Consider the following 288,358-nt stretch of genomic DNA (forward strand, 5'->3'; position numbering starts at 1 on the left):
TTATCTGCCCATATCTAAAGAATTAATTTAGGTTTTTTTCATAACGTTTGTTTACATGGTGTTCCATGGATATTGATTATTGATATAGGATCCTGGTTTGTTTAAAATTTCTGTTCTGCCTTGTGTAACAAATTGGATTGGAGGTTCATCTGTTCACTAGTTACCATCCACAGACAGATGAACATACTGAAAGGTTTAATCAGCATGCTCAACAGTATGATTTCAAACCTTGGTGCAAGAGGGTGAGTGGAACAAGATGTTGTGGCTGGCAGAGGTAACATACAATAACTCATCTAATAGGATATAACCTTAGATTGAATGTGTTGTCATTATCCTTGTATATTTATTTTGAATCCGTCCATGACAACCACAGTTCCCTCTGTGCAAGACCATTTAACAGAGTTAGTTGATATCCAGAGGTCTGCACAAGAGACCTAAAACAGAACACTGCACCACATAAGTTGTAGAGTAAAAGATCCTAGCACCTTATATGTTGTAGATAAGAAAGTGTAGTTGACAAACAATCTGCATTTGAAAACATCTTCTATTTTGCAGCCTACATTTGTACAGCCATTTGTATTCAAACATATTGTAAATCCAGTTGATGTAATATTGAAACGGTCTAGTAAAATCCAACCAATATTTCATGTATCCTTATTAAGACTTGTCCTGCAAAAAATATGTCTTATGCCACATCCTATGCCTACTGAGGTGAATTTGTAAAATTAGTATGAAGTACATAGGCTTTTGAATGGAATATTTGTATGAGGACAATTGCAATATTTGGTGGATTGGAAGGGTTTTTGTCCTGAAGATCGATCTTGATAGTTTCCAATCCTCATGAACAAGAGGAGGGAAATGTAGCAGGGTCTCATTTCTACCCCTAGCTGTCAGAAGTGGGATATACAAGAGCAAATCCCTAATACACCAATCCGTGCAGAACCAGTCAGGCCATAGGCTGGGTTGTGCTAAATTCTCCACAATGCCCTGAGAAGATTTAAGCTGTAGGCCACATGCCGTCTAGTTAACTCAGGTACATCTCTTCTGTATGAGCCATACCCCAGGTCACTTTCGTCAGGTACTTAAGAGTAAACAAGTCCCCCAAGCTCCCCTGAGAAGATGTCCAGATGAGGGACCGTCATGTCATATAAATGTGACCAATCACTGCTGTTTTGTGCTTTATGCTGCTAGCCAATAGAATCAAAGTGCCCACATGGGCCCCATACCTAGGCATAAGGAGAACACTTGAGAACATTTGCAGTTAGAGTGTATTTTTTTAACTTTGTTTCTTCATCAAACACCTCACCTTGTGGTCACACTGCCATGCGCACAATTGTATTAAAGGGCCTGTCACCGAGCCTTGGAAGAACATCACTGATGAGCAGTCAACTTGAAGCCGCTTGATGTTCCCTCAGCTGAGTTAGATAGCTGCCTTGTCGTTGATTAGATTAGACTTATCTGATTTGTCATATTCAGCTGTTTTATTCTGTTCCTATCCCTCCTTGGTATTGCATAATTTGATGATTTCTGTGTCTATGACACTCACTTATATAAGTTTGCATTGAATCATTCCACTCTGCTGTTATCTCTTCTTACTATCACTAACTCTGATAGACTAAATTCTCATCATACTTGAGTTGATGATTTATGTGTCCTTTGAAACTTGATTGCTTAAGCTAGATTGATTGTATAGGTTAATGAAGCTGGCACTCCAGAATTGTGAAACTCGTCTAGACTCTCTTTTTCTGTTCCAGAGCATACACACTCAAAAGTGTATCTGGTTCCTCATTCTTAACGTGTCTCCAACAGCTCCAAGATTGTTTTGAAGTTTGTTATGTTATGCAAGACATCCTTACAAACCAGGAACTCCATTGGTGAGACATTTGTCTTTGTGGGGGGCACTGCCATTTACTGGTTAGCTTGGCCCGAGTACAGGGAAGCAATGCCTTTAATTCATCCACACAAAGTGCCTTTCAGTAAAGAAAAGGCTGGTGGCCTTTATATAGTGCTAGCACCGACTTGACTCAGACTGCACACATGCAGAGACTGTGCAGAAAAGCACTAGCAGTGAACTATAATTTCTAAGATTCCATGAACTCTTGCATGTCTAGTGAGTCAACTGCCATCTTGGATCTTTATCTGTGCATGACGTACTTGCTGGGCAAATGTCTTATAAGGCTGATGCAGTCAGGACATTGCTTCATGGAAGTCCGATTTCAAGTGTCAAGACCATTTGCTTTCTAAAGGATTTAACTACGGATATTCTAAATTATGGAGAAGTATCCTGAAGTCGTGTGTGATGGAAATCGAACTTTGAACTATTCCTAGCACATTTATTTAAAACTCTACAGAATGGGTTTCAATTATTGTCACTCTTCAAACTGGGGTTATATGTTCTGACAAGAATTTCTGTGAAGGGCCAAGATGGATTCCTATAAGTATATTGACCTGGTATATATCAGTGGCACTGATGTTCTTTGAGGTTGTGGGGAGTAATACCTGACCTGAATTACTGCAAGAAAAGAAAAATTGGTGAAATCATTTTCCGGTATGGTTTTCTTCTGAAAAGCAGAAAGGCACTAGGCTCTGCAAGAGCACATGAAGTCCAAGCTGGTATTTCATCCAAAAGCATGGATTATTCTGCCAGAGTGCAGTGTTAATCTGGGGCATCCGAATGTATGACGATACAACGCAAACATTTACAACACATGCCTTTACAATGCAGTTTTTACATCGCAACATCCATTACAACGCATGATTTTACACCGCATGCTATCACAACGCATTTTTAGACACTACATTTACAACGCATTCCATTACAACACATACCATTACAATGCATTTTACTTTTAGGGTAAGTGTTGAATAGTGTAGGGGTAAAAATTACTATTCCCACTCCAGGGAGTGCAACAGTAGGTCATGTGTTGGATAGTGTAGGGGTAAAAATTACTATTCCCACTCCAGTGAGTGAACAGTACGGTAAGTGTTGGCCAAATTTTGAGCTTGTTGTGTCACTGTGTCAGATTATGCATTGTATATGCTTAGTTGTGTGCCAGAAAAGTCCGGTATGTGCACAGTCTCTGTGCCATTTAATTGTTTTGCTTGTTAACTGAATGAAATGATTTTGCACATCTCCTATATTTGTCACTATTCTCCAGAAATTGCCTAGATCCTGTCATCACATCCTTCATCTACTAGATTTCTCAGGCCAGGAGTACTCACAGCCAGAATACCTGACATCCATGCACTCTAATACTTACCCCTCCAACACAGTACTCCAACTGCATTCTATCTTGACAACTAATGATTTTTTGTTTGTTGTGCCTTTAGGGCTATTTCAACAGCTTCTTTAATCATATTTTCCAATTTAGTCCTTTAAAGAGTTGGGAACTCTTCTTTTTCTGTTGCAATGGCTATACAGTGACTCTTGTTCAAGTACTTTCTGGCCCTCCTTTATGAACAGTAGACTGAACATGCTAGGGTGCAGCAGTTCTATGTAGGTTGCCCAGTAATAACTCACATCTTCCGTGTGGAGATTTTGTACTCAACAACCCTGAGCTAGCCTTTTTTCTTGGGTAGATATGGACATGTGCCAGCAATGGTGGTTTTCTCACAGCCCATTCAAAACACTAAATGGCTCCCAGTCCCAACCCAGTACATGAGTGGTAAAGTGTCCTAAAATGCAGCACGCTTCTGTTGCATCCACCCAAGCTCGGGGGGCATGCAAATGACCACGCCACACACAGAGGTTTGTGTTAAACATTTTTATTCTTCAGAATGTAACCATTCAGCGACGCAGCGAGTGCAAGGTAAGTGGTTTTATTTATTTTTTATTAATTTTAACTATCCCGTCACCCGTTGACTTCCTCCCCCACCCAGCTCTGCCCCACAGATTACGTAACTTTGTAAGGAGTCTGGCAAGGACCACAAGGGTCCAGCTCCACATGATCAGACAACACTACATCCCCCCTTTGTTAAAGAAAAAGTAAACAACATATATACATTGGAGTTCCTCAATGAGTCATCAAGATGTTTGCACCACTCTTTCAGATTTGGGCATAAGTGGTGAAGGAGTTGCACAGTCATTTGTTTGACTAGGACCCGGTCTCCTTCTGAGAAAACCTTGTCCCTAGAGCATCTGCACTTACCTGCATAGGGTTTCATCTTTCCTTGGTGAGAAGTGTCTGTGACATGAATTTCATCGGTGTCTAGTACACGGCTCATGGTTCATTCGTTCAACAACACCATTTGCCTGTGACCAGAGAGGTGTGCTTTTCTGATGCTTGACATTCAAGCGACTAAAAAAGCCTTTAAACTCTCTGCTATTGAAGAGTGAATCGTTGTCAGATTTGAGAATGGATGAAACATCCCACGCTGTGAAAATATCATCCAGCCTCTCAATTACTTTGCCATGGGTGGTCGATGATTGATCGACCACCCATGTGCCACCCACTCAAGTAGCCCTTTAAAAATGTCTCAGGTCTGTATGTGTAGTTTAAACTGCCATGTCGACATGGCAAAATAAACTTTTTGCTAGGCAATAACTTTCCTTTTTAAAACATATAAGTCACCCCTAAAGTAGACCCTGGACAGACTGTACTTTTAAGTTTTACATATGCTGGTAGTGTAAAACTCTTAAGTTCATTTTTCACTACTGCAAGACTTATCTCTCTCATACGATAACTTTGGGATTACCTTATAACATTTTATAAGTGCAATTTCCAAAGGGGAAAATATAACTGACTCAAGTTTGGTGTGTCTGAAATACTAATTTAAAATCCTATCCTTATGGTGACGTCGGATTTGAAATTAAATGCTAATTATATTAACTGAGTTGTGTGATCCCAAACTTAAATGACAGTGTTGGTTAAATAGATTCAGTACTGGTGCTTGTTTGGTAATGTTTTATAGTGGCCTAGCCTTGCTGACTTTAAATTGGCCCAACCCCTTGTTGCTATTCAGTTTTAGAAAGTTGGTATTTTCTTACCTTAGCCATGTGGTGTCTGCAGCCTGTCTCTGGTCACGTGACTGGGAATAGTTGGCAGTTGGACTTTGTGTAGTCATCCTAGACTACCACACACAATGGGAGCTTAGGTGTAACTTAATGGGCCATCACTGACAAGATGGGAGGGAAGAGCTGGGCTCAGCCTCATTTACACCTGAATAGGCTGTGTCCTCACATAGGGCTGCATATCTCCTTTAGGTGGTCTAGATCCAGGACAGCGGAGACATGTCATCTGTTTACTTCAAAGGCATGCCTCTAGAAGCTTCTCCCCACTTCAAAGGCACAACTCTTGATAAAAGAAGGAGGTAGAGAATACCCTACGCATGTGGGCCTACAGCAGCAGGCCAAGGCTCAGGCAGCTGAAAACACTTCTTGTGATCACCTGATTTACATGGAAAATGGTCTCCAGTATAATGAGCCTAAGGGTACTGAGCCTGGTGCAACCCATGTGTTGCTGGCCACCCAGTGCTACAGGACCTTTCTACTGGAGCTGGCTTATTGTGTACCGCTGGCAGGTCATTGTGGGCAGAACAAGACCTTTGACAGGCTTGTCACCCACTTTTACTGTCCTCAGATTAGGAGAGCCTCGGAAGCATTCTGCAGGTCCAGCACTACCTGCCAGGCCAGTGGCAAGTATGGAGGCACGCACAAGGCTTCCCTGTACCTTTTTCCTATCTCTGGACCCCAAGACAGCCATGGACCAAAAGGTACATCCTGGTCTTGCTGGACCATGCCACTCAGTACCGGCAGGCTATCCATCTGAGAACAGTGACCGCCTTGGCCAGGGCACTATTGAGGATCTTCACCCATGTGGGTTTCCTCAAGGAGGTAGTATCAGATTGTGGTACAAACTGTATTTCAGGGTACATGAAATCCATATGGAAGGAATGTGGGGTACCTTACAAGTCCTCGGCTCCTTACCACCCTCAAACCAATGGGCTTGTTGAAAGGTTCTACAAAACCCTAAAAGGCATGATAATGAGCCTATCGGATCCCATTAGGTGGAAGTACGACATCCTCCTGTTATTCCTTTTATTCACCTACAGCAAGGTACTGCAGAAGGGGGTTGGCTTCAGCCCCATTGAACATATTTATGGGCACCCTGTGAGAGGACCTCTAAGTCTGGTGAAGGAGGGCTGTTAGACTTGGCATCCTTGGCATGGGTTCCCCAGACTTTTTGCCTCTACCTCCTGCATTTTTGATAGTATGCTGAGTTACGTTTTTGCTGGCTTAGATGCTTTGGGCACTTTGCCACTGCTGATTAGTGTCAAAGTGCAAGTACTCCCTGTGTAAATTGTTATTATGCTTGGTTATCCATGATTGGCTTATTTAATTTACTGGTACTTAGTCCAGTGCACTGTGTGTGCCCAGGTCCTGTAAATCAGATTCTACTCATTGGCTTGCAGCACTGATTGTGCCACCCACATGAGTAGCCCTGCAAAAGCATCTCAAGCCTGCCACTGCAGTGGCTGCACGTGCAGTTTTAAACTGCCATGTTGACCTTGAAAGTGCACCCACTTGCAGGCCCCGCCTTCCCTTTTCTTACATGTAAGGCACCCCTCAGGTAGGCCCAAGGTACCCCCATGGGCAGGATGCAGTGTATGTACAAGGCAGGACTTGTGTTGGTGTGTTTTACATGTCCTGATAGTGAAATAGTGCAAATTATTTTTTCACTATTGAAAGGCTATCTGTCCAATGGGCTAACATGTGAGTTTCTTTGTAACATCTTACAAGTATAACTTTCTACTGGGACAAGATAGAGACATGGAGTTTAGGCTCTCTGTACTCAGAATTTGATAACACATCTTTTAACCCCTTGCATGCCCGCCCCTTTCCCCGCCCAGTGCCGCGCCTTGCATTAGCGGGCGGAGTTCATGACGAGCTGGACTCGTCATGGGCACAGCGCCACCGCAGCCCATGACGAGTCCAGCTCGTCATGGGCACTGAAGGGGTTAAGGAAGATAGTTTTAAAATTGTGTGTTTGAAAATGCCACTTTTAGAAATTAGGCACTGTCTTGTTTAACCATTCTGTGTGCCTCTGCTGTTTTGTGTATTGACTGTCTTGTATTGGAGTAACAAGAGCAGGGGATGTGCATTAACTATAAACAGCCACAAGGGGGTGGGGGGTTAAGGTGTGTCCTGCCTTTCCTGGGTGACTCATAGCTGGGCTGAATAGGCGTTGGCTCCATTTAGAGTGGTGGGAGGAGCTTTACTAGCACCTGAATAGGCAGAGTCTCCCCTGCACAATGCTGTCTCCACTTCCTGCAGTGATGCTGCACCAGAGAGGACAGAACTGGTTTGGACCGTGCTCAGAGACCCCTGCCACAAAGAAAACAAAGAGAAAATAGGGTATAAGTATTGAACCTTATAGACAGGCAACGTCGCACACCACCTAATCTAGTAATCCATATTATTCATTTATTTGAATATTGTCCATAGGGTGTGAAGTTCGTGTAGAGAAGTAAATCAATATCCAATCTTGATACAAATGTTGTATTGTATATTTTATTTGCCAAATATGTATCCAAATTCAAACCGCAACCGACGCGCGTTTCGCCCACAGGGCTTTTTCAAGGCTGCATACATATGAAGAAGAAAACAAAACATAAGGTATGCTTGATTTCATAAGCAAATATGCTACAGAGCATCACAGTTAACCCCAAACCATATGTACAAGGGGAAGGGAAAAAGAAATTGTACTGGCGCACCCGTGTTAAGAACAAGACTGAAAAGCGTATATCTAACTAATACCACCACCAAGAATAGTCCCGTGCCCGGTGGGAATAAGAGTCAAACTGATAAATATATGGTGAACAAGTTTATCACCAGATTGATACATGAGTTAAAGTCCGAAGTCATTTTATAATCACATTTTTTGGATGGTGTTAAGAAAAGACGTAGCCAATAAATAGAGCCACATGGTGTAAGGAATGATTAAACTAATAGGAAGGGTCGCTGTACTCACCTTGAAATATTTAAAATGCCCACTGTTCTATGGGTATTCCCTGATCATATTAAGTATCATATTGTAGATTCTGCAAGTAAAGAATATGTATATATATGTATATATATATATATATGAAAAATTTATTCACATTTAGACTAGCAAAGTGTACGTATATTGAGAGCACCCAATACTATAATAGTTAAAGGGTGAATAGGATTTGTCATTATCGTCCTTTAATATTAGCTGTTTCAAATTTGTTAGAAAAGTTAAACTTTTCAAATTCTTTCAAGACAAACATAAATTGTCCAATACAGCTAATGTTGATATCAATAGAGAAGACATGCCCTCTATTAGGGATATTAAAAATGTACAATTACTGTTGTCAATAGGTGAATGTGATGAAATTCGAACACTACAAGATGCAGCATTAGATCTTGACTTGAATACATTTGCTAGCACTGACAGCGGTTTAAAACATAAGTCTAGATTCACTCCACAAATGTCAGGCTATAACTTGATTGACAAATTTCAACTAAATGTTTTTGATGATCTATACAAATTGGAAGACAAAACACTTACCAAAAGAATACATCGGGTACAAAATCTCTCGATGGAAGAAAAACAGGCAATACTTAATCTTAAAAATGATCACTCCCTTGTCATCCGAGAGGCTGACAAGGGAGGTAACGTGGTACTTATGAATAAAATAGACTACATGGCAGAAATAGATAGACAACTTAGCGATGCTACCACCTACATTCATATAGATCACAACCCACTTCCCAACACTAAAGAAACAATATATAATAAACTATTGTACTGGAAAGATAGATGTCTCATTTCAGATACAGAATTTAGATATCTATATAATGATACGCCAACTATGCATATATTGTTTACCGAAGATCAACAAAGAAGGGCTTTTCCCCCCTGGTAGGCCCATTATTTTGGGGATTGGATCCCCGACAGAGAGAATTTCGGAATACATCGATACCTATTTACAGCCACTAGTGGTTAATTTACCATCATTTATGCCTGTCTATTGGATTTAAGTCTTTGGATTTTTATAATCGCAAAGATACGTTCAATACTCTTAGTGGATGAGTATTTGGCTTCGCTCAGCACCCTATACTACCGCTTGAATCTTTGATAACATTATTCATGTACATATAATGATGTGCAGATCACTTTAGCATATCCATTGAGGTCTCTATCATAAGTATTGAACCTTAAACCCCAGAGAATTAGATCACTTCTAAGTATTGGACCTTAAACCCCAGAGAATTAGATCACTTCTGGAACGTCTCCTCTGCCAAGGAGAAGAGCTGCAGAGCTATAAGGAGCAGTACTGCCCGTTTGCTGTGTGTGCTTTGCTTGATTGACCTGCAGTTACTGCTTCTGACCAGGAGAGGACAAATACTGGAACTTTGCTGTCAACCTGCTTGAAGAAGAATCTCTAAGGGCGTGTGTGTGCTGGCCTCCTGTTCCGAAGACTCAGGGATACAAAGACTCCATCTGCAACTCACTGACCAGCACCTGGACTCCTCTGTGGACTCCTGCATCCAGGCCACCAATTCAGGTTCCTGGGCCCTGAGGATAATGTAATTAGTGTTGCAAAGCAAGAAAAACAACTCTGACACCAACAGCGTAGACGCCAGTGATGCCGCAACCTGCGCAGTGACCAGGGGCACCGCTAGTGAAGTGCACGATGCACCACCCTGCCTGCACCGCAGCTCTGACGCCCTTCAATGCATGCCGACGCATGCAGTTATTGACCTTCCTGATGCCAGCGTGCACACCGACGCTGTCACTGCCAGCGCCAGCATCCCATTCTCGCAGAGCCGATAACTGATAAGGGTGACTTCACAAACTCTTCGACTTGGCATCACCTGATGGAATTGATGCCTCACCACCGACTCCACCTAACTTCCCTCTGCTGGACTCGATGCCTCACCTCCTCACAGACTTAACGCCTCACCTCCCCATGGCAACCAGGGAACCGGCTTTGCCTCGGCACTGATGGCTCACTTCCACAGTGCCGTGCATTGTCCACAGACTTTGTTTCCAAGGTACTGTTGTTTGGGGGTCCGTGTGACTCCGTGCCGATGATACACACCTTGCAGTCGGTGCCGTACTTTGGATTTATGCCTGTCATGACAACGTAATAGCCCCAGATGGAACTATTTGTTTCTACAGTTGCTATTTTTGAAATAACTGTTCTAAAAGTGATATTTTGATACATGTATGTTGGATTTTCAGTGTTTTGGTCTTGTTCGGTTTAGCTACAGATACTTTATTTTTCTAAACTGTTGTAGTGTCCATTAGTGGTGTTTTCACTGTTTTACTGTGTGTTTGGGTACAAATTCTTTACATTTCTTTTGGAATAAGCCTGTCCGCTCGAGCCAAGCTACCAAAGGGGTGAACAGGGGTTATCTATAGTGTGTTACTCCCTTACATTGACCAGAAGCAAGGGCCCCTACTTCGACAAAGGTGCATACCTCTGCCAATTAGTGACCCACATTTCTAACAAGGGCTGGGAACAAGGTCCCGAGAAGGCCCCTGAGGATGTGGCCAACTACATGTTGGCACTCCATAACTAGAGGGAAACAAACACAGGAAAATGTTGTAGCTAGCCAGGATGACATGAAACAGCATTATGACCAGAATGCTACTCTGGTTGAGTTTCAGGCTAGACAAAAAGTGTGGGTTATAGAGGCTGTGGAGCCCAGGGCCCTACAAGACAACTGGTCTGTTCCTTATGAGGTGAAGGACCACAAGAGTGTTGTTACCTACCTGGTGGATCTCAAGGCTCCCAGGAACCCTTTAAGGGTCCTACATGTCAATCGCCTCAAGTCCCACTTTGAGAGGTTTGAGTTAACCCTGCTCTTGGTCACGGATGATGGGATGGAAGAAGAGAGTGATACTCTTCCCAACCTTCTTTCTTCCAAGGAGCAGGATGGGTATGTGGATGGTGTCAGCCTCCCTCCTACACTGCCCCTTGAACAACAAAGAGACTGCCACCAGTTGTTGGGGCAGTTCGCCTCTCTTTTCTCCCTTACCCCAGGCCTCACTAAATGATATGCCCATGATATTGACACCCGGGACAGCATGCCGGTGAAGAGTAAAATTTACAGGTTATCTGAATGGTAAGAGCCCCCATTAAGGAGGAGGCCTTCAAGATTCTGGCCTTAGGGGTTATTGGGACCTCAAACAGCCCTTGGTCCAGCTCAGTGGAAGTGGTCCCAAAGGCTGCCCCTCTTAGTATTACTACAGAACTTAGATTCTGTGTGGACTTCCGTGGGCTCAACGCAGTCACCAAGAATGAAGCACATCTCAGCCCCAGAGCTAATGATCTCATGTATCAGCTATGAGCTACCAAGTTCCTCAGAACATTTGATTTAACGTCTGGGTACCTTTAGATTGTTTTGACCGTGGAGGCCACAGAGAGGTCTGTGTTCTGTTTCCCAGACAGGCACTTATAGTTCAAGGTAATAACTTGTGGGTTGAAGAACATCCCTGAAAAGTTCCAGAGGTTGGTTGACCAGGTCCTGGCTGGGTTGGAGAACTTCAGTGCAGCTTCTCTGGATGACATTGCAGTGTTCAGTTCTAGCTGGAAGGAGCACAGGTGCCACCTCAAAGAAGTGCTTCAGACTCTGCAGAGGACAGGCCCAACTATCAAGGCCAGTAAGTGCCAGATAGGGCAGGGGTCAGTGGTCTACTTAGTTAACTAAGTAGGAGGAGGCAAAGTGTAGTCCCTTCAGCTCAAGATTGACCTCCCCCCCAAGACTCAGACAGAGATGAAAGTCTTCTTAGGCCTCACCGGCTACTACAGTCGATTTTTCATGGGGAATGGCACTGGTGTTCCACCCTTGACAGAGATGACATCAAAGAAGCAGCCACGTCAGGTGATCTGGACCAAGGCGTGCCAGAACACATGTGGGACCCTGAAGGAGGCTCCTGACTTCTCCCAAGATATAATTGTTTAGACATACGCCTCAGAGCATGGCATAGGGGCCGTGTTCCCACAGCTAAATGAGGAGGACCTGGATCAACCTGTAGCCTTCATAAGTAGGAGGTTACTTCCTGGGGAACTGAAGTGGAGTGTAATAGAGAGGGCAGCCTTTGCTATGGCCTGGGCACTGAAGAAGCTGAGACCATACCTGTTTGGTGTTCACTTCCATGTTCAGACAGACCACAGACCCCTCAGATCGGTAATGCAGATGAGAGGTGAGAATCCCTAACTGTTGAGGTGGTCCACCTCCCTACAGGGAACTTTACTTTATAGCGGAACATCATCCTGGGACAGACCACGCCAATGCTGATGATCTCTCCAGGCCCTTAGTGAAGGGAACTCCCAAGAGGTTGGGTAGTTTTCTCCACTTTCAGCTGGGGGGGGGGGCATGTTAGACCTCGCATCCTTGGCATGGTTACCGCCTGACTTTTTGCGTTTAGACCTGGTGCTTTTGCTGGCTTTGTTTTTGCAGGCCTTAGGGCTCTTCAAACTTTACCACTGCTAACCATTGCTAAAGTGCTTGTGCTCTTTCCCTAAAAAATGGTAGCTTTGTCTCATACCTAATTGGCATAGTTAATTTACTTATTAATCCCTAATAAAGTGCACTACATGTGTCCAGGGCCTGTAAATTAAATACCACTAGTAGGCCTGCAGCACTGATTGTGCCACCCACTTAAGTAGCCCTTTAAACATGTCTCAAACCTACCATTGTATGCAGTTTAATCTGCCATGTAGCCCTGGCTAAACCTTTTGCCAGGTCCACACCTTCCTTTTAATACATATAAGTCACCCCTAGGTAGGCTCTACACAGCCACAAGGGCAGGGTGTAGTGCACTTAAAACTTTGGGCACGTATTTTTAAGTTTTACATTTCCTGGCAGTGGAAAACTCTTGAATTCATTTTTCCCTACTGCAAGGCCTATCTCTCCCATATGACAACATGGGGATTAGCTTATTAAATTTTATAAGTGTAATTTTCAAATAGGAAGATATAACTGGTTTAAGTTTGGTGTTTCTGGAATCCTCATTTAAAATCCTAACTTATGGTGAAGTCTGATTTTAAATTACAATTCGGAAAATGCTACTTTTAGAAAGTTGCCATTTTCATGCCTGTCTCTGGTCACATTACTGGGTGTAGTTGCAAAGGGGCTTGGTGTATTCTTCTTAGACTGCCACACACAATGGGAGCTTAGGCTGACTAAATGGGCCATCACTGACAGGATAGAAGGCAGGAGCTGGACCCAGCCTCACTTACAACTGAATAGGCTGTGTTCTGTCTCAACACAAAGGGCAGCATACCCCCGTAGTTAGTCTGGAGCTAGGCCAGGGAAGGCAGGGCATCTGTGCCCTTCAAAGGAATGTCTCTAGAAACTTTTCTCCACTTCAAAGGCACAACTGTGTATAAAAGAAGGACCTCAGAGATCACCACTTCAGAACACTTCTGGACCTGTAGAATCTATACCAGGAAAAATGACTGCTGTGTTGTTGAAGGACTGCCATTCTTCTGGACTACACTCTGCTGGACTCCTGCTTTGCTATACTGCCCTGATGTCTTTTGTCATTTTGTGTGGGTGAGAGGGATTGGACCTGCATCTCTTGACCCCAAAACCGTGAGTGACTCCAAGGGCTAATTGTCTAGCTTATTGAGCATTCAGGGTCATAACAGGCTTCCAACAACCTTACACCTGCACTTGGACTCTGCCATCTGTGAACCTACCCTGCCAAGTGATGCCACCCTAGTCCTGGACCCTTGGAAGTGAGCCTAAGGTGCTTGCCTGCAGAACCGAAGCGTCTTCTCTGCTGAGCGGTGCATTACCGAGCAGAACCAACGCAGTCCTGGTGAAGGCATTGAGCCCATTGTAGTCCACACAAAACCGCAGTTCTGGAGTGGCACTGGGAGCAGGGGCCTTTGGGACCAAGACCACTGGGCTGGCCCAAGGACTGTTGGAGGGCTCTATCACCCCTAACACCAACATCTTAGAGACCTCCTCTTTGATGCTGGCCCTGACTCGGTCAGTCAACCTGTAAATCTTGTGTTTTACAAGAGGGCTGTCACCAGTGTCCACGTCATAGGTACACCAGTGAGTAACAGCTGGGGTCAGAGAGAACAGTGGAGCAAACTGTCCCAACAACTGGTGACAGTCACTCTGCTGTTCTGGGGTCAGTGTAGGGGAGAGGATCACACCTTCCACTGACCCATTGTGCTCCTTGGTGGACAGGAGGTCAGGGAGAGGTTCACTCTCCTCTTTCACCCCATCGTCTGACGCCTAGAGCATGCCCACTTCGGACCTCTCTAAGTGTGGCTTGAGGTGGTTCACGTGGAGGACACTCAAAGGGTTCCGGGAGTCTGCAGATTCACCAGGTAGGTGACGTCACTTTTGCGCTCCACCACCTCAAAATGCCCAGTCCACTTGTCCTGCAAGGCACAAGGTTCTATTGGGGCCATGACCCACAATTTTTGCCTAGGTTGAAATTCAACCAGAGTGGCATTCTGGTCATACCACTTTTTCATTTCTTCCTGGCTTGCTTCCAGGTTTGCCTGAGTGAGTTTCCTGAAGGGGCAGTTTGGTTACTGAAGGCCAGCATGTAGCTAAACACATCCTGGAGAAATTTCCGGGGAGCTGCCTCCCAGACTTCCTTCACCAAACTCAGAGGTCCTCCCACAGGGTGACCATACAAGAGCTCAAGAGGGCTGAACCCAAGAGACTTCTGAGGCACCTCTCCATATGCAAAGAGATGGCATGGCAAGAGGACCTCCCACTTACACCTCATGGGTTCTGTTAGAACCTTAATCATTCCCTTCAAGGTTTGGTTGAATCTCTCCACCAAAACGTTACCTTGTGGGAGGTCAGGAGCGGTGAACTTGTAGCTTACACCACACTCCCTCCACAGGGATGTCATATACTTCAATATGGAATTGGCTCCACAGTCAGAAAGCACCTCCTGGGGAAGCCCATGTGGGAAAAAATCCTCATTAACGCCTGGCCTACCACTGGCGCCATAGTTGTCCTGAGAGGAATTGTCTCCAGGTACCGGGTGGCATGGTCCAAAAAGACCAGGCTGTACCTGTTGCCCATGGCTGTCTTGGGATCCAGTGGCCCCAAAATGTTCATCCCTACCCTTCCAAAAGGGGTTCCAACAACTGGAAAAGGTTGGAGAGGAGTTTTAACCTTCCTCCCACTCTAATCAATCAATCAATCAATGCATTTGTAAAGCGCGCTACTCACCCGGAAGGGTCTCAAGGCGCTGGGGGGATGGGGTCCGCTACTGCTCGAATAGCCAGGTCTTGAGTTGCTTTCTGAAGGCGAGATGGTCCTGGGTCGTTCGAAGGTGGATGGGGAGGGAGTTCCACGTCTTGGCGGCCAGGTAGGAGAATGATCTTCCTCCGGCGGCGGCTCTGTGAATGCGTGGTACGGCGGCGAGGGCGAGGCTGGACGAACGAAGCTGGCGGGTGGGTGTGTAGAAAGTCAGGCAGTTGTTGAGGTACTTGGGGCCCAAGTCGTGGAGGGACTTGTGTGCGTGGGTGAGGAGTCTGAACGTGATCCTCTTGCTGACGGAGAGCCAGTGTAGGTCTCGCAGGTGGCAGGAGATGTGGTTGTGTCGGGGGATGTCCAGGATGAGTCGTGCGGAGGCGTTCTGTATTCGCTGGAGTCTTTTCTGTAGTTTGGCTGTGGTTCCGGCGTAGAGGGTGTTTCCGTAGTCCAGGCGGCTGGTGACGAGTGCCTGGGGGACCGTTTTCCTGGTGTCGGTGGGGATCCAGCGGAAGATCTTACGGAGCATGCGCAGGGTGTTGAAGCATGATGAGGAGACGGCGTTGACTTGTCTGGTCATCGAGAGGGAGGAGTCCAGGATGAAGCCCAGGTTGTGTGCGTGGTCCGTTGGCTTGGGAGTGGTGCCCAGGGCAGGGGGCCACCAGGAATCGTCCCAGGCGGAGGGGGCTGGTCCTAGGATGAGGACTTCTGTCTTGTCTGAGTTCAGTTTCAGGTGGCTGTTCTTCATCCACTCAGCGACGTCTTTCATCCCTTCGTGTAGGCTGGCTCTGGCGGGGACGGGGTCGTTGGTGAGGGAGAGGATCAGCTGGGTGTCGTCGGCGTAGGAGATGATGTTGAGGTTGTGTTGGCGTGCGATGGCAGTGAGAGGGCTCATGTAGATGTTGAAGAGGGTCGGGCTGAGCGATGATCCTTGTGGTACGCCGCAGATGACTTTAGTGGCCTTGGATCTGAACGGGGGGAGGCGGACTCTCTGGGTTCTGCCGGCGAGGAACGAGATGATCCACTCCAGTGCCTGCTCTCGGATGCCGGCGTCACTGAGGCGCTGTACTAGGGTGCGGTGGCAGACAGTGTCAAATGCCGCGGAGAGGTCAAGGAAGATGAGGGCCGCTGTATCCCCGTTGTCGAGCAGGGATCTGATGTCATCGGTGGCTACGATTAGGGCTGTCTCGGTGCTGTGGTTGGCTCGGAAACCGGACTGCGAGGGGTCAAGGGAGCCGTTCGTCTCGAGGAAGGCAGCGAGCTGTCTGTTGACTGTCTTCTCAATGACTTTGGGAGGGAAAGGGAGGAGCCAGATGGGGCGGAAGTTCTTGAGGTCGGTGGGGTCCGCTGTTGGTTTCTTCAGTAGGGCGCTGAGCTCTGCGTGCTTCCAGCTCTCCGGGAAGGTGGCGGAGGTGAAAGAGGCGTTGATGATGTCCCGGAGTTGGGGTGCGATGATGGAGTCGGCCTTGTTGAAGACGTGGTGGGGGCAGGGGTCGGTTGGTGATCCTGAGTGGATGGTGTTCATCGTGCGGGGGGTCCAGTTGCAGATGGTGGTGGTGGGGGGTGTAGGTTCGGTGGTTGGTTGCATGGTTGGTGCGCCGAAGCTGTTGTGTATGTCGGCGATCTTGCGGTGGAAGAATGTGGCGAGTAAGTCGCAGAGGTCTTGCGAGGGGGTGACGTCGTTGTTTCCGGAGCTGGGGTTGGAGAGCTCTTTGGCGATGCTGAAGAGCTCCTTGCTGTTGTGGGTGTTGGTTTCCAGTCGTTCTTTGAATGTTGATCTTTTGGTGGCGCGGATCAGCTGGTGGTGTATGCGGGTGGCGTTCTTGAAGGCCGTCATGTTTTCTGTGGTTTGGTCGTGGCACCAGGCTTTCTCGAGGGTGCGGCAGATTTTCTTGGAGTTTTTGAGTTCGTCTGTAAACCAAGAGGTTTTCTTGCTGCCGGGTCTGCAGGGGGGGTCTTCAGTGGTGCGAGGTCATCAGCGCAGTCGGTAAGCCACTGTGTGAAGCTGCGGGCTGCTGCGTCGGGGTCCGTTGCGCTGGCGGGAGGGTTCCGTCTGAGGGGGGTGGTGAGCTGGTCAGCGGTGATCTTGCTCCAACTTCAGCGGGGGACCTGTTGAGGGTGGTTGTGGGTCGTGGTTTTCTCGAAGTTGAAGTGGACGCAGCCGTGGTCTGTCCAGTGTAGTCCGGTGGAGTGGCTGAAGGAGATGTGTTTGCTGGAGGAGAAGATGGGGTCAAGCGTGTGGCCGGCGTTGTGGGTGAGGGTGTTCACCAGTTGCTTGAGTCCGAGGTTGGCGAGGTTGTCCAGCAGGGAGGCGGTGTTGCTGTCATTGTTGTTCTCCAGGTGGAAGTTGAGGTCCCCTAGGAGGATTTAGTCTGAGGAGGAAAGGGCGTGCAGGCTGACGAAGTCTGCGATGGTTTCGCTGAATTGTGTGGGTGGTCCCGGGGATCTGTACACGAGGGTGCCTCTGAGGGTGGTCTTGGGGTCCGTGTGTATCTGGAAGTGAAGGTGTTCGGCGGCGGTAAGGGTGTCGTTGGAGTTGGTCGTGATTCGGATGGTGTTTCTGTGGACGATGGCGATGCCTCCTCCTACTCGGTTGGTGCGGTCCTTCCGGGTGATCTTGTAGCCCTCCGGGATGGCTATGGCGATGTTGGGAGCTGAGGAGGCGTTTGTCCAGGTTTCTGTGAGGAAGGCGACGTCTGGTGATGTTGTGTCAAGAAGGTTCCAGAGTTTAACGGCGTACCTGTGGATGGAGCGGGTGTTGAGCAGGATGCACTTGAGGTGATCGTTGCTGAAGCCTGGCTTGGTGGATGCGGTGTCAGATCGGGTGCAGGTGAAGCTGCAGGCGTGGCAGGTGAATGCTCCGTGGGTGCGTTTCGGATTGGCTTTGTAGCAGGCTGGCCATCGGCCGGTGTTGAGTGCGCGGAGGGTGGCGGCATCGTATCTCTGTCGGGTTGGCTGGCTCCGGTGAGGTCCAGGGGTTCTGGCGCTGGGCGTGGTCTGGCTGCGGACGGGCACAGACGGGCTTGCCTTAGCCGCGACTTCGGCGCGCCAGCGGCGCGCCCGCTGCGCGCGGCCTCCATATGAGGGGAAAGGGAGGGAGGAGCAGCTGGGAGGTGGGAGCGGGGCGGCCAATGGGGAGCAAGGGGGCGGAGATACCGGGACGCGGCGGCGGGAAATGGGTGGCGAGGAGGGAACGCGGCGAAACGAGGGAACAAAAAGTAAAGGGGAGCACAAATCAGGGCAACAATACCAGGACACAGGCACTCGGGGCACAGAATGAAATAAGGACACAGGCACCTGGGGCACAAAATGAAATACGGACGCAGGCACTCGGGGCACAAAATGAGAAAAATGGACACTGGTACTCGGCTCACAGAAGGCAGAAGGCACAGGCACAAGCAGTCAGGGCACGGCAGCGAGAGAGTAGATCACACTGGGGGCTGCGTGGCGGTGAGGGGAGCGACCTGCCTGGGAACCACTAGCCTGGCAAGTTTGGCAAGACCTGCAATGTCCATCTGACTGCCTTCGCATTTGGGGGTAGAAGAAGTGGTTGACAAGCCTGTCAAAGGTCTTGTCCCACCCCAAATGTCCTGGCAAAGGCACGTCATGAGCCAGACCCAGTAGGAAGGTCCTGAAGCACTGGGGTATCACCAGCACACGGGCTGACCAAGGCTCAGAGACCTTAGGCTCCCTATACAGGAGACCATTATCCCAATAGATCCAATGTGATCCAGACTGATCACCAGCTGCCTGGCGTGCAGCCTGCTACTGCAAACCCAATAAAGAAGGGCATTCTTTCTGCTCCCTGCAGAATTCTTCCCTGGTGAGACCACCTTCTTGCTGCCAATGGGTCAGCTCAGAGATGTCCCCCATTTCAGCTACCTGCTCCCCTGTAGGTACCAGGGCGTCCCACTCAAGGTCAGCCTCCTCCCGGTCTGTGGGAACCTCAGGGGCCAGTTTCCCGTGCCCCCTGCCTTTTCTCTTGGCAGCACCTGGGCCAGTATTTCAGGCTTCAGGCCCTTCTGTTCACCCTTTTTGGCCGCCATTGACTGAGTGGACACACATGCCCACTCTGGCAACCCAAGCATCTCCAAATGAGACCTGAGCTCAACATTCTTCCACAAGGACTGCTTCAGGTCGTTACCTAGCAGACAATCTACAGGCATGGTAGGGCTCACAACCACCCTCAAGGGACCTGAGACCCCTCCCATTCTAAAGGAACCTGCGCCACCATACACTGGCGCTCCGAGTTGTCTACAGCAACTGCTTGGTGGAATGCCCCAGGGACTACCTGCTCCTCAGAGACCAGGTGACACCGGACTGAGGTCACACTGGCTCCAGTATCTCTGAGAGCCTCTACCCTTTTCCCATTGATGGTCACCCATCCTGGGACCATCTCACTGTTCCCTAGTGAGAAGAGGATCATTTCTGCGGGATCCCCACCCTCCTGTGGGGACCCCTTCTCCCCAAACGCTACACAAGCCAACACCTTGGTCTGCCCACCAGTGGGTGGCTGCTCCCTCTTGAGGCACTTGGAGTCCCCCCTTATTTGGCCCAACTGCTTACAGGCAAAGCACATCCGGGGGGCGGTCTCAGCAGGCTTTCCTGAAGAGACCCCTTGTTTCTTATCTCCTGTGGCATGGGAACCTTTACCCTGGGTATCAGTTTGGGGCCTTTAGAGAACTCCTGTACTTTACCCTTGTCCCCCCACTTTTCTGCTGGGGACCCTGCCCACCTTTGGCTGAGTGTCCCCCCAAACGCTTTCATGTGGACCCTGGTACTCACCCTGTGGTCCGCCTCCATAGCAAGCTTCCTGGGGTCAATCAGCTTGCTATCAACCAAGTGCTGGCGTAGTTCTGTTGAACATTACATTACTGCCCTTCACCCTGCCATCCAGTGACCTGCAAAATGAATCGACACATTCCAACCGAGTGTTGGCATCAGTCTTCTTACTGGACCTAAACTAATCCCTATACTTCTCAGGAGTGAGACCATACCTGGTGAGCAGAGTGTCCTTCATATCAGCATAGGTGTGGTTCTGCCCCTTACCCAAAGCTATCCAAGTATCCCTTGATTCCTCTGGAAAGAGAGGCCACAATACTTCCCCCAAATGCATCTTTTCCCAGAGCTTATGAGTGAACAACTATGTAATCATTTCTCACATATAATAAACTCCTGCCAATACCCTGATCTCTGGAAAATCACCTCGGTACTGCCTCTCTTGAAAAAACCTAATTTGGACCCACAAATCCCAGCTAACTACAGACCTATTTCAAGAATTCCTTTTTCAGCTAAAATTCTTGAAAAAATATTAAATAAACAACTGTCTAAATTCCTTTCAGACACCCATGCTCTAGACCACTCGCAATTCGGCTTCCGAGAGGGTCACGGAACTGAAACAGCATTGATTACGGCAGTTGAAGAACTTAGATACATTCTAGACGCCGGAGGGAAGGCCGCCTTGATCCTACTTGATCTCTCGGCGGCCTTCGACACGGTCGATCACGACACTCTTCTCACCCGTCTAACTGAAGCAGGAGTACACTCATCAGCTCGATCATTACTTGCCTCCTATCTGTCTAACAGAACTTTCACTGTAGAGTTGGGGGAAGTAAAATCACAATCTTTTAGCTCCCCATGTGGTGTGCCTCAGGGGTCTTCCCTGAGCCCCACTCTTTTTAATCTTTACGTCAAGCCCCTTGCTGCCATTATTAGAAACTGTGGATTTCTGCCAGTTTCTTACGCCGATGACACCCAAATAGTGGTGTCAATCAAATACGACATCAGGGAAACAGCAGATAAATTCCAAGATTGCATGACACAAGTTAATCACTGGATGCAGAAGAACTGTCTAAAGCTGAACGGAGATAAAAGTGAAGTCATGATGCTAGGCACGGACATGGAAATCTGGTCCCCAGAATGGTGGCCGAACAACCTAGGCCAGTGCCCACGTCCAGTAAACAAAGTGAAAAATCTTGGCTTTATACTGGACAATAAGCTGACTTTTGATGCACACACCAATAAACTTGCATCTACTATATGGTATATTCTGAAAGTAATCAGGAAACTCCTGCCTTTTATACCCCTAGCTTCCCGCAAAATGGTGGTAACCTCACTGGCCTTATCGAGGCTCGATTACGGGAATGCTCTGTTTGCTGGGATCCAGGCCCAATACCTAGCTAAACTTCAACGCCTGCAGAATGCTGCGGCCAGATTGATCCTTGACATACCCAGATCCGAGCCAATTTCACATAAATTGAGATCCCTACATTGGCCACCAATAGACAAAAGAATAAAGTTTAAATCTGTCTGCCTGACATACAAGGCCTTGCAAGGGATCGGTTCTAAATTTCTGAAAGATCACCTGCAACTGTACGAGCCCCCTAGGACCCTTCGCTCAAGTCAATTGAAACTCATTCAGACTGCAAGATACAAGCAGGTCAGATGGGGGGGGGAGAAGCTTTCTGTTACATGCAGCAAGGGCTTGGAATCTCCTTCCTATCGCAATCAAAAACAGTCCCTCCATCCTGTCTTTCAGGAAAGAGGTAAAAACGTGGCTGTTTTCTTCCTTGTAGATCAGGCCGTTGACATTTTCACGAGGTAGTTATTGTCTCTGTTCAGCGCCAAGACGCCCATGGGCATACGTGCGCTTTATAAATTTTTAATCAATCAATCAATCAATCAATCAAATTCCTTTCAGGGACCCCATTCATGTGAATAGATGCCTCATACCCCTGTAACCACCTTTGTATGTCATCCCCCTTCTTAAATTCCTTGCCTACATTCTTGGGGATGTGCAAAATTCAGTCTGCCTGCCCTGATGAATTGCTGCCACCATCTGAGCCGGTGCTAGGCCTCTGATCAAGTTACTTTATCCAGATCTCATGGTCTAGCATCATCCTTTTCTCCTCCATGTCTAACTTAAGCTTCTCCAGTTCCATAGCAACTCTCCTTGCTTTCCGCCTGTCTTCCAACTCCTCTGGGGACAAGCCACTACTGCCTGATTTAGAGGGTGCCTCTCTCCCAGAAGCACATCCATTCTTGACATTGACACCTCTGCCTCCATAACAAGATCCCCAGACAGCTCACTAGCATGTCTGGCTGCTACCCAGGCCCTCAGAACCTTTTGTAGCTCCTCTTTTCTGGTGAGGCCCCTGATTTGCACTTTGAGGTTTTTGCAGATCGCCTTCAATTCCTTCACATTATAGGTTTATAACCTCTCCTCCTCAAAGGCCACTTACGAGGATGCAGCAGATGATGCAATTGATTCAGGCATGTTGTACTGGAAAGTTCAAGTTCAAGACCGATGGAAAGGCAAAAATAGACCAAAAGAAAAGTATGGGGTATGTAATGGTCAGCGATATGGTAGTAGTGCGCACCAATCACTGTGAGTCAAGTGCAAATGCAAGTTCTATCCTCACCGCTGACAACCAATGTTAGAAATGGGGGTCTCTAGTTGGTAGAAGTAGGTACCTTTGTCCAAGTAGGGACCATTCCTTCTGGTCAGTAAATGGGAGATACACTCGTAAAATAACCCCTTCTCACCCCCTTGGTAGCTTGGCACGAGCAGTCAGGTTTATCTTAGAGGCAGTGTGTAAAGCAGTACCACAGTGAAAGCACTATAAAATTACACCACACCAGTTTAGAAAAATATCCACTATTTTTATATATTCAAAACAAGACCAAAACGGTACAAAAACCATAATACAGTACTTAGAAATCTTCAGTTATCAAAATTGACTTGAAATATAGTTCCTCGAAGTTGATAGCTCCGTCTGAGGCTATCACTGCATAGTGAGCAACAAATCCAAACAGTTCTGGCTGACCGTGGCATCACAGGCCAGCTACGGTGTCAGGAAGTCCCGCAAAACAGTGCTGGCAGGTCATCGCTGTTGCTGAAGCACTGTCGTCGGCTGACTGGAGTCGATGGTGCCGGCATCAGTATGCCATGGCTGCGGGATGAGGGCGGTGCATCATGTAACTTAGCAGCGGTGCCCTCGAACCACAGTGGCAGCATCAGGTGGCGTCGCCAGTTTGACCAGGTGTGCGGTGCGATGTTGCGGAAGTACCCTCTGCAGTGCCTTTAGGACACGGAGTCGGAAGCGGTATTGTAGACGGAGTCAGGTTGCTTTTCTTCTGTTGCAGTACAAAACACACAGTCCCCAGTGCTGATGGCAGAAGAATTTGAAGTATTTGCTGTTCCTGAGACTTCTTAAACAGGGGGCAAGCTCTACCTCAGGCCCTTGGAGAAACTCACAAAAAGGAAGTTGCAGAAAGTTCAGTTCATACCTTTCACTGCCCAAGACAGAAGCAGCCACTGCAGGCCAACACAGCAAAGCATACAGCAAAGTGTTAGTCCCTCCTCACAGCTTCTCCAGGTCTTCTTCTTGGCAGTCTTCTTGGTTCCAAAAGAGTTCTAAAGTTTAGGGGTTTGGGCCCTACTTTTTATAGCTAAAAATCCTTTGTTCTCTGGGGGCAGAGAGTGTCTGTGCCCAGCCAGAACCAATTCTGTCCTCTCCGGTGCAGCTTTCTGGCAGGAGGTGGATACAGCATTGTCAGAGGCAGACCAGGCCCATTCAGGTGAAAGGAAATCTCCTCCCCCTACTCTAATGCAGCCCAGGTCTATTCAACCCATCCCTGATCCATCCAGACTCTCTGGAGCCACTGCTCCTTCCCAACCCCTGTCATCCCAAAGACAGACAGTCTATCCACAAACCCAGCAGAGGCACACTGGATGGCTAGGCAAGAAAATACCTGAACAAACAAGCCTGACAGTGGAACCCTCTAATCAACAGCACCTGAGCTGCTATTCCTCTACTATTCTAACCCCTCTATACTTGTTGGGGTTGTGTGCACATTGGACTACACCCACCGTCACAATGCAAGTCCCCATAGGAACCTAACAATTTAAAACATAAGCACAGGTGTACCACACATCAATTTCAATGCAGAAAGAACAATTATGTAGTCTGTATCCAACAGGAATGGTCTTCAAAGTTTTCCTTTTTATTCCAATTTCAATAGCTTTTAAAACTAGGTCATAAACATCACTTTTCACAACGATACAGCCGACGCGTTTCGTCCTTATAAAGGACTTCTTCAGGGCACTAGAAATGTTTTAAATAAGTCAGTCTCATCAAGAAGGAAGCCAGTAAATAGCCGGATCCGTAGCCTATGAGTTGTTCTGCATCTAAATCATGGTTATTCGATATCAAGTATGCACACCGACTTACTCATAATAATGAAGAATCAAGACGATATGAAAATCAAGGATGTCGGATAGGTCCAATAATAAGACACAGGTGACTGGGATAATGCAAATAAAGGATCACGTCTGAATTAGTCGATATTGCAATTAAATATCAGTCAAAATGCAGGTTCCTTATCATGAAGCCAGTAGTAGAAAGAGGAGCCCAAGGATTGGGCAAGCATCAGTGCATGGCTCTTATAAGCCTAATTATTGTCACCCTGTGGAGTTACATAAAGCACCATATCATAGGCCATAACAAGGTGAGAAGCCGACCCAATCTGTGTCACTTCAAATATATTTTGTTTTATGTGCTCAAATTCAATACCAAATAGAACTGTTGATGGACAGAATGCAGAACAATGTCATACATTCACCCCAGTACAGAGATCTGGGCCTAAATCCATCGTTTTTTTGCTCACCATGCCATTCCAATTTGGACCCAGCCATATGCAAATCAGTCTTGACCCTGTGCCCTATGAGAACAGTCCAGCCCGAACTGCCAGGCCAGGTCCTTACTGGACTGGAAACAAGAATCCTAGGACCGGTTTCGGGGTTTCACCCCTCTTCAGCCAGGATAGCTTGATTCCAGTGGCATGGAGAGCACGGGACTCACATCTGAGCATACCCGTCCCACTCGGGGTGACAAATGCAAAAAAAACTGTTGATGGACAGAATGCAGAACAATGTCATACATTCACCCCAGTACAGAGATCTGGGCCTAAATCCATTGTTTTTTTGTTCACCATGCCATTCTAGTTTGGACCCAGCCATATGCAAATCAGTCTTGACCCTGTGCCTTATGGGAACAGTCCAGCCCGAACTGCCAGGCCAGGCCCTCCCTGGACTGGAAACAAATATCCTAGGACCGGTTTCGGAGTTTCACCCCTCTTCAGCCAGGATAGCTTGTTTCCAGTGGCATGGAGATCACGGGACTCACGTCTGAGCATACCCGTCCCACTCGGGGTGACAAATGCAAAAAGAACTGTTGATGGACAGAATGCAGAACAATGTCATACATTCAACCCAGTACAGAGATCTGGGCCTAAATCCATCGTTTTTTTGCTCACTATGCCATTCCAGTTTGGATCCAGCCATATGCAAATCAGTCTTGACCCTGTGCCCTATGAGAACAGTCCAGCCCGAACTGCCAGGCCAGGTCCTCCCTTGACTGGAAACAAGCATCCTAGGACCGGTTTCGGGGTTCCTCCCCTCTTCAGCCAGGATAGCTTGATTCCAGTGGCATGAGGCACAGGGTCAAGACTGATTTGCATATGGCTGGGTTCAAACTGGAAGGGCATGGTGAGCAAAAAAACGATGGATTTAGGCCCAGATCTCTGTACTGGGGTGAATGTATGACATTGTTCTACATTCTGTCCATCAACTGTTGTTTTTGCATTTGTCACCCCGAGTGGGAAGGGTATGCCCAGACGTGGGTCCCGTGCTCTCCATGCCATGGGTTAAAAAATGGAAATGCAAGCTTGACGCTCAGATGGATGATCGTCCATTGAGAGTAGTGACAATTGAAATATGATGACCTCTCAACATTCCAGAAAGTCCATTACAAGAGACTTGTTCAATTTCTGCCTCGATGTTCATCTGCTCCAGAGCTCACAAGTGAAACAAGGCCACGAGTGCCCAAGTCAAGCATCTGAGTCTACATCTATGATGCCAGATGAGTAAAGTCTATAAAGCAGTGCGTTCAGTTAATAGTTGCATGCCGAAGAATAAAGATGTGTATTACAGAGCTCCGTGCGTCACATAGTTATTTACCTGCTCAAGAGCTGGTGTGGAAGCTACAAATGTCTTTATTATTTTTAACTTGTTGGTGAAACTCTATGACACAGAATGGTTCTCAAGGAAAGTGATTAGCGCTACTGTGAGGGACTCAAATAAGATCTTTTGTTTCATCATCCTGTTCCAGCACCCCGTTTCCCTTTATTCTTTGTTTTCAGGCCCTTGATTCTGTTCTCAGTTTCGAGTGCAGTTCAGCAGATGTGAGATCCGAAAATATGTGCAGGGGCGATGCCTCAGTGAGGGCATTGCCACACTCACTATTTTCGCCCCTTTCCCCCCAAATATGTTAATAATAAACATACAAATATTACATTTTAAGGTGTTTACACTCTGCAAGCATGTAATTGATTGAGCGCTCCTTGCTGAGGCATGTCTTGGAGAAGCCAAGCGAGTGTGCTTCTAAGGGGCTGGGGCTTGAAACTGCAACAATATTGCCAATCAGACACCTGTAGCTGTAACCAGCCCACCTAAGCACACATGTCGTGTTGGACTGCTGCCTTTCTCCGACCAGCCCGACATGTGCAATAGATCTTTCTCTCAGTCTTGGCAATGGTGCACATTAGTAAGCCGGGGGTTGACTCAAAGCCGCAGCCCCCTGTCTCAGTAATTAGCGGTGAGGTTCCCAGCTCCAGCCAATCCTGACACAGTGGCAACAGCAGGAGCAGTGTCAGGATTCGCTTAGATTGAGATGTGACTGTGTTACATGGGGCTTCTGGACTCTGCAATATGTGTGTACGTTATATAAGGCAGCGCAGGGGTGGATAGAGGCTGTCTCTCTCTCTTTCTCTCTCTCTCTCTCTCCTGGCCTTTTCGTGTGGCACGTAGAGAGATAGGCCACAGGCGCAGGTTACGTTTAAATAATTTGTTGGAATAATATATGCGTGTACTCAGTACACATTATTAATATTACTTGGCATGATTTGCATATGAATTTAAGCATATTAAGGTAATCTCCGGGCCTGTTGGGGTTCCCAGACTAGGGGTTTGAGTAAACAGTATTTAGCGCCAGCTGGAGTTACATGTACTTGCTACTTACTTACTTACTGACTGAGTGCAATAGCTAGTTCTGCAGTAGCCTTCTCAGTACAAGCATTACTCACCCAGATAATGGACCATGGTTTGCTTCTTTTACAGGGTAGTGTTGCTGCACGTTGGTAGTATAACTCGTGCCATTTTGAAGTCAGCGCTGCAAAGTGATCAATAGTAAACTAGTTGGCCAGACCAGTCACTATACAAAATACCAAATTAAATGCAAGCATGCACCAAATGATGTCACAATAGCAGACAGGACTCTGACTCACTGCTTTTGCTGGCCCATGTGGAATTTCAGGTTTAGCTGCATTATAGTTGAAAAGCCCAATTAAAATATATTGTTCTTTAAATAGATCATTGACAACAGCAGAACATCCTTACTGTGTTCCGTTCATTTACATTAATTCATGTATGTACCCCTAGTAGTGGAATAACTTACTTATTTAAAACGTACTATAAGTTGGTCAATTTTATTTATCTACCTTCTGAGTGCTTTTTGTACCACCAACGTGTTTCCGAATCAATACACCTTCGAGGTATTGTGAGAAAAGTAAGCATAATGAACTATGGTGCACATAGTATTAGGGTACATGACCGTTCACACTTCCCTCTGCATTGAATGAGTGTCTTCAGGGCAGTATAGAAAGCTTCCATATACAAACTTGCTGTGTGGGCAGAAATCAGTAATATAGTACTGTACCATGGCGCCACACGCCAGGCCCTTATTGCTGTTGTTGGCGCGGCTGGCGTTTCCTGGGACTGGCCTATGTCAATGGGGAATGCGATCACATTTAGGTGCTATTCAATACACTACTGAATGCAGTCTCTAAGAGGAGGCCGAGGCTGGGGACAAGTTGACATATGCACAAAAAGTATGTGTAACCCCACCAGTGCCAAATACTGTTGTTGTCTTTCTATTCATTAGAAAGACAACAAGCCTTGGAAATGCAATCGGTCTCGCATTTGTTTGTGTTGAAGCTATTGGCATTGTAAATGGCAACGTATTTTACTTATGTGTTATGGAGTGTATGTAGGTGGTGTGTAGTGGAACTATGTGGGTTGGATTGTATTAGTTAGTTGTGTAATTGTGTGGAGTGTAGTTGTGTGGTGTGAAGTGGATTTATGTAGTGGCATTATGTGGCATGGTATACTTATATATAGTTATCTATTTTGTGGCATTCAGTGTAGTTGCATTATGTGTAGTGGGATTGTGTGGAGTGGTAACTTGTACAGTTTAATTATATGGTGTGCAGTTGAATTTTGTGGCACGATGTGGAATTGTGTAGTGTGGATTGGATGGATGTGGTGTTGTGTCATTGTGTTGTTGAGTTGTATTAAGTGGTTTGGTGTTAAATTGTGTGGTGTGGGTTGGAAATGTGTGGAGCTGAATTGTGTGGCATGGAACTTTGTGTATAACTTTGCATTTTTGGTGACAGAAAAGAACAGAGCTAAGCATCAGATCTATGAGTTTAAAAAAAGGAAAGAGTTGGAGCTGTTGACATTGTAAATGTAAATGTCTCTTATCTATGTGTTATGGATTAGAGTGGATGTTTGTGGTGTGTACCAATTATGTGGGTTGGATTGGACTTGTTAGTTGCGGGATTTGGTGGTGTGAACCTGTGTGGTGTGGATTTGTGTACTGGAATTATGTGATATTGTGTGCAGTTGTATTATGTGGCTCGTAATTATGTATTTTTTAGTGCATTGGAATTATGTGGTGTGAGACTGTGTAAAATGGAGTGTAAGTATGTGGAGTGGTATTTTGTGTTGTGGAGTGTTATGTGGTGGAGTTTAAAGAAGACATTGTGTACAAATAAATGACTCTTTTAAAAAAGAGTTATCAAAAATTGTCTTCTAGTTTTTTTTGTCCTTGAATGCTGGCAATCTCCTCCTGCCTGTTGTAATGCTTGTTTGTTATGGTTTTTTTGTTATGCAGGGACATAAACAATAGGAGGGTGGAAATTGAGAAATACTACCTGAATTACAACATGAGCAGCGGACAGACACTAGGAGGGAATCAACAGATGCCAGGTTCTGAGGGCACACTGAGGTGGTGCTGAGTAATGCTGAAGTGGTGCTGAGGTGGTGGTGTGCTGGTACAGATGTGATGCTCAGGTGATGCTGAATGAAACTCAGGTATTGCTAAGTGATGCTGAGGTAGTTGTGTGATGGGGTGGAGGTAATACTGAATGTTACTGAGGTGGTGCTGAGTGATGCTGAGGTGGTGGTAAATGATGCTGTGGCACTGAGTCATGCTGAGGTGGTGGTGCAGCGCTGATGCTGAGGTGGTGATGTGTTGAGGTGATGCTCTGCTGATGCTGAGGTGGTGCTGAGTTGCTGCTGAGGTTGTGATGGTACACTGATGCAGAAATGTTACTGTGCTGATGTTTATGTTGTGCTGTGCTGGTACTGAGGTGGTGCTGCATTGGTGGTGCACTGATGAGGAGGTGGTGCTGTGTTGATGCTGAGACGGTGCTCAGGTGATGTTGAGGTAAGGCTGAGTGATGCAGATTCCCTCACCACCACTCTTCAACAGTGTCCCTTAAGGCTCCATAACCACTAATGTTCAGATGCATTAAATTAGTTATAAAGCGCCACACATACCAGTGTAGGGTGTCAGAGCACTTTGCATCACACACAAATTGCACAGAGACATTCGTAAGTGTATAAATTAGTGTAAAGGAAATGTTACATAACACAGAGGAGTAAAGGGTGAAGGAGTCACAAGTCATGCATATTGATAGGCAGCATTGCTAAAGAGTGCTTGGGCCCCAGAAGCACAAACTCATAATTAAAAAGAGAACACCGTAGTTCGAGGTTCTCTTAAATAAAAATATTCAATTTCCATTCAGATGAACCCTTTTTGCAACTTTAATATCCCCTCTAATCTTCACTTTGCAGTGCATGCAGTTCTTTGATGACAGTTGTAAATTCACTGTTCAGTTAGGATTTTAACTTATAAGCTGCAAGTAACAGAAGAGCAGTAACCCATTGACCTATTTACATTTTATGCACTTTGTAATCTGCAGGGTACACTTTCTTTGCAGCTGGCATATTAACCCTCTGGCTACCTTGCAATGAGTTAAAACTTCTTCCACTAGACAACTCTGATCTCACCAGCAAGAACATCAGTCACAGGACTTAACTTGGCATTTTTATTGTCTGGAAATTGCAGGAGGCCAGGAATGTGTGGAGTCTTTAAAAAGCAAAATTAACTTGGAAACATTGCCCCTCCAAAGACAGTATCCAGTGCAATTGCACAGCCCTTGTGCTGGCCTTGTGCTCTTGTTCTGCTTTTATTTAATGGAATACATTCAAATGCACATTTTAAAAGGGACATTTTTCCAGAAGGAAGCATTTTGGCCTCAGCGCAAAACTCATGAGGAGAAACTTCCAACTCTTCAGCCAGCAGACAAGAATGCTGCAATAAAATGTAAGCAGTTATGTCTGAGCACCTATTGTAGCAAGAGGTTGAAAACATAATAAAATAGTTTCCCCCAGGAGCAGATCAACAGTACAAAGTCTAATGATATTGTACTAAAGTCCCTGCTCCTTGGAAGAAAAAGGAGGGACAAAGAGGCAGGACTGACCACTAGTAAGCAAGGATTTTTAAAGGACATTGAAACAAACAAATGAGAAGCAAGGAATGGCATTTGGCCCACAGAGATATATGTATGATAAAGTATACAAGAGGTCGTACGCTTACGCTCGACCTAAACACAGTATTTAGCGCCGGCAGAGGTTACACATACTTTTCATCAAGGTGCCACGCGCCAGGCCCTTGCTGCGGTGGTTGCTGCGGCACGCTTCCTGGGACTGCCTGCGGACTTTTCTTTGTCAATGGGGAATTCGAATAAAATTCCCCATTGACAAAGACTTCACACTTAAGTGCAATGCAATGCACCACTGAATAGAGTCTCTTCCAAGAGGCCGAGGCTGAGAACAATTTGGCATATGCACATCATAACAGGACCCACTTAATATGAAGTGCTATTGTCTTTGAATAAACTCCTCTTCCTTTCCAAAACCATTCATGGTGTGGAGGTGAATATTTTCTTTTAAGGATGTTTGGTCATTCATTGTCTTGCACTGTCAACTGAATTTTATGAACTTAGCATGGTAAAGCATCTGGATAGTGAATGAGTTAATAACTTCTGTGATGGTTAAGGTTTCCCCCCAAAGAAGGGCACAGGAGATCAGGGGCATTGACAGAGTTAAGGATCTAGGAAGCAGAATAGTTCAATCAAACATGTGTGTACTGGAGTATAAGAAAGGCTGGTCAGAGAATCTGCTAGAAGCAAGGGAAGCGTGACGCTTCAGTGGAGAAAACAAAAATAATGTTGAGTATACCTCAACCTTTTTACAAAGAACCTGAATACACTGTAAAAATAAATCGTTTATTTTCTGATCCAAATAGTCAAGGTTTAAGAATTCTTGTTTTGTGAGTTAAAAACTTAGGGGCATATTATCAAGCACGGCGTTAAAATTATTGCCACTTTAGCGGTAGAAAACTGCCGTTAAAGCGGCGATAATGGGCTTGATAATATGCCGTAGAGAATTCCAATAGAAGGCCATGTTGACACCAGAACATGGGCTTCTATGGGAATTCCCACTAAACACATTATGAACAGAATAAAGAACATAGTGGAAGAAGGACTCAGTAACGATTGGGTTACGAGACAAGAAGCTGATTTCTTGACCAATACGGAACCTAGGATGCCAAGATTCTACATCCTCCCAAAAATCCACAAGGATCGGATGCCCCCCCCGGGGAGACCCATCGTATCAGGGATCGGATCCGTGCTGGAACCCCTATCACAATTTTGTGATTGGTTCCTGCGGCCAATTGTGAAGGAGGTCGCATCCTATCTAAGGGATACTAAAGATGTCCTCTGCCTCCTAAGAGATCTGGAGATAGATCCCGTCAGTGACTGGCTTATAACTATGGACATCGAAGCCCTGTACACGAGCATACCTCAACAAAGAACACTGGAAGTCGTAGAAAACATCATTCTACGCAGGCAATGGGATTTCATCACCCCCCAACACTTTGTCATGGAATGTGCCGAACTGGCCCTTACAGAAAACTTTTTCCAATACGAACAAACCATCTACCATCAAATAACAGGAACTTCGATGGGGAGCACCTTTGCCCCTAGTATGGCCTGTCTGTACGTCCAACAATTTGAGGATGACTTTGTTAACAATCCGGCGAACCCGTTTCTAAATCATCTCAAGGTTTGGAAACGGTATATAGACGACGTTCTGATTGTGTGGAGTGGAACAGAAGAAAATGCAACTGCTTTTGTACAGTGGGTAAACTCCCAAGACCGACATCTAAAGTTTACTCATTCCAACCACAAGGACCACGCTATCTTCCTGGACCTAGACATCACAATCACTGGCAGAGGGTTTTCAACAAAAGTCCATAATAAACCCACAGACAAAAACAGTTTACTTTTATACGAAAGGTACCACCCAAGAGCCCTCAGACAGAACCTTCCGGTTGGCCAGTTTCTACGGATAAGAAGAAACTGTTCTGAAAAAGAAACCTATACAGAACAAGCGAAACACCTTGAGAGAAAACTCATTGCACGGAACTATCCCAGAAAAATGGTTAAGAGGGCCAACAAAAGAGCAAGCAATAACCCCAGAGAAGCCCTATTGGAAGACACCGAGCAAGTGAAAATGGACAGACAAGTGTGTGTCACTACATTTATACCAGCATCAAACTCTATACAGAAAATCATCAGAAAAAGGTGGCATATACTGAACAGCGCTGGGAAACAATGGGAAACACCCCTATTTGCGTACAAACGCAACAGAAATCTAAGAGATGAACTGGTACACGCCCAGATGACTACATTGGAGGAGACTGAGCAACCTAGACTCTGGGACCAACCACGTGTAGTGGGTCATTTTGCCTGTGGCATGTGCATCTCTTGTAACCTCACAAAAAACACCAAAGAGGTTGACATAGGTACGGGAAAACCCTGGAAACTCAATACATTCAGCAATTGTAATACGGAGAATGTTGTCTATCTCCTAACTTGTCCCTGCATGCTCCAGTATGTAGGTATGACTACTAGGAAGATAAAAACCCGTATCAACGAACACCGAAGCACTATCAGGTGCAAAAAGACCAATACTAAACTGACTCGCCATTTCTCCGAAGCCAACCATAAAGAAACAGACCTTAGCTGGACTGTACTTGAAGTCATGAGAAAAGGGAAATCTGACCTTACAACCAACCTTCTTTTTAGAGAACAACGATGGGTTTTCCGCCTCCGTACCCATGAGAGGGGTCTCAACGACGATATTCCATGGCTACAACTGACACGATAGAAGGATGAATGTACTCAGTATACATTATCATTCTCCAAAGATGCATACGTGTCTCCATAAACTCATGCCACACCATGGTCTTGACCCTTACACAACACTCTAGTACCTCCTCCCATACGCAATACCCAGAATGAGCGCTAGTGTGTATGGGACGTGCAAATTCCGGCTTAAACTAATGATGACCGAGACACTATTGTTAAGACTTTATTCATCACAGCACCACCTGATTGCTGTATGTATGGGAGCGATCTTTAAAAACCATAGAAGTTCATTTTACGTGAGGTCGCTTCTGTGTATGACCATATAAATTTCTATGGACCCAGGAGTCGCGCTCGCCACCTTTGACCCTGCATGAAATATAGTCATCACTCAATTACATGGGATACAATCTGCCTCGCACGTGCCCAGCATGAGACCCTCACAATGATCATCACATACCCAGCACAGAGCTACCTCCACTCCGAGTCTACCTTTGGGAGGATCGCGCCACCACCACATGAGAAATTATCACTTGTACGTTCCCATGCCAACGAATTCTATGGCTACATCGCATTTTTCTATTCGGTCACGCCCCCCGCCTCAGCTCCTCCAATCAGAGCGGGCCTTAGAATTCCCCTTGCAGTGCAACCTATGAGAGCATCTCTCCATCGGCGCACCATCGCCTGCACAATCCTCTCGACGCCAACTATTGGCCGGTAAGACCCAGCCTCCTCTCACCGTTATATACCCCGCCCGCTCCCTGACATTCTCACATTCTCGCATAGGTTGAAAGACGCGCTGATCGCGAGTTACAGTAAGAGTATGTCTGAAGTGTTTGATGGTAGAGTGAGCAAGACAGCATGGGTATGTGTAAAGGTGGAACTATACTTACTCGCCTCTTGAGTCTGGCTATACATGACGACAAATCCCCTTTTACCATAACGCTTTTTTTGAAGAATTGTTCTGTCATGTTTTCTCTTACAGAGGAAACACAGTTGTGGTTTTCTTCTCCGCCTCTTCTCCCATGAGGCTACTTGTCCAAATTATTAGGGTAAGCCTGGTGGCAGCATTGTCTACCACCACATTTTCGCACTAGTGTCCACAAATAGAGTGCCACTGAGTCACGCACACACTTGTGTCACGCACGACACCCAATGCATGCATTGTTTTGTCTTTTTTCCTTCTTTCTTTACAGGTACAAATGACCCAGCGAGTTACATTGTTTCTTATTAAAACTCTATTTCAGGCTTCACTATTGGAAGCAGCACTTAGACGGTGAAGTGTGACCTATACCACACTCCCGCAGTGGTGACACATTACCAAATTGTGGTAAGAACGGAGCCCATTATTCTTCTATCTAGGTCCTGATGAATGCCGCGGACCCTTCGGGGCCACCCAGGCAGAAACATGTCGACCATCCACAAGATCATTCACTAGACGGTTGGGAACAATAAACATCCCAAACACCGTCGCATTTATATTTTAATATCATATAGTTTTCACTTCACATTAAAGAATTGCTACTGACTACTATAATGATTTTTAATTTCACTCACATAGTCACGGGCCCCCACTCCATCACTTAGAAGTGCATCCTTGTCGTCAAGTGTATGTCCGTCCTCCATCAAACGAAGGTTTTGGAGGGCGAGGACTGGTCAATGATGAAGCATGACACCAGGTGGTGTGTGAGACCAGTCCGTATCTTTTTGTGAGATGCCCACACTCACGACGTTCTTGTAACTCGTTTGGGTTATCACACTAGGAGCAGCTCTTTTGTGATGAACTTCTATGGGAATTCTCACCGGCATATTATCAAGGTCATTATCGCCGCTTTAGCAGCAGTTTTCTGCCGCTAAAGCGGAGATAATTGTAACGCCGTTTCTTGATAATATGCCCCTAAGCGCTGGATCAAAGCTAGACTCGAAAGCTATGAAACAACAGACATTATCCTGTAGTACCTGACAATTCTAGGTGCCCGACTCACAACTTAATGAAACAGTTTTGTTTATGACCAAACTGCATGAGCTGAGGTGAGAGTGGCATAAGGATCTAGGGCTGAGAAATCTGCTGACCTGCTACACCACAGATGTGAGACTGATACAGCACCACTGCTACGTTTTGAAAGGCTTCAGTAATTATATGATCATAAATGAAAGCCCAGGCACTGCTGTTGTGCCTGACTTCAATCCGTCTAACATTTACAGTCTGTTGGCTCTGAAACTCAATATTGAGCATTTGAGACATTGCAGAGTCCTTCATTTTCTGAATTTCTTTTAGCAACACCTCTCTCATTAAGTTGGGGGGGTTCATACAACCTTCTTTGCAATTCCTATCTGATCCAAAACACCCATTTATTTTTTGATAACTTTGTTCTGCCTATCAAGATATGAGGGCTGCTGCAGCAGGTCATGATGGGTTGCTGGACCATTACTTCATAAACAACAGCTGCAGCATTTGTAATGTTTGTAAAAGATGCAGCTGTTTTTGATGATGTAGTGAACCGGCCAAGGGGCGCTAATGGAGTTCCATCATTAGAATGGGGGTGATGTGATCATATTTCTTCATCCCCTAAATGAGACTTACAGTGTCTTGTAGGCTGCCCCACTGCCTTTTAATGTTTATTCCTTGCCGTCTCATTGTGCCCAGTCCGAAAAATCACAATAACTTCTACTTTCTCAAATTTCATTTGTAAAGGTGCATCAATAAATTAAAAAAAGATGTGAGATACGCAGCATTATTATCTCAAAGCCTGTTATGAAGCTTGTGGTTAAACTGAATAAGAAGCTACCTACCTACATGTCTATATGAAATTCGTTAATTGATGTCATAACTACACTTTCACAAATGTTTTATTAACCTTCTTGCTTTCGAAAATATGCTTGAAAATGCACCATTTACCCACTCCTTTTTCAAAATGTTCTCATGGGAGGGACCCCCAACCCCCCCCCTGCACCATCCAACCCATCCTTATGCTACTCAGGCTGGCTGCACACGCTTGCCACTGGGCACTCATCACAAACTTTTATGCCACACCACTTTCAAATCTTACAGGCCATCACAGAACATGCAAACTCAATGCAGTGAGTTTAATAGTGTGTTGGTTAAGAAAAACATTCTCCCACAAATCCACATTTCCATTCTCAAGAGCAGTAGGTTATATAAGCGCTCTCAGTTCTGGAACAGAATGCAACATGATCCCCTCCACATAATTCAAAGACCTGCTTTACAGTTGGGTGGTAAAGAAATATCTACCCCTTTTAAGAGGAAGTGCTAATTCTACAGGAGAATGAATCCATCTTTGGAATTTGGCACAATATACTACTCCTATGGCATTGTTTGCTAAGAAGTTTGCAAGTGATAGGGCATAGGGTTAAACCATGAATTTACCTGAGCAAGACAGAATGACTGTACCACAATGGGTTTTGCCCCAGAGAAATGTTTTTTGAAAGGGGAGTAAAGTATTGCTTTTCCCCCAATTTTTTATAATATAAATTACAGCATGCGATGTGTGTTGGATCCTCAATGCTAGGCTATGGCCAAATGCACACGATCTCCTCAATAGAGTGAGGCTTCAGGCAAGGGAGAGTAATCATGGTTTCCATGGGGGAATATGTAACAAGAATTGGAAAAGCCAATAGGTATCACCTTTGGGACCTGTTCGCTTTGCCAATGTCATTAACCAATTCTGCATAGGATCTCTGATACTGTGCAACATGGCTAAAGAATTAGAAACAAAAGCTTTCACAAAAGGCTGCATCATTAGGTCTCGCCTTGGCAGCGCATGCCCTGCATGCGCTGTCTCAGTGAGCCATAAAGTAATCTTTATGTTGGCTGAAACTCCGTGTAATTTGTTTTTCCGCTTCCGATTGGATTACCTGTGGCATTGCTGTTCTTAGCTTGCTTACTGTTGGCTGTTGATCCTATGGTAACTTCCGTGTAGTACCGAAGCAGCGGCATCTAACTACAGTGCTCGTCCGCTTCGCTCGCACTTAATTGCGTGCAGTGTGCCATCTGTTTCTCACTCTGCGTTTGTTTATTTTTTTACCTCTCGCTGACGGACGTGTCAGACCCTGCCGACAAATGTAAGCGCTTGTCGTGGTTGGGGGTGTGGCCTCCCTCCGCTCCCTCTTCGCCTTGTTGTTGTTCACAATTGTTGCAGCCCAGCATGGTGAGCTGTACCTTCTATTATGGGGCGCGAATTTCTTTTGTTCTGCGCTGCATTATAAATAGCAACTGGTGCCGTGCCCTCTCCCAGGTGCTCCCTTTCCCCAGCAATGTTTTCGGCGCGATATCTGCTCCACATACTTTAAGCAGCACTGCCGGCGCCGTTGCTTTCCCCCGTAATCCAGACTTGTTCCAGGCACTTCGCCTGTAACCTCACCCGGAGCAGGAGAGGGCGTGGAAAGAAACGGGAGTGCTGCGAGAGAAAGAGTGGACATTAGCACTATCTTGGAAATTGTCTTTGGAAATCTTCAGCTTTCTTTAACTTTAAGACTCAGTGCGGCACCCACTTCTGGGACACCGCGCCTTCACTCCACCACTTCCCTATCTAGGTGCCCTCTCGCTGCCCTGGGACCGACCAAGCCTTCTTTGTCCAACCCGGCTCTTATCTAGATTGATTCATTGATATCTGCCGGGTACTTTGAAATGCATGTCCCGGCTTCAAAACGTAACATCTTTGGGCGGCCAATGGGTGGTCTCTTTGTTCACATCAAACATTCCCGAAGGTTGGAAGTAATCACACATGCACCCCCTTCGCCTGGAATCCAAGTATTACTCATAAATGGAATAAAAAATCACTATAAACCGCTTCGATTGCTATTATTTAACTGCTATGTCAACCCAGTCTTGCATCAGAGAAACAAAGCACTCGATGATCAGGCAGCCATCATTGGAGATCTTCTCATCAAATATCCTTATCATAATCCACTTATAGCTGGGGACTTTAATAATAGATCGCTCGACAAAACAGGAAAGGAAAATAAACATAATAAAGAGGTCGCTGCACTACAAGCCTTATTTGACTCCTGTTCTATATCATCTACCTATAATCTCAACTAAGCAAAGGATCAGACATGGGCCCCGCTTCCAACAAACAGGAATATCTCCACAATTGATTATTTATTCATCGGTGGTACATTAGCCTTACATCTGAATGATTTTAATATTGACAATCGAGTAAAGAGTGACCATAGGCCCCTTAGAGCGTCTTTTTGTCTTTCCACTGCTGCATCTTGCAAGTTCATACCTGCAGGCGAATCTACGGGTGAAGAATGTGATAAAGTCCCCCGCAGGATAAAATGGGCCATCAATCTCGGCACAAAATTGTCTGCATGGACAACTAAAAATGAACAACTAAAAACCTCTTTTGGCTCACAAGCCCTCTTAGATTATTGGCCCATCCTCCTGATGGGCCTGCATCGGGCGCTGGGGGGAACATTGGACGCGCGACAAAAACAGGGGTCAAGCAATCTAAACCAGTACATAAATAAGGGAACGTCGGAAAGCAAATGGAAGCATCAAAATCCCCCAAATGCAAGACAAAGAGGGGAAAAAGCATTGCAGGGTGCTGCAATTGGATTGCTTCGAGTTGTCCACAAGAAAAGCGCATGGGAGCAACGTACCAAACGAATAGGAGATACCTGGTTTAAAATTTTCTCTCTTCTTAAGGAAAAAAACCCAGCTCCATTCTAGAAATATATTAATCAAGTCAGTAATAATGGCCTGTCCAAGGAGAATGGGGTACCAGAGAATGTCTGGGTGAATCACATTAATCAGCTTTACAGCAGTGGGACAAGGGAGCCGTCAGCCCGCCATTCGCCCCAAGCACCAAACCATGAAAACATTCAGGGTCCAGGCATCTCTGAAGCCGAAGTGATCAAAATCATTAGTCATATGAGGAACGATGGTGCACCAGGGCCAAATGGAATATCCGCTACAGTTTTTAAATCAAATCGATCCTTTTGGGCAGAACTTTTTACACCGCTCTTTGAACAAGCCTTTCTTACAGCTACAATTCCATCTACCTGGCAGGGCTCAATATTACATCCACTTTACAAAAAGGGCAATCGTTCAAATCCGGCTAACTATAGGCTAATAGCGTTATTGGACATTGAAGCTAAGGCCTACGCCGTGTCCTACTGGCAGAATTTGAAAACTGGGTTACAGAAAACAGCATCCTCCCCCGTACTCAGTCAGGCTTTAGATCAGGCTGCTCCACAACAGATAACATAATAGCACTGTCCTACCTGTCCTGGAGAGCCACTTTGGCCAATCATCTACCTCTATTCAGCTGTTTTGTGGACTTTAGTGCAGCATTCGATGGAGTTGATCGAGGGATGTTATGGAATAAGTTAAACTCCTGGGGGATACACTTCTCTCTGCACTGATGTCACTGCATCAGAAAACTTGGGTGAGGATTAAAACCAGCACCACAAAAGTATCAGCACAAATTGCAACAAAAAATGGTCTCATACAAGGCTGCGTATTAGCCCCATTACTTTTTAATCTTTATACTGGCGATTTGCCTGAAGCATTGGCAGGTGCAACCTTGGTTGCCCCAAAACTGGGCGGCGCACGACTACAGATCATGCAATACGCTGACGACATTATCATTATGGATCATACAAAAACAGGTCTACAAAGAGCGCTCCGCGCCCTTAATACATACAATATAAAAAAGAATCTTCTGATGAATGAGTCAAAAACCAAAGTCATGATTTTTGGGAAATATAAAAAAAAGATAATCCTGTCTTGGCGAGCAAGCGGTCTACATTTAGCGACTTGCACTAGCTATAACTATCTAGGAGTTTGGTTTAATGAAAGAGCAAATCAAGTAGCTCATCTTAAACATCTTCGGCCGAAGGGAGCAGGGGTTATAGATAGTCTGAGGCGCTTGAATCGGCAACTGCACAGCCCCACAGCCGAGCCAATTCTAATGGTCTGACGCGCTAAACTGCTCCCGGCAGTGTCTTATGGCCACCTGGCTTTTCCTGGCAAAATGGATTCATTTTTAGTGAACTATCAAATAATGGCCTACAAGAAAATATTTTCGGTTCCCCAGCATGCAAGGAGGGCCAGGCTGAGACTCGAGCTGGGCTTGGCAAGTACAGATCTTTACTGTCTAAGGGCCTCATGTAGGTAGCGAAATACCGGTCGGTAACGGCCCAATTTCGGTAAATATTCCGTTACCGACCGGTATTCAGACAAGTGAGATGTAGGAGACCAAAAACCACTTTTCGGTAAATATGAGGCGGTAAATACCGATTCATATTCACCGAATACATAATTAACGAATCGGTAAATATGAAGTGGTAAATATGAAGTGGTAAAAAGTTAAAATGACATGTAGGAGCACTCGGTAATTAAGAAATCCAAGAAAATCGGTAAATAAGAGTCGGTAATTAACACGGATTGAAAGCAGGTGGTAACCAACAACAGTGCAGCTAAGCAATCCCAAAATGCAACAGCGTGGACACCCTGGCAGCTATGTACGTCATTGCAATGCGCCTACGTCTACAGGCAGCAGGACTGAGGGTTTGGCGACGGAAGGAACGCATCCACAGACAGCGCATCACACTATTCCAGCTGACTGATGCAGAGATACATGAGAGGTACAGGCTACACCCCGAAACCATCATGGACTCAATCAGGGACCCGCACCCACTCCTGGACCAGCCAATGAGAAGGGCGCACGCCATACCCCCACATGTGCAGGTGCTCTGCAGCCCACATCTGCTGGCATCCGGCATTTCTCAGGTGGTGACAGCTGCGGTGGGTGGTGTATCCCAGAGTTGCCTGTCCCGTTCCTTCAGGAATTACTTCCCCCATTATATTGGCTGCATTGATGGGACACACATCCCACTCTGTCCACCAGCTGACACAGAGCACATCTACAGGATCAGGAAGTCCACCCACTCCATCAATGTGCATACCGAATGGAATGATATTGTGAATGGTCCCGTGGGTGGCAGAACCAAAAGGTGCGCGTATGCTATTTACAACGAGGTCTGCAAGTTGTCGCACAGTGAGGCGGCTTCCAGACTGAGAGCTATTGACCAAGCAAACATGGAGAAGGCCTAAGCCGATATAGATATTAGCTCTAGCACTCTCACTTCTAGGATTCATACATGAGACAATAGGCACATGCAAGTACACGGCGCATGCAATGTACAAGCCCCGATTTTGGCGTGCGTCCTACGAGGTATCCCAGTGCCTGTGATTACACCTTCTTTCACTGTGCTTGCAAACGGTATTCATTTAATAATGATTGATGAAGTTTGCTGCGGGATGTGAGTGGTAATCCCGTACATAACTGTCTCGCATGAAGTTGTCTGCTGCAATACTGTTCTTTTTCCACCCCCGCATGGGCGGCGGGATGTTTCCATCTGGCCTTCGATTCCAACCTTGAAAGCAGAGTCCAACAAGTTGAGCAGAATAGAGCGCCATTGTCCCACAAAGAGGTGCCTTTGACTTCCTCTCGTTAAAATATTTGTCCTTCACGTTGCTACTACGCGCACTGAGGAACAGGCGCCTCTGAATACTGACCTCCCCCTGCATTTCGGCTCTTTGATCCAAAGTATTATCAATGCCTCGTCCACGACCGGCCTGGCTCAATTTTTTCTAACATGTGGGGCTCGGGTCTCGTGACCTCTTTCCAAACAATTTGTGGTGTAATTCCGGCATTTGTTCATTCACTGTTCTCGAGCATCTTTGGAGGTGTTCCGCTGCTTCTGGCGCTGGTGGCAGGTGTGCTGCTTTTACTTTTCATACTACGGAATGGCTGCTCCTTCTGTGCCACACGAGCACCTGTCCCGTCTGCATCTTCTTCGTGATAGGATGCTTGACTTCTATGGTACTTTGCCATTGGCGACTTTGAGCCTGGCTTATGGATTATCCTTCAGGTATTCCTACTTCACCTGCGTCCAACCTGTATTACACTGCCTGGATTGTCCCTTTGAATGGCCTCTGGATTTGTGCTTGACCAACATGGTGTCTCCGGTGCCGGATTTCGATCGACTGATGAGGCCCTTAGTGTCTCACGAGTTGTCCTGTTCTGGTGTCCGGATCATGGCGTGTGGAGCGGCGCATGGTATCCTGGGTAATTGGGACATCTCAGCGGCAGCCTACGACTTCTTGTCCATGAGCTATTTGGAGGAACATTCCGGGTGCCCTCTGATTGTGCTAGAGGCTCCTTTGGTTGGAGAACACGTATGTTCCTTTTCTTTACTCAATTGGATGGCTGAGACTTTTAGTGGCCCTGAAAACGATTGCTTGTTGGAAGCCGTGGCCACATATGCTGCCTATACATTCATGGATTAACTGGATTGTCGTCCATTGCGCCTGTGCTACTGGACAGCACCCTGGCGCAACATTTATTTCTTTTAGTTCTCGTTTTTCTCTTCCTGATGGTCTGCTTGAGTTTTTTACTATACTTGCATTGTGTTTTTGGAATTGTATGCTGCAATTAATTGGACTGTAGGACTTTGGCGCTGCATTGGTTACGCCCTGTTCTGCTCTGACGAAACTGAACTCTGCGTTCTCTCTTTTCTTGCCTATTACATATTGCTTCGCTCAAGGGGGCGTGTAGTGAGTTCTCCCTGAATACGTACATGCATTGTTCAGTTGGCATTACCACGTTGAATGTTATGTAGCCATGTTTGTGTCTTTGCACACGACACTGCGTTTACATGTTCTTTCTTGAATAAACTGCTGACTCGAGACTTCCTTCAGACGAGTGCATTCTGTTGTTCCCATCCCAAGCTCTGCGCAGCGACCTTGGTCTGTACATGCTGTGACACACAGTCTGGAATTTTACACAATGCATGTTTTCCACTCTAGGTTGTTCGACCCACGATTTAGCCATGGCACACGCGCAGCTGCACATACCTGACAGTTGGTGCTTTTCATATCTCAGACGTCATGTTTATTATTCAGACCGAAGACGAGCCTTCCTGCGAGGAGACTCCTGATGCTCCTGTGATGTGATTTCACTAAGCTGATCTTTGAGGTATGGGGTCCCCTATTCAAGCCTGAGAGACCTTCTATGATGACATGATTGTGATATTGGCTACTTAGTTAAGGGAAGGTGGTAGTGTCCTCGGTATTTTCCGATTCGCTAAATACCACCTCGGTATTTTCCGATTCGCTAAATACCACCTCGGTATTTACCGATTCGGTGGATACCACCTCGGTATTTACCGATTCGGTGACTTCCGATTCGTATTTACCGAATGTTACCGAATCGGTAACTGTTACCGAATTTTTACCTACATATAACTTACCGGTTCTAATTTACCGATTCGGTACGGCTCGGTATTTATGAACCGGTAAAATTTATTTACCTACATGAGGCCCTAGGTGACTTAATAAATTTCTACATCTGCACTCTGCGTGCACCAACTCAATCTATGAAAGAACAACTACAATCAGTGTTTACCGATTAACTCTCTCCTTGGTACAAACAGCTGGACTTGGCCATTACTACACTGAAGATTGAAATCATAAACCTTTCTAACCCAATTATTCCCCTGTCAACGTGGAAGAAAACAGTAAAAAGCCAAATTACTCCAGAGTCATTCATGAGAGACACCGCTCGGCTTTCCAAAAAGCCGCTCTTTACAGCTCTGGATGCCTCATATATCAAGGGGAAATCTCAACCATACTTTAATTACTCTCTATAATCACAGACTCGCAATAAAATTATTTATATGAGGCTGCTAGCCCTTCCAATTCATGATTTTAACCCGCTGTGGGCTTGGAGGAATGGTCAGCTAACATGTAGGCTCAGCAATTATTCACATGAGTCTTGGTTACACCTGCTATGCTGTTGCCCTCATCTTGTTAATGATCGTCGATGTTTACTGGTCCCAGTCTATCGGGAAAAGTCACTGAGACATTGCAGGGAAGCATCGGATCTGTGCTGCAGTAATGATTCAGCCCACGTTCTAGCAAGGGCTGGGAAGTTTGTTAATATTATTTTAACTGCACTGCACAATGCCCAGCATTAAGAAACTGACAAGTTCTATTTCTATTGTACAAATGAACTTTGATGAAAGTTAATTATCAGTAACAAGTATTAGGACAGTTTTGTTATTGCCTTCCATACTATACACTTTCTTATGGACTAAATGACTAATTGCGATATATTGCCATCAACCGGATAAGCTTTTTTTGGAATTTGACATTTATTTTGTACTGCTAGATTTTATAATGAGTATGCAATTTTAATCCCTAAATTTGTATTAAGTATTAATATGATGTTTGTATGTTACGGTTATAATTAACTGTATAATAAAAGGCCTTGATTGTTATCTGCCCTCTGCGCGTTTTCTGCCCATGCTCTGCCACTTTCTTGAAAGAGTTCACTAACAAGATTTGGATGGGGGAGGGGCGGACAGTCCAAGGTCCTCGGTTAAAAACAAGCATTTGCAATGCAACAGGTCTCGCATTTGCACGAGTTTGAGCTATTGACATTGCAAATAATGCCAATAGCTTTAACTCGTGTAACTGCGAGACATATTGCATTGCGAATGCTTGTTATAGAAGACACATATACGTGTGTTCTGATTACCTTCTTGCACAGATAAGCACTTTCCCTGATCCCTGACCCAAATATAGAACATAGGAGAAAAGAAAGTTGAGGGCATAGAAAAATTAAAGAAAAGTATAGAGCTTAGCAGAACGGAAAACAGAGAGCACGGAAAAATGAAAGCAAATGGAGCATACGGAAAAGGAAAGGAGAGAGTGTGGGTAAAAGGAAATCAGGTACTAGCGGAAAACAAGTGAAAAGTGCTGGATCCGTTATTTTTCCACACCTGTCTTGATACTGATGGAGGTTGATTCCAAGCTGAGATTTCGGCTCAGAGAGCTCTACACAACTCAATCCAGACTCAAGGAGAGCTACCTCCGTGCTTGTCCTGGTGTAAGACCTGTCTTAATAATTAAGAGCAGCAAATGCATGTTTCTGTTGGTAACAGTAAAGGATACGTTTTTTAAAGCGTAAACAGACTATACATGTTTCAAAGGATACCTAAAGTTAGCAGACAAGGGAACAGTTATAAAATGCAATTTAACCATTTGCGGTTAAATGGGAGAGGGGGTGGATCCTGAAATTAGTATTAATCGGTTTTGATGAATCTGTGCTGAAGAACAATTCCCCTCCCTCTAGCCTCAAAATCAGTAGGTGCCTGCCTTCAAACTTGTGCATATTAGCTTTAAAAAAGTGGGAAACCTTGTCTCCTGAAATCCTAAGAAAATCATTTACACTGTGGGGGCAGGAGGCGGCTGGAATTTGGCAAGAATCCAAGCCTGGCATCTTTGGAGTCACAATTAAGCCTCAGACAGCTTTCGGCTGTCTGACTATAAAAATGTATTTGATAGCATCTGACTGGCAGCTGCTTGTTAAGCAGGGTTCTAATACCCAGCAATGTCCCCGGAATAGAAAGCATCAGGAAACCTCTCAGAAAATGTCAGACATATGCCCCCCCCCACCCCCACACACAATATCAGTATCTGGCGAGCCATGGGGGGAAGTTAGCACCTTTTTTTGGTCGGAACTCACACGCTCGGAGTGTAATGAAAGCGCTGGGCCTGGGCCATTTAAAAAACACATAAAGACCATTGTGCTTACGATTACGTTAATAACCCCCTGTTTACCAAATAGTTTCAAAAAGACCTGAGAGATCACGAGGGTAAACTTTTATTCAAATGCCACATTCAGAAGTATCAACGGCTTGAGATTCTGAACCTCAATTAGGGAGGCACTAAGTGCCAAGTGGGTCAATTTTCTGGGGCTGCAAGCGCTTTAAAAGTTGCCTCCAGGACTGACCTTTACAGTGCTGAGTTTACTTCTAACGACTTCAGGGCACTCTGTGTAAAATAGGGGATACCTTTTTGCGTGACTCACACTTTTCGGCATCGGCTGTAGAAATAATGAAATTAATGTCAAATTCTGTAATGTAACTGGTGCTCATGTAAACTGCTTCAATGGTACTGGCTTCAAAAACATTTTCTAAGATGTTGTATTCTGCTTGATTTCGATCCAAAGAGATGGGGACAGTTGGAGAGAGTACGCCAAATACATACAGCAAAACAGACATAGCACAACTAAAACATGGCTACGACAATAGTTTGGGCATGGGTTAAATATACATACTCAGATGTAGGGCTTCAAAAAACATTTTAAGCAGTTTTATTTTGCGCAATCTCAAGCCGAAGGTATGAGAACACTCAAAATCAGCCCGAACTAAAGTTGCATTTCTACGGCTCGAATGTATCCTTGTGTAACATGCTTGGTTCTCATGGTCGAGTTTGCGTTGTATAAAACGAGGAAAAAACACAAGCAACAGCTTTAGTCGGTATGGCAGTTTCATTACTTTCCATTAAAAACAACAATACGAAGCAGGATAAAAGCAAACTATTTAAATTTAGTGCTCAGTCCGTTATCTGCAGCAGACACAAAAATGCCTAAAAGCACTATATTCAGCACTATATTCAGCCCTCATGTACAAAGACCATGGAATAACGCTTTCGAGCAAAAGTGAAAGTGATCGAAATCGCGATCACATCAAAGCGGCCGTGCGGCCCGCGAAAGTGAAAGCAAACGAGTGCTTTCAGGCCTCCAAATGGTGCGCGCGCCCGGCCAACGCACATGCACTGTATTTGGAGGCCTGAAAAGCCACTGTTTGCACTTCCAAAACTCGCTTACTATAAGTCTCGCCAGAGCAGCGCTAAAGCGCTGTCTCAGGCGAGACCTAACAAGCGCCTGGGTTGCTCTGTGTGTGAAACCGCCGCCAATTCGCTCTTAATGAAAGTGCCCGGAATGACCTTAGACTAAGAGCTGCTTCTGGTAAAATGGCGTTTGCCGAGCTCTAAATGAAAACGTGGGGAGGCTTTGTATATGGAGCTTGGTTAGAGCGAAACAAGATCTAATGAGCGGCAGTTATGGGTTCCAGAAAGGCAGCAATTATAGCAGTGCGGCATTCACTCTGCGAGAGGGGATTCCGGTGATGTCTTCAAGTGGTTAACCCTGTCCTGTGAACCGACCAGATAACTGTGAGAACATGGTCGAGCCTTCGCGAAACCAAGCAATAATTTTTCTATAATTACTCATTTAATAGTTGTTTTTATAGAGCACACATTCCATGCAGTTGTGTTTCAAGGCGCTATAGCTGCCATCTTACTTGTATAGATCGTGATGGAAAAAACACAGCGTTTTCTGAGTACCTGTGACAAGAGAAATGCCGAAATAAACCCCATGTTACACTCGAGCGCACTGTGTGCCCTGCTGCAAAGCATAACATCCATTGCACACTGACAGAGCACACAGCTGGGCACAGAAACAAAATGCAAGTGGTTATGTATTTTAAATATATTCATCGTAGAGCAAAAGGAAAAAGTGATGGCTTTGTGATTTTTAATATATAATATTGTACACGGTAAATAAGCTGCCATGCCTGTATACTCCATTTAAGTTCACCTGCGCCATGTACTCGTAGCGCCAAAATATTTCTGGCTGGTGGAGGATGCTTCAAAAAAGTAGAAGCAGACAATTATGACGATTTGAATGTGGCAGAAGGTAGCGTTTCGACTTTGCCAAGAAATACTCGTTTAAAACCTGCTCTTGGGGGTTAATGCAGCCTGGAACCCCCAACCATACTACTGTGTGGGCCCAATTCGCGAATGGCAGGCTTGAAATCGTGGGGTGTGCGTGGGGGGGGGGCAGTACGTGTGTTTAAATTCCAGGTCACAGTATCGGGGGAGTGGGGGGATTTGCGTTTCTTCTCGGTGAAAACCGAGGTGGTCACTGCTGCAGCGGGCTCTTCCATCGTTTGTGGAGGGTCCCTCCTCTGATGAGAGCCCTGCGCCCTTGAGCCATGGAGCGCTTAGAAATCTGTCGCGTTTGTTACTACCAAGCAAGAGCTTCTCTATTGAGCTGAGTTCTGAGGTCACTTGATCGTAGTTACAATGTTTTAAAGGTAGGTTAGGGTGAAGCGCACCATTAGATGATTTCGATAAACTCTCGACAGGGACTATTCGAGCGGCACTGGCATTGTCTGAGAGTTATATGTATATACCTTTTATATGCCAGAAACCGCAAATGGACATTAAACCATTGCCTCGACTTAAAAGCTCCCTTTGTGAAAAAATAATGAATAATTATGAAGTGTAGCTGTATCTTCCGTCCGTCCATCCACCCACCCCGGCACCAATCTTAAGCACCTATTTGTCCACCCGCCTATCCTTATCACTCTCATCCATCCATCCATACATACATCTGTCCCTGCACCTATCCTAAGCATCTATTAGCCCACCCGCCTATTCTAAGCACTGCACCATCAACCCATCCATCCATCCACCCATTCATTCAGCCATTCAAACATCCATACATACATGTGTCCCTGCACTTATCCTAAGCATCTATCAGCCCACCCGCCTATCCTAATTACTGGTCCATGCATCCATTCATCCTTCCATCCATCCATCCATCCATCCAGCCAGCCAGCCAGCCAGCCAGCCATCCAGCCATCCATTCACCCATCCATCCATCCACGCATTCATTCATTCATCCATCCAGCCAGCCATCCATCCATCCAGCACCACACAATTCCACGCCACACAATTACACAACTAGTCCAATCCAACCTACATAATTCCACAACCCACCACTGTGAGAAAGTGGGTTTTTGTTGCAGTAAACCCCCTCCTTTTTAATTTTTTGTTGTCAGACTACTGATGCTCTTTGACTTGGTGTGCCCTGGGCTCCTGGCAATCAGGTGCCCAGGGCCTGTGTTCCTTCCCTAAAATCTACCTAACAGCCAAAACCCAATTGGCATGTCCGCCCCTGGTAAATGGTACACTAGGTACCCAGGGCCTTGTGATCAGAGAAGGCCCCTAAGGGCTGCAGCACTTATTGTGCCACCCTTAGAGGCCCTGTACCCTGACACACACACACACTGCCCTTGCAGGCTGAGTGTCTGGGTGCAGAACGAATCAGAGAGTCAACATGGCACACATCCCTGTGTGCCATGCCCACAACACACACTGCCCTCTAGCTGGGTGCCCTATGCCAGTGGTGTGGGTACAGGTGTATGAGCCCTGTGCCCCACAGTACCCAGGTCCATTCCTGGGCACTGTAAGTGCAGTGCTGCCATTTAAGAGTATATGGTGCTGGGAGATCGTCAACACGAACTCCACAGCACCATGATGGCTACACTGAAGACTGAGAAGTCTGGTATCAAACTTCTCAGCACATTAAACCCGCACTGATGCCAGTGTGGGATTAAATGTACAATGCACGACAGAGGGCATCTTACAGATGCCCCCTGAACCTAACCTACAATCCACCTATTGTCTGAAGGGCTGCCTAGGCTGCCACACAGCAGACATGTTGCTGGACCCCTGGGTAGAGAGCCATCCGCTCTCCTGGGCCTGCAACAATGCACATCCTGGGCGAGGTGCTAGGTCTCCTCCCCCAGGATGGGCAGGGGAAGCTTCAAAGGCATGCCACCTTTGTGGGCTTCTCCAGGCCACTTGCTGTACTCAGCAACTGGCCCCTACTGGATCTGACCCCCACTCTGGCGGGAAGACTGTCCGGAAACCCCAAGGAAGGAAAGGGGGTGTGCCAGCCTCTGCCAACCCCACCCCTCAGGTGGGGGAGGCGAGGTGAAGCACATCTCCGGGCTCTCGCCATCTTGAAGAGGGGAAGCCCTGCCCAATCAGGACTAGGCTACTGCCCCCCTCCCACAGGAGAGAGGCAGGATAGGGGGTGTAACCACCCCAGGGAAGGGACCCATTGGTTCCCGCCCTTTACCTACCTGTAACGCCCCTAAATTTAGTATTTAGGGGCACTCTGAGCCCTCCTTCCTCAGATCCAGATTCCGAAACAAGCAGGAAGATCAAGAAACAAGAAGACCTGCTGTGCAGCTGCTAACAAGAGGAAGACACCAACTGATTTGGTCCCAGCCCTACAGGCCTGTTGACCCGCAAACCTGCTCCTGCTAAACCCCGGCGTCTCCAGTGGTCAGCAACCTCAGAAACCCCGGAGGACCTGACAGCCTTGTGACTCTAACCAACTGGAACTCCCACGAGTAGTGGTACTGCTCAAAGTAAGTAACTGACCCCTGGCATCAGCCAGGAACCGCGACTCCTGCACACTCTGCACCTGCCAAGCCTGGCCTGTGCCGGAGTGGACAAAGACCACAAGGACATCCCCCCGGCGACTGTGACCCCAAATCCAGCACCCAAGGACCCACCTCGACGCTCCTGACGACGCCTGCAGCCTCAGAACCAGGGACCCCTCCAACCGCGACCAGCTGAGGGTAAGATTTCCCGACGCAAAAAGACACCCCTGCACCCAGCGGCCCCTGTGCCCAGCTCCTGGGTGCCTATCTATCCTACAACTTCTCAACTTACCTCTCGAAGTGGTGGTCGCACCAGAAGAATCTTCGTCCCCGAGCTTGCAGCCTTTGTTCGTCACTGAGCTTCTCCATTGAAATCCATTGAGCGCCCGACGGCTCAAAAGCACCCTGCACCCAGCCGCCCGAGTGCCCCTGGCAGTGCAACCTCTACTCTAATCTACTTCCCCACTTGCCCTGAGTAAGTGACCAGGAGCCCAGCTCCTACAGCCGCGTGGCCTACTAGCTAGCAGCCACCAACCAAAGGTCCCCTGCCTCCCATAGGATAACATTGGGCCTAACTCTCTCTGCACCCGGCTGCCCCGTGCCGCTGAGGGTGTAACAACTGTACCTACCTGACCCTGGGAGACCCCTGAGTCTATGCCCAGAACCTTAACTTTGCTAGTCGAGTACTTACCCAAAAGCCGATAACTCACTTTTCTTCCATAGGGTAACATTGATTGGTTTCACTTGGAAATTCTTCTGTCGAGTTTTGAAACTTTAAAATATTCACCTAAAATCAGCCGAATTACGAAAACGAATGTACTCACCTGTTATCAGGAGAGATCCCAGTGCTGGATCTTGGTGCCCAGCACTGACCTTGAAAAGTAATTACAACCGTACTTACCTATAACTTGATTTTCCTTCCATAGGAAAACATTGGCTGATTTTTGCTGAAAAAGTTTGTGTCGATTTTGCAAACTTACAAATATTCGTTAAAAATCGCCTGTATAACAAAAACACATTCTTTCAATGGTTTACAGGAGATGTCCCAGTGCTGGATCCAGGATCCAACACTGAGTTAGAAAAAGTAACTATAACCCCACTTACCTGCTATGTGAATTTCCTCCCATGGGATAACATTGGTGATTCTATGTGAAAAAGTTTTTGTGTCAACTTTTAAAATACAATAATATTCCTTAAAAGTCACTACTGTAACCAAAACGTTTTTACTCAACTGTTTACAGGAGATGTCCCAGGACTGAATCTAGGATCCAGTCCTGTGGTAAGAAAAGTAATCCAAAAAGTAATCAATTGCATTTAACTAGAAATTCCCATTGAGCTCAATGTATAATTGTGTTTGAAATTGTGTTGCCTATTGCAACAACTATATCTATTGCATTCAAAGTCTATTGCCTATTGAAAAGTATTTATCTAAAGCATCTCATTCTTCTAAAATAGCAAAATATTGCCTAAAAATCACAACAGTAACTAAAACGAATTTACTCACTTGTTTCCAAGACCTGTCCCAGGACTGAATCTAGGATCCAGTCCTGGAGTTAGAAAAGTAATCCTGAAAGTAATTGTTAGACCTGGCATCATTGGCATGAGTCTCTCCTCCATTTTTTTCTGTTTGCCTCATCTGTTTACGATGTTTTTGCTGGAATATTGCTTTGGGCACTGTGCCACTGCTGATCAGTGCCACAGTGCAAGTGCTCCCTATGTTAAATTGTTACATTGATTGGTGTTACCATGATTGGCTTGGTTGACGTACTGTTCAGACCCTAGTCTAGTGCACTGCGTGTGCCCAGGGCATGTAAGTCAACTGCTGCTGGTGGGCTTGCAGCACTGGTTGTGCCACCCACAGAAGCAGCTTGTAAAATGTGTCCCACAGGCCTGCCACCGCAGAGCCTGCGTGCAGTCCCTGACTGCCATGTCGACTTGGCAAGGAAACCTACTTGCCAGTCTCCAAACCTTCACTTTGCCACATTTCAGACACCTCTATGGTAAGCCCTAGGGCTGGGTGCATTGTGGGTAAAAGGTAGGTCATGCCCTGATGTGTGTGGCATGACCTCATAGTGAATTACAGCCATTTTCGTTTTTCACTATTGAAGGGCTACCTGCCTCCCATAGGCCAGGATGGGCAGACGGATTATTAACTCCATTATAATCTATCTGACTCAGGGAGCATGGTAGCAGGTCGAGTTTAGTATCCCTGAACTCAGAATTTAATAACACATCCTTTAGGATGGATGGTTTTTAAATTCTATGTTTGAAAATAGCCCATTTAGAAAGTGGCTATTTTCTTGTCCAACTATCCACCGGTCTCTGCTGGTTTGGTGTGTGTGTCAGGGGCTGGGTGGCTCCAGAGGTCTGAATGAGTCAGTGTGGGGTGAATGGGGCGTTTACACGTAGAGTGAGGGAAGAGTAGCCTGCCCTGCCTGACACAATGCTGGCTACACCTCCTGCTGGGCGACTGATAGCCCTGCTCCTGCCAGTGACAATACTGGCTCCGCCTCCTGCTGGGCGGCAGAGGACCCTGCCCTGCTCAGTGAATAGGCCAGGTGCCTCTGCCTGGCAACACCCACAACAAAACCTGAGATGGGGGGAATTTCCCTGCTTGGACAAAGGGAACAAAGGAGAAATGGGGTATAAGAGAAGGACCCCTGAACCAAGAACTCAGATCACTTCTGACAAGGAAACCTCTACCAAGGACAAGAAGCCTGCTGATCTAAGGACTTGCCTCCCCCTTCTGCCAGTGTGCTGTTTGCTGGGGGGAACCTGAAGCTGCTTCTTTATTTTTGCCAAGGAACAAGGAGAGAGGAACTTGGTGTGTACTCTCAAAAGCTTGCTAGAAAATCTCCAAGGGCTGGAAGAGTGCCAGCCTCCTGTTGAAGTCACAGGGCCAAAGGACTTCACCCTCTACTAAATTGCTGGTTGCTGGAAAAGTGTTATTTCCAGTGCATTGGGGAAAATCTGCAGTCTCGACGCCGCCGATGCCGCCGCCGCCGCCGAATCCAGCTCGACATCGTGAGTAACGGCTCCAGTGTTCCGAGCCTTCGACGCCGGCCGCCGGGCCCTATCGACGCCAGTAGCGACGCCAGGAGTAGTGAGTATCGGCTCCAGCTCCAAGTGACCCCGTCTTGACGCCGGTATCGACGCCGCTGAGTAGTGAGTAGCGGCTCCAGCTCTAAGCGACACCGTCTCGACGCCGCTGCTGATCGCATCGACTCGACGCCCTTCTCGACGCCGTGAGCGCTGCTCCGGCCCGACACCTCTCGACGCCGCTACGGATCGACCCGAATCTGAGGCACGATCGACGCCGACCTCGACGCCGACATCTCGACGCCGTGGATCATCGTTTTCTTCATTTCCAAAGATACTGTGTTTGTGGGGTCTGTTGCAACTCCAGGCTCGACATAGCGCTCCTCGCGGTCGACGCCGAACCTTGGGAATCTCGTAAACTCGACGTCGTGTGACTCCTGTGGGGGTCACATTGTTGCCAAGAACTGTGTTTTAAGAAGCATACTTACTTTTGTTGCTAAAGAACTATTTCCTAAAAAGAAACTTTACCTGAACTACTATTTTTCCTTCCAAAGAGTATTTATTAAGATTGTGGTATATTTTTGTCGTTATTTGGTCTTGTGCTAAGCCTTATATAAAAAATACTATTTTTATAATAACTCTTGTGTTGTGTCCATTTGTAGTGTATTCACTTTATTACTGTATGTGGTCATAAATGCTTAACACACTGCCTCTGAGATAAGCCTGTCTGATCTGCCAAGCTACCCAGGGGGTAGCAGGGGTTATCTGAGTGTGTAATCCCCTTCCCCTGACTAGAGTTGGTAGGTCCCTATTTGTCAGAAGTGTATACCTCTGCCAACTAGACACCGCCGGTTCTAACAGTAATCTATTGCAAATAACTCAAAACTCACATTGAGCTCAATGTATTATTCTGTTTGAAATTGTGTTGCCTATTGCAACAACCTGTAACTATTACCTACAAAGTCAATTGCATATTGCAAAAGTATTTAACTAAAGCATCTCATTCTGACAAAGTATATTTTGATACCTATTGTTGGTTCTAAAATAAAACAACCATATATTTTTTATATAAACCATTGGCCTAGAGTTCAGTTCTTGAGTGTGTGAGACCATTTGCTGACTGAGTGTGTACAACAAATGCTTTACACTGTCCTCTGATACTGCCTTACTGCTCGACCAAGCTACCACTTTAGAGAGTAAGGTTATATATAACTTTAGCCTCTGCCAAACCTCTGGGGACTGTGGACTCTGTGCACACTGTACCTATTTGGGAACAGTATATACAGAGCCACTTTCTTACAACCACATACACTCCATAACACATAAAAGCATTGCCATTTACAATGCCAATAACTGCAACGAATACAAGACCTATTGCAATAGTAATAAACATTGCCATTTACATTGCCAATAGGTCTCGCATTTACGAGAGTTTAAGCTATTGGCATTTAAATGACAATGCCTTTTATTTCTGTTTTAAAAAAATAAATAAAAGGCTTTGTTATTTGCAATGTCAATAGCTCAAACTCGCGTAAATGCGAGACCTATTGCATTGCAAATGCTTGTTTTTAGACATGCACACCATCCGTGTGCATGACTACAAAATGATTCTGCAGTTTTTACTTTTTAGTTGCTAATCTAAGTTGGATCGAAAAATAAAGCGCAAAAACATTTTTTGTAAGCGGCTGGGGAGAAGTGGATGCCCAGAAGTGACACAGATGACTCTGGCGGAGGAACCAACACGGGCGGGCACAGACAGAAGTTAGAAGCAGGTCACAGGAGCAGGTAAAGGATGTGGAAAGAGCAAAGTGGAGCACTAGGGATGGACAGCAAATAGGCAAAAAAGAACAGTGTGGAGCTGGTGAACTGAAGCACACTGCTGAGAAAACAACACAGGGGGAGTAGGGGAGAAGCACAGTGGCGAGAGCGAAGATCACCATTGCATGAGGGTGTGGGACAGGAGAGAAATATATGAGGGAGACAGCCGAAAAAGACATGCACTCTTGTGGAGGGGAAATATCATTTGTCACGCAGTCAATACCACGATGTGCCTTTACACTGCAGTCAGTACCCCGACTGCAATGTTACCAAGCGTTCCTTGACCATGCACGTCATTACAACAACTAGCTGCAGGGGTCACGTTGTTAGACTGGTGTTGGGTTTTAAGTCCAACACCTTCCCTATTGCTAAATGGACTGGAGTTGGAATAGTAATTTATACTATTCCAAAGTCCAGCGCCCCCTTAAGCCAAGTAGTTGTAACAACTTGAGTGGTAAAGGGACGCATGGTAATGTCGCAGTCGGGGTACTGACTGCGGTGTAAAGGCATGCGTGGCAAATGCATGCGGGGTTCCATCATTCAACCCATGTGGAGTGCCTAAATAAATAGAAAAATTAGTGCGCAGTGGAAGGACACAATTATTGGGTCCATGCTTCATTGGAGGGATAAACACAAGAAGAGGAAGGAAAGCCTGCACACGCTAAACAATGAGAATCAATCAAATGTGAGTGGCTATAAAGCCAACCAGTGGTAAGCAATGGCCAGGCTCTAAGGCAACTGTAAGCTAACAATATGTCTTGCAACAGACAGTGCATGCGCTGTCTAGTAGGCAAAGCCTAAAAAACCCAAATTGCCCGTCCGCACCTGGCCTATTGCTCAACATCCCCAGTGCCTCAGCCACACACACTGGCAGCACTCTTCAAATTTCCCAGCATAATCCTCACCTCCCAGTGCCACCTCCACACACACCATCACTTCCATACACAAAGTGTCAGGCCCATGCCTCTTTTTAAAAAGTTGCAAGTTTGAAATTTCCTGATGCCAATCCTGAAGAAAACCATTTTTCTAAATAATAAGATCCAAGAAAGTATTTTTCAACAGCCAGCGCAGCAGGATTTCACAGCCCTTTGTAGCTGAACTCCACATTGCTCTACTATGGCTTTGATTGAGATCACAAACATTAGAGAAATTATATCCAGCCAAACGCCCCATATCATTATCATCAAAAACTTTATGACTTATATATTTTTAAAAGTACAAAAATAACATGATAAAATTACTTAAAAATCAATATTTTATAATGGTTTGTCACACATAGAATTACAACATAGCACAATGCATTAAAAAAAAAAACGCCTACCACCGAGTAGACCTCATCATTGCAGAAATCTTAAATTTGGAATACATCTTCTTCAATTAGTCTTTTTTTAAGAGGAATTAAAAGCCTTTTGGTAGAATTAATAAAATCTATAAAATGTCAAATGAAGCAGCGTCTGTTTCGAAACATCTTCACAAGGACAGGTACCAATTATATCATTTGCATATTAGCCAAGGGTAAAGACCAAGACATTATAGACTGTGCCTGATAAAAACTTACATAGCCAAGGGGTGCAAGCCAGCAAAACAACATCATCCACGTATAGGAGTGCTGGGATAGCAAGGGAGTTAATAATTGGTACACCCTGATGCCGCCCAACTAGAACTGTTCACAAGTTGTTTATATCTAATATGAATAAAAAAGAAGCCGGAATGCAGCCTTGGCGTACCCCTCGTTCCAGACTAAAGGAATCGGTACATTCTCCCATTGGCCGAAAATTGACCCTAGCAGAGCACAGAGAAAATTGATCAGCGATGTGTCCAGCCCCATACTCAGAAGCATCAGCCATCATTTTGATCTCTTGAGCTGATCAAACATGCTTGCGAGATCCATGAAGGCCAGGTACACTAGAGAGTGCTTATAAAGTGTATATTTGCTAATAATTAGATGGAGATTCAGGCACTGCTTCATTGTACCTAGGCCCTCTCTGAACCCATGTTAGCAATTACTCAAGATGCCCTGTCCATTGGCCATGATCTGATCCTTATAAAAATGACTCTGCCCAAAGCTTTGACTGCCAAGTTGAATAGACAAATGGGCCGACAACATATTAGTTCAGTCCATCTTTTAAAGATGGCAACAATAGTAGAGTTGGACCAGGAGCAAGGCAAGTTAGTATCGCTTACATTATTGAAGATGTTATTAAGCAGGGGAGTCCATACGTTGTTACGTTTAGAAAGTTTGATTGGGATGCCATCAGGTCCGGGTGTCTTATTGGATGGGTAATCAAATAGTGTGGAAACAACTGCATGGAATTCTATCTCAAGCTTAGAAAAATGATGGACACCACTTATAGAGTTCCTGCCGTGGCTACTATTAGACGGTAGTGAGCAAATGTTAGAACTATGCATTACCCACTGCTCCGCTGCTATGTGGGAGCTAATGCTGGTCTTATAATTCTGACTATTTCTAATCCAACTAACAGTTTCTCAGAAAACTTTGGAATATTTAGAATTAGTGGCAAAAATTAACTGCTGACAATTATTTTCTTTGGTCTCTTTGTGTCTGAGACTTAAGGATGATCTATGTTCGCAACGGCGAGTCGCAACTAAGTTTTTGTCCCTTGGTTTCTAAGACAAAGCACTCCTCAAGCACCTATTGGCTATTGAACAGGGTGCTTTACATTTAAGGGAGGAGTGCTTCCTAGGGTTTAAAGGTTTCATTGAATGGCTTTTAGCAGAAGCATATAATTTCATGAAAGCGGCGAGATAGCACAGCTTCCAGCTTGGTCTGGGAGACCGATCATGAATCTGCTAAGAATACGCTTCATCAAAGAGTTCAGAAAAATGCCTAGGTCTGCCAAAGTCCAACCAGGCTCAATTTGTCATTTTTGGGGTTCAGATAATCATATACCTTAAACGTGCTCGTCGCTCGACATCTTTAGCAAAGGAGACTGCAAAACGGGAGACAGGGAATTACGATCCCTAAAATTCACATTGAGGGTGTGACAAGATATAAATGGGCTCGTTAGACTCCTGGAAAGAAATATGCAGCCGGCATGAGGCTCGCTCTGCCACAGCCCTGCTGGCCTTCCAAAGGGAATTCGAACCACATCTTTGAATTGAAATCCGCCAGTGACCCCGAATCCCATAATCCGCACCCCTAAAGTCACAGGACTAGGAGGGACAGGGGAAGATGCGCTGGGCTTGCATCAGTAAGGTCTGGTGCTATAGGCGTTATCTGTCTTCCAATAGCTGCCCACAGGAGGCTGCACCTGACAGGCCCCGTTGCCCGCGGTGTTAGTGCCCAGGCCATTATTGTCAGTAGCATGTTGGCTGTTGCTGAAGTGAGGTCTCGTCGCGGAGTTTCGTCGGACGCTGCCTGTCATAACTTCATATACTGTGTTGGTGGCACACTTCTTTTGAGACCGGCTGCCTTGTTTAATCTGAAAAATAAACAAAAAGCTATAGACACTGGAGGTGCAATCAATAGTTGTTAAATATGTTAAAAGATCGATAACCACTCAGGGACTGAATGAAGTGCTTTGAGCAGTTGCTTTGGAAAATAACTTTCGCATCACTAGAAACACAGAAACTCACAAAGTACTCACAGCAGGAGGAGAAACGAACCGAGCACATAAAGTGAACCACAACAGAAATACAGGGAAACGTGTAACTCCGTAGTCACATTATAGCATGGAGCTGAAAAAAACACGAGCCAATCAGAGTTCCAAGAAAAGGCACTGGGTATGAGAGGTCAGAGCTCTTGGCTGCAGAATACAGTGAGAGAAGACTGCGCGTAAATTGATTTATGGTGGGTCTTGCAGCAAACAGAGTTAATTTGCACTCGAAGAAAAGTAGATAAACTAAAGGCCCGGCCCGGCTGAAATTACATATGGATTATAAAAATTAGGATCACAGGTACCTAATTAAGCAAGATTAAAATCCCTTGTGAAAAACACTACTGTGCAAGGGAGCAAGGAGTAACAGAAAATGACTTCAAAGATCACTGTTAAAGCAGCACAACAGGAAGACAACCGAGCGGGGACAGAGCAAACAAATACACTCACACTGATTGCTGAAAGCAAAAGAAACAAGCCTTTGCAATGCAATAAGTATCGCATTTTCGAGAGTAGAGCTATTTCTCCCTGTACATATACACTTTTTTTTACTAATGTGAATATCTTGAAATCTGCATTATACCCGCGTGCCTAAACTAACAGGGAATGAGCATTTTTATTGTACCACAGACTGGAATCATATTTTTGTAATGGAGGTACAGTCGATACTATTTTTGATCCACTCAGAGCCAGTATATTTCTGAGGGCAGTGAATTAATAAACACCCGTTAGATGCAGTTCTGGCTGCAAACTCACTGCTCCTTCTCCTAGTGGATAACATTCCAGAGTGTGCTGTGCAATGACGCAGTGAGCTCTGGCCGCGCCATATTGCTTTTTTTGTTTTGTTTATCACGGAGAGAGGGCCGGTCGTAAGGTAACAAGGAGGAACGAATGTGGAGGGCAATATGGACAACGGAAGGTGGAGGGTGGATTGATTAATGGATGGAGAGGAGGTGGACATTGAATGGGTGAGAGAAGTGCAGAGGTGATGGATGGGAGAAGAGGTGGACGATGGACATATGAGAGAAGGACTCAGATGATGTATGGATGGATTGATCGGTTGGAAAGATTTAATTAGCATAAAGAAGAGGATGGATGGATGGATCGGATGGGTGGATGGTTCTGAGCAGATAGAAGAGGATGGATTGAAGTGGATGGATGAGGAGAGAGAGGGGATGGATGGATGATGGAGAGTTTGTCATTGGATGGGTGAGAGGAGAGACGAGGTAATGCATGGATGCATCAAAAGGAGGAGGATGCTTGAATGGATGAGAGAAGGACAGAACAGAGGATGGATGGACGAGGAATTTGGCATTGGATGGATGACAGGAGAGACGAGGTGATGCCTGGATGGATGGAGAGGAGGAGGAAGTTGAATGGATGAGAGAAGGACAGAAGGGATGGATGGAGAGGAGGAGGAAGTTGAATGGATGAGAGAAGGAGAGAAGGGATGGATGGAGAGGAGGAGGATGTTGAATGAATGACAGAATGACAGAGGGGATGAATGGATAGATGAATGGATAGGTGATTGTTGGATGGATTGGCGAGGGGGAGAGAGGTGATGCATAGATGGGGACTTTGTAAGGAGAATGAGAGACAAGGTGATGCATGAATAGATTGAGAGAGAGGAGAAGGACGCTGGATAGATGGATGGATGGATGAATCATAGCTCACAGAATGGGTGCTCCCCATAATACAATGCACCAGAGGCTGTGGAGACTTGTTTTTTTAGAAACATCTTGGTAATTGCAGCCCCTTTGCGGACTGTTTACATTTGTATGCACTCAGTATTTCCAAATAAGGATCTTTTTTCTAGAAACTGCTCGGTAATCCTTGCCTTTTTGGGGGCTGGTAAAATGTAAGGCCGGTGTATTGCCTTAAAATGGGGGCGAGTTGTAGAATCTACTGTGTAGACAGAGCACCTGGCACATGAGGTGGCATCGCAAGGTCGGTGTCTTAGGAGCTGCTTGTTAATCCCAGCACCTGCATCGTAGGGTGACTAAAGTATACACAAGAGGTCGGAAACTCGACTTAAAAACAGTTTTTCGAATAATGGCTAAGCCATGTGGCCATGGGTTTTAAAAAGTATTTGTGCCTTGTCTCCAGCTTGGTGGGTGAACCACAGTGTTCCTAATACCAAATGATTATATTTTACAACTAAAAATAAGCAGCATCATTTCATAAATCTGTGATGGACAGTTATCTGGCAGAGTTGCCAGGGTGCACTTTTTGCCAAGTGATGACCCACTGCGGAGGGTCGGAGGCTGGCAGGTGGCTAACTGGTGGAGTAATACAATTAGTACTGCTTGCATGTATTTTCCCTGTAATTCTTGTGTGATCCACAGTGGGTTAATTTGGGTGTGAATCCTAAATACAGGAAGATTGTGAAATATTGAATGATTGTCGATTCTCTTAAGACAGTCTTGGAAGATTCTTATAAGAGTGACTATAGAAAGTAGTATGACCCAGCTGGACAGGCAAAAAAAAGCACAATGTGAGAAGTAGTACATGCACTTTAGTTGTATGTCAGCACAGAGTTAACCCTTTAGCTCTGGATTTACAGTTTAACATCATTCATTAGCAGTAGAAGTGCCATTAAAGTACATTAAAATGTAATTGAAACAACAACTAGTGGAGTAATACAATTAGTGCTGCTTGCATGTATTTTACCAGGGTACCTGTTTGCTACTGATAAGTAGTAGGACTCTGCCATTAATAGCATTGAAGCCCTCATGGGAAGTGCAGGTACCCAATACTTGTCTATAAGTGGTTTTCCTACATTCAGACATAGGACGGTGACTTCATGTCACCACAACAGGTTGCATCAGTCTTTGCTTCCAAATCACTGTTTTCAGATGTGCAAGCTAAGCTGAAGTGAACCAGCTTACATATCTCTGAGTGCACTTGGTTATCCAATGACAAAAACTGGTGCACTGCCACCCTGGAGACTCTCTGTCCTTTGGAAAACGTATGCTAACCACAGAGCGGCTCGTTCAATGGTGAGTCTACAGATCTCAGAGTGGACAAACCACTAACTAACCTCTAAGGGTAAGGCAACTTGAGGCTGCCGGATTTCAGCACTGCAGGTTATAAGTGACTGAGAAAGTAGATGCGAGTGTGAGGCAGCCGGCCAAGCTGTACCCGAACTTAAGTGCCCCCATTTCATGTTTAATCAAGAAGGCAAGCAGCAGGAATACAGTACTCTGTGATACTGGACTTTGTACCCGACCATCTTTGAAACACGTGTGTTCCCTGAAACGGCACTGGGTTGTGCAGCAGCTGCATCAGAGAAGGCCTTTAATGTGTGTGTTTGATTTGTGGCCATTCGGGCTAGTAAAACAGAGCACCATTCATGGAACATCTTCCTAGCTGGATGGAAAGGGCGGGAAGGGGATCATATCCACAACCAACCCCCTCTGCTGCTGCCTCAGTCAGAATGTCCCTCACGAAGAACATACAATTTCTTAGGAACAAGACATCACTTGAGAGGACTGGTGTCAAACCAAAGGATGTTTCCTCTCTGGCACTTCAAGCATTTGTTTCTGAGATGGGAGACACAGAGATGAGGAAGGCGCTGAACTGGAAAACACTAGATCAACAGCTTAAACATGAGGAGCATAGGCTCCTTGCAGGGACGGAAAGCAATAATTACAAAAGAGTTCATCCAAACCAACGGATAAAGAATGCCAGCATAAGACATCTGTACTTGGCTGGTGCTTCTCAGCCTTAAATAGAAGTGAGGTATCGGCTGCATAAACGAGTTAGGAAGTAGAAAAGAAGAGTGATGCAGGAGTGAACCTATAGTAAGCAGCAGGTAGGAATAAAATTGTTTTTGTTGATTACAGCAGGTTTTGTAGACAGCGCATGTGCACTGCCTAAGCTCGACCTAAAAAGTAGTCCATGAATGTAAACATTGGAAGGATAGAGGTAAAACAATCTAAAGGATGGCAAAGAAGCTATTCTCCAGGGCAGGAACAATCACATGGAGAGGAAGGAAATACATCAAGTAAGCAAGCAAGCACATGACAATAATTTGAAAGCCAACCAGCTTTAAGCAATAGGCTGACACAAAGCTCACTGTAATGAATGGTATTGTACACAAAAGGACTTTTGGCAAAGGATGGCTAAAGATGTCTGCAGGCAAGATCTAAAATTGAAATATACAATCAATCAGCTTATGTGCACCCGAGGGTTCTAAATCAATGGGTGAGAGCAGACGCAATCTCAATAATGGTTCCCCAATGGTGTAAAAAACCCTGGATGCTGTTACTTTGTAGATAAAACCAGAAGACATATTTAAAACAGGGTCAATTCTGTACATCATATCCTTTCGTAATATCAAGTAACATACTGAGTGCTGTGGCTATTCAGGTACCACATGAAAACATTTGGGGCACATACTACTCCTGACTTTTGGCAAGGAGAGTGTAGTATTTATCAAATAATCCCCCCAAGCGTGGTCAAAGCAATGGGAAAGAGGAATTTGATACTACTCTCCCCATGCAACTTATATTCAACCACCATACTATTTTGTTAAATAGCACCCAATCTTGGTGAACATCAGGAAAGTGTTTTTCAAAGCAAGCATGGGAATAGTGGAGTGGTTCTCTACCACAATCCAAATCTGTGAATGTACTTATTTTTTTAATCTCTCCTAATATTATTGAACAGTTGAAGAGATTTATTTAAAACATTGTGTTTGGTACTTAATAAAACCCTACCACTGCCATGGGGAGGGAGGGCAATACAGGCATCTTCTCCTCACCTTACCCAGGGTTTGCAGGTTATTTAATAATTACTACCCACACCTTTCAAAAAAACAGAGATAGTATGTGGCCCGAATAATCCACTGCCTTGCCTAAGGGTAGGAGTTTTCAAACCTATTTACTTACACTGTGCTTCAATGCCCCCTCCCCCACAGCTTGCTGAAGAACAAGGAGGCACTTAAATAACACACAGCACCACCCGCTCCTGTGCCCTGTTCTCATTTGGGAACTAGTGGTATCTTGAGTGGGAGATGACCTGCTCCTCCCTGGGCCACACAATGGTGTGCGCCACAGTGGAACAGGCCCGCTGAGACCCAGCCTTGCACTTTCTCCAATTGGAAATATGATTTAGGAGTGGGTGGCAGCACACCTCCATAGCAGCTGCATTGTATGGGGCACAGGGGAGCAGATCTGCTGGCACTTCCTCTTGCACCCTATACCCAAATCGGAATCAGGGAGTCCGTACTGGTGGCAGCTTACACACTTGAATGTTTTTTAAGGCCCAATTGATCCTAGCCAAAGTAAGTGCTGTGGGTCTAATTTTCCCTCCTTCATCCTTCGATAAGGGGTGGGGCGCTGTTAGCGGCTCTGCACAATGTGCTGATATATGTATATATACATACAGACACACATAGACAGGTGTCATAGATAGTCAACCACTATCATCTGTGCCTCCTTGCACACCCACTTAAACATCACTGTAGAGATATCACATGTTTTTCTTACCTCCACCTTGCTCATAACAATGACTGTACATAAGGCCAGCGTCACCAGCACCAAAACAATGAGCAAAGATTTCTCCCACTTCCAGGCTTGAGAGAGTTGGCAGAGCTGCTGCGACATTTCACCTGAAATATAGAGGAATGTTCTTCAAATCCCTGGAGTTTGATCCAAAAGGCGATGGGTCATTAAAGAATTTGAGGTGAACTTCCCCAACACAACATTTTTTCATAAACAACAGGAAAAGTCCTATTTATATATTCAATAACGTATTGCTTTCGTAAGCTTCATGAAAAATATGTGGTGCAGAACATTTTCAGACTAAGGATGAGACACGTAATCGGAGAAATAAATGTTGGGGAAGTCACAGTGCAGAAGAGGACAGACGTTGAGGAGTGAGTTGAAAGCATCTCCATTTCCACACGGAGGGTGATATTTACAAGCCCCTATTGCCACCACAGCGTCACGTTTTTGGACGTTCTGGTGTTGTGCTGCCATTTTCCATGTAAAGTGGCTTAACGCCACCTTGTAAATATGCCCCTTTCAGATGCATTCTGTTGCGGGGATTCTGCTCATGCGCAGAACTATGATCAGGAAACAAGGACACCAGTGTCTCATTCGTTCTCCGTATCATGTCGAAGGTACCAATGATTAGACAACCCAGAACAAGCAGCTTAAAATACTCTCAGGAATGGTGGGAATCAAGAACACCTTTTTGTTGTTATTCTCATATCAGTCCACAACGTGAGTGATCAGATACACGGAAAAGTTTAAAATGTTTATTTTTAACTACGTGCTCTAATATGCAGTACTTAGGCTAACATAAGCAAACAAATTATTGGAAATAATACCATCAGCATTGTTACAATTCCATACAAAACAAAGGGAGAGATCATATTATAATGATAGTGGAAACAGGTCCTATAATACCTTGTGAACCACCCTCCCCCGGCTAGTAAGCTGGTTTTATAATAATAATAGAAGGTCTCTAGGTTTGAATGGGGAACCCCATACCTCCAAGATCAGCTTAGGTGAATCACATCACAGGATCAGCATTGCTCTCTGTGTCTGGAAAGGTTTTCTCCAAGAGTGCCAACATCATGCATGCAATGCAATATTAAAGGCACCCGAGTTTCAGATATTTGCAGCTGTGTGCTTGCTGCGTCTAGAGCGTGGGCCGATCAACCTGAATTCAACAGCATATATTGTTATTTGACCTTGACGGTTTCTGCACACAGTGTTCAGACTAAGGTCGCGGTGCACGTCTAGGGATGTGAAAAACAGACCGCTCTCATGGGAAGAAAAAGCAAGCAATCAGTTTTACTTATAATAACAGCTACCTGTAGTGTCGTGTGCAAAAGCAGCAAAGTGGCAAGATGGCGTTAACATCTAAAACGCTTATGCTAGCATAGCAATGTGTGCAGGCAAAACCCTGTCTTCACTACAATTCCTCAGAATCTGCAGATTACCAGGCGTTAGACTGGCGATACGAGGAGAAATAATTACATTCTCTTCAGTTTTTGCTCTCTCCTGCAGCACACTTAGAAAGAGCAAATCACCATTATTGATTGTTTATGCGCAGGAAGGTGTCTCTTCCTGCACATAAACAATCGCCCCTGCAGCGCAAGCACCCTTGCAACATGGCAGCAGAGAGCCTGCGCTGTCTCTAGGCAGCTTTATTTGCACCAGCGCTAGGGGAAACACAGGGGTGCACTGCATTCGTGTGAATACAGCGCATCCCAGCGCTTTTGGCTTTAAAAAATATCAGAGCATGGCACTGCCAAATTTGGCACAGCTCCACGCTACAACATTTTTTTGAAAATATGCCCTGAGCGTTTACTCTCCTGTATCTACACATATCTGCACAGAAATTCGGTGGTTGCACAAATGCACTACACATATATTCTGTGTGCATCTTTGTCCATCTTAGCAAAGTAACACCGGACATTTTGGTTTTGACATTGCTTGTTTTTATTGGTCATCTATTAGGTTAACATCGAAACAATCAAAAGAGAGGGAAAAATGAGACCAGGCTTTGGATGTTGAGAAGTACTGCACGTTCACCCATATGAACAACAACCGGGGCAAAATGCCCAGTCTTGTCCTTTCTGAGTCTCTAGCTGTCCAGTATCAGCCGGTCAGTTTTGTCCACATCAAAGGGTTACTTTACGCTGAACACAAGCCTCGCTAAACCCATGTGCATCAAACATCTATGATATATCTGGAAATCTTGGAGAAGGGAAGGGAGGGGAGGGGAGGTGAGTGGAGAGAAGGGGAGAGGAGTAGAGAGGAGGAGAGGAGAGGCGAGAGGAGGGGAGGGGAGGGGAGGGGAGGAAAGGAGAGGAGAGGAGAGGAGAGGAGAGGAGAGGAGAGGAGAGGAGAGGAGAGGAGAGGAGAGGAGAGGGGAGGGGAGGGGAGGGGAAGGGAAGGGAGGGGAGGGGAGGGGAGTTGAGTGGAGTGGAGTGGCGGGAGCAGGGGAGGTGAGGCGAGGCACAGCAACTTTTCCCAATTCTGAAGCAGTGATAAACGTTCACATGTTTGGCTTTGGTATCAGGATAGCCGTGGGTTGAATGTGCTATTCTTGGTTGACCGTTAACTTTGCGAGTCCCATATTTTATTGGTGTGGAGGTTTATTCTCATGTTTGATGAGTTGCTTCCTTCCCTGCTGGGAGCAGTGCCTTCCAGCATTCGATCTGACCCTCGGTGGAGTCTGAGGGAGACTGCAGAGTTCTTGTGTCTGGTTTTTTACTCCAGCATTTGATGATGGCATCTCGATGGCGGCATTCAATTCATAGTGGGCATGGCCACACCAGGTGGTAGAAACCAGCATCCGCGATTGTTTGGTATATTTTTCCCAGTAATTAGTGTGTAAGAAAAGTCCTTTGAAGTTAATTGTACTGCAACAATTAATAGACATAGTGACGTGGTAGATGTCATCTAAACAGAAGCAATCATGCCCCTTGACGTCAGTGAGAGTTTCTTCCAGACAGTAGTATTGGTCCTCAGGGCTTCTATTGCCACCGTAAGGGACGAGGTGTGGCGCCGTGGCCAGGGCGACTGAGTCTGGAATCTGGGGATCACGGTTTGAACCCCGGTGCCGGCGGCAGATTAGCCCAGCACCATGTGACTTGGGCAATAGCTTGCTTAATCTTCCCGACGGCCCCCAGCGCCTAGAGACCCTTACGGGTGATTGTTCGCACTTTACAAATGTGGATTATTATTATTATATTTCCTGCAATAACATCCAACTGACCTCGATGCATCTGAACCGCCAGGTACCTGAATGCTTCAAACTCCCAAGTCAAAGCTGTTCCTGGAAAAACTTCTTTAATGGAGCTTCAAGTCTATTGAATGGGAAAATTAAAGATTTCTCCCAGTTGGCCTCTCACCCAGCTATTCCCCCAAAGGATTGTAATATATCTGCTGTTAGCAGCATGTCCTCAGCATATCATGACATAATGCGGATTTGCACCCTTTATTTTCATGCCCATATTGTGAACCTCCCCCACACACAATCATGCTGCTCAAAGGTTCTGCCACCTTCTTGAATGATAACGGAGGCATGGGGTATTCCCGGAGGGTCCCTCTGTTCACTCTACAAGTCTGAGATATTACGTTTCCAGCATGCGCCATAGTCGTATGGTCAGCATATGGTAGAGAGATCCAAGACATCATTTCTTGCCCAGTACCTAGTTTCCGAATGTTGTGAATGGGTTTTGCCACCCAAGGGTATCAACACTTTCACCAGATCCATGGACAGCGAATCAGGCAGCAATCTAGTATCTATGGTTCCATCCACAGCCCAGAAGAGCCTTTGCATGAGGTATCTTGTCTCATTGTAAACCCACTCTGGTTAGGGTGGCCAATATCAAGGACGCATCTGCAACACAGTCGAATTATACTTCACTCAGTACTTTGTACTCAATATTTAACATAAAATTAGATTTTTTGGTCAAAGGGTCGCCTATAGATATTTTAAATGAACCTTTCTTTTCCTTCCTGATTGTAGTTATCTGCCCTGTCATTTAGCAGTGTTGTGTACCACAGCCAATGTGGGTGCCAAAATGTCAAAAAAACACTGGCAATGCCAATAGGTCACGGAAATTCGAGAGCTAATAACGTTGTTCATTTTAATATCTTTTAGTCATGCTTAATGGAGTGGAGTGGAGTGGAGTTGATGTATATGGTGTGGAGTGGCATTGTGTGGTTTGAAGTGAAATCGTGTGGAGTGGAATTGTGTTGTGCTGAGTGGAATTATATGTAGTGGAATTATGTGGCATAGTGGGCAGTGGAACTATGTGGATAGTTATCGTGTGGTATTGAGTGTAGTGGAATTATTTGTAGTGGGATTGTGGGTCATGGCGTGCAATTATGTGAAGTGGTATTGTATGTTGTTAAGTGGCATGTACTGGAGTGAAATTATGTGGCGTGGTGTTGAATTTGCAGCATGATTTGGAATTCTGTTGTGTTGATTGGATCTATGTGGTGTGTAGCAGATTTATGTGGTGTGTAGTGGAATTATGTGTTGTGGAGCAAAAAAAAAAATTATTGTGGAATTATGTGTTGTGGAATGGAATTGAGTGGACATTAATTGTGTGGCATGGACCTGTGTGGCACAGAGTAAAATTATGTTGAGTGGAATTATGTGGGATGGCATGGAGTGTTATTATGTGGATTGTTGCTATATGGCACAGAATGGATTTATGCAGAGTGAATTTATGTGGTATGAAGAAGAGTGTACTTTTGTGGAGTTGAATTTGTGGTGTTGAGTGATATTATGTAGAGTGGAATTATGTTGCATGGTGTGGAATTGAATTCTGTGGTGTGGAATTGTGTGGCATTGTGTGGAATTATGTTGCATGAAGTGAAGTGGAAATATGTGACATGTTGCCGAGTTTAATTTTGAGGAATGTGATTATGTGTTTTTAAATCGAGGGGATAAATGTGGAGTGTAAATTTGTGGAGTGAACTGTAATTATGTAGGTAGGAGTGGAATTATGTGTAATGGTATTATCCGTAGTTTAATTGTGTTGCCTGGAGTGGTATTTTGTGAAGCGGGATTTTGTGGCATAGAGCAAAGTGACAATATGTGGAGTTGAATTTGTTGGATTGTAGTTGTGTGGCACGCAGTGGAATGAGGTGGAGTAGATTTATGAGCAGTTGAATTCTGTGGCATGTAATTTTGAGATGTTTAAATGTGTTGTGTGTAGTGGAATTATGCGGTGTGGATTTGTGTATTGTGAAATTTTGAGACACTTAATTGTGTGGTGTTGTGTTGAATTATGCGAAGTTGATTGGTTGTTGTCTTCACCGGTCAGCTTCTGCAGTGATCTCTGCAGGGCTTATATTGCTGCAGGCAGCATATCTACTGCAATGATGAGGGAGCAGCCTTCATGGGAAGTGAAACAATGTCGTTTATTTTAAATGTGCATTGACATGAGGGGCAAAAATAAAGTTACTTAATTCCTCCTGTTGAACCATGGCAGCAGCAGCTTCAGGTGAACAAAACCCCAGTGATTAAATGAGAGATTTTTTCTTTTACTTGTCACCCTAGAGATATTTTCCCCAAATTTTAAAGTGGGCTTCTCTCGAATAATACGAGTATATCCACGGTGGCTCTTACGGACACAACATATAATTCCTAACTCAACTGAAAATAAGGTATGTCGATAAAGTATAAGCTATGTTTTCATACCTCCAATGGAGAGTAAATGTAGGGTACATGTTAAGTGATGACTCCTACTTCCATTATAGGCTTATTCAACAGTAGATGCCTCTACCGTGAAGGGCTATTCCATTTGGACAATTTTTTAAAACGTCTATCCCTTCCGTTACAAGACAATTGAGGTATGAGTGGGTCCTTTCTATAAATTTATAAAACACTTTAAGGACATCTGTTGATAAATAATAATAAAATAAATTCGAATAATATACGTGTCTATAGAAATACCGTCATACTGTCAAGTGTTTGCCTTACCAATTAGTAACAATACGCAGGCAATTAGCTATTTTCAAGTCAAGATACTGTAGCCATGAAATGTAGTATTGTATATTGCACTGTTTTAGTCAACATTTATTTTAAGACAATACTTTCCCTTCTTTTTAGATTTGATCATACTGTTTTTTAGTCCTGAAGAAGGTGAAATCACCGAAACGCCGCGTCGACTTTGATGATGATTTTTGTGACATGTATTCACGTAAATTGTTTTTTATTATGATTAATTGAATTTGATTAAAAGATTGTAACCCATTCTGGGAGGGAAGGATATTTTTATGTTGATATTTTTATGTTGCTTATTTACAAAATAAATAATTGTAATTTTACTGATTAGTATTTTAGATTTCTTTAGTGCATATACAAGCTACTGTATGTAGACTCTATGTTTGTGAGACAACCAACAGAATCGGTAAACATCAGACACTTGATTGATAGGATAAATCCGTAGGCCTTTCCTAATAGGGACATTTTTGTTTCTGTTGTAAGCAGCAGCTTGTCTGCAGTGAAGCCCTTTAAAATACGAACATCTGCAGCTATTAAAAGAAGAAATTCACCTTTGGTTTCCTGTCCAGAAAGGCTCATGAGGGTATTAAGAAATACAAGTGAGGGTGGTTGGTGAGGAGAGGGATAAAGATAGAGACACATAACAAAGATATAAAGGATAGCGCAATTGCTTTGCTTTAAGGCCCCCAAACATAATACGCTGAGCAGACCCCCAACCAAAGCTTATTATTCAAAACTAATGAAGATGCAAACCAGATCTAAGCCCCAAAAATATGATTAGAAGTGGAAATAGTAATCTTAAAATGATGTAGGGCGATAGCAAAATACAATATCTGCACTATGACCCCTGTTTGCTCCTGGGTAGGTCCAGCTACCATGTAGTATAAGCAGGCCCATGTGTGGTATTATGTGGCAATGGAGTACAAAATTAGGGAGTTCGGTTTAATTATGTGACAAGAAACTGTTTGGGAAAAGGGTTCTCCCCATTGGTGCCAGTTTAACACCCGAATATATCAATCAGCAACTGTAACCGAGGCCAATTAACCTTTGTCCAAAGTCGGTCACAGCACGCCATCTCATTTTGCGTTTCCTTAGGTATGTTTTAAACCATATGAGCTAGATTTTTTTCTGAAATCTGCAAATTATGCACCGCACGAGGATTATGTGGCAAATCTGTAATTATGCACAAAACACCGCAGACCCACATAACTCCAATGGCCCTAAATATCAGTAATAAAGTGCTTCGAGGAGCTCGATTTTCGCTTTGTCTCTTTGTGTGGGTATTACACTCTGCAAGGTCAAACGACCGGGGAATGCCACACGTTACAATAATGTTTACAATAATGTAAGTGTGTATAATTTATGTGTGTAAGATGAAAAAACAGATTGTTCAGGCTACTCTGTCATATTGTCCTAATTATATCTTCCCACCCTCTTCCCCCTGACCTCATCACACCTGGTGTGTGTGATCTGCGCTCTAACACACTGTTATAATAAGTACAGTTCGTCGTGTTTGAACTACTCCTGTTGCTATAAAAAAATTCTCCTCCGCACAACCTTTGCTGCTTACATAGAGCTACAAACACGCTACATCCGATTGGTGAACACCATACCGCTGGGTTTAATGTGATGTCAGACGCGCTGCAGCTGCAGCAGCATCGCAAGAGAGCTGATCACATCGACAGAGGACCCTAAAAGAGGGTGAGTGAGGAGGCGAGGGGGAGTGAACATTGGCTGGCCAAAAATAGACTGAAAGAGGAGGAAGAGGGCGGGGGAAGAGAAGAAGCCGGTGCGGTTTATACAGAGTGGGGCAGGAGAGTACCATGAGACGAGGGAGGGGCGGTTAATCACGAGAGACAAAGAGGAAGATAAGAAAACTAGGAATGGGACTGAGTGTTTATTCTAAATGAGGGGACACACAATTGAAACACAAAAAATGCCCCTTTTTCTATTTTGTGAATTGTTTAGCTTCAGGTGAAAACAGCTGCAAAAGTGGAAGCATGGCAGTTGCGATCTGGGCATCTGGGACGGGGGGCACTGCCCATAAATGAATACTACTGCTGAGAGATGACATCAGGGAAGAGAGGTGAGTGAAAACATGGGAAGAAGAAGAGGGACACAGCAGAGAAAGACATAGCCCGAGGGGCACCTAGCATCTGCTATAAAATAGCTACGTGGCATCAGGGCAGCCTCATCTAAAGGGAAATTCCCCGAGAGATAACGACACAGATCGGAGCACCCGCTTCAGTGAAGCCTGCAATATCCCAGCAGCCACACTCTGGGAGAGAACGAGTCCCAAGAGCCGCTCTGGGGCGGAGGATGTGGCGCCCGAGCAGCAGCTCTGGAAGAAAGAATGAAGCACCGAAACGGCCACTCTGACTTAAAGAGTGTGGCATCGAATCGGTACTAGGAAAGAATAATTGCTGAGCACAAGCAGTTGCTTCTGAGAAAGAATGTGACGCCCGAGTAGCCGCACTCATCCAGGGGACACTTAATTCCAGAGGGCGCCATGAAGACCCTTAATTCCAGAGGGCGCCATGAAGAAAGAGGTGGCTCGCAAAGTAAACAGTACCACGAGGAAGAAAGCAGTTGCATGTCCCAATAGGCAATTAATAGTAATAAAGTAAAAGAAAATAACAATGCAGCTACCTAGAAATCCAAGAATGTGCCTGAGCAACTCCACAGAGCACTACAGTGAACAGGGAACACATAATAAATAAAGTACCTCGTGAGCACACGGGAAGAATCAGATGATTGTCGAGCACGCCCTGCAATGTTGTATTACGTTTGTCCAGCGCTCCTAACGTAGTTGTAATTGCATTTATATAGAGCATACTACCCCTGACGAGGGGTTGAAGTGCTTTTTCGGCGAGTAGCACGCTACTCCGGAACCCATATAAAGGATTAGTGGTGAATTAGTATAGTGAAATATGAAAGTCATTTGAGTGGTGGATATGTTAGTCGGTTATTTGGATTGAGAACGGTAGCAGAATGATAAAAGAGGGAAGAAGGTCTGCATTTATATAGCGCTTGCTACTCTTGATGAGGTGTCAAAGCACTTTTTTAGCGAGTAGCATGCTACTCCGGAACCCATAAAGGATTAGTGGTGAATTAGTACAGTGAAATATGGTTGACATGTTAGTCTGTTATTTGGATTTATAAAGTGTTAGACTTGGCACTTTTTACAGGGTCATCCCTGAACATTTTGCCTTTCTCCTAGTATTTTTTTTCTGACCTGGTGTTGGTGGTTTTAGGACTCTGGGCACTTTATCACCACTGTTCAGTGTTAAAGTGCATGTTTTCTCTATGGTAAACTTGGTAAGATTGGTCTACACCTGTTTGGCATATTTAAATTACCTATCAGTCCCTTCTAAAGTGGTATCTCATATACCCTGGGCCAGTAAATTAAATGCTACTGGTGGGCTTGCAGTGCTGCTTGCGCCACCCACCAAAATAGCCTTTCAAACCTGTCTCAGGACTCTGCCATCGCAGGGCCTGCGTGCACAGTTTACTGCCACTGTGACGTGGCACATAAAGTGGTTGCCACGTCTGTAACCCCCCTTTTACTACATATCAGTCACCCCTAAGGTAGGCCCTGGTTAGCCCTAGGGGCAGGGTGCAATGTAGGTAAAAGGTAGGACATGTGCCTTAACTGTGTGGCATGTCCTGGTAGTGACAAGCAGCCATTTTGTTTCTCACTACAATGAGGCTGCCCTCTCGTAGGAATGCATTGGGGATTCCCTAATATGTGTTTCAGTGGTAATTCCTGACCAGAGAGGAGTAGCGTGATCAAGTTTGGTATGTTTGGAATAGTGGTAATAAACGCTGTGTAATGGTGTTCGCAGATTTATTACCACTATTTTAGAAATGCCACATTTAGAAGTGGGTATTTGTGTGTGCTATGTGCCTTTGTGCCTGCCTGTTTTGTATTGCATGTCTGGCTCTGGATGACAGGGGCTAGGGAGGTGCAGTGGCTCCAGAGGGACTGGGTGAGTCCACGCTAGGTTAAATAAGCCGATCTGCATTTGGAGTAGTGGGAGGAGTAGCACCTGGGCCTGAATAGGACTGTGCCTGCCATCCACAATGCTGGCTCCACCCCCCCTATGGTGTGTCTGGGGCCAGAGCCTAAACTAACAAAGGATGTTGTTGTGCACTGTAAAGGTGTTTTCAAGTCCCCTCCAGAACTGGTTTAGACCAGGCGCAGAGCCCTGTGCCAGGGGGAGAACAAAGACATGTGAGGTATAAATATTGGGGCTGTGACACCTTGAAATACAGAACTTTTTGGGTTACCTGCAGAAACTAAAGGACTGCTGGGCGAGGAGGAACCACCGTGTGACCCGGCTGCTGGCTCCTGGGGGTCCCTATGTGCTGGCCTGCCTTAGCCCAGCTATACCATCAGGAACTGGGGACTTAGCGCCTCGTGAGTGCTTCATGTTTATTGCCGTAATGCCAGAGGACGAGAGGAGCGCTTTGTGCCCTGCAGCATGGGCAGCGCCCCCCTCCCCGAGGTGGCCAGAGCCCCGGGTGGGGGCCCACACTGCCCTGAGGTCTGAGTAGTGCCTCAGGGTTTTTTGCGCTTGAAGGCGCTGTGCAGTGAAGCCCGCTGCATTTCAGGATCCCCTCGGAAGGAATCCCGGCATGGGGATTCCCCCATCCTGCCTGGTGGTGGGACGGCCCGCCAGAAGTCAGCCAGAGTCTGCGCCAATCAGCAAAGTTGAGCGGGAGCCTACCCCGTGTTCATGGGCATCCAGGGCCCCAGAGAGGAAGTCAAGCAGTTGCGGCCTGGCCGGAGGAAGTGCTGCTGGAGCGGAAGTCAGGCACTCCTGTGCCTGGTCCAAGGCAGAGCTCCCGTAGTGCTGAGTACAGCCCCGCATGCAGCCAAGAGCAAGACGTAGCCTCGCAGGCTCACTGGACCCCGTGGGAGAGGACCTGAGCCTTGCGGACTTCCTGCGGCTGCACCCTTCCTGTTTGGCCTACGAAAGGAGAGAAGCCCCAGTGAGTGGGGCTTGAAAGGCACTGTAGGTGCCTGTCTTCATGTCCAGCTATGCCGCCAGATTGCGGGTGGCTGCAATGAAAGGAGGGAAGCCCCGATGAGTGGGGCTTGCTAGTCACACTTTTGGTGCTGGTTTTCACAGCTGCGCCGCCAGATCGCGGGCAGCTGCAACATGGGAGCACTCCAGCTTTGAATCAAGGGTGAGTTGTACCCCGCCCCGATTGCTTTGTGGATCTTTTTAGGGGCATTGGCTCGGCTGTGTCCGCAGCTAGGGGGCTAGTGAAGCCTCGTGTCCATGGAAAGGGACACACAGTTTAGGAAGCCCCTTACTTGTAACAATGGCTTTGCGGGGAAGTCCAGTATGGGCCTCCCAGGATGAGACTGGCCAAGGTGCGTCCTAGGGTCAGTGGGACCTAATGCCATTAGGTGATGTGTGCACCTACCGAGTGTGCAGGGTGTTACTGTGGTGCACTAGCACTATGATGTTATGCCTCATGCCTCATGATTTATGCATAACGTGTTAATGCTAAGTGCCTCTTGCCAATAGTTACTGGTTGTTTCTTTATTTTCACTACTTGTGTGTTCTAATGGTTATGCCAGTCGCCTGATTGGCCCTGTAATGTATATTATCGCCTGTGAAGTGATACCTTGTGCCAGGTGGCACAGTGTATATATGTGATTACGTTCTAATGTTTTTTATGAGTAATACAAGGGCAATTTTTATATAACCTTTTGCGTGTGCCTAGTGTGCTGCTGCTGTGTGTGTGTTGCGCAAACACTTTACATATTGCCTCTGGGATAAGCCTCACTGCTCGTGCCAAGCTACCAAGGGGGTGAGCATGGGTTATCTACATCGTGTAACTCACTTGTCCTGACTAGAGTGGTGGTTTCTGCCTGGCTTAGGCCCTTGCCCTAGCCAACCAGAAATCCCATTTCTAACATAAAGGATAGTGGTGGGATTGAAGAGGGAAGGATTTAGAAATTTTTGTTGTTGTTTTGGAGCTCATAGCAGTGGAAGGAGGCTTGGGTTGAGAAAAAGGGAGGTGGAGGGGGAAGAGTCAGAGGGAAGGGTTTAGAAAGGCTTGTTTTGGGGGATCAGAATAGTAAAAAGAGGTATGAGATGATGCAAGGAGGGGTAGAGAAAGTAAGAGTATAGAAGGTTATTTTGGTGATCATAGTAGTGGTATGGAGTTTGGGATGAATGAAAGAGTGTCGTAGAGGATATATTATTAGAGGTATAGGGTGAAAAATAGGGTAGAGCATTGGAAAGAGTAGTAAAAAAGAGGTTTGAGATGAGTCAGAGTTGAGGTAGAGGATATATTGAGAGCGGCACAGAGTGAGAAATAGAGTGGTGCAATAAATATGCTGAATTAGAAGAAAATGCATAAATATATAAGTCCATAAGTGCATGGAAGGTATATAGATGCATAAAGCAAGGCAGTATATGTAGATTAAATATGTATTAAATAAACTGCAGCTTTCAAGTGTTGTTGTACTTTAAATTAAATAAGTCAGAGACATTAGAAAATACCCACAGCTCTGCCCTAAACGCAGCAACACTTTGACATTGCTCATTCCATACCCCCAAGAACCAATGGACCATATGGCCGCCATTATTGCGTACGAAGTGGAATATGCACCCAGTTTACTGGGTCATCAGATTTCTTAAGTGATTCAGGTGCTGCCTCCACCTTACATCATTCGAAAAGTTTGTGCTCAAGTAGGTGAAGTAAGAAGCTTGTTCCAGAGAAGAGATTAATGTAAAGTTTTTCTTTATTCTCTTTTGTGGGTGAAACTTCATTAACTTGGTTTTTGCCATGTTGATTATCATACACTTTGAGGAATAACATTCTCCAAATCTTTTTAAACCATTCTGAAGGCCAAAAGGGGGCTCTGAGACCCGAAGAGTGTCATCAGCAAACAGGAGTGTTGCGACCTTAGACCCACCATAGACTGGAGTGTCAATGGTACAGGATTGAACATACTCTACAACTATGGCAATATATAATGAAAATATCATGGGTGCAAGCCTGCTGAGCCCCCACGAATCTTAGCAAACTTCCCATCATGCAATCTGATCAATATGGAAAAAAATTCCAGGTGGAGTATAAAGATCTGACACAGTGGACCACAATAGGTGGCCAGGACTTTCACAAAGGCGCAGAAATGCCACAAATAACAGCTGGTTTTTCAGTAATGCAAAATTGATCAGTAGAAGGTAGAGCCTGAAAGCTTTATCGATTGTGCTCATGTTCTTCCTGAAGCTGGCCTGACAATTAGATAGAATCTTGATCTCCTCGACCCAGCTCTTGATCCTTTATAGCAATACACTGGAAAAAAACATTTCTGAATATTGCTGAGCAGGCTAAGAGGGATGGTAATTATTAATCTTTTACCTGTAACCTTTCTTGAAGACCAGCACAATCTCGGCTCCAAGACATGAATCATGTATAATTGCACTACTAATAAATGCAATGTATTCAGTAGTGAGTCAGTTCACTCCTTCTCAAGTAGATTTGAAAAGCAAGAAAATCAAATGAGTTGGTGAGTCCAAATGATTGTTTTATTTGTTCAAATAAAGGACTTCTGTTTCAGCTGATCCAATCATTCAAGCTTATATTTTTCAAAATAAGGCGAACAAGCACATTTGAAGCGGAAGTGAACAGCCGACACATGTTTCACCCTTATGGCTCAATATCGGGCCAGGGCTTTCTCAAGGCTGAAAAAAGATATTTGTGAAAAAAATATTAGATGAATTAGAGTCTTAAGGAAATCTAATATCACCCGGTGATGTGTAAGAAAAGTAACCGTGATATAGAAAAACCAGAATAATGGGAAAGTGCTCAGGGCAGCGTGAGGGGGAAGGAAAACAAGGACAAATTATTCCCATTATTCGCCTGAGAGAAGGGATACTGTTTTCTCAGGTATAGCAATCATGGAGGCACTCAGTGAGAGTATTATATTCACAGTCTGTGACCTTGTCAAATACAAGAAAAACGGCAACCATAATGACAATAGAGAATTGATAGGTGTGTTTTTAAAGTCAGGTGCTGTTAGTACAGGTTTGCAGGCTTTAAGAGGGAATTAGTCGTGTCATTTTCACAAATGAGGTGATTTAGTCATACCACAGAAAGGCAGGTATAACAAGATATAGCGATTAAGTTAGATCAGATATATGCCTTAATGTTCAAGGATGCAGCACGGTACATTAGCTTCATATATCACTATTCAAGGTCACTGCGCAATACATTCGGTCAGACCTCTGCACCGGAAAATTAAACAAAAAGAAGAGAAAGAAGAGAGAGAGAAAGAAGAAGAAAAGAAGAGAGAGAAAGAGGTGGAGAAAAAAGGAGAAAGAGGAGAAAGCAAGCGAGAAAAGAGGAAAGAAGAGAGGTGAGTAAGAATGCCTGTAAATTTATTCAGACTCAGTACTAATATTACATATATAATTTACATGGCATTGTGTGCTTAAACCGGCTATCATTTGGCCCTTAGCATACTATTAAATTCATTCTCTAGGGAAGTAGTTATGCACTTCATAATCTCATTGCGCAAGGCATTAGTAGGGTTCTACACAGCATAAAATGCATTTTTACAATTTATGAGAGGAAATTAATGATTGTGCTCTTAATTCTCATTTTCGAACCATTATTTTTATAGGACTCTATATCACAGAGACGAGTCCAACTCATCTCGAGTCAACAACCGTAAAGATAAACAAGGCGGGAGGATTCCAAAATGTTTCAGTCATAGTTGATACGAGAAACGGTATCATAAGGACAGCTTCGTCCCGTTTCAAAGCAAAAAAGCAAAGAGACAAAAAGGTCGTTAACAAAGTTCAAGGGGCCGCCTGCTGTCCAGTCACTTACTTCAGGTTCAAAGGATGAAAGTCTCAGGATAATTCCAGGCGCTTATTCTTCCCACCATGGTATAGTCGCGTTGTGGTCCGCGGCCATCTTTAAGAAGGCTAACGAAGCCAGTCACGTGTCTACGGCATTCGTGAAGGTACGGCTCGTCATCTGGAGCGCCATCTTTAAATGTGTTGATGTTGCATTGTAATGCCCCATCATATATATGCAGAGGGCATCGAGAGTTCGAAATATACATCGGAGTTATTAATACGGTGACTATTTATGGTTGTTAAAATCAATACATATCAAAATCTGGTGCAAAAGAGATTTAAACCGTATTACTTGTGTCTATGGCTCTTCCAAGGACGCGTATCATCTTAAGTCCGATATGCGTTGCTAGAGACAGTCCGTAGACGTGGTTTACTGAACTAAGCAGGTATCTTATAAATTCAAAAATATCAGTTGTATTAAGTTTTCATAAAATAAAATAAAGTTCATTTTAGAAGAGCTGCCTCTCTTTTAGAAAGATAAATGTGTTGAATTATCGAACCTGCCATATCCTCCTGAATTATAGCCGGCAAAATGCATCAATACTGCATCAAGCATTGATGAGATTATTATCTGGGACTCGGATAGTACACAGCTAATAGGTCCCGAGATCAAGTCATGCGCGCTCTGCAATGGGAGGGAGTTAATGGTATTTAATAATAGTGGGTACTAAACCTCTCATGACGTAAGTTAAAATATTTTAAAGGCAAAATATTACAGTTGTCAGACTATCTACAGAAAGACAACAGTTAGACAGAACTAACCATATCCAAATGGTACGTTTCAGTGTATATACAGGATAAAGAGCTGAAATGAAAATGCAAGTATGAAATACATATGATGAACAGAATAGGGAAACGAGGAAAAGGGGAGCCTTAATGAATCAAGGCTCTGTAGAGACATAAATGATTCAGAATAAGTATATCACAAAGGTTGGCATTTCTACAATTCTCCTATACAGCAGTACTGGTTAATAACCCCAAGAACAAGTGCTTCTTAGGGTGTGATTGCTTTCTGTTCCTTCTGGTGACCACTCATACCCAGCAGTATATTCGTTGGTGAAGTGAGGGATCTTATAGCCAATGGTGCCATTCGTGATCTTTGTTTAGGCCTGTTTCTACTGTCCCATAGCGTATTATGTAGGCACTTTCTTTCTGCCGTAGTCGCTGTTCCAAATTCCCTCCTCTTTCATGTTGTTTTACTTTTTTCCAGGCCACAGAAAACGAAATTGCGATTATGTTCATGATGCGTGTTGAAGTGTTCAACTAAGGGTTGTCTGTCATCCGTTTTATGGATATTCCGATAGTGTTCCTGTATTCGTATTTTAAGTGGTCGAATCATACTCCCTATGTAATGTTGTCCACATGGACAAGTGATTAAATAGATTACATTTTTGCTTTCACAGTTAATAAAGTCTTTAATCTGGAAACTCTGACCATTTATCATCGTGCTCTGTATTTTAGATTTACCCAATTTGCATACTGAACAGTTGGCACAGGTGTAAAAGCCAATTGGTTTATGTAGGAAGGTCACAGTCTTTTGTTGAGGTTGAAAAAAAGAAGGACACAGAGAGTCACAAAGATTTTTACTTCTCGTGAAGCTGAGTTGAGGTTGATCTTTTACTACATTTCTTACTGTCGGGTTGAGTGTCAGCAGACTCCAATGTTTTTTCAAGACTTTGCGTATATAGTGATGGCCATTACTAAAGTGGGTAAGAAACCGTATGGTAGATTCCTTCCCATTCTTTTTCCTGTTAAGCAAGAGGTTATTTCGGTCCAGATGGGAAACATGTTGTTGTATGTCTCTAAAGGAACACTTATTATGTCCTCGTTGTGTGAGTCTTGATATGATCTCTTTTGATTTGATATCATAGCCTTTGTCTGAGCTGCAGTTAATTCGAGCCCTGCGAAATTCTCCTGATGGAATGTTCTTAATAGTATGCTGGGGATGGCTGATTTGGGATCCCTGGACCTTGGTATCTCTACAATAGTATTGAATAAGGATTTCATCTTTTCTGGCGTGCTAGATACCAACAGGAATAGTATCAAAAACTTTAATAAAATACAACTGATAATTTGCATAAATAAATATAATTGTTACTCTTTCAAAAGCAATGACAATCTGAAGACGTACAAATGGCAACCTATGACAATAGGAGAGAAAGAAGGAATATAAGACTTGAAGAAGTATTTGACCCGTTAGGAACCAATGTGTCAAGACAATCGAATATTATCAACCCACAATCTGCAAAGAGCATTTTCCAAGCTTTGGAAAAAGCAGTCAAGAAAGAGACATCAAAATGGTGGGAAGGAGCATCACTAAAAAAGTATTTGGAACATAATCTGATCCCAAGAGGTTTGAGAATCCTAATTTTCCCTCCAATAGAAACAACAGCACCCGAAAAACTACAACTATGGGAAGATAACCTAAGAACGGCTTCTAACAATATGCTGAGACAACTAATTGATATTGCCCAAAAAGAACATGGAAAATACAAACTGGAAGTTGATACATTGTCCAAAACAATCGAAGAAGCAAGTTGGGGTGACATAACAACCAAAAACTATGATATGTTGAATAAAGTCCTTGATGACTTCGAGGAAGACATCATCCAAAGGAAAAACCGCAAATTCAGACGGGATATGACCGATTACCAACTAGGGAGAGTTTATACTTTTGCAAAAAAATATGACAACATAACCCCTACTACGGCTGCAACTCAAGCAAGTAGCTCTTCCGAACTTATACCATCATCCGATGCAGAGTCTATAGAAAATCCAGAGGATGGGACAAGTGCGAGACCACAAGTAAATTTTCGCGAGGAAGTACGCAGACATCGTCTGGGCAACGCACAAGACAATCGAACCCGACCACCAAATATAAAAACTACAAAACCCAATATAGTGGGAGTACAAACACGAGCACGAAGCAAGGAACTGACCAAATCAGTACCAACAGAACAGAAATAACTCTGTGTAATTTGGTGGTCAACCTCTCAAATAAGACCCTGACTGAAACTCATCATCAAATTCTAAACAAGGGCTTATCATTCTGTCCTACAGCAAGTTGGGACCTGGTACAGACCAAAATTGATCTATTCAAATTCACCAGGAGGTTAAAATTACATTCCTTTTTTTCCGATGAAATTCAAAAAACAAGACAAAGTCACCCTGCCATCACAAGTCATCTTTCAGTAGAAGACCTGGAGGACATCAATTTGCTGACACACCTGTCCACGGATGTTCCCACGGATGGTCTGGAATCCCTAACAACAACAGCAGAGGAACTGGATATAGATATCTTTTATTGTAAAAATACATCGCTCAAGAGAAAATCAAAATTCACACCAATACTACCAACATGCAACACAATAGACACCTTTTTTTCTGCCGTGAATCAAGACCTAGAGATTGAACATCATAAATACTTGTCTAAACAAAAATACTTTCCACAAAACATCACACGGAATGAAAAACAAGTATTGCTGGAGCTTAAAAATTATCCATCGCTAATTATAAAGGAGGCAGATAAAGGTGGAAACGTTGTCCTCCTGGACACAGTTGACTATCTTCAAGAAGCTGAACGCCAACTGGGGGACTCTGCCTGCTACACCAAACTTACCACAAATCCAACTAAGGAAATACAAGAGAACTTGGCTATTTTATTCAATAAATGGTATGAAAATGGCCTGTTAACACTAGAAGAAAAACAACTCTTATTTTTAGACACTCCAGTTGCTCCGACTCTATATCTCTTGCCAAAAGTTCACAAACCAGGTATACCTCCAAAAGGAAGACCTATTATTGCTGGAATTGATTCCATATGCTCCCGGATAGGGGCATACATTGATGAGGAATTACAGCAGTTCATGAGAGATCTTCCCTCATTCATTCGAGACACCAAGGATGTTCTACAGAAACTTAATAACATCACATGGCAATCAGACTATCTCCTTTCCTCCATCGATGTTGTTAGTCTATACACGTCTATCCGACATCCTGATGGTATAGCAGCAGTAAGAAAATGTCTACAAGGTAGATCTGTCCATTTCACTGCAAGGAACAATATGATCTTGGATTTCTTGGAGTTTTGCCTATACAACAACTACTTTCTCTTCAATGGAATTTACTACCTACAAAAACAAGGTACAGCGATGGGGGCCAAATTTGCTCCCCCATGTGCCTGTATTTTCATGGGAGAAGTAGAACGCCATTGGATCTGGAATGACAACAAGATCAACTTCTCCAAAAATATAGTTATGTGGGGCAGATACATTGACGATATGCTTTTAATATGGCAAGGATCTGAGACATGCTTACTCAACTTCATAAAGACTCTGACACCCAATCAATGGGGCATCAATATAACATATACTATATCCAAAAAAGAAATTGATTTTTTGGATTTAAGTATTTACGTTGAAGATAACCGTTTACAGACACAGATTCATAGAAAGAACACTGCTGCCAACTCGATCCTACATGCGTCCAGCAGCCATCCCCAGCATACTATTAAGAACATTCCATCAGGAGAATTTCGCAGGGCTCGAATTAACTGCAGCTCAGACAAAGGCTATGACATCAAATCAAAAGAGATCATATCAAGACTCACACAACGAGGATATAATAAGTGTTCCCTTAGAGACATACAACAACATGTTTCCCATCTGGACCGAAATAACCTCTTGCTTAACAGGAAAAAGAATGGGAAGGAATCTACCATACGGTTTCGTACCCACTTTAGTAATGGCCATCACTATATACGCAAAGTCTTGAAAAAACATTGGAATCTGCTGACACTCAACCCGACAGTAAGAAATGTAGTAAAAGATCAACCTCAACTCAGCTTCAAGAGAAGTAAAAATCTTCGTGACTCTCTGTGTCCTTCTTTTTTTCAACCTCAACAAAAGACTGTGACCTTCCTACATAAACCAATTGGCTTTTACACCTGTGCCAACTGTTCAGTATGCAAATTGGGTAAATCTAAAATACAGAGCACGATGATAAATGGTCAGAGTTTCCAGATTAAAGACTTTATTAACTGTGAAAGCAAAAATGTAATCTATTTAATCACTTGTCCATGTGGACAACATTACATAGGGAGTACGATTCGTCCACTTAAAATACGAATACAGGAACACTATCGGAATATCCATAAAACGGATGACAGACAACCCTTAGTTGAACACTTCAACACGCATCATGAACATAATCGCAATTTCGTTTTCTGTGGCCTGGGAAAAATAAAACAACATGAAAGAGGAGGGAATTTGGAACAGCGACTACGGCAGAAAGAAAGTGCCTACATAATACGCTATGGGACCGTAGAAACAGGCCTAAACAAAGATCACGAATATACTGCTGGGTATGAGTGGTCACCAGAAGGAACAGAAAGCAATCACACCCTAAGAAGCACTTGTTCTTGGGGTTATTAACCAGTACTGCTGTATAGGAGAATTGTAGAAATGCCAACCTTTGTGATATACTTATTCTGAATCATTTATGTCTCTACAGAGCCTTGATTCATTAAGGCTCCCCTTTTCCTCGTTTCCCTATTCTGTTCATCATATGTATTTCATACTTGCATTTTCATTTCAGCTCTTTATCCTGTATACACACTGAAACATACCATTTGGATATGGTTAGTTCTGTCTCAAACTGTTGTCTTTCTGTAGATAGTCTGACAACTGTAATATTTTGCCTTTAAAATATTTTTAACTTACAATGACATGAGAGGTTTAGTACCCACTATTATTAAATACCATTAACTCCCTCCCATTGCAGAGCGTGCATGACTTGATCTCGGGACCTATTAGCTGTGTACTATCCGAGTCCCAGATAATAATCTCATCAATGCTTGATGCAGTATTGATACCTTTTGCCGGCTATACTTCAGGAGGATATGGCAGGTTCGATAATCCAACACATTTATCTTTCTAAAAGAGAGGCAGCTCTTCTAAAATAAACTTTATTTTATTTTATGAAAACTTAATACAACTGATATTTTTGAATTTATAAGATACCTGCTTAGTTCAGTAAACCACGTCTACGGACTGTCTCTAGCAACGCATATCGGACTTAAGATGACACGCGTCCTTGGAAGAGCCATAGACACAAGTAATACGGTTTAAATCTCTTTTGCACCAGATTTTGATATGTATTGATTTTAACAACCATAAATAGTCACCGTATTAATAACTCCGATGTATATTTCGAAATCTCGATGCCCTCTGCATATATATGATGGGGCACTACAATGCAACATCAACACATTTAAAGATGGCGCTCCAGATGACGAGCCGTACCTTCACGAATGCCGTAGACACGTGACTGGCTTCGTTAGCCTTCTTAAAGATGGCCGCGGACCACAACGCGACTATACCATGGTGGGAAGAATAAGCGCCTGGAATTATCCTGAGACTTTCATCCTTTGAACCTGAAGTAAGTGACCGGACAGCAGGCGGCCCCTTGAACTTTGTTAACGACCTTTTTGTCTCTTTGCTTTTTTGCTTTGAAACGGGACGAAGCTGTCCTTATGATACCGTTTCTCGTATCAACTATGACTGAAACATTTTGGAATCCTCCCGCCTTGTTTATCTTTACGGTTGTTGACTCGAGATGAGTTGGACTTGTTTCTTTGATATAGAGTCCTATAAAAATAATGGTTCGAAAATGAGAATTAAGAGCACAATCTCTTAATCATTAATTTCCTCTCATAAATTGTAAAAATGCATTTTATGCTGTGTAGAACCCTACCAATGCCTTGCGCAAAGAGATTATGAAGTGCATAACTACTTCCCTAGAGAATGAATTTAATAGTATGCTACGGGCCAAATGATAGCCGGTTTAAGCACACAATGCCATGTAAATTATATATGTAATATTAGTACTGAGTCTGAATAAATTCACAGGCATTCTTTCTCCTTTTTTCTCCACCTCTTTCTCTCTCTTCTTTTCTTCTTCTTTCTCTCTCTCTTCTTTCTCTTCTTTTGTTTAATTTTCCGGTGCAGAGGTCTGACCGAATGTATTGCGCAGTGACCTTGAATAGTGATATATGAAGCTAATGTACTGTGCTGCATCCTTGAACATTAAGGTATATATCTGATCTAACTTAATCGCTATATCTTGTTATACCTGCCTTTCTGTGGTATGACTAAATCACCTCATTTGTGAAAATGACACGACTAATTCCCTCTTAAAGCCTGCAAACCTGTACTAACAGCACCTGACTTTAAAAACACACCTATCAATTCTCTATTGTCATTATGGTTGCCGTTTTTCTTGTATTTGACAAGGTCACAGACTGTGAATATAATACTCTCACTGAGTGCCTCCATGATTGCTATACCTGAGAAAACAGTATCCCTTCTCTCAGGCGAATAATGGGAATAATTTTTCCTTGTTTTTCTTCCCCCTCACGCTGCCCTGAGCACTTTCCCATTATTCTGGTTTTTCTATATCACGGTTACTTTTCTTACACATCACCGGGTGATATTAGATTTCCTTAAGACTCTAATTCATCTAACATTTTTTTCACAAATATCTTTTTTCAGCCTTGAGAAAGCCCTGGCCCGATATTGAGCCATAAGGGTGAAACACGTGTCGGCTGTTCACTTCCTCTTCAAATGTGCTTGTTCGCCTTATTTTGAAAAATATAAGCTTGAATGATTGGATCAGCTGAAACAGAAGTCCTTTATTTGAACAAATAAAACAATCATTTGGACTCACCAACTCATTTGATTTTCTTGCTTTTCAAATCTACTTGAGAAGGAGTGAACTGACTCCCTACTGAATGCATGTACTTTTTTGAGACCATAGAGGTCCAGTGTCTTGAGTCATCCTCCACAAGGAATAAGTTATATACAAATTGAGCAATTCCCTCCAGATTTGGGATCCCTGGACCTTGGTATCTCTACAATAATAAATGCAATGTATCAGCCCCAGAGAATGGGATTAGAGTTATAAAGATTGCTGGGATTCCTTAAGGGCCTGGGCCTTTCCACGTTTTGCTTGTTTGTGGGTTTCATCGGATCTTTTAGCAAAAAGGGCTTAATTCATTGGATACATCAAAAACAACATGTTGCAGCAAGCTACCCAACTAACAGTACTTCTAGTAGAGTATAAAACATGGATTAATAAAAATACCACTGGTCCTCTGTTATAAATGACTCTGGAAAAAATGGTTTTGTTGTTGTGGCTGGATGCTACAATTCTCCAAAAAGTATATATGTCCTTGTTCCTTACAGCAGGCAGTAGATCGTTCCGGCTGTCTCTTTCCCAAACCATGGATTTATAATGATGTCTTGAGGCCGCACTATCAGCAGGTTTCCCCTCTTCATAGATCGTATTAGAGAGGCCTTCATCAGTGACTGGCTTTGTTGAACCAATGATCGGCTTTTCAGAAGGATTTCTTCCTTTCACTGATTTGCCTAGAAAGAAGTGGCGATATAAAGTTCACTATGCTATTATGCTGATTGAGAATTTGCTGTGGGCAGAGGAAGGAAGATTCTTCTTGGGATAATATGTCTTGTACAAAGGTAGATATCAAGGGTAAGATGTGGTTAGACTACACTTTGTACAACTTCATCCTAACTGGAGCATGCACCCTGAATGGTATCTCAAAGAGGGCTAGAAATCAGGGGCCAGGTGCATCAAAGGTTTTAACTCATTCTGTGCCGATGGGAAAATGTGTTTGTACATATGCGCCCTCATCCCCCATCAGATTGAAAGCGTAAAGAAAAGGATCAGTGTATAATGATCACTTTCCGGGAATGCTTTAACCCTCATATCGCACAGTGGTGTATAGCAATAAGAACAATCTATCGGGCTTTTTGAATAACCATCGTTGAAAGTTGTCTGCCTGGGTGTGTCTGATTCTGATCACCTATTGCAAGCGCGAAGGCTGTGGGGCAAAGTCAATAAAACTAACTGGTTTCCTGCTGCTGTCAGATGTCTATTATTCCCCTTTAGAAGTCGAACCATATCCTGTCTTTATTTGCGACCGCAATGGGGTACTCATTATTCCCTGCAATAATTGTAGCCAAACTGAAGCTGTTTCTCAGACCCATGTTTTGTGTACTTAATATCTCGTCAAGAATTGATAGCAGTTTTGCAATTTCGCCAATGGGGCACTCTCTGCAATATAAATTGTCATTTGAAAGTTTTGAAAGGTCAAAATGTTAGCAGCAGATATTGGATATTAGGATGTTTAGCGTTAATGACGGTTCATCACAGCAGCAGTAACCCGATCTGAGCAAGTCACCCATTCCCACAAATTAAAAAAAGTAGTCCCGAAACAATGCCCTACAATGTGCGCTGTGTATGTGAAAAGTAGATGGGAAGTGCACTCGGAGGGCTAAGCACCAAAAGAGGAGTGACTTATTCATGCCCTTGACAAATGGGTAGGACGAAAAATGGAGTGGCCATGGTGCCAGCAAATGGGCAGTCTATGGGCGGGCTTTCAGCCCAGAAGAGGATACAGCATGCCTCGGTTCGAGCTGAGACGTACAAAGGTGGAATGGAACTCAGAGGGCACGTCTTAAGTTCCTGGTGTTTTCCCACCTCCTAGTTTAGTAATTGTTCTAAACTAGCCCTTGTTAGTTCCTCCATCGTCGTCGTATTTCAGATCACACAGCCGTGAACAGTGGTCCGTGAAAGCTTGGGTAGTTTTCTCCTTGTGAGTATTCTGCTTCCTTCTGCATTGCTCTGATCGGTGAGCCCTGTGTATAGGATTTAATTAGCCAAGCTAGCAGCCATCCCACTTTGCATGATTCCTTGCCTGTTACATTACTGTAGCTTTGGTTTTACACAGAAGCAAATCCAATTGCCCATAAACAGTTTATAGCAACTTTCTTTTCAGGATCCTAAGAGGACCAAAAGGATATGTAAGATTAAGGAAAAATAATAGAAACTGAATCCTGTTACCTGTGACAATCACCACTGTGCCTGACCCATACAAATCGGAGAAGGGCGAATTTTTCTTGCTTCCAACGCACATGTACCAATCCGTATCACTTTCCCGCAGCTGGCGCAGCCTTATTGTCATGCTCATTGCTGTCCCAAACACCTGGACGCGCTCAGCAAATTCATTCCCCACACTGCTGACTAATCCGCTTTCCTTCGAGAAGTGCAGGAGCTCCCGGACACCTCTCCTCAGGCTCATCTTGTCCGCAGTCCGATCTGGAGGTACCTCACAGGTTATATTGATCGCTGCATCCTCAGTGACCGAAATGAAGGCCGGCTGCTGGTCAATGCTCTGAGTTGCACCTGCGCATAGAGAAGAACACATGATGAAATATGGCAGCCAATAGGAGGGCCTACACTTTCCCGTGATTGACGCAATTAGTCTCATAAGCATTAGTCCATGAAACTCACCAGAGGGCTCCCACACACAGTTGTTTCATATAACTAAGGGCCAGATGTACTAACATTAGGAATACCGATTTCCTAATTGCAATTCTTTCTGAATCACAATTAGGAAATCGTATTCCTAATGTACTCTTTTGAGTTTCATTAGCGATTCCTAGTGAGTCGCAAATAGACCTACCTCATGCTTATTAATGAGGTAGGACGCAATCTGCGACCCATTAGGAATAGATGCCATCACACCGATGGTGGCCTACTGAGGTCAGCAGACCGCCACGTCTGTGAGTGCTTTTAAATAAAGCAGTCTTTTTTTTTTTTTTAAACGTAACCTGTTTTCCTTTAGGGATGTGTTTAAAAAGAAAAAAATAAATTTTGCAGTTTCATTTTTTAAGGATGCTCTTCAAAACTATTTCTTTTCCATTCTTAAATGGGAAGCGGCTACCACCTACTTCAAGGCATCGGTAAAATATGAATACTTTGCGACCGTAATTCTATTGCAAAACATTCACACATCCTATTCAGATTTGGTTATTTGGAAGGGATGCCATAAACACTCCCCTTCCAAATACCGAAATCGCAAACACAAATAGCATTATCTAACGTGTTACCAAATCCCAATTTGTGTTTTGAACATATGCTAAAGCATTTTTGCAGTCGGAAAATGTCCGTTTCTGACCACAAAAATGCTTTGTACATGTGTCCATAACTTGGGTTGGACAGTCATACCATATCAGAACTTCTTCTGGCAAAACTGACAGTTGGAAATGGACATCTTTGCATCATGTCCTCCTAGATCTTTTGCCTTCTTTTGCCGAACCCATTATTGTTGGCCACAGGACTCTGCACACTTTAGTCCTGCTAACCAGTGGTAAAGTGATTGTTCTATCCCTTTTAACCCTGGTAAATTTATATACTAATTGGCACGTATAATTAACTTCCATGTATATGGCACTGCATGTAGCAAGGGCCTGTAAATTAAATGTGAGTAGGGTAGTTGCAGCACTCATTGTGTCACCCACTAAAGTAGCGCTGTATAGCATGTCTCCAGGACTGCCCCTGCAGCCTGTGTGCAGTTTTAAAACTGCAATTTCAACCTGGCAAAACACACATTTTGCCAGGCCTAAATCTTCTTTTTTAATGTTTATAAGTCACCCCTAATATTGACCCAGAATACCCATAGTATATAGTAAGAAAGGTGGTCCTTAATACAAAGCGATCAATCATGTACTCAAACAAGGATATGTCTACATTACTAATCTATAATAAAATCAATAATTATTAACCATCAATAAAGAAAAGAGGGTGATATTTACAAAAAAAGTCGTAGCACGGTGTTGCTCCAAAATTGCTAATGCCTCACTTTGTCATTTTTTTAAAGCAGGGATGCGCCGTATTTACAAAAATACAGATAAACCCTGTGTTTTTTCCCTAGCATTGGCACTAAAAAAAGCTGCCTAGTGCCAGTGCAAGCACCCTTGTCCCATGTTGCACGCTGCAGAGGTGATTGTTTATGTGCAGGAAGGGACATCTTACTGCACATAAACAATCTTTACAGACGATTTGCTGTTTCTATGTATGCTGCAGAATGCAACACACACGGAAAGAGCAAAATACAAGAAGAAATAAAACATTTCTCCTTGTGTCACCTGTTTAAGACCAGGTATTTCCTGGTCTTATTTTTGGCGCTGCCCCATACCTTATAAATATGGTGCAGCATCAAAAAGCAATGGGTGTTGCAGCGGAGCGCCCAAAGCAACACCCATTGCCCGCCCTTTTGCCACTGCAGACTGCCGCTGTAAGGGGCATATTTACAAGGTGGTGTTTAGCCGTGTTAAGTGGCTTAATGCCTACTTGTAAATATTGGGTTGAGAGCAACACCACTGGAGCACAAGAAAAAGTGATGCTCCGGTGGCATTAGGGGCTTGTAAATATACCCCAGTTCAGTGAGGTAAACAACCGTGCTCAGTACTTAAGCATATTGAGTTATTCGGTACTAAAGCAGAGTGTGATATCAACCAATCAATCAATGACATCTGTAAAGCACTTGGCTGTTCCAGAAGAAGTGTCCCACTGCTCAAAAGCATAGAACAAGACATGCCTAATTTTGGTCAAAGAGCCAGGTTTTTAGTTCTTTCTTAAGGCAGTGCTCGGACTCGGCTATGCAAAGTTTGATTGGCAAGGTGTTCCAAAGCATTGACGTCACTACCGTGAGCGAGCTAACTCCACAATGGACTTTGGGGATATGCACAAGTAGGAGGTGGTTAGATCTCAAAGATCTCACTTTTTGGTACCGACGAGCCTATTTCTCAGCTAACAATGGCCTTTACCCTCAAGGGCTCCAAAAGCCAAGTTAGGGCTTTACAATGAATCCTTTTTACCACAGGAAGCAAGTGTAGCTGCTTTAGATGAGGCAAAATATGTTGGCGAATAGGGATCTTCCGGATTTGACTAGGAGCCGTATTCAGTATGATCTGCAGTCTATGGTTAAACAAGTGTTGGCATAGCCAATAGGTCTTGCCTTTTGGATCTTCTAAGAGTTTAGCCAGAGATATTGGCTTTGCCAATGTCTTTAAACTATGCTGTAGAGCATGGTAACAGCTGTGCCACATGTTGAAAAGTAATCATAAAATAGTGTTATTAGCATTTTTGTTACCCTTTATTTAACCAAGAACACATTATGTACAACTGAACAACAGTATTAAAAAAGTAATTAACATACAATAATGTCTTTTCGTTTTTTGTCCTTGCAATGCTGGCACCTTCTTCCTGCCTGTTCTAATGATTGTTTGGTATAGCTTTAGAAATGTAGGAAGGTGATTCAGTTCACAACGTACTACAAAGGGGAAACATCCTTGTTAGCAGCCTACCAGTGGATACTTTGATTTAAAATGGGTTTATGAGCCGGACACTGGTGAACGGACGCCAGCTCACCAGATCATCACCTCAAGGAGCTAACAGTGAGGCCACAGAGGCATGCCGGGTAGGTCAAAGGTCAGGAGGCAGTGGCCTCATGCTCAGTTTGTACAGTGTTGTTCACCCCACCTCCTGGAGAATTCGCACCGCCAGGCGGGTATTGGGTGAATTTTTTTAGGGTCCGTTCTAAGCTGCCACTAACAGCAAGCGGAACCCAAGATTTTATTGAAAACGGAAATTTACATTTGCATTATGATGATACAATACATTGCAGAGCGCACATTTGGTGCCAAATTAACCTTCCTGCTTTGCTGCCTCATAGAGCTGCCTCTTACAGAGAAGCGCTAGCGGCTGTAAGGAGATAGTGCCTCGCTGCCTCTTCAAGAAGCACTAGCTCTGACCTGTTGACTGTGAATGAACAGTGCTTTGTCACTTCCCAACGTCTCCTCCTAAAGGGCTCCTTCGACCCCTTGAAAGCAGCGCCTTCCTCGTCCATGTGCCTGCGGATAAGCGCTACCTCTGTTCTGTCGCTTGTAAGTGAATAGGACTTCTCTGCCTCCTGACATCTCATGCTGTTGGCCCTTTTCACTGCCAGTGCCTTGAAAGCAGCGCCTCCCATGTGCCTGTGAACAAGCGCTAGCTCTGGTCTTTCACTTGTAAGTGAATAGGACCTCGCTGCCTCCTGACATCTCAGGCTGCGGGCCCTCTTTACTTCCAGCGCCTTGAAAGCAGCACCTCCCATGTGCCTGCAAACAAGCGCTAGCTCTGTCTGTCACTTGTAAGTGAATAGGACCTCGCTGCCTCCTGACATCTCATGCTACTGTACCTTTTCACTTCCAGCGCCTTGAAACTAGCGCCTTTCCGATCCAAGTGTAATGAACGATCAGTAGCTGGAATCTGTCAGCATGTAAGTAAACCGTGTCCTGCTGCCTCCCTTCACCACCTCCTATGGTCGGAGGTCTGTAATTGGAGAGGAACTCAGTGCCTCGCCTTAACTCTTCTCGAAGCCTGCATCCACAGCGCCTTAAAAATAACCCCTTTCCAGTTCGTGATCATCCAAAGACGCGCTAGTTGTGATCTGTTGGTTGTAAATAAATACGTTGCCTCTTCCTACTGCCTCCTAAGCCCACCTCCCCTGCCACTGGCAGCTGAAAGTAGTGCCTTTCCAGTACAGATTCTTCTGAGCACGCACTGGATCCGATCTGTCAGCGGGCAGGGTCCTATTCCTAGCGCTACCTCTCTACCCACTACTTCTGGTCAGAGGTTGTAAGTGAGTGTAGTGCCTCAAGACTTCCTAACACCTTATCCCGACCCAAAGCCAATGCTCAACGGCTTGAAAGTAGCGCCTTTCCAGTCCATTTCTTGTGACCAACCGCTATCTCTGTACTCGTGGCTGTAAGTGGTTACTCCCCGTCATATCTTAGCACTATTTCTTGCAAAGGACCTCTAGCGTCGACCTGTCAAAGACCACCTCCGCGCCTTTAAACTGCTCCTTTCTAGTCCATGTTTTTTCATGATGAAGAAGCGCTAGCACTGATCTGTCGATTGGAAGTGTATAGCGCCTTACAGCCCCTTATGGAGAAGCGCTAGCACTGATCTGTCGAGTATAAGTGGATAGCGCCTTACATGCCCCCATAAAGAAGCACTAGCCTGATCTGTCGATTGTCAGTGGATTACGCTTTGCAGCCGCCCATGAAGAAGCGCTAGCTCTGATCTGTCGATTGTCAGTGGATAGCGCCTTGCAGCCTCTCGTGAAGAAGCCCCAGCACTGATCTGTGGATTGTAAGTGGATATTGCCTTGCAGCCGCCCTGTTCATGATTGTTTTCATCCATACATTCCTCTACCTGTCTATCCAGCAACCCACCCATTCATTTATTCATTCATTCAGGGAGTGTATGTATAATAGGAGCGTAACCTGTCCCTTCTGAACTTTTCAGAAAACCTTATTTCATACGTTTTAATTGAAGATCCCCTTTCTAAGTTCATGGATGTTCAAATTTTGTATTGCTCTATGTGTGATGTTGAGCTATGTGGGGGCGCGAGAGAGAGAGGGGGTAGAGAGAGCGGGGTGGGTGGCAAGAGAGGACGACAGCGTGAGAGACAGGGCAAGACAGTCAGATCCAAACACGGGAGAGGGAAAGGGGGACTGAGGCAGCGAAAGCGGATGACTTTAGTGAGACCGAGAAAGAAAGAGAGAGAGGTGCTGTTCCTTAATTCTGCGTTCGCTGCGTCTATTCTTCTGAGACCCAGAAGCATATGCCTGCATCTCTCATGCTCTTATTTACCTGTCAGACATTGGCTTATCTGGCATTTTGTCAGTGAAGAATCCGTCCTCCGCCACCCTTGTTTCCCGAGACTGCAGACACACACCTAAGTGACTCATTAGTCACCAAAGCAGATCGCAAACAAGCGCGCATGCACCTTGCGCTGAAAGGAGGCAGCAGGGGGGGGAAGGAGAGAGGAGGGGGCCTGCGCCGGTTTCCTCCCTTGCGGGAGCGAGCAAGGGCACCATATGTTTGCAAGTTAATTACAAATATATGGTGTCAAAGCTCGCTCCCGCAAGGGAATCGACAAACGTGCACGCGTTGCTATTGAAAGCAATGCAACGCGTGCACGTATTTAGGGCGAAAAGCGAATCAATTTCAAAAGGCCTTTTTCCTATGCAGCGCAAGAGCGGTGCGTAGGCGAGACCTAAAAAAAGCAGAAAATGGCAGCAGTGAAAAGGGCCTGAAGTTGCTGAGCACACTAGGGTCTGCATTGTATTTTTTCAGGAGTGGCAGCAGAAACTCCTGTCTTCAGATGGCTGGAAAGATATCGGATTTCAGAAAGGCGTTCCAAATCATTCTGAGAAAAAGATTTGCAAAGTATGCTTCCAGTCTAAGAATTAGAGATTAGCCTTATTTGCATTTCAGTTCCTCAAGTGGTCGTCTTCCGATATTATGCAAAACTCAGAGAAAGCAGGTAAGTGAATGGCGGAAGGCGTCAGTAGGTCTATTGTGCTGACGTCCCCCAGACATGTGGAGTAGAGTTCTTTGATTCTTTCATAAAAAATTCTGATAGCCTAGTACAGAGATCAGGCACAGAGTGAAAGGCGCATTAAACTGCATCAGGAGAGATAAAAGACTGAGAGGGTCTGAATCAGCTGAGAGGCCTTGGAGCAATTTGAGACGTCCACATGAATTTTAAAGTCTCTCAAAACAGTGAAGTTGACATATGTTAGAGATAATGGGGCAATAGCGTCACACAGCAGTGGGAGGCAGCTATTGGGGCAATCCGGGGCCATCTAAATCAACAAGCCGACAAAGAAGAATGTTGGGGTTAATTTGAATGTGAAGATGAGACCCTCAGTATTCCCATTTCAGCCAGCATGAATGACAAGACCTCCAAAGTATCCCTGAGAATGATGGCTACACCACCACCTATCTTATCTCCCCCCGGTTAGCACATATGATCTGAAATCCCAGAGGGATGGCCATGGCAAAGGCCGCATTGGAACCTTTCTAGAGCCAGGTTTCAGTGAGAAATATGAAATCCCATGTTATATCAGATACAGATGTGTAATGTATATAAATATATGTGTCTCACTAACCATAAGGCAGCGGCCCAGTTGGCACACATAAATTATAATAAATTATAATAAAGCAGGTCCACTTTAGTAATTGACAGCATTTTGATCCTTTATAATAACAGGATCAACATCAGGACTCCATTATAACAAGAGTCGGAGAGAAAAATTACTTAAAAGAGGGGGAAAACAACAGAAGGGGAGACATAAATATGTATTGCATTATACAAACACATGATATACATTATGACCCGTGTATTCAGGTGCGGTGCGTCCATTGGGTCGTTGGGGCGTTGCCCCCCCGCCCCCGCCCGCAGCTCCCTCGGCGTCTTTGAACTTAGTTTACTTAAGTTCAGAGACGCCGAGGGAGAACTGACAATGCATGTCAGTCAGCATGATGTCGGACCGTGGGCGGTCCGGTGTCATGTTGACTGACATGCATTGTCAGACCAGGCAGAGACAGGCAGCATTGCAGCACAAGTGCGCATGAGTGGGGACGGTGCGTGAATTTTTCACCCATGCCCAGTCATGCGCACTTGTGTTTTAACTGACTTGTGCATGCCCATTAGGAGCCCCTCGGTCTCCTAATGGGCAGGCGACGGGCGAAGAGTAAGCTGTGCCCTCAGCCAATCCTGGCGCTGCAGCAGCGCCAGGATTGGCTGAGGGGTAGCCACTCCAGTGCTGTTGAACTCAAGAGGCGCCATTGCCAACGCGGAGCAGAGGCAGTCAGGTAAGTTTTTGTCTTAATTTTATTCTCCCTCGGCCGCCCACCCCCGTGCGACCCCCCCTCGCGAGATGTACTCTGTCGTAAGTCACTGCTTGAGTCTGTTCCCCTACTTTCTTAAACATGCCTCCCCCACGGCGGAATTTGCCAAGGGGCAAGGCCGATGGTTAAGGCTCGGCCTTTGGGGACGGGCGAAACGGGCAGAGAAGGAACTCTGTCTTTTCCTTCGTGCCCAAAGAAGACAAGGACAGGGTCCAGTTCTCCCGCTGCTGGCAGCTGGCCCACCCTCCTTTGTTCCCCCTCTTCCCTCTCTGTCTCGCTCCTCCTCATGTAGTAAAAACTGGTCCGAGACTTCAAGAAACAGGCATAACCTTCTCTTTCCTCCTTTCGTTTATTTGCTTCCTTGTGAAATGGATCCAAAAAAGAAAAACACTTGCTGGAAATGTAGTCTTTTGCTGACATTTTTCAATTTCTAAGTGCAGCCTCAGGGTAGAGAGAAATAAAACATTCAAAATCTGAAAAAAAACTAACTAACTAAAGCAAGGTGGCCATTTTGATTTATTCACACCTGAACACATTAGCGCCACATTACAGTGTTTGCCAGTGAAGCCCTACTTTTGTTGCCTCCTCGCTCTTTGAACAACCATGTTTTCCCTGATTGGGAAAGCACACTATTCCTGGAGGTACTGAAATACCTGCTTGTTGGGTGCGTGCATTGGAAAACAAAATGCATACTGCGGCTCTGTATTCACAAACGTGGTCTTTTGAAACCATTCTGCTTTCGTTTTGTAATGATATAAGCAATGGGCATTAGGTCAGCTCTGTTACTCTCACACGTTCCTTTCTGCACCCTCGTTCCCTTATGTCACTGTTTCCCTCTCTTTCTATTCCCCGGTTAACTGACTTCTCTCTCTTGCTCTGGGGGTGAAGGCCGATGATGAGAAATAAGCCCCGGACCGGACGCCGGACCTTAAAAGAGTGGCAGCGCTAAGCGCCCACCACCTGCAATCACCGGTACATATTAGGCGCTATAGTAGAGTCTAGAGATGGTTCATCCGATTCTTGTGTGAGATGTGCTCTGTCATAACTACTTGTCATTTGCTATGATGGGGGAATAGAGGTGCGGAGACAGAGAAAGAGACGGGGAGGAAGGGATACTGAGATGTAGGGAGGGATAGCAAGCAAGATGGATGTGACAGCAACAAGATAGGAAGAGATAGCAAGATAGGGAGAGGAGAGCATGGGGGGTTGCGGGACAATGGAAGGGGCAGCAAGAGACAGTCACCGGGCAGTGTCAGCAGCACCCAGCCAGTGACAGAGGAGGGGAGATGCTGAGATAGCGAAAGAGATAAGGTAGGAAGGGATACTTAGATGATGGGAAAGTGAGAGTGTCACTGGTAGAGAGTGACGCCGATAGAGCAGCTCGCAGCCACTTACAGGTGAAGGTGGTGAATTATGGGAGAGAGATAGGTAAAGAGAAAAGTGACAGTTCACAGAGGCACTTTCACAATTGCTTTATTAACCTTCCTGCTTTCTCAAATTTGCTTGAAAATGCACCCTTTTTCTTCTCTTTTTTCAATTTTTTTACGGGAAGAGAATCGCAACGAACCCCCCTTATGGTGGTTCGGGCTCGCTCGCTACGCTCGCACGCAACGGTGCAGTATGCCAATCATTTTATGCCTCACCACTTTCAAATGTCACCGGCCGCCCCTGCGTGTATTATAAGTCCGTAAAGGCGCTTACTTCAAAACAGTGATTATATAGGACATAGTTTATGAGGAGATGCCAAAATAAAGCCCATGGACTCTCTGAAATTGAAGCATATTTAAATCTGCTTTTCACTAAACCAGAATGCAGTCCAATTAATTGGCAGGGTTTTACCTGGTCAAGTGTCTCAGGGCTGTTAGGTTTGATGAGCCCCCCAAATGCTGTAACATAAGGCGCAAATTAAAACCCGCACACAGTACAAACCTGTGAAGTGTCCTAAGGTATGACACTGTGGGTTCTGTGTGCTTCTTAAATTGCGAGCCAGGACATAAAACACTGAGTTATATTATAACAGCTTACAATTCTCAACTTCAGTTTCGGAGTAGTTAGAATAATGGTTTAAGGACTCATGTTAATGGTAATTTAAAAATCCCCTCAGTGGTCTTATGGAATTTTATGTTACCATTCTGAAAATTAAACTTTCAAATGGTTGTCATTTTCCTCCCTTAGCCAAAAGTTTTTTTTTGCCAGTGTCCAGTGTAACTTCACTGCGGCTGCTTCCCTGTGGTGAGACGAGGAGCGCTCCCAGATAGTGGACAAAGGGCTAGGGTGTGCAGAAGAGTTTTAGGGGCATATTCTCAAGGACGGCGTTGAAAATTATCGCCAGTTTAGTGGCAGAAAACTGCCGCTAAAGCGGCGATAATGGGCTTGTTAATATGCCCTTGAGAATTCCAATAGAAGTCCATGTTCTGGTGTGAACATGGGCTTTTATTGGAATTCTCCAGGACATATTATCAAGCCCATTATCGCTGCTTTACCGGCAGTTTTCTGCCACTAAACCGGCGATACTTTTTAACGCCATCCTTGATAATATGTCCCAAGATTCCTTGAGCAGGATGGTCTGCATGTTCACCCCCTTCCTGAGCTCCATTGGATGCCTAAACTATCACTGACAGATGCAGATCACACATAGGCCTGCCTCCCTCTTTGTCTTGTTAGTCAGTTTGGCTTTAAACCCGGTGGGAGGGGGAGCTGCCCCGGAACTGGTTTGGAGGGATCACAAGGAAAGGTTTGCCCATTATCATAGCCACATCTTTGGGTTTGAAAAGCGAGCTCTGACCAGCGGAAGAAAGCTTCTGCTATATTAGATTTAGGTAGAGAGGAGTACTGAGGGATAGTTTACAGTAAACCACATGGTAAATGCAGAAAAAGTGGGTAGGGTCACCCCTAAGAACTTTGCCCCATTGGCTAGTGAGTGGAAAGGAGTTTTCCCAAATCACAGGCTGGCACTGTGCATAAATGTGGAACTCTCAGTACCTCTCTGAGAAACTCCTGTACCTGTGGGAAATTGGAAGATAGTCTGCCCAGCAGTCTTAAGAACCTGAAGGAAGACTGGGCCTGTCTGCCTTTGAACCTAGGACCCCAGAAGTGACTCCAAGTGTCAGTTATCTGACCTCCTGTTTGAGCTACAGGGACACAACAAGATTCCAGAAGCCCATTGCCTGCAATTGCCCAGATGACCAGGACCAACTGAGCCTGCTCTGGGCCCTGCTGCTGGCCTCCATTGGAGTAAGTCCTAAACCAAAATGGTGCCCCCCAGGTCCTTGGCTGGTGTACTCCGCCTGTTCAAACTGCAAACGTTTGGACTTAAAAACCTTTTGCCAATTTTGCCTTCAAACTACCAGCAAGAGACCGGGACTGTCGTCGAAACAGAGCTTTCAAGGTTGAAATACTGTTTGGATTCACTTTGCTGGCTTGGCCTGCTGATGGCTATCTGACTTTCCTAAAGGTTTCTAAGTCCGAACATAGAGGGCTTTATCAGGACCGACGCCGAGCAGCATCCTATCGACATCCAGGCCTTCCTGGGTCCAGACTTCATCCACTCTGAGCTTTCCCACCTTCTTGATGTTTGAGCCAGGACCTCGCTCTCCGGCAATCTGCAGTCATTGAGCCCTGGTTCGATCCTGCTTACCCACTGACAGCTCATCGACAGTCACTTTTCTCCCTAAACATTTCGACGTCCAAAGGTAAACTTTGCACCTGGACAAACCTGGTCCCTGAATCTAATCCTCGCTCAATTGCAGTCAGCCTTAACTTTTGACTCTGACCCGGTATGGCACAACTAGATAACCACGATTGGCACTTTGTGCTTTTTGGTGTTATTTTTAAGTCAAATTTTAAAAATTCATATATCCAGTTCTAATAATTGGATTTTTGTTGTTCTTATGTGATTGTATTTATTACAATTTACTCTATTTTCTTCAATTGGTGTGGGATTTTTCTTGTGTTGTGTTTTCCCTGTGTTATTATTATTATGCAATTCATTTATAGCACATGACTACCTAACCAGGGATTCCCAGCACTTTGGGAGCAGGTAGATCGGTCTAGGAGGAGCTAAAAGAGCCAGGTTTTCAGTTCCTTTCGAAAGATGGCGAGGTAAGCACAGCATCTTAAGGACTGTGGGAGGGCATTTCATAGCCTAGGACAGAGAAAAGAAAAGGAGATTCCGCCCATGCGGGTGTATTTGACTCTCAGAACTGTGAAAATCCACTGCTTGTGCACAAGGTGCAAGCCGGGTAGTATGGAGTCATTAGTTTTTGCAAGTACCGTGGTCCTGAGCAAGCGTGGATCTTGTGCATGAAGCAAAGTGCTTTGAATTCTATTTGCTTGCTCACTGGGAGCCAGTGCAGTTGGCGAAGAAGTCTAGATGTTGAAGAGTTTTTTTGGACGGTGGAACAAAAGCCTGGCGGCGGAATTCTGGACCACCTGCAGGCACCTTAAAGAAGCATTGTCTGCACCTAGGTATAAGACATTGCCATAATCATGTCTAGATGATATCATGGCCTGGATGACTGTTCTTTGTGCAGAGAATGGGAGTAGCCAAAGGATGTTCTTCAGCCATTTCATAGTAGCAAAGCAAATAGAGGCAACTTTGGTGGCTTGGGGCTTCATAGACAGGGTGAAGTCAAGAAGGAAGCCAAGGTTCTTTACTTAATTGGCACGGCTGACCAATCTTGAGTCCCCCAGAGCAAATGGTTCTTTCCCACTACCATCACCTCGGTCTTGTTGCCATTTAGTTTCAGGGAGTTGGTATTCATCCAACTGGAGACAAGGCTGAGGCAGGAGATGAGATCCTCTGAGTTGACTTTCCACCCAGGTGACAAGGAGAAGATGATCTGGGTGTTGTCTGCGTGCGAGAACAGAGTTAGCCTGCAGCTTTCCACTGGGTTTGCCAAAGGGCGGACATAGATGTTAAAAAGCATGAGGCTGAGGGCGGATCCATGAGGAACTCCCGAGCCCACCTTTAAGAGGCACTGCTAGAGCGTTAAGGCAGTCCTAGGAGAAATATTAATTCATGTAAACCCTGCAACAAGCCATTATAGATGTGTTCAGAAATAAACTAAAGAATTTAGAAAACTAAGAAAGAAGATAATTATCTAATAAGAAAATTATACAAAAATGAAGAAAACTTGATAAAGGATTTAACAGTTATAGTTAAATCTACTTTAACCGTTTTACCTCTTCCAAAAGAATGGGGATAAAAAATGTTTTTGTTTTTTTTACTTATAGAGTGCAGTCACACGGAAGCATCATGGCACTAGAACACCCACAGAGATAAAAAAGTAACTGACAGACAGCATGTTAGGGAGAGGGAGCAGGATAGGGAGATTCAGACAACAGATGGGTTTTATGCTTTTTCTCGAAAACCCTAAAATTGTCAGTCTGGCATACAGTCAATAGAAATGCATTCCAAAGTTTGGGACCCATTTTTTTTTCTTGTTAGGTCTAAGCCTACCAGACAGCACAGCTGTCTCGTTTGCTGAAGACATCTTGGGGACATTCAGGAAGTTGACCTAGAAATACAATCCGCCTGTTACTTACCATTGGGTTTGTGGTTTGTAACTCAACTTTTCTGACTTTCTATTTGCTGGATTTATTTGCTTTAGGATGCCCAGCTTGAGTTAATCCATTCCATCGATTACCTAAACCTTGTTTATTGTATTCTTCCACGAACTTGCTTTCTTTAAACAGGTCTTTACACCTTTTTCTTATCTTGTCGAATTTGCTTGGCATTCAAAGACAGAGGTCAAATGTCAAGCTGTATGTTCAGAGGGAGTGTGTTGTTTTACTTTGCTTTCGCTGACTTCAGAGTGAAAGCATTTATAGGAAAGGGGAATGCAGATTACTCTCCACACTGGTTTTCTGCTAACAGCGCTTTAAATCTTGTTTATCCTGTTTAAAGAAAGCAGTGCATAAACAAATCTCAAACTATGGAGGACCAATTCCACATATAGGTTCTACCTGTGAGTCCCTAGTCTGCAGAATGAGCAATTATGCAATGCTGGAGCTCTCTCCCTCCCCAATCCGTTCCATAACCCCCAAACAGCATACATCGCTTGCGCATTACTATTTCATCATTTTTTGCCCCGTCGTCTCTTGTTGCTCGCTCTATGAATGAGGTACCTTTGTTAATTGTTTTTAAATAAAGCAGTGCATACACAAATTTCAAAGTATTGCAGACCGATACCACATAGACATCCCTGTCGACATGTCTATAGTCTGCATTATTAGCTGGTTTTAGCTAGTGTGCAACGGTTTTATTATGCGAGGTTTACTAATACGAAACTCTTCACATCTGTTTGAAAGTGGTATTTATTTGATCAACCTGTGAGGATGAAAGGCTGAATTTGCATGGTTTCAGCAACTAAGTTAAAACAATTTGTGGAAAGAGGCATTTCAACAATTTACATATCCCTGCTTAACCACTAGGCATTGTTAACAGCATAATGTCATCAAGATGCAATGAGCTACAGGAGAAGACTGGAAGCAAGATGCAGACCCGTTCATCTCTTTACAAATAGCTTATATGCAAACTTCTATTACATTTTTTGGCCCACAACCATTAAAAAAAATAATCTATTACAGTAGACTATGAGGTGCAGCCTATTTATCATTTGCAGTTTTTGGTTGTTGGGATAACAGTTCTAAATATCCCTGGAAAAGTGTAGAAAATGTGTTGAAACGGTGCCCTATTGGGCCTGCGCGTGCCTTTCAGGCTCTCTGTCTTTACACACGTGCTTCTCCTCTTTGTGAAGCGCAAACTCTGATGTGTCCTATCTCTCTCGAGGAGCCTCCGCGGGTCACCTTTGAGGACAGAGAGAGGCCGGGCACGCTGTTAAATCATGAAAATGGGTGTGTCGGTCTTCTCCGTGTGGACCTCCAGCAGTGTGCAATTGTGTCTGACCGTTCTGTGCATGCTGAACGCAGAGAGCAAGTAAGGTGTATGACATTTCTTGCCTTTCAAACAAGTAGAGTGGGAGAATAGAATAAAAGATAGGTGTAGGGGCGTCCAGGGCGCTAGCCGGGCAAAGGCCACCCCTGTTTGTAGGTTCTCTCCTTAGTTAACAGCGGCACTAGTTTAGCGTGCACGTAAGGGATCCAGGTGAAACATTTTATCTAGCAGTTATCATCAAAGTTAAATTCTATTCGAACAGGCATTGCTAAAGTTTTTGTCCACATGACCTATTGGCTTTCCCAATGCTGTGAGCTATGTTGCTAGGAAGCATGGCTGCTGTGCAGCATGACTGAAAGTTTTTTATTGTGAAAAAGTACTATGACATGGTTTCATCTAGACATGTCAAAGCACTTTTTCGGTCTCGCCTATGCATCGCTTGCGCTGTCTCTTCGAGACATGCTGTATTCAGGCTATGGGCATGAAGCACCACCCACTTTCCGCCCATCATTTTAATTGGCTCCTGTCACTGTCCTTTGTAAATGGTGGATTTTCATTGGTCAACAGGCTTAGTAAACCCTCCTTAGTACCGCCTTTTTCTTGTATTCTCCCACGAGGACACCTCCTGTTACATGTGTTGCTACTTGGTAGTTTTAAATATAGCCTCCAGCAATATTTTCTTAAATCCCTTTCTCCTTCTAACTATTGCAGGCAGGTCACACTCACCCGCAATGTTTTAAAAAAAATGTAACCAGCTGGGCAGGCCCGGCTGGAATAATGGCAACCGCGTCTTTTTTTTTTTTATTGTGATCCCCGCTGAAGCGGCTGCATGCCTTTTCTTCTGTTTATTTACTTTTGATACAATGGTGGCACCCTTGCTTTACCTTTAAACATCTTAAGCTAATGCGCGGGTGCCGCAATTGCTTCAAAAGTAAAGAAGTAGAAATAAAATGTGCCCTTTTACTTTTTCTATTTTTTTATTTTTGAAGCAATCGTGACAAATAAATGTATTTGTCTTGACAACAACAAGTTTCAATTTTGCAGAACAGCCACTGATGCAGCTTCTACGTTGCTTCATTTTCGTGATAGTCCCTTCATATTTGCAACATGGAAAACACAGAAACAAGAAGGAGGGATTTGGAAATGCCTGGTGATCCTGCGGCATTGTTGTCTAAGCTGTCAGTGCATGGGCATTGTGTTTGCTTCAGGGATCGGAAAGCGGGTGCATGTCATCCATGTGATAGAATTCATGCTCCGGAATCTTCGTGTCAATCATTCTGTCAGTCACTCTCATCCCAGCTTCTTCTTGGCTACACTTGCACCCACAGTATTTCAAGGCGGCAGCCGTGTATGGTGGAAGCACCACGCAAAGTTGGTTGTGCATGCAGGCAAACTCGAGGTGAGATCGAGTGAGTCTCGTGTTTTTGTTTAAAAGGCAGAGGCGCAGAAGGAATGGTAGGTTCCTAGAGGTTTGGGTCAAGCAGGATGGTGGGTTCATTTTCGCCGGGGGTCACTTGTGATTCTCAACCCCTTACCAATCAGGGGTGAATCAACTGTAAGTCTTGCTAACCCCACAGCAGCCTTCTCTGTTCGCTTCATGCAGCAATTATCCTAGTTATATAGCAACCTCTTATCACAACTTTGCTATTTATTTTATTTATTTTAGAGGCTTAATATAGCGCTGGCTGGACCAGAAGTATCAGAGCGCTTTACATGAGAATAGGATAGTTACATTAGAAAAGAACAAAATCAGCAATAATCAACAGAAGAGAATAATAACAGGCTACAAGGGAGAGAAGGTTTGTAATTATACAAGTACAGAAAATAAGAGCAGGGGAAATTTATAAATCATTAGCAGGTAAGATCAGAGAATTAGGGTTCAGACCCCCAGTATTTGGTGAGGAGGTGCACTTTGAGGTCCTTATTAAAGCTGAGATAGGAAGGGTTGCATCGCAGGTCTTTGGCGAGGGCATTCCAGGTGCTTGGGGCATTACCGGAGAAGGAGCGGGATTGAGTGGATTTCTTTTTTAGCAGGGGTGGGACAAGGAGGAGAGCGTCCATACTTCTCAGAGCTCGGGAACTGCCTGCTATGCAGAGTTTGTTGGCGAGGGAAGGCGGAGTGTTTTGGTGGAGGGCTTTGTAAGTAATGCAAGCATTTTTGTAGGCAGACCTGCCTTCGATAGGGAGCCATTTAAGAGATTTGAGGGCTGGGGAGATGTGGTCAAAACGTTTGCAGTCAGTGATGAATCTAGCTGCAAGGTTGAGAACCGATTTGAGAGGCGCTAGGTGGATCTTAGGAATACCAGAGAGGATGGCGTTGCCGTAATCAATTCTCGAGAGGACCAGGGATTGAACAACTAGTTTAAAGTCTTCTGATGGAATAAAGGACTTGACTTTGCTCCCTAGTAATGTTACACATACTTCAATTGTCCAATTTCCCAAAATGGCTCCTGTTTGTCTCTCCTCCTTCGGGTAATAAACAGAAAAAATAAACAGAAAAAGACGCCTCATGTGAGTAGTGCCAATTAAAAGATTTTCTTCTGAAATAAAGATGCTTGTTGTCTTACTGTTGGTTCTCCTTGTTAGCAACATGTCCACATTATGCTTTCTTTTGCATGTATCGTATTTCAGTTGCTAAATTATCTACCCATTCCCATTTTCTTGCGAGATGCTGCACTTTATAAAGTTTATTTTAAAACTGCAACAGTTGCACTTTTTCATTTCTTGCTCGCTGCCATGAGGCACAACTTTGATCAGAGGTAGATCTCATATAACAACAGACTTTGTGGGAATCAGTAATGTAATGTGAAAAAAATTACTGCAAGACCCTATAAATTGGGGATTAGGGTGTGGTGTGGAAAGGGGGTGGAGGCACGAGGGGCACAGTCATGCAAAAAAGTCAACTTATTCATTTATTTTGTAGAAACTCTTCCAAAAAGAAATTGACAACAAGGACAAAGGTAACAGTAAATCTGTTCTGGCTTATTTAATTGGTCACAGAGCCTGCCTTTTAAAATATCTCGTTGGGTTAAACCACCTGCTGCAGAAAACTTTGCATGCCTTTCAATTATTAGGGGATAATAGCAATGGTATGAAATTCTGGTGTATAATGTACTTGCTGGAGGGATTTGTGCTTTGTCTAGTCACTGTTTTGACTCATAAAGTAGTATATAGGGTCAGCGTGCCTGCTGCAAAGGGCATTGTGTAACATGCAGATTACAGATTTGCATTCTACGTAGCTAGGTAAGTGGGTTACTGCTTTTGACACACAGATCCTTTAGTCACTTGCAGTTAATAAATTGTAAATGTTCTAATATAACACAGCGAGCCTGAGCCAACCTCAAGGAGATGCATGCAAACTGCAAGGAATGTACTTTGTTCCCCAATCTGTCTTTATTCTAATGTTGCTAAAAAGGATTCTGTTGGGTAGTAATAATCTTATTAGTACATACAACCCCAACCACTGCCTTACTTTTTAAATCCTCACTATGGGGTCTATTATAATGGCAGGTAGGTCGCCACCGCCCATATGGCGGTGGCGATCCGCCCGCCATTATCCACCGCCCGCATGCAATTTACCCCCGCCTGATTATGCTGGTGGGGTGTACCGCGGCGGACGGGAAGACCGTCTGCCGCTTTTTCGCCCACTCGATGAGTCGACCGGGTGGAAAAGGTTTGAATATGGTGGCGGTGTCTGTTAGACAATGTCATCCATATTACTATGCATGCGGGAATCAGCCTTTCCGTGGCGGCAATGCTGTCACGGAAAGGCATGCGGATTTTGCAGTTGGGGGCCCGTTGCGGGCCCCCAGGATATTAGTGGGGGTGGGGGGACACATGGGGGGTGTCTATGGTACCCTCCTGCATTTGCATGCACAACGTGGCAGGCACCACGCGGTGCTTGCCACGTTGTGCATGCAAATGCACAGTGGGCAGCCACAGCATTGTGGTGGATGGTGCTGTGTGCACCGCCTGCCACAATGATGTGGATGGGGGATGCCACCGTGGCGGTGGCATCCTATTTGCCGGTGAGGGACTGTCGCATGACTGGCGGCCTGTCCCAGCACCGCAAGGGTGCCCCGCCATCCTAATAGGCCCATATGTGTTTCTCCAGGCCAGGCACTCTTAATATATAATGCCTACCAAGAAAGGCAATATGCGACTCCTCCGCCTACTCCTACACCCTACAATATTCCTGTACTTTCTTTTATACACTTCTAGGAATTAATATCTTTGTGTAATGTGTGTGAGTGATGTAAAGAGATCAGACACCAATCATCTGGATGAGTAAAGCTATACATAAGGTATCCCAAAAAGGGGATAGAACATCAAAGAGTCGCAAGTCTGACTACTGAAGTCCTGTGTGGTTATATGGAAAATTGATTTTATGGGAGCTTTTCTGACTTCCGAATAAAGATTTTGTCTGAACTGGAGTGGCATGGTGAGCAAAAGAATGATGGATTTAACCCAGATCTCTTGACTGGTGGTGAATGTTTATATTTGCTTTGCATTCCGTCCATCAATTGTGTGTCTTTTGCTTTCTCAAACTAAGTGGGCCAGGTATGCCCAGACGTGGGTACTGGGCTCACTGTGCCACTGGAATCAAGCTATCCTGGCGGAAGAGGGTTGAAACCCCAAAACCCGTACTAGGATGTGTGTTTCCGGTCCAGGGAGGACCTGGCTTGGCAGTTCGGCCTGGACTGTTCCCGTGAGGCACAGGATAAAGACTGATTTGCATATGGCCAGATCTAAACTGGGGTGGCACGGTGAGCAGAAGAATGATGGATTTATCCCAGATATCTTGACTGGGGGTGAATGTTTTGATTTGTTCTGCATTCCGTCCATCAATTGTGTGTCTTTTGCTTACTCGCGCTAAATGCACCAGGTATGCCCAGACGTGGGTCCTGGGCTCACTGTGCCACTGGAATCATGCTATTCTGGCTGGAGAGGGGAAAAACCTCCAAACCAGTACTAGGATGCTTGTTTCCGGTCCACGGAGGACCTGGCTTGGCAGTTCGGCCTGGACTGTTCCCATGATGCACAGGGTCAAGACTGATTTGTATAGGGCCAGGTCTAAACTGGGGTGGCACGGTGAGCAAAAGAATGATGGATTTAACCCAGATCTCTTGACTGGGGTGAATGTTTTGATTTGTTCTACATTCCATCCATCAATTGTGTGTCTTTTGCTTTCTCTCCCTAAGTGCGCCAGGTATGCCCAGACTTGGGTCCTTGGCTCACTGTGCCACTGGAATCAAGCTATCCTGGCTGAAAAGGGGTGAAACCCCGAAACCGGTCCTCGGATGCTTGTTTCCGGTCCAGGGAGGACCTGGCTTGACAGTTCGGCCTGGACTGTTCACATGAGGCACAGGATCAAGACTGATTTGCATATGGCCAGGTCTAAACTGGGGTGTCACGGTGAGCAAAAGAATTATGGATTTAACCCAGATCTCTTGACTGGGGGTGAATGTTTTGATTTGTTCTGCATTCCGTCCATCAATTGTGTCTCTTTTCCTTTCTCGCCCTAAGTGCGCCAGGTATGCCCAGACGTGGGTTCTGGGCTCACTGTCCACTGGAATCAAGCTATCCTGGCTTAAGAGGGGTGAAACCCCAAAACCGGTCCTAGGATGCTTGTTTCCGGTCCAGGGAGAACCTGGCTTGGCAGTTTGGCCTGGACTGTTCCCATGAGGCACAGGGTCAAGACTGATTTGCATATGGCCATGTCTAAACTGGGATGGCACGGTGAGCAAAGGAATGATGGATTTAACCCAGATCTCTTGACTGGGGGTGAATGTTTTTATTTGCTCTGCATTCCGTCCATCAATTGTGTGTCTTTTGCTTTCTCGTCCTAAGTGCGCCAGGTATGCCCAGACGTGGGTCCTGGGCTCACTGTGCCACTGGAATCAAGCTATCCTGGCTGAAAAGGGGTGAAACCCCGAAACCGGTCCCAGGATGCTTGTTTCCGGTTCAAGGAGGACCTGGCTTGGCAGTTCGGCCTGGACTGTTCCCATGAGGCACAGGGTCAAGAGTGATTTGCATATGGCCAGGTCTAAACTGGGGTGGCACGGTGAGCAAAAGAATGATGGCTTTAACCCAGATCTCTTGACTGGGGGTGAATGTTTTGATTTGTTCTGCATTCCGTCCATCAATTGTGTGTCTTTTGCTTTCTTTTGAACCCAGCTGGAATTGAAAGTAAAATTCCTCTGCAACTTCCTGCTCCCAATGGAAAGCAGACAATGTGCGGACACTGCGGAATATGTCCAGGTGCCTACAAATTACACCAGATAAATTCAGCATATTTTAGTAGGGCGGCCTGGATCCAGCTAGATCCCACCATTTCCTGCACTGTGTTAATATATTTTCATTCCAAAAACAATTCTTGGCTTTAATGACTGGTGTTTTGCTTTACTATTCTGCACGGTTTAGGCAGCCTAATAATGTACATTCCATTTGCTAACTCTTCCCTCACATAAACAATCATCGGCAAACCAGTTGGTCCAGCTTTAATGTTGTACCTCATGCAACTACAAGAATGCACACTTTCACATTTTTACATGCATATGTTTGTATGTATTAGCAAATTAGAGCCAGCAGTACGTTTTTTTGTTAATTTAACCAGCATGGCAGCCTCGGCTGGAATAGTGGCGGTGCGCCTTTGTTTTTAAGTCTCGTAGACCTGCGTTGCAGCGCGCATGTGCTGCTCGCGTCAGCGAGACATATTGTGGGTGAGTATATTTCAGAAGGGGGCTTGAAGCCCCGCCCCTCATTTTCATTGGGTAGCGTCACCATTTATGGTAAACGGTGACTTCCCAATGAAAATGAGGCTTCTGTGTTACCTTCCTTTGTCCTTTTCGGATGGCCCATCCGGACTGGGTCTCCTGCTTCACGGAAGTCATGAAGCAATTTCTTATCTCGGAGGCATGTTATGTAAACAAGCCTCTGAGATCCAGTCCTGATGGGCCTCCCATAAGGAGACAGGGCGCCGCGTGTTTATTTTTGCATCTCGCTTTCGCTTTCACTGAAAATGAAAGCGTGATGCAAATATAAACAGCGCTATGGCGAGCGCTTGTTCTTACTGCCCCCGTCTGGCCTGTCTGTGGAAGCTGATGGAAGAGCAGGGAAGGAAGCCTTCTCGTGGGCATTACCAGAACTGGCATCGCTCCCTTTCACCCTTGGGCAAACATGGCATTTGGATGCCGCTTGCACCATATTTGCAATATACATACATGGAAACAAAGGAGCTTTGTCTCAAACACCTGCCATCTTTCACATTTGAAAATTGGAACAAATTGGAATTTCTTTGTGGCGGTGTTTAGATGGTTTTAAGAGTAAGGAAGGGGTGCATCGGTGTTTACATGTTTTTGCTGTTGCACTTCCTGGATCTGGTATCTGCATAGTTACCTTGGTGGGAAAACCCACTCAATGACCGATTCACACGAAGTCATTCGGTTTCTGGAATGTAGGGAAGTTTCACGCAAGTGACGCATTCTCACGGGAACATGTGTAGTTCTGGTCTGAAATTCACCATAACGACATACATTCATAAATAAATATATAAACAAGGTGGAGTGAAGACTGACACAGAACAGAACACACCGTCCCTAAAAACAAAAATTTTATAAAAGTACACAATTGAACTGCCGGTACATCACTGCCCTGGCATTCCCTCCGCCCTGGTGTCAGTCTGTGCAACGGAGGATTAGGGTTTAGTACAGGGGGCGTTCCCGCATGAACATGAGCTCGGTCCATTACAAGAAACCTTTAAATCAGAAGTTTGGCACCTGGACGGGAATGTGAGGAATGGAATCGGGCACCTGGCAGGTGATTCTGACCGTCTGACTGACCCTCGTCTTTGCCCTCGCCTGACTGCTCTGTCGTCTCGCCAGCTCCGGTGTTCTCGCCACCTGGGAGTTTGTCAGAGGCTTAGCAAGAGAGCCCTGATGCAAACTAGGTAAATGCCCCCTGCTCCCGGTAATCTCCTCTGTGATGTCCCCCTCCTCCACTCGCGTGGTATCACCCGTGGTCCGCTTGGAGACCATCCCACTGCTTGCTTTCTTCCCAGTCTCAATCGAGAGTCCCTCTTGCAATGCGCACATAGGGGCCGATTGTCCGCCCGCCATCGCAGCTGCAAAAGGGACCGCCCGCCATAGTTGCGGCGGTCCCACCATACGAATTATGATCTGCCCACCAGTGTGGCGGGCGCATCCTGTATATTTTACATTGCGGCGGGCGGTGCTGCAAGCAGCACCCACCGCAATGTAAAAAATACATGTTGTGCTTTTACATGCACAAAGTGACAGGCACCACTCAGTGCCTGCCACATTGTACATGCAAACGCAGGGGGATACCATAGGTACCCCCCATGTGCACCTCCCAGCCCCCCAACACCCTGGGGCCCCGCAACGGGCCCCCAACAGCAGGGACTGCCAGCCTTTCCATGGCAGCAATGCAGCCATGGAAAGGCTGATCACAGCCTGCATCGTAATATAGATGGTGGTGTTTTCCAGACACTGACACCATATTAAACCAGTTTTCCATCCACCGCGGACCCCTCAGCTATCATAATATTGCGGGGGGTCTTTGCAGTCAGGATGGCGGGCGGATGGCCCCCACCGGGCTGGCGGTAACCACCGCTGGCCCGGCCGTGGCGATCCGCCCGCCATTGTAATCGGCTCCTTAGGCCGGTAGGGCCCCGAGCCTGCACCACACTTTATTTTGGGTTCTGCCTGTTATGTTCTCACTTTCACCCCGCTCTTCGCTCCCTCTTTGGGCCTTTTCCACACTAGCCAGCCCTTTTCGGTTGTGTGCCATATTGAGTAAAATTAGCACCCCCTACAATCACCTGGCGTGGAGATGTGCGCACCTGTGACCAGTGCGCAGCTGGAGTGGGCTGGAGGTGAACTCAAAAGCCGCTCCCTGTGTTCTCTGGTTCAGGGGTGTGTAGGAAATTAGCCATTTCACAATCTCAAAGTTTTGTAAACAAAGACTGAGCAGAAACTAGGACAAAATGTAGGCACACATAAGAATCCTGATTGACAGCACCAGTGAGGTACCCACAAACTATTATTTAACTCATCATCTGAACATAAACACTGTGTTTTGGTTTATTAGCGAGTTCTTTATCAGTCATAAAATGTACATAAAATGAAGGAAAGCACATTAATCATGGTAGCGGGGGCGGGGGTCGGTGGTGAAGGGTGGGGGTGTTCACAGGATTACTGTTCACCTTTCTTTCCCTTTAGGAGTGGTGCTCTCTAGCCTGACACTACAGCACACAAGAGGGTGAGGCCTGGCTCGATCACCACTGGTGCCAGGCCTCGCCCTCCCGTGGGTTATTTCCTGCCTGGCATAACTAGCCCTATATTTCGATTTTAAACAAGTGGCGTTTATATAACCCTTATGAGGGTAACCTCCACATTTCTTTCTCATGTGAAACAGCACAGTGTGAATTTAAAAACAAGCATTTGCAATGCAATAGGTCTCGCATTTACGCAAGTTTGAGCTATTGACATTGCAAATAACAATGCCTTTTATTTTTGTTTTCTTTTTAAAAACCTAAATAAAAGGCATTGTTATTTACAATGCCAATAGCTTAAACTCGCGTAACTGCGAGACCTATTGCATTGCAAATGCTTGTTTTTATTGCGATCGCCGAAGCAGCCGCTTGCCTTTTTTTCTATTTATTTACTTTTGACACAGTGGCAGCATCTGCGCTTTACCTTTAAACATCTTAAGCTAAAGCACAGGGGCTGCAATTGATTCAAATGTAAAGAAATAGAAAATAAACTGCTTTTTTTTCTATTTGTTTACTTTTGTTAGAATAGCGGCACCCGCGCTTTAGCTTAAGATGTTTAAAGCTAAAGCATGGGTGCCACGATCCATTTCAATGCAATAGCTCTCAAATTACTGAAAGTTTGAGCTATTGGCATTGCATTAATATTAGCAATGCCAATAGCTCAAACTTTAAGTAATGCAAGACCTATTGCATTGCAAATGCTTGATTTGTATTACTGGCGGGAGGGTGGCATGCTTTGTCCCCTAAAGTGTTTCATGATCTTCCTCCTTCAAAGATGCCTCCGCCAGCATTTATTTTTAAAAGCGCTGTGATTTAGCCAGTGTTGGCCATGTCATACTCTTTTTTTGTTAGGTCTCGCGAGCCAAAGGCTCGAAGAGACATTTTATATGTGGGATTTTCAAAGTGCTACCCACAGTCTTTTGGCTGGCCTAAACCTTGAGTGCACGAGATCACATGCACGTGCACAGCTGCTCCTCTGCTAATTGCATTCCCCCCTCCCTTCTCACCCAGTCCTTTGATGCTCTGCTCGATTACTTTCACTTTCGCCGCTTTGACCCTTGCATTCCCCCCTCCCTTCTCACCCAGCCCTTTGATGCTCTGCTCGCATCTCCCTCCTCCCTGGGCGTGAAGGGAGACAGAGACATCCTCCTTAATTGCTGTTTCCCCTCTGAGCCGAGAACACATCGGGTCCTGTGGACACGTTATTGATCAGCTCCGAACTCCGATACATTGCTCTCAAGTGACCGTCTGTCAGAGGAAACAAGCAGCAGGCACTTAAATGACCTATGGGGCCCCAATAATGCTAAACACTACGAAAATCAGATAGAAATCTGTACAAACCGACACGAGTCACATGCCATGTGTTTGGGTGTCGGTGTGCTCTCGTGAGCACTGCCCATCAAGTCGTGCCACCCTGCAGCGTTTAATAGCACACATTATGACAAAGCTCTGAGCATACACCCCGCTCCCTCCTCATCTTTCGCCAGCTTCACCTCTTTCACTCCTCCTCTGCCTTTATCCGTTCTCCCTGCTATCAGCAACCCGTGAAATACCTTCCTCTTTTACACCCTTCCTTTTCTCACCGCTACATCTTTCTTTGCATTCACAGCTCTCCGTGTTCCCTCCCTCTCCATCTCGCTAAAAACACCTACTCCTCTCTGCCTCTCGCCCTGCTTTAACCGGCTCATTCTCACACTTTCCTGGCCGCATACTTTCCACGTGTTCTCCCTCTGACAACACTAATTACACTGGCGTTCCTGCCGGCACGCGTGGGTTCTTCTTTACGAGTGACCATCACACCGTGCCAATGCATGCTGGCCCCAGAGCTCTCCAATCAAAGTTTAAAACACTGCATCTGCTGTCAGGAGCGCTATTACATACACACTTTGAGGGGGGGCTCTTTTAAACTAGGTGGGGGGGGGTTGGAGCTATCTTCAGTACCTATGCCAATGTTTGCTTGTTAGCGTTTCTTTCATTAAGCACATCTACGGATCCCGCAAGTGCCTTGTTCCTGAAATGGCGTTGGGGATAAGCGCACAGGCACTGGTTGCTGCTTCAGTTGATAAACTGGTGGCGTGTGAACCAGAGAACTGCCCCATGCACATTGAGACGTAAGATGCACGATGACGCATCTTGTCTGGAGGAACGGGGAAGAGAGTAATTCTGACAAATTGCTGCTGTAGTTTGAGTTTGAAATGCATGTTTCGAGTAATCCGCACCAGCAATATTCTGAAACCCTCACTTTCACGCTTTTACACGCGTGGGTAAATATCTCTCGGGAAATATATGTTCCTGAAAAAACAGTCGCCAGCGTGTGTGAGTTTTGCCGAAAACGTTGTTTGTTTGAAATGAATTACAGACATTTTTGAAAAATATGAACACAAATACAGCTGTTTCCATGACTTAAGAAAAGGAAGGCGGTTTACATTAATTTCGCTGACCTCCGATGTGCATTTAAGAGCAATTGATTACAATAGATGTATGCAGTGAGCAGCTGAATAACAATCCATCAGTGAGCTCAAATCCTCTATACATAATTATGCTTTATTATATGCCACATAATTTTACACCACTCAATGCAACACAAGTCCACGCCATGCTACACAATTCTATGTCACATAATTCTACTCCACATCACATAATGCCACTCCACATCATGCCACATAATTTGACAGAACACCACATAATTCAACAAAGTGTAACATAATTCCACTCCTCCCTACATGACTCCACTCCACACAATGGCATTCCACATCACACAATTGCACTCCAAGTTACACATCTGCCCTTCATGCCACACAATTGCTCTCCATACTGCACAATTCCATGTCTCACAATTCGACTCCACGCCACAGAATCCCATGCAACCAAGTTCCACGCAATGTAATTCAACTCCACACCACATAATTTCATGCCATATATTACCCCTCCAAGTCACATAATTCCACTCCACCTATTTTCAATCCACTCCATACCACATCATTTCACCCCATGCCACATAATTCCACACCACTCAAGGCCTCGCAGTTCCATGCCACACAATTTCACATCTCATAATTCCACTCATGCCACAAATTTCCACTCACACAATTCCATGCCACATAATTCTACTCCATACCACATAATTCCACTTCAGTGCACAACATATAATTCCACATCATGCCACATACTATGCCACATAATTTCACTCCCTACAACATAATTCCACTCTGTGTCACATAATGCCTCTTCCCTTTCGTGCCACATAATTCAGCTCAACATATTTCCACTCAACTCAATTCCTTGCCATGCGACACAATTGCACATCACATAAATCCATGCCACATAATTCTACTATATGCCACACACTTTCACTCCACACCACATAATTCCACACCACGTCACATAATTCCACTCCACATCACTTAATCCCACTCCACACAATTGCACTCCATGTCACACAGTGGCACTCCTCACAATTCCATGTCTCAAAATTTCACTCCATGGCACACAATTGCATGCCATACAATTTCACACCACACAATTCCATGCCAAATAATTCTGCGCCACTTAAATCCAATCCATGGCATGTAATGCCATGCCACACAATTCAAATCAACATAATTCGGCTCCATGCCACATAATTCCACGGCACGTAATTCCACTCAACACCACACAATTCATTACCATGTCACATAATTCCACTCCATGCTATATGATTTCCACTCCACTCAGTGACACTCCATGTCACCCAATTGCACTCCACATCACACAATTGCATTTCACGCCACACAATTCCACGTTGCACAATTCCACTCCAGTCAACACAATTACACTCCATGCAACACAATTCTGCACCACACAATTCAACTCCATGCCATCTAAGTGCACTCCACCCTCATATTTCCAATCCAAGCCACATAATTCCACTCCATGTCGCATAATTCCAATCCTCTCAATGCCGCACAATACCATGCCAAACAATTCCATGCAACACAATTCTTCTCCACATAATTTCACGCCACCTAATTCTACTCTACACCACATAATTCCACTAGTCAACACCCCACAATTCCATGCCACACAATTCAACTCCATCCCACATAATTTCACTCCATGCAACATCACATGACTCCACATCATGCTACATAATTCCACTCCATGAGACATAATTCCACTCCATACCACATCATTCCACATTGTACCACCTAAATTTAATCTCCCCAAACCAACATAATTTCACACCACACAATTCCACACCACACAATTCCATGCCAGACCATTCCATGTCACATCTCATAATTCTACTCCAGGGAGCATAATTCCACTCCTTGCCACCTAATTCTATGCCACACCACTTGATTTCACACCATGTCACATAATTCCACTTCACGGCACTGAATTCCTCTCCACACAATTGCACACCACGTCACATAATTGTAGTTCACGCCACACAGTAACATGTCTATCTCAGTGAATGCAAAATAATTCCACTCCACATAATTCCATGCCACATAAAGTGCTCTCCACTTCTCATAAATCCACACCACATAATGCCATTCCATGGCACACAATTCCATGCCACATAATTCCATACCACACCCCATAATTCCACACCACATCGCATAATTCCACTCCACCCCATACTTCCTCTCCGCAGAATTGCACTCCATGTCACACAATTGCATACCACGCCACACAATTCCATGTCTCACAATTTCCCTCAACACCCCACAATTCTAGGCCACACCACACAAATCCACACCAATTAATTCCATGCCATACCACATAATTACAATCCATGGAACGTAATTCCATGCCACATAATTCCACTCCACTATTAATGAATCCACTCAATAACATAATTCCACTTAGCGGCACATAATTCAAGTCCACCACATAATTTCATTCCATGCCACATATTTCCACTCCATTCCATGACACATACTTCCATTCCTCTCAACACAATTCCATGCCACACAATTCCATGCCACACAATTCCACTCCACACAATTCCACACCACACCATATAATCCTACTCCATGCCATGCCAACTAATTCCACACCACATCCCTTAATTCCACACCATGCCACATAATTTAACTCCAGGTAACATAATTCATTTCCATACAATTGCAGTCTATGCCACACCACGCCAATCAATTCCACATCTCACAATTCAGCTCCATGCCACACAGTTCCAAGCCACTCAACATACTTTCATGCCACATAATTTCACCCCACACATCATAATTTCACTCTGCATATTTCCACTCTACTTGACACCACGTAATTCTACTCCCCTCTACATTTGTAGAACAAGCATTTGCAATGCAATAGGTCTCGCATTTACGCAAGTTTGAGCTATTCATATTACAAATAACAATGCCTTTTATTTTTGTTTTCTTTTTTAAAACTTAAATAAAAGGCAGTGTCATTTACAATGCCAATAGCTTAAACTCGCGTAAATGCGAGACCTATTGCATTGCAAATGCTTGTTTTTAACTTGCTGTAGTGCTGCACAGCTACTGTGCTTAAAAATGGCTAAAAACAATCGACAAAGGCAACAGCTCGCATAGGAAAGACCTATTGGCTTTGGCAGTGCTTGTTGAAACAGGGAATGAGGAAAAAGGCGAGAAATCTGTAGCAAACATCTGGAAGGTGAAATATCCTATCAGAGAACAGTTTATGTCTGGTTCACAAAGCATGCACAAATCATTCACCTGAGAATGACTCCAACTAAGAGCAGGGAGCCAGTGGAAGGTGATCAGAAGAAACATTGTCTAAATTACCAACACCACAGGCCAGGCATGCTGCCATATTTTGAATGGTTTGTGACTTTTTGAACTGCAAAGCCAGAAATTTAGGGTGACCAGATTTTGTAATCCAAAAACCGGGACATTTTGCAAAAATAGGAAAAGGACTACAACTTTACATCAACCGAAGGGCACAATGACAGCGCTCATCAGCACAGAAACATGCACAACGTGGCACTGAGGAAATAAATAAAATTCAATTTATAAAGCCAGTATCACATCTGTTAATTGAATTGCTTTCTTTTATAACCTGATAGCAAGTACTGCTTTAGAAAACATGCAAATGTGCATCGATTTTTCTTAGTTTATTCTCCCCAAAAACCCTGGCATGAATCAAATTTGCAGAAATCTGCCGGGACAGCTGGTGAAAAACCGGGACTGTGCCGGCAAATCTGAGATGCCTAGTCACCCTACAGAAATCCCAAATAGGAGGCACTACAGTAGACCAAACCTGTGGCATAACGGAAAGTGATGGGGCTCCCTTTCAGATTGTGATGAGGGGCCCCTGAGTCTCCTATAGCTCAAAGACACTCATTGGCCTTGGGCTGAATTGGAGACGGCTTGAAGAGTTGGGGGCCCGCCTGCTCCTCAGGGGCTGCAGGGGCCTGTGTTATGCCCCTGGTCCAAACCGTAGAGTATCAGGGCACCTGTTGCTGGCATATCCTCGTCAGGAGGGAGGAATGGAAGACTTTTCCTCAGCATGCAAAGAGTCTGAAGGCAAGAGGTTAGGGGCTTTTGGATATGGCATTTTAAAGATAGTCGGTTGTCAAACAAGGCCTCAGGATTCCTAACTTGGGCAGCAAGAGAAGGTTGCAGGCCTAAAGGAGACGGCAATATCAACCTTGACAAGCAGGTTGGATCTCCACCAAAACGCATGATCAAAGGCGGTCATCAGGTCTAACAAGAGTCAGCCTGGATTGTCGAGCTCTCTAATTTGGAAGAGCTCTTCAAGAGTGACTATAATCACAATTTCAGCATTGTGACACAAGGGTGTCTGTACTTTCCAGGAGTTCCACCATCCATTTGGCCAGATGGATGTCAACTTAGTGAAGGCAGGCAGCAAGGTGATGGGACTGTAGTTTTCCAAAACATGGAAATCAAGAAACGCTTTCTAAAGCAAAGGATAAATCAGTGCCCTGCTAAAGGAGTCATTCTTAGCCTCCCTTAGTAAAGGCAGATCATAGCTTTTTAATGGTAGAGACTGGGTGAGCTGAGGAGCCAGATCTAAGCCTATCTAATACCTCCCCTGTGGTCATAGCTGGAAGAGAGTAGGGGGCATAACAACAAGGCGGCGCTGTAAAATTATCACCGCTTTTGCGTCCGTTTTCGGACGAAAAGCGGCGATAATTTTATCGCTTTATCAGCAAGGTCACGCTATCACGTGAATCCTTGCCTTAGCGCCCTTTCCCGTAATGCCCACCTTTGCATCTCTAATGAGATGCAAAGTGGGTGTTCCGTCCCATAATAACTGGAGAAATGTCGCTAACCGACATTTCTCCAATTATCAATGGGCACGCTAACAAGCATAGCGATAAGAAAAGTAGCGCTAACCGTGGTTATTGCTACTTTCCTCACGCCTGCTTTTAGTTCGATTTAGCCATGATATCCAATGGAAGGTGGATATCATGGCTGAGTCTGCCCTGCCCTATCATCAAGCTATCGCCAAGTGTTGTGCAATTATCGCTGGATTTCCAGCGATAATCGCACATTTGGCAGCTTGCGCCTGGAATTTTATCGCTCTTGAGATAAGCTTTGCTGATAGCACGCTATCTCAGCGATAAAATTCAGTGATAGCCGGCGATAATTATCCTAGCGCTAAGTGCGCTTAGTGATAATTATCGCCGGTTGTTGCTGATATGCCCCCTAATTCTTTCCATTTTACTACAGGAAGGTATTGAAGGTGGTGGGAAAGCCATTGTATTGGTGGCCTCAACTTCACAATAGATGTCTTTAATTTTCTTGACAAGAATGCCACCAAATCGTCACAAAGGGAATTTGAGAGGTTGACGACAGGGATGCAGCAATGAGGGGACGGATGTTGCGTTCCGAGAAGTATAAGATAGTAGCTGTGCCGCAATGGAGTAGCATTTTGTCTCCATCAAAACATAGATCATATCTGTTAATAAAACTAGATGGTAGCAAGGTGCCAAGGATTTTAATCAGTGACTCTCACAGAGTCATAGCTTTCAGACTGTAGGGCTGGTGAGGGTCAATCTTCGGTGGTTAAAAACTGCCTATTGGTGTGGATGGACACAGAATGCACTTTTCACTATATATATTCTTGTAGTATATTTCCTCCAGAAGAGGTTTGCAAGACACTAGCTTTATGGCACTAAGATTCCAATATGGCTCTGCCCTTGGAACAGCACACCTGTCAACATTTCTTCGGACAGCCTCGATGCTTAGGGACATTATAAAGAAGTGACTTTGCACCGCTGCGTGACAGGTAGAGGGGAAAGAATGCGCTGTATTTAACACAATCTGGTGCACTCCTGCCTTTTCCCAGCGCTGGCGCACAATGTGCTGTCTAGCACAAACGCAGGCACCCTTGCACCGTGGTGCACAAGTGCCTGCCATTGTAAGCAGGATTGTTTTTGTGCAGGAAGGGAAACTTCCTGCACAAAAGCAATCATAAGAGGTATTTTCCTCTTTCTATGTGAGCTGCAGAATGCAGCACACATAGAAAGAAGAAGTACAGAGGGGAAATAAAGAGATTTCTTCTCATTACACCTCATTGGGAAGGCGTAGCATTTTGAATCATTCCCAGGTCTACCAGAAATGGTTAATCTGGGAATGTGTCAAAATCCATGGGTGTTGCGTGAGAACAACAACACACCACCCATGGAATGCCTCCCTGAAGCAAAGTAACACAAAACAGTGATTCACGCTGTGCTGCGTTGCGTTACTTGGGATTTATCAAACCACTCAGGGCCACGCATGGGGCCCTTGCATGGCTTGATAAATCATATCTTAGGTGTTGCATTGCTTTTGCACCACATTGCGTGCTGCGAGAGCGAACCCCAGACCATCATAAATATGGCCCTTAATACGTAAACAAACATGGGTGAATATGCTCATAATTTTTCTTGCTTCTGTCCTCATCAATTACTTGTGCCATCCACATCTTCAACTAGTTTTGCCCAGTTGCACTGAAATGTTATGTTGTGAGCAGGCTGTCGTGTTGTTGGTGCCCAGGAACCACGCAGGAAACCAGGTAGGGGTTAATTGATCTTTATTTATTATAGTTGCTCCACTGCCCACTCGCACATCCGTTCTCGTGCCTTTTGTCTCTGGACTGCCCTGTCCACTCCCCGACCGGAAGCGGTGTCCAGTTGCCTCCTGCCCTTCTGTCCAGTGCAGGGTCCTAGTGCCCTTCACCCAGTCCACCACACAAGCCTACCTTCCTTAAGAGGGATTTGGAGGGTTCTCCCCAAGAATATTGTGAAAACGTGGGGTAAAATAGGAAAATGTATCACTGTTAGGTAGTAAAGGGAAGACCGAATTAGGGTGCAGTGGGCCACTTATACCCATTAGTACTGGTGCCAATGCACCTGCTGTACTAACAAGGTTGATGCCCTTTGCTCTGTGTGCTAGGGAATCTGTACCACACTCCAGTGACCTTTGCCGCCGTCCTCTTCCACTTATTTTGGCCACTGCTTTTATTTTCCTAAAAGCACTTGCTAGAATAAGTAGAACAGGGTGGCAAAGGGCACTGGAGTCTTTTAGGAACTGTCAGAATATTATTATTATTATTATTATTACCGAGTGTTATATAGCGCCTGGTTACCAATCGGCATCCCAGCGCTTGCCAGCACATGCTGCTACCGCACAAAAGAGGGGATTACACAGAAAACAGAAACGTTTTTAAAAGTTTACGGAACCGAAGGAGACTGGCTTCCGAGCGCAGCTGTAGGGGCAGTGAGTTCCACAGAGAGGCCACATTTATTGAAAATCTTCTGCCACCGGTTCTTGCCTTTTTCACTCTGCCAACCTGGAGGAGATGCTGATGATCAGAGCGGAGAGAACGAGGGGCCTTGTAGGGCTGGACCAATTCCTCCAGAATCGGTGGGCCTACCCCATGCAGAACTTTATGGGCGATACAGAGTGACTTAAATTTTACCCTGTCCCTCACCGGAAGCCAATGCAATGCTCTCAACGCCGGACGGGCAGATTGACGTCTGGGGAGACCCGTCAGGAGCCTAGCAGCCGCGTTCTGTACTTGCTGAAGTTTGTTCAGAGTAGCCTCGGGAGCACCCAGGAAGAGCGCATTACTGAAATCCAGTCGCGAGATGATCAGTCCCTGGATGAGAAGCCTACGAGTGGCTACTGGGAGCAAAGGCAGAATCTTCTGGGCTGAGCGGAGCAGGCCGAAGCACACGCCAGCAGTTTTTTTGGCATGGGTTTTGAACGACAGGTCCTGCTCCAGCCATACCCCCAGGCTCTTGATCTCCTGCTTGGGGGGGGGGGTACCGGTCCGAGACAGTCAGGCCAGCTGCTGGGGGACAAAGATGGAGAAGAGTTCCCGAGCAGCATCAGTTCCGTCTTGGAACCATTTAACTTTAGGGCTGAGCTGCACATCCACGTGTAGATCTTACCAAGGCACGTGTGCAGCCGGTCGGGATGGTGCGCCGACTGGGAGAGGCCGACCACCAGCTGAGTATCATCAGCATAGCTGATGATTTTAATACCCAGCGGCAGTACCACACTCTCCAGGGGGGCAATATAGACGTTAAATAAGGTGGGGCTCAATGAAGAGCCCTGTGGCACACCACACTGGAGAGGTGATGGAGATGATTTTTCCTGGCCTTCCCAGACCTCGAATGAGCGACCTTCCAAAAAGGAGACGAACCACTTAAGGGCCAAACCCGTAATCCCTACCCCCGAAAGCCGTTGGAGAAGCACCTGATGGTCCACGGTGTCAAAAGCAGCGCTGAGATCCAGGAGGATCACTGCCACTGAGCCTCCCGAATCCAGCATGCTCCTAGCATTCTCCACAACGGCCAGCAGGGCGGTGTCAGTCCCCTGTCCAGGGCGAAAACCCGTTTGGGAGTCGCCCAGAAGGGAGTTGGTTTCCAAGAAGTCCGAAAGGCGGCGGTTCACCAGCTTCTCAGCCACCTTACTGATACCCGGTAACAAGGAGATAGGCCGAAAGTTGGCGAGGTCGGCGGGATCAAGGTTAGGTTTTTTCAAAAGGGCCTTAACCACCGCCCCTTTCCAACTAGGGGGAACTACCCCCTGAACAAGAGACAAATTTATCAGGTCCGTCACAGGGCCACCTATTACAGATGACACCAGTTTAAGATATTTAATAGGTACTGGGTCTTTCGGAGAGCCACTCTTCATAGACCCCAAAGCCATCAAGACTTCCTCCTCAGTGACCGGACCCAGGGAGGCCAGCTCCGCCGATTGCAACCTAAGTTGGGCGGTAGAATTAGAATTATCCCCCGAGGATGTGACCTCGTCTGGCCGGGGAAGGGAGGCCAGTATGCTGTCAATTTTGCTTTTGAAAAACGAGGCCAGTTCTGTACATTTTTTCCGAGGGTCCTCGTGGATAACCTGAGGGTCGGGGGCATTCAGTAGCTCCTTAATGACCCTGAATGACTCTTTAGACGAGTTAGCCGCCGAGCCTATGCGCTCTTCAAAGAATCTTGATTTTGCCGCCCGAATAGCGGCTTTATAACTGCTCAGGGCCACACGGTATTCTATACGACTAGCTTCACTCCAGTCTCTCCTCCAGGACCGCTCTAGCCTCTTGCATCCCTTCCTCAGGGTTCTGAGTTCTGGCGAATACCAGGGTGCAGAGCCCATACGCTTCCCCTTCGTAAGTTGTTTCTTTCTGGGTAAGAGAGTATCCAAAGATTCCACGAGCCAGGTGTGAAAAATAGCATCGGCAGCTATTGGATTCACTCCCAAAGGGGGCTGCGTGGCCTCTAAGTGAGCCACCCAGGTGTCGACTGGGAGCCTCGACCAAGCTCTCTCCAGAGAATAAGCAGTGCCTCTGCCAGCTCTCCTATTTATTCAGTGCCACAGGCTTTTTTTTCTAAATATGGGGCTCAGTGTGTCGTGGGCATCTCAGTTAAGTGCCGGTGAGTCGCACCAGTCCACATTAACTAAAGAATAGCCTCTTCTAGCAACCTACTGTGTTCCCCTTAGCAGGAGCAGCTTAGTTCATAGACCCTTTGTAGATATCCCCAAGGGTCCATCGGCAGTTCACATCAAATCACCAGAGTGCCCTGTGTTCTTTGCACCTCCAAGCATGCCTTTCATGCCTCCATAATGTATAAGATCTTCTCAGGACTCTTTCCTGCTCCTCCAGCGTCTCCAGGGATCTAGTTCTCCCTTTAGCAGACAACAGCTGTCCTCAGATGTTCTCATGACTGTATGATCTAAAAGCATCTGTGAGACTTTTCTGAACATGCCTTTGAAGCATGTAAATGTTGAAGTGGTGCAAACTCGCTATCCACTTCCAAAGCTTGAACCTATTTTTCAAGTGTTGTGGTTGAAGTTGTACAAGCTTGGCAAACCCCTCTGCTATGCCTCTTTCCCACCCACCACTAATTCCTAATTCTGTACGATTCAGTGTCTCTCTACACAAATACATTCCAGAGCTAAGCACCTCTCACTTGCATAGATATCTGATCCAGCCAATTCGTATAATTTTGAGTTGAAATACTATGCTGGTTCTTTTTACACCGATGTTCCTTAGGATAATGTACTCGCAACATAAAAGGACAAATGTTTGATTGGCACTCTGCTTAGTGGTTTTCACTGCTCAAATTTTCTATATTAATATGTAATCCAGAGCATACTGTATTAATGTATCCTTATACTGTCTTAAAATTTGTTTAAAGTCTAATGTAGTTCTTGTTCACACTATTTGTGCTACAGTACACAGCATAGGGTGTGTTGCCATGGAATGTTGATATGATACTACATTAATGGAGTAGAAGTCAGGTGGCAGTGTTTGAGATTAAACAGGTGAGTTATTATGCTCCTATTAGGTCTATTCCTTGAATTTATATTTGTACCAATAAAGCTATATTTACTCTTTTGTATACTTGTGATATCTGCTTGGCTAGTTGGCTAGTAAGTGATCATTCAATAATCTCATTACAGAAGTGCCAACAATGATGGGATCATTTAGACAAATCTAACAAGTCATTCTCTAGATATAGGGTAGAAGGTGATTATTAGATTAACATTATCATCGATGGGGAGTCTAGGCAGGCTTTAAATTGTTACGAAGCCTGATCTTCTTATGGTTTAATTTGCTGACTTCTGCCATGTTGGGTTAGTGAATAAACATTGATTCCCCTTGTGTGACATTCAAAGTCTTTACCTTGGTTAATTAGGGCATGAGTGTGTGCATGACCTTCCTGCATTTGTTATGGTACATGTGTGTATCAGCATGGGACCAGGAAACACACCACCATTATAAAGAGGAAAAGTACATTTGGGATGCTCCTGAACTTCTCCGCCTGGAAATTTAGACCTGGTCCCGACATCGACCTAAAACAAGAAGATGAACTTCGTCAAAGCATTGCCTGATTTTCTAAGCATTTTTCTGCTGCTTCCCCATTTTTCCTATGATGCGTAATAGCGCATAAAAGTGATATATTTTCCTAACTTTGCAAAATCCTGTCTCCGAAAGTAGTTACCTTAGAACAGTGTTATTGGTCTCACAAATTCTATAAAAGTTGATAATATTTTAATGAATCGGTCTTGGATTTATTCTTGAGTATGTGTCTCATTTATTGTCTGTGAGTACAACAAATCCTTAGCACTACTCTCTGATGAGCCTAAATGCTAACCCACACTACCACAAAAAGAGCATTAGAATTATCTACTTGTACCTCTGTTTACCATTTGCGGATTCACTTGACTCTCTGCAGTGCACTTCATTTTAGTACACTATAGTGCCGATTCCGATCCGTTAAAAATAATTTGCATACGACCCGTATCCGTATTTTTTTACGAACGAGTCGCACAACTACCGTACAAACTGGCAAGTACGATTCGTCCGTGAAAAATAACTACGAATAGCGTCGGGAAAAGTCTACGAGAGTGCGTCGGAAAGTGTTCACGTCCGAATATCGTCGGGAAAAGTGTACGAAAGTGATCCGGACAGTTTCACGTGCAAATCGTAAAACACAAGTCCGAACGCGCAAGTACGATCCCGACCGTCCGTCCGAATACACAATCGCACGTAAAAAGGCCCATACGGAGCCAACGCTGGTGCACACATGTACACGGTTAAACTCATGCCCGTGTATGAGCCGCACAGCCCCCCCACCCCCAAATATGTCAGCACCGTACACCACCCTGTCCGCACTGTACCACAGCCCCGCAACTGTATGCGCCGTACCCCCCCATGTACGCGCCGTACCCCCTCATGTATGCGCCTTACCCTCCCATGTACGCGCCGCACCCCCGCATGTACGTGCCGTACCCCAGGACCGCACCTGTATGCACCGAATCCCTACCGCATGTACACGCCGCACTCACACACCGTACCCCAGCACCCTCACCCAGCATCGCATATGTACGGATCGTACCTACGCGAAAATGACTGTTACAGAACCAGAACACTGTAAAACAGCACAAGGAGGGTCAATTCGATTCGCACAACACCACAACACACGTCTACATGACAAAATACATCTCAATGACTGACCTGGCACATCCAAACAGCCAAACAGAGGCCCCAAATCACAACCACCACTTATAACACACCCACCAAAATTCAAACACAGCCACACCCAAAAATTGACCAATAAAAAGGGCACACACACACAACCCATGAGCCTTTGCAACAGACCCACTGCTGCCAGACCCCACAGACAAACCACTCCACAGAGAAACTACTCCACTTCACTCATACCTCCAATACACCTTCAATCACACACCTTCACACAACCTCATCCACAAACATCCCCCTCTTTACATTCACACACACACCATCACATTCACACCCACACACCCACAATCATCCACACCCACACCCACACCCACACCCACACCCCACACCATGCCCACAGACAAGAATCCAAAGTTCACCATGGCGGAGCTGGACCTCCTTGTCAACGAAGTCATCAGAGTCGAGCCACAGCTGTTTGGAACATTGGTCAGACAGACCAGCATAGCTGCAAAATCTGCCATGTGGCAGAGGATTGTCGACAAGGTGAATGCTGTTGCGCCCATCCGAAGGACCAGGCATGAATGCCAAGCCAGGTGGTACGATCTGCGCAGGGTGGTCAAGAGGAAAATGAATGAAGAATATGCCCAGACTAACATCACTGGAGGTGGGCCGCCCCGCAGACCCGTACACTACCATCCCTGGGAGGAGAAGGTGATGGCCCTGCTACCGCCGGTGGGAGTACACGGAGTGGAAGGAGTCGCAGAGCCTGGTGAGTACACAAACAACTTACGTAACATGGGGGCAATGGGGTCCACACCACATACACACCAAATGCACCCAACGTCCCCCAAGCACTCACCGCAAACAACCACACTCAAAAACCACGCTGATGCCACTAACGTCACCATGCACCCTTCACAAATCAAGGCAAGGCCATGTACAAGCATACAGCAACCACAAACACAAGACTGGATGTCCGGGAGGCTGGGACGGTGGGCCCCACACAACACATTGTGGAAATGAAACGCAGACACCAATGCCCTCAGCCCATATGGCATAGGTACATAACCATGCACAATGCACAGGGACTGGCAAAGTACTGACAAGGTAGATGACACTTGGCCCTGCTGTATGCAGCAGAAGGCCCTCCTGGGACCACTGTACACTCAAACACCAACTCCACAAGCACAGCTATCTAGCACAGGAACTCACACTCACTATCATGCCAGCATGCACCATGAGGGGACAGACACATCACCTGGGAAACCCAATGACTACTCACACTACACACAACAGCAGGCCCGGTCACAACCCCCCCCCCCCCTAACACAAGCACACACCCCCGGGGTAGGCAACGGATTTACACACTCCCACAATGGACATGTGACACAACAAGACCAATCCATAGCCAAATAAGCATCAGAGCAAACAATCTACAGGTCAAACACTCAGGAGAACATCCCAATCTGTCCCCCGCAACATACCCATCCCCAAGTGGACATTGAGAGGAATGCTAGGCACATCCAACTACCTGGAGGAAATGTGCCAACTTGAATATGTATGAAACATAGATGTCGCATGAAACACCATTAACATTGTCTCTCTCTCACACACAGGGCAACGTCGACGATCTCCCCCCAACACTGGGGGGGGAGAATCACAGTCCCAGGCTCCACGTGAAGATGATCCCACCGGCAGCGACGACTCTCACCACTCCCCGACCAACCTGGACCCTCTGGTGCCCAAGCCCCTGCAGCACCTGCGTCAGGTACATCTGTGCCAACCACCACCCCCATTCCTGCCAAATCCCAGGCCACACCCAGGAGCCCTGCTCGCACTGAACAACACAGCCAGTCTGACCAGGAGGGACAAGGTTCTCCGGGCACCCAGGAGAAGGCAGGCAACCACGCAAATGCCATCCCTCAGGGGTCCCATAGACCCGATGTGCCCACAACGGCAGGCCAGGCTCGTGTGGGCAGGGGTGGTGGGAGTGGAGGCAGGCGGAGGCGCGAACCTGACCAGCCAGCTCAGGACACCGGTATGTCAAACATACGCAACATCCTGGACTCATACCGGCGTGACACCAGAGGCATCGACCAGGTCGTGTCCAGACTTTCCGGGATGCAGGGGACCCTCGATGAGATCAAGGACCTGCAGGTCGAGCATCATGCCAGTCATCAACAACACCAAGGACGGATGGAGGCAAGACTGGCTGAGCTCCTGGCGGTGCACAGGGACGTGAGCCAATCACTCCGTCAGATCGCCCAAAGCCTGGCAAACCCTCCCTGTACCACCAGGCGTACACCAGCACCAGACACAGGGAGGGAGGAGGAGGAGGATTCATCTGACGGAGCGTCCCCAGCATCATCAAGGCCTGCATCTGAGGGTCCCCGGAGGAAGGTGGGTCGTCCACGGAAAAGACAGTGAGAGTCAGCGGACCATCCCCATCTCCCAGGTCACCTGGCCTGGCACCTGGCCCTCTGGCGCAACAGCAGCACCTCATCCAATGACATTCTCTGCTACATGGACTTGCTGGTCACAGTCTGACCAATGATGACCAACACAGTGGTCTGGACTCTGATGACTCCAACTGACAAGGATGCCATCTCCCCCTGTGAACTTTGGATTCTATGCACCCGGTAGAGCACCTTAGCACATCTACCTAAAGACTCACCCCACCAAAAATAAATTCTTATTGTGCTGCACATAAGATGTTGCTGTCATTTGGCATTATTCAACGACATATGTGTGTGGAAATGTCTAACTATGCCTGAGTGTTGAACTAACTCCAGCCATCCATACCCTGGGATCAGAGTCTGGTACAGGACACACATGGGTCACAAGGAATCATTCAATGTAGGCATGGAGCACAACACTCACCTGTGATGGCCTCTGGCTGCTGAGGGGGGGCTTGCTAAACTGTGCGGAGAGACCTATTTGGGAGATTATCAACAAGGTGTAGAGGACATGGCTCATGTGGAGGTACCCGGGGAGGGAGTCCCAGGTATGTGTGGCCAGGTGGGAGAACAATGTCCTGTATGCTGGAGTACGGTGGATGTGAAGAACGGTGGCCAGGGCAAGGTTGGATGCACGGAGGTGGCCCAACGGGATCTAGGATGACAGACGTACAAGGTTGGTGTGGGGTCGGGTTTGTGGACTGCCTCCTGAGTGTGGGTGGGGAGTGTGGAGGTCATCCTGCAGCAGACAGTGATCCATTGCAGCTATCTATGCTGGACGGTGAGGTGGCTGGGGCGCAGGGTGTTGAAGCTGAGGTGTGCAGATGCCCCCTGGAAGTGGACCAGTTTCCTTGCAGTTTGGATGTACTTTCTCCTTAGAGGGCAGGGCAGTATATGAGACGGATGTTGTCATGGACCTGGGGGATGGTCTGTCTTTACTTGGAGTGGATCCATCTGTGGATCATGTGCATAATGCAGAGGGCGTTGCAGCATAAGGTCCAGATGCTGTGGACTAGCATGGCATATGTGAGCGAGCCAAACATGATGCACACCATCTTGTGTGTATGGCCACTGGGTGCTTGTGCAGGGCCCGCAGCAGCATGCGCCATCTCCCTACAAAATGCCCCATTTTGCTCACAAAGACTAGGATGTCAGAAGGACAACTGCAACAGGCGCATGTGTAAAGTAAGGAGTGTCCAGTGTCACATGGCACACCCAGAGACAATGCATGCACAATCACCAAAGAGCCATTACACCGGATCAGGAAACTGAAGGGCGACCTGCCCACAGGAGACACACCCTCAGCAGCTGTTGATGGCCCATTGTGTGGTCGACCTTGCTAAAAAACATACACGACCATGTACTTCATGCCCAATAGGGAGCCTAATCCATGAGCATCTGCATGCATGTCGCTAAACTACACATGGACTCCTATGCATTATCTACAACAAGTATGTCAGAGATGCCGCATGCAAAGTGGCAAGAGACCTGCATTGACAGAGATGAGGCACCTTGGAGTGTGACGAACACCTTTATTACTCAGCCTCACACTAATGGAAATGCATCCATTGGAACAGACTCACAGGTCATTTGGCTGAACATGTGTGACCTACACTGGACACCCCCTTCAACACACAGACGTGGTAAATGCTCGTGTGGGCAGGGGTGGTGGGAGTGGAGGCAGGCGGAGGCGCGAACCTGACCAGCCAGCTCAGGACACCGGTATGTCAAACATACGCAACATCCTGGACTCATACCGGCGTGACACCAGAGGCATCGATCAGGTCGTGTCCAGACTTTCCGGGATGCAGAGGACCCTCGATGAGATCAAGGACCTGCAGGTCGAGCATCATGCCAGTCATCAACAACACCAAGGACGGATGGAGGCAAGACTGGCTGAGCTCCTGGTGGTGCACAGGGACGTGAGCCAATCACTCCGTCAGATCGCCCAAAGCCTGGCAAACCCTCCCTGTACCACCAGGCGTAGACCAGCACCAGACACAGGGAGGGAGGAGGAGGAGGATTCATCTGACGGAGCGTCCCCAGCATCGTCAAGGCCTGCATCTGAGGGTCCCCGGAGGAAGGTGGGTCGTCCATGGAAAAGACAGTGAGAGTCAGCGGACCATCCCCATCTCCCAGGTCACCTGGTCTGGCACCTGGCCCTCTGGCGCAACAGCAGCACCTCATCCAATGACATTCTCTGCTACATGGACTTGCTGGTCACAGTCTGACCAATGATGACCAACACTGTGGTCTGGACTCTGATGACTCCAACTGACAAGGATGCCCTCTCCCCCTGTGAACTTTGGATTCTATGCACCCGGTAGAGCACCTTAGCACATCTACCTAAAGACTCACCGCACCAAAAATAAATTCTTATTGTGCTGCACATGAGATGTTGCTGTCACTTGGCATTATTCAACGACATATGTGTGTGGAAATGTCTAACTATGCCTGAGTGTTGAACTAACTCCAGCCATCCATACCCTGGGATCAGAGTCTGGTACAGGACACACATGGGTCACAAGGTATCATTCAATGTAGGCATGGAGCACAACACTCACCTGTGATGGCCTCTGGCTGCTGAGGGGGGGCTTGCTAAACTGTGCGGAGAGACCTATTTGGGAGATTATCAACAAGGTGTAGAGGACATGGCTCATGTGGAGGTACCCGGGGAGGGAGTCCCAGGTATGTGTGGCCAGGTGGGAGAACAATGTCCTGTATGTTGGAGTACGGTGGATGTGAAGAATGGTGGCCAGGGCAAGGTTGGATGCACGGAGATGGCCCAACGGGATCTAGGATGACAGACGTACAAGGTTGGTGTGGGGTCGGGTTTGTGGACTGCCTCCTGAGTGTGGGTGGGGAGTATGGAGGTCATCCTGCAGCAGACAGTGATCCATTGCAGCTATCTATGCTGGACGGTGAGGTGGCTGGGGCGCAGGGTGTTGAAGCTGAGGTGTGCAGATGCCGCCTGGAAGTGGACCAGTTTCCTTGGAGTTTGGATGTACTTTCTCCGTAGAGGGCAGGGCAGTATATGAGACGGATGTTGTCATGGACCTGGGGGATGGTCTGTCTTTACTTGGAGTGGATCCATCTGTGGATCATGTGCATAATGCAGAGGGCGTTGCAGCATAAGGTCCAGATGCTGTGGACTAGCATGGCATATGTGAGCGAGCCAAACATGATGCACACCATCTTGTGTGTATGGCCACTGGGTGCGTGTGCAGGGCCCGCAGCAGCATGCGCCATCTCCCTGCAAAATGCCCCATTTTGCACACAAAGACTAGGATGTCAGAAGGACAACTGCAACAGGCGCGTGTGTAAAGTAAGGAGTGTCCAGTGTCACATGGCACACCCAGAGACAATGCATGCACAATCACCAAAGAGCCATTACACCGGATCAGGAAACTGAAGGGTGACCTGCCCACAGGAGACACACCCTCAGCAGCTGTTGATGGCCCATTGTGTGGTCGACCTTGCTAAAAAACATACACGACCATGTACTTCATGCCCAATAGGGAGCCTAATCCATGAGCATCTGCATGCATGTCGCTAAACTACACATGGACTCCTATGCATTATCTACAACAAGTATGTCAGAGATGCCGCATGCAAAGTGGCAAGAGACCTGCATTGACAGAGATGAGGCACCTTGGAGTGTGACGAACACCTTTATTACTCAGCCTCACACTAATGGAAATGCATCCATTGGAACAGACTCACAGGTCATTTGGCTGAACATGTGTGACCTACACTGGACACCCCCTTCAACACACAGACGTGGTAAATGCTCGTGTGGGCAGGGGTGGTGGGAGTGGAGGCAGGCGGAGGAGCGAACCTGACCAGCCAGCTCAGGACACCGGTATGTCAAACATACGCAACATCCTGGACTCATACCAGCGTGACACCAGAGGCATCGACCAGGTCGTGTCCAGACTTTCCGGGATGCAGAGGACCCTCGATGAGATCAAGGACCTGCAGGTCGAGCATCATGCCAGTCATCAACAACACCAAGGACGGATGGAGGCATGACTGGCTGAGCTCCTGGCAGTGCACAGGGACGTGAGCCAATCACTCCGTCAGATCGCCCAAAGCCTGGCAAACCCTCCCTGTACCACCAGGCGTAGACCAGCACCAGACACAGGGAGGGAGGAGGAGGAGGATTCATCTAACGGAGCGTCCCCAGCATCGTCAAGGCCTGCATCTGAGGGTCCCCGGAGGAAGGTGGGTCGTCCACGGAAAAGACAGTGAGAGTCAGCGGACCATCCCCATCTCCCAGGTCACCTGGTCTGGCACCTGGCCCTCTGGTGCAACAGCAGCACCTCATCCAATGACATTCTCTGCTACATGGACTTGCTGGTCACAGTCTGACCAATGATGACCAACACTGTGGTCTGGACTCTGATGACTCCAACTGACAAGGATGCCCTCTCCCCCTGTGAACTTTGGATTCTATGCACCCGGTAGAGCACCTTAGCACATCTACCTAAAGACTCACCCCACCAAAAATAAATTCTTATTGTGCTGCACATGAGATGTTGCTGTCACTTGGCATTATTCAACGACATATGTGTGTGGAAATGTCTAACTATGCCTGAGTGTTGAACTAACTCCAGCCATTCATACCCTGGGATCAGAGTCTGGTACAGGACACACATGGGTCACAAGGTGTCATTCAATGTAGGCATGGAGCACAACACTCACCTGTGATGGCCTCTGGCTGCTGAGGGGGGGCTTGCTAAACTGTGCGGAGAGACCTATTTGGGAGATTATCAACAAGGTGTAGAGGACATGGCTCATGTGGAGGTACCCGGGGAGGGAGTCCCAGGTATGTGTGGCCAGGTGGGAGAACAATGTCCTGTATGCTGGAGTACGGTGGATGTGAAGAACGGTGGCCAGGGCAATGTTGGATGCACGGAGATGGCCCAACGGGATCTAGGATGACAGACGTACAAGGTTGGTGTGGGGTCGGGTTTGTGGACTGCCTCCTGAGTGTGGGTGGGGAGTGTGGAGGTCATCCTGCAGCAGACAGTGATCCATTGCAGCTATCTATGCTGGACGGTGAGGTGGCTGGGGCGCAGGGTGTTGAAGCTGAGGTGTGCAGATGCCCCCTGGAAGTGGACCAGTTTCCTTGGAGTTTGGATGTACTTTCTCCGTAGAGGGCAGGGCAGTATATGAGACGGATGTTGTCATGGACCTGGGGGATGGTCTGTCTTTACTTGGAGTGGATCCATCTGTGGATCATGTGCATAATGCAGAGGGCGTTGCAGCATAAGGTCCAGATGCTGTGGACTAACATGGCATATGTGAGCGAGCCAAACATGATGCACACCATCTTGTGTGTATGGCCACTGGGTGCTTGTGCAGGGCCCGCAGCAGCATGCACCATCTCCCTGCAAAATGCCCCATTTTGCACACAAAGACTAGGATGTCAGAAGGACAACTGCAACAGGTGCGTGTGTAAAGTAAGGAGTGTCCAGTGTCACATGGCACACCCAGAGACAATGCATGCACAATCACCAAAGAGCCATTACACCGGATCAGGAAACTGAAGGGCGACCTGCCCACAGGAGACACACCCTCAGCAGCTGTTGATGGCCCATTGTGTGGTCGACCTTGCTAAAAAACATACACGACCATGTACTTCATGCCCAATAGGGAGCCTAATCCATGAGCATCTGCATGCATATCGCTAAACTACACATGGACTCCTATGCATTATCTACAACAAGTATGTCAGAGATGCCGCATGCAAAGTGGCAAGAGGCCTGAATTGACAGAGATGAGGCACCTTGGAGTGTGACGAACACCTTTATTACTCAGCCTCACACTAATGGAAATGCATCCATTGGAACAGACTCACAGGTCATTTGGCTGAACATGTGTGACCTACACTGGACACTCCCTTCAACACACAGACGTGGTAAATCCTACTGAGCTGGCACACAAGTGAAGGGATTGAGTCTAACACCCCTTGCTGCACACCGAGTGGCTGCAATTCCCCATTGAGGCTGTCATGGGGATGTCCCACACCATGTCCACCATTAGCATCCCGTATGTTCCTGAGGGACGTTATACACACATTGATACCTTCATCAGAATCCACGATCCATGACAGATGACTGTCAGGAAGGGTGACTATCAATTCATGGGAGCCATGCAACACGTCATGTGGCCCATGGTGAGCTGACATGTATGCATGGTAACACAACATGCACAGGAGCATTCCCCACATATCACAAACACGTACCATCAACAAAACGCCTTGCTGCACTCCTTACCCAAAATGACTTTTCACCATGTCTGTGCATGTAACTCTGATCCAGCACACGTTGCAATACACATGAGGAATAGCAGGAGGGCAATGGTGACATGAGCAGACGACAGCAGCAGAAACCTGGGGAGGACAGACACACAACAAGTCAGCGAAGAGCTAGTAATCTGCAGACATGTACATGTACTCTACAGCAGCGTTTTTCAACCACTGTTCCACGGCACACTAGTGAGCCGCGAGATGTTGCCTGGTGTGCCGTGGGAAAACGTGGGAAAAATGGAAACATTCCCCAAATTTTTTTTAAAAATAAATTTTCCCCCACTAGGGCGGCCGGGCGGCGGCCACCGGACTGTATCCTGGGTATGGGGGGGGGGTGGGGTCCTCGGATGTCCGGGCTGTGATTGGTCCAGACTCCAGCCTGGACCTATCACAGAGCAGTATCTTCCGACTTCCTTCCCGCCCGAGCGCAGTGTGCGCAGCAGCGGAGAGAAGAAGACGTCGCGTCACCAGGAGGACCGGAGCAGGAGGACTGACGGACGGAGACCAGGACTGAGAGACCGCATCCGGATCCAGACCAGGCCGCAGGTATTTAATGTTTAATTTCCTCCTATCCGGATTCCAGAGTATTCTTATGCTTCTAACCATTGAGGGGTCCATTTCCGCTCCAAGGCCAATGACTATCTACTACTATGAGATATGGGAGACTCAGGGGCCACCCTTCACATTTTGCACCCCCCCCTTCATAATTTAAGGCTTAAGCCACTACCTTCAAGGGGGGGGGGGATTCTGCATCAGGACAATGTATGTCTGTGACATATGAGCTTCTCAGGGCCCCCACAACACATTCTTGTTTAGAGCGTCCCCTTCATTTTGCGTTATGCCATTGAATACAACGTCACATGGGTGTGTGTGTCACTGTGACTCAGAAACTACAATATGCACTGTCCTCAAAGTCAGTATTGCTATCACGTTTTTGCATCTATTTTTCGGTATGCGTGTTGGTGTGTAGGCCTCCGTCACCTGTTCCCCGTCTCCCTCGTTTTTCTCAGCTCCAGAACATTTTCTCAGGTTTTTCGCTCCCTTGTTCGTCCCCCCTCCCTAAAAGCTGTCTTCCCAGCAGTTCCCGCACGCTGGCACTTTCCTTTTCACACATTCGGGCCCTGCGAGCAGCACTCCAGAGTAGACAGACAGCGTGGGGACTGCGCCTCTTGGCGGGAGGCACTGAGTGCCGCGTCCCAGGGTGCTTCAGTGTTTTCACTGACTGAGGCCGCCGGGGACCCAACACATCTGTTCCGAAGCTCTCCTATCCGCGCGCAGCCTCTGCCACCTGTTCCGGCACTCCAAAACAAATTGGTGTTTTTATTAACGCTGTCATTAGTACACACGCGCTCAGAAACAAGGCATACCTTTTGTGCGGTGTTAAGGACTGGTTGATTCGTGGATTTATTTATATAGCAAAAAAATGGTGGAAGGAAAGCTTGAATTAATGTCATTCACTGCTAATTATGCTGGGCCACATTCCATTCCGTCGGTTTATGACTTTCTAGTAAAGGAACACTCATATGGAAATCATTCCCTAAAAGGGATGGTCCCAAGTGAAATGCATGTACACTTTGAATGGGGGCATAAACATCCCTCACCTGTTTTGGTGCCAAGACTCATTTGCATACGCTGGGCCCTTACCTGTAACGCCCAGGCCAGCTAAAAAACGACAACATTGCTTGAGACCCCGATTAAGTGCCAGTGCTTGAGATTAATCTGAATAATCCTATCTATCGCTTTTTGTGCTGTTCGATGCATCTAACTTCATCATCAATCAAGGCTGGACCTGAAGGTGAGAACAGCCCTGGCAAAGGTTTCAATCCAGCCCCATGGCATATGTCACCGGGCAGCCACGTACAGTATGGAGGGCTGTTCTTTTCAACAAGGGGTTTAGCTAGCAGGCTACCTACCAGGGTGGATTGGCTGAGCCGATTGTTATAATAACTTATTACCACTAAGTGGAAACTTAGGTTAAAGCTGAAGTATGAGGGGTTCAGCGCATGTCCTTGAGTGAGTTCCAGATGTGCTTCTGTGATGTGGTCCATGGTTTTCACTCCTGTGGAATGGATTTTGGTGTGATCATAAGCTTGCATGTATCAAGGTCCAGGAAAGCTATTGCGCACCTAGTGAGTCTGTGGGTAGAGAGCAGTTTTGAGTGATGCTTGAGGCAAGATGTATTTACAAAAGTGTCTGTTTCATAAAAATTTACATGGTCACCCAATATCTGTTGCAGAAATTAACTATCTTTGGAGAATTCCGCATGGGTTGTAGCAGCACTAACCTTTGTCTCCAGACTAGAGAGACGAGCAAGCGTTATACTAGTACTGTGTGGTTCATATCAGTCTTTATTATACAATGAGTACTAATAATGAATTGGGCAGACGTAACGTTTGTAGTTAAAGCACGTGCTAACCTTAAAATTGGCATCAAGGGCTCTCTGAGTCTGAGAAACCATCCAGTCACAATTTGCTCCTTATTATAGATACAAATCTTAAATTTCTTTTATAGGTAACTTGCAGGTGCAGCGTCCTTGTGTATGCCTAGTACTGAGTGACAGTGAGATACTGCAGTGATGGACATGTTTTTGAAAAGGAAACAACTGGACTCTGAACAAAATTTGGAGCCGGATGAGAGCCCAAGTATGAGTGGGGATCAAAAGAAAGCAAAGATGGTTAGCTCAAGCAAATTCTCTGGCACAAGGCAATATAGCAAAAGCTATATTTCATTTGGATTTACTGTCACCGGAGATGCAAACAAACCAACTCCACTGTGCGTGGTGTGTGGTGAAAAGCTAGCTAACAGTGCTATGGTCCCAAGCAAACTTAAACGCCATCTCCAAACGAAACACCCTTCGCTTCAAAACAAGAATGCGGACTATTTTGTTCGCCTGCGCGAAAACACGGAGAAACAGGCAACTTTCATGAGAAAAACCACAAAGGTAAATGAAAGAGCTCTTAAAGCTAGCTATCAAGTTGCTGAACTTATAGCCAAGTCAAAAAAGTCGCACACTGTGGCAGAGACATTAATACTTCCCGCCTGCAAAGCTATTGTAGAGGAGATGCTCGGACCTGAAGCAGCTAAGGAAATAGCCAAAGTCCCTCTCTCAGACAACACAATTTCCAGACGTATTAATGACATGTCTGCAGACATCGAAAGTGTGGTTTTGGAAAAGATCCGTATCAGTGAGAAATTTGCATTGCAACTTGACGAGTCTACTGATATCAGTGGACATGCTCAACTCTTGGCCAATGTGCGTTTTGTTGATGGTGATGCAATTAGAGAAAACTTCTTTTTTTGCAAGGCATTGCCAGAAAAAACAACAGGAGAAGAAATTTTTCGGGTCACATCAGAATACCTTGAACAAGGAGGACTTAAGTGGGAAAACTGCACAAGTGTCTGCACCGATGGAGCTGCAGCCATGGTCGGGCGCACCAAAGGCTTTGTAAGCAGAGTGAAGGAAAGAAATCCAGATGTGATTGTTACGCATTGTTTTTTACACCGTGAGGCCCTCGTAGCCAAGACTTTACCAGCAGACCTAGTTCATGTGTTGGATGATGTTGTGCGCATGGTAAACTTTGTAAAGTCACGACCCCTGAAAAGTCGCATATTTGCAGCTTTGTGTGAGGAGATGGGAGCGAAGCATAAAACCTTGCTGTTTCATACGGAGGTCCGGTGGTTGTCGCGTGGCAAGGTCTTGGTTCGTGTGTATGAGCTGCGGGAGGAACTTAAAGTGTTGCTGACAAATGAGAGGCCAGATTACGCAAAGCTGCTTGCAAGTGATGAGTGGTGTGCAAGGCTGGCATACCTGGCAGATATATTTCATCATCTGAATGAACTGAACACACGAATGCAAGGCCGAAATGAAAACCTGCTTACAAGTACAGATAAAATAAATGGATTCCGTTCAAAGGTGCAACTCTGGCATCAACACGTGGAAAGTGGCAATCTTGAAATGTTCACACTCACCAAGCAATGGCAAGGTGTTCACACTGCTGCACTGTGTGAGATAATAGTTAAACATTTAAAAACTCTCGAGGAGAGGTTGTCATTTTATTTCTCTTCAGTCTCCACTGAATGCCTTGACTGGGTTAGGGACCCTTATAGCTCAGCATCAGTTGGTGGAAAGGACATGACTTTACAGGAGCAGGAGGAACTAACTGAACTGAGGCAAAATCGTGGTTTCAAGCTAAGATTTGCTGATCTACCTTTGGATAGTTTTTGGTTGGATACTGCTAGAGCAGAGTTTTCAGTTTGAAAATCAACTGGGTTTTGAAGCTCTGGCATGTCTATTTGTTATATTAATTTATTAATTATTAATTATTAATTATTTGTCTTATGTAAGTGTTTATACTAATCAACTCGTTTGTTTTAACAAGAGAGAATTATACGTGGGAATGCATAAGTGTGCTGTTTAACAATAATGTGCGTGTTTTCATGTTTAAACGTTGCTGAGTGCTGTTTATTTTTAAGCACAAAACGCTTTTCGAATTAATGCTTTTCTATGTTGCAAGTGCTAGATAATTGCATACACATAAGGGTATTAGTGGGGTTAACACTGTTCAATCACTATGCTGTGGTAAACTTGTTTTTGTTTCTTTAATTAAGATGGTCTATTGTGGCCTATTGTGGCCTAAACAAAGATGGCCGATACGTAAAGCCTGGCCTCGAGTAGAATCTGTGACGAGAGAGAGCCTTGCTGAATATGATCCTGAAGTCAGCTGACCACAGTCCTTGCTTTGCCTGGTTGAAATTTTCCGTGAGGACAGCAGCAGTTTTGGGCGATCTCCAAATGAAATGAAGCGTCCTTGGCAGCTTTGGGAAACAAAGGAGCTTTAAAGAAAGACTCTGAACTGTGATCTCATTGCCGAGGAGACATGGAAGTTACAAGATACAAATGTATTTTTTGGTTCCTGTTCCGTTATGTTTATTTTGTGATTTTTCCTGAGCGGAGATTTTCAAATGTAGCGATGCTACATCCTTTCCTTCTCGCTTTGCTCAGAGGTTTGACGGAAGAAGTTAATACAAATTATGTTTTTCTTTGTTCGACTTGCTATAAGAATTGTTAGCCTAGAGAGGGCTTTGCCACTTGCCATTTGCCTTTTGCCGCGTTCCGAATCTGCGTTGGTGAGGATCGTTGCTGAGAGGACTTCGTCTTGAGAGACTTTACCGAGAGACTTGTCCTGACCCGTTCTGACATTTAGCTAGAATAGGTAACTATGAGAAAAATGATTTATTCTGATTGATTTTCTTTGACTAATTTTAGATAAAGCAATATAATTTTGAATATGGTGTTGGTTATTATTTCTTGTCAATTATTGAGTATCCTATTTTGATTATTATTGTATAGATTGTTTAGATTATGTTTAAGGGCAGTCTCAATAACCAGATCTTATCGACCCCGATATAGATGTAGGGTGTTTAGGAGTTTTTCTTTCCACAGGTTATTGCTGGTAGAGTATTTGAGCGTATGTTAGTGAAATGGGCCCTAGTGTATGAAGAATGTATGTGCGTGTAACTGTGAGATTACTCTATCCGTGGAAGTAGGGATATTATATGCACCCTGATCTCTATCAATTTCCTGGTAGCAGAGGATGGTTATTGATGATTGTCTTGATCTGATTAGATTACATATTGATTATTGATTATTGATGTTGGTATATGTACTAATACTATATGTTGGAGTTGTCATGTTGAGTTATATGTAGTGCTTCTGGAATTTGGAAGCTGGTAGCAGTTCCGTAGTAGGGCAGAGGGAAGTATATGCTTCTCTCGGGAAAGACGGGATTGTTGGTCCTGTATGTATGCAGGAAAATTCACATTGTCTGGGTTCGGAATCAGTGACATTATTGTATGTTACTATTAGAATATATTTCTGGTATATAAGGAGTGTGTATGGTAGTGAAGGTTATCTGTGAAACTCTGGTCTTAAGTCCCAGGGATCCGTAAGGTTTGCCGTTAAAGCTTATCGCGGGAGGAGTAATAGGTATTCTCTGAGCTTGTTTGAGGAACTGGGCAGTAAACTGCTTGGTTAATGTGTGTTATAATTCTGTAGTGGAGCAGATTGTTTGCTGTTCTCGGGAAGCAGGATTCTGTGTGTATGTACTATATTTTCTTGTATGAATGTGCGTGAATGTATATACATTTAGTTGATTGTAAGACTCTTTGGACAAGTCCTAGAGGAAACAGTTAATGAATGTATGTTAGAAGGGCAGAGTAGAGGGATGTGCTACTGTGTCAACGAGAGGTTCTTGTGAAATAGATTTCTTTTACTATTCTGTGGTTAGCGAAGCAGACAATGGAGATGTTTATATGTTGTAACTAATAGATTTTGTAGAAATTTTGACACAAAGTCTACTGAAAAATTTTTGTAAAGGAGGGGTAGACGAGTGACAGGAGACAGGAGACAAGCAACTGCAGCGACTGCTGACGTCAGGAAGACCGCGCTCTGATTGGATAATAGATCAGAATAGTGTTCGCGCTGGGATTGGTGCGTTGGTGTGAGCCGCGCAAGGATTGGAAGAGCTATTCTAGTGACGTAGACGCTCCAGGATTGGTGCGTTAGTGTGAGTTGTGCTGTTATTGGTTGAAAATCTGTATTGTATATTTATAATACGGGAAAAGAGTAGAGAGTTTTGGTAAAAACTAAAATGTATTACCAAGAAGAGAAAAAGAAGAAAACATTCTTTGGAAAAATTAAAAAGTGGTTTAACAAGGATAAAGATGTTAAGACGAGAGAGGGTGAATTGTTACCTCCACCGAAAACACCTGCATCCTACATGGCTGCAAGATATGGGTATCATACCTGTATATGGTTGGAGAATTGGGTTAGGTATACAAAAGAGGATGGTGTTCTAGCATTTCCAGAACATGGTTCATTTAATCTGGCCGTGTTGAGAAATTTACGGGAAAAGATGTTATGTCTTGACCCGAAACCAAGACCTACACAGTTTGAGGCTTTAGTGGAATGGGAAGAGGAAGTACATGAGCGAGAAAAATAGAGATCTGGTGGACAGTACAGGTACATGTTTGGGAGGAGACATGATCGTGAGACTCATCATGATCGAATGAAAAGGTGGCGAGATGCTAGTATGTCAGAGGGATTATATCCAATGAGAACAGTTGAAGAAGGAGCAGAGAGGGTTCCTGAGTCAGAAATGAGAAGATATGGAGTTAATGAATATGAGGATGAAGTCTTGAATGACATGATTTATAAAAGACCACCTCCATATAGACCCGAACCAGATGAGAGTACACCAGTTGTTTCTCCAATAAGAGATACAGTTTGTATCATTGAGACAGAAAATGTGACATCTGAATCAAGAAGTGGTAATTCTTTCAGGGAGAAAGAGAATCGAAGTGGTGACAAAAATGCAAGAGAGTTAGCTAGAACTACAACAGAGCTGACTGAAAAGATTAGGGAGTTAACGAAGAATCTGGAAGCTGTTACGGTGCCTGTAACAATAGGTCCGGTTATGCCTGTGTTTGACAAGCAGAGAATAGGTGAAAATGGTTTGGTGATTCCATATGTTGGGAATAATTTGATAAGTTCAGTTGGTCCTTCAGGAGACTCAGGAAAAAGGACAGAAAGTAGTGACCTGAGACAATCCAGACATGACACATGTAGTGAAATATTAGATGCTAGTGAAGCTAGTTGTTCAGGGATGCCAATTTTAGAACCGCAAAAGAGAGTGGTTCCAGTGAGAAAAACTACTGCAATAACAGCTGAAGATTTGAATGATTGGATGAAAGTTCTTCAGAAAAAGGATAAAGATTCACAAGCAATTGATGTGGCTAGGTTACGGGTAGAATTAGAAGAGCTTGTTACAGGGACAGTTCCAACAGAAATTCTTAAAAGTCATCATGATGGTGAACTAATGTTTATGTGTAAAAACATTACCTGGAGAGCGAGAAATACACATGACAGGTTAAGAGCAATAGCGAATGAGCAGGGAGTTGACATTGATAAGGTTAAAGCTTTGCAAAAAACCTACAGGATGGATTTTTCAGAAAAGGATATTGAAAATTTGAATGCAACTGGTAGAACAGGACAGATTAAAGAAATGGTTGCATTATTGCGAAGATGGGGAGCTGTAGAAAAATGGAAGGATAGGTGGTATAAGAAAAGAGAGGAATCTGAAGATAGAACAACTTATTCAGCTTTTCCAGTGAGAGAAAAAGAGAAACCAGTGGATAATTATCCTATGAGAGAAATACCTGGAGGAGGATATGTACATGTTCCATGGACCAGACAGGATATTTTATCATTTACGAATGATTTCCCTCGATTGAGAGAAAAGCCCGTCGAGTGGTATAGGCAGGTAGATAGGTTTGTGAAATTGTCAAAAGTGCTGAGGATTGACCTGAATAGTCTGTTTGATATAATTGTTCCAGCAGACTTGTGGACTGAGTGTAAAATAGTTGTGAGTTGGCCTACTGAGGAATATCCAAGAGATCCAAGAACAGGAGCACCAGATCCAGAGGTAATGAGAAAGTACGATCAGGTGATGGTATACCTGAAGAGTAAAGTACCTGCAAAAGAGACAGATTGGGTAAAAATAGATAGAACACAACAGGAAGCAAAAGAATCAGTTCATGCTTTTTACGAGAGGCTGATACTGGCATTTAAACAATTCAGTGGAGATGAACACCTGGGTGACAAAGATTTGAGTCATTTTGTATACAGATTTGTATATGGCCTGAGACCTGAAATTGGTGAGAGAATTCGTGAGCACACAGTGGATTGGCAGAGTAAGAAAATAGATGAGATTTTGAGACATGCTAAATATTTCAGTGATGAAATTGAAGCAAAACAAAGAAAGCTGAAAGAGAAAGCAATGTGGGCACAAGTGAAAGTTGCAGAAAGACAGGAAGCACAGTTGATGGAACAGGCGAATAATCCAGGAAATAATGCAGGGAATAGACCTAGATATGCAGGGAAAGGAAAGGGAAATCTAGAGGAAGCAAAAAAGAAGTTTCCTTGTCACAACTGTGGTCAACTGGGACATTGGAGGAATGATTGTACGAATCCACCATTAGTGAATAATGAGGGTAAAACCTTAAATCAACAGGTGCAGAACGAGGGGAATAATCAACAGCAGCAACAGCAGAAAGTTGTGAGACAGCAGAGTCAAGAGCCAAAACCGCCCTTGCCGCAGAATAGAGGAGCACAAAAGTATAATCAGGATTCGGGATTCTACAATGATGAGCAGGTAAACAAACCAAGGCGTTCTAACCAGGTACCACAGTACTTGTTAAAGAATGAAGGGAGTGAATCTGAGGGTGATTATTGACGGTGCCGAAGAGAGGAGGAAGAGTGCATACTTGGTGCAACTCTAGAAATAGACCAGGCAGGACCATTTGTGGATGGGAAAATAAATGAAGAGAGTGTTACTTTTTTAGTAGACACAGGTGCGACAAGATCAACTGTCAGGTCAACAGATGTTAGAAATCTTCCTCTCTCGGATGAAGCAATCCAAGTAGTTGGTGTAGCCAATACACAAATCAGAACACGTCTTACGGAACCAGTAAGAGTACAGATAGGGAAATTTTCAGACATGCACAGATTTATTGTCTGTGACACGAGTCCAGTGAACCTGTTAGGTAGGGATCTGTTGTGCAAGATGAACTGCACAATTTTCTGTACACCGGATGGAATAGCTTTTGAAACACCAGATGAGGATGTTTTGTACCGAGTGACTCTAGAAAATAGGGAAAGTGAGTTAATTGGTGCATTTGCTGTGTTTGATCCAGAGGATTTGCCTCGAGAGTTGAGGGACACAGTGAAAAGGACAGTTTGGGATTTTACTGGAGAGGATGTGGGATTGATGAATAATGTAGATCCAGTGAAAATTGCAGTGAAAGAGGGAATTACATATCCTAACATTCCTCAGTACAAAATGACACCAGAAATAATTGAGGGAATAACTCCTATAATTGAGAAAATGATTCAGCAGGGAGTCCTGAGAGAACTACTGAGTAGTCCGTGTAATTCACCGATAATGGGGCTAAAGAAGCCTAATGGGAAATTCAGGATCGTACAGGATCTGAGAAAAGTTAATCAAATTGTGGTGGCATGTTGTCCTATTGTGCCAAATCCATCAGTGATCCTGTATCAGAATACACATGATGCTGAGTGGTATACAGTGATTGATTTGTGTCATGCGTTCTTTTCAATACCATTGCATCATGACAGCCAGCCGATCTTTGCATTTAGATTTGGCCAGCGTATTTTAGCATGGTGTCGAATCCCACAGGGGTATACAGAGAGTCCTTCGATATTCAATCAGTTGTTGAAAAAATCGTTGGAGAGTTTGATCATGCCTGAAAATTCAGTATTAGTACAATATATTGATGACCTACTTGTGGCATCAAAGACACGAGAAGCTTGTGAAGTAGATACCATAGCTTTACTGAATCATCTGGCAGATGGAGGGTTAAAGGTATCTCCAGCCAAATTGCAATTTTGCAAGAAAGAGGTGCATTATCTTGGACATAATATTGAAAAAGGTCTGAGAAAAGTGACTGATGACAGAATCAGAATCATCAGGGAAATGAAAGCTCCAAAGACCCAGAGAGAAGTGAGGATGTTTCTGGGGATGGTGGGTTATTGTCGTCAGTGGATAATTAATTTTTCGCTGATAGCAAAGCCACTGATTAAACTGACAAAAAGTGAGATGACAGACCCATTGGAACTAGATGGGGAACAAATGGCAGCATTTGAAGAGCTTAAAAATAAAATGTGTGAGGCTCCAGCTTTGGGTATGCCTGACTATGAAAAGGAGTTTGAATTGTACTGCAGTGAGAGAAATGGATGTGCACTTTCAGTGTTAATTCAGAAGCATGGATTACTGAGAAGGCCTATTGCGTACTTCTCATCGACACTTGACCCTGTAGCTGTGGGTTTACCAGGTTGTCTGAAATCTGTGGCTGCAACATGCAGGAGTCTGGAACAGAGTGAGGGAATCATAATGGGATATCCTGTAAGGGTATTCGTACCTCACAATGTGGCAATTCTTTTGACAAGAAGCAGAACTCAGTACATGTCACATAGTCGGTTGACTAAATATGAGAAAGTGATTCTAGGAGCATCAAATGTGACTCTTGAGAGATGTGTAAATGTGAATCCAGCGACACTTTTGCCGGATATTGAAAATGTGGGTGTGAAAATGGAAGATGATCATGATTGTTTGGATGTGCTTGAGTACTGTACAAAACCGAGACCAGACATAAGGGATCTTCCCTTACATGAGAGTGATCATGTGTTGTTTGTGGATGGTTCATGCCTGAGAAATGATGATGGTGTACTATGTGCAGCATATGCGGTGTGCAAAGTTTCAGAGGTTATGGAAGCATCACCATTGAAAGGAGTGAAATCTGCACAAGTTGCTGAATTGGTGACATTGACAAGAGCTTGTGAAATTGGGAAAGATTTGAGGACGACTGTGATGACTGATAGTCAGTATGGATTTGGAGTGGTGCATGATTTTGGCCAGCTTTGGCTACAAAGAGGTTTCTTGACATCGAGTGGAACTCCAATAAAGAATGCTGAAGTGATTGGGAAATTACTTGAGGCGATACAGCTGCCTAAGGAGTTAGCAGTTGTAAAGTGTGCTGCCCATGGACAAGGGGAGGATTTTATCACGGTTGGAAACCGGTATGCAAATGACATTGCTCAATACTGTGCAAAATCGAATCAGTCAATTAATAGGGAACGAGAGGGGGAAATGTCTTTTTGCTCTGTGATGTTTACTAATGCCTTAGAGACATGGGATGAAGTGAAGCAGTTGCAGGATGAGGCAGGAGCGGAAGAGAAAAAAGATTGGATTAAGGCAGGATGTGCCCCAAGAGAAAAAGACCATGTTTGGGTCTATAGGGATGGCAGACCAGTAATGCCCAACTCCATTTTGTCGTCAATGGCAAGGATGTATCATGGCCAGGGACATTTGGGGAGGGATGCGATGATTAGGTCGTTCAAGCAGACCTGGTACAATGCAAAGTTCAGGATAATTGCAGAGAGCATCTGTCAAAGGTGTTTGATTTGTCAGCAATTTAACACTGGGAAAAAGACAGTGGTGAGTCTGGGAACAATAGGGAGAGAAGGAGGTCCTTTTACAAGAATGCAGATTGATTTCATTGAAATGCCCCAAGTGAATAGACTGAGGTATGTTCTAGTGGTAGTCTGTTTGTTTTCAAGATGGGTTGAAGCTTATCCGACTAGGAGAAATGATGGAGTGACAGTGGCAAAATTACTGTTAAGGGAGTTGATTCCTAGGTACGGGTTTCCAGTAACGATTGAGTCTGATAGAGGTGGACACTTCTATAATGAACTCATGAGTTTGATTTGTGAAGCATTAAGCATACAGCAGAAGCTACATTGTGCATACAGACCAGAGGCTTCTGGTGTGGTTGAGCAGATAAATGGCACAATCAAGAACAGGATTGGTAAAATGTGCTTAGCCACTGGCATGAAATGGCCGGACGTCTTGCCTCTAGTGCTAATGACTATTAGATCTACTCCAGATAGAACTACTGGTTTAAGTCCGCACGAGATAATCATGGGACGTGCAATGCGCCATGCATTTGTACCTGTCAATAAGTTGATGACAATAACTGATGACATGATTTTGGATTATGTGGTAAATAAAATTCCTTTACCGGGACTTAATTTGATATATAAACATAATAAAATAGCTCAGTAAAATGAGAGGCAGAATCCGTGGTATTAGAGGTTCGGAATGGGCTTTATTCCAGTGATCGATTATAATCGGTTGCTCCAAGTTCCATCACCACGGGGGTTCAGGAAGTGAAGTACATACATTATTGACATGAAATGACTTTTATAGATCATACATTACAATGAAGCGAATGCAGTAGGCGTAACAATTGATAAGGAAAATGACGATTTATCTGCGTAACCAAAAATGGGTGTAATAAGGAGTAAAAAGGAACATAATTGGTTATGATGTCACATATAGGTGGATCTATAAGATAATACTTGGCATAGATGCGCGCGCCGCAGCATGACGTGTAATTGACGTGTAACTAGGGGGTGAAGGGGACTTGACATTTAGCTCTACATGTGGAGACAAGAAGTCTGGGGGGTCAAGTCAACCTAATCCCAAATCATATCTAACATCCTATGTTTAAAGAACTATGTTATCCACGAAAGAAGGGCTCTCGGACAGAATCTATTCTATACTGACTGTGCGTGCGTGTACAAGCGTCTAAGTGTCTACACTAAATGCGAGGGGATAGGAATATTCCATGGTAACAGGGCTATGAGTTACTTGCATAAGGGCAGAGAAGCCGGGCCCTTTGCTCGGTAACTGGAAGAATGTTTACTTAAACTACTAGGCAGGAATGCATCGGCTGAGGGGGAAGCAGATAATTCGAAGGTGAAATACAGTTCTTGGCAGAGAATAGGCTGATGTCAGGCTTCGTGAGCCGCGCAGAGAATGAGACAAAGTTCATGGTCACAGATGCAGGCTCAGACTGGAGCTTTCAGAGGCAGAAGGCAAGAAGAGTTTGATGACAGAATCAGGGCCTACTTGCCTGGACTGCAAAATGGAGTAACTGAGCCATATAAAGCCGGTGGCCTTTCATATTTAGGAATGGAATATCCGGCCTATTCATGGCGGATCTGACAGAGGACATGTTGACGGTGGACGCACATGTATTTGCGTCTTCATAACTGGAACTGGAGGAAACATACATGTACTCGTAATATGCACATAGAACCGTTGGGGTCCAAGATAGGGGACATAACTGACCAGAAAAATCCATATTTCCACATTCCCTCCTTGTCCCCTACTTGCCCGTTAAGAGATATCAATCTTCATTAATCCGTTGATCTGTTCATATAGCATCATTTGTTCTTCTTTCTTCTTCCGGGATCTTGAATGAAAATCTTGATGTGGAATGCACGATGTGGCACACAGACCACAGATCGCTGGTCCACATTGTAGACATAGACAGCAACTGAATAGTATGAGAAGGCCAATACCTAGGAAGGATAGAACTCTCCATCCCCAGGCTGATATCACACTCCAAAACCAACTGGACCAAGTCCAAGTGCCTGGGTTCTGGTGTATCTGGTTTACAATCTTATGAAGGCGAGTTATGGCTTTATATACTGATGGCGAATTTTCTGGTATGAATACGCAGCAGCTTGATCCGATGACCCTACAAGCTCCGCCCCTATCAGCCAGGATGACGTCAAGGACAAGACGATTTTGAAGCACAACAATCCGCATAGCAGACTGCTCTTCTGTTAAATTGCCTAGGGCGGAAATAGTTTCATTCACTACTGCTTCAAGGGTTCTAGTTAATCTACGTATCAGTTTACTATTAGTAACAGTACCTATATAAGGAAAGATGCCTTTATTGAAATCTGTGTATTTTTCCCATGCTGTTTCAGTGTAATCGACAATTGGGAGATCTCTCCGCTCTCTGTTGTGTACTAAATGAATATTTCTGTAATAATCAGGAGGAGCTAGGAAAACAGGTGGCAAAAGAAATGCAATGTAGCAGGTACCATCCCAATCTAGAGGTAGACGCATATATGCAGTCTGACCACATATAAAGTAGGAGTGGCGATAAGCTCTAAATGAGGATTTGCCTTGATCACTGAATTCTACTATAGTAGTGCATTTACTATGGCCCATATGTATGGAACCAACCTTTCTTACACACAATTCACCCTTCGCTGGGAATACTGACATGGTGGGTAAGACTAGTTCAACTTCGGATACGACATTTAGAATCATGAGATTAGGTGTAAAATTACCTAATCCATATACTTCATTTTCTAGATCAGTTCCTGTTCTTTTGGGGCGACCCTCCTTGTCAGGGTAGCAGACCTTGAGTAAAACTAGGTTCAGGTTTCCCCATACCCAATGATCTTGGTAAACTGCTGTGTCTGAGTCTATGGAATTGATTAAACTAAACCATGCTCCACAGGAGCCATTATGTGTAAATGGGTGTGGAGAGAATGGCAGGACTCCTTCATAATTCTGATAGGGAGGGAGTCGACCACACACCCAACAATTAGTGGCATTACTAGTCTGATGGGAATGATGTAACATACTAATGAAAGTGTTATTGCGCAGCGCAAGTCTATAAGACAATTCATGCGGAGGTAAGTCACTAAAAGAATGTTCAGCAGTAACATTATAAACATGTCTAGAAATAGGGTAATATATGTGCAACAATATACTTGCAGTAATTATTAAAAGACTTAAGGAAAACAAGATTAATAATGTCACTATGCAATGGCTACGCAGTGATTTACAATACGCCTGTCGTTTCATCATTTTTCGCGACTGTCCATGATTCAGGTCTAGAGGATACATGTCAGAGACAAATTCAACCGCTTCACCTTGGAGAGGACTTAAACAATCAAATTGTCTGACGTTCTAGGCCTCAATTTTACTTTATAGAGTTCGGTTTCAGTCTTTTCAACCAAAGGAAGTTTTGAATCAGTCTGTGAGGGAGTGCAGGGCACAATGTCTATATCCGAGGATAGTCCATGAAATTTCTTGATATGACTTGAATGAATCCAGCCCTTGCGGCCCTCGATCTTCACGGCTGTCCTTGTAGTGAGCAGAACCAACTTGGGTGTCTTCCACCTGGGCTCCAGCTGAGTCTTTCGGTCGAAATTTCTCACAAATACGAGATCACCCGGAACTACGTCATGGGGTTTCACCTCAGTGTTGTCGGGAAAGGCTGCAGCTACCTGTGAACGACAAGATTGTAGTGCAGACATCAAGGAAGCCAAGTAATCTGTCAGCATATTACAGTCAACATCAGTTATTTTGCGTGGTATAGGCGTCCCCCACATATTTGGTGGTCTGCCGAAGATCACCTCATACGGGGATAGCCCTGTTCGAGAGTGTGCTACCATTCTCATGTAAAAGAGTGCAACTGGTAACGCTACTATCCAGTCGACACCTTTCTCTCTGCATATTTTGGACAATCTGATTTTCAGTATCTGATTATGTCTTTCTACGAGACCTGCTGCCTCGGGGTGTCGGACACAGTGGAATTTCCACTGATATCCTAACAGAAGTGAAACATGTTTCACTAATTCGGATGAGAACGGCTGGCCGTTATCTGAGTAGACAACACGTGGTAAACCGTATCGTGGGAAGAATTCTCGAACCAACTGTTTGGCAGTAGTCGGGGCAGTGTAATCTGAAACCGGGTATGCCTCCGTCCAACGGGACAGAGCGCAGACAACTACGAGAACATATTTGAATCCTCGACATCGTTCCATCTGGATATAATCCATCTGGAGCACTTCAAAAGAGTGATCAGGAGGATGAAATCCACCCTGTTCTACGGGAACGCTTTTTCCTGGGTTGAACTGGCAACAGATCATACAGGTACGGACTTTTTGTTTGGCTGCTGCTCGTAAATGTTTATTGAACCAAATGTGTTGAATGCTGTCTAGCATAGCTTTTTCTCCTAGATGTGCTGGACTATGTATAGTGTTAATTATAACTTGGACCATTGAATCAGGAAGGAACCATACAGACTTTTCCTTCATCATCCATCCTTGATCCGTTTGGATCCCTCCTAATTCAGTCCATTTCTTTATTTCGTCTGGTGTAGCATGTGTCTGTATGTCAATTACGTCAAGAGTAGGATCTTTAACTGTCATACACTGTGTCGGTGTCGGGACTATTGTCTTTATCATGTCGGGGGTTTGAGTTTGAGCAGTCTGTTTAGCTGTTCTGTCGGCTAGATCATTGCCTTGGGAAATGATATCAGTAACCTTCGTATGAGCCTTACATTTCATAATTGATATTGCAGTGGGTCGATGTATTGCATCTAATAAGGCATGAATGAGGGGTCCGTGCTGAATGTGGGCACCGTGGGAAGTTAAATAACCTCTCTCTCGCCACAGCACGCCGAAGTCATGTACAACTCCGAATGCATAACGTGAATCAGTGTATATGTTGACTTTTTTATTCGTGGCTTGAATACAGGCTTGTGTCAGAGCGATGAGCTCTGCGGCTTGAGCTGACAAAGTATTTATACGATTAGTTTCAATGACTTTAGTATCTGTTGTGACTGCGTAAGCAGCCACTAACTCTCCTGTACTTGTTCTCATACATGAACCGTCTACATACAACGTCAGGTCTGGATCTGACAATGGGACATCGGTTAAGTCTTGTCTGGGTTTTGTCGTTATAGTAATAACTTCAATACAGTCATGAGCTAGTGGGTCTGTTCCGGTTACTGGCAAAAGTGTGGCAGGATTCAATGTGTTACAGCGTCTGATTTCTATATGTGGCTGAAACAATGTAAGTTCGTACCCTGTAAGTCGCGCTATAGTCAAGTGTTGTGTTTGCGTTCTGTTTACAAGAACCTCTACTGCGTGTGGCACTTGAACTGTCAATGGATGTCCTAACACTATGGCATCGCTTTGTCTGATTGCTAAAGCTGTCGCTGCTACTGATTTCAGGCATGCAGGCAAAGCCTGAGCTACGGGATCTAATGTACTAGAAAAATAAGCACATGGTTTGTGTGCTCCTGCTTGTTCCTGTGTGAGTACTGACAAAGCAGTACCTTCGCGTTCTGTAACAAAAAGTGTAAACTGTTTTCTGTAACATGGTGTTGCTAAGACAGGTGCTTGACATAAAGCTTTCTTTAGGCTTTCAAAAGCTTGTGTATGTTCCTGAGTCCAAGGGAGAACAGTCGATGTGGCTGCCTCCTGTGTGGTTAACTGAATGAGTGGTTTTGCTAGAAATGCGTACTGAGGGATCCACTGCCTGCAATATGAAGTGAGACCTTTGAAAGCCCGCACCTCCTTTTGTGTCTTGGGTGTTGGCATGTTAGCTATTAACTGAATGCGGTCCGGTGTAAGCTGCCTTCCCTCCTTGGACAGCGAGTGTCCAAGATAAACAACTCGCTGGACACAGAATTGCAGCTTAGAAGGGGACACCTTGTGCCCCTTTTCGGCTAGAAATTTTAAAACTGTCAGTGATGCTTTTTCACATTCCGGTTCGCTTCTTGCGGTGATCAGCAGATCATCGACGTATTGGAGCAGAGCAGTGTTAACTGGCATGTGGATACTATCTAGTTCTCGTTTCAGTGCTTGGCTATAGATGCTGGGGCTTTCTGTAAATCCTTGAGGTGCGCGTGAGAATTTAAAGCTACGTCCATTTAAACTAAATCCGAACAAATATTGGCTCTCCGGATCTATTGGGACGCTGAAAAAAGCATTCTTGAGATCAATTACAGTAAAGAATGTTGCTTCGGAATCCATAGCTGTCAGTAATGACGAGATATCTGGGACCACAGGGAATTGTGGCACAATGCACTTGTTTAATTCGCGCAGATCAATAACCAATCGATATACTGGCGGGGCCTTTGGATCTGTTCGTTTAAGAATCGGAATTATCGGTGAATTACATACATTGGAGTCTGTTTCCACAACTACTCCTTGGGCAATGAGCTCGTCAATGATTTGTAGTAAAGCCACTACAGCATCTGGTGGTAACTTGTATTGTCGCATTCGTGGTAGCACCACTCCTGCCTTTAATGTGACTCGATATGGTGTAATATTCATGCAACCAACATCAGTAGGGCCTTGTGCCCATAGATGTGTAGGTAAAGTCTGCAGTCGGGGATCCATGTCTCTAGACACATAGTGACCTTTAAAATCACGTAAAAACAACCTTACTCCTTCCGGAGAACAACATATTATGGCTCCTAGAGCTTTCAGTGTTTTTATTCCTAGCAAGTTTTCTGGACATGATTTAGTAAGCAATAAATCTGTAGTTCGGGTCAGAGGTCCTATCGTAAGTGGAAGAGGTTGTGACACTTCATTAACAATAGGTTTTCCTGAAAAACCAAGGGAAATATTCTGAGAGCCTGAGAGGGGTGCCCCTGGAACTTCACTACGTTTTATAGTTGTTCGACTTGCCCCTGTATCAAGTAAAAATTTTCTATCTTGGCCTAATAATTCACTATGTACATAAGGTCCTTCTTGATCTACAGGGATCTCGATAAGGGGTAAGTCAACTTCCCTCTCTAGGCTAGTTCATGCGTAACGCTGATACTCAGGATATTCATACTGTGCGGTCTGATACATTTGTCGTGTTGTTGTCTGTGTGGCAGCAACAGGCAACGGTGGTGCAGCTGGCACAAACTGTATTGGCTGTTGTGCGGCTGGCATGGCCTGGGCATGCTGCAGAGCTCCTTGTTCATTCTGCTCTTGTCTAAATGGCCGTGGTCTTTCTTGTGTTTTACCTATGGCGATATTATGTTTTAAAACTGGACAATCGTGTACGTAATGACCTGGCTTTTTACAATAATTGCATGTCCCTTTTACAGGTCCTGTTGAATCGGAATGTGTCATACCCTTTTTATGTCCTTCAGCTGGAACTGTCTGGGAAACTAGCATTTTCATTTTCGTGTCTTTCATGCGTCTGTGTTCATGTTCTTGTTCCTCTCTAATTCTATTGTGATGGTACTGTAACATTTGTAACATTTGTGATGGAGTGTTACCTTGCCAGGTACTCTCGAATTTTAATACTCTATTCTTTACTGGGGGCAGGGCATTTTCTACTAATTTTGTTACAAACAGATGTGGGTATGATTCGCTACTTGCTTTTATGCCACTATTTATACCAAAACATTTTTCAAATCGGGCATAGTAATCACTAGTGTCTTCATCTTGCTTCTGTTTACAGGCTGAAATTGTACCCCAATCTTCCTTTTTCGTAGTTAATAAACGTGGCAGTACCTGTACTAATAAACCTGGTAGTGCTTTAGTTTTATCCCCAAGTCCTGCTCCTGCAGTTCGGGCCTTTTCTTCCGCTTCTAACACTGACCATTCTATCTTTTGGTCTCCTACCTCCCACTCTTTTTCCTTGAGTTTCTCATAAATACCAGCAGGCATCAATACCTTTAATATTGTCATAATGTCGGGATAGGTATACTCTCCCATGAGTAACATGTCTTTAATTTCTCGGTGAAAACCCGCTGGATCTTTGTCATGACTGGGTACCACTTTCTTCATTTGTAACAATTCTATTTTTGATATGGGCGTATATACAAATACGCGCTTAAACTCGTTGTCCTCGCCCTTTATTGGGTGCACTTCTCGTAAGGGATTCTGTCTATCCATGTAATACGTGGTTCTTTCCTTGATGGGCAATGAGACATGCTCTGCGCATACAAAAAGAATATACTGCTTTCTTGATTCTAGAATTTCTCTAATTAATTTAGTACCTGCACCTCTCCATTTATTCATAAGCAATTCAGTCAATATGTCAGGTAAGGGACCAGGGTCCGAACGCTGACTCCGATATAGTATAATGAGTTGTTGAATCATATAAATCCCAACTAACCTCTGTTCATCTGGGGTGAGATTCAAAAATGTGCGTACTACTGTATCATCACTATATTTTCCGGGACTGTCCACCCAATGGACAGCTGCCCTGGCTAAATCTTGTTCATCCATAGAATCGAGAAAATGATAACCCCTTCGTTCTCGGAGTAGTTTGTCGGCGGTTTGGAACGAATGCTCGTTAGACCTTATATTAATTATAGGTATTTGGAAATTCCTGTTATTATCTGGACATATCGGACGTATCGAGTCAATAAGACATCTATTACTATTACAAGATCTTCCTCTTCCTACATAGGCTATGGTGTCTGACTGTCCTGTGGGCAGTCCTGACCCTTCTTCCTCGCTTTGTTCGAACTCGTCTACCTCTAATCTCTCTTTGTGTAGGCGTTCTATTTCTTTACGGATCTTTCGGCACATGGCTATTATACAATTTTGCTTATCATGTCTACCTTCTGATATATTCTGGCTCCATCTGGTAAGAATTTGCATTGCTTCCGGGTTTACCCCCGGTCGGTCTTGATTTCTGATCACACAGTTTATGAGGAAACGTAACAGTTCCCCCTGTATCTCTACTTTCTGGTATTCCATAGCTCTGTTAATACATTCTGGATCTCGCCCTGTTTGGACAAAATGGTATATTTTATCTAGATGCGCAGTCATTCCTGGTAACTTCCCTAAATACACTGCGGCTCGTCTGATACGCAATGATGCCAGGGTCATTTCGTCCTCTTTACCGGGCACAGGGTCATATCTGCAATCTATAAGAAGTTCCTTCAGCGTACGGGCACTTATGAGTTTGGGTGTACGTGAATGTGCTGACTCTTGAAAAGTAAGTTTATTTATTCTGGGTGGCGTAGAAAAAATATTGGTAGCACCTCCCGTGGCCCCATCTGGGGTGTCGGGTGTGAAAGGATTCGTCGAACGTGACACAGCAACTACAGGTGTGGACACAGCTATAGAAGTAGCTGTAGGAGCGGATGCAGAAACAGATGTGCTTGCCGGAACTTGTGACTCGATTTGTTGCTGTAGGGATACGGGTACTGGATCTTGGCGTTGGATCTCCCTGGTATGCGGTCTATGTGGGGCGGAATTAGCATACTCGGGAGCTGCGTCATCTAAATATGAGGAAAGAAAAACATATTCTGCGGTTCTAGGATGCCCCTTAGGATGTACCTTTATTGGGAATAATGGGGGTGGCAAGTCTTTCGGTATTTCTGGAGTAGCCTTAGGTAATCCTTCGGCCAGAAGGGGATACATACCATTCATAAGGGCATTCCTTTGTCTGTCTACTTGTTCTGATTTCACTCGGATACCTTCCTCAATTAATGGATTCTCTCGAACTTTATTTGAACTCTCTTTATTCTTTTCTTCCTGTCTACGTGCTTTTTCCATACGTCTATGAGATTCTTTACGCCATAACTCAACGGCATCTTTCTGTGACTGTCTGACTTTCCTTTTCCATAACTCTTCCTCGACTTTCATGATGCACTCTGCATCCCAGGTTCCCGCTGTGGGCCACCTCTGACTTTCTGGTAATCCCTTGGTGTAGTCTACCCATAAATCAAGAAATAATATAGCGTCTAAGCCATGTTTGTGATACATGAAGTGCCCTGGAGTGTCCCTAGGAGGAATAGGAACGGCTTCTTCGAGAACCCCTTTTCTTGTAGTGATCTGTCTTAGTTTCGAAAAGAACGGCATATTGAGAACTGACCTTATACTTGATTTTGAACAACTGACCTGATACTTGATTTTGAACAGACTTAATACAATAAACACGATAAAGAACAGTCATTCATACCACAATATGCAGGACGTTTTTAAACACATTAAACATTAAACATTAAACCTTTAACTGAAACAACAATGATGATCGTCTGCATAACTAATCACCAAGCTTAATTCTTGACAATAACTATATACTTCGGAATACTTGATATACTGCTGAACAGTACAGATACACTGCTAAAACAGTGCAGACCGGATTTGTGTACCCAAACCCGTCTTGACCGGCACAACCTATGTGCACGTCAGAAATGCCTCCCCAGTAATGGTACTCACCGGGTAGCTTCGGAAACGGAAGGCCTCGGTAACTTGAACTTGAACCGGACTGGACTCGACTCGACTCGTCGGAAACTGGACTCGACTTCGAACTGGTGGGCCTCTGTATACCTCGGATCTTGCTCTCTCAGCTAGGCTCTGGTCGGGATACTTCGCACTTCTCACCGCCTCGTCTGGGTGTTGATCGCAGCCTCAGTCGCCCCCGCTTGACCGGAGGGAGCTACAGGAAATCCTGCTGGTACGCGTTGTTGTCCGTCCAGCTGTGGCAGGAGACCGGGCCTGCAACTCACCGCCGGCGCGTGAGATGAGAAAGTGTCCCTGTTCGGGCGCCATTCATGTGGTAAATAAAATTCCTTTACCGGGACTTAATTTGATATATAAACATAATAAAATAGCTCAGTAAAATGAGAGGCAGAATCCGTGGTATTAGAGGTTCGGAATGGGCTTTATTCCAGTGATCGATTATAATCGGTTGCTCCAAGTTCCATCACCACGGGGGTTCAGGAAGTGAAGTACATACATTATTGACATGAAATGACTTTTATAGATCATACATTACAATGAAGCGAATGCAGTAGGCGTAACAATTGATAAGGAAAATGACGATTTATCTGCGTAACCAAAAATGGGTGTAATAAGGAGTAAAAAGGAACATAATTGGTTATGATGTCACATATAGGTGGATCTATAAGATAATACTTGGCATAGATGCGCGCGCCGCAGCATGACGTGTAATTGACGTGTAACTAGGGGGTGAAGGGGACTTGACATTTAGCTCTACATGTGGAGACAAGAAGTCTGGGGGGTCAAGTCAACCTAATCCCAAATCATATCTAACATCCTATGTTTAAAGAACTATGTTATCCACGAAAGAAGGGCTCTCGGACAGAATCTATTCTATACTGACTGTGCGTGCGTGTACAAGCGTCTAAGTGTCTACACTAAATGCGAGGGGATAGGAATATTCCATGGTAACAGGGCTATGAGTTACTTGCATAAGGGCAGAGAAGCCGGGCCCTTTGCTCGGTAACTGGAAGAATGTTTACTTAAACTACTAGGCAGGAATGCATCGGCTGAGGGGGAAGCAGATAATTCGAAGGTGAAATACAGTTCTTGGCAGAGAATAGGCTGATGTCAGGCTTCGTGAGCCGCGCAGAGAATGAGACAAAGTTCATGGTCACAGATGCAGGCTCAGACTGGAGCTTTCAGAGGCAGAAGGCAAGAAGAGTTTGATGACAGAATCAGGGCCTACTTGCCTGGACTGCAAAATGGAGTAACTGAGCCATATAAAGCCGGTGGCCTTTCATATTTAGGAATGGAATATCCGGCCTATTCATGGCGGATCTGACAGAGGACATGTTGACGGTGGACGCACATGTATTTGCGTCTTCATAACTGGAACTGGAGGAAACATACATGTACTCGTAATATGCACATAGAACCGTTGGGGTCCAAGATAGGGGACATAACTGACCAGAAAAATCCATATTTCCACAATTACTGTAAAGGCCTGGCTGACGCAGTTCATTCTGTGTTTCACCAGGTTGGAGAAGAAGCTACCACACTTGAGAAGAAGCAAGCTCATGATCTGAGTCCAGGAGACTGGGTGAGGATTAAGGTGCACAGAAGAAGAAATTGCTTAGTTCCAAGGTGGGGAAGGCCGAGACAAGTCATTCTAACAACGACAACTGCAGTGAAGTGTGCTGGTGTGAAAAACTGGGTGCATGCGAGTCATACTCTGAGAGTTCCAAACCCAAAAGAGGGAACTGGTAAAGAGTACTTTGAAGAATCAGATTCCAGTGATGATGAAGACCCAGAACCAGTGAGAAAAGAAACAGAAAAAACTCCAAGAGAACCATTGGGAGTCTCAGAAAGGAGATCAGATTCTGTAGGAGAGCCTGAAATTTCAAAAAGCAGTGAAGAAAAAAGAAGAAAAAAGAGCAATTCCACAGAGATTACTCCTGAATTGGAAGAGGAGGAGACTGAAGAACCACTTGAGATTATACTTGAAGAAGCAGGGTCAGAAAAAGATAGAGAGGGACAGATTGCGGAAGACCCCCGAGGAGGTGTAGGGAACTCTTCTAATAAGCTAGGTGAAGGGACAAGTAGACAGCAAGAAGATTGCGTGTCGGAGACCCGAGGAGGGACAGAAGTAGGGAAGTCTCAAATAGTGGTGAAAGAAACTGTGGAGGAAAAGAAAACTGCTGGAAAACGAAAACAGAAGGCACTTGAAACAGAATTGGATGAGAGTGAGAATGAACAAACAGAGGGTCGAGTTCTAAGAAAGAGAACTTGGATTGGAGAAAGAAACAATAAAGAAATTAGGCCGAAAAAGGTGATAAAAGGAGATCGTTGGCCTAACAACAGAGTAAAGAGATTGAGATACAGAGTAATAAGATCAAAAGCTGAACAAGTGAATGAAGTATCGAGTCAAAATGAAGTAAAAAGAAAGGAGCAAGAAGAATCAAGAGAACCTGAGGAGATAAAAAGAATAAAAAGACCCAACCAAAAGTACAGATCACCGGAATGGTCTTATGTGGCACTGTCTGAAGAAGGAGAAGAAGAAACAGTGACTCGAGATAATCCGGAGGGGATCTTGAGAAAAGTGGTTGAGGAAAAAGAAGGAATCTTAAAAATTATCCTGACTGACATTGGAGAAGAGTCAGATGCACAAGATGTTGTTGATGATCTAATACAATTTGATGTTACTGAAGAAGAAGGAGTGAAAACTGATGAATATCCAAATTGAATGAACTGGAAAATCACTTGGAGAAAAAGTGAAAGAGAAAGTCTGAAATTCAGTTGTCTGAAGTAATCCAAAGCATAATAGTAGTGGAGTGGTAGAGGCTAAGTCAAAAGACAAGGTCAAAGTAGTAAAATGGCTAACATAGAGGATAATCAAAGTAGATGTGCCTTTTTTAGAAGATGGTGTAGAATGTGCTGCTGCTGTACTGGATTATTAATGCTACTATGGGGAGTTTTAGTTTTATTAGTTACTTTTAAAGTTACATTTGAGATGCATACAGAAAATATGACAGATATAGAGAAGAATTCACAAAAAGTAGTTTTGAATAGAATTAGTAATACTTACATACATAAAGATAGGTCAATTAATAATTTTTCTAGTAATGTTTTTTCGAAGTTGTTGTATGAATATGTGAAAACAATGGAAGTGAGGGATTGCTACGTTTGTATGCAATTACCTGCATCCGTTTCAGAGGGTGTTACTTATCATCATTTGCCAGCTACATATGGTATTTCATGTAGTATATTAAGTAGTGTTTTTTATTTGTTAGGGAAAATAGATTATAAGATGTCTAACAGAGATAGTATTTTTGGGCATTTGCCAATGAACAAAGAGCTGAATCCAGCTAAAGAAGCTAACACTTTTGGTGAAATTTTTATTGAAGAGAAAGGATTAACATTAGATTACATTTTTAAGAATAATTTAACTTGCAGTCTGAAAGAAGAGGAGAAAGCTTTCCTGGATATGGTAGAGGAAAGGAGATTGAACATGCATGAGAAAGCAGGGAAATATGAAGTGAGTGAGACAATTTGGGACATTGAGATGGGGAAAGAATTGAGAAATGGGGCTAGTCCAACTTTAGCTCTAGATGTACCACAGAAGGGTAAACTATGCATTACAAGGAGGAAATCCCAATATGATATATATTTTGTTGGGACTAGTGAGTGCCATGATACATACTTCATTGCAACAGGTTGGGGTTTCAGAGGTGGAGAAGATACAGTTTTCCCAGGAGTGTATTATGTTTGTGGGAACAAGGCTTATTACAAGTTGCCTGACCATTGGTATGGCACGTGTTATGTGGGTCTAGTCTTTCCAAAGATTTTTCATATAGATAAAATAAGTGATGTAGAACATATTAATTTACTAATGCGTTTTAAAAGAGAAACCTGGTCTGAAATAGTGGGTGATATTTTTGGGGTTTTAATTCCAGCAGTGGGGATTTCTTTAAATGCTTATGGAATTCGGAAACTGTCAACAGTGGTAGATCGCTTATCGACAAATACCGCTGGAGGGTTTCTTTTAGTGAATACGGAATTAAGTGCTGTACGTGCCATGTCAATGCAAAATCGACTTGCCCTTGATATTTTATTGGCCAAGGAGGGTGGAGTTTGTGGAATGCTGAAAGTTTAACATTGTTGCACTTACATTCCAGACGAAAGCAAAGACCTGAAGGTCTATATCAAAAATATTACTGATTTGCATGAAGAATTAGTACCACTTGAAGCTGAGAGTTTATGGACTAAAATAGCTAATAAGATGATAGCTGTTAAAGATTTTATTGCAAAAATAGGTAGTACTATTATAGGTAGAATATTGTTTCCTTTAACTTGCATAATTATTGCTTTATTGATACTGAGATTAGTGTGTGTGTGTTGTAAAAACAGGGGAGGGAAGAAGAAATTGAATAAAGAGAAGAAAAACAAAAGGTTGAAAAGAGAACCACAAGAAATTGAATTAAAAGAATTGAGGGAGAGTGTTTATTTAGAAACAAAGAGGGATGATGAAAGAGTGACTGGTGTGTAGTGTTGTGTAAGGAGAAAAAGACATTTCCGATTTCTCCTAAAATGGGACTAAATTTTCACAAATTTTTTTTTGGGGTTTATTTGGTGATAAAATCACCAAAGGGGGGATTGCTAGAGCAGAGTTTTCAGTTTGAAAATCAACTGGGTTTTGAAGCTCTGGCATGTCTATTTGTTATATTAATGTATTAATTATTAATTATTAATTATTTGTCTTGTGTAAGTGTTTATACTAATCAACTCGTTTGTTTTAACAAGAGAGAATTATACGTGGGAATGCATAAGTGTGCTGTTTAACAATAATGTGCGTGTTTTCATGTTTAAACGTTGCTGAGTGCTGTTTATTTTTAAGCACAAAACGCTTTTCGAATTAATGCTTTTCTATGTTGCAAGTGCTAGATAATTGCATACACATAAGGGTATTAGTGGGGTTAACACTGTTCAATCACTATGCTGTGGTAACGTTGTTTTTGTTTCTTTAATTAAGATGGTCTATTGTGGCCTATTGTGGCCTAAACAAAGATGGCCGATACGTAAAGCCTGGCCTCGAGTAGAATCTGTGACGAGAGAGAGCCTTGCTGAATATGATCCTGAAGTCAGCTGACCACAGTCCTTGCTTTGCCTGGTTGAAATTTTCCGTGAGGACAGCAGCAGTTTTGGGCGATCTCCAAATGAAATGAAGCGTCCTTGGCAGCTTTGGGAAACAAAGGAGCTTTAAAGAAAGACTCTGAACTGTGATCTCATTGCCGAGGAGACGTGGAAGTTACAAGATACAAATGTATTTTTTGGTTCCTGTTCCGTTATGTTTATTTTGTGATTTTTCCTGAGCGGAGATTTTCAAATGTAGCGATGCTACATCCTTTCCTTCTCGCTTTGCTCAGAGGTTTGACGGAAGAAGTTAATACAAATTATGTTTTTCTTTGTTCGACTTGCTATAAGAATTGTTAGCCTAGAGAGGGCTTTGCCACTTGCCATTTGCCTTTTGCCGCGTTCCGAATCTGCGTTGGTGAGGATCGTTGCTGAGAGGACTTCGTCTTGAGAGACTTTACCGAGAGACTTGTCCTGACCCGTTCTGACATTTAGCTAGAATAGGTAACTATGAGAAAAATGATTTATTCTGATTGATTTTCTTTGACTAATTTTAGATAAAGCAATATAATTTTGAATATGGTGTTGGTTATTATTTCTTGTCAATTATTGAGTATCCTATTTTGATTATTATTGTATAGATTGTTTAGATTATGTTTAAGGGCAGTCTCAATAACCAGATCTTATCGACCCCGATATAGATGTAAGGTGTTTAGGAGTTTTTCTTTCCACAGGTTATTGCTGGTAGAGTATTTGAGCGTATGTTAGTGAAATGGGCCCTAGTGTATGAAGAATGTATGTGCGTGTAACTGTGAGATTACTCTATCCGTGGAAGTAGGGATATTATATGCACCCTGATCTCTATCAATACTGCCAAGGAGTTCGCCCTTCTGGCAAACAAAGCTATTTTGACATTGCTCCCATTTTCCACCACATATCTGTGTGAGATGAGCTTTTCAAGCATGATTGCTATGAAAACTAAATACAGAGAGAGACTGAGAGCTGTTGACGAAGAGCTACGTGTGTGTCTTTCTTCGATTCCAGCCAGAATATCAGCTTTGTGTTCAGCCAAACAGGCCCAGGTTGCGCACTGATCAATAAGACCAGTGTTTTATAATTTTTCATATTTCTGTTTACTTACTATTTCATAATAAAGTAATTATAAAATACTTTCTTTGTGTTTATTTGATTCCTATTCAAGAGAATTACTTTATATATAGTCAATATATAGGCACAGAGTTAAATTTTTTAACATTTTCTAATGGTGGTGTGCCTCGTGATTTTTTTCATGAAACAAGTGTGCCTTTGCCCAAAAAAGGTTGAAAAACACTGCTCTACAGGAATGATGTTGTCACCATGCTATTAATGAAGTTTGTGTTCCCGCAAAAAATTTGTGGAATGACATCATCACTTGAATGACACATCAGAACACACCTCCAAGTCACTTAGCACACAGTCAGCTCGACACACACATTGCAACACATGCCACACAAGGCTCTAAGCGTGCACACTCAGACACAGGGACTCACCATCATGAGAAGAAGTTGCGGATAAGCTGACTCCGGATGTCCTCATCCTCATCCTCCTCCTCATCCTCACTTGCCCCGTGCCCAAGCCCTTCATCCTCCACGGGTGGATGATCTTGCTCATCGGGATCCAGGATGAGTGGCACGGCCTTCTCCACTGCCATGTTGTGCAGCATGCAGCACACAAGGAAGATTTTGCAGACCTTCACCGGGGCATATGGGAGGGCGCCGCCGGTCTTGTGGAGGCACCGGAATCTGCTCTTCAGGAGTCCAAACGTCCTCTCAATCACGCGCCTCGTCTGCCCATGGGTGTCGGTGTACCGGTGTTCTGCGGCTGTTCTGGGGTTGCGGAGAGGCGTCATCAGCCATGGCATGTTGCGATAGCCATAGTCCCCTACATGGAAACATCATGGACAGAAGTGGGTCAGGAGAAGCAGTAAGATATTAAGATACCGCAAAATACAGGACTAACAGAGTATACCCCCCAACAAGACATGCACCTTCGTTGCGCAGCTGCAGCATCATTTCAGGCACCCTGCTACGCCTCATGATGTAGGCATCGTGTGCTGATCCTGGAAAACGGGCACAGACATGGGATATCAGCATGTTAGCAAGACATACCACAAGGGCATTGATGGAGTGGTAATGTTTGCAGTTACGAAAGGCTACCTCCTGTGCCTGTGGTGGTACCAAAGCCACATGTGTCCCATCAATGGCCCCAATGACATGGGGCATCCCTCCCAGGGCATAGAACTCACCCTTGACACCCGTCAACTGCTCACGAGTTGGAAAATGTATAAATTCATCCAGGTGTACCAACATGGCCTCTAACACATCATGCAGGACACGGCTGAACATGGTCTGGGACATGCCACCTACATCAGCTATGGTCAATGGAAACGTACCCGTGGCAAAGAAATGTAGGGCTGCCATCACCTTCATCTTGGGTGTCAGTGCAGTAGGATACCTGTGTAGCGGTTGGAGGTGTGGTGCCAGCCTTGCGGTCAAGTTGTCAATCAACGGTTGGGAGAAGCGGTAGCGGCGTATACAGTCACGTTCCCTCATGGCAGCCAAGTCTGGCATTGGTCGGGGGAAAGGCGGTGCCCTGCAGAAATTTGGAAGGAATAACAAAGATTGAGTACAGCACTACACCAATGTCAATGAACTGAGCACATGTTCAACAGCTAATACACATATGCTACATACAAAGTCTGTTCTGTGCAATGCATCCAGGACACGTATGCCAGCCAGGTGATACTCCTACCAAGAGTCAGCTACACACGTGGGTGCTCAAGGTCAACATGACATGCCATGAAACTAGCTCTGGGCCAGTGTAAGTGAACAGGCAGATGCATTACAGGAGTGACAGACATCCAGATATGTGCAGAAGAAGGATGTTTTATCATACAGACAGGTTGCGGAACACTAGAGGCACAGGTCACATGTCCTTGAAATAGGACAGTCCACACACCTTGCCATGAAGGGGTACATGTCAAGACTGATCACACATACATTGAGACTACGCAGATATGTCCTTGTCTCGCAAGTCCATGTGCGATGCATACATACACCCGTTACGTCTCATTCCACATGTGGCCTGGTGTGCGTAATAGTGTGCCATGCCCATCAACACGCAGACACATGTTGGATACAGCAACTGCAGATGCATGTCACGGAACAACTACAACTACAGCAAGCTCATGGGAACACATGACACACACATGACATAGTCACATCATGCAACGCCGGTAGTTACATGTCAGGTGTCATTATCCGTGTACCTGGCATCAGGGGACAGTTGCGGGTGTAGGTGACTGTGCCATGCCAGTGATGCAGTGCTCGACTGTCCCCAGAGACTAGCTCCTCTGTATAAATTGATATCAAGTAATTTGCTGTTGTGTCATGCTCCCCATTGTTTCCCAGTGGCATGGTGGGTCAACCAACTGTGTGGTGCAGGGCCTACATATGTTTGTAGTATTGTAGATGTTACTCATGTTGCTGTTCATGCTATGCACTGTGACCTTTGTAGTTTGGACTCATGTGTCATATGTATACAGGTGTCTGATCATTTCCTGTCTCTTCACCTTGCCCACAGCATCGTCGGGGGAAACCGAGGGAGACACTGGCACGGACGTGGGGGAGGGATCCAGCACCGGGGCCACCAGTGCTGGGGAGTCTGGCGCAGCAAGTGGCATGGAGGCCGAGGGGAGTCAGGCGGCGGACCTGTCCAGTCCCAACACCGACTATGACACTGACGGGTCCGAGGCAGAGCTCCCAGAGGGGACGGAAAGCAACACTCCATCTCTCGCCGCACCCTCCATTCCCCTTACCGCCCTCCCACTTGCTCGGGTCCCTTGTGTCCGTGCTAGGCGACAAAAGGTGCGTGAGAGACGGCAAGGGGGTGTATTTAAAAGGTGAAGGGTCCACTTCCACTCCGGATCATTCTGTAGTGTGTAGGCACATTCAATTGCATGGTGCTTGTAATATACACGCTCATAATTTAGCTTGTATTCTGAAAGGGATTCGTGTGCCAGTTATGACACCGTCTTGTACGCTGCTTGCTAACGGTAGTTATGTGCTATTCAATGATGAAGCTTGCTGTGGGTTGCTGGTGGGAATTCCTCACATCGTGACTATGTCACTACGAGTGGTTTTCTGTAATAACGTCCTTTTCCCACCCCCGCATGGCCGGCTCAATATATCCATCTGGCCTTCCATTCCAACCTTGAAAGCAGAGTTCAACAAGATGAGCAGCATAAGGGCTCTATTGTCTCAACAACAAGTCGTGTTGACTTCATCCCGAGAAACATTTGTCCTTCACGTAGCTAACACGCGCACAGAGGTGCAAGCGCTTTTGAACACTGATCTCCCACTACATTTTGGGACTCTGATTCAGACTATCTTTCATGCCTCATCAACAAGTGGCCTGGCTGATTTTTTCTAAATTGTGGGCTCCGGCCTCGTGACCGCCTTCCAAACTATGTTTGGTGTGATCCCCACATTTAATCATTCGATTTTTCTAGCGTCTTCGGAGGTCTCCCTTTGCTTCTCGCCCTCGTAGCTGGGGTGCTATTATTGATCTGCGTACTACGCTATGGCTGCACAACTTGCATTACAAGACAGCATGCCCCGGCTGCTCCATCTTCGGAAACAGATGCTTGAATTCTACGGCACTCTGCCGCTGGCGACCTTAAGCATTGCCTATGGATTGTCCTTCCGGTTTCCCTTCTTTACCTGCGTGCAACCTGTCTTTCATTGCCTAGATTGTCCATTCGAATGGGCTCTGGATTTGTGCCTGTCTAACTCGGTGTCTCCTGCCCCGGATTATGATCCACTGATGAGCCCCTTAGTGGCTCATGAGTTGGACTGTTCTGGCGTCAGGATCATGGCCTGTGCTGCAGCACATGGAGTCCTAGGGAATTGGGACATCGGAACGGGTGTAACTGAATTCTTATCCAGAAGTTATCTTGATGTCCCCACCTGTTGTCCACAAATGGTGCTGGATGCCCCGATTGTTGAGGAACACGTGTGTTCTTTCCCCCTGCTGAACTGGATGGCAGATAATTTTGCGGAACGTTCAAATGATTTCCTCTTGGAAGCTGTTGCAACTTATTGTGCTTATACCTTGATGGATTGACTTTTGCCCTGCTCATTTCATGGTGCATCCATCGATGTTATATTTTTTCCCCTTTTACATGGTTAATTTCCCTGCAACATCGTTTGTAATAGAAATTTATTTTCTGACTTTTTCGCTTCCCTTCTATGGACTCCCAGTTCATGCCCTTGGTTCCGTTCTAACAAACTTGAACTCTGCGTTCTTGAATTTGCGCCCCTAGTGGTTAGTGGTACGAACAAGGGGGGGTGTAGTGATGATTACTATCTCCATATGTACAACGCTAAGTTAGCACCACTGCGTTAGTTGTTAGAAAGCCATCTTGCCAATTTTGCTGCTTTTGCACGCGACACTATAGTTGCGTGTTATTAATTGAAAAATGCCTACTCGAGTTTGCTTTACATGAGAACTGTCTGTTGTTTGACATCCTTCACAGTGAGCAGCGAGCTTGTACTGTACATTGTGTACACAAACAGTCTGGGTGACTAGACGGTGCATGTTGTTGTGTGCAGGTTGATCGTCCCACTATTTAGCCATTACATGCACGCAGCTGCAGATACCTGACAGACGAGGGCTTTTCATATTGCAGTGCAGCACGTTTTAGTTTCATTGTGATGGGGAACTTTCGCAGGAGAAGAGACTAGCTGATCCTGTGATGTGATTCCACTGAGCTGATCTGTCCGGTGGGGGGTCCCCCATTCAAGCCTAGAGACCTTCTATTAGTCTAATGATACTACTATTAGTTTACTGGCGACAGGAAGGTTGCTGTTTCCACTGTCATTTTCTTATGATTGCTCCTTTCATTGTCTATGATATTGTAACAATGCTGATGCTTCTGAACTTAACCATTTGTCTGCTTAAGTTAGCCACAGTACTGCATCGTAGGACGCGAGGTTCATTGAATGAACTCTTTCAACTTTACCGTGTCTTTGTCTATTCTGTTGTGGACTGATCTGAGAATAATGACGAACAGGTATTTCTGATTCCCACCATTCCTGAGAATATTGTAAGTCACTTGTTCTGGGTTGTCTATACATTGGGACCGCCGAGCTCAACCTCGGCTAACGAATGGGACACTAAGCTAGTCGGATAAGGGGTTCTGGGTTCTGAGGGGAGTTTGTGGTACACCAAACATGTCTCCTTCGTGCCAGGCACCGCACCCCCTGCCCCTGTCTCCCCTGCTGCCGTCAATGCAGTGTCTGTGGACATTCAACGCCAGTAGCAGGTTGGTCAGACATCGCTGCTGCCTGTCCTCCATGGCCACACCAGACTTCTGAAACGGATGGTGTCATACATGGAGGGCATGTCATCAGCGATGTCTGACCAACGGATCTTGCTGAGGTCAATGGACTCGTCACTGACGGCAGCAGTGGGTCTCCTGCAGCGCTCCGTCCCCCCCCTCCCCGGCACCATCCGCACTTCCCACTCCCATGCCTGTCCCATACACACCCAGACGTCCCCATGCACGCACCACACCAGACACAGGCAGCACACCACCAGGGAAGGCCAAGCGCACACCTCCTGTCACGCACACACAGGGGGAGAAGGCACAGCCACTGGGTCGGGGGCAAACAGCAGCCACGCTGTCACAGTAGGAGTCCGCAGTCCTCACGACCCACTACCTCCAAAACCACTACCCTTGGCTCTCCTGCCCAACAGTCGGACAAAGAGTCCTTCATGGCCAGTCTGTCCCTCAGCCCCAGTGTGACACCACCCCGCAAGCGTTTGAGGGAGTCCCCGGGCAGGGCAGTTGAGTCCCCCCCCTGTCCACACACTCCCCCAGTTGCGCTGCAACCCATCCCTCCGACCCCCCCCTCCTTGGGGCCAGTGGTTCCTTCGGGTGCAGGGGAGACACTGGAAGAGCTTGTGGGCGTGTGCAGCGCCATACTGACCTCCTCCTTTGGCGCTGCCCCACCCCCTGTGGTGGAGTCATCCGTCCCTGCACCCACAACACCTACCCGTGCCCCTCCTGTCCCTGCGGTGCCTGGTTCTTCCCCCCACATGATGCCCCCCCTTCTGTGGTTGATATGGTACAGTGAACTGTGCAGGCAAGCTAGGGGAGACGCGTCCCAACGTGTCTCCCCCCAGGACTTCGCATCTGGCGTGGCCTATGGGCTTGGTGAATAGTGTACTGTAGCTAATTTTCTTTGAAATGCTGAATGTGTTTTTTTGTTTTTCGTTTGCACACTATTGCTTTTCTGGTATTGCTGTTGGTGCTGCTGCTCCCTGAGTTGGGGTGGTGATAATGTGTTGGGTGTCTGGGAAATGTTGTAGTGTGCTGCTCATGGGGTGGACCCTGGTATCTGCATGCCATCACAAGGTGTCTGCATATGGTCTTAGGTCATGTTAGCTCTTACTGCATGGTGACATTGTCCCAAGGTGTGTTCCTTCCTCTGTGGCACCTGACTTCTTCCCTGCAGGGTGTTTCCCAATTGTTATGCTGAGCTGTGTCAACATTTCCTCGGTGTGTGACACATCCCTACAACTTTGGCCATGCATGCTCTGCAATGTCTCCACCTGCATCGTTTGTGGCATCCTTGCTGGACACTGTACTTGTGTATGGAGTATATTGACATGACTTCATGTGGACATTTTCCCTTTTACGCACTATGCATGTGTGTACTCCCTGCCTCACACACATGTGTTACGTGTTCTGCAGGGTCTTTGGGCACCTGACTGACAATTGTGGGCATTGTATCTGTGTGTACTCCACCCTTTCCCTTCCATGGGAGGCAACAACTTGTTGGCTGCCCCGGCAGCTGTACATTCCTATCAGTCCTGGAATGTGGGTGACAGTGTGTGTTCCATTAGGCTCTCTTAGTTTAGTGGTGTTTAACATGAGGATACAGTCTTGTTGCATGATCTCAGTGTGTGTATTGTGCTGCCTCCGCCAGGGGTGGGTATGCATGTGTAATTTGTCATCACACCCACATGCCTTTGGGACTGGGTACGGGCCGTACCGCCATTGTTGGTGTGACGTAGGGGTAGGCGTGGTATGTGCCGTACCCACGGGCTGATGGCCTGGGTACGGCCCGTACCCCTACGGCACCCCAACTTTGGGGGTGCGGGCCATATCCATGCCTTTGGGACGTGGGTAAGGGCCGTACCGCCATTGTTGGTGTGACGTAGGGGTAGGCGTGGTACGGCCCATACCCACGCTCTGAGGGGTGTGGGGACGTCCCGTACCACCATTGTGGTGGTGACGGGTACGCGTCCATGTCTACTTCCGTTGTGGCGGGACGTGGGATTGGTGGACACGCCCCCCGAAGTGACCAGACCATGGAGGTAATTAATGTGCAGGATGTATTAGTATTTTGTGGGGTGTGGGTTATGTTTCCTGCCCCTTGCACACCCCCCCCTTGGCCCCTGGGGGTTGTTCTGACCTTCTGCGGCGTCTGCGGCGGTTTCTGAACACGAGGTCGTAGGCTATGAGGGCCGGGATGACGCGTAGGTTGGGATCCATGGCTGTCCGTCGCGTACCGGTGCTCCTTGTTCGCGTCATCCTCAATTTCCCGGCAGTTTTTGGCTCCCGTAAAAATGCTACGTGCGGAGTGACGTCGGCACGAATCGTACTTGCTGCCGTATGCGCCGTCCAGAATCACATTTGTATGTATTTTTTTCGGACGGAAAAAACGTTCATTCGTACCCGGGTTTTACCGGATCGGAATCGGCACCTATATAGAGAGTCTTCTTCCTCCAAGTCCCTAAACCTGCACCATGGAAAGAGGAAAGTTTGATCACACATTGGCAAATAAATGAAAACTTTCTAGCTAACAGAACAAAAAGTTTCAATTCTATTGAGGAGAGGTAGGCAAGGATTATGCTTGACTTTCTTCTTTTTTTCCCTCCAACAGGCATGTAGGAACATCACATATCAAACTAACTTTCCCATAAGAACTTGGAAAAAGGTAACATGTCAGGTTTATCCAATCACCATGCTTGATAGTATATAATTGTCCCATGTCGCTTTACATGACCCCCTTTCTTCCTTAAAAAGTACAGATAAAACAAATCCAGTAAATCCTGTTTGGAGCTTTTGTTACCTGAAATACAAGGACATTTTCTCTATCTACACAACTGCAGTATCTGTTTCCATTTCCATTATTAATAATGCATATGTATAAACACAGCAGATGTTATGCAGACCAACAATAACTTCTTAGCCTTGTTCCTGTTTTCATTGAACATCATCCTATATGTGAGACACTTACCAACAACTAACTAAAGGATATATTGCCAACGTTTTATCATTACCTTCGCGCATTTTTATGTCTCCGGATCGAGTGAATGACCTTCAGTCCTTGGGTGAGATAACAGTGTCCTTAATAGAATGTGAAACTTTCTGTTACATTAGCTAGGAAATTTCCCATTCTATGTAAGGACCGGAGGCGAGGATTATGCTAGCTTAAAGCTTATTGATAACAAGAGTAGCCACATCTGTGACTAGTTTAAAGGAAAACCTCTTGAAAGTTGAAGGTTGAACCCGTAGACCAGACTTCAGCATGTCCTCTAATCTAGCACCAAATGAGAAGACATTAAAGCTTTAGCATCTCCAGCTGAGTGTGCCCCAAACCTTCTAGTGTCTATCCCAGCTTTCTACATGACCCAGTGGACCCATGTAGCTATGGTCGGAGAAAGGACCACTTTGTGGGGTTTTGTAATAGCGATGAGTAATTGCCTCTCACCTGGATGGCGAAGTTCTTCTGTCATACTTTTAAATTCCTTAATGCATTTTACTACAGACAACTTTGGGGAATCCCTAAATGTTGGGTATGATACAAGTCTACAATTGCATTTAGTCCTGACACCGACTTGGGAGTAAGACACCTAGGAGTGTCTTACTCCCAGGCCGGTGTCCTTCAACACTTGCTTTATTAGACTGACCCACCATGGGTGTTCATCTTTTTGGTACATGTGCTTTTTAGTAGGCCTGGGCGAAAATTCCGTTCCGCTCATGGAAATTGCGATAATTTGACATTTTTGTGTTCCGCAGAGAGCGCGAAAATGTCAAATTTTCCGCAATCCGCATCTTACCGGAATTTTTTTTTCCGCTCGCACTGTAAAAAATACATTCTCGATAGTTTGCGAAAGGGAATTTCGCAAATTCCACCCACCCCTACTTTTTAGGCAATATAGGCCCCTAAAGGGGTGTCAGATTCTGGGGTGGGTGGGGCATTAACTAAGAATGCTCCGTGGTCGGCAAGCTCTCCAAGATAGAGAGGAAGTCCCAGGAGACTATCTTGTACCGGCCACAGAAACAGAGAGGTGGGCATTACTCCCAGAACGGCTATGCGATTCGGAGAACCCTCAAACAGCTGGAAGACCAAATACACACCCTTCGGCCCCACCTGGTACTGAACTGCCGATTCAGTCACTCCGTAAGGACATGGAGTTCCCTCAGTTAGCTTTTGCGGGGAAAAAACAGTTAGAACTGGGAAGTTAAAACCATTAAGCCACATACATCACCAAGCACAAATACAATCTCACGAGAACAGGGAGCACTTAACTGCGGCTCCTGGAGCTGTGAAGAAAGAGGGTCATGGAAATTGATGAAGAACCATTATAGACTTTCGAGCATTGTGATTAGATAAACCTGACATGTTACCTTTTTCCCAAGTTCTTATGTAAAAGTTAGTTTGATATGTGCATTTCCTACATGGCTGCTGGAGAGAAAGAAAATTAAGCACAGTGGCGGTCCGTCCATTGGGGGCGTTGGGGTGTTGCCCCCCCGCCCGCTCCCCATGCCCGCAGCTTCCTCGGCGTCTGCCGCGTCTCTGAATTTAAGTAAACTCTCAGTTTACTTACGTTCAGAGACGCTGAGGGAGGGAGAACTGTCAGTCAGAATGACGTTGGACCGCCCACCCCCTTCAGAGTCTGAAGGGGTGGGCGGTCTGGCGTCATGTTGACTGACAGGCAGCCAGCAGCACACAAGTGCGCATGAGTGGGGACGGAGGGCGATTTTTGCACCGTGCCCAGTCATGCGCACTCGTGTTTACAAAGGCTGGCGCATGCCCATTAGGAGAGCGAGGGTTGAGCCAAGGCTCAAACCTCGGTCTCCAATGGGTAGGCGGGCGGAGCGTAAGCCTGCTCTAAGCCAATCCTGGTGCTGCTCCAGCACCAGGATTGGCTGAGAGGGGTCTTGCAATGCATGCCAGCACTGATGGGCTGTTCCAGTGAGTAGGCACCAGAAGTAACGGAAATGGACCCGAGGCGGCACGGACGGTGGACCCGGACCTGCTCAGGACAGGTAGGATTTAATTAAAAAAAAAAATCCCCCCCACCCGCGCGACACCCCCCCCCCCCACGCACGACACGAGCCGCGGCTGCAAAGGAATTGAATAGTTCTCGTTTTTGTTATCGTATTTCTTAAGGTCATAATCTATTTAGCAGGTTATTTCGTACAGCACAAGTTCTTAGTCCCAAAGTTCTCATTTGCAAATAGATGATGACATTCAATTATTTATTCGGCGGGGGCAAGATTAAAACCTTTTACGCTACATGCCCACTCTACATCTGGGGGCTTTCAACTTCCTTCTATGTGTAATTTCGACCTGGCCCTTCATCTTTCACAATTAGTGTACCTCCTAGCACGACCTGGTCTATCTCCGCTGTGGATATCTCTGTAAAACGAAGCACATGAGCGCTCCAGGTTATTGGGCAGTGCGATATGCACACAAAGGGTTAATGAAGACGTCCACTGATGAAGTATCTAAAGCAATATTTGTCCATTGGAATTCTGAAAAAGATTTGCTACTCTCGGTGCAAACTTTGCAATTTCATTTTATGTTTAATCACATGAAATTAAAGCCAGACGATGTACTTCTCCAAAGTTTCAGGGATTGAAAGGAGTTCACAAACTGAAGAACAGCTAAAGAAAAATGCTTAGGAGTCAATCTGCATTTACTCACTGGCGACCCAATATGGCACTGGACTACATTACACCAGCCACGATATAGAGATTCCTCAGAGACGCGATGCTGAAATATTGATAGTTTAAAATTTGACACAATTGGTATTGGTCCCCTTTGTACCTACAAAGATCAAGAAGGTTTCCCTACTCTCAATGCTGCTGGTGTAAAAGTAAACATCTCTGTATTTTCAGTTTTTCACTTTGTCCTTTCCCCACGTTTTAGTTGTTTTGACACAGGGTAAAATAGCCTACTGGTTCCATGTAATCTTTTGTTTCACACAACTGTGTCCCTCTGTAAATAAGAGTATTAGGAAACTTTGCATTACATTTTCTTAGTAATGACGTAGACTCCAGGAGAAAAGTTACTTTTCTATACCAACGTCTGTTTTCCTTTAGCACTGCCGCTTTAAAATAGTGTGAGGCCGGAGAAATAAGTAACTGCTCGCTCCACTTAAACGTTATATGAATGTTGGAAATACAGCAAGAATTGACAGAAAGGAAAGAGGTGACCCATATTGGAACAATGACTCTGTGTCTTTTCCTAGAAAACTGTTTTCTGCTATTGAATGTGTTTTTGTTTGCCTTGATTGTGTGAACCAGCACATTGATCCTCCACAAGGTTGATATCTGGAAGCAAGAAGGGTTCATGTGTGTTGCTTTTTTCTGAGGTTGCTGAGTACGAAGAAGAATTTTGCATTTTGAATGATGAACCTCGATCTGAAACTCTATGGTATAGCATGTAATTCGATTTGCGTCTGTCCTGGTTTATTGCACAGCTTGACCTGATTGGTGGTAATTTTCAGGTCACACTGTGAAAGTGGCCGCTCTGGCATTTCATAACTATGTGCCCTCGAAAAAAAAAAGTGCTTTGTGAGTTTGTCACCAATGTGATGATATATGTCAGACTTGCGTGTCGCGGCATCTTTTTCATTCCTTTTACCGTTCCGGTTAGCAGGGAAAGTGCGTAGTTTGATGCCAATGTATCCGGCACATTTCTTACTTACATAGTGTTAACATGTGCAGAAAGTGACATAATAATGAAATACTACCCTGCATTACACTGTAAAATGTAGTCAACCCTGCTGCATTATTTGGTACTTCCTGTTGCATAATTCCAGAGGACCTGATTAAAGTGCTGCTGCTCTTCCGGTCCTTGAGAGAGGTGGAGAGAAGCAAAGGAGAGAGATGGGAGGGTAATAGGGGTCATAAGGAGGAGGCTGGGGCATTGCTGGGTGTATTGCATTAATAACCTTCCTGCTTCCTCATATTTGCTTGAAAATGCTCCATTTATCCTCTATTTTTTCAAAATTTTCTCGGGGGAGAACCCCCGATCCCCCCGAAGGTTGTTTAGGCTTGCTCGCTAGGCTCGCTCGCCTCAGTGCAGAACAGTCATAATTTAACGCCCACCACTTTCAAATGTCACCAGCCGCCACTGATTAAGCATAATCCTCACCTCCGGTCTTGACATAGAATTGCTGATTGCGCATGTGCATGATGTCATCCACCACAACAACCACACCAGGTGGCTAAATGTTGCTACTCCGTGTTTCCCAAATCACCCTTGTAGAGAGTTGCTCAGGTTTCTGCTTTACGGCAGAGATCGCGTTTTATTTTGTGGAATGTATGGTTGGCAAAGGAAATTGAAAATGCACGTTTCTCTGCGTCAAAGTTTTTCTGTATTTCTAGAAGGGAAGTGGTCTGTTGTTTATGCAAGTTATAGCTGTCTGCTATTCTGAGGGAATAACATAACAGCAGAAATACGTTTGCCAGCCTTTATACTGCACGTATTCGGGTGCGGAATAGCATTTGTAAAATGGAGAATATTCCTCTTGAGGAACAAGATTTTATAGTGCAGGAGAGATTTTTGATGTCGTGTTTCCTATTTTCTCTGTATTCTAGTGGGCAGTGGTATCTTTAGTGCGGGGGGGGGGCGCCCCACCTCTATTTCACCTGGCTCCCTTCTGCTCCACCAACAGAGCGGCTTAAGGCGACACAGAAAAAGATAAACAGACAATGCATTTTGCCACACACATTAATTTGGGCCACGCCTTTCATTGTGAAACAGTATTGTTTGCTTAAAATGTTTACATTTGATTTACGTATATTTGTATATGTCTGTATCAAAGTGTACATATATATCATCAAAACACATTTCCTCTGATGTCCTTGTTGGATATTGGCCCTTGTCTAACCTGCTGTGAGCCTGACAAGAGTCCACATTTTGGAACGTATTTTCCAAACAGGAGTCTGATCTTCGCCTAAAGCTGGGAGTGTACGTGGGGCTGAAGCTTTCTCCAAAGGGAAGAACTAACTTGAACCTGCTCTGCTGACTCTAGCCTGATTTAGAGTTTGGTGGATGTGTTACGTCATCACACACCTGACAGATATCCCATTCACCATATTACAAGTGCCAGGGATAAAATGCACTTCTAATACAGCAGATGAGAAAATCTGTTACAGATGCGACAGAGAAACCCGTCGCCGAATTCTAAGTGAGGCCCGGTGCCTGCTTCGGGCCAGCATCAATGTTCTTTGATTGCTTCCGTGTCTGCAGTGAAGGGGCTCTGACTGAGCATGCTTACATTTCCACTGATCTGTGCAAGGTGCAAGAAAACACTTCCTTGCCATTGAACTTGCAGCCCACTTGTTGTCGTGTACCAGAATGGTGTCTCATATGCACTTTGCAAGAGTTTCCTGTGAAATGAGGCAGTTTGCAGCGCACACCTGCAGCAGAGATTCAAAATATTGCTTTATGTGTACTGCTCCTCAGACGTCGACGTCCTGTTGATCTTGACATCTGACTGCCAGCCAACAGACAGGTTTTTTATCGAGACTCGCAGTGTGGGGTCACTTAATCCAACAATGCAGGTTCCTGTAGGGTTATGCAGGCATGATAAATGGTATTATGCAGTATTGTAGGTGTTTGATATAGTGCACACCTTGCTCCTACGGGCATAGCAGCACATGTAGCAGGACCAGCCGCGGCCGCTGCAGGTAAGAGCGGTAGGTCCAGGTGAGGGGGGATTTTGAGAAACGACCACGAGAGAAAATGAATTATTTATTTAATTCTCGCTCGTGGTCATCTATCGAAATCCCCCCTCGCCTGGCCCCACGGCGCTTACCTGCAGCGGCTGCGGCTGAGCAGGACGATCTCAAATATGCTACACAGAGAAAACTGTTGCACCCGTGTCACACCATGTCACAGGAACCAAGAAGTGATCGGTGGCGAGTGGGAACATCCGTAGCGCACTGAACATTGTATTTTTACATATTTATATTTTGCAAATTTACTATTTTAGGCACAAGGAAATGCAATGATTTGTACAGAAGCTGACTCTATATTCCCCAGTTATTCTGATCCCTGTTTTGCTGTTTTCTCAAGGAACACAGCGGGGGTTCTTTCAAAGCTGAGTAATGAAGATTGGGTTTCATTTGTATTCAGATTTGACTTCATTTGTTTTCAGGTGTCATGGTCAGCAGTTGACTTTCATATAAATGGGCACCACTCAGTGTAATCCCCATGTGGCAGATAACTTGCAAAAGGAAATTAGTGAAGTAACCACTATGAGACATCCACTCTGTATTATGCGGAATGGGGATTTTAATTGCACTGTGTGTAACTATGGTGGGCCTCGAGTGCGTGCGATGGAAAATATCGAGGGGCAGTCAATGTCTCATTTTACCCACTCAATATATGGAATGCATTAAATAGAATTGTGACATCAAATTATTTACTATTTTTAAAGGATTGTGTTAATGACATTAATGGACAATATTCGACATATTCGGGAGGAGGTCATGCAAGTGTTATTGATTATATGCTATTATCTAGTCGTTTTCTTATTTTGTTGGAGGATCACAAGGTCTTATCATACTGTTCCAGTGATCATAATCCCCTAACAGCATCTTTTAAATTATATAATGTGAAAATTCAATCGCCTGATGTTTCAATTAAATATGATACAATACAGGGATTAAGGCGGAAATGGGACCAGGTAAGCCGCAGGTATTTGAGTACTAACACATCTGTGAGAACCTGGATTTTATAATCAGCTATTTAAATCATGAGTCCTCCCCAGAAGTTATCATCCAGGATTTTCAAGTCCTGTGTACTGTCACATCAGCTGAGTAGATAGTGAAATGTTCTCACCCGAAGGAGAAACCCCTCGCTTGTTGATTTAATAGGGCTTGTTCAAAACCGCACAATAATATAGAAGGTGCTCTTCAGGCCTCCCTTCCCCTCGGGATAAAAGCCTAGTGAAGGTCCTGGGAAAGAATTATACAGCTAGGTTAGAACAGAGGAAGGGTGGGTTGAGGACAGAGGCTTTTCAAGAATTGTAGGCAGCAAGTGCTCTGAAGGACTCGAAAAAGTTCTGGGACGTTATTAATCACCCAATATTTGCAGACGTCACTTCTAAAAAATTGGATTCTCTGATCGTAGGGACGGCCTGGGTGGGACATTTAAACCTTATTTTTAATTCTTTTAATATAACGAGTGCCCAGGCACGACCAGGAGTAAAAAAAAAAACAATCTCTAGAACAAGCAATCAACTTCAGTAGATCTATTTCAGTAGACGAGGTAGCGATTGACATTTCTCAGGGGTGGGATACCCATTGCTATTTAAAGAAAATGGTTCTCTTTGGGCACCTCTCTTACCAAACATAATTAGAGCTGCTATTGTTGAACCTCTTCCCGTTTCATGGAAAGATGCTATAGTGGCTCCCGTCTTCAAGAAAGGGGACAAAACTGACCCCGGGTCTTATAGACCCATATCGTTGATTGATTCAACGGTAAAGGTATTGTGGAGGGTTCTTTTAGCCTGTTTAGAAGATTGGACAGCTGAAAATAATATATTGTCACAAACCCAATACGGTTTTAGACGAGGAATGGGACAGTAGAATAGTGCTTCAATTTCTCACAGGTTGTTAGCAAGTACACTACGTCCATGAAGTGCTCAGTACATCGTGCCTTCATGGACTTATTCTGTGTGTTTGATTCTTTTGATCTTGACAGATTGTGGACCATGTTGGGAGACATGGAAGAAGAGGTATCTTTGGTCCTTATATTGCGTAGGCTTCATTCAAACACTACAGTTAAGATACATTATGTTATTAACGTGGAGAAACCAGGTCCATATTATCTACGGAAGGAGTCTGTCATGGATGTATCTTTGTCCCATTCTTATTTCTTCTTTATATAAATGAGCTGGAGGCACATATGTTGGGGGAAAATGTTGATTTTCCTAAGATCGGTAAAAATTGTATTGCATCCTTTCCATTGGCAAACAATGCTGTCCTCATTGCAAGGACAGCAAACAGCCTGCAGAAATCTTTGGACACTTTTGTGGGTTTCATGGCCTCTTTGGATCTTAAGGTAAATTATTTAAAAAAAATGTATGTTATGGTGTTGGACCCAAAAGAACAAAGTCTAAAGTGTTTGTGGTCCAGGGAATGAGATTGAGAAGGTCAACAGTTTTTCCTATATGGGAATTGTTTTTAACTCAAAGCTTTCTTGGACTCTCTACTTACCTCAAGGGCACTGCAAACATCAAGAGTAGTGAAGGCACTTTTCAGATTCGTAGCCCAACTAGGTCATAAGCCAGTGAAAGAGTTGCCTACTCTTTATAGGGCAAAGTGTTTTTTAATCACTACTTACGGGGCAGGCGTGTAGGGCCATATAAACTGCTCTAAGCTCCAGATAATAGAGAATAACCTCATCAGAAGACTTTTGATGGTACCAAAAAGTGCATCAACTCCCTTCTGTCATTTTGAACTGGGCCTGGAGTTAGTGGAGGATCGAGTTGGTCTCGCTCCGCTATTGCAATGGGCTAAGATTTGGAATACTCCTGAAGTGGTATTTACTAGATCCATTACACTGGATTGTCTCTCTTACGCTAATGTTCATACTATTCCATAGTTCAATTACTTCAAATGTATGTTTTAGGAGTTGGTTCTGATTGGGTTGTTTAATATCCCCACTAATATACCCCATCAAGTTAAAGTTATTATCAAAAACGCTTTCGTAACTAGGGCACATTTACTCCACTTGCAGGTGCTGATTCAGCAGAAATCAGTGAGTAACTTAGATGTACCCATTGTGATCAATCTTCCCTGTTTTTATCTCGTCTATTTGATGAATCCTCAACATAGATTTTATCTGAGTAGATTTTGTCTGTCCTTGGTTCATTTTCTGGTGGCTCTCCCACACCAATGCAGTTGGTCTAATGTCCTATGTTCATGCTCTTGTGATAACTTCACAACGCAGAGCACTTTGAACTTTACTCTGTTTTGTCCTTTGTGCAAGTCAGTGAGAGTTAAATATTTACTTCCAATATTAAATTGTCACCGACCCTGTTCCGATACAGAAGGTTATAGGTTTTTACTCTCTTTGGACTCAATGGCCGTCTGCTGTGCAGTTTTAAACTTTATAAGAGGAGCAATTGCAATAAGAAAGAAACGGCTAAGGGAGGGTTGGTGTATTCTGTAAGGATTTGCCCAAAATTGCATTGAACAAATCAGGGTGCTGTTATTTTAATATTTATTCTGAAGACTCCTGTTGTTTCTTAAATGTGTTTTTAAGATGAATTTTTGTATTATGTGCTTTAATGGTTTATTTACATCGAATACAGCTTGTTTGACTGACTACCTCTTTCGTAGCTTTTCCACGCGATCACATTTTCTATCTTGTTAGCGAATGGGATAAAACGCAGAGCAGCTGCACTTTTTCTTAGGGTAAGTCTGTTATTGATAAATCCAAAATATATACATATATTGTTCAGCTGGAGAGTAGTCTAAAAGCTGAAAAGATTAAAACATTTATTGTGTTGACTTCAAGAAGTTCACAACTTTTCACTTTAATGCCTGGTCAAAGAGGATGTGACACATTAATATCAAAGCATTTTTGATAGTTGGCTTGAGTGAAACCTGAGGTCTGCAGAAAGAGCTAGGTGTTATGTGTATTTGTGAGATAGGAGGTAGGGGAGCTCATATTCTCGTTTGGGCAGGAGCGTAGCACATGCCTCTTTAACCCCTGCGGTGGAAGAGGGGCACTAACCCTACAGAGGCCCCTTAACCCTTCGGGGAGCCCCCATTCAGTCCAAGACCAATGAATATTTGTGAGATATTGGAGACTAAGGGCCCCTATCCACATTATGCAGGCATGTTTTTTTGTAATTACACTGCATATGTGGAGAGACAACACTGAATGTGATAATGTAATACAGAAAGTGTGCTGTGTGGAAACGTTCAGAGGCATTGTGATGGAGAAGTTAGATACACAATAAGCAAGAACTGGCAACACCAATAGGTCAGGCTGTTGACTTGCTGTAAATGAAAGCATTTCTTCATTGATTGACAATCATTGATTGTCACGTATGCATGTGGCTGAACTGAATGTGCGAACAATTCAATTGGTTGTCGAACGAATAGATGAATGCAGGGATGGTAGAGTGCAGGGCAATATGCCTGGAGTGGTTTTATGGGGGTCCAGGACTTTTTTTCAGTCGTCAGACTGTATCCCAAAGGGAAAAAAGAAAGACAAAAATAGATAGAAAGGAATAAAAATGGAAAGATAGAAAGCTGCCTTTTGGTTCTTGACTAAAACATTTATAAAAGCCTTCTGCGGGGAAAACACAATACATCAATTGACAAAAAATGCTAATGCATGATCATTCAGTGTGTTTTTGAGATGTAAAATTGTTACTCAGGTACAGAAACAAACTCTATGGGAGGCAGAAGGATACAACAAACAGCCAATAGCATTAGGTGAGACAGAAATACTCTTTTGGGCAGAGCTAATGCTCACTGCATGAACATTCCACAGCATTGTCAATAATAGCTCTATGGGCAGCTGTGCTGTCAAGTCAGACCTAAACAAGCCTCCAAGGGTGAGATAAAGAGACAGGAAATATGGGGACATATTATCAAGAAACGGAGTTAAAATTATCGCCGCTTTAGCGGCAGAAAACTGCCTCTAAAGCGGCGATAATGGGCTTGATAATATGCCCTTGAGAATTCCCATAGAAGCCCATGTTGACACCAGAACATGGGCTTCTATTGGAATTCTCACGGGCATATTATCAAGCCCATTATCGCCGCTTTAGCTGCAGTTTTCTGCCGATAAAGAGGCGATAATTTTAACTCCGTTTCTTGATAATATGCCCCGTAGAGTGGTATAAGAAAGAGGCACAGGGTGACTGGGCAGTCTTGGTATCTTGGTATTCATTCATAACCGTGGCATTTAGCAACAGCAGCCTGTTTTTTAAAATGTATTTGTCAAAATAAGAATTGAAATGGAGCTGCGTTTAACTGTGCTCAAGGCTGAAAATGTACCGTGAATTCGAAGTATTTTAGGGTCAGGCAGATCACGCTGATGTCCCACGTGATTTGACGGCCCAATCGCGTGGGAGATACTTGCAAAACACGCGAGTTGCCATTCTTGGGACTCTTCATGTGGGCTGGAATTAATAGTTTTTATATTGAGAATAGTGTATAAATGAGTGTATGAATGAAGAAATGGGCAGGGTGCAATAAAATATTTTTTGTGATTATATTTTGATAAAGCAAAAATCGAATTAATTTATTATTAATTAAGTATGTCTAAATTAATTTAATGTATATCTAAGAATGTCACAAAATGCAGTGATGGTTATTCCTTTTTTTGACTACTGAAGTTATATGGATCATAGGTCAGTTAGATGGTATTTCACATACAAAGCAATACAGGTTAAGAGGGAGCTTTTGTGTTTATTTTGGTCTAATTATCCCTCTACTAAACCTGAAAGAAATGTATTGGGGTTGCCGTTCCCATTTGTGCAACTGAACACATTGGGTGTTTCCATCACATTCCTGCAGCCTTAAGTGCAGTATTTATAATCGTAGCACCAAGAAACCTCGGTGTACGAGCGCTATATAAATACGTGTAACATAACCAGGGCCCTCCTCAAGCGCTCAGCGGCCTTTTATACATTGTACCATGTGGTGCTGTTGAAGATGCTTCAAAACTGGCTGGAGGGGATTGTTGAGGCCTTTTTCTTCATTCTTCATAAACTGAAGCTAAGGAGTCAGAACTGAACTGGTGCATTTGCTCAGATCAGACTGCATGCAAAGTGTCCCAGGGGTCAATTTCTCCACCTTGTATGGCAATACCATTTTTAGTATCTCCAGCACCTTCTCCAGAAGAGCACCAGCTGCTCTTTCACGTGTATCTAGATGACACTGAATGTACACGAGACCGGGGAATGGCTCTGAAGACCAGACAGCCACCCACAAGTCCCGAGTCCTCATGGACCAGCGGATCAGACAGAGCTTCATCGCTGAAACAAAGCCAATACTGAAATCCTTACCCTCAATGCCCTGGGCTGTTTAGAGCCCACTCCCTTCAGCCTCATCCCTAGATTTGCAAACACCCCCAACCACATCACAGGATGCACATCACCTGGAAGTTTGAAGTCACATTTTCATCTAAAATTACTGCTGCGGCCCAGGGCACTCATTCTGCTCCACCAAACTCAAACTCGAGTTCATGTCATAAGAGTCACAATGAGGTCGTACTTAAGCCACTGAACCATAATGTTAAATTAACCCCCCAAGCAATTCACTTAAGTATCAGGTGGCTAGAATTAGCCTCAGACTACATACATGTGACACCAGCCTCAAAATGCCTCTACTGGTTCCCATTGCAATAAAATATCAGATTAGACTTAAAATACTCTGAACATTGCACAAGGATTGGAAGCACAAATGCGACTAGTACGTGAACACAAGTTCTTATGGAGATCTGCAATTCTTTCTTGTCCAGACTCGTGGAAAATGCCCCCCAATACATTTTTTTTCTGATAAATAGTTGGTTCAAGTGCTTTCAGTCAGGTGTGGTGAGGTGTATTTCAGATTTCCACTAGGACGTTTTAATGCACACACCAACAAAAACACACACACTCTAGCTCATCTCTGTTTGAAGTCCTGAAAAATATTGGTTATTTTACAAAATGTTGCGTTTCTCTCACTTAATACTCCCCTCCCTTTCCACGGCCCCTTAAGCCCCTCTCATGCGTTATAGAATGTATTTTAACATTATGTTCCAGCGTTATTGTTGGGAAATCTGACGTTCGCCACCCTTCCTAATCTTAATGACCAATCTACGTGCCTGACAACTGTGCTAGTATCCACCAGCATGACATCATTATGACACTAGATATCTGTCTTAATTAGTCATTAATGTTTTCGGAGATCCTGTACTAGGTAGCAGCCTTTTTCTTCACCTGTGCTAGCTAGGTCCAGGTCACCCACTTCCTAGGTTATCATGTGCTTTATAAAACTTTATTCATTCATTCATTCATTCATTCATTCATTCATTCATTCAAAGGACAAGTGCAGAAAGCACTCCACTACGTAGCAGCTCTGACCACGTGACAACACACCTAACATCTAATCAACCAGTAAGCCTTCAAGATTCAAGTAAACTTGGGCATCAAAGAGTTCAGAGTACTAGACTTACTAACATTTTCATCCCAGGATAACTTTTGTTTGAAGAGCTCTATGCAGTGTAGCTTTATGTAAACAAAGTATTTGGACAGATTAAAAACCATCAAAAGTAAGTGCAGGTATCTTAGACATGACCAAGCCTCAATTTAGAGCACATTGCATTCTTTCAGCATGACAATTTCATAACACTGATGATTCCCAAATAGGGCTGATGTGTCTATGAGACAAGTTTTTTCTGGTTTAAAATATTATTTAGTAAGTGACCATACCCCAGAATGAGACACTGCTCCGCAAAAAAGCCTCTAAATGCACATGTTGAGACATCGAAAGCACACACACCACTGTGTTCCCTTTTCTGATGCTCAACACTCTTGATAAAAGGCCGGAGGGAGGAAGAACGCCTACATTCTCCTGTCCCCCGCAAAGCCGATGGGGTTTCCCCACTTTTTTGTTCCTCACTCCCATACTAACTTAGGGGAATATTTACAAAAATGTCTTGCAACGCAGCACAGCAACCGAAGTTGCTGCATTGCATTGCATGAGAGAGCAGGAGAGCGTCATATCTACAGAGATATGGTACTGTCCTTCTCTTTCCTGGTGCTGGTGCACAATCAGGCTGCCAGCACCACATACACACACCTTAGAAAGGATGAATGAAGGAATGCAGGGATAGATAGAGAGAAGGGTGGAGTGATGAGCGGAGAGAAGAATGCAGAAGATGGATAAAAATCAATGTATGGATGTTTTTATGGAGAAATAGATGGATGAGCGGAGGATGAAGGGATGGATGGATGGAGAAAAGGTTGGATAGAGAGAAGCATGGGTGATGATTGGATGGATAGAAGGATGAATGGAGATAAAAACGATTGAGAGAAAAGATAGAGTGGTGGATAGAAGGGTGAGAGAAGGAAGGATGGAGAGATGGATGAGTTGTTGGTAAGAATGAGAAAAGGATGATGGGCAAAAAAGAAAGGGGAAAAACGAAGGATGGAGAGAAGGATGGACCGATTCAATGGAGGTAAGGCTGGAAAAAAAACAGAAAGGATGGGAAAAAAGAAATTAAGCAAGATGGAAAATGACAAAGAATGGAGAGAAAGAGGACAAAAGACAGAAAGAAGTAAGGAAATTTAAGAATCCCAGAATTACCTCGGCATTCTCCCAAATGACTGTCGGGTTCACTTGCCTCCTCCACTTGCTTAGAGCTACACGGGCCGTGGTTAAAACTGAGGGCTGTTTTACTTTTCTGCCTACTCCCTTGAGCAAGTGCTAATATTACCCCCGTGGGTGCTCTTTCCATCACCCTCTGAGGCGACCCACTCCCGACTAGAGCCTGCATCCTGAACATCCCTAGGTCGAACCTCAGCCGGCTCCAGTTTCGCCTTGGCTCAGGCAGAGATCCCTTTTTATCTGAAACGTGTCATGTATGTGCACACCTTACATACCTGGCTCAAAGCAGCAGCACAGGAGCAGAAGCACAGAGCACAGGGGGCCTGGGTCCAGCAGCATGGCTGATGAGTAATATTCTAACTCGCTTCCGAGGGCAGAAAGAAGCAGAAATCTTACACGCCCCCCCCCCCCCACTCCTCCACCACAGGACTTCCTTCCTCTAATTCATTCACAACACTAAGCCTCTTCATAACTGTGGCTATAAAGAAATTCAGATAAACAAATGTTTTAATGGCAATCAGTTGTCAGTGGGGTGGTGCTGGACCCAGTGTCAACTTAAGGATTCTGGGGCTCCAGGTAAGACATATTTTAGGGGCCTCTTTATGTTACAAAAATTGAACTTTTTTCAACACATTTACTGCTAATTCAGGAACGATTGATGCCACACAATACGACATTATCTGTTAAACTTTAACAGGCTCACACAAAACCACCTGAAATTTGTCGTGGCTAGGACCTCAAAAAACCTTAAGGTGACACTAGGTAGACAGAGTCAGAGGTAGAATTAGGTAGAGAGGTTTAGATCGAGAAAACGAATGGACAGATGTAAAATAGAGAGAAAGTTCATTTTCCCAAGGAGTCCCATAGAAGACGGGGCTCCCTGGCAATTGTCCACTTTTCCCGTGCCTTAAAACGTCTCGGGCTTGGCCCCCTCTGAGTTTCCCTGGGGTCGAGTGTGGAGACTTACCCTCTCTGGGAGAGCTCCTGGCCACTCTGTTCGCTTCATCTGCCTGCATCCTTCACTCTCCCTAACAACTCTCCAGGTTCTCACCGTGAATCTGAGAAGGGGAGTAGCTATCAGTGGTGCATCGGTGCAGTGGCACCAGGTTCTAGAGGTGCAATGGTGTAACCTTAGCTCCAGCAGCCGCTGTGGTGTGGGGGGCCCGAGCTCCAGTGGGCATGTCCAGCACTGTACACAGATGGCGGACCCCTGGCCTGAGAACCCCTGACTGGGTTCAGAATGTTTGGGGGATGTTTGGGGGGTGTTGGAAAACCACTCCCACACTAGAAGGGGTGGTGGTGGTCTTCCGGACACACTGTGGTAGCTTGGCTCGAGTGGTCAGGAAACAGGCACCGTGCTAAGCATACAATAACCATGCGTGCATCCGTTCCAAAAACGACTCTACACCGTAAAAATTATGAAAATATTCTTCTTTATCTTTTTCTCTTAGTTGCTGATTGGAAAAATAAATAAGACAATCACAATATACAAATTTAAATAGTGCAGGTCAAATAAATACTGTCTGGAGATTCAATAAATAGGGATGATCATAAATACAAGGGACATAAATATAAGTGCAGGTAATACAGGCAATTAAATATTCTGAGGCAATAAATACTGAACCAATAAATATTGTACACCAACAAGTCCTGTAGACCAATAAATATAGTGAAGCAATAAATAGGTTAACACAATAAATACAGTGCCCCCAATAAATAATTAAAAGTATACAGCAGCACTCATGTAATCAGATCACTTTTCAATTCCTAAGGGCTGATTTGGCCCAGGCACAGCTTGTAGGGTTGTGGAAGGCTTGAGGGGTTCTACTCCCTGGCTGGGACAAGGCTGAGGCCTAAACTGAGGTAGATCAAGGGGGGAATACCAGTGCCCTGGCTTTCTCTCTCCACACAACCTCTCTAGGTTAGTCCCAATTCACCCCTGGCACAGTCAGGTTGGTTCCAGCACCTCCCTAGCCCCTTAGAGCAGTCTCTCAGGTCTCCACAGGGCCTTAGGCGCCCTCTACTCCACTTACTGCCCTTTTTCTGATGTTCCGACGCCGCTGGAGTCGTGTCGATGCCGTGAGGCGGTTCCGGTTCGGTCTCGGCGGCCTCGGCACAATGTCAGTTCTAGACGACGCCGGTAGGCGGTTCCGGTCCGATGTCGGCGGCCTCGGTTCGATCTCGACCTCCGATTCGACGGCGTCGGGCAGTCTCTACTCGATGTCGACTTCGGGCGGCTCCGGTCCGATGGCGCTCTCGGCTTCGATGACGTCGGCCGGCCTGGCCTCGATGTCGACTTCCGGCGACTCCGGGGTGCGATCCTCACCCCCGACCTCCGGTGCTCCTCCTCTCAGGTTCCGGGCGACTCCGGAGTGCGATCCTCACTCCCGACCTCCGGTACACTTCACCTCGGTCTCCGACGACTCCGGAGGGCGGACTTCACTCCTCCGAGGACGCCGCTCACTCGACCTCGGTTAACTTCCTCCTCGACCTTTGGTATTCCTCACGACCTCCGTCGGCGCCCTCTCACGACCTCAGGCGGCTCCGGGTACGACGTCTGCTTCTTCAGTCAGCGCCGCTTCTCCACCTCGGGCTCCAGGTCTTAGGCTACTCGACGCCGGACTCCAGGGAAACCAGTTTCCAGGTCAGGATCTTGCTGCTTTCTGCTTCTAAGGCCTGTTCCTGCTGTCCAGGTCCTTAGGATGAGTTTTTCTGGCTTCTTCCCACACAGGGCTACAGGCTGGGATCCATCAGTAGGGACTAGTATCAAGGGTGGGTTTATGGACCCCACTCCAGGCACAAGTTTCCACCCCTGCTGCTTCACTCCTTCCTCCTTCACTGTTGTGCTGCTCTCTCTTCACCAGTCAGGTGCCAACTGCCAGCTCCAACTGCCAACACTCTGTCTTAACCTCCCAACATTCTAAACCGCCTCCAACTGTCACAGAGTTCTGGAATGTTCTGGAAGGTGCTAGCAGGTTCCAGTGGATGCTGGTGATGTCACAGGTGGCCACCATTTTGTGCTCCAGGCCCTCAGACAGAAGTTTCAGGGGTAGCTAAAATGGCTCCCTGAATCTGCAGCAACACGAAAAAGTCTGGTGGTTCCCAAAAAGGAAAAATTCAAATAGGGTTTGAGGCAAAAGTGGGACAAAATAAATAATGATGAGGAGGGACCACCCAAAGGGCTGACAGGTCTAACATGCGTCCCCCCCAGCTGAAAGTGGGGAGAGCTACCCAACCCCTTGGGAGTTCTCATCACTAAGGCGGAAATACCTTGAGAGACCGTCTGCATTGGCGTGGTCCACTCCAGGCCGATGTTCCACCTGAAAGTCCATTCCCTGTAGGGCAATAGACCACCTCAACAACTTGGGATTCTCCCCCTTCATTTGCATCAGCCAACGAAGGGGTCGGTGGTCGGTCTGAACCAGGAAGTGCGAGCCAAACAGGTATGGCCGCAACTTCTTCAGAGCCCATACCACTGCAAAGGCTTCACGCTCTATTGCACTCCACTTCTGTTCCCTGGGAAGTAGCCTCCGGGATAGGAAGACCACGGGTTGATCCAGACCCTCTTCGTTGAGTTGCGATAACACTGCCCCAATGCCATGTTCTGATGCATCTGTCTGGACAATGAACTTCTTGGAAAAGTCTGGGGCCCTTAAGACCGGGGCCTCGCACATGGCTTTCTTCAATCTCACAAAGGCCTGCTGACAGGCCTCCGTCCAGACTACCCGTCGAGGTTGTTTCTTGGACGTGAGCTCCGTGAGGGGGGCTACGATGGTACCGTACCCCTTCACGAAGCGGCGGTAATATCCCGTGAGGCCCAAAAATGCTCGGACCTCAGTCTGTGTCTTGGGGGGTTCCCAGGCCATGATGGCCTCGATCTTCGCCTGGAGGGGTTGCACCGCTCCCCTACCCACCAAGTGTCCAAGGTACACTACCGACCCCTGCCCGATCTGGCACTTGCTGGCCTTGATCGTCAATCCAGCTTGTCTCAGGGCCTGGAGAACAGCTTGCAGGTGACGCAAGTGATCCTCCCAGCTGTTACTGAAGACGGCTATGTCATCCAGATAAGCAGCAGAGAAACTCTCCATTCCGGTGAGGATCTGGTTTACCAGGCGCTGAAACGTGGCAGGTGCGTTCTTGAGCCCAAAGGGCATCACACAGAACTGGTAGTGGCCATTGGGCGTGGAGAAGGCTGACCTTTCCCTTGCTCCATCAGTCAACGAGATCTGCCAGTACCCTGAAGTAAGGTCAAAGGTACTTAGATATTGGGCAGCTCCGAGCCGGTCAATCAATTCATCCGCCCTAGGGATCGGATGAGCATCAGTTTTTGTCACTGAATTCAGTCCCCGGTAGTCCACACAGAACCTCAGTTCTGGTTGGGCACCCGGTGGTGCAGCTTTCGGTACTAACACCACCGGACTAGACCAGGGGCTGCTAGAAGGTTCAATCACTCCTAGCTCCAGCATCTTAGTGACTTCACTATGAATGCTGGCCTTCACCTTGTCTGACATCCGGTAGATCTTGGACTTCACAGGTGGGCTGTCTCCTGTGTCCACGTCATGGACGCACAGGTGAGTCCTACCCGGGACAAGGGAGAACAACGAAGAGTACTGCCCCAGGACCTGGCGACAGTCCTCCTGCTGTTCAGGAGTTAGAGATGGGGAGAGAATCACTCCCTCCACCGACCCATCCTTTTCTTGAGACGCAAACAGATCAGGGAGAGGCTCGCTTTCCACGTCCTCTCCTCCGTCAGTCACCATCATCAAGATGACTTCGGGCCTCTCGTGGTGGGGTTTGAGGCGGTTGGCATGCAGCACCCGCAGGGGCTGACGAGGGGTCTTCAGGTCCACCAAGTAGGTAGCCTTACCCTTCTTCTCCAACACCTCAAAGGGTCCTGACCAGCGATCCTGGAGGGCGCTAAGCTCTCCGGGTTCGATCACCCACACCTTCTGGCCAGGCTCCAACTCCACCGGGTGAGCATTGTGGTCATACCACGCCTTCATCACTGCTTGGCTGGCTTCCAAGTTGTCAGAAGCTTGCTTCCACAACTTAGCCATTTGGCTCCGGAAGGCCAGCATGTAGCTCACCACATCCTGGGGAAGCTTTCTGGGAGTTCTTTCCCATCCGTCTCTCACCAGGTTGAGAGGTCCACGTACAGGGTGCCCATACAGAAGCTCGAAGGGGCTGAAGCCCACTCCCTTCTGTGGCACTTCCCTGTAGGAAAAAAGTAAACAGGGTAGGAGGACATCCCATTTCCTCCGCAGGCTTTCAGGCAGACTTCTGATCATGCCCTTCAAGGTTTTGTTAAACCTTTCCACCAGACCATTGGTCTGGGGGTGGTAAGGAGTGGTGAACCGGTAGGTCACTCCACACTCCTTCCACATGGCCCGCATGTACGCTGACATGAAGTTGGTCCCCCTGTCGGACACAACTTCCTTGGGAAAACCCACTCGGGTAAAGATTCCCATCAGGGCCCTAGCCACAACAGGTGCGGTTATGGTCCTCAGAGGTATTGCCTCTGGGTACCGTGTGGCATGATCCACCAGGACCAGGATAAACCTGTGACCAGCTGATGTTGGCGGATCTAACGGACCCACAATGTCGATGCCCACCCTTTTAAAGGGGGTGCTAACGACAGGAAGTGGTTCCAGGGGAGCTTTCAGCTTCACCCCTGTTTTCCCACTGGCTTGGCAAGACACACATGTCCGGCAGTAGGTATCGGACGACACTTTCATCTGAGGCCAATAAAAGTGTGGGACAAGACGGGCGAAGGTCTTGTCTTGCCCCAGGTGTCCTGCCAATGGTATCTCGTGAGCCAACTCCAGAAGGAAGGCTCGATAACGTTGAGGAACTACCAAGGCTCGTGACGATCCATGTAGGGGTGCCTTGGGTTCACTGTAGAGGAGGCCATCCTCCCAGTAAACACTGTAGTTCCCTTCAACGTTCCCTGCTGCCTGGGCTTCGGCCTGTCGCCTCAGCCCCTCAAGGGTAGGGCACTCCCTCTGGCCCTGGCAGAATTCCTCCCTGGACGGGCCTCCCTCCACGTGCCACTCGGCCGGGATGGGTAGGTCCTCCAGGTTGGTAACGTCCCCCTCCGCAGACTCCTGGTCCACCACCTCCGGTGGCCTATCCGTCCTACGGGGTGGAGACGCCGAGGCAGGCTCCTCCTGTCCTCGGTTCTTCCCTTGACTGGCAGCTGGCTGGGCCTTTGTTCCAGGCTCCAGCCGAAATGAACTCCCTCTTCGGGTAGTCGCGGACCTTGTGCTAACACAGGCCCAGTCAGGTGTACCCAGCATCTCGGTGTGAGTCCGGTATTCCACCTCCTTCCAAGCGTTGTGCTCCATATCATTCCCCAGCAGACAATCGACTGGCACGGCAGGGCTTACGGCAACTCGAAGTGAACCTGCAACCCCCCCCCATTCAAAGGGAACCTCGGCCACGGGATAGTGACCTGTTCTGCCGTCAGCCATCGCGGCTGGGTGGAGTACATCGGGAATTACCTGCTCTGGAGACACCAGTTGACTACGCACCATAGTCATACTGGCTCCTGTGTCTCTCAGAGCCTCCCCTCTTTGGCCGTTGATGGTGACCCACTGCCCATACTTTGCGGTATTTGCGGGCACCTGGATCTTAGGAACCATCTCCCGTTCTCCCAGGGACACTAAAGTGACACCCGCCCACTCCCTTCCCTTAGTTAAGGGCATCTCCTCCCCGAGCACTGCACTAGCTACTCCGGGGGTCTTTCCTCCAGTGGGAGGGGGTGGTCGTTTCTGGCACTTCGGATCTCCTTTATAGTGTCCAACGCCACCGCACTCGTAGCAATGGACAACCCTTGGCTGCTGACTCTGGCCAGGATTAGGGTTTCTGGGTGGGTTAGCCTTAGGGGTGAATCCTATTCCCTTCCCTTGGAAGTTATTTTGGGGGCCTTTGGAGAACTCCTTTTTCTTTTCCCCTCCCTCTTTCTTCTGGGGGGCGCCCTGCCCGGCCTTTTGAGTATCCCCTCCAGTCCCCCTTGTGGACACCCGGGTACTAGCCCAAATGTCCGCCTCCTCAGCAAGCTTCCGGGGACTGGTCAGCTTGCTATCCACCAGGTGTTGCCGCAGTTCAGGGAAACATTTCTCGAGCAGGTGTTCCTTCAGTACTAGGTCAAACAACTCCTCGTAGTTCCTCACTTCACTGCCCTGAATCCAACCTTCCATTGCCTTCTTCGCATAGTCCAGGAAGTCCACCCAATTCTGCGTGCCCAGTTTGTGACTACCCCTGAACTTCTGTCTGTACTTTTCAGGTGTTAGTCCAAACTTTCTGATGAGCGCCAGTTTCATGGTGGGGTAGTGGGTTTGCTCATCCTCTTCGAGGGCCAATAAAGCATCCCTACCAGCTGGAGGCATGTACTTATACAATCCCCCTCCCCAGTACTTCTCTGGAACCCCATGGGCCCTCAACGAGACCTCATAGGCTGCTAGCCACTTGGCGATATCATCACCCACCCCATAGCTAGCCACTATGTCCTTTGGCAGGTATGGTTTAGATTCCCTGGTGATCTCTTGGGTCTGGCTGCCACCATTAGGAACAGGTTGTGCCCCGATTCTCAAGATCTGAAGATCTATTTCTTTCAGTCGCAATTCATGGGCCATCCTCTGCTCCTCCTTCTCCTTTTCCAGCCTTGCTAAGTCCCATGTGAGCTGTCTTTTCTCCCTCCGGTCCGTTAGCTCCACTTCAGACAAGCCACCGCTAGAGGCACTGCTGCCCTTCCTAGAAATGGTTCTGGGCCCTGCTGACAGGTTCCCCACCTCAGGTTGGTACATCTCAGCCCCCTCAGGGTCAGGCTCTCCATCCCTGTCTTCCTCCTCAGCCTTGCTTTCTCGGCGTGCCTCCCCCCAAGCCCTTAAGCTGGTTTGGAGTGCACCCTTCTTTGCTCCTGGGGGACAGTACACCCCCTCCCGCTGGCAAAACTCCCTGAGTTGGGCCACAGTGTACGTTTCTAGATTTTCTAGTACAAACTCCATCTTGCCCACTCAGGTTAGAGGACAGGTTTTTGTGCAGTAACTATGCAGGGGGGTACCTTTAATAATACCTCCTCCCACCACCAGAGTAAATTTGGAAAAAACAAAAACCCACAATTAGGAAGGCCGCTTTGAGAAAACTCCCGGTGTAGGCCTATGGACTACCCACAGTTATTGTTGAGTATGCGTAGGCACAGCTCTATCCCACCACTGAACACCAATTTATGTTGGAAAACCACTCCCACACTAGAAGGGGTGGTGGTGGTCTTCTGGACACACTGTGGTAGCTTGGCTCGAGTGGTCAGGAAACAGGCACCGTGCTAAGCATACAATATACCCATACAATAACCATGCGTGCATCCGTTCCAAAAACGACTCTACACCGTAAAAATTATGAAAATATTCTTCTTTATCTTTTTCTCTTAGTTGCTGATTGGAAAAATAAATAAGACAATCACAATATACAAATTTAAATAGTGCAGGTCAAATAAATACTGTCTGGAGATTCAATAAATAGGGATGATCATAAATACAAGGGACATAAATATAAGTGCAGGTAATACAGGCAATTAAATATTCTGAGGCAATAAATACTGAACCAATAAATATTGTACACCAACAAGTCCTGTAGACCAATAAATATAGTGAAGCAATAAATAGGTTAACACAATAAATACAGTGCCCCCAATAAATAATTAAAAGTATACAGCAGCACTCATGTAATCAGATCACTTTTCAATTCCTAAGGGCTGATTTGGCCCAGGCACAGCTTGTAGGGTTGTGGAAGGCTTGAGGGGTTCTACTCCCTGGCTGGGACAAGGCTGAGGCCTAAACTGAGGTAGATCAAGGGGGGAATACCAGTGCCCTGGCTTTCTCTCTCCACACAACCTCTCTAGGTTAGTCCCAATTCACCCCTGGCACAGTCAGGTTGGTTCCAGCACCTCCCTAGCCCCTTAGAGCAGTCTCTCAGGTCTCCACAGGGCCTTAGGCGCCCTCTACTCCACTTACTGCCCTTTTTCTGATGGTCCGACGCCGCTGGAGTCGTGTCGATGCCGTGAGGCGGTTCCGGTTCGGTCTCGGCGGCCTCGGCACAATGTCAGTTCTAGACGACGCCGGTAGGCGGTTCCGGTCCGATGTCGGCGGCCTCGGTTCGATCTCGACCTCCGATTCGACGGCGTCGGGCAGTCTCTACTCGATGTCGACTTCGGGCGGCTCCGGTCCGATGGCGCTCTCGGCTTCGATGACGTCGGCCGGCCTGGCCTCGATGTCGACTTCCGGCGACTCCGGGGTGCGATCCTCACCCCCGACCTCCGGTGCTCCTCCTCTCAGGTTCCGGGCGACTCCGGAGTGCGATCCTCACTCCCGACCTCCGGTACACTTCACCTCGGTCTCCGACGACTCCGGAGGGCGGACTTCACTCCTCCGAGGACGCCGCTCACTCGACCTCGGTTAACTTCCTCCTCGACCTTTGGTATTCCTCACGACCTCCGTCGGCGCCCTCTCACGACCTCAGGCGGCTCCGGGTACGACGTCTGCTTCTTCAGTCAGCGCCGCTTCTCCACCTCGGGCTCCAGGTCTTAGGCTACTCGACGCCGGACTCCAGGGAAACCAGTTTCCAGGTCAGGATCTTGCTGCTTTCTGCTTCTAAGGCCTGTTCCTGCTGTCCAGGTCCTTAGGATGAGTTTTTCTGGCTTCTTCCCACACAGGGCTACAGGCTGGGATCCATCAGTAGGGTGGGTTTATGGACCCCACTCCAGGCACAAGTTTCCACCCCTGCTGCTTCACTCCTTCCTCCTTCACTGTTGTGCTGCTCTCTCTTCACCAGTCAGGTGCCAACTGCCAGCTCCAACTGCCAACACTCTGTCTTAACCTCCCAACATTCTAAACCGCCTCCAACTGTCACAGAGTTCTGGAATGTTCTGGAAGGTGCTAGCAGGTTCCAGTGGATGCTGGTGATGTCACAGGTGGCCACCATTTTGTGCTCCAGGCCCTCAGACAGAAGTTTCAGGGGTAGCTAAAATGGCTCCCTGAATCTGCAGCAACACGAAAAAGTCTGGTGGTTCCCAAAAAGGAAAAATTCAAATAGGGTTTGAGGCAAAAGTGGGACAAAATAAATAATGATGAGGAGGGACCACCCAAAGGGCTGACAGGTCTAACAGGGGGGCTGCATGCACTTTGCTGGGAGGCTTCCTCAAGTTTCTTTGCACCACTGCAGACGTGTTGGAGGGCTCAACCATGCCTTGCACAGGCTACAGTCTACTTAAAATGCCTCCACACATTTATTTTTTAGAGTGCCTTCCTGTGGCCTGTCTCTGTGTTTATAGGATAGAGGAGGAAGGGAAGAAGGGAAGGAAGGATGTACCCAGTCACAGTAGTTAGGAAAGAGAGAATGAGGAGACACGGAAGGATCAAAGGACGAGGAATGAATAAAGAGGTAAGTAAGAGAATAGAGAGAGACAGGTGGAGCACATACGTAAGGAAAGGGTGGGAATGTAGGGGAGAAAGAATTGAGGGGCTTGGAAAGATACAAGGAAGAATGAAGAGATCCCAGTGTGAATATTGAGATACAGAGTGAAATAGAGAAATGCTTGAGACAGTGGAGCGATACAAGAGAGATTGGAGAGGACATGGAAGGAGGTGGAACGATATAGACAAGAATGGAGAGAGAGAGAGACGAGAATAGAGACGTGGATGGCAGGGGGAGAGATGTAGATGGTAAGAAACAGAGGAGGTTTGGGAAATACAGCCGAGAAGGGAAGATACAGGAGTGACATGGAGAGGGGAGAGAAAGTGAGGGTGCTGTGAGGGATGTAGAAAAGGGAGAGGGAAGAGAGAGAACAGAAATACAATAGAAGAGGGCAAATTGGTGAGAGTGGAAAAAAAAACATACAGAGGAAAGGGTAGAGGTGAAAAGGGAAAGTTACAAGGCACAGAGGAAGAGGGAGGTGTGACGAGTACAGATACACAAATAATAATATAGGAATGTGGGGATAATGGTATAATGTAAACAAGAGATGAAGTGAAAGACATAAAGTAACAAGATACAGGGGAGAGTGAGGGAAAGTAGGGGAGAGAACAAGCTCTGGCATAGCCAATAGGTCTCGCCTTTTGGACCTTATAAGTGTTTAGCCATGCAGCACATTATTCTGGGTGCTGTTCCACCAGGGACTGATGAGTTCTACAATTACTACTCACTGGATTATGAAGTCTGATTCAGGAATATATGAGTACCTCAGTAAACAATTATTGACACATTTGCCATACTCACCACCAACGCACTGTACTTTGAAATCTCATATTTACAACCAGTGCACTGCAGTCAGACATGTCACAAGCATCACTGTGCACTGTACTTAGAGATTTTCTGCTTCCTTAAATGTCATAACCTGCCACAATGTTAAAAATAACAAATCCTAAAAAATGCCCTGCTATCGCAAATGCCATAAGGAGACATGAAAAGATGGCTGACTGATTGAACGCTCCATGCTGGCATCTGCTTTACATGTTTGGGAAGCATTGGGCAGCATGTAGGCCCCTTGTGTTACATGGCAAGGACGGAAGTCCCAGACAGTATTTACATGGAATGCTGGCTCTTTGACTTGCGTGTGGCTGGTGCTTTGCCACATGATCCTCCCATAGGGTTTCTCGGACAGCCCCTTTTGTGTTTCCCAAGGGGGGCCTCTGCTGCGGGCTCAGCGGTGTCTGAGGAGTCATCCTGTTCCAGATCACACTTCTCTGTGGCCGCAGTTGAGGTGGTGGGAGTAATGTCCTGCGGGCCACTGGAGGGAGGTTGAGCTGTCCTTTGGGCCGCATGACTATCCCTCAGAACACCCTCAAGCTCACCCATGAGGTCCAAGATTTGCCCCATACGCGTGTCCATGGACCTCAGCAGCAGGCGGAGCTCACGCACTTCTTCAAGAACCTGGCCAATGTGTCCCTGGGTTTGATCATATGCCCCAAGGACTCAGGCAATGTTTGCCAGGGCTTTGGCACCAGAGTCCTGTTAATTTTGTCCCCCAGTTGCCCTCCCACCTGCCCTGCTGTCCCAGACCTGTGGCGTTGCCACTCAACGCACCCACAGACTCTCTCTGCCCTCCTCCGATTGTTGGGTGGTGTTGGTATGCTCTGAGGCAGGGAGAGTGTTGCAGGCAGCACTGGTGGTGGTTGAGGCCACACAGGTTGTTGCAGCAGGGTGCCAGCACAGTTGTTGTTGCTGAGGTGGTGGGGACAGTGGGGGCCTGGGACGTGGTGCGTCCTGGCAGTCCAGATGGGCCAAGCTTGTTATCCGCATCCGAGAAACTGAGGGAGTCTGGATCCGAGGATATATTTTCTGGGGCGGAGACTGGCTGTGCAGGTCAATGTTCTCTTCTGTTGCAGTCAATTGTTGATCTCCTGTTGGACAGAGGTGAAATGGTCATTGAAGTGCACCCCACAGACTTGGTGTTAGATGTATGGATGTTACATGTGATACACCACACAGTTTACATTGATGTCACTTTGTTTGGTTGCACGGTACGGAGCATCATGACATTATGTGGAGGTACATACATAACTTATCCCTGGTGTGACTTGTCAATAGATACCATGCTCCACGCACAGATTGTGTGATTACAAGGACATGTCGACATCTATCGACTACCAGCACGGCAACTTTGTGTGAGGCGTCTTTTTTGTTTACTCTGATTGTAAGACGTTGCATTTGATCAAGAACTTGCCACTGTAATCTTGTGCATACCTTTGTCATATCATGTACTTTACTTTCTTTTACCTACTGACCCTGCATGTTTTGTGTTCATATGGGCCTTGATGCTCTGCCCACATGGCACTTACACATGGCATTCAGTGCAGTGCATGACTGTGCCCTGAATTTCTTCAACATGTGACATTGTGTTTCAAACTTCAATTTCTGTGACAGTTACGTACGCTTTTCTGTCTGCACACTGGAAGTGGTTATTGGATCTATGCCAAGTTGGATGTCATGTAAGGGCTGGTTTGGTCATATGGATCCATGCATTTTTAGATGAATGTCAGGGTGCATACACTGTCTACCTACCTGTCCTAGGACACAGTTGAGGTGAATTGCTGCCACATAGTTGTGGGTGTGGGGATTGCTCCATCCTGCTGGCCTTTAAGACAGGGGGCATGGTGGGAGTTGTAGTGCAGGCTTCCAACCCACAAACCCCCCTCCCTGTTAAGATGGCTGCCTCCCTGTGAAGTGCAGCAGAGAAAGGGAATAGGCTACACACCGCTCTTGGATGGGGGAGTGTTCCATCCTGCTCAGGGTTGGGACAAGAGAGCATAAGATGGCTACCTACCTGTTAGGTGAAGGTGAGCACTGCAATAGCTGACACGTGGTTGGGGGTGTGTGCTTCATCCTGCTGGGCTTTGGGACAGGGGGCCTGGTGGGAGTTGTAGTACAGTCTTTCCACCCACAAACTCCCCTCCCAGTTAAGATGGATACCTACCTGTTAGGTGAAGGTGAGCAAACACCCCTCCACGTTAAGATGGCTACTTACCTGTAAGTGTGATGTTAGCAAACAAGCCTTCCTGTTAAGATGGCTACCTACCTGTGAGTTTGAAGTGAGCAATGCAATGGTTGACACATGGTTGTGGGTGTGGGGTGGAGTGTTCCAACATGCTGAGCTTTGGGCCAAGGGGGCCTGGTGGGAGTTGTGGTGCAGGCTTCCCACCCACAAACCCCCCTCCCTGTTAAGATGGCTGTCTCCCTGTGAAGTGAAGCAGAGGAAGGCAATAGGATACACATGGCTCTTGGATGGGGGAATGTTCCATCCAGCTCAGGGTTGGGACAAGAGAGCATAATATGGCTACCTACCTGTTAGGTGAAGGTGAGCAATGCAATGGCTGACACATGCTTGGGGGGGGTGCTCCATACTGCTGGGCTTTGGGACAGGGGGCCTGCTGGGACTTGTAGTACAGTCTTCCCACCCACAAACACCCTCCCAGTTATTATGCCTACCTACCTGTTTGGTGAAGGTGAGCAATGCAATGGCTGACACGTGGTTGGGGGCTGAGTGCTCCATGCTGCTGGGCTTTGGGACAGGGGGCCTGCTGGGATTTGTAGTACAGTCTTCTCACCCACAAACACCCTCCCAGTTAAGATGGATACCTACCTGTAAGGTTGTGGAGAGCAATGCGATGGCTGACACATGGTTGTGGGTGTAGGGTAGTGTGTTACATCCTGATCAGCTTTGAGACTGGGGTGCCTGGTGGGAGTTGTAGTGCTGGCTGCCTGTACACATGACCCCATGGTAATATTGCTAGCTACCTTTGGGGTCAATCAGAGGGAGAAAATGTTGTATCTGTGAGACATGTGTTGGGGAGAGTGTGGTGCACATGCATGCATTTGGGCCTAGGAGGTGTCGCTTTGTAGTTGTGCAAGACAGTACATAGCAGTGTGATGGTAGACATTTGGTGGTATTTACCAGCCTCCACTTCCCCGGGTATTCCTGTGAGACTCTCTGGATGCAGTGTGGCAAGCACCTTCTCCTCCCATTCGGTGAATGTTCGTGGTGGAATGGGAGGGCCACCGCCAGTCATCTGATCCAGCTCAATGTTCTTCTTATTCCTCTCTTTCACCTTGCTCTTAAGTTCACTCCACCACTTCCTGATCTCCTTCTTGGAGCGGGGGATGGTCCCTACTGCATTGACTTTGTTAACTCTCTTTTCCCACATTTGATTTTTTCTGGCTTGTGGTGTCTGTTGGATCAGGCTTCCAAACAATTGTGGTTCTACTCTGATTACCTCATCTACCATCACTGACGACTCTATGTCAGTGAATGTGGGCATTTTCTTCTGTGACATGGTGTGCAAATGTGTGAAAAGTGCAGTTGTGAAGGTGGTAGTGGTGTGTGGTGTGTGTGTGTTGTTGCGCTGGTGAGATGTGTGGTGATTTGCCTCTCCTTTCTGCTGTGGGGTTGCTTCCTTCAGTAGTGGAGTATTGCAAAGGATTCTGGTCAGGGAAGGGGCTGGGTTTATACTCAGCTATGTGGGTGGGTCATAATGGAGTATTCCTGTCAGATGTGTTGTGTGGGTTGATCTGGGATTTGTATTTTTTATTTGCCATGGGGATGTGTCATTGGGTGTGTTAGGTGTTTTTGAGGCTGAGCCAGGATAATGGCCACACTTGGTGGCCTTGTGGTGTGTTTTTTTGTTGACCATCATTACTGTTCCGGAGCGACCGCAGCGGTGGGAATACAATAGCCCTTCCACCGGGTCTCCCATTCATCACTAGTTGCGATCGCGGCGGTCAGAGTGCCCGATTCACAGAACTAACTGAAGACAAAATCCTAAACTTACTACCATTTTGGTATTCACAGAAGGCACTTACTCATTTTGGTATTCACAAAAGGCACTTACTCATCAATGAGTAGGTGCCTTCTGTGAATACCAAAATGAGTAAGTGCCTTCTGTGATTACCAAAATGGTAGTAAGTTTAGGATTTTGTCTTAAGTTTGTTCTGTGAATCGGGCCCGGAAACAGCAGATCATTCCGCTGTCACGGTAATGGTATGCTAATTAGACGTGCGGTCATTCCGCTGGACGTCCAACGGTTTTGGGTCTTTCCGCAGCAAATCCGACCGACGCGGATGGATTTTCACATGCTCCACACCCTGCCGGCAGTCTTTCGTGGAATCCATCCACCGTGGTACAGAGAGATGTAGGAAGAAAGGGATAAAAGTGGGAGAAACTGCAGAGAATTAAAGCATCAAAGGAAAATGAAGAGGGGATTGAAAGGTGAATAACTAGAATTGGAGTTGGGTTAAGTGAAATATAGCGTGATATGGAAGTAAAGAAGAGATGAAGGGGTTAGAGATATTCAGGGACTGACACAGGTATATATGGTAGTGACTGATGCAGAAGTCTCCCACAACTGATTGCAGTATTGTCATCACCATTCACATCCAAGCAATGACTAAACTGGTACACCAAACGAAGATGGGTTGTAGTACTGCTAGACCTGACAGCCTTAGGGTGGTCTTCTCCCAACTTTTTGCCTGCCTCCCTCCGGTGTTCTGGACTCTTTTTTCTGGCTTTAGGACTCTGTGCACTTTACCACTGCTAACCAGTGCTAAAGTGCTTGTGCTCTGTCCCCTAAACATCATAACATTGGCTCATATCCAATTGGCATATTTAATTTACCTATAAATCCCTAGCAAAGTGCACCACATGTGCCGAGGACTTGTAAATGAAATGCTACTAGTTTTTCTGCAATACTCATTGTGCCACCCACGTTGGTAGCCCTCTAACTATGGCCCAAGCCTACCTCTTGCCTGGCCTAAATCTTCCTCTTTTTATACATATAAGTCACCCCTGGCCCACAGGCAGGGTGCAATGTATTTGAAAAGCAGGGCATGTACTTTTAAGTTTTACATGTCTTGGTAGTGAAAAACTCCCAATTTCGTTTTTTTAATACTGCAGGATAACATTGGTATTAATTACCTTATTACATCTTTTAAGATAGACTTTTCAAGTGTGGTGTCACTGGACTCACAATTTCAGATGACTATGGTGAAGTTGGATTTTTAATTACAGTTTATCAATTTCCACTTTTAGACAGTTGCTGCGGCAGGGTCAAGGCTGATTTGCATATAGCTGGGTCCAAACTTGGGTTGTGTAGTGAGCAAAAGAACGATAGATTTCACCCAGATCTCTTGACTGGGGGGTGAACGTTTGATTCATTCAGTATTCCGTCCATCATTTGTTACTGCAGCACATTTCGCTGTGCCACTGGATTCAAGCTAGCCTGGCTGTTAAGAGGTGTTACCCCGAAACCGGTCCCAGGATGCTTTTTTACAGTCCAGGGAGGACCCGGCTGAACAGTTTGGGCTGGACTGTTCCCAGGAGACCCATGAGTAGCAGGGTCAAGACTGATTTGTATATGGCTGGGTCCAAACTGGGGTGGCGTAGTGAGCAAAAGAACAATGGATTTAACCCAAATCTCCTGACTGGGGGGTGAATGTTTGATAAATGTAGCATTCCGTTCATCATTTGTTATTGCAGCACTTTTAGGAAGTTGGCATTTACTTGCGTTAGTAATTTGCTGCTCCTGTCTGTCTCTGTTCAGTCTGGGCTGGGTGACAGCTGGGCTTTCTGTATTCCATCTAGACAGTCACACACAAAAGGAGCTGAGGTTTGTCTTGAAGGGCCTTCCTGGAAGATGGGAGGGAGGAGTTGGGCACAGCCTCACATTTACACCTGAATAGGCTGTGCACTGTCCACACACAAAGAGCTGCATACCCCCCTGTAGTGAGTCTGGAGCCTGGGCAGGAAGTGAGGACTTCTGTGCACTTCAAAGCTTTCTTTAAAGTCTCCCCCACTTAAAAGGCACAATTTGGTAATAACTCCTGGACCTCTGACATGCTAACATCAGTACATTCAGAACCTGAGAAGACATTGCCAGGAAGAAGAACTGATGTGCTGCAGAAAGGACTGCCACTCTGCTGGACTGCTGCTTTGTTGGACTCTTGCCTGCTGTTCTCCTGCCTGAGTGAGAAGTACTGTACCTGCATCACTTGAATCCAGAGTTACTCCAAGGACTTGCTGGGTTGCCTCCTATTCTACGTCTCAGGGATATAAAAGACTTGAACTACCTGCATCTGGACTCTCTCAGCTGTGAGTCTGCTGTGCCAAGTGGTGCTACCCCAGTCCTGCACGCCTAGAAGTGGTGCCTAAGGTGCTTCTTCATCCATAACTCACGCATACTCTTCAGAACCAGCGCATCTTTGCCTTTACACGAGTCGGAACCAGCGCATTGCGTGGAGTTGACCCACTACATTGTCTTCAGAATTAATGCATCGTCTTTGGAATCTATGCATCGTCTACTGTGGGAGCAGCAGCCATGCATCGCATTCGGAACCAGTCCCTCGCACTCAGAACCGACATATCACTTCAGTTGCATGGAGAAAATCAAGGCATCTTGTCCACCGCATGGCTTGACACCGACGCATTGCTACAGCTGCACCTCGCATCTTCATCGATGATGACGTATCCCAGATCAAGGTACTTTGGTTCAGTGGGCCTAAGTTGCATCTTCTTGGTAAGATCCTGGAAAGCCAAATAATAAACAATTTATAGACTTTTTAGAGGACAATAGGATCTTACATCCTTTACAGTCAGGCTTCCGTGCGCTACACAGTACGGAGATGGCACTGGTACTGTCATGGACAATATCTGGATGGCACTTGATAGAGGGACCCCAATCCTATTGGTCCTATTGGATTTATCAGCAGCGTTTGACACGGTCTCCAACTCCATCCTTATTGCCAGATTATATGTGGCAGGTATCCATGGCAGTGCTCTGATGAGCTTAAGGGATTTCCTCAACAATCATTCACAACAAGTGTGTTTGGGACCTTTTAAATCTAGAAAGATATTAGTTGATAAAGGAGTCCCCCAAGGCTGTTGTTTGAGTCCTACACTATTTAACATATAAGTGGACCCTTTGGCCCATGTTGTGAGATCCTGCAGAGTGGAGATCGTGTCATATGCCAACAACACTCAGCTGCTTATTTCTTTTGGACCAAAGTCAAGCCAGATGCAGCAGAGATTCAAGCATTGTATGAGAGAAATCGCTCACTGGATGACTTTGAATTGTCTCCAATTAAATAGTAACAAATCCGAGATCGCACTGTTTGGCAAAGCAAGGGAATTGGGGTCACCAGATTGATGGCCCTCTGATCTCAGTCCTGCTACTCTTCCTAAGCAGGTAGTGAAGAACTTAGGAGTAAAAATCAACCGGGAGTTATCTATGAGAGAGCAGGTCAACACATCATATGGGATGTGCTTTGTCACAATGAAATTGCTATAAAAGGTTTTCCCTTGGCTGCCTTCCACTCTAGGAAAACATTGGTCCAGGCGCTGATAATAAATCACCTAGATTATGGCAATGCATTGTTGGTGGCCGCTAATACTGTGTTTTTGGCCATACTGCAGGAAGTGCAAAATACTGCTGCCGGATTAATATACAATATGACAGCTCGGTCATCTTCTATCCTTAAAACTCTCTGCACTGGTTGCCAATAAACAAAATGTGCAATTTAAAAATTGTATTGCCTAACCCACAAGACCTTGTATCAGGCAAGTTATGTTATGTTAATTTATATCGCGTATTAATGCCCTAAGGAGTCTAAGCGCTGTTTGTTTCAGCGAATGTAGATAAAAGACTGCCCAATAAGTTACTCTGATTTAAATAGCCAGGACTTTACAGCCTTTCTGAAAGATAGAAGACTTGGTTTATTCTTTACCCCCAAAGGCAGTGTATTCCATATTTTAGTTGCTTCCATCACAATCCTCCTCCCGCTCCATCGTGGTTTTTTAAAAACTGGGCTGTATCAATAGATTTGCAGTAGGTGGTCGAAGTTTTCTAGCTGGAATATACTGCTTGAAACTGTGACTCAGAAAAGCCAGGCCCAGATTATGGATTGCTTTGCAGGTTAGGCAGAGTACCTTAAAAGTTATTCTCTTTTTTTGTGGGGAGCCAGTGTAGTTTTTTCAGTTTATGAGTCACTGAGCAAAATTTGGGGATTTTCAATAAGAGTCTTGCTGTGGCGTTTTGTAAAGGATGAGCGGATCATCATCAGGACTTTAATAACATGCCTGTTAAATAGAGCCTCATTATTTTAACACCCTAATAACACCCTAATACACCTTATACGCAAAAAACCTTTCTTTCATTCCGCTGTAAAGGTGTTTTGTAGTGATTTGTTCTTGTAACACTGTATATCCTCCTTGTGTAACAAACCGGAAAAGCTTTGCCTGAGCCCCCTGTTGTTCATTTTCTCCCTTGTTTATGTACTTTACTGGCTAAGTAGGACACAGGATTGTGTCCCATTTTATGTGCTGTTTTGTATGATTATATCCTAAACCTACAAGTAAATATCAGACCTCTGTCCGGCTGGAAAAGTCCACTACATATAGCTACGATTGAGTCTATATTCATTCCTTTGGTTTCCATTTCACTTTCTGGGGACCACTGTTACTAAATTGGAAAGCATTGCTCTGGAAAGAGGCAGTGAGGAGATCACTTGAGTCAGGCCTCATGGTCAAAGTACCCTACCCGGAGGACAATTGACTACAATTTAACACCTCGATCCTGCAGTAACATGAAAGAGAGTTGTCCTGATGGACATCCAAGTTGGAACTACCCTACTTGAAGAAATGCAGGTAAACTGGTCCTTGGGGCACATGGGGACCACATCCAGTCAACCCATTCCCTTAGCATGTCAGTTCCTAATGCTGTGAAGCATCTCATCATGATGACTGGTTAATACAAGTTTGCCTGAATGTATACTCCCAGCAGATTTGACTTGGACTACCATCTCTGTATAAGAAGTGCTAAATCTCATCATAAGACATTTAGGGCTTGATTTAGATTTCGGCAGATGGGTAACTCTGTCACATAACGGATATCCCATCTGTTGAAATCGAAATCCCATAATATCCTATGGGATTTATGTTTAGCCAGATAGGATATCCGTCACCGTTGTGAGGGAGTAACCCATCCGCTGAAATCTAAATCATACCCTTAAACACTAGTGAGTTCCCAATAACAGATCCTGAAGATGTGTCTGAAATGGGAGCTGTCCCCATGGACCAACATCTCTTTCCTGTGAGTGGGGCACAGGAGAGGCCCAAAGGCTTAACCCGGATATCCACCTAAAAAATTCCACCACTTCATAAAAACGCACCCGCAGATGTGGAGGCTGTGTCAATGTATGTAGGAGATCTCAAAGATGCACATTACACATTGTCTTGAGTAGATAATGCCCACAAAAGCTGCTGGTTCTCCGTATTGGATCAGAGAAGCGCTAATATCAGTGTCGCATTGAGAATGCAAACCAGCTGAAAACACCGCTCATCTATCTACTGTGTTTCTGCATGTTCAAGCAGATGCAACACGGCCTCTCTGGAGTCCATACAACATTTTAAGGGTTCTTGGATAGGACAGATAACTGAGATTGACATAAATCATCTCAATATCATAGTTTACATATTGATGACATAATTCCAGAAAGACACGGTAGGAACACAGTTAGCTGTTACAAGTTCAACTTGCAACTCCCACTGAGTACCAGAACATCTCCTTGAGCAAGGACAGTACCTGTACTCCTAGTGGTAGCAGGGCTCAGACTCCTTTTCAGAAAAAGCTGTTGAAAAAGGAGCATGTCTATGTGGCGCTCTGACAAGCAGTAGCCAGCGTATTCCTGCACTGTGCTGCTGGCTGCTGGAGCCTTGCCTTCTAACTGGCATTGCAAAAGTAATGCGGAATTGTGGGCAGAGCTGCTGACAGTGGAACCAGGGGCGTAGCTTGGTAAGTATGATTGGGGAGATGTGAGCTTCAGTTTTCCCTACAATCACGCTGAGATAGCTTGTTAAAACACATTATATGAGAAGCAGGACATGAGGGGGGCTTAAGAGGCAGTGGAAAGGGAGGGGTGCGCAGATTGTTGACTCTTAGGGGTAATTCAACATAATCGACATGTTTAAGGCCTTCAATACATAGATGAGAGAGAGTGTGCATGTGTGTTGAATCAGTGTATCCATGTAAAAATCCCAGGTGAGATCTGACAGACAATTCATATTACCCGACTGAAAGCACTTGTACCCAATTATAAACTGCAGAATACCTTTTTTAGGGGGTGTAACACCCCAAAGACCCACCTGGAGCTATGCCCCTGAGTGGAACTGGGGGAATCAGGTTCACATCCCGGCACCAGCTCGTCATCCTGTGATTCTGGGCAACTAACTTAACCACCCGTGCTTAAACAAGTAAGCTTTACTATATATCTTTGAATGCCATGTAAAGTACTCAGATACCCTTGGGCCAAGTTCATGCTATATCAAACTGCAAAAAATGTGGTCCTGCAGTTATGACATAGAGGATGGTGCCTGCCATATCACACATACAAATTCCATACGCACGTGTTGGTAGGAGAGTGTTCTTGTGGCCTGGTTGAGTCAGGAGGCGTTGAGTAGAGGCACCGGATACGTAAACGGGACCTCGGCCACATTTATTTAAAAAAATGTATTGAAGATTGCTGCAAGTGCCGAATGGAGTGTTCTTGTACTTCTGTGTATGTGCCTACCCCCATGCCACAGGCACACACATGGTGGCAGGGCTGGAAGAGACAAGCCGACACTTACTCCCTCGCTCTCGTGCTCAATTCCAGAAGCGTGGAACAGGGCAGTGGGTGGGGGGGGCAGTGGGGGGGGGGCAGTGGGGAGGGGGGTTTCCTACACAGCCCCTCACTGCCAGCAACCCGTGAAGTCTATGATTTTAAAAAAAAAACTTGTTTCGTAGGTTGTAAGTGGGGCGACCTGGGGGTTTGGGATGCGGTAGGTTTCACAGCTGTTTGTGTGTGGTAGGCTGGCTACCTGTTCGAGAGGGTGCCGGGTCGGGTGTTCATGTTCTATTATTGGTGGCCTGACAGCTGTCAGGAAGGTTCACAGCATCTGCACACCTGCTGCAGAAATCTGCTTTCGGCCCTTGGGTTAGAATCGTGATAGGATAACTTCGGCCTTTAATTTGTACGATTCTGATCAAATCTTTACCGTTGAGATTGCTTGCGGTAAACTGTAGTGCTCATAGAGGCACGCAAAACCGCGATAAATCTACTGTTCTATGAGGTACAAAGATGGCAGAATAGGGGGGGGGGGGGGGGGGCTCAGCTCAGGGGACTGCTTTAATGGGCGCAGTTTTCTTTCCCGATTCAGCTTTCTTCCAAGCTGGAAGTATAAGAGGATTCAAGAAAGAAAACTCAGACCGTTCAAGGCAACGTTGATGCAACCGTGAATTATATAATAATAAATAAACTCTGCAGTTGAACAGGGAGTTCACTCTTGAACATGCAGAGCAGAGCAGAACTGAGTTTCATGTGGGCATTTCAATAAATAAAAACATTTCCATCTCATCAGATTCCATGGAGTTCAAAACAGCTCTAAAAACTCACTCTTCTCTCTCCATACTATAAAGTATGATGACAACACAAATCATCGAGTCATTCGTATCAGTGTTTCTAGGGCACTCTATGTATATTGTTCAAACCACTGTAAGGCTCCGGAAATATTAGGTTTAAAGTCAGTAAAGCTGGAAGTGGGGGACCTGTAGGAATAATGCAAGAGTTCCTTGGCCTTTAGTAGCTCATAATCAATCAATTAATAGTTCTTTATTCAATTATAGATAAAAAGACGTCCTACTTTTGGTGCACATAGTTGGATATTTACATATAAATAGCAGAATTCAAATGTAAAGCACTTTCTATAAAAGACGCAACAGCAGCTACAATTGTTGGATCTGCCAACATCTGTAAATGAAGAAAAGCAGGCCTGAACTGAAAAAAAACCCTAGATCTTAAGATGGGGAGCAAGTAGCTCTTACGCGGATAGGGGTACATCAGGCAGATTAACACCAAATGACCCAAAGGGCTGCAGCGTGGTGCCATTACATGGACAGGTTAAAATAAAACTATAATCATGTTGTCCAGAGGGGGAACAATGTCTACAACGTATTGATCCCAATTGAAACCTTGCAAGCAAAGATCTCTCCCACAGATTTTTGACCAAGGTAATCGGTTTCTCCAGGGCTCTAGTTTGCCTCATTTCCATGACTAAATTTAAAAACGTCTCTTTCATCCTTTTCCCTTCAGTTTTAACAATGGACTGGGGGTATAATACAATTCAAGATACTCCAGTTTAATTGTCAAGTCTTTAATATAAGCCAACCATGGTATCTTATGCGGGAAACAACCTTTACAACTCAGTCAATACATCGCACAACCTTTACATAGCAGTCATTACATCGCAACATCCTTTACATCGCATGTCATTACAACGCAGCCATTACATCGCATGTCACTACAATGCATGTCATTACAATGCATGTCACTACAACGCAGGCATTACATCGCAAGTCATTACAATGCATACCATTACAACGCATAGTACCCTTACACTAGCCAACACTTACCCTACTGTTGCACTCACTGGAGTTATAATAGTAATTATTACCCCTATACTATCCAACACTTACCTTAAATGCGATGTAATGGTATGCATTGTAATGCTATGCGTTGTAAAGGTATAATGTGATGTAATGGAATGCGTTGTAAAGGTAGTTTCTGAAAATGCGATGTAATGGCATGCAATGTAAAAGAATGCTTTGTAAAGGATGTTGCAATGTAAAAACTGCATTGTAAAGGCATACATTGTAAATGTATGCATTGTAATGTCATGCATTCATCTTATGCCCCAGGTCACAATCAAGACAATCCTAGATTACTTCCCTATTAAACGCTGTGTGGTCCCCACACCAAATGGAGATCCACAAGAGAAATTAGGCAAATTTTACAAAATCTTCAAAAAAAAAACAATCCCAGTTCATCATGAATGAAAGTGCTTGGGCTGGTAGGACCAACCCCAAGCAATTATTGACAAAATCGGTTCTCTTCCCTCTGTATTTTTGTGCAACTCTTATAGCCCCAAAAGGCTGCACCATAGGGAAGTACAGCCAGGCATTTCCTCCTGTACATTTGAAGCCGAGGAACTATGGGCTTGTTTCCAATTACTTAAAAAGGGCACCACAGGCTTTGGTAAACCGTTGGCCTCTAACAGTCATATGAGGGCTCCAATTGCGATGTTGACCAAAAGTAACACCCAAATATAGCAGTTCACAATGATTTTCACTACAGAAAAGTTTGCGGTCCCCTGACAATGGCACCAAGCTGGGCCGTATAGAAAAAGCTGACGAGTGTGCTGAATAAACAGCTGAGAACAGTAGAGGTCCTTAGATATCAGTCCAGATGCCACACCAACCTGTACAACTTGTCCTTAATGTCACTGCCCTGCCTTCAGCCTGGATGATGGACTGCAGTATTTCCGTGGTACTGAATGCAAAAACATTGTGAAAATATGTAACCACAAGTCTGCTGTGCCCACCAGAGATTGGCAACATTCACCATTTGTACTGTTCAAGGTGATAAGAAATGTATTGCTTAAGTCCCATCATGACGATCATTGGCTCATAGATTCTAAAAAGCCATTTTTTGTGAAGATGGTTCCACTTACCTCATCTAGCTAGAGATGTTGAGCAGCACTGAAAGAGCTACACTCCCTTCATTGCAAAAAAGATCCAGTACAAGACGGTGACACCAATGCAACACTTGCAAAAACAGCAGGTGTGTGTATTTTACCTGCATGCCTTTGATAACAAGCAGCTGAAGAACTTCCAAAGGATTATGGACCACTTATGTGGTACACGCAGGCTTTTCCTTGTAAAAACCAAAATACATTCACCATGATCAAGGTCCTTTCAAACATAAATGTATTTACTGCAAGTGTCCAGGCTGGCTCCTTGCCTTTGAGAGCTGATATTTCTAATTATGATATAGTAGAGTGAGCCTCCATAAGTCCCAAGGCGATGCATGCACAGAGCGCTTCAACTGGCCATTTCTGGCCATGTGGAGCATCGTGAAAACCCACCTGAAGACCCACTTGAAGTCAAGTTAGAATTAGCACATAACCACTCAACAAGGACTACGAGCTGGCATCTTTAATATTTACATATATGTTACTGGTTTTAATGTTTGAGTTTCACCTCCAAATACTAGATCATGTTAAGGTCTTCCCCTCACTTTTACAGTATGTTTGTTTTGTAGCATTTGAGGAGCAATTAGCCCAAGGGCTTCTCTCACAGGTTTAATCACACGTTCCCAGGATTTGTTTTGCTCTGTCATACAGATTACGTGTAACTTGTATGACAAATATGGGCAACCTTATAATAATAAGTCATAATTTTGCTTTCTCTGTTTTTGGTTTAAACTTGCGATATCTCATTGGAATGGGAAGAAGCCCTTCATCAGTGATAGGGCGGTATGCTCTTGTGGTCTTTCACTCCAACCACAACAGACTATTAGAGCGCTCCACTCTCCCCCGCTTCCTCTGAGCAATGATTCGCCGAAACAATCAGCGATGATTGATATACGCTCGCTAAGCACTCGCTAAGCACAAGTATGAAATTGCACACATCATTTTCAATTTTAAATTAGATATGCTTTTTATTAGAGAAACCTGGGCGGATGCTGCCTCGGACCCGGACTTTGTAACATCAACCCCTATGGGATTTCGTTCTTTCAGAGTGGATAGGCCGATCAAAAGAGGGGGCGGAGTAGCAATCATTTTAGGGAGCACTTTGAAGCTACTTTTTATCCAGCTTCCACTCCCTTCTGTGAGGCCCTACAGTTTGCCTTCGTAGCCCTAGGAACACCTTTAGAGGCATTTTACTCTATCGCCCTCATGGCGCTGGAAGCACATTTAATCAGAATTTAGAGGGTCTTCTAGAACCGACTCTCACCAGTAATGAGTTCACAATTCTGGGAGACTTTCATTTTTATCTTGAAGATAATGGGGACAAGGAGACTGTCGCCCTACTAGACACACTGGGGGCTTTGGGCTTATCTCAGCTAGTGCAAACGCCCACCCACGAGGCAGGGTATACGTTGGATGGTATTTTTACCTCTGTGCAGGGACTAACACTAAAAGAAACTCTCCCATTGACATGGACAGACCATTCCTTAATCAAGTTCGAATTATCAGTCCCTATTGTCCGGCAGGGAAGGACAACAATAACCCACTCTCTAACTTACACAGCCTGGAATACAGTAGATAAAGTTACTCTCCAAACAAATTTGGAGAGTACACGACCACTGCTGAATGTCCCCCCTGAGTTAGCTGTCACTAAATACACATATTGGCTCAACAAAGTGATTAAGGTCTCGGTGCCCACTAAGAAAACCTCAGGGAATCAGAGTTCTCCATCGGCCCCCTGGTTTCCCGATGCTCTGCGTAAGGAAAAACAAAAGTGCCGTTGATTGGAAAGACACTGGAGAGCGAACTACGATGCAGCGGATAAAGAGGTTTATAAAATTGCGCAAACCCAATATAAAAACCTACTGATAGTTGAAAAAAAGATTTTTTTCACTAGACAGATTGAGAAAGCTAAAAACTCCTCCAAAGAATTGTTTGGAGTAGTAGACATGTTGGCGTCTCTACTTAAGAACGAAGGTATTAAGGGTGATAAAAAGTTTTATGATATGATCGCAGTAGCCTTCAAAACCAAAGTTATGGAGATCTATAACGCTTTCGAAGACAAGTCAACCCACTGCCCCACCAAACCACTTAGGAGCCCTGAACCCAAGAGAAACACCCTTCATTGTTTCTCCCCAACGTCATCGGAGGCAGTGGAATAATACATAAGAGAAGCTAAGTCGGGGTCTCCTTTCGACCCTTGCCCTCCTGATTTTTTTAAAGAGATAGCGGAAGTGGTGAGCTCTGAGCTCACAGAAATCTTCAACTCTATGTTCAGTTCAGGCAACTTCCCATCTATATGGAAAGACTCCGCCATCCTTCCATTGTTAAAAAAACAACAACCTGGATGTGTCTAACCCAAACAGTTATCGTCTCATACCTCGGCTGCCGCTCCCAGACAAAATAGTCGAGAAAATTATGAATAAACAGTTATCCTAATTCATCCAGGAAAACAAATTGCTTGATCATTCTCAGTTTTGCTTCCTTCACGAGCACAGTACATAAACGGCACTTGTTAAAGCCACTGAGCAGATCAGGGCTGTGATGGATAGAGGGGGCCTTGTCCTCCTCGATTTATCAGCAGCATTTGATACTGTTGATCACAAGCTCCTTCAGCAGCAGCTGGAGACGCTGGGGGTCAAGGGAGCGGCACTAGCCCTGCTTTCCTCCTTTCTGAATGATAGGAGACTAACAGTGACGTTAGATAGGTAGCAATCGGAGCCATATGTCTTCCCGTGCGGAGTTCCTCAGGGATCTCCTCTGAGCCCATCTTTTTTTAATGTCTATGTGTCAAAACTTGCCCCTTTGATAAGAAAATTTGGTTTTAGCTTAACATCTTATGCTGACGATACCCAGATAGAAGTAACAGCATACAGACGTCAAGCTTCTCCTGCCCTACAGTTTCGGAACTGTATGAGAGAAATAAACAGATGGATGGGAACACATTATCTCAAACTCCACTCCGAGAAGAGAGAGTCATAATCTTCAACCCAGTTGGGACACCCTCTGGTGGTCGGCGGAGATGGGTGAACCACTCAAACCAGCCCAAAAGGCAAAAAACTTGGGAGTGTGGATTGATAACAAACTAGCAGTCTCATACCAGACAAATGTCATCATCTCTGCTTCCCACTTTCTCATAAAGAAATTAAAGAAGATCCTACCTTACATTCCTCTGGACACTAGAAAGACGGTGGTAACAACACTAATCCAGTCAAAACTAGATTATTGCAATGGGCTCTACCTGAGCTTACAGAAGCAATATCTATAAAAAGCTTCATACTGTTCAAAATACAGCTGCTCTGCTGTTGGCAAACATCCCTAAGTACCAATCAGTCACTAAAGAGATCCACAGACTTCACTGGCTCCCGGTGGCACAACAAATTAAATTCAAGTCGCTATGTTTAGCTTATAAGGCACTGAGAAACACAGGTTTTTCTTTTCTCAGAAATCTTTTTGTCTGGTATAAACTGGTCCAGACACTTACGCTCCACAGGTGCTAGACTCATCAAATTACAGAGAATTTGATCCGCAGGTTGGGGCGGCTGTAGATTCTCCTTTGGTACCGCGAAACTATGGAATATCCTGCCAATTGAGCTCAGAAGTGTGTAGTAATCAGGTCCAATCAGTTGAGATGTTTTCAAGAGGTTTATTACAGGATCACAGGTAGACCATGAGTAGATTAGATCAAGTCTAGTTCAAGACTATATCAAGACCCCACCAGGAGCAGCCAGCAGGCAGCTCAGCCCAGTCAACTGTCCCTTCTCTCACAGACTCCCCAACGTTCTGATAGCATCATCACCTTAACATTCCAATTGTGGTAGAATAACATTGGATTAACATTAACAGGATATAACATATCTCCTTTTCTTATACGGGAAACAAACAAACTAAAAGCATAAGAGAAAAACCTGAGAAAGTGAAAACAGAGTGATAATAGAAAAGCAAAAGAAACAACAATAATAATCCATCCATCAAAAGAAGCACCGTGTGAGAACAAGCAAACATAGAAATCAAACATAGAAACCATCCTCTCTTCTTATACAACAGCGAAGAAAAAACAACAGCATTAGAGAAAGACAAGAAACAGAGAAGAAATAAATCAAACATAAAAACCATCCTTCCTTCTACACAACAGCGAAGAAAAAACAACAACATTAGAGAAAGACAAGGAAGGTGAGGAAAAAACAATTAAGGATAATCCTCACCTACAAGAAACACCATCATCAATAAAAAAAATTAAAATACAATCTAAAGAAAACAGTGTATAATAAAATTCTTAACTAGATGTAAATGTTTGAAAAACCCGCATTAACACAACAGGACTGTGACCTTTGAATGGGTACACCCTGTAGACGGGTACATTTGAAACCGTAGCGGTAGAAACCCGCAAAATGACTAATGTGAAAGAACCTACGCATAGACACACAATGTAGACCGGTACATTAGAAAACATACGAGTAAGAACCCGCAAATTGATAAATGCGAAAGGACTGTAACCTTTGCATAGACGCACCCTGTAGGCAGGTACATTAGATAGCGTACGGGTAAGAACCCGCAAATTGATTCATGTGAAAGGACTGTAACCTTTGCATAGTCGTACCTTGTAGACAGGTACATTAGATAGCGTACGGGTAAAAGCCCGCAAATTGATTCATGCGAAAGGACTGTAACCTTTGCATAGACGTACCTTGTAGACAGGTACATTAGAAAGCGTACGGGTAAGAACCCGCTAATCGATTCATGCAAAAGGACTGTAACCTTTGCATGGGTACACCCTGTAGACAGGTAGATTCGAAAGCGTACAGGTAAAACCCACAAATTGATTAATGCGGAAGGACTGTAACCTACGCATAATTGCCCGTGTCGTCTACTTAGTCGAAAATGGAATAAAACCCATTTAAAACATGTGACATTAAAACAGCTAGTAGTACATTTGTTCACGTTCCATATGACAGTCTGTCGAGGTGTGTGCAACCTCTAAAAAAACTAGTGACAATGCAAAACCTGCATACCTTTGTGACAAAAGGATGGCTGTCTTTGACTATGCTTGATGTAGGAAAGAGAACGTGTATTAAAATAAATTCATTATAAATACATAAACGTCATATTACATTTTGTCAGTAGATGGCAGCACAACACATGGCAGTGTATACAGAAAAGCTTGAAAAGAAGATTTCACACATTAGAACAAACCTGAACTGCACTCGTGAAAAAACATGCCACCTCGAAAAACGAGTCACTGCCCATGTTATGAGCATATGAACAACCTCAAAAGATTTTACTCATCCAAACAAGAAATTGACATGGAGAACGTAGATTAAATGCTGCAGACTGTCTTAAGAAGAAAAGTACCTTGTGACTCGACTGGTGCAAACTGCAGGAAAACAGAAAAAAATGTGTAAAACTTGCTCCCACTGCGGTACTCAGGAAGGACAGAGCTTCAATTTACTGAACTGCAAACATTTCAACTGACCAAAAACGTGGTTGGCATGGTTGGCAGAAGAATGGTGTAAGATGAGACAGAGTTGAAACAGTGCAAAGTTCCGGTGGAAACACAAAATGTCGGCACGTAAATTGACGTAAGGAAGGATGGCTCACGGCAGAAAAGTGCACCAAGAATTCCCAAGCAGCTGCAGTGACGCTTAGGATAATCGTCACAGAAACACGAAGGAAAGAGGCAGCAAGACTGACGGTAAGAGCGCGAGAAGGCTCTGTGTAAGCTCGAGCTACTATTTAAAAGTGTGGCAAATGTGGTTTAACTGCCATGGTCTGGGAACGCATGGGGCCCAAAATTAACTTTTAAAAAAAAACTTACCCCGACCCCCAAACAAACCAAAAGTAACGTGGTCTCTACAAAAACAGCTCCCACACGCTGTCTAACTCCATAAATTGAAGCGACTGTTTCTGTGCACCTCCTGTGTGAATTCACAGTAGAAAACATACACGGCTAGCTGCATATTGAAAAGAGTTCTCGTTGTTATACAAAATCACGTAGTGATTTGTGCATAAATTTTAAAACGCACACAGCACATAAAGAGACTCATCAGGCACCTCCAAAGTAGCGCAAACACCTGGCAAAGGACGGATTTGGAGCAAGGCACATGTCCATGTAAATCTTGATGTGTGCTGCGTCCATGTAGCTTGTAGACTTGTAGAAAGTAATTTCCTAACAATAGACTTTCCTCGCAGGTGCAGTACTTTAGATTGCTTGTGACATCGTTGCAATTGAAGTACAATTAGAGTTGAAGAGCCTTGAGTTGAACAGGCGCCGTAGCCATGGAAGAAACAGAGTTTTCTTGTTGTAGTGTGAACAACAGGCAGAGGCAGGAGCTGCTAAGAGAGTTGAATTGGTAGTTAGCGTTGAGGACACTCTGTGATGTGTAGATTTGAACTGGCACTTTGAGTCGAAGACACTGCGCTGTGTGTAGATTGAGACTGGAACTGGCACTTTGAATTGAAGACGCTCTGCGCTGTGAAGGTTGGAACTGGCACTTTGAATTGAAGGTACTCAGTGCTGTGCTGTGCTGTGCTGTGCAGACAGGAACTGGTACATCGAGTTGAAGGCACTCTGTGCTGTGTAGAGTGGAATAGGCACTTTGATTTGAAAGCACTCTGTGCTGTGCAGACAGGAACTGGTACATTGATTTGAAGGTTGCTAATAGACTTGAACTGGCACTAAGCATTGAGGGCGACCGATGGGAGGTCACTGGTGGGGTCAAGAACGTGAGTTGAAAGCGGTGCCAGCTTGAGATGATTGAAAATTGATGAGGTGGTTCTTGGCAGGTTCTTTAAGTTCAATTAGTCGCCAAAATTCTGTAGTAATCAGGTCCACTCAGTTGAGATGTTTTCAAGAGGTTTATTACAGGATCACAGGTAGACCATGAGTAGATTAGATCAAGTCTAGTTCAAGACTATATCAAGACCCCACCAGGAGCAGCCAGCAGGCAGCTCAGCCCAGTCAACTGTCCCTTCTCTCACAGACTCCCCAACGTTCTGATAGCATCATCACCTTAACATTCCAATTGTGGTAGAATAACATTGTATTAACATTAACAGGATATAACAAAGTGCAAGCTCCCTCACAATCTTCAGGAAAGGGCTAAAAATCTGGCTATTCCAGAATTAGACACCGGGCTGGGCTTACTGTGTTCATAGCGCTAAGACACCTCCGGGTATTCACGCGCTCAATAAATTTCATTAACATCAACATTGATAAACACTGATGAACACAGATTGTCCGGTATGAATTAAACACTATCCAAGGACCTTTCTGGAAAAGCGTCATGTCGGACTCTTTAATAAAAGAGACAATAGGAAGTGGTTAGATATACACTGATTTCCGAAATATTAGGAAAACATTGGAAAAACACCACAGAGAGGGTAAGATTGACTGCAGTGAAATTGCTTGTGTGTTTTTTCAGAGTATGGACTGATGAGATGAATGTGTGTGGTCTGGAACTTTAAAAAATGATATGGTTCTTCCTGCAATTCTTTGGGTCTTAGGACCTATCAAGACCAGCATGAGCTCCGGGGAGCCAAAGACAACCTTGTAGATGACCCCAGAGAGAAACCGGGACCCTCTTGGAGAACTGAACAGACCCTCAGGACTTGCACTATGGCAGGTCCAAGACAGATTCCCCCTGGCCCCCATGTGTCAGGGCCTGTCCTTATGAAACATGAGTTGCAAAGGATGAAGAGGAGTCACTGGAAGCTGACCTACTGATTCCTGTGTATACAATCAGTGGACAACTCATTGTGGATCATGCCTGAATGGGCTGGTGAGTTTAGGCACTGGGTTGGATCTCATTTCGCTGGCATAGTGGAGGAGCTGCAGCACAGATGCCTCATACTTTCTGAAAAGGAAATCTAGGCATGGCAAGTTGTTTATATATACTGTTGGGGAGCCCAGCAAGGATTGGCCTCACATCTACTTGGAATGTTGTGGCTACTTACTTTTAATATTAGTGGCATTCTCTCTATTACTCTTTTTACTGGCCTGTCTCTCTCCTATCTCTCAATATATATACTGATCTGCTTATGACCTCACATATTACATCAGTCATGACGCTCTATGACATCATGTATGACATCACTGATGACATCTCAAATTATATCTTTAATGCCATCTCTGATTACATCATCCAATGAGTGCACTCGTTTGTTTTATATTTTACCAAATGTCATATACATATGTAGGGGTTATGCCTCGTCCTCATCATCCTACCATAATTAATTGGAATATGGTGGTGGCCGGCAGGGTTGTACTTGTGTTAGGGCAATCTGGCAATGCCAAAAGGGCCATTCTGACCGGTCAGGTTATGACCTGCTTTTGTGTCTGTGTGTGGGCCAGTTTTGTGTCTGTACATGGTCCCGTTTTGTAGTGTGGTGGGTCAGTCTTATTTCTGTGTGTTGGCTGGTGCTCTAAACATCTTCTATAATGATGAGAATGCAACAGCAGGTAGTACTGTGCAAGTGATAGTAGGTTGCACTAGTTAAACATGAGCTAAGTGTGTCACATGGTATTAAAGGAGCTGCATCAGGTGCAATGGATTAGTTCTAATTTGAAAATAAATTGAGACACATGACCATGCATACACTACAAACACATTCCAAAAGTTACTTACTTCTCCCTCTCACAGTCTACTCTGCCTTAGTAGCTCTGGCACTGAATGTCTAATGCTGATCCCACCTGAAGTTCCATCAGCAGCTAACTGGTTGGATGTGGATGGATGCACCCATGGGAATGCTCTCTACTAGCTTCCTGTAAAGAGAAGAGCAATTAAAATTCACCTGCTTTGTACATAATATCTCACATTGTCAAGCTCTGAATTACCTGTTGAGCATGTCTACTGTGTTCCAAACTAGACGTACTGACTACTGGGACAGGAATGTTCCCTCTATAGTTTATGGATGTACATCCCTGCCCTGAGGTAGCCAAGTGCAAGTGAATCAGGTATCCTGGCTTTCTCTACCATATATGCCAGCATTTTCAAACTGGAAAGTGGGAGATTATGAAAACAAAGGGAGAATGTATTTTACCCATCGCCTTTTATTGAAGCAAGTACAATTTTAGGTTGGCGATATCTAAAATTATGCCATTGTTGGCTTAAAAAGTCGAGTCGATTGGCATGTAGGCTTTTGGCTCAGCGCTCACAAAAAACTGTGTGTGTGCAGAGGCCTAGTCATGAAATTGAACCTAAGTCCCAGAACCTGGATCTCAGGTTAAGCAGGAGTGCCAAAAACATACCCCTCGAGCGACACAAGACAACCATCCATTTACTTGGGAAATGTGCAAAAAGAGGTGGTGATAGTATACCATTTTTGTATCCTTCTGACTTGTACAGGACATGTTCCCTGTTGAAAAACAGAGTGCAGTGATTATCTGCCCATTCATGTAAAGTTCAACATATGTGTAATGCCCAGACTCTGCAATGATAGCCCTATGTGTATGTTCACAATGCATTGTGAGTACAGTGCATTCTACCAGAAATGTATATTGGTTGTGGGTACGTTATAGCCAATGGGTTGAATTTTGAATCGTCCCTGGTTTTCAGAAGTAGGTGTCAAAGTGGTTTCCCCAGACAGTGGAAGTATATTGTCTACATTCCCAAGGTGGAAAGTTTAGCCCCAGACTCTGCAGTATGGAGGGAAGTAGAACTGTCTGTTCTTAGAAATTCTATGTGACCTATTTAGCACAGGACTGCTGATTAGTTTTTCCTGAGCACTGCCACTTGGGTGATGGTGGAGGGATAGGGAGGAGCCAGCGAATTCAAATGTTAGATAGAGACAAGTTTTTAGACTGGTTCTTTTGGCCTCTCGAGTGCCCCGGACAGGCAGGCTGATAACCAAGTGCAGAACTTCTCTCTCATTGTGCACATGTTATGGGCAATCCTGCTTCGGGATACCATCATCACTTCCTGTTATGACAGCCATCACCTTACAGAAAGGATCAAACAATTGTCCACAATGCAGAAAGCATATGAGATTATGAAAAGGATCCACCGCAAACCATTTCCTGATCCACATACCCTGTCTGGAAACTATGTATAAAAGTGGGACCGAAACCTTCCCACTTGGTTCTAGCACAGCGCTGCTTCACTCACCATGAACAGGGGTTCTCCGCAGAGTACTGAAGAGCTGTTGTGAGCCAGGTCTATTACTGCTGATAGCCAGCCCTCCAGAGGCAAGAGGATATTGCAGGAAAGCTCCACATCTTGTTTGAGAAGGTGTGGTCTGCTTGAGACCTGGAGCCTTTGTGCTTCTTAAGAGTTGATAAAAGTAGTACCTTGTCCCACAGGATTTTTTTGTCAAAGGATGAGAAGCTAAGCCACCTAGGCTGGGAGACGCTCCGCCCTGAAGAAGCCAGTTGCCAAGCAATGGGGTCTGAAGTTGAGCTGCGTGAACCTGAGGATCTCCAGACCTCCTCATCCAGCTAAAGACCTGGGGGCATATGTATGAAACACATTTTTTATTCGCAAACGCTGCGAATCGCAAAAAACAGCATTTGCGAATAAAAAAAAAATCGCTATTTCATGTGTATGACACATTCCCAGTGCAAATTAAGAAATCGCTAAATTTGCGATTTCTTTATGTTTGAAAGCTTTATTAAAGAGTTGAAGACAAAAGAGAGATATCAGCATACATCGCAATAATACAGAAACCATTGAGAAACTTAACATTGCTAATATCACTATTAGAAACCACAAAGCATTTTAAGAGAATTTTTAACATTGAAGGAGGCAAAGGGAGGGATAGGGTAAGGGAGGAAAAGAGGGGGAAAGGGAAAGGAAGATATAAAGATAATAATATAAACCATACAATATCTAAAAATTACGACACATTTTCAAATTGTAAAAGTCGTAAAAAACGTAAAGAAATCAGCGATGCGAAATTACCATCATAAAACAAGCAATAAAATTAAACAAAACTTATACTGAATAGCAAAAGGAGAGAGTTCCAGACGTTCAAGGAGGTTTAACATTTTCTGCATTGAGACATATAGGTTTCTTTAGGGCCAAACAGTCCAAATACGTGGTGAGAGGCAACCAGAAAAAATCAACATTACGAACAGGTTTACAAGTGGAGGCAAAGGAGACGTCCAATCTGTGAAAGTGGCATAATGAGTTCCACCAACCTTGCAAGGAGATAGAAGCTAGAGATTTCCAATTGGAAGAAATATGTTGGAAGGCAAGCGCAAGCGTCAGGTCAAAAAGACCGTGTAGATGAGCAGGGAGATTCAAGGAGTCAGAAAGGCTACCCAGAAAGAGAAATGAGTGTGTAAAGGAGGAAGGAAGAGGGAAGATATGAGAGAGGCATGACCACACTTTCCCCCAAAAGGTAGAGACAACAGGGCACAGAAAGAACATGTGGAAAAGGTCAGCATCAGAAGAAGAACAAGTCCAGCATTTAGAGTCAGAGGAGGGAGAAAAGCGGGATAAAGAAAGCGGAGAAAGGTAGAGCCTGTGATACAGATAAAATAAGGATTGAGTAAGAGAAGCAGAGCGGGAGATTTTTAGAGATCTGGACCACAGCTTATCCCAAAGAGTAGTTGACCAAGTACAACAAAAATCCGTTTCCCAAGAAAGCTCCACTTTAGATTTGACACGATTGGGATTAGGAGATAGGAGAGATTTATAGATGAGAGATGCTTTAGGGAGTGTAGCAAGAATATTAAGAAGAGAAGGAGGAGGCGACGATGATGATGAAGAGGGGAGAGAGTAGAAACGGTCAAGGATAATTGCCATGAGGGTTGTGAATTTCCGCAAAAAGGAGCGAGGGCACCGAAATAAAAGTTGAAATTGGGGAAAAGAGCAAGGAGATACACCATCAAAAAGTTGGTTGACCCACATTACGCCCTTTACCCTCCATGCTTTCCAAAAAATGGGTCTATTTTTTAAAAGGATAAGAGAGTTATACCAAATAGGAGAATTTAAGAAGGATGTACGTGTGACCTCGGAGGGAAGAACCAAAGGGCTTAAAAGAGAAGAGGTATGTTTGAATAGGGGGCAAAGACAAAAAGGATTCCTGGAAGAGAATCGCATCACCTCGGCAAAGGAAAAGGGTGATAGTAAAGATTGCTCAATAAGAAGCCAGAGGGGCGTGAAAGGAGAGAGAGTTGATGAGATCCATCTCGAAGCCTGACGTAAAGAAAAGGATCTATGATAAAGACGGAAATCAGGGAAATTAACCCCACCATTGGATTTAGGCTTACGGAGAGTGGCAATGGAAATTCTGGATTTCTTACCTTTCCAGAGAAAACGAGAAAGAAGAGAATCAATTTTTTTAAAGTAAAATGTAGGGATGTGAACCGATAGCATAGAGAAGGTATAAATTAAAATAGGGGCAATCATCATTTTAATTGAATCCAAACGACCCCACCAGGAGAGAAAGAGGGGATTCCAGGCTGAGAGCGACTGATCAATCCTGGAAATAACTGCCGACAAATTCAATTTAACCGAAGATGAGATGGAATTGGAAAACAGAATGCCAAGGTACTTAATCTTGGAGCTACTCCAGGCAAAACCAGTAGCAGAGAAAAGATGGGGGAGACAGGATGAGGTGAGAGGGAGAATTTCGGTTTTGTCAGAGTTGATCTTATAACCGGAAACCAAAGAAAAGGAATGAAACTCGGATAATAAAGGCGGAACGGAGGATTCAGGGTCAGAAATAAATAGTAAGATGTCATCCGCATAGGCAGAAAGTTTCAATTGATTAGAGCCATATGGGAAACCAGAAATGGAAGTGTTATTGCGAATGGAGGATAAGAAGGGTTCAAGAGATAAGACAAAAAGAAGTGGGGAAAGAGGACAACCTTGGCGAACACCCCTCTGAAGATTAAAAGATGGAGAAAGTTGTCCATTCACAAGTACCGAGGCCTTGGGGGCAGAATATAGGAGAGAGACAAGGGAAATAAATTTGGGACCAAAGCCATGCCACCGCAATGAAGCGAACAAAAAAGACCAGTCAACCCTGTCAAAGGCCTTCTCTGCGTCAACAGAGATAGCAGCAAGAGGGGTTAAAAGTGAGGGAGCTTTATTTAGGACGTTAAGAAGAAGGCGAGAGTTGTCCGAGGTAAGCCTGCCCTTAACGAAGCCGCATTGCTCTTTGCCAATGAGGTGAGGCATAAGGGGGTCTAGGCGCATTGCAAGTAATTTGGCAAAGATTTTGTAGTCTACATTGACTAACGAAATCGGTCGGTAGTTTTTACAAAACTGGTGGTCGCGACCTTCTTTGGGGATCAGACAGATGGAAGCATCTTGAAAAGTGCCTTCAGCCTTGCCAGATGAAGAGAATGATTGAAAGAGGGTTAAAAGTTTAGGTAATAAAATATCTGAAAAATGTAAATAAAATTCCACAGGAAATCCGTCAGGGCCAGGGGTCTTCCCCTTAGTAAGGGCTGACAAGGCTACAGAGAGTTCATGGAGAGAGAGATCGAGGTCAAGGTCCGGAAAATTCAGGTGAGAATTAGACGGTGTAGGGAGCTTCTCAAAATAACTCTGAATAAGGGAAGGAGTGGGAGTACACTCTGGGGTATAGAGATTTTGATAAAACAATTGAAACTGTTCAAGGATTTCTTTGTCTTTGTGGAGAAGAGTGCCAGCAGAAGAATATATAGAGTCTATAAGAGTGCGTTCCTTACGGGACTTGAGATAATTGGCCAAGAGCTTACCAGATTTATTGCGACCTCCGTAATACCGTGCACTACTGCGAAGGAGAATCGAAGAAGCATTATCTGTAGTTAATTTGTTGAATTCTAACTTAGCTCGCAGGAGATCCGGTGACATAAATTTATCAGAAGAAGTGTAGAACTGGTGCTCCAGAGTTTTTATTTGAGCCAGGGAGGATTTCCGCTTTTGAGTAAACTGTTTCTTCTTCCGAGAGACAAAGTCAATGATGAAACCCCTCGCGGAAGCTTTAAAGGAGTCCCACAGAGTGTGAGGGGAAATACTAGGGTCTGAATTAAGAGAGAAAAATTCCTCAACGAAAGAGCGAAAAGAAGAAGAAAAATTGGGATCAGTGAGGAGTGCACTGTTGAAGCGCCACCGGGAGGGTTTAGGCTGTGGCGGGAGTAGGTCAAAATCTGTCACGATGGGAGCGTGGTCCGAGATGACAATAGGTTCAATGGAAGAAGACAGAACGTTCTGAGATAAAGAATTAGAGAGGAAAATATAGTCAAGACGAGAGAAGGATGAGTGAGGAGGAGAGAAAAAGGAATAGTCCAACGTGTCAGGGTGTGAAAGACGCCAAGAGTCAATAAGATGTGATTGTGAGATAGTACTAAGAAATTGTTTGTGGGGTTTATGTGGTGTGAAACGGACTGTGGATTTGCGGTCGAGGAACGGATCAACAATCTGGTTGCAGTCACCACCAAAAACAAATGATACATCCTTGTATTGAACACATTTCTCTGTAATCAAAGGCCAAAAAGAACAGTCTGCTTGTACAGGGCCATAGACATTAAAAACAGTCAAAGGAATCGAGTTTATCAATAATTTAGCCAGTACCCAACGACCTTCAGAGTCCGTCTCCTGAGACAGAACCGTACATTTAAGCCTCTTGTGACAGAGGATAGCAACTCCATTCTTTTTGTTGTCAGAGGGTGAAAATAAAACTGTACCCACCCAGCTTCTTTTTAACTTCAGAGATTCAACATCATTAAGATGAGTTTCTTGCAAGAGAGCAATATCTGGATTGTAGGAGGCCAAATGGGACAAAACTCTCTGCCGCTTAATGGGGTTAATAAAACCTTTTACATTCCATGTAATAACTTTGAATTAACAAATAACATAGAATCAAGTAGGACAGAAGAAGTAAAGAAGAAAAGGCATACGCAAAAGACAAGTCGAAAAGGAGAAAACTTTGAGAGATAACGATGAAATAGGTTGAGAAGAGAGGAAAAAGGGTGAATAGAAACAAAGGAGAATCGGAATTGATCAACCAGTACAGGGAAGAGAAAAGGATAAAGGAAACGGAAAAGGAAAGTAAGTACAAGGAGAGACAGCACATATCCCAAAAAGACGACTGAGGAGAACATACCTGAGGGGAGTACGAAATAGGACAACGGGGAAATGGCGACACTCAACGAGACAGATCCCCCGAGACGGGAGACCAGGCCGGATCGCACCGGAACAAAGAACATAACCGAAGAGCCAGGTTGAGAGGAAGTCGGTCCATCTAGATAAATGAATAAAAAATGAATAACATTTGAGAACATGAAGACATACTATGACGAACCAAGGGTGAAAATACAAATGTTGAAGGACAAAAACTGGACACAATTCTTCGACAAAGGTATGAGGGAATTTGAAGTTAGAAACATGTGAGTAAGAAAAACCTATTTATAATCTAATACGTAGAAAATTAATAAACGGAAACAGAGACAGGGACAGAAATGGGTGACCTGTAAGGGAAGCAAAAGTTAGACATTTCAAGTAATCTGAAAGTGTAAAACAATTAAACAACAATCAGCCACAAGAAGAGGAGGAGGTCTCCATAGCAGAGTTAGAGCGGATATGAATGAACTTTTTGAGTTCAGCAGGATCCTGGAAGGTCCAAGTCTGATTTTGTAACGTAACTTTGAAAGTGCATGGGTGAAATAAACCAAATCTAGCACCAAGGGACCTCAATGGAGCTCGCAGGGTCAAAAATTCCTGCCGAAGAGAGGCAGTAACATTTGAAACATCTTGGGAAAGATATACTCTCTGACCCAACCAGGAGATCTGACGCTTGGCTCTGGACGCTGAAAGGACAGAGAGAAGATCTGTGAATTTCAAAAAAAGAATAATGACTCCTCTTGGCCTGGTTGACGTGGATGAGCGAGGACCAAGTCTATGCGCTCTCTGAATATTGAGGGAGGTGGTGGATGGCATATCCAAAAGCTTCGGGAGAAAGGAGGAGAAAAAGAGCACAGGGTCGTCCCCTTCTAAAGATTCCGGCAAACCATAAATACGGAGGTTGTTCCTCCTGTTCCTGTTTTCCAATTCCTCCGTGTGTTGCTGTAGCGCCAGAACAGATTTTTCTAAGGAGGAAACCCTCTGGGAAGTAGAATGAAGGACCGAAACCTGTTGCTCCACAACTGTAACTCTGTTGTCTATAGATGACCATTTCTCCTCAAGAAACTGCATCTTACTATTGGTCTCCTCAACAAAAGGCCGAAGGGCACGAATTTCCTCAAAAAGCATCTCCATGGAAATAGGGGATGATGGCTTCTCCGACGAAGACGCATCTTGTTTGAGGCGCTTGGAAGATGAAGCTGACGGAGGTGAGGATTTGTTTGAAGGAGGCTGTGTTGAGGAGGAGCGAGGGAGGGTTACTCCCGCCATTGGTGCTACCTTGGGAGAAGATTCCGTCGCTGTATGAGGTGAAGAGGTTACCACAGGAGAGTTCCCCGAAGGGGTAAAGACGAACTTCGGATTACGTAGCTTGCCCATAGAAGCCAGTCAGAAATGACAAGCAGCAAACAAGAGGACGACTGTGAGGTAAGACCAAAAAAGTGAAGGCATTCAGTCGCATAGAGGTGGAGCAGTAACCATAGGAGAGCTTGTAGAATGAATAAAGAAATGTTCCAGAGTAAGCCGAGACAAGCCAGTGCCAAACTAAGCAAAAAATGAAGAGCGCAGGGCCAGTAACCAACCAGGTCATGGACGTCCCTCGTCAGAGGCAGTGATGAGCGCAATCAAAAAAGGAGGCAGGAACGTAGCAATAAAGTCATTTATCAGAAATTACCTCATTCCATCCACGTAGGGCAGCACAAGCTAGAAGATATCCATGTGGCATGGCAGAGCCCAGAAAGGATGAAACAGCATTCAGGAGGCGTAGAACCCCAAAAAAAAGGGCAATGTAGAGCAAATGCAGCCAAGGCAGCAGAAAAACGAGCATCGCGCCTCAAACAAAATGGCGGCCGCTCTCTGAGGAGAGAACGAATGTGGTGAAAAAAGGGGCACCCAGGCCCTAAAAAAGCATCAAAAGGCGCTCACCAGAGGCGCGCTGCATTCCGACATGAGAATCCAATGTTTGTGGTGGTGAAATGTTCTTCGGAGAGGAACCGGGACAAAGGAGAAGCTCCGGTGCGTCGGAGGTCCCGCGTCAGGCGGCCATCTTGGTCGGCGTCGTGGCCACGCCCCCTAAATTTGCGAATTCTTAATCTGCGAAACCAAAAATCTGCGAATATCCTTGCGAATTCCTAAATTGCAATATTCTCAGTTTGCGAAATTCGCAAACAGGATATCGCAAACTAAGAAATCGCAAGTACATGTATAAAAAATTAGCAAATTGCAAAATTGTGTAATTCGCAAATTAAGAAATCGCAATTAACACCAACTGCATGCAGGTTGTAACCAGGTGCAAGGTACTTAAACCACCCCACAATGCAACAGATCCTTCCACAATGGCAGCACGGTTTGTGATAGCCAGGAGGCTGCGTATTCGGGCTCTTGCACAGAGGAGAACGAGACAGGAACATATCTTCGGCTGCGCATCACTCTGTTCCAGCAGACTGAAGAGGACATCCATGACAAGTACAGGCTGCACCCACAGGCCACATTGGACCTGATTGAGGAGCTGAAACCCTATTTGGAACACCCTACACGCAGGACACAAACAATTCCCACACATGTGCAGGTCCTGTGCTCCCTGCACCTCCTGGCCTCAGGGAGTTTTCAAGGGGTCATAGCGGAGGTTGGCGGGGTGTCACAGAATGCCCTGTCGCACTTTTTCCATGCCTTTCTGGATTCAATGCTACAGAGGCTATCACATCACATATACTTCCTCACCGCCCAACAGGCATTACAGCAAACAAAACTTGACTTTTACCAGATTGCACGTTTACCCCACGTCATTGGCTGCATCAATGGCACCCATGTGGCCATCACACCCCCATCAGCAACTGAATAGGTCTACAGAAACCGTAAATGCTACCATTCCCTGAATATACAGATTGTGTGCAATGCTCAGTATATCATCAATGACATTGTACCCAAATACCCTGGCAGTACACATGACTCTTTCATCTTTAGACATAGTGGAATACACAGACGTCTGACTGCTGGAGAGTTTGGCGAGGGATACCTGCTAGGTAAATACATGGCACACATCCATACATCCACTACATCTCCTGAGGGGGGGACATTGACTTACCTATTGTGTTTATCCCTGCAGGTGACAGTGCCTATGCAGTGCGGGACTTCATCCTGACCCCGTACCTGGATCCAGCCAATGCAAGTGAGAGGTGATACAAGAGGGCACACATATCTACACGCTGCGTCATTCAGCATACGTTTGGAATCCTAAAGAGCCAGTTCCGGTGCCTGCATAAAAGTGGAGGTGCACTGCAATACAGCCCTGAGACCTGCTGTAAAATCGTGGCAAACTGTGCAATGCTCCATAACATGGCTATGAGGAAAGGCACCACAACTGATGTGACCGATACAGACACATCGGATGATGATTGCCCTGCTCCCCCTGGCAGACAAGCATCAGGAGTCGGGGCAGCTGCCGGACGTCAGAGATGGACTGAGATCACGCAAAACTACTTCTAGGTGAGTAATGATGACATGAGCCAAAAAAATGATTGTAATGTGTGCTGTGTTTATTCACACTTCAAAAGCATTCACTGTTGCTGTACCCAGCACATGTTATGCACACAGTGCAGGTACTTCACAAGAAAGTTTTCAATATGCATTGCTGGGTTGCATCACCCATTGCTGCAAATTTGTCACTGTACAGTTCACCTCCTTCGGTGACGGATTGGTGCTGTGTGGGATCCAGGCTGAGTGCCCTCCGTGGGGTTCCTAGGTACTGTACCCTGTCTGGCACTGCGCCTTCTTGCTCCAGGCAATGTAGGTGTGATGCTACTCCTACTTGAGGTCTCCTCACTCTCCCCAGAGACCATGAGAGCGGTGCCACCTGAGTTGGCCATCTGCATTTGCTCCACTGCACTGGTGAACTGTTCCAGCCCTCTTGCAATGTACTGACAGCAGTGTGACATTTCCAACTGCATGGTAATGCTGCAACGTGTCAGATTGCTGGTGATGGTGCAGAGGCGGTTCACGGCCTTTGTGTAGTTGTGCAGCCCTGCGTTGGCACGTCGGGCAGCCCTGTCACTGGTGTCTTGGTTTTGCTTCAGGGTGTCACAGAGGTCACGTATGGCACCTGCTATGGCAAGGATGCCCTCACCCATGTTGCGCTGATTTCTGTTGAGAGTGCATAGCTGCCTATTGATGGAGCGCAATGATTTATATTGCAGGCGCTGTACCTGCAGCATGCTGTGTTCAAGACCTGCAAATACTGTGTGGTCCTCACTAGTGGCAGTGCTGCTCCTGGGCCTTGACCTGCGTCTTTCCAGTGCTGGCATGCTCATCTTTGGTGTTTCCTGCCTCCGCATATATGACACACCCTGCCTTTCCTCTCTTCGATCACTCTCCTCCCCTGTGGGCTGTATGTCATCCTCCAATGGAGGCAGTGGAGGCACATGTGTGCGCTTCCTGCGCATGATTATTGTGTGCTCTGTATCCTCACTTGAGTCCCCATCATCATGCTGGTCATCAGGATTTGCATTGTCATCTCCCTCTGCACTGTCATCAAGTGCCCTGGATTGTGCTGTGGATGTAAAGGGGAATACATGAGTTTGTGTCATTGTCTGCATTTTGCACTCAATAAAGTTTCTACAGTTTGTCTTGGCTAACTTCTGACACTGTGTTATTCCCTTATCACCGACCCTGTCATACATCTTACTACAAATTCCATGATGCATTGCTGGGTGTACTGTAAGATTGGACTGGAATGACTTGTGTATATTTTGCGCATTTGGGGAAGTGTGCATGGGATGGGGATCAGGGCAGATATATTTTGCATGCATCTTACCTTGGCTGCTGGATGCAGGGTCGGAGCTGTCAATGTCAGCCACACCACCGACGCTCTCAGGCAGGAGGGTCGACTCCACAAGCTCCTCGTGGGGTGTTGGCTCTACTGATGTGGATGGTCCTCCCCCGGTCTCGTTTGCCTCCTTGAGTCTGGCTGCCACCCTCTCCTTAGACCTTTGCCGCATGTCGTACCATCGCTTGCGCAATTCTTCGACAGTGCGATGAGTAACACCCACAGCATTAACTTTCTCTTGTATGTCCAGCCAGATCTTTCTTTTTCTTGATTCTGGGACTCTCCGTGCCTTTTTGCCAAATAGGAGCTCATGGCTGCAAACTATCTCCTCTATGAGGACCTCCTGCTCCTTGTCAGAGAATTTGTGTTTTCTCTTCCTCTTTTCACCCTCCTTGCCCTCATGTTTGGACTCCATTGAGGTTTGTTCTGTCCTGGGCTGACTCCTCACACTCTCCAAACAGCCTCTGACTGTGGCTCAGGTAATCAGGTGCAGCAAATCACTCCCACTTCCTGGTTGTGATGTCATCAGGCTGCACCTGTATAGCAGATTCCCGCTTTTGCAATTTCTTAATTTGCGAATTTCACAATTATGGAATCGCAAAGCATGTTTCTGAGAATTTTTAGCGAATTTTAAGTAATCGCTAAACATTGGCGATTTTTTTAATACATCCCGATTTGCGAATCTCAAACTGCAAATCGCAAAATATCGCAATTTGAGATTCGCAAAACGGGAGTTTCATACATATGCCCCCAGGTTCTTCAATTATGAGTCCCTCGTGCCCATTTCTGTGACTGCCACAGAGGAAGACAGAGAGCCTATACTGACTTTGTTTTCGCTGTACCAAAGAACCTACACCACGTGCCTGGTATGGAGGAAAGGATTTCCCAACACAAGTGTTGTAGCCATGCATCCAATGTGCCTTCACTGAGTCACTGCAATCTTCACTGGCAAATGCTGAGAGAACACCAAAATGAACCCCTGTGACCACATGGCCAATGACTTGCGCAATGTATATTACAGTTCTATGGCCTGGAGATAGCCTCACTAGCAAATTAGTTCAGCGTGAAAGACTATAGGCGAGATCTGACATTCATGCTGATCAACAACTAAAATGTCTTGTGATCCATACCTGCACCAGTAGCTATGTGTGAAATAAAATTTCCAATTCTGACAAACTTGTGTGACTGTGTCAGCAAGCTAGCCATCACAAACCAACAATTTGTCCTATGATAGATGCTGCAAATGTTGTTGTGGTGGGGCAAAGTTATTCCTAATAATTGATTAGACTCATAACTGCAGACATTTGGTATCTCAACATGCGTTGTTGTAAGGGTGTTAGTACATTGTCAGTAGGAATTATTTACTTTGTTTTACCACTTTTGCAACAAATAACCTGAGGTATGGCAGCTGTAATCCAGCCTCAGGGGTATCTGTGCATCAGTAGGAGTAGTCCATATCATACATATGTGAGATGGGGTGACAGAGGAACGATTAAACAGATGCCATGGAGGATGAAAGAAGGTAGGCCAGCTACTCTTTTTACCATGGTATTGGAAGAGTCATCATCATACTGCCTGTCTGACGCACATTGCGAGTGTCGATATCCACATGGCAGGGTATGGACATATGGGTTGGAAGGTCGTGACAGGATGTAAGGAATCCTACCTCAGTGTAGACAGATTTGATTAGAGTACATTAGGCACATGTCACCAGTCTGCACATGGAAATGCAGTTAAATGCCTTACTCGTGGTCTCATATACCTGATGTCTCATTTCTGGGAGACATGCATACATTGGCAGGGCGTTGTTGATTTTGATGCAATGTGGAAAGGACCACATGCAGGTATGCACTATCAGCAGCATACATCCAATTACACTGCTCACCTACTGGTGGCATTACTTCTACTGGCTAGCACCAATGCTGTCACCCGTGACTCATGGTCGAAGGTTAGCTGCTAAATACAAAAATTAGTACATGTACACATGACAATTGCAGCATGCATGTACACATTCCTGATAGCCTTTTCATTAATGTGCACCAAGGAAATCAGCCATGCTGAAATGTGTGTACAGACACTAGGATATGTTAAGATTACTATGGTATTGCTACAACTGTATACAATAAGTTATATGTTAGGGTTCCTGGTATTTGCCTGGGTCTATATTGGCAAAGTGTCCAACAGGTCTGTTTTAAGGGAGGAAGCTACCCACCCTCCATCTATTTTTTGACTACCACGCACAGTCAGTCAATATAGCAATGTGTGTTGCCTTGTGTATTTCCAGATGAGTTACCTAATGCAGAAGCACACTATCTGTGGTTGCTTGACGTAACTCATTTTACGTATGTTAATGACCAAAAATAATCCTAGTTGCAGGCTGCAATACGAACACCAAAGTTTCATATGTGGACCAAGTGTCCAATTCCATGTGGACACAACATCATGCTTGCAACTCAGTCTTAGTAATTTTATGGTTACAAGTAAATTTATGTTGACACTGCCATATTGTATACCTACATTTCCGGCACTTGAGCATGTTTGCCTTGTTTGATTAGAAAAAGTATATTTTTACAAGGTATAGTGTTCATATCTCTTTCCCAATATGTGGTTTTGGGCTGGCCTGGCACATGTTATGGTCTGACAATGTGAGCCTATTATTGCACACATCATGTACATTTTCAACTTTACCTGATACATATTTCCTTTACCTCCCCAGACAACATGACAGCACAAAAGGCAAAGCAGCACTATATAAGATAGGTGTGCTACCACCAGATCTGTCACATCACATTGACATACACGAAGATGGGTACTTTGTATGAACAAGGAAAGGCAGCCGGAACACTGGAACGCAGCAGGTGGGTGGGATCAACAGAGACATTCAAAGTCGAGACCGCAACAGGAGGGTGCACAACAGCTGATTGTTGTACCTCAGGCCTTTCCAGGACCATCGTCTGCCCATCCAGTGCAAGCAACACAGGCCATGGACACAACCACTGCCATAGGCTCCTTTTTTTGAGGCACAGGCCCTAAAAGACCTCCAGGAACTCAAAATCAGCATAACAGCCATTGAGGGTGAGCTGACAAGCCTGAGGGCCGTCATGCTCGCCTTACAGAAGGCAATGGAGTGCATCAGTGCAAAGATCTAACTCGCCCTCGGGCTTTTCCCTTTCCCTATTTGTTTACATGTCGTTTGTTAGTGATAGTTATTAAAGCATAGTGTAGATTAGGATTTCTTGAAGGTATAGTGTAGGTTAATGTAAGTTTGTTAAATATTTTCTTAGGTAGTAATTTTTAGGCGTGTGTTTATATGGGTATGTTTTTTAGTGGGTGGGGGGTTGATGTTTGGTGGGTGTTTTAGAAAACAAAATACCAAACAAATATATCTGTTTAGATTTAAATGTATAGGTAATTTATGTTTAGGATGCAGTTTGTATTGTGCTGGTGTATGTGTATGAAGGGGGTAGGGGAGGTAAACGTTTAACCTGTCTTTTGTGTTTAATAGTTAAGATAGTTTAGGATAAGTTGGGATAGTGTAGAGTAAAGCTAAGGTTAGTTAGGATAGGTTAGGTAGGTAGTTTTCAATTAGTTAGTATAGCATAATTTATTGTTACATTTAGTTAGTTTAGGATAGATAGGTGTAGTTAAGACTAGATTTGAGAGGTATATAAACAATTTTTTTACTTTCACTACTTTGTCATCATTTTTTTTTTTTTTTTTTTTTTTTAAACCTTTATTACAGAATTCAAACTATATACAAAGATGGGCCTACAACCTTCGGGCCGGCCGCTAGTAAACAGTATGATCATAGAATACAGTCAGTAAACAGTCGCTGTAGCGTGAGAGAGGTCACAGGAGCTGAAAGAAGCGTTAGCGGCCACACCGTCCGGACCCCCCACATGGCGGTTCCATTTTTATATAAGAAACGACAAACAAATCCACAAGGCAGCCTAAAGTCAAAGCAACAGTATGAGCTCCCCTGGGGAGGACCCTACCGATCCACAGGAATAGCGGGGAGGGATAGGAGACAAAATGGACTCAAAGCCCAGAACCAAGGCGACAAGCAGACTAAGGAGACGGGGCCAGTGCCAGATGAGGCGTCAGCGGCGGGGTACAAATTCCACCACGGTAGGTGTTCCAGGGGCCCCACACTTTCACCCATTTCCCAGGCTTACCTCTCGCAACATACACTACCTTTTCCCGAAACATACACCAATCCATGTTGTCCTTCCACGCCGAGACCGTTGGCAACCTCTGGGAACCCCACAATTGCGCAATGTCACGCTTGGCCACCATATATCCCAGAGTCACCCACCACGTCTGCGGCACTGAGTAGTCAGTCGGCTCCCACACATTCAGCAGACATCTCCTCGCCTCGGGAAGCAGCGTCACATGCGTTACCGCCTGCAACACCGCGTGCACATCACGCCAGAATCGCGCCACCTCCGGGCATTCCCACAAAATATGGAGGAAGGTCCCTAAAGAACCACACCCACGCTTACACAACCCATCCACAGCATATCCCATACGCATCAGACCCGGCCCCGTAACATAGACCCTATGGAGTATCTTGAGCTGGAAGAAGCGAAGGCGAGCCAGTATGGCCACCTCTTTCGGGGAGGCCACCGCAGACACCCAATCCTCGTCATCCAGCTCCAATTCATCGGCCACCCACACCTCACGAAGGCTAGTCAGCAGTCCCGAGCGATCGTTGATGAGCTTTTTGTAAATCAATGAAATCGTGCCGTCCAGTACATGCCCATCTAGCACTCTATCTTCCAGAGGGGAATACTCCGGGATGGAGGCAACATCCGGGAATACGGAGCACAGCGCGTGACGGACCTGGATATATCGAAAGTACTCCCTGTCCTGCAACTGGAATTCAGTCTGCAGCACATCGAACGTTTTGAATCCCCCTCTCGTCCAGAGATCGCCCACCTTGCTGATGCCTATCATGTCCCACTTCTCAAAGCCCTTCGAGGTCCACAGAGAGCCCAGCCGCTCAGATGCATACAGCGGCGTCGCCCGGGTCAACCGATCCTTCCACCCCATCGCCGAGGTTGCCGCGTGCCACACCCGTACCGCGACCCGCGTAGGGCCCGTAAGACGTGCGTCGAGCGATCTAGAATAAAGCGCCCGATTATAGTCGCCACCCGGCAGTAATAGTTTATCCATTTCAAAGGCCGGGTTAAGAGCGGGCCCATAAAGGCCGTGGTTTATAGCAGCCAGCTGGGAGGCCCAGTAATATCGTTTGATGTCTGGGAGGGCGACCCCCCCGTCGTACCACGGGAGCGTCAGCTTCGCAAGGGCGATACGCGGCCTACCCTCCCAGAACAGGCGTCGCTGCAGACTCTCCACCTCGCGAAAGTAGCGCGCCGGGACAACGTCCATCGTATTCTGTAAAGCGTATAGGAAACGTGGCAGCGACGTCATCTTAAACAATGCCGCACGGCCGAGCGGTGAGAGCGGCAAGCGCCTCCAACGCGCCACGTCCTCCTTCAGGCGCTGGAGGGGGGGGAGCAAGTTCTGCTTATATCGGGCCTCAGCGTCCAGGGTAATGAAGATACCCAGGTACTTAAATCCCTGCGGAGCGATCTGGATAGGACAACCCCGCGGAAGGATAGGAGTCTCCCCGGAAAGGACATACACACAGGATTTAGCCCAGTTGATGATTAAGCCGGAGTTGCGGCCAAATGAATGCAAAACATCCACAAGTACAATCAGCGATTTACGCGGGGAAGCAAGGTATAAGAGAATATCATCAGCGTAAAGGGATACGCGATCCTCATACTCGGGGGTCCATCGGAGACCACGGATAGAAGGGTGCCACCGCAGCCACTCCGCCAGGGGCTCCAAAGCAAGCGCGAAGAGGAGCGGCGATAGCGGGCAGCCCTGCCGCGTGCCCCTGCCCAGCTCAAACGGCGCCGACACTCTACCGTTCACCGCCACCTGCGCCAGCGGTCCGGAGTATAACAGTTTCACCCAACCAATAAATCCCGGGCCAAAACCAAACTTAGCCAGCGTCGCCCAAATATATGGCCACTCAAGCGTGTCGAACGCCATAGTGGCGTCCAGGGACGCCAAAATGGCCGGCTCTCGTATGAACGGGACCCGCGCGAGCACCCCATGCAAACGCCGCAGGTTGAGCGCGGTGTTGCGATGAGGGATAAAGCCGGACTGGTCCTGGTGAATCAGATCGCACACCACGCCAACCAGCCGATTAGCCAGCACCTTGGCGAGAATTTTGGGTTCCGCATTCAACAGCGAAATGGGCCTGTAAGACGTGACCCGATCCCGCGGCCTCCCCTCCTTATGAATAACCACGATAGTGGCCAGACGCTGGTCCAGCGGGAGGGAACCCGCCGAGCGGGCCGCGAGGAACATAGCACGGAGATGCGGCGCCAGCGTATCCGGTCGTAGTTTGTACAATTCGATGGGAAGGCCATTAGGACCCATGGCCTTGCCGGAGGCGACCGAACGTATGGCGAGGGCAATCTCCTCAGATGTTGGGGTCGCGTCCAACAGCACTTTATCCTCCTCCGAAAGGGAAGGCAGCGCAATGTCTTTAAGCAGGGCATGGGAATCCTCTTCCGAGCGGGAAGATACCGGGGAGTACACCCCACGGAAATATTCTGCAAAGCAATCAACAATTTCTCCTGGTTCAGTGACACACACACCATCCAATTTCTCAATCGACGGGACAACTCGACTCGCTCTCTCCTTTTTATCCAGCCACGCAATCAGTTTACCAGCCTTATCACCCACATCATACAGTCTCCCCTGTTGCTCTCTACTGAGGCCCCTGGCTGCCTCCGTGACGAGGGCCTTGTAGTCCGCCTGCTTGAGTCGGAGAGCATGCAATTTGTCGTCCGTCACCCCACACTCCAAATCACCCTCCAACTCGGTTATCTCAGTTTCAATACGGGTCACCTCCTCCCGCTCGCGCCTCCGGGAATGGGAAATAAGGGACAGGGCCTCCCCCCGGAGTACCGTCTTAAACGCCTCCCACAGAGAAACCGCGGACGACACAGACCCCACATTGTCTTCAAAATATCGCTTAAGAGATTTAACCAAATCTGCGCGAATTGTGGGGTCACGCAGGTACCAGGGATTAATCGGGGCCACCCTCCCCTCCCCCCTCGGGACAATGTCGAAGTGCAACAGGAGCGGGGAGTGGTCTGAAATACCCCGCGCCAAATGTCGTACCTCCCCAACCCGCCCCGCCTGTACCGCTGGCATCCTGACATAATCAAGTCTCGAAAGACTGCCATGAGCCCCGGAATGAAAGGTGTATTGTATCTGCGTAGGATGTTTCAACCGCCAACAATCCACCAGCCCCAAGGTATCCAAGAGGCCAGACAACCACGCTTGGGCACAGGGGAGATCCCTAGGAGGGTGACGATCCTCAGTCCCGGAAACCACAGCGTTAAAATCCCCCCCAACCACTAGAATCCCCTCCGGAAGGCCAAGGAGGAGGCGCCCCAGATCCGCAAAAGTAGTCGTTTGCAACCCTGGCGGGACATAAACAGAAACGAAAACAATCACTCTACCCTCCAATCTACCCACCAGAACCGTGTATCGTCCCCTGTCATCATGGAGCACCTCATCAACTTCCAACGGGAGCGAGGTCTTAGCCATAATGCCCACACCCCTCGAACCAGACGTGAAGCCCGAGTGGGCCATAAGGCGATAGCCCCGTCTGTTCATGGCACGAAAGGAGTTTCCAATGAGGTGTGTTTCCTGCAGAAAGACTATATCTGGTGAAATTCGTTTTAGGAACTGCAGGACCACCCCCCGTTTTATCCTGTCCCCCAGTCCATTAACATTCCAGGACAAAAGACTCAGTCCCCTACCCCCCATCATAGCCGAAGTCGATCAATCGCCCCCCAGAGAGCACTTTAGAAATAGCACAACAATACTTCTGCCTTGTGGTACAAATAAACAATACCCAACCCCAACCCAACAACCCCAACAAAACTCCCCCCTCCCTGCACCCCTGCATGAGCCCAAACAGCCCCCCCAACTTGCAGTGTGCCTGTCGCCCCTATGTGATTTGAACTACTAAGACCCCCTGGAGGAGGAAGGAGAACCCCCTCGAGACCCAGCATCTCCTCCAATGGAGGGGAGACAAGACACAACAGACAAAAGACCCTAAGCTTGGCCGAAAGTGGCAGCATCCGGAGTGAGCCCCCGTGTCAGTACCTCAGACCCGGTCCGGTGGGCACTCTCCTCCCGTCCCCCCCCCATCCCGACCATGACCCCCAGACAAAGTGTCCAGCCAGTCCCCGGCCATTTCAGGACGATCAAAAAAGTGAGTGCGACCATCCGCCTCCACCCGCAGCCTGGCCGAGAAGAGCATGGCGTATTTTAAGTTCATGCCTCGAAGCCGCCGCTTGACGCCCAGGAAACTCAGTCTCTGCTTCTGGACCGCCTGCGTGAAATCAGGATAAAAGTTCACTTCCATGTTCTCCAGCTTAATCGGCCCTTGCAGTCTGGAAGCTTGCAAAATCGCATCCCTGTCCCGAAAGTTGAAAATACGGGCAATAAGAGGCCGCGGAGGGGCTCCGACCTTCGGTCTGCCTCCGGGAACTCTATGGGCCCTCTCCACAGCAAAGAATTTACTCAGTCTTCGAGGCTGGAGATGGGTAGAGATCAGGTCCTCCACAAAGAGATCCGCCGCCGACTCCTCCCGTCCCTCGGGTACTCCGATGATACGGATATTATTCCTCCGGGCCCGGCTCTCGGAGTCCTCCAGGCGCCGATCCATGAGCGCACTTGCCTGACGGAGCCGGTGCACCTCCGTTTGAAGGGCCGCTACCTCAGTCGTGAGGCCCGACGCGGTGTGGGACAAGGAGTCGACCCGGTCATTCGTCTTGGAGAGATCAGCTCTCACAAGGTTGCCATCAATGAGGACCGCGTCGAGTTTATGTGCCAAAGTGTCGAATTGCTGGCCCACCGAGGTCTTCATCTCAGCAATGGCGCCCATGACGTCTTGCAAAGTCAGATCCGTAGGCAAATCCGGGGCATCCGGGGGGCACTCGGAGGACTTGTGCGATCCGCCGGGAGATCCCTTCGGGAGGGTGTAGCGGTCCATGACGTTGGCCTGATGTGCGGTGCCACGCCGGGTCGACTTGGCCTTCAACCGATCCCCATCCTGCTTCGTGGCCATCGTCGTGTATCTCGTACCCGCACCAGCCACGCAGTGGAGAGCAGGCAATCAAGGCCAAGAGCCTCGGGGGCCACCCCAGGACGGCAGAGCGGGCCACCGCAGGCAGGCAGGCAGGGTCTCCCAGCGAGGCCACCCCAACACAAAGAAGCGCTGTGATCCCACTTGCGATAATGGCAAGGGGACTCAAAAGCGAAAGTGAAAGTATGGGGTACGCGACTCGCAAGACCCAGCCCACCGTTGTTGTTCACTTCGCCACTGGGTCGCCCCCAAACTCGAATCCGGGGTCAGGAGTGAAGTAGGCCGCAAACTTCAGTCGGTGCTTACTCCGGCACCCGGGGTACAATTCGAAAACGGAAAACGGGTACCACCTCGGCTCAAGCTCACCAACACAGTCCCCTCAACCGATTCAGGATGAAGACAGGATAAACGTAGGCGGTTGCGGAGGTCCTCAGGAGCCTCGCACCTACGCGGCCATCTTGGTTGCGCGCTATGCTCCTCCTCTTGTCATCATTTCTTAATTATGATTTGCTAGCATAGAGTAAGTTGAGTTGAGTACATGATGTAGCAATTCCCTACAGTGTTTGTAGATATCTGTTACTCAAAGGCCTATGGACAAGAGTCAGTCTACCTCACAGTTGAGTCACGTAAGGACTCTTCACCATTCATTAGGCACTGTCATTGGTACTCTTCGTGTGAATTGACGCACAGTCCAACACAGATAGTCACCTACTGTAGCACTGTGCATGTAAGAGATGCTACATGTACAGTAGGGATGGTTCTGTCACTCCAGGGTACCCATTCCTGGCTGAGCTGGGACACATACTGGTGCCTGCCAGTTACGCACTCACCCTTGCACCACTGTACTGATAGGTCATTGTAGTTAGCTGGTTCATAATCATGATTGTGGGCCCCACCTACCAGGATAACCACAATTATCCTTGGCATTGAGTACTTGCTAAGTATGGCACTTCATGCATGTGACTTTGTGCAACTACTTGCTAAGTTAGAAAACCATAAGTCTAACTTTTCCTCTGATCCTAGGGATGTGTAGCTTTGTTCCTGGGTTCTATGCGTTGGTTCATACTTAGAGATATGTGTGTATATTGTACAATTGGTGTCATGTGTGGTTACACTCACACTCAATGCATGTAAGGTCTCCCAGTGGCAGAGGAACAAAGAGACCCTACATATCCCACTGTGCCTTTCAACACCATTTATCCGTTGACACAAGGCCCCTATTACTTGCATTTTATCCATAATGACATCAAAGGTATTGCACAGAGCTTTTACATCCTTGAGTGGAATAGGTACGATGATAATCATTGTTACTACATGCATAATGAGAGTACATATAGGTTATCCTAAATGTAAGCATTGAAGCTAACATATATGCTTGATCACGTAGTCATGATAAGTGAGCAAGATATTTGTGGATGTGTGAAACTGTGTTAGTGGCTCACATGCCACACACAAGTCATTTTCTACAGATAGTCATTTGTGTGATTAGTAAGGCCTTTTCACTGTGTGCCATTTAAGTAACTTATGCTTATTTTCACACCATGACGTTCACTATTTAAATGAGAGTTTCTGCATAATGCCATGGCAGTGGATGTACATGAGGCTTAGGCATGTACAACCAGAGCAGGTGATAGTGACGGTAGCACGCACTTTCGCCATAGTCTAGTTATCCTATCTGCTACAGACATGCAACACGTTGGTTCATATGAGTTTATTTATTTACAGACATGTGCATAGGCATTTACAAATTTGTAGTTCTTGAGGCACCACCTTAAGATTGTTAGAGACCAAAGGCCCTCCAGACAGAGTCCATATGGGATACATGTGACATGTTGAGGTGGGGAGAATACCAGTGAGAAGGAGGTCCAAATTGCTATTAGAGAAGGTAGGCTTCATCAACAGTCCACAAATGGATCGGATAAACAGGTGGACATACAAAAGGGGGCAGTACCAGGTGACAAAGGATGTAGCATGATGATAAACACAGGTCCAATGTGAAATTTGCCAACAGAAATAGACAAATGTTACTGTGCACTTTTCGCTGGAAATTGGTGAAGTCCACATCTTCCTCCTCTGATGTGTGATGTGCCTCCCCTGTGGGTGGCAGTGTTTGTGTGGGAGGCGTCTGAGGCACACACACATCGGGGGCAGAAGATGTGGCTCCCCTGTCCCTGGCAGCATTTGTTTGCGCCAGCAAGAAAGGCAGCACAAAGCTGACATGGGACTGATGGCTTGCAACAAGGCAACAACGTCACTGTGGAAGACACCCATTGTTACAATATAGGAGTCCTGCTTGCGCTCCATCCATTGGAGAATGGCGCAGATGTCCCCCAGCTAGGTGGCAACTTCACTGGTGTCACATTGGCTGGGCTGTTGTTCTTGCCTCTGTCTCATGACACCAGCAATGTCAGCCAGGGACTGTTCCATTCTGTGGAGCAAAGGGTAGATGCCTTTGATTGCCTCAGAAGAGTGTCATTATTGGGACAGAGGGACCTACGGGCTCCTTCTAGGGTGTCCACAATTATCTTCATACCTGCCCACACCTCATCTACCATCTGCTGCTGGACTTCTACCACTCGCCAATGAAAAACAACGTGGGAGTCCTTGGAGTCCAGAGATGGGCTTAGGCTGGCAGATGGGGTATGTATGGCCTATGGTAGGCAATTCCTCTGCAGACCCAGCGATGATATCATCTTGTGCTCTGATCGGAGAAAGTGTCCTAATGGAGTACAGAAGTTGCTGGAAGGTGTCATCATCCATTGCGGCAGGATGTCATCATCAACAGGTTGGTCATCCAGGACAGGCGGGTGGTCAGGAGGTGTTGTTTCTCACCTCTGCAATGAAATGGGAATATGTGAACAGTGATCGATGTTAGATGTTGACATGAGTAATTTGGCTGAAATGCATACTTTATTATCATTCACTTTAAGTTAAATATTGATGTGTAGAACATATGTTACTCTTTTGAAAGGAGGCCAAGTTGCACTGTAGTTGCCTTTCTGTTGCCAATATCTTTACATTGTTCACACATCCACTGTGTAACAAGAGTGCCTTTTTGTGTCATACCGCACATTGCAATGCAGTTACACAGCTTGCTGGCCTGGCCTGACTGTGAGGGTAAGTTGTGGTAAGGGCCATTTCTCCCTTGGTGATTCACATTCATCTTCATGGTGCCCATACTGATTAGAGTTTCTCTTATTGACACCACTAATGTGCAAATTGCACCAAGTGACTAGGGTGCCTGTATTGCCTCTAGCTACTACTCCTGGGAAAGTGATGTAGGTGTGTTCATATACTTGGCTTGATCATGCAGTCTGCCATTCACATAGTACACCACACCAGTCTGCCTTGTTGCGCTGTCTTGCTTCCATGCACATTGTGCATTCATGTGGCCACAGGCTCACATTTTACACACATCTACACAGCTGGCAACCTTGCTACATGGCAGGAATGTGTAAGGGCATGTACTTACCATGGTTTACTTAGTTGTGTATACTCATGTAATTTCATAACACACATAGTCTTCTCAATAGTTCAGAACAGTACGCATTGTGTGCTAACTCTGAGAGGGATAGGCCCAGTCAAAGTTGGAAAAATGCTCCACATACGCTCACCCCATTTCATCATTGGCAGGGTTGGTTATCTGCAGAGTATCACACATATCTTAACTCAGCATGCTCACTTGTACCTGTACATGATTCCTCTGGCAATCCTCATTTAGACGCAGGGACTCAACTTACTGTCACACACTGATGGCACCCAGATCATATATTGACTGTCATGTGACACCAACATCACCAATATAAGTTACCATATGCAATTGACCAACATGGCTGTCTGTATTTGAGAGCTATGGCTCCAGCTGTACTTCACATGCTAGTACTAATGATTTTCTGAGACATTTACCTAACCTGGTTGGCCACACAACTAAGCCCATATACTTCACCCTCCAACCATTCGAAAAACGTGCCTAGCATCGTGGAAACCGATCTCATCCTGTCACTTCACTATTTCCTGCTTCACATCCTCCTGCTTTGACATATGTGGTATAGACAGACATTTGTTTTTACGTCTCCCTCCTGACACCTGGTACATCTTCCCCCTGATGCACATTACATGTAGGATGTAGTACCCTCTTCTATGGCATCCCCTCACAGCTGTGACACAAGTGTGACACTATCAGACACAGCAGTGTGTGACTATCGCTCTCACTACCTTGCAGTATACGTCACAACTCACTTTCCTGCTATGCAATGGCTCCCCATTCAGACACAGTGCCAGTTCAATGTGCTCAGCCACACCTACATTGCACTACATTACCAGGGGCCCACTAGGCTCACACAACATCTATTATGACAACAAACAATCATTGTCCTTTGGTGTGCATCACTTGCATTCACCCCTACCCCCTGTATACATTTGTACATGACAGGAGGTAAGGGGATCTCTGAGATGGCGGTGGGCACCTGTGTGCTCTCAGGCCTCATAGTGGGACAGCTGCGTGCAAAGTAGTTTCATACTAGTGATCATACAAGTGGCTGTTTGCAAGATCCTACTTGCTGATTCTTTACATACTCCCCACCTGAACCCCTTCTCAAATGAGGAGTTAATCTTCTTCCAACCCCATTCCATTCCATTGTTTTACAGTTGGTTGCATGGGCCCAAGTTTGACACACTAGCCTCATGGTGAAAGGTGTGCTGCATTGTCACAGTCAGGCTGGCCAGGGGTCAAGTGTCCATGCATGATGTGCTCAGTCCAGGTTTTGCTTTGTATTGTGGGACTTGTAGTCCTGATCACTAATGTTCTACATTCCACTATGAGTCCCAGAATGCAAAGGTGAACCTGGACTGGTGCTGCATATCACACTTGTACAGGACATACTTGATAGAGCTGGACTGAGCTGTGCAGCATGTAACTGAGCAGTATGACCTACAGTTATGGGATGTATCAATTAACAAGTGAGAGATTCCTGCCCTTTCCCTTGCACACAAGACAGTGCAGCGCAGGAACGTAGGTTGCTACACAGCATGACATTTTTTATTTTTTTTAAAACTTCTTATTTTATTTTTAAACAACAACCGGGTACCGGCATATACAGTACAAATTCACCATAGAAAATCCCTCCTCCTAAACATACAATATCATTTTGACATTCCCCAATAAATGGGGTTGGGATCCTGCCAGAATATTACGTTCATACAATTTCTGATTGCCAATAATAGACAACGCTAACTACAGAGCTCAGACATAGTGCAACAGGTGGCAGGGCCCTGGAGATAGTGAAAATACTACACCTAAGGGGGAGAGGCCAGCACCTCTGCCATTAACTGGGCCATCAGTGTACACCTTTCTTTCTGGAGCTCCAACGTAGGGGAGATGCAAATTTCCCCTCTGTACTTATTCAATTTCCCCCATTTCTGATCCCATTTCTTGGGGCAACCCCGTCCCTTAAATACTGACTTTTCTGTAACCATTGCGGTGCCATATCTTTTGCCCAATCACCCAGGCGCGGGACCGCCTCCACCCCCCATTTTTGCGCAATATTCCGTTTCGCTATGATAAAGCCCATTGAGGCCCAAGCCTGCTCAGCATGCGTAAGATCAGTTGCCCCCCAGATATTGAGCAGGCATAGATGGGGAGATAACCCAAGGGATTTGCCTCCCGCCCTCTCAAGACAATTTCCCCCCAGTAACCCTGGATATGTGGGCATTCCCATAAAATGGGAATGAAAGTACCCTCTTGATTACAGTGTCGGAGGCAAAGCGGATCAGGGCGGCTACCTAGTTTGAACAGTAGTTTAGCATCAAAGTAGACCCGATGGAGGATCATGAACTGGAGGAGTCACATGCGCATGGGAATGGCAACTTCTCGAGGTGAGGCCAGTGCGTCCAGCCACATGTCGTCTTCCATCTCTCCCAGGTTCCTCTCCCAATCCACCCTTAATTTTTGTATCGGGTCTGCATGGTTATTGCCCAGTTTCTTGTAGGCGAGTGAGATGGCCTTGCGGTGCACGGGATCCAACAACAACCGGTCCTCTAGAGGGGAAGAGTCAGGGAGGGGGCCATCCCTCGACAAGGCGGAGGATACAGCATGACTGATCTGCAAGTATCTAAATGTCTCGGACTGAGCCAATTGGTATTGTGCCTGAAGTTCTGCAAACGAGGTCAGCCTCACCTTAACCCAGATATCTCTAACCGTGCATATCCCAATTATATTCCATTTGTCAAACCATGGGCAGTTGCTGAGGTGACCCAGAACGCCAGGTTCCCATAGAGGAATCGCTTTCGTCAGGCGCTTATGCCATCTCGGCTTTTTGGTGACACCGTGCCAAATCTCGACCGTGCACGCCGTGGGGTCGGTTAAGTTAAGTTTGCGGGGATCGGTGTAAAGCGCTCTGTTATAACTACCCGTCCCATGAGCCAGTGATCTGTGCAGAAGTTGGGCTCATCGTAGGGTTTGAACACCCACCTATTGACTGTGATCAACTGGGATGCTTGATAGTAAAGTCTTAGATTCGGTAAACCGATACCCCGTCATACCATCCCATGGTGAGCTCATTCATTGCTATTCGCAGCGTGCGGTACTCCCACAGAAAGCCCCGTAATACATTGTCGACTTGGGAAAATTAAGAATCCGGGATCGGGTTGGGGGTATTCTGCAAGGCACAAAGAAAACGCGAAGCACTGAAAAGGCCCAAGTAGGTTTTGTTTGAAGAAGAGATCAGCGTCTGGAGTGACAAAAATGCCCAAATACCGAAAACCCCAGGGAGCCACCGGAATCTCATAGCCCCGAGGACTCGCTGGGGGAGCACCCCACAACACATACATCTGGGACTTGGACCAGTTTAGCCGATATCCAGAGTGGGCACCAAAGATGTGAAAAATATGGAGCACCTGCCGCAGCGAACGCGCTGGGGAGGCCAGGTACAGGGATATCATCAGCATAGAGCGAGATACGGTCCTTGTGGTACGCCGTCCATTTAAGCCCCAGTATCTCCGGATCACCCCAGACCCACGCCGCAAGCGGCTCCAAGACAAGGGCAAAAAGCAACAGAGACAAGGGACAGCCTTGCCTCATGCCCCTGTGAAGAGTAAAAGTGGCGAAGCGATGACAACAACATGTGCAGTAGGTTGAGTATATAATAGTCGGATCCAGCGTATCAGTTTGGGTCCGAACCCCAGACGAGTCAAAACGGCAAAAAGAAAATTCCACTCTATTGTATCAAATGCCATAGACGCATCCAATAATAACAGGATCGCCTCTTCCTCTATGGTGTGGATCCTACCTAGAACCCCATGCACCCGTCGCAGGTTCCGGTCCGGGCCGTATTTCTCCCCGGCATAATCCCTGATTGATCCGGGTGGACCAGATCAGTAATATAATGGAGGAGTCTATTCGCCAAAAGTTTAGCTAGGATCTTGGCCTCGAGCATCAAGAGGGATATGGGGCAATACGATTTACAATCATCAACAGGATTATTCGGTTTATGAATAACCACAATGGCTGCGGTTCGGATCTCTGCGGGGAGAACCCCTGACTCGAAAAATTCAGTATATAAATGTAATAAGTGAGGAGCCAGCAAAGTTGACATGGGATTAAAAAGCTCAACGGGAAGCCCATTAGAACCCATGGCCTTACCGGACCGAACATCTTGTATAGTCTTTTGAACCTCCGTCACTGTAATGTCTGCCTCCAAGGTCTCTCTGTCTTGTGGGGGAATAGTGGGAACGTCGAAAGTAACCAGGAGGTCAGCCGATAGTGGGGCCTGAGATGCGGGTGAACTAGTGTAGACCACCTCATAATAGGTCGCAAAGGTGTCAGCTATTCATTTAGGGTCGGTGAGGAGTGTACCCTCAGAATTAGTTATCGCGTGGACCCACCTAGCAGCCTGCTCCCTTTGTCCAAGCCACGCCAAGAGTTTGCCTGTACGCTCGCCCTGTTCATAAATCCTGTGCCGGGAAGCCAGAGAGCGCGCTGAGACGTCCTCAAGAAGAAGCTGTCTATAATCCTGTCTCTTGATCGCGAGACTGTGGTATGTTGTGTGGTCTGGATCTCGAGCTAGCGACTCCTCCAGAACCGATATATCCGCCTCTAGTTCAAGCACTCTCTTGGAACGTTCCGCCCTGTGTCCCACCATTAGTGACAGTGCCCTGCCCTTTATGACTGCCCCCAAAAAAAAACAGTGTCACTGCAGAGTCAACAGAACCTGTATTCTCAGCAAAATAATATTCGGTGTCTTTACGGAGAGTCTCTGTGATATGCGCTTAGAGACCGGTTGGTGATAATGCGCTATATAAATATAAATTACATTACATTACAATACATATGCAGGATTTTTAGTGCCCACGACTGTATGGAAATGGAACGGGGGCGTCCCCCACGTAGGAATCCCAAGGTCACTAGGACGGTAGAATGGTCGGAGATCCCGCGGGCCGGCAACTGGACCTCGTAAAAACATGAACATCTTGGGCGTGAGTAAACATGTTATCTATCTGCGATTGGCTACCATGCACTCCTGATTGAAACGTGAAGCGGCTGTGCAACAGATTGAACCACCTCCAAATATCAACAACCCCCAGGGCATTCGCGAACTCCAACAAGTGTGAGCCTCTCGGTGGGTCCCCCCGGGGCGGTGAGACGGTCCAGAGAGCCATCCATCATGAGATTAAAATCCCCTTCCAACACCAACACACCAAATGGCAGGTCCAACAGCATTGTACCCAAGTCACTCAGCGTCTAGCGTTGCAGTCCGGGGGGCATACACAAAAACGACGTTAATGACAAGTGCCCCCCAGGAGCCCGTTACTGTGGTGTATCTGCCCTGAGGGTCAATCCAAATGTTATGGACGATATAGGGACAACCCTTCCTGAGCAAAATCCCCACCCCCCTGGAACCTAAGGTGAAGCAGGAGTGGGCAACCATTCAGTACCCTTTCCTATTCAGGGCGCCACAGGAGTTCCCAATCAAGTGTGTCTCCTGTAGTAACACCAGATCAAGCTCATTACGTTTAATGTATTGCAACACAATACCCTTCTTTATTTTGTCTCCTATTCCATTAAAGTTCCACGTGGACAAGTTGAGTGTTAAACCTTGTGTCATCACGTCAGTTCAACGGGAATCAGCTGGTGTTGGGTGATCAAGCATGACCAAAGACGGCTTAGGTGGGTGTCATATATGTCAATAATAACAAAACAAAATGTGAGATTGGAGAGTTCAACAATACAGTGTACCGGTACCAAACACAAAAGAAACATAATGAACAAACCCCCCATCCCTCCAGAAAGAACCCTCCCACCTCACCTACCTGCAGAACGGGCCTGAAACCACCCGCCACCCCAAACTTGCAGAGCGCCTGTCGTCCACCCTCATCAACTTCGGGGACATGGACAACCCCACTCCCTAAATCATTGGATAATGAATTAAAACGCCAACCTCGGCCCCAACACCCCCAGAATAAAACATTCATCATCCTAATTCGACGTTCAAAGAAAAAATAATCACAAGGACCTATGTGTCAGTCTCAGTGAGCACTAAGGCAGTCATATCAGAGCCAAAAGTACATCCAGCAACCCTTGCAGATGGGGGAAACCGCAACCAGCAAATATAACAGTAGCCCCATCAGGTCATTACAGAGAAAGAAAGCATCGTGTAGGCCTCTGGGGAGGTCAGTCTTACGTGGTCACCCCATGGGGCTTTGGGAACTCGCCTCAGAGGGAGGAGAAGATCGAGGTTGCAGACGCCACTCATTGAGTTCCCCAGCGTTCGGTGTCCATTTGTGAGACTTCTTACCCACTGTGCGCCAGCCTTCGAGCCAGTCCCAGTCATCCTCTGGACTGGTGAAAAACCAGTTTGCCATTCGATTCAATTCTAAGCTTAGCAGGGAATAACATGGCATATTTGATCCCCTGGTCTCTGAGGTCCCATTTCACTTCCAGGAAGCTCTGACGTTTTTTCTGGACTCTCAGGGAGAAGTCCTAGAAAAACGATACTTTACTCTTTTCAACAGTCAGTGGAGGTGCCACCCTTGCAGTTTGTAGGATCAAGTCACAGTCAGGATAGTTGAACACTCGGGCGAGAAGTGGACGGGGGGAGCTCCTGGTTTGGGCCTGCCTCCAGGCATACGATGGGCTCGTTCAATCGAGAAGCATTTGGGAAGGCCCCTTAGCTGCCGATGCGTCAGGATGAGCTCCTCGACAGTGGTCGGCAGTTGGCTCATCCGCCCGTTCCGGAATGCCCAAAATTCGGATATTATTGCGCCGTATTCTACCTTCATACTCGTCGAGTTGAACTGCAAAGTCCTCCTGAGAAGAACGGAGCTCAGCCACCTGCTTCTTGAGGAGGGTGGTGTCAGTTACCAGCTCCGTTGTGGTGGTCTCAATGGTAGTGACACGATCGGCCATTTTTCGCATGTCCTTCCGTATGAGGGCCACCTCCATTGAGACCATATCGATTCTGTTCTCAAGAGAGGTCCGCACAGTGGTAATTGCCGCAAGGAGGTCTTTATTAGTGGGTTCTGAGTCATCACCATGAGCACAAGATTGCCCTGTTTGTCCTCGTGGTTCTTCTGCCATGCAAACTTATCCAGTTTGGCTTGCGTCACATTGCACCCACTCCGGCCTCACGCCATGGTGGCTCTGCAAAAAGGGAGCCTTGAAGGGGTAGGACGCAGGAGCTACTCACCGCCACCTGCCGTGGGACACCCCGCGTGGCCTGTCAGCTTTGGCACGTGCCTCCCTCGTCCCCCGACAGCTGAGCACTGGAAAACACCCCTCGGTCTCACCTGGGGGCAGCAAGCAGTCACCACGAGCAGCTCTTGGATGGTAGAAGCTTCGGTATCATACGGGTCCCACTGGGCTGGTAACAATCTGGCCATCGGGCCCAAAGAGAGCCTCAGATATTTCCATCACGGACAACACACCAGCCCCCCTGCTCAAAGTTTGAGGTCGTCCGAGCAGCGCACTCGAGCACATGACTGGACACCGGCACCACAGGCAACACCAGAGAATCACTGCCAGGCCAGATTTAGTCAAGCGCGGCTCACCAATCAAAGGTGGATCGGTTGGTGTCCACCTGCAGGCCCACACTAGATGCAGAACATTGCGTAAGTCAAGGCAGCCCAGAAGACCTCGGGGCCCATGGCGGTGACGTTGAGGGCCCCCAGAGGCAAATAGACTATGCACCATCCAATCCCCCCCAGCAGTGCCGGAATCTGCTGAGAAAGAGTTTGGCGGGAGCACACTAAGACACAAGGCCTCGCAGCCCGCTGGAAGTACGGCAGCACGGGAGGGGCGGTAGAAAGCAGAGATAGGTCAAATTATCTCCCCCTCGCGACGTCCTCAAGTCAGCCACAGTGACCCAGCAGGTGGTCCAAGTACCTTATAACCAGCTCCAGGCGCAGGGCAGTTCAAACAGGACGCTCAACACTTCGCGGACTAGGCCGCATCTGCGGCGTTGCGTTGCTCTTCACCACAGCAAAGCCGAACTTCCTGTCGGCCCGGCCTCATCCAGTGAAGCTGGCGTCTGGAGCGCCTCCCAGCAATGTCACGCGATTGGCTTCAATTTCACACTGCACCCTGGGCAGCAGCGGTGGCGATCGTAGAGTCACTCGGGGCAGAGATCAGACCGGGGCAGATAGCGTTAGACGGATTTATCGGGAGTGGCACGACGGAGCTCAGCTACCATGCGCCCACTCCCGTCGACAGTTGGCCATGCCCCCCAGCATGACATTTTTAACCATATTGTCCCCTGTTGCCACTTACCCCGTAGATCTTCCTGGTCCTCTAACCCAGCACTGTTCTGTCTGGGAACTCCTGCTACTAACTCTGCTGGGATGACTGATGCCACCTGCTCTTCCAAGAGGTCAAGCTCCTCCTGGTCCTCAAGTCCTCCTCTTCCAGTCCGCATGGCTCCCCTCAGGGTGTTGGCCAGTTTCTCCTTGGTCCTGCGCTTATAGTCATGCCAGCACTTCTTGCACTCTGGCACTGTCCTTTTAGTTTGCGCTACACTGTTTATCTTCTCCACTATGGACTGCCAAATGGCTTATTTCTTCCCTAATAGAAATCTTCAGGTGAAAAAGAGTTATTAGATTTTACATTTGGTTCTCCTCCTGACTAAAATTACTCTTCCTCTTCCCTTGGGGTTCTGTTTGGACATCCTCGCTGGTGTTGAGGTTGTTGCGCAGACTGCTGTCTGCTCCAAGTTTCCTTTTTGATGTTTTGGAAAACTTTTTTTTCCAATAGGTCACTTTTTTTAGGCAGTTTTGATGCATGAAGCACCAATGTGGCAAAGCAGCTTAGCGTCACTTTGGCTGCACAAACCTCGCTTTTCTCTGCGGCATCCGTCCCAATGATGTGTCATTATTTTTGATGCACCTTGGGACCTTACGAAACGGTGCACCATATAATAAGTAAGGCACATCCGTGGCGTTTGGAACTGTGGCGAGCAGCGCAACTTTTTCTGAAGTATCGCTGCCTCGCCGCAGTTATGCATCAGGTCTCATAAATGACCCTCATTGATAAAGGAATATGCCTCTCAGGATTGTTTTTGTGCAGGAAGGTAGACCTTTGTGCACAAAAACAATCCTGCTTGCAACACAGGCACCATTGCCCCATGATACAATGGTGTTTGCGTTGGCGCTAGGCAGCACATTGCACTCCAGAGCTGGGGATGGGCAGGAATTTGCTTTATTGTAGTAAATACAGTGCATTCCTGCCCTTTCCATGTAACACAGCGCAGCAAGGTCACTTGCTGCTCTGTGTTACTTCTTAATAAATAGTTCCCTAAGGGGCATTTTTCCAAGCTGGCGATAAAAAATGATCGCCGCTATTGCGGCCGTTTTCGGCTGAAAAGCGGCGATAATTTTATCGCCTAATTAGCAAGGCCACGCTAACGCGTGAAACCTTGCTTTAGAATGGGGATTACTAACGCCCAACTTTGCATCTCTAATGAGATGCAAAGTGGGCGTTCCTGACCTAACATGACAGGAGAAATGTTGCTAAGCATCATCAAGCCCCACGCTATGAAGCATAGCGGCAGGAAAAGTAGCGATAACCCCTGTTATCGCTACTTTCCTTACCCCTGCTTCAGGACTGACTTAGCCATGATATCCTATGGAAGGTGGATATCATGGCTAAATTTGTGAGTCCCTATCAGCAAGCTAACGCCACACTACGTGAGATTATCGCTGGGTTTCCAGCGATAATCTCACGTTAGCCAGTTAGCGTGAGGATTCTTATCGCTGAGGAGATAAGCGTTGCTAATAGCATGCTATCTCAGCGATAAAAATCCACGTTACCCGGCGATAATTATCCTCACGCTAAGAGCGCTGAGCGATAATTATCGCCGGGTGTTGCTGATATGCCCCCAAGTTTGTAGAGAGTCAATGAATGGTTTAGGCTTGATCTGTTCACCATCTTCCCCCGTACCAGCATTCAACTTGGAAACATTAGCCAAAATCTGAACAAAGGGGCAAGCTTCAGGCGGTGGGCTGTGGGTGGTGACTGGTGAGCCTCCCGGGGGCATTGCAAACAGCTGTGGTCGGCCAAAGCTCAGCAGAGCTCTCATTGTGTGTTACTCGTTTACTTTCCGTTGTTCTGTTGAGCAGGAGGAGGCAAAATCAGCTGAAACAGTTGCATCAATCAGCCTCCAGCTCGATAGATGATCGAGGTAAGTGCACTCAGGCAACTCACAGCAAAGACAGAGGAGGGGTGGGCAGCAGCTGGACATTTAAGTAATGTTCATGGAGTTCTTCTTCACACCCTGGTTTAACTTAGTTCAGTAGGCCCCAGTCTATCGTCAGGGGTGGTCGATATCCTTAATCACAGAACCAAATCTGAGGCAAAGTTGGTCCAAGCGAAAACGTCTCCAGGGGGTGAAGGAAAGGACAGCTCTCTAATGGTGTTCACAAATGTATACTGTTAGAGGGCGTCGTGATTGGATTTACAGCATTATTTATCCCAACATGTTCAGAGTTTGCGCTATTTACGTTATAGACAGCAGAGGGCGCTGTAGCCTTATTTATCCTACTGCCTTACGTTTTAGTTTGTTCTCCCTTCGGAGCAATGGAAAATATCTACATGCTTTTCGTAGTCAATGAAGTGCTCGACGTTACTTACACCCCACTGTAAACGTTAAGGCATATGTGATCCAGAACATGAGTCAGCGGAAGTTAATGGATATGAATTATGTCTTTGTCCATTATTCCTCATTTTAAGACGAACTGCAAAAGCCGGTAAAGATTCCTGGATGTTCCCATTGGTACTATTGGTAACAATAGTTGACGCAGCACAAGGCAGAAAGACAACTTGCTGCGCTGCATTGCATCATATGGAGAGGCCAGGAATGTGCCATATATACCATGGGGCAGATTTACGTTTGCTGGCGCATCCCTGCAAATCAGCAGGGATGCGCCAAGAAACGTGCTACATGCAATGCCATTGTTGCGCCACCACGGATGCGCCACATTTACAATGCGGCGCGCAAGAATAGGCAGATGTGTGTCGCATCTGCCGGCGTAAGGTTGGCGCAGTGCTGGAGTTGTGTCGCGGGCGCGACGCAACTCCAGCACTGTGCCAACCTGGCCTATCTTCCGCATGGTGCGTCACACCTTACGCTTGCTCCAAGCAGGCGCAAGGTTTTGACGCAGCGGGGTCGAAACAGGTGACTGAGTGTAATCTTGTAGATTTCACTCAGACACTTTTCCGAGGCGTTCCTGCGCCGGAACGCCCACCCTGTGCCAGTACGCCCACATGAAACCCGACGCAGGTTTCATGTGGCGCAGGGCTTAACTACGTGACGCATCTCCCTAGATGTGTCACATTGTAAATCCCCCGCAGCATGGTGCTAGCTTTACGCCGCCGCTGCATCACAGAAGTGACGCAACGGCAACATAAAAGTGGCGCACGGAGCTTGTAAATCTGCCCCCAAGAAATGGCATATTCCTGGTCTCTCACTGCGCTGGTACACTATGTGATTCCTAGTGCCAACGCAGGCAGGATTGTCTTTGTGCAGGAAGGTCACCTTTCTGCACAAAAACAACCTTAGAGGCTTTTTCCTCTTTCTAGGTGTGCTGCAAAATGCAGCACACATAAAAAGAGGAGAAAAAAAAAGAGGAGAAATACAGATATTTCTCCTCGTTGCGCCTCTGTAGGGAAGGCAAAGATTTTTTACGCATTCTCAGGTTTACTTGTCTTTGTAAATCTGGTAATGCACCAAAATGCATGGTCACCTGGTACTTGAACTCAGGTAAAAGCTGTTGAGGGGAGACTAGTTTCCCCGTCATCATGGTGACACTAGCCCCTGTGTCCCTGAATGCCAACGCCTTTTGACCATTGATTAGGGGCTCCTGTCTGTACTTGCCCAAAGTATTGGGACTCATAGTAAAAGTGGCAAATGCCATGCCACCATCACAGACTGAGGAGGCCTGTGAGGGGGACCTTTCTAACTTGTGGTCCACCTCTGCTCCCCATGAGAATGCACCTAACGTTTTGGGTGCACTACCACCGCCTGGGGGATTACTACTGGTAGTACCAGGAGGAGTGGTAGTATTGGTAGGATGAACACTTTCTTTATTGCCAACCCTAGGGCAACTGGGATCATCTTTCCAGTGGCCAGGCTTTTTGCACACATGGCAAAAGGGTTTCTTTCCAGGGGAGGAAGGAGTTTGGGGCCCACCCCCAGAAGAGGACTTTTGTGGCCCTGTAGTGGACTTATCTTTTGATTTATCCCCACCTTTCTCTTGGGTCTTGGAAGAATCTTTCTTCTTGTCACCACCTTCTTTGGCTTTACTCTGGTTCTGACCCATTTTTCTGCCTTCTTTCCCAATTCTTGGGGAGAGGTCAGATGAGAGTCCACCAGGTACTGGTGTAAAAGCTGGGTTTGACAAATATTAAGGATCTGCTCCCTCATAATCAAATTGTACAATCCTAAAAAGTCATGCACCTTGCTGCCATGTATCCAATTTTCCAGAGCCTTAGTAGCACAATCTACAAAGTCAACCCAGTCTTGACTCTGAGCCTTTTGGGTACCTCTGAACGTCAACATGTACTGTTCAGTGGTTAGGCCAAACCCATCAATCAGAGCACTCTTCAAGACTTTGTAATTGTCAGCATACTCTTCTCTAACAGTGAGGAGCTTGTATCTATCTTTGTCTGCAAAGGAGAGCCACAAGATTGCTGCCCACTGCTCCTGAGGAACCCTACAGGCCCTTTCCAGTGCAGTTATCCATTTGTGGATGTCATCCCCACTCTGGTAGGGAGGAACAATCTTGTTCAGGTTCCTATGGTCATGAGTATGATCTCTACCTCTAGGGACACTGTTGATGCCACCATGGGGCTCTAGCCCCGATCTTTGTGAAGCCCTCTGGACCTCCAGGAATTCCTTATCTAATGCGAACTGCTCTCTCTTGATCCTAAGCTTAGCTTTCTCAAACTCAAGCATTCTGCACTTTCTCTCATAAGAGGACTCCCTCTGGTGAGGTAAAATGGTCCTATTAGAGACAGAGGTCCCTACAGATGTACCAGAATGATTAGACTCCAGAGAAGGAGATCTTGATCTTCTTGGCACACCACCAATCCTTCCAGGTGGGGTATGGAGAGGGCCACTGAGGCCTTCTCCCTCACCTTCAGGATGGATTTGATTTTCCAGGTTGGAATCATCTTGATTCTCCTGGTCACCTTCAGATTCTAGGTCATAGGTGTTGTCACCTCTTGGCCTTTCCTCTTCTGCTTCCCCACCCAACCTGCCTGCCTCATCAGACCCTGGGGTCTTTCTGAGATCATCTAACAGCAGAGCCTCCATGAGGCATTGAGTGCTTGCACTACTTCCTGTCGTCAACTTCCTAACTGTACACATATTTCTCAATTCCACAAATGTGAGATGGTCATACTTGGATGAAAAGGAGCCACTAGCTTGGTCTTGAAGACATACTAGTGTAGTGAGGTGTTGCACCTACCTAACCCAGTGGGAGCTACTAGACTCTCTTGAGTTGGGGAAAAGGGGTGTGCTGGTCCCTTTGCTAACCCAACTTCAAATTCAGTAGAACTTACTTTATTCTAGACTTGATTTATATGTACCTATGTACCTATAGTGGTTTTCAGTTAATCACTCAAAGAGATTATCTGGAAAAGCAATAGCAAGCTTGAATCCAACCGCTGCCCACCAATGTGAGAAGTTGGCCTGGTATATGCTGTCCACTAGATATAATGGGCACCCAGTCCAAAACAACTCTTATTGATGAATAGGTTTAAAGACAACCTTTATTGAAATCTATCCTAGTGGCAGCTATGGAGAGCAGCCTTCAGGCTAAGTCTAGAAGGAGTGTAAAGCAGCTTGGTTTACCAGATTATAACCTCTTGAATCCCTAAATGAAAGGAGAACCACACAAGGTATATATAAAATATATGTATTTATTTTTAAATCTCACTACTAATCTCTTTATGAAATTAGAATCCAAGACACACAATAACACAGTTCTAAAACAACAGTAAATAGCACAATATACAATGGGCCCCAGGAGGGGACCAAACCATATATTAAGAAAGTCGTATAAGAACCTCGACTTGACTAGACACAGTGCCTAGAGCATGTAGAATCGCTGGGATCCCAAAGAACCACTCAAGGTAGTGGCACAGGAGACCCACGGGGACGCGTGCAGTGTGAGAACACAGGCGCGAGCCCCGTACTATTCTATGGGAAAGTCGCGGTTGGAATTTTAGAAGTTAAGGACACTTAGGAGAGGACTTTGAGCAAACCCCTTTAGGCTTAGGGGGTTGCTGGGCCAACACCCACGGGAGCACCGGAGAACTCGAGCTACCTCACCCAGCAAAGCCGGGTGCATAGGTGTCAAAATGTGTCGGGAATCGTAGTTGATTTCAATGGCGATCTGCTGCAAAGTGCTGCTGCCAGGAAGAAGAAAAGTGTCCGGTGTGATCTAAGCCTGGATCGAAGATCAGAAGAACCTGAAAGCAGAGGAGACAGAGTCTGGGTCACTTGCCAGTGACCAGGGACACAATAGACGAATGCCCACCGATATCATGTGTTTCAGGTGCGAAGAGGTGAAGCTTGACTCTGCAGCCACGAGGACCAGGAGGCATCAACGACAACCAGGAGCTGGATTCGAGCTGTCCCATGAAGGATGTCGAGTGCTGCAGTGTTGGTGCTCATATTGAACCCAACAAACCTTGGCAACAAGCAACCTACGCAGGAAGAGAAAAGATGCTCCAGTGCAGAACAGCAAGGTCCTGGGGACTACCCAAGCGATGGAGAGTCAGGGCACGTCTGGAGCAACCAGGTAAGCCCAATTAAAGTTAGAGTTGCCTTCACAGGGACCCACCAGTTGACGGACCAGGGATCGCAAAGGGACCTCAAGAGGACTCACACAATACGGGATACTCGGTAAATGTAGGCCAGTAATCTTCAGTGGAGACACTGCTCGGGGTGTGGACTACAAGTAGCCCAAAGCACAGCCGCAAGGATCGACGAGAAGCATATGCACTTGCAAATGTGCACGGTGTCCAGGAGTTCTGGTTCCACGGTCCCCACGAGGGCTATGGGTCTCAGCTTTGCTGGGAGCTCGGGTCGGCCTCTGGGAAGTCTGGGAACCCACCTCCTGTGTTGCAAATTCTTCAGAGTCTGGCGGGAGCTTAGGAGATGCAAACCGGTCAGATGCGTCTTGGGTACCTGCCTTGCCTTTACTCCAAGGGAGATTCTTCAGTCATATAGCGCCTTGTAGATCGTCGAAGTTCCAGGATTATTTATCAGAGTTTCATCCAGGTAAATCTAAAGTCCTGTAGCCAGGGGTTCCAATCTTATACCCAAGGAAGGGGTGGGACAAACTCTAGGGAGCCACCAATGGGAGGGTCAGGAAAGAGGGGTAGCTACACCCATTTTCTTTGTCCAGTTTGGCACCAGAGGAAGGGCTGGTAGCCCCTGCAACCGGTTTGAGCTGGACTATGTACAGGGACACCAAATGTGCCCCCAGTGCAGATTTCAAAGCACTCTTGGAGTGCACCCACACAGCCCCAATACACTAAAGCCTGTCTGGGAGGTGGTGACACCTCCCTGTGACAGGAAACCTAATGTCCAGGCCTCCCCTGTTGGAGTTTCGTCCAGCAGCAGGAGGGCAGACTCGTGTCTGTGGCTGGCAGCATCCATATTGTGATGTCAGGGTCTGTTAAGCTCGTCCCGGGTATACCGGGGCTGTCATGTTTCTCCCTCTAGAAGGGTGGGACCATACTCCCACACGAGTTACTGGTGCGGGGGTATGATTCCAAGGTGTTTGACACCAAACACGACATGTTTCCATGCAGCCATTCCAAAGTTAGCATTTACTGCGAGGTTATAATGCACTTAAAAGTATATGGTTTGGCTGCATCACAAACAACCCCGGAATAAAGGTTCTGAAAGCTTCAGAGGGGCTCTGCTCATGCATGGGCACCCTCTCACATGAAACCCAGCACCCTGCCTTCAGGATTGTTAAGGCCTGCCATAGGGGTGACTGATAGATTTACATGTGCAGTGATATGGAGAGATATAGGCAACCTATATCTCAGTAAGGGGTGCATACACCACCTTACCCAGGCAGCAGTAGCAGACCTGTGGTGTCATTTAGGAAGGCTTCCCAGAGGTGGCACAATACATGCTGCAGCCCCTGGTAGGCCTCTGGGGTACCTATGCCCTGGGTACATAGTATTCCATATACTAGGGACTTATAATGGTACCCCAGAATCCAATCTGGAGTGCACCTAAAGTACTGGTAATCAATTTAAAGGGGAAAGCAGATAGACTGGGGTCCTGAATAGCAGGATCCCAGCCAAACTAAGTTGAAAACCAGCAAAACACCAGGAAAAAAGTGGGAGTAACCATGTAGTCAGATTCCACCTTCCTACACATGCCATGTTGTAAATCTGGGAATGTGTCAAAACCTATGGGCGTTGCATGAGAACACCCACTGCAATGCCCATGGCATGCCTTCCAGATGCAGTGTGAGGCAACAAAGCGACTTGCGCTGTCTTGCCTCACTCCATATCTACAAGGCCATGAAAAGCCACACAGGGTGGCTTTACATGGCCTTGTAGTTATGGCTAAGCCCTGTGCGGCACGGAAACGTCAAAATAAGTGATGTTCCAGTGACGCACAGGGCTTGTAAATAAGCCCCGGAGCATTTTATAAAGTTGAGTGCGCTGCAGGCAACTGTTGCACCAGGCCATGCCTGTCCTCATGCTTCCGCATTTGAAGAGCAAAAAAAGTACACCTCCCCGGAAGTAAAAGAAACGTTGCCCTGCTGTCACCCAAGCTTAAACCTCACAGGCACATGCAAAAAAACACCTGCAACATTTACCACTGCTCCAATATCTGAGCCTGTTGTTTTAGAGGAACATATTATGAATTCAACCCAGTATTCCCCGGATTGTCATCTTATTTCCCATTCTTAGGTGAAGACACTTCTAACCCCCGTCATCCCACGAAGAGATTGGCTGATATTGTAAATTCCAGCCTCCATACATTCCCACTGAGATAACAGGGAACTTGGATTGAAGTGTAGTGTGCAGTTTTCCTGAATGATAGATTTAAAAATTGCATTTCATTCCTCTTTCTGGTGAGGAGAAACTCCAAATGGTGCACAAAAACCACCTTGTCAATGCTGCTGAATGAACATTACATAGAAAGCTGAGCATGTGGGGATAAGTTTTCAGCGCAAGGGAGAATCAGAGAAATTGTATCAAGTATTAGTAATCTAAGGGGCATATTATCAACGACGGCGTAAAAATTATCGCCGCTTTAGCGGCAGGAAACTGCCGCTAAAAGCGGCGATAATGGGCTTGATAATATGCGCAGAGAATTCCCATAGATGCCCATGTTCTGGTGTGAACATGGGATTCTATTGGAATTCTCTGTGGCATATTATCAAGCCCATTATCGCCGCTTTAGCGTCAGTTTCCTGCCGCTAAAGCGGCGATAATTTTAACGCCGTCCTTGATAATATGCCCCTTAATGCTATCAAGTCATTGACCCTGGCAGTCCAGTGGTTTGTCTCAGTGTTTGCCACCTAAGACCTATTGGATGAAAATAAGCTCCTGGCATTAGCCAGTGCTCCTAATGACAGGTCATTCTTTCCAGTCAGCCCTAAGGGTGTTTCAAAGAATAGCACTTAATTCCTGAATTTGCTGGCAAGCCCGATAGACCGCTACTGCTGAGGCGCGTGGCTCCTCCCCATTCTTTCCTCTCGAGAGCTGCTTCTGCGTCAATTCTCCGCCGCAGAGTCGCGCACCGTGCACAAGGAGCCAGGAGGGAGCCGGAGGCCGTGCAGTGGGTTGCAGGACCGTAACGAGGATCTCCTGTGTTGCGAACCACAGATGCACCGTCATGTAGAGCCTTGCTAGCCGGGGTGAAGGAGGACTGCGAGGACAGAGGCCAAAGAGGCCACAGATGCTAGGAGGAGACGAGTAAGCGAGGCAGGCACAACCAAAGGCAACAACGGAAGCCGGTGAGGTGACCAGGTGCTGGGCAGGAGCGGGAGTCTGCCATATGTAGCCTTGCACATGTATCCCGGTCCCTATCAATTGTAACAGACCCCACCCCCCACCCCAGACGAGGGTGGATTAATTTAAAAATAAAAGAGTATACATATAAGGACTTTACCTCCCACTTTTCACCGGATTACCCTATGTAGCTGGCTCTGGTTGTCTCTTGATACAGTTCAAAAGGTTCGGGGGCTGAGGCGTGTGTTAGGTGCGAGCCAGGAGCAGCAGCCTGTTGGAAACTGGTCTCTAGCCAAAATAGAGTACTCTGCAGGTGTAGCTGAGCCCTGTAGCTGAGAGCTACTCACTTGGAGTTCAGGAAATATAGCATGCAACAGATGGTTTTGAGGGGATTAGGAGCAAGAGCTATAGACGAGGCCACTACCCCGCTAGCACTGACTCAAAAAGTAAAGAGGAAAGTAGCACAAGCGCATCTACTGGCGGCTAAGAGAGGAAGAGCCATACAGAAAAAGGGCGAAGCAATGAACTTTACAAGCGATTTGGCACTTTCAGGTGTTTCCCCTATGGCGTATACCCCCCCCCCCCCAAGAGATGTCTTAAGCCTCCTCATGGTCACCACACTGCCCCTTGCGGATCAGGCATCCCCTGGCGGGACAGCTCAATTTACCCTGGGAATGGTGTTCTCCAGCACTGCGAGCCATGAGGGCCAGGCTTCACGAGAGAACAAGCCTGTGGGGTCTCTACATGTTGAATGGAGGGAAGATGGTGAGGCTCCTATTCAGGAGCCAGCGACACCGTGTGACCTTGGGCTTTCTTCTCCCTCAGTATCCTGCAGTCTGCAGTTGAACTCTGGGGCCAAAGAGGGGGATCCACTCATTCAGCAGGAGGATGCAAGCACAAGTGTAACTACAGCTGCTGGAGGAAGTACTACCTTGCCCCAATTTCCGATGGTCTCGATGGAAACTATCCTGAGTGAAATTTGCGATTGCAAGTCCTCACGGGCCCAGGACCTATCTCTATTGCATCAGCGATTAGATAAGATTGGGTCTATGGTGCAGCAAATACCAGAGCGTTTCAGAGAATTGGAACAACGTGTATCGGCTATCAAAGATCACTCCCTGGTATGTGACCCGGATATTGCCTCTCTCTAGAAAAAGCTGCAGGCTTCACATCTTAAGTTGGATGACATGGAAAATTATGCAAGACGATCAAACCTGAGTTTCACTGGGATACCGGAGGATAGGGAAAGTCTAAATGGCCAGTACAACCATCTAGTTTACATTGAGATGTTGATCAGAGATCACATTCTTGACAAAGCGCCAGAGGACTTTACCATAATGAGGGCACACAGAGTCCCCTTCCAGAGACACCCGGGAGCCAAGTACCTTATGACAATGATTGTCAACTTTTCAGACTATCATATTAGAGACGCTATCCTAACCAAAGCAATCCAAAAAAGAGACATTGTTCTATCAGATGGAGCCAAAGTGAGTGTGTTCTCTGATATGTCTGCAACCGCAGCACACAGAAGGAGGGACTTTGTGGGCATGATGGGTCAATTTAAGAATGCAGGAGCACAGGTCTCTATTGTCCAGCAGTCCAAGTTAAAAGCTCTATGGAAAGGAAAGTTCCATCTCTGCTCTTTTCTGGAGTAAGTGCAAGAACTATTACAAACGATCACCCAAGCGAGTGGCAAATAGGGGAAAAGGTCCCTATCTGAGTAGAGTATGACCCTCAAAACTTCAGAACTTTGGGAGTATAATAGCAATGCAAACTGGTGAATTTTCTCATAGTTTGTGGACGTTGTTCCGCTAGCACTTCATACACTATATGCACTTTGTTCACTTTAACTCTGTGCACTTTATGATTCTTTTTTTTTTCTCCTCTATGGGGGTCATGTATTTGTGGCTATACCACCTCGCTGTGCTCTGAGGATTCCATGTCCTCTAGGGGGCAACCCCACCCTACCGTATCTGCACTTTATGCACTTTACGTAAGGTGTTCACTTCCACTATGGCACTTTAATTTCATTTCTGCTAGATGGAGACATGGTAATCTGTAGCCGCAGGGAGGATACGCTTGTGCTAATCCATTTTTGAATAGCTATGGAACTCCGCAAAGCTAATCCCCACTCTTTCTCGTAGGACTATGACGGGTAGCCTCTGGAATTCTTAGCCTTTTGAGTATTAGCGATCATGGCCAGCAGAGCCAGCAAAAGTGGGCTCATACATATATTTAAAGCTCTAGTACTTCCCGTTTTGTGGGAGAAGGGTATCATTTTGCACACTTTTAGCATGGGTTATTCCTTAAGAGTTACCCTGGGGGCTGGTAAGGGACAATTTGTATGTTATTGGTCACTGGGGAGGGGAGGGAGGATAGACGTGCAACCAGGCGCCAAGTCAAGGTGCCCCAATGGGGGGGGACTGAGGAAGCGAGGTAAGGGCTACCTCCTCCCCTAGGTAGTTTTAGGAGGGCAAGGGTGGTGGGGTTGGGGGTTAAAGCATAAAATAAATGGGTGTAGAAGTAGCAGACAAGTAAAAAATAAGAACAAGAATCAGAATCATGTCAGGAATGTAATCAAGATCGGTGTGCAGGTGAGATGTGGGGGATGTTACGCTACTATGCAGTCAGACAACTCCAATAAGAGTGTTGTGTTGTGAAAGGAAGTATGGCAAAGGAGGGAGCATAATGTGTTTATGTGGGCTGCGTCGAGGTGCCAGTCGCTAGTTTGAGGGATGTCCCAATCAATTAAAGTAATTACATGTAATGTAAATGGTTTTTCAAATGCACGGAAAAGAGGACCAATGTTAAACTGGATGGCCTCTTTTTCCCCGCAGGTGATCTTTCTTCAAGAAATCCACCCGAAATCTAATCTTTCTAATTTCACACTTCCCGAGAAATATCCTCATGCATAATTTGCCTCATCATACTCTGCAGTTCGGGAGGTGGCGATACTACTCTCTTCCGCCCAAGATTGGGAGCTTTACAAAGTGATTCAAGATGTAGGCGCAGGGTGGATCTGGATTGAGGTTTCAGTTAATGGGGTTGACTTGGTGTTGCTGAATTACTATGGGCCAATGTTTGACGATACTGGGCCACTGAATCAGATATACGATTTGTTAATAAATGCCCAGGGTATTATATTAATGGGAGGCGATTTTAATTTTAGCCAAGACCTGGGTCTGGATACTTCAAATAAAGGCAAAAACAACTAAAACCAAAGACAGCTAGACTGTTAAAAACCATTAAAGAAGATTTTGCCTTAGTCGATCCATGGCGCCTTGATCACCAAGGCCTTGCTCAGTTTACCAGCTTCTCATCTAGATATCGGCCGCCCACTTGGATTGTTTTTTTATAGATAAAGAACTGGAGAGAGGCGAGTCTATTATTTTTTCTAATTCATTTTCAGATGCTTAACTAGTCTCTCTGTCTATATATTTACCCTCCCCCCAAAAATATAATAACAGATGGTATTTTGATAAAGCACTGCTCTCGGACCAAAACTGGATCACCGAAACTCGGGAATTCATACAATGGTTCCATACTGAACATTAACACAGCATAGGGTTTTATGGTTTGGGAAGCCTTTAAGGCCACATTTCGGGGCAGGGTAATTGCATACAGAGCAAATCTTTTTAAAACTAGACAGCAGAAGATCCAAGGACTTCAGAATGCCATAGATCAAGCTAGGGTAGGATTTATGTCTAAGCCCTCGGGATACTCTGAGGAAGAAACGCCACTGCAGGATTTTACAAAGGCAAAGGAGCAACTTAAATTTCTTTTACCCTGGAAGAGATCTTGGGAGGTAACGCATTCAAACAGAAGGTGTACGAAGAAAGCCAACACATAGGCAAATTCTTAGCCTGGTCAACGAAAACGCAACAGAGGAAGCAACTAATTTCACAAATATGGGACCCTAGGACCATCAATCTGACTACCAACACAGATAGAATTGCCGAGATCTTTGTGGTACATTTCGAGAAAATATACGCAGTGACTCGGCAAGTTAGCACCTAGGCCCTTGAGGAATATCTCAGCTCAGTCCAGCTACCCAGGGTTACTGAGGATAAGTGTTAGGTTCTGACCGAATCGATCACATCTATGGAACTCAGGGATACTATAAAAGAAATGGCTAGTGCAAAGGCAAGTGTAAATGATGGGATACCAATCGAGGTATACAAGGTGTTTATCGATAAACTTTCCCCCATGTTAGTATCCTTGTATAACCAAATCATGGATTACTTGCCTGCCCCTGACAGATTTAAGGAAGCAGTCGTGATCACTATCCTGAAGTAAGATAAGGATCCAATGGATTCAAGTTCCTTTCATCCAATCAGTCTATTGAATGTGGACTACAAGCTTTTCATGAAAATTTGGGCGAAGAGGATCTCAGGATGTGCTCAACGCGTGATACAATCGGACCAAACTGGATTTTTACATGGCAGTTTAATGGCGGCAAATACTTTCTAGCTGATTCAAGCCATTGACTATTTCTCAGCCAGGAAGCAGAGTGCAGCTATTTAATTGATAGATGCGGAAAAGGCATTCAATCTGGTGGATTGGTAGGCCCTTTATTCTATTCTTCAGAAGTTTGGTTTTCCATCCCACCGGATATAGATGCTAAGAAGGATCTATATGGGAGCAACTGCGAAAATAATTATTAACGGAGAGCAGGTGGGTGAAGTATTGATAAGACGGAAGACTAGGCAGGGCTGCCCCCTTTCCCCCCTATTATTTTTGCTTTTTATCGAGCCACTGGCAGAAAAGATTCGAGCTAATACATCCATCTCGGCTCCCCTACCAGGAAAGACAAAACTTAAGCTCTTTGCTGATGATCTAATTTTATGTTTAAACCCAGAGAGGGCAAATATCCAGTTGGCGCTCGGGGAAATTCAAGCATTTACAGAATTAGGGGGATATAAGATCAATCAGTCCAAAACTGAGCTTCTCTTATTTAATTCGCTAGTGGCCGATCTTCCTGAAGGGCTAAGAGTTATGCCATCAAGACCTATTAGATATTTGGGCCTATTTGTCACAGGAGATTTCTAGCCACTGTTTCATCTAAACTGCATTAAAACGCTCAATAAAATTAAAAATATCTTTTAGATAAATGGTCGCTTTTACCTTGGACAATAGAAGATCAAGTCGCTTTAGTGAAAATGTCAATCCTTCCCCTGCTGATATTCTTGTTTTTAAATCTTCCTTTAAAAATACTGATTTCTTATTTTAAATGAAGTAGACAAAACTTTACGGGAGTTTATATGGGCAAAAGCTCTCTATTCTCCAACTAGATGTGGTGCAGGGGGGAATTGCACTACCTCACCTCTCTCACTACTATCAAGCTGTGCTGATTAGCTTATTAACGCAGCTGCTGGCTCCTGCTTCGAAATTTGATAACTTTTTTTAAAATTTGATACTGATAGAAAGCGCAATTAAGTTACCAGCATTTTGGCGTACCGTCAAGTTACCCAAAAAAACAAGGTAAAAAGTTGTGAACATAATCGCTAACCGTGTACAACAGTTCCATTATATGTACAACATTCGATTATGCCATGCATGTACTCCCCTTAAAGACTGAGTTGTGGGGCCTCCAGCTTTCACAAAAGTCACTCCAAGCCTATAGTAGGCTAGGATTTTGTAAACTAGGTGACTTCTGCAATGGCACTCATTTGATATCGTGGGAGGCCTTCTCATTGCATTGTGTACCGCAGAGGGGCGATCTTTGGTTATGTTTTTGACAGATAATTTGTTTTCTTATGAATAAGTATAAAATATCAACGAGAGGGAAAGAATAGTTCCAAAAGCTGCCCTAGAGTTTAACCTAAGTGGTATTGGTAACTGGTATTGTTTACTACGACAGGGTCCAAACCAGAATGTCGTTGAGGCAATGCTTTTAAAAATCGCTCAGGAAACCAACTGCTGGTTTAATATAACACAATGGCAACGAGGCTGCAAATTTGGGAATAAGGCATTGAGGGCGGCAAATTTTAAGAGGATGTCCTTTTTTTCGAGGTGGCTGGTGTATGATGCCCCCCTCAGACCACACAAATGGTTTCCAGCACTTCCGAATGAATGTTTTAGATGTAATCTGGTGGGGGCAGGCAATTGGTTGCACATATTCTTTATATGTCCCAAATTACAACATTTCTGGGAAGAGGTGTTTAGGTTAATTAGTAATTGTAGGTCTATGGCTATTTTACCTTCATCACCGCTGGCCGTTTTTGGCTTTTCTCACGCAACTAGCCAGCTGTCAAAGTGCAGGCAATATTTTATTTTTGCTGCTATAGCAGTAGCCAGACCTCTCATGTTGCAAAACTGGAGAGCTCAGAAGGTGGCTACAATGGGACAATTGCTTTCCAAGTTAGCCCGGACCTAGCAATTTGAAGAGGCGTATCAAAAAGGGTAGGGGTGCTTCGTAGATTCAAGATAACTTGGGAGGGCTATGGTTGGATTTCACGCTTAGATGAAAATGTGTAAGACTGGCTATCTCCTTGGGCATAGAGAAATCAGAGGTTCTTATCTTATATCATGCCTACTTTTTTTTGTTGATTCAAGGCCAGTCGGTAGCATGTTTTTTTCCTGTGTTGGGATTTTTAGACTGCTGATTATCCTATACTGATTGTCTACTGTAATGTGAGATTGGGTATTGTGTAGGTTAGTACATAAAGGGAGTCACTGTTCCTTGTGAAGAGACTTTTGTCGTGTGCTACTCTATCTGTGGAGGACAGTGTGTTCTCATCTTAATGCCCTCATACACCCGAAGGATGTCATGCTTCATCATTTGGGCTTTGCTCCTCGTCGGGCCGGCGCTACACCGAAGGGTCTCTTTATCGGAGATCTTTTGATGAGAAGCCGTTTGGGTGCGTGGGTGTAAGTGGCAGTGAAGTCTAAAGCGGTGTGTTAAAAAATGACTGAAGGTAGAGTGGGTACTATTTATTAGGGTGATCCCTTTGTCATTGTTAAAACAAAGTGTGTGGTGCTGCTCTAGGGGATATTATGTCCCTTTGTAGCTGGATATATGTCCCTAATGAACATATATAACAGTCAACATGTTTTGCGCTGTATGTGGCCTTAGAGGGAGATCCAAAGCGCTTCTTCAGGACCAAAGGGAGTTCAATTTTAGCATCAGTGGTGGCCTGAACTAACTAGTACCGCTAATTTCGTAGAAGGAAGTAGCGTTTTTGAAAAGAAAAACAGTATAGGACAAAAGTATACTAACGTTAGTATCTTTACTATGTAGGTTATAGTGTCCGGGTCAACCATTTGACGGCCTGGTGCACATTGCTCTTAACGGGAGTACTATCGCTATAGGTTGGCATAGGTGCATGTATTATAACAGTGAATTGAATAATTAAAAAGATTTTTCAGCGTAGTGACAGACATACATAGACAGGTATAAGATCAATGATTAGATTGTGCCAGTGTAGTTCTTTATATATATGTTTACTTTCTTGTTCATACAGTCCCCCTAGGTAGAGTATCCAGATTGGTGTGATTCTATGAAAAGAGGCTAATGCATCAGGTAAGTATATGAGCCATGGCTATCTAGGTAGATAATACCACGAAGTAGGCCCCACCATTGATGGCAGACCTTGAGAAACTGTTGTATTGATTATTGCAAAACACATCATGTTTCTCACCCCTTAATATTAAAGTCAGGACCTCATGAGATCAGTGAGGGCACTCGGGAACTGTGGGATAAGAGAAAGCAGAATCAATAGTGTTAAGAGGCTTCATTGTATCCTGCTGTTGCAGGCACTAAGGTTTGATGTTAAGAAACAAAGCCGCATTGTTTTGGGAACTGAGAGAACTTAAACTTAATAGCTGTTATGCATAGTCCAGGGACGATCCCCGTGTACTGCATAAAGTCAGACCTTCCTTGCATTATTGGAAGGTTTTCCACACCAAAAGATAAAAAGGTAGTACATGTATTGGTGAGCCTTCGTTTTAAAAAAAAAATATATATATATATTATTTTTACAAGCTAAGCGTTTAAAAGAAAAAAAAGAAAGAAACCAGAAAGATGTTTCCTCGCACATTGATAGGGTTTTCCCTTTTCACGTTACTCATGGTTATCCCGTAGTAGCAGGGCCGATCCACCTGCGTGCCTCTCCCTGTCTATGCCGGTAGTGGGAAGATGGCCCCTCTCCCTTATATAGCGGAGTTGTGTTGTCAATAAGGGCCTCATGTAGGTAGCCAAATACCGGTCGGTAACGGCCGATTTTCGGTAAATATGCCGTTACCGACCGGTATTCAGACAAGTGAGATGTAGGAGTCCAAAAACCACTTTTCGGTAAATATGAGGCGGTAAATACCGATTCATATTTACCGAATTCCAAAATAGCGAATCAGAGTTACCGAATACATAATTAACGAATCGGTAAATATGAAGTGGTAAATATGAAGTGGTAAAAATGAAAATGACATGTAGGAGCACTCGGTAATTAAGAAATCCAAGAAAATCGGTAAATAAGAGTCGGTAATTAACACGGATTGAAAGCAGGTGGTAACCATCAACAGTGCAGATAAGCAATCCCAAAATGCAACAGCGTGGACAACATGCCCGCTATGTACGTCATTGCAAGGCGCCTACATCTACAGGCAGCAGGACTGAGGGTTTGGCGACGGGAGGAACGCATCTACAGACAGCGCATCACACTATTCCAGCTGACTGATGCAGAGATACATGAGAGGTACAGGCTACACCCCGAAACCATCATGGCCTTAATCAGGGACCTGCACCCACTCCTGGACCAGCCAATAAGAAGGGCGCACGCCATACCCCCACATGTGCAGGTGCTCTGCAGCCCACATCTGTTGGCATCCGGCAGTTATCAGGTGGTGACAGCTGCGGTGGGTGGTGTATCCCAGAGTTGCCTGTCCCGTTCCTTCAGGAATTTCCTGGATGCCATGATGCAGAGAATGCACCACTACATCAGCTTCCACAACACACAGGCTGCACTGCAGTAAACAAAAACAGACATTTCTCACATGGCACAGTTCCCCCATTCCATTGGCTGCATTGATGGTACACACATCCCAATCTGTCCACCAGCTGACACAGAGCACATCTACAGGATCAGGAAGTCCACCCACTCCATCAATGTGCATACCGAATTGAATGATTTTGTGAATGGTCCTGTGGGTGGCACAACCAAAAGGTGGGCGTATGCTATTTACAACGAAGTCTGCAAGTTGTCGCACAGTGAGGCGGCTTCCAGATTGAGAGCTATTGACCAAGCAAACATGGAGAAGGCTTTAGCCGTTATAGATAATAGCTTTAGCACTCTCTCTTCTAGGATTCATACATGAGACAATAGGCACATGCAAGTACACGGCGCATGCAATGTACAAGCCCCGAATTTGGCGTGCGTCCTACGAGGTATCCCAGTGCCTGTGATTACACCTCCTTTCACTCTGCTTGCAAACGGTATTTATATAATGTTGAATAATGAAGCTTGCTGCGGGATGTGAGTGGGAATCCCGTACATAACTGTCTCGCATAAAGTTGTCTGCTGCAATACTGTTCTTCTTCCACCCCCGCATGTGCGGCTGGATGTTTCCATCTGGCCTTCGATTCCAACCTTGAAAGCAGAGTTCAACAAGTTGAGCAGAATAGAGCGCTATTGTCCCACAAAAAGGTGCCTTTGACTTCCTCTCGTGAAACATTTGTCCTTCACGTTGCTAATACGCGCACTGAGGTACAGGCGCCTCTGAATACTGACCTCCCCCTGCATTTCGGCTCTTTGATCCAAACTATTTTCAATGCCTCGTCCACGACCGGCCTGGCTCATTTTTTTACACATGTGGGCTCGGGTCTCGTGACCTCTTTCCAACCTATTTTTGGTGTAATTCCGGCATTTGTTCATTCACTGTTCTCGAGCATCTTTGGAGGTGTCCCGCTGCTCCTGGCGCTAGTGGCAGGTGTGCTGCTTTTCCTTTTCATACTCCGGAATGGCTGCTCCTTCTGTGCCACACGAGCACCTGTCCCGTCTGCATCTTCTTCGTGATCGGATGCTTGACTTTTATGGTACTCTGCCATTGGCGACTTTGAGCCTGGCTTATGGATTATCCTTCAGGTATTCCTACTTCACCTGCGTACAACCTGTATTACACTGCCTGGATTGTCCCTTTGAATGGCCTCTGGATTTGTGCTTGACCAACATGGTGTCTCCGGTGCCGGATTTCGATCGACTGATGAGGCCCTTAGTGTCTCACGAGTTGTCCTGTTCTGGTGTCCGGATCATGGCGTGTGGTGCGGCGCATGGTATCCTGGGTAATTGGGACATCTCAGCGGCAGCCTACGACTTCTTGTCCATGAGCTATTTGGAGGAACATTCCGGGTGCCCTCTGATTGTGCTAGAGGCTCCGTTGGTTGGAGAACACGTATGTTCCTTTTCTTTACTTAATTGGATGGCTGAGACTTTTAGTGGCCCTGCAAACGATTTTTTGTTGGAAGCCGTGGCCACATATGCTGCCTATACATTCATGGATTAACTGGATTGTCGTCCATTGCGCCTGCGCTACTGGACAGCACCCTGGCGCAACATTTATTTCTTTTATTTCTCTTTTTTCTCTTCCTGATGGTCGGCTTGAGTTTTTTACTATACTTGCATTGTGTTTTTTGGAATTTTATGCTGCAATTAATTGGACTTTAGGACTTTGGCGCTGCATTGGTTACGCCTTGTTCTGCTCTGACGAAACTGAACTCTGCGTTCTCTCTTTTCTTGCCTATTAAATATTGCTTCGCTCAAGGGGGCGTGTAGTGAGTTCTCCCTGAATACGTACATACATTGTTCAGTTAGCATAACCACGTTGAATGTTATGTAGCCATCTTTTTGTCTTTGCACACGACACTGCGTTTACATGTTCTTTCTTGAATAAACTGCTGACTCGAGACTTCCTTCAGACGAGTGCATTCTGTTGTTCCCATCCCAAGCTCTGCGCAGCGACCTTGGTCTGTACATGCTGTGACACACAGTCTGGAATTTTACACAATGCATGTTTTCCACTCTAGGTTGTTCGACCCACTATTTAGCCATGACACACGCGCAGCTGCAAATACCTGACAGTTGGTGCTTTTCATATCACAGACATCATGTTTATTATTCAGACCGAAGACGAGCCTTCCTGCGAGACGGCTCCTGATGCTCCTGTGATGTGATTTCACTGAGCTGATTTTTGAGGTATGGGGTCCCCTATTCAAGCCTAAGAGACCTTCTATTATAACATAATTATGATATTAGCTACTTAGTTAAGGGAAGGTGGTAGTATCCTCGGTATTTTCCGAATCGCTAAATACCACCTCGGTATTTTCCGATTCGGTAAATACCACCTCGGTATTTACCGATTCGGTAAATACCACCTCGGTATTTACCGATTCGGTGAATTCCGATTCGTGATTACCGAATGTTACCGAATCGGTAACTGTTACCGAATTTTTACCTACATATAACTTAACGATTCTAATTTAACGATTCGGTACGGCTCGGTATTTAAGCAACGGTAAAATTTATTTACCTACATGAGGCCCCAAGTGAGTTAATTGCATGTTGATGAGAGAGTTCGTTACGTGATTCGTGGGCGCCATCTTGTAGTGAGGTGTTCGTGTAGGCTAGTTTTTGATACTTTCTGTTATCAAGCTTTTGGTTTACGGGGGTGTCCTATAATGAATTTGCATTATTTCTAAATGTAACGGATGGTGGTTAGGTGGTAAACACTTACTGTAGAACTGAGCAGATAGGTTTATTTTGACCACGGGCGCCATCTTCGAGTGGTGTAGTTGACAGGTTGATTGTTTGACCATGGCGCCCATCTTTGAGTGGTGTCATGATGTATTATCTGTCACTTTAAGATGTGAATAGTGAAGCCCCATTCCTAATATTTAACATACATGGTTTCTCAAATAGAGTGTCTGAGATGGACTGTCTTATGAAAAAGCGAAATATGTATGTTCGTGTTTGTGGGTCTCTATAGTTTACACATCAATTTTGTAACTTTGTCTGCAGAATTAGGTCATTAGGCTACACTACCTCAGTCCATGGTATATCATCATTTAGACCATTGGTGTTTGTCTGTAGAGGGTAGTCCCATCTTTGTTCTTTTCTTAAATAGCGTCCTACTAGACCATAAAGGATTGGACTCTATGACTGTCCAGGTCATTTGATCTGGTGTATGTCCTGTTTTGATGTGATTTCTACTCATTTTAGTGGTATTTTTCTTGCACCTTATATTGCTTCTGTGTTCGTTCACTCTCATCCTCACTGCTCTGGTTGTCATTCCTATATAAAGGAAGTTGCAAGGACATTTTACCATGTACACACAGTTTTTAGTATTACAGTTTGTATGTTTCTTCTGTGTCCATTCCCGTTTGTTTAGTTGCAGGGTTGTGGTGTGTGTAGTTAGAGCAAATATTGTAGGTTGCACATGGGTAATGCCCTTTGACTTTTGGGAGGTCCCATAGTATCCTTTGATTGTGCAGTTGTTTACCCTGTGGTCTTGTGTGCATGACCATGTCTTTAATATTCTGTGTACGTCTGAAGGCGAATCTTGGGCGCTCCAGTTTAGGATGTTGCAGTGTTTTAGTAGGATTTTCTTTACTTGGTTTGATAGTGGTGTGTAGGTTGTTACACATGTAATTGTCTCATCCTTTGGTTTTTGAAGAGTTTCTAGTAGTGCTTCCTGGTGTTTCATAATCCGTGGTATTGCTGCAGTTTCTTCTGAGCCTCAGAAATTGTCCAAATGGAAGATTCTGTCTTAAGGCTTTTGTGTGGTGACTGTCGTAGGTTAGTAAACTGTTTCGGTCTGTAGGTTTTTTGTATGTTTGGGTGAGAAGTTTTCCATTTTGTAGGATGATTAATAGGTCTAGAAAGGGGATCTCTTCACTCGAGGCAGTCAGTGTAAATTTTAAGAAGGGATCCTGTTTGTTAATCCAGGTGTGGAATTCTGTGCAGCGTTATGTGCCTGTCCACAACATGAATATGTTGTCTATATAACGTTTCCACTCTTTTATTTCTGGTTTGAAGGGGTTGGAAGCTGGTAGGATGTGTTCTGCCTCAAAATGGGCCATGTATAGGCCTGCTAGACTCGACGCGAAAGTGCTACCCATGCAAGTTCCGTGGATATGTTGGTAGTGTTGATCTTGGAACTTTAGGAAGTTATTCTTTAGGTCTAGTTCTGCACATTCCAGGATAAAATGTACTGGCTGAGGTGTAGCCGAATCGTGATTCCTTAGACTTTCTTCAACTACTTTCAGTGTAGCTTCTTGTGGAATGTTGGTATATAACGCTTACACGTCAAGGGTTACTAGTAAGGTGATTTCCTCCGGTCCCCTTATGTGCTCGATTAGGTTGATGGTTTCTTTTGTGTCTTTGAGGTAAGACGGTGTTGCTTGTACTAATAGTCGTAGGAAATGGTCACAGTATTGGCTGAATGGTTCAAGGATAGAGTTGATCCCAAACACTATCAGTCTTCCTGGTGGGGACATGATGTTTTTGTGGATTTTTGGCAAAATGTAGAAGTATGGGGTCGTAGGTTTTGAGTTCACTAGGAATTCTGCTTCATTTTTGCTAATCCACCATCCATTTGTTTGTGCTTCAATTACTGAGATGGTGACTCGTCTTGTGCTCGAGCCATGGGCAGGCAGTGTCTTGGGCTAGAGAGATGCTTTGACGAATGTTTGACTACAAGCACTCCTCCTGTTTTGAAGCTCATGGGGCCCAAATTAGGCAACCTAAGTATCGTTTTTAAGGAGAATACCAAGGAGGTATTGGATGAATGTATTTTTTGCAAAGATGCATATTAGCCTTTGGCATTGACTAGGCTGACCACACTAGGTAACAGTTAGAGTGGTAAAAGGGATCAACATCCTAGGTCCTGAAGAGAAGCTTAGGGGTAGGCTTCAAGCATGTTGACCCGTGATGAAACTGCCCATTGTAGCACTTTTTTTTCCTTTTCCCCCACTTTTATTAATACCAGCTATAGGTAGAATTAAAGTTTAGTTTTCCATGCAGCCTGGTATTTTTTAACTCACTTATCTTCTGACCCTTCCACTCTCACATCAAACCCATTATTTTACTTCACTTGAACGTGCTACCATGTATCCGTAGGTCGTAGCACACCCAGTCCTGCAGCAATGCAGGAAGAACACGATTAAGCATGAGGGTTATTTTAGAACACGTATCATTTCTCCCATGCTAGAAACTGAATGTTTCTCTTGGGTTTAGTAACTGTTTGCAAGGATAGCACGGTTCTTTGGAATTGAGAGAGGACTCCCTTTGTTTTTACATGATCAAAGACAAACATAAAGTCAACGAGTAATGGGAAAGGAAGCTGGGTTGTGATCAGGTTAATGCATTGTGAGGTAGTGTTATCTAAAGAAGTTTTTTCTAAATTGGAGCAGAGATGATATGGGGATGTAATTCCAGATCCTCATTGCAAGATGCAAAACGTCTACCTTCTTGTTCTTTTTAGATATTTCAGTCTGGTGGTATATTGGCAGCAGGTGTGTCGAGAACCACCAGAGATGGTGAGTATGTCTGCAAGATAAGCAGTGGTGCTGGTCATCACAGCTTTGTAAATGATACAGCTGGTTCTGAAGATAGTGCTGCCCACAATGGAAGCCAATGAAGTACTATAAGGGCAGTAACTTCCACTGCATGTCTGCAAGATAAGTGGGGGTACTGGTCATGACAGCTTTGTAAATGATACTGCTGGTTCTGAAGATAGTGCCGGACCGCAATGGAAGCCAATAGAGTACTATAAGGACAGGAACTTCTACTGCAAACAGATATGACAATGATGCAAGACATCTACAAACAATTGAATGTCTCAGCTGCACACTTTGCAGTAAAAGCATCCTTATAAAGGACCACTTCCAATTCAAAAACCAGAAGGACCATTTCTGAAGCCTGCTGAGCAGTTTCATTATACTTCTGACAGCTTGGAATCTACCATCTAGGGTGTTCTATCACCAGGGCCAGCTCTAGGGTGGCATAATCGGTGCCACCACACCTGGCGCTGACTTTGGGGGGGGGGGGGGCGCCGTGTTTTCAAGTACAATACGGTTTTGAAAGCACCCGCTGTTGCGTTCCTTGCCCCAGCAATTTTCAGTCAACCATAAAAATGTCAAGATAACTCTGGTGATTAAGGGACCTGCTGCAGAGAGATCAGAGTTTTGTCTAGTAGAAGTTTTGATGCATCATAAAGTAGCCCCTTTTGATACTTGCAGCACCAAGACGCTTCGGCATTCGAGCGCTTTACAAGACTTATATCCTATCCTATAAGTTTATATCCTAATATCCTAATATAAAACAGTGAGCTATTAACTATCATCGAAGAACTGCATGCAAACTGCAAGGTATAGATTACAGAGTTATGATTTTTCTCCAATCTTTTATTATCCTAATTTTGCAAATAGGGTTCACTTGGGTAGAATTCAATTCTTATTAGTAAAGCCAAGCCCCAACCATGGTGTTACGTTTTAAAATCTGAGTGTGTGCTTCTCCAGACCATGCACTCTTAAACCATACTGTCTACCAGTAGGACTTATTTGTGAATCCTACACATTGTAGTCCTCTGTCTCATGTAACATTTCCTATTCACTGATTTCCACACATATGATTGTTTGTCTCTGCGTAATGTGTATGCGATGTAAAGTGCTCTGACTCCCTGCACTGGTATGAGTGGAGCTATAAAACAAAAGAACTGTAGATATAGAGTGGGTATGGAGACTTGAGGTGCACTGTTAAAGGGTGATAGTGAGGGAATCAGTGGAGAAGGAGGTCATTGAGGGGCCCAACGAACATTATCCCACTGGGCGCCACCAGTGCTAAAGCCATCCCTGTCTATTACCATACTGTGTGCAGAATATTGATGTGCAACAATATTGAGTGCAGAATATCGACTACCAGTATATCGTCAAAGTAACTACAGCTATGTAAGTAGATGTGGAGTTAATGATAGTAAATCTATATTCCCTTATATATATTTGTTTTTTACCTCGATGATATATTAATAGTCTATATGCTGCACTCAATATTGTGGCCTTCAAGGTAAGAAGAAGTAAATCTACGCTTATCTATATATCTGTTTCTCTGAATATATATATTAAAATGCCATTGGATAGTTATAGTTAGTTCAGCGTTTTCATAGCAAATGCCTTTTTAGGTCTCGTCTACGCAGCGCGCATGCGGTGCATAGGAAAAAGACCTTTAGAAATCGGTCTGGTTTTGCAGGCAAAAACGTGCACGCGTTGCATTGCTTTGAATGGCAATGCGTGCACATTTGGCGATTCCCTTGCGGAAGCGATCGGCGCCATGTGTTAGCAATTATCGCGCCCGCTCCCGCAAGGGAAACACTGCCTGCTCTCGGCTGCACTCCCCACCCCTTACTTGCGCGAGACGCACGCGCTTGTTTAGGCTGCTTGTGTCTTCGATGGAGCTTGTTTGGAAGGCAATCTGCATGCCCGAAGCAATCCCGGCTCCGTGCTCGTTGGGCATTTTTTTTTTTTAACAGCAGTCCGAACGTTTGCACCTTAAGTAAGGTGTCTTACTTACACACTCAGAATTGTTTGCATGTGCTGCAACCAGTTTTCCATACATAGGCATCAACTACTAGTATAGCGCCACAGCAGGCGGCTTGTTTCTGTATTCCGTTGACGTGCACTTCTGCAGTACACCAAAGTGCTACGACGTGCCCTTAAAGTTCCATGCTGGTGCTAAACGAACATCTAAACAAACAGTTGCTCCCCCTAACTTTAATGGCCATTTTTCACTCTTCACACCCTTATCTGCGACTATTTACCCCATAATATACCCCAAAATAGAATTTGAAAGTGGTATCTCGTTTTCTGAAGCTCGCAGACACGCTCTCTCGGATGATAAACAATCCAGGCTGGCTCACCCCTCCTCCTCGGCTGCACGCTGCCTGGCGCGACGAGGCTGCCCTCGGGGTGCCATGGGCAGTGTTTTACCTGTCTGTGCAGTATCATTCCTGTGTCGTCTGCGCCTTCACTTCCAGGGCCCGGTCTCTTGTCCCCTCGATTCTGCGAGTCAGAGAATGTACTCACATATGGTGGGCGGGGCCTGCTGCAGCCACATGGAAGCCGGCTGGATGACTGCTGGCCAGCTACAACTGAACCCAGAGTTGTCAGCATGACCCTGTACGTGCTGCTGGGCACACAAGCTCCCTTCCAGCGGCAAATTATAACTTTTGGGAGAAAAAACGTAATTTTTACAAAGCACCTATGTCGTGTAACAAAGTCAGGTATATGAGTCAATAACACTTTGCATTCTGGGATTTGTAGTTTTGTTTAGAACAAACAGCTTTCAAAGTTGCCATTAGAGACGAAGCCTGGTCTGCCAGCTGTCACGCATAACATGGTGCTTGCTACACGATAGCTATCGAAATACATGTTACTCTACATGTAGTAGAATGCACATAGAAAAGGGGGGGAAAGTATTTGGAGGTATAAGAACCACATTCGAAAATACAAACATGCCTTCATATTTTATTACTCTTCTAAATTTAAAGTGTGGTATATGTATTTATAGGTGGACTATAGCATCGGGACACCAGTATCAGTTACGTAGATTTTCTATTTCTGGGTTTTGATTGGGGGAAAAATCAGTGCATTCTGGGAGTTGTAGTCTTGGAAAAGTCTTGTCCCAGTGACATGGCCCTACCGCCGAGTCACCCTACGGATTCAGCTGATACTTAAGGTTACATGTCTGCAATCTAGCCCGTGCTTTTCTGTGTTCACACCGAAGAAGAAAAGCTACAAGGTAAGAGGTGCGGCTGCCTTCGTTGCCCCTTCTAAGGACCGACACCTACACTCGATCGTGTATTTTATAGTTAGCACCACGTTTTTTGCATGCAGTGACTTGCAGGTTTGTTTTTATTTTTTTAAGTCTGGTCTCAAACATCTCAATATTTAAGGTGCAGTTAGCTAAAAGCCAGGACTGGCTGAACACCTGACATTATACCACCGCAGATCTCTAATAATTTTACCAACAGGATCAGACTGGCCCATAGGATAAATGTTTTCATGGGAGTACCTTTTAGGTGTATAGCGGGTGCAATGGCACCGAGGCCCAGGGGTGTGAGAGTCCCACTTTACCCAAATTAGATTCATTCTTTTACTACAGAACCATGGGGATAGGGGCCCAAATAAATTTGCTTGCATTAGGACCAGGGAAACAGGTGCTGAGCCGGGTCTCTATCGGGCTCTCCATTTTTGCCCTCTTCCTTGCTGAAAAAAAATCTTAACTCTGCAGCAGCGCCACCCTTCGCTGCCTTTGATGCAACTTCAAAGAGACTCGTTCTACTTCTTTCACAGTCTCATCATTTAAAAACTGAAGCATTTTCAATACTCTATACAACAAAGCCATAGTTGTTGCCTATTTATCTTCCGCAACTAACAACCTTTAGCAAAGCCCAGACTTGTAGGTGTAATGTTACTTGTTGTATTATGTATCTGGATGCAATGACAGAAGCAGAAAAATACGTGTTTTTAAGCCACACCTTTTATTACGTTGACCACTCCCCTTTAACCCCCGCCCTCCCTCCTCCCAGTTTTTTCATTCCACTTAAAGCCCTGATGAGGACCCATGTAGCTCCTGCTGTGCAACTGGTGCCTTTGAGAGACTGATGATGTTAGGGCAGTACTAGTTACTTGTCAGTACCTGCCAGGTGACTGAATCAGAGACCCTCAGGTGTACTTTGAAAACCCGTAGGAGCTCATGCATCCAGCGGTAGAGCCATGAGCCTAGGGTTTCACTCAACTCGACCTGCAAGTGACCGATTGGCATTAGTGCTTTTTCCAATTGACCACAATGCTAAAGTCTTGCTGTATTGATTTGCAGTGGTTTATTATTGGTTCTAAAAACCATAATTGAGGTTATACTTATCTGCTTTACTTCATTTTGGTGTCTAAATTGACATATACATCTGCTTTACTTTTATAAATTGGTGTTGGATTTCTTTCGAGGTGTGCTAATTACTTATCCTCCATGTTGGTAGTCTGAAAAGCTTAACACATGTTCCTCTAGTGAAGCCTGAATGCTTTTTGCCACTCTGCCAGGACTGAGCTAAGGATATATTATTGTGAATCCAAGCGCATTCTTTGGGGTATAGTGAGAGTATTGCATGGTGAAGCCTAACCAGCATCACTACATAATACTCCACCTTCCTACAGGAGGTATTAGCTGAGAACATACACATGCTAATTTATGTCATATTGCATGATTACAAAAGAAAACATATTGTATTCTTGTAGAAGTACAAGGATACTTGAACACTGAGGGGTTCTGCATTGGCGAGAATTGAGGCGGTCAGCTTGAAGGGACGTCCCTGACCCCATCTTTTTGTTGTTTTCTCCATCTTCCCTTTCCCCTGGGTGCTGTTCTGTCTTGGAGTTACATTTATTTCTCAGTTGGTTGCAGGGCTTGGTGGCATAGGAAACCACCTTCTGGCATTCACATCTCGCTCCCACAAGATCACACAGTCAAGTCAGGATTGGTTATGTTCATTCGTTACACTACCAACCTTTCAGAGGCACACAACTATTAAAGAATCCCTTGATTATCATGTAGTTCCCAAAAAAGCCCACTATCCTGTATTGGACTTGCTCTTTCACAGTGCAGCTTCGTCTGGTAGCTGCTGCTGTCCCCGTGCACTGCTGCTGACCCAGAGGTTAGGAGTTCGAGGCTCTCCTCCACCCGCAGGCTCCTACCTGTGCCTCATCCCTGGTGGTCCAGTGTTAGAGCTTCACTACTCTGGCTTGCGTTTTTCCTTTTTAGGTCTCGTAGGAGGGCCTTTAGCCGTCGTTCTGCTCATTTTCAAGCAAACACTCGTGCTTGTGGCGGCATCCACCTTGCGGGAGCGAGCAGCGGCGCGCATGCTAATTGGCTGTTGCTCGCTCCCGCAAGGCGGATGGTGTAAAAAGGTGGGCAGTTTCAGTCGATAACCTTTAAGTATTGCCTGGCGGTAATCGCCTCTCATACCATTCGATAATTATCAAACAAAGAGGCAGGCGCTGGAGACTGGAAGGCAGGAAACAAAGGTTTTATTCCGACGGAGCAGAACTCGTCAGATCGGACAGCAAGGTATCGTTTCGAGGTGCTGTCTCTGCGTCTCTGAGACCTGGTCTCTTATACACAATTTTATTACTTTATTACAGGCTTATTATACATGGCACATTCCTGAGATTGCTTTGATACATGAAAGGACATCCTCGGAGTCCCCGCCTCAGGCCCGCTCCCACACATAGCTACAGTAGAAGTCCCCACCCCACCCACAGTAGGAGATGGCTATCACACAGCTGGACATCCCGCCGATTCCCGGAATGTGTGCGACTGGTCGGGTCTCATGGGGTGGGGGCCTTGATCAACTGTAACTCCTTTGAAGAGGGGTGATTCCTTACAGTGGGAGGAATAAACTGCATCCGCAGGGCTAGGTGATGGCCTGGGATCAGCTCAGACAATCGGGCACAGAGGAAGGGGGTTATCAAAAGGGTGTGTGACCATGTAAGGGATGAAGGGAGGTGTTGGTCAGGCACGGGATGTGGTTCCAAGGCAGAGTCGCGCAGGAGGAGAGGTTTTATGGCCCGTGCATGAGAGAGCGGGGGTGGTCAGCGCATGGGGGGATGTTCGCAGCGCCAGAGGGACGCGCTGGCGATCGGCAATGAGCAGGGAGAGAGGCCATGGTGCCTAAAATGGCTGCTGTGTGTTTTTGCGTGCGGTGCTGGGGAAGAGGCAAGATGGCGCAGATAATGTTCAGTTACGAATTAAATTTCGACAGTCCTCCCTTTTAACTTATCTCGCCAGCTTGTTAGTTCGGATCTATCCCCATAATATTACGTATTTCTACCTCATACAGAGCTTTCATACGTTCGGCTTCAAAGTCCAGAGTCTTAGGGCAGATACAGTTTGCAAAAAGTGAACACAGAGGTGGCAAGCATTGAATACCCAGGCAGCATCCACATAGTATCACGATTGGTATTAGGATAAACGTAAACAACCTCCACCCCCAGTTTTTCATAGTGTCCCAGAACCAGCTCCCAAGCGACCATCCTTCTTGTTCCTGATGAACCTCTGAGGAAAGTCTGTGGAGGTGTTCAATTGCTTTGTAGACTGAGGGTGAGTTATCCGGTACGTAGGTACAACAGCTGGATCCAATGATGCGGCATGCTCCTCCACGGTCAGCAAGAACCACATATAGAATGAGGCGGTTCTGAAGAGCCACCAGGCGGACGGCCTGAAGCTCGGCGGTGTTGTTGGTGAGGATGCCAGCTGTAATGTTCATTGTTGTCTCAACTGCCTGGGTCAAGTGTCGGATGGCACGGCTGTTCGCCATCGGACCCCAAAGTGGAACAAGTCCCTTTACTGCATCCAGGAACTGTGCTCCGGTGGAGTCGGCTTGCTCAATGTCCCTTGCACGCTTCTGCCGGTGGTGGTTTGCTGGAGCCACATACGTCGGAGGAAGGATAAAAGCGATGTAACAGGTGCCCCCCAGCCTTTTGGAAGCCAGGTGTAGGCCTTAGTACCACAGACGAAGTACATGTTTGGGGAGGTAACAAAAGAGGGTGGATCAACTGAGTCTAATGTTCGGGTGATGTGGCAGGAACTGTGACCCACCAACTGCGTTCCCAGGCCTTCGATGCATACAAGGCCTGAGACGTTGACCACAGACAGGGCCACTGTCAGGGTGGCGACTGTTCGTTTCCGGAGGTAAGCGAAGGTGGGTCTGGATGGATTGTTGAACACCTGCATTTCAACTCGTTCTTTGGCAGGGATGTCCATATGAAAAGAGGCGTTTGATGTCAGAGGGCAAAAGGGAGCAGAAGTTCTTCCTGTTTTGTTCAGCCAGAACCCATGATAGAAGTGTGACACAGTTTTGCTGGAAGTGGCATTATCCTTGTAACTCTCTTGTAAGAGGATCAACCAAGCGAGGCAGGAACCATGGACAGAGAAAGGTGAAGGGATGAAAGGGATAGAGTGTCCAGTGGCATGTGGTAGCAATCCACAGATCCAGCAATTTGTGGCATTAGCTGCAAGATTGTGTTGGTGTAGCAACTGCACAAAAGAGTTATTCCAGAACTCTTTACGCCTTTCTCGGAGTTGAGGTGAAAGTGAGATCAGATGGTGTTCTTTCATGGTGGTAGGCTGAGCAGTGGTTAGCAATGTCTTATGAGCGGGTGCGCTCTCTTCCACAATCCAGAAGGTGGCCATGAGGAGGAGGCAAACGAGAAGGGCGATGAAAAGTGCAATAGTCTTTGAGGTGTGCATTTTTTCAGTCTTTGGGTCTTTGTAGTGGATCTTCGGACGTCCGATTGCTTCCATCATCTTCGTATCGGGCGCTTCCATCATCTTCAAAGGACTCGGTAGCGGGCAGAACCACAGACTTCGTTTAGCTTCTCTCCTGGAGGCCTTTGTTGTGTTTAGGCTACCGCTCTGAGATTTAACATAGTCAGTGGTCTGCTTAGCCGAAATTCCCTCCTTTCGACGCAGATTATACCCTTCTTTGGATGGCACAGTGGGATCGGGAAATTTTGCCAATTCAAGTGTCTCTGTATCAGGGTAACAGCTCAGGGATGGTCGGTCTTTGTCCAGCAGCTCCTCTTGGGTGGTGACGTTTTCAGTTGTCGTCAGAGTCGAGGATATCTTCTTGCAGTGATGTGCATGCAGCCAGTTACGCTTTCCCTCCACTCGAAGAGCTGTTCGGGTGGTGATCAAGACTTGCCAGGGGCCCGTCCACCGGGGCTCCAGACACTTTGCGCGCTGGAAATTTTGCACTAGGACGAAATCACCGGGTTGAATGTCGTGTCCGGGGCCCCTGGAAGCATCGGGGATGGCCTGCAGCACCTGTTGATGGATAACAGACAGCGTTTTAGTCAAATTATACAAATAGTCAGACATGAGGACGTCCGGGACGTCGTGAATGGATGTCGGTTCCAGAGGTTCATGGGTCGCCCGAAGACGACCTCGTAGGGGGTTAAGTGGTGTTTGGTAGGGGTGGAACGCATTGATAGCAATGCCAGTGGGAGAGCGTCTGGCCATTTCAGGCCCGTGGTGGCTACTATTTTTGCTAGTTTGAGCTTCAGTGTGGCATTGTGTCGCTCAACCAAGCCTGCAGATTGGGGGTGGAAGACCGCATGAAACTTTTGCTTTACACCCAACCCCTTCAAGATGAGTTGGATAACTTCGGCTATGAAGTGGGGGCCGTTGTCGCTCCACAAAATTCGACAAAGGCCGTAACGAGGGAAGAATTCCTTCAGTAGTACCTTTGCGGTAGTCATGGCAGTGTTGTCGCGGGTTGGATAGGCCTCCACCCACTTGCTAAATGCACACACAACAACAAGCACGTATTTCAGGCTTTGGCACCTTTCTAATTGGATGTAGTCCATTTGAAGGCCTTCAAAGGGATGGTCAGGGACCCCAAACACTCCCCGGGGTACAACAGTTCCTTTCCCAGGGTTGGGTTGCAGACATATTAGACATTGTTGAACCAGGCGTTTAGCTGAGTCTGGGATCCTGTCATTGTGCCAAACTTAGGAGATGAGTTCGATCATGGGGGCAGATCCTATGTGTGCGGGGGAGTGTGCCATGGTCAGTATGGGAATCAGGTATGAGTCGGGTAGCAACCATTTGTTTGTGTCTTTAGTCCGCCAGCAGCCTTCATCGTCTTTCAATCCCACCCGTGCCCATTCAGTCAATTCGTGTGGTGAGCTGGCCAATTGGATGTCCCTAATGGTTTCCCTAGCATCCTTCCATTTTTCAGCTTGTGACCTAGTCACGTACATGCATGTCGTCGTCCTATTCTCGGCTGTGGTTCGGGCAGTGATGTCAGCCAGCGCATTTCCCTGTCCAATAATGTCCGTCACCCTTTTGTGTGCCTGGCATTTGATCACAGCTAGCCGTTTGGGGAGGAGGACTGCTTCGGTCAGAGCGGAGACTAGATCTCCATGCAGGATGGGTGTGCCATGAGAAGTCAGGAATCCCCTCTCCTTCCACAAGAGCCCAAAATGATGAACCACCCCGAAGGCATACTGGCTGTCTGTGTAAAGGTTTGCGGTCGTCCCTGCTGCTAGAATGCACGCTCGTGTGAGAGCAATCAGTTCTGCCGCCTGTGCGGATCGCTGTGTGATGCGGGCTGTCTCAATTATCGTTCGGGCCGTGGTGACTGCATAGGCAGCTGAGGTGGTGCCGTCGGGGAGCTTGATGCAAGAGCCGTCTACCCATAGCTCTCCGTCAGGGTCTGGAAGGCAGTGTCTCGGAGGTCAACCCTACTCCTAGTCTATTCGTCCGTGAGGGTCACACAGTCATGTATAGGGGACACATTGGGATCAGTGTCAGGGAGAGGTAACAGAGTGGCTGGGTTCAGAGTGGTACATTGTTTCAGTGTGATGTGGGGTGCAAGCAGAGTCAATTCATAACCAGTCAGTCGTGCGCTAGTCAGGTGTTGAGTCTTAGTCTGGTTCAGGAGGGTGTCAAACGCATGGGGTACGAACACTGTGAGGGAGTTCGGAAGTACGATCCCCTCACTTTGTCGGATAGAGACAGCAGCGGCGGCTACTGCTCGAAGGCAGGCAGGCAAAACTCTGGCTACGGGGTCAAGAGTGGCGGAGAAGTAGGCACAAGGGCATTGCTTGGGGCCTATGGATTGAGTTAGAACAGACAACGCGCATCCCTCCCTTTCGTGTGTGAAGAGGGAGAAAGGCTTAGTGTAGTCTGGGGTTCCTAGGACTGGTGCTGAGCAAAGGGCATCTCGCAATTCTTTGAAGGAGGATTGGCATTCGGGGGTCCAGGGGAGTGGGAAGGGGACATCTTTAGCCAGCAGGGAAAGCAGAGGTTTTACGATAAGGCTGAAG

The 288,358-nt window shown here is 45.7% G+C and overlaps 1 protein-coding gene across 1 annotated transcript; it reads right to left on the minus strand.

Moving 5' to 3' along the window:
* Positions 1-56,831: 56,831 nt before the first annotated feature.
* Positions 56,832-188,207, minus strand: CD7 (CD7 molecule). Its single transcript, XM_085616875.1, has 4 exons — positions 188,124-188,207; positions 89,514-89,855; positions 64,704-64,825; positions 56,832-59,037 (listed from the first exon to the last, which is right to left on the minus strand). Exons 1-4 carry the CDS (start codon positions 188,185-188,187, stop codon positions 58,804-58,806), a joined length of 762 nt encoding a protein of 253 aa, XP_085473001.1. The 5' UTR covers positions 188,188-188,207; the 3' UTR covers positions 56,832-58,803.
* Between the last annotated feature and the right edge of the window lie 100,151 nt (positions 188,208-288,358).

The sequence above is a fragment of the Triturus cristatus genome, chromosome 7, assembly GCF_964204655.1.
Source record: "Triturus cristatus chromosome 7, aTriCri1.1, whole genome shotgun sequence".
NCBI classification, from domain to species: Eukaryota; Metazoa; Chordata; class Amphibia; order Caudata; family Salamandridae; genus Triturus; species Triturus cristatus.

Bases quoted from the DNA above. Each gene is read 5' to 3' on its own strand.
- CD7 (XM_085616875.1), bottom strand. From the start codon at position 188,187: ATGCTGCTGGACCCAGGCCCCCTGTGCTCTGTGCTTCTGCTCCTGTGC. The intron at 89,856-188,123 runs GTATGTAAGGTG...CTCTATGCGCAG, and splicing joins GTGCTGCTGCTTTGAGCCAG to GTGCAACTCAGAGCATTGAC. The intron at 59,038-64,703 runs GTAAGAAAAACA...TTTATTTTTCAG, and splicing joins TTGTTATGAGCAAGGTGGAG to ATTAAACAAGGCAGCCGGTC.